This window comes from Saccopteryx bilineata, chromosome 5, assembly GCF_036850765.1.
Source record: "Saccopteryx bilineata isolate mSacBil1 chromosome 5, mSacBil1_pri_phased_curated, whole genome shotgun sequence".
NCBI lineage: Eukaryota > Metazoa > Chordata > Mammalia > Chiroptera > Emballonuridae > Saccopteryx > Saccopteryx bilineata.
This window is the reverse complement of record NC_089494.1, coordinates 172,129,856-172,418,213: the sequence shown is the minus strand read 5'-3', so window position 1 is coordinate 172,418,213 and position 288,358 is coordinate 172,129,856. Positions and strand designations below refer to the sequence as shown.

The following is a 288,358-nucleotide window of genomic DNA, read 5'->3' as shown; positions in this document are numbered from 1 at the left end:
CAAAGTTCTTAATAGCTGTACAGTATTCCTTTGTGAGAATGTATTATAGTTAATTTAGTCTGTCCTTTATTTGGTTTGAAGTAGATTTTTGTTTCAACTATCTAGCGTCTACTCCTCTGAGAAGAACATCTCCTTCCTCTGAGGAACTCTTTGTCCCCCCTCCCCCATCCTTTTGCATCCATTAACTGTGGTTGGGACAAAAGATTCCATACCTTTATAAGAACTCCCTTCACTAGCCACAGTGATTAGTGGAGGAATAGACTCCTGGCCAGAAGTGGATTATCAGAATATCTCACCGCTTTGTAATACTGGTTAGTCTGTGGGCTAGGCACAGAACTCAAGAATTCGTAACTACAGATACATCTGCACATGGTTTGGGGGTAAGAATTTACACTTGTGGCATTGTTTGGAAACCTCAAGCCACAGAATGAACTTTAAGGTATCCCAAATTGGTATCACTGTGGCATACTTGACTGAAGCATTTGAATCCTCCCCCAGCATTATGAGGTTGGACCCGGAGAATAGAGGACTTTCTCTCTGGTGGTGAAAATGGGAGAGCAGACATCTCAAGACAGCTGCTATTCTTGGAAAAGCTGGTCTGCAGTTGGAAAGAAGTCAGTCAGGCAGAAGGAAGTGAAAAGTGGGTGCAGGGAGAGGGTTCTGTGGCACACAATGTTCCCTGATACTCGGCCCTTCCTATTTTTTTGTGGGGTTTTTTGGTGGTTTTTTGTTTATTTTGGTTCCACATCCTAATTGTCCTTTTTGCTAAACTAGCTTGAGGGCCTATTTTTGTCGTTCCCAACCAAAAGATTCCGATTTTTTGCTTTGGAGCTTTTTTGTTCTCAGTGTCATTATCTTCCTTGAGATGAAGTTTTTGTATACACGAACAGCGTTGCTTTCCAGGGCTAAGAATGGAGATGTCACCAACTACAGGAGATGTCCGTGTCTCTTCCTAACATTTGTAAGACTCTAAGTCTTTCTGACTCCACATCATGAGTGTTTTGTAAAGTTTGGAACCCTGAGGTCGTTAATTCTGTCCCTGCCTCTCATCCCTGGCATTCCCAGGCACTGTGTCTTTGGTCACCTCTTCTGTCTTGCACTTCTTTCCTGTTAACTCATCAGCAGAAATCCCAATGCTCAAATATTAGCCTCTTCTGAGAAGGTTCTCTCCACTTTCTCGCCTTATCCAAATCTGATTTCCTTTTGCAGGTAATTTAGCTCTTTTTGAAATACCCTCTTTGACCTTGCTCAAGTTATTTATTTTTCCTAAGAGATGCCTTCATGCACAGGCTCATTAATAACTGAAGTACCAGCTCAGATGATCTCTCTTCTGAGAAGCACTGCCTCCCCTCAGATGGCATGGTGTCCCCTCCACTGTCTGCACTGCACCGTCAGTATACCTCCAACATACAATGTGCTGTACAATTTGCAATGTCAATACAACCCAGCATACCACAGTGTATTAGGGTTGTTGGATTTCCCAGCTCCTCACAAGACTGTAATCATCCTGAGAACAGGGACTTCTTCTAAATCTTTGTGCCCTCAGTATCTGGCACACAGAAGACTCTAAATAAATATTGAGAAGACTGATAGGAAAAGGGCATTTTTCTAGATAAATTATTTTTAAAATACAGATCATACATAATACCTTAAATGATGAGATGATAGAGTCAGTATCGAATCCTGAAGTTAGAGTGAGAGACCTTATCTTTTCAAGAAAAGAAGAGGAGTCCCAACACTTAGTAAATGCTGAATGCACAAAAGACTTGGCTATGGTTAAAGACAAGAGGAGTGACTAAGCTGTGGTTACTAGGAAATAGTTTATAGAGCTTTATTAAACAAAGGCGGTTCTGTTTTGGGGTGTTTGAAACATTTTCATTTCATCTTTGTCTTGACGATCACACACCAAACCAGAGGGACTTTAAACAGAAACATATATTCCACATGTGATGAACTATATTTACAGTCCTGCACCACAACATCTGAAGATAAAAAGTGGACACAGGAGTGGCCAATGGCTTCATACCATGAAGGATGACAATCTTTAAGTATGTACAGGGGAGAATGCTAGTGGAGTGTGACAATTTACCCTGCAGAACCCCCAGAAGGCTCAGAAATGGGAGGTATAGGGGTGAGCCAGTGGGTTAAAAACAGAGATTGTTAGAAATGCATGTAAGACGTAGTCGACCAGTTCCTTATGACCACCCCCACCCCTGCAGAATATAGAAAGCAGATGCTCTGGAGAACCCTGGGTTTTAGTGACCTCTTGGGCAGCCAGGGTTGCAGAGTTGGGGAAGCAAGGGCAGAAAACTATGGCCTTGGACCACGCAAGATGAAAAGCTACATCTAGATCAGGGTTAGTCAACCTTTTTATACCTACTGCCCACTTTTGTATCTCTGTTAGTAGTAAAATTTTCTAACCACCCATCAGTTCCACAGTAATGGTGATTTATAAAGTAGGGAAATAACTTTACTTTATAAAATTAAAAAGCAGAGTTACAGCAAGTTAAAGTACATAATAATAATTACTTACCAAGTACTTTATGTCAGATATTTGCTAAGTTTGGCAGAATAAATCTTTATAAAACAACTTACTATAGTTAACTCTATCTTTTTATTTATACTTTGGTTGCTCTGCTACGGCCCACCATGAAAGCTGGAACACCCACTAGTGGGCGGTAGGGACCAGGTTGACTACCACTGATCTAGATGAAAAGAGAACTTTTAAAGAGCTTAACTATGAGTGAATTAGGCAAAGAACAGTCAACAAGCCTGCCCACCAGTAAAAGAAAGCAAGGAAATTTGCCTGTCTTGTCCTGGACTATGGCAGAGAAAATTTTCTCCCCTACCACTAATCTCTGTTGAAAACATTCTGCCATTTGGGTGCAGAAGCAGCTGTAGACTATATGTAAATGAATTACAGTGATTCATTAACTGGCTGTGTAACAGTTAAACTTTATTTATAGATAGACCCTGAAATTTGAATTTCATATGATTTTCACATACCACAAAAAATATATATATATTTTTTAACTGTGTAGAAATGTAAAAGCTAGTGTCAGCTCTCTGGCAATGCACAAAGAGGCAGCAGGCTGGATGTGACCTCTGGTCTGCAATTTGCTAACACTAATCTAGACTTTAAGTAAGCTTTTTTAAAAATTTGTTTCTCTCAATTCAAAAGAAGTCAAGAAAGGAAGGGAGAAAAGAGAATGGACATAGTACAGATAGAAAGTGCAAAATAATGTTAGACATAATACTTATATTAAATGTAAGTGGACTAACTGTACAGACTAAAAGACTGCCAGGATAGATTTTGAAAAACAATCCAACTATAAGTTTTAAAAGAGATACACCCTCCCCCCAAAGAAGAAACATCCCAAACATCAGGGAACATTCTATTTCAAAGTAAAAGAAAGGAAAAGATTATACCAAGAAAATACTTTATAAAGAAAAGCTTATAAAAAAATAACTAAAAAGAAAAGCTGATATATTTTTGACAAAATATACTTTGTCGGCTTAATTGTTAAGAATAAGGAGGGTATTGCATGATAAAAGGAGGTTGGTGTGGTTTTTTTTCACAAGGAAGATATAAGAATTCTAAACGTGAATGTACCTACTAATTTTGTCTAGTATATATATATATGTATCTAGTATATATATATGTATATATATACATAGATATAGCTATAAATATATAGCTATGATTTTTATTTACATGTAACAAAAATTTACAGAACTGCAAAATGACCATTATAGCAGAATATTTAACATAAGTAATTGAACAGTAGAGAGAACAGGCAGATAAAAATTTGGTAAAGATACAGAAGATTTGATTACAACAGTTACCAAACTTTCTCTGTTGGGTATATATACCCAACAATTGCTTGGATAAAAATTCTTAACTTTTGGAAGTTTTATTAAAATTGATGGCCCTGGCCAGTAGTCTCAGTGGATAGAACATCAGCCTGACTTATGACATCTTGGGTTCAATTCCCAGTCAGGGCATAAAGGAGACGTGACCATCTGCTTCTCCCCCTCTTCGCCTCCCACAGCCAGAGGCTTGATTGGTTTGAGTCTTGGCCCAGGCGCTAAGGATGGCTCAGTTGTTCCAAGCTCATCAGCCTCAGGCACTAAAAATAGCTCAGTTGATTTGAGCATTGGCCCAAGATGGGTTGCCAGGTGGATCCCAGTCAGGGCGCATGCGGGAGTCTGTCTCACCATCTTCCCTCCTGTCACTTAAAAAAAAATTGGTGCCTGACCTGTGATGGCGCAGTGGATAAAGCGTCGACCTGGAAATGCTGAGGTTGCCAGTTCGAAACCCTGGGCTTGCCTGGTCAAGGCACATATGGGAGTTGATGCTTCCAGCTCCTCCCCCCTTCTCTCTCTCTCTGTCTCTCTCTCTGTCTCTCTCTCTGTCTCTCTCTCTCTCTGTCTCTCCCTCTCCTCTCTAAAATGAACAAATTAAAAAAAATTAAAAAAAAATTGGTCACATACTGGGCTAAAAAGGCAAGCTCATCATCATATGACATTGTCTATATGAGACAATGGACAAAATTTGTCCATATGAGACAAGTTGAGGTAGGTGGCAAAAGAAAATCATAATAGAAAAAAAATTTAAACTAATGAAAATACATGCAAACGATACTGTGGACTACTGCTGAAGTAGTACCTAGAGGCAAGTTATAGAACCTTAACTCACTTATTAGGATAAAGGTCTAAAAATTAATGAGTTAGAAGACCAACAACAACTTAATTTTTTAAAAGATTTTATTAATTTTTAGAGAAAGGAGAAAGACTGAGAAAGGGCGGGGAGAAGCTGAAAGCATCAACTTGTAGTTGCTTCTCGTAGGTGCCTTTACCAGGCAAGCCCAGGGTTTCAAACTGGCCACCTCAGCACTTCAGGTCAACGCTCTATCCACTGTACTATCACAGGTCAGGTGAAGACCAACTTTATATATACAAAACAACAAAAGAATAAATTCAAAAAAGAGGAACCTGCCCTGGCTAATTGGCTCAGTGGTAGAGCATTGGCCCAGCATGTGGATGTCCCCGGTTCGATTCCAGGTCAAGACACACAGAAGTGCCCATTTGCTTCTCCACCCTTCCTCCTCTCCCTTCTATCTCTCTTCCCCTCCCACAGCCAAGGCCCCATTGGAGCGAGTTGGCCTGGGCACTGAGGATGGCATCATGGCCTCACCTCAGGCACTAAAATGGCTCCAGTTGCAACAGAGCAATGGCCTAGATGGGCAAAGCATCGCCCCCTAGTGGGCTTGCCAGGTGGATCTCTGTTGGGCACATGTGGGAGTCTGTCTCTCTGCCTCCCACTTCTCACGTAAGAAAAAATACAAAAAAAAAAAAAAGAAGAACCTGTTATTTTATTTTCTCATTAAACTTTGTTTTAATGGGTCTCAAAATTCTGTGACAATTTTTGGTCAAGTTATTTCCATTAAAAAGTACTGATTTTTAAAAAATTATTTAAAAACTGCCACACACACACACACACCCTCAAATGGTCCACTAAACATTTTCCATTCCTTCTGAAAGTTATGATGCCTTGTAATCATTAATCAGTCTTTTACTATTAAAATTAAATGGCCAATCAAGACAAACAGTTCTGAGATGTCCTTCCACTTCTGATTAAGCCTGGGATAGCAGGTATTGGGGATAATATTTAGCCTTCTAAGCTCTCTGGGCAGACTTGGTGACTTTGCCAGCTCCAGCTGCCTTCCTGCTCACTGCTTTCATGACCTGTTTCAATCCATTAACAGCAAAACAGCCCAGAGGAGGACAGTCAGAGAAGCTCTCAAATACACATGGGCTTGTCAGGAACTATATCAATGACAGCAGCATCACCAGATTTCAGAAACTTTGGGCCATCTTTCAGCTTTTCCCCAAAATGAGGATTAGTCCCTTTCAGCTCAGCAAATATGCAAGCAATGTGAGCTGTGTGACAATCCACAGGTGCATAGCCAGCACTGATTTGGCCTGAATGGTTCAGGATCATCATTTGAGCTGTGAAGCCAGGTGCTTCCATCGGTGGGTCATTTTTGCTGTCACCAGCCACATTGCCCTGATGAATATCTTTGACAGACATGCTCTTGACATTGAAGCCCACATCGCCCCCAGGAAGACCTTCACTCAAAGCTTCATGGTGTATTTAAACAGACTTTACTTTAGTTATAACCCTGACTGGAGCAAAGGTGACCACCCTGCTGGGTTTGAGAATACCAGTCTCCACTCAGCCCACAGGGACAGTACCAATACCACTGATTTTGTAGACATCCTGGAGGTGCAGATGCAGGGGCTTATCAGTTGGTGGCTTCAAGCAGTGTGGTTCCCCTGCATTACCATCTTTATGGGTGACTTTCCATTCCTCAAATCAAGGCATGTTAGCATTTGACTCCAATGTGTTGTCGCCATTCCAACCAGGAATTGGTATAAGTGCTATTGTGTCAGGGTTGTAGCCAATTTTCTTAATGTAGATGTTGAGACTTCTTTGATAATTTCTCAGACCTCTGCTGGTTCTAGGGTGGCTCAGAGAAACCCATTTTGTTAATACCAAGAACGAGTTGTTTCATACAGTGTGTAAGCCAGAAGGCATGCTCATGGTCTGCCCATTCTTGGAGATACCTACTTCAAATTCACCAACACCAGCAGCAACAATCAGGACAACACAGTCAGCCTGAGATGTGCCTGTCATCATGTTTTTGATAAAGTCTCTGTGTCCTGGGGCATCAATGATGGTCATATAATCCTTGCTGGTCTCAAATTTCCAGAGGGACATGTTAATGGTGATACCATGGTCACTTTCCACTTTCAGTTTATCCAAGACCCATGCATTCTTAAAGGAGCCCATCCCCACCTCAGCCGTCTCCTCAGATTTTTCAATGATTCTTTTGTCCATCCTACCACATTTGTAGATCAGATGACCAGTAGGGGTAGACTTGTCGGAATCTACGTGTCCAATGACAACGACGTTGATATGAGTCTTTCCCTTTCCCGTTTTGGCTTTGATTTAGTGGTGGTTTTCACAACTGTGTTCTGGCAACAAACTGATAGCCAGTGTTCTAATCCATTGGTGCTATTGAATAATTCAGCTCATATTTAACAACCTCCTCCTTTGTATTCAGTGCTATATCAGAAAGATTTTGATGGTGAGCACAATTAGTTATTATCCTTGCCCTTATGTGCAGTCTGCTACCATCTTAATCCTTCTGTTCAGAATGTTTAGCATTTGGGTATACCAGCCTGAAATATTTTCTAAGCCTTGATTCACTCTTATGAAAATAAAATTTTGAAATTTACACTAACTCTAGAAATTGAAAATCACTCCTTTTCATTTCACCAAAAGTTAGTATCTAAAATATAATAATAAACTATACAGCAAATTTTTTTTCCTAATCAAATTGCATATGACTTGTTATTACAAACATATACTATATTGACAACTACATTTTGATCATCATTTGTTTTGGCTGGTGATCTTTATCTATATATGAACTTTGGACAAGTGACTTGAGAAATACAGAATACATTCCTGGTATGTCCTGGTGAGTATTATCAGGCATTGCTCTCTCTCACCTTCTTTTCTTGTGTGTCTTTTTGTAGGGATTGTATTCGCACGTTATGGTCCAGTCTGGAGACAACAAAGGAAGTTCTCTCATTCAACTCTTCGTCATTTTGGCCTAGGAAAACTTAGCTTGGAGCCCAAGATTATTGAGGAGTTCAAATTCGTAAAAGAGGAAATGCAGAAGCATGGAGAAGACCCCTTCAACCCTTTCCCGATTATCAACAATGCCGTCTCTAACATCATCTGCTCCATGTGCTTTGGCCAACGCTTTGATTACACCAACAGTGAGTTTAAGAACATGCTTAAATTTATGTCACGAGCATTAGAAATCAGTCTGAACACCCAGCTCCAACTGGTCAACATATGCTCCTGGCTTTATTACCTTCCCTTTGGACTATTTAAGGAATTAAGACAAATTGAAAATGATATCACCATTTTCCTTAAAAAAATCATCAAAGACCATCGAGAGTCTCTGGATGTTAAGAACCCTCAGGACTTCATAGACATGTACCTTCTCCATGTGGAGGAAGAGAAGAAAAATAACAGCAATAGTAGTTTTAACGAAGATTACTTATTTTATATCATCGGGGATCTCTTCATTGCTGGGACTGATACCACAACTAACTCTTTGCTTTGGTGCCTTCTGTATATGACATTGTACCCTGAAACACAAGGTAATTAATGGATTTTATTTTATTAATGACAAAACTAGGCTACTTAAATTAGGATAAGCAACCTTGGTGATCCTGTATCTTTTAGTACTAAGCAATGTCTTTAGGCCAGAAAACAAAATGGAAATACTTGCATCTTGTAGGGAGTTGGTAAAGTGTTAGCAAGGAAACTCCCAAGTTTCTAGACAGTGCCATACTTGCTTGCTCCTGCTTTAAATCTCTACAAGTCTGAATCTGTGTAGAGTCTATGAAGAAGAAAGAACTTTAGAGAGGAATAACAATTTAGAGCTGAGGAGAATCATAATGATCACATGAACCCATTCATCTTATATTGAAAATGGAGAACAGAGGCCCAGAGAAGTTTGTGACTTTGACAAAGTCACACAACTAGTTCCAGCACATCACTGCTTACAGGCAGTGAGTGCCAGTGGCAGTTCATGCTGGAAGAACACAGGGGAGGGGAGTGTATTAATTTTCTGTCGCTCCTGTAACAACCGCCCACTCAGTGACTTAAAACAACACAAACTTGTTATCTTATGGTTCTGTACATTAGAAGTCTGACATGTCTCACTGGGCTAAAATGAAGATGTTGGCAGAGCTGCATTCCTTCTTGGAGGCTCTAAAGAAGAATCCATTTTCAGCTTCCTTGCTCATGGCCCTCTTCCTCATCTTTGAGGCCAGAAATGTTACATCTCTCTATTTGTCCATAGTTGTATTTCCCTCAGACGCTAAACTCAACTGGGGAAAGTTCTCCAATTTTGAGGCCCATGTAATTAGATTGAATATACCCATAAAATCCAGGATGATCACTTTGTGAAGGCCCTTAACTTAATCATATCTGCAAAATCTCTTGTGCCAGGTAACAGCATATTCACAGGTGTCAGGGATCAGGTTATGGACATCTTTGAGGGAACATGTTTTGCCTACCATGGATGGAATCATGCCTACCTGTATTAGATAATCTGCTGAGTAACACATTATCCCCAAATTTAGCATCTTAAAACAGCATCTCACAAAGTTTCTGAGGATCAGGAATCCAGAGCAGCTTAGCCTGGATGGTCTAGCTTAGGATTTCTCATGAGGTTGCAGTCAGATCTGGCTGGGGTTGCAGTCACCTATAAACCTGACTGGGACTGAAGGGTCCGCTCCCAAGATGCCTTAGCCACTTGACTATTGGCTGAAGGCCTTCCCACTTAGACCTTTCCTTAGGGCTGCTTGAGTTGGCCCAAGGGAGGGTGAAAGGTCAAAGCAGGAGTCGCAGTGTCTTAGAGCTTAAGTTCAGAACTGACATGCCAACTCTTCTTCCTTATTCGGTTGGTCACTTAGACCAACTTGGTATAAAGTGGGAGGGGACTGCATAAGAACTTGTAAACCAAGAGGCATGAAGACCACTGAGGGCCATGTTGGGCTACTGCACATTGTCACATAGAAAAGCTTAGAGAGGCAATCCAGTCTTCCTATGAGAGTATGATTCAGACTGCTCTTGGACACAGAGGGCTTTCTCCTTTGCCCTCTCTACCTACTTTTTGTTTTGTTTTGTTTTAAAGAATGAGGAGAGAGAGGAGAGAGAGAGAAAGAGAGAGAGAGGGGGAGAAAGGGAAAATGAGGGCAGGGGGAAGGAGCAGGAAGCATCAACTCATAGTAGTTGCTTCTCGTATATGCCTTGACCAAGCCCAGAGTTTCGAACTAGTGACCTCAGCATTCCAGGTTGATGCTTTATCCACTCCGTTACCACAGGTCAGGATCTATCTGTTCTGTTATTCTTCAAAGTCACACAGAGGTACAGGGTCCTTGGGACTAGAGGGCTTCACTTCACTCAGGATGAATCAGGCCTGTACTTCCTGAGCTAGGCTAGAGCTAGGCTAAATATGGAATTAAGGAGTTTAACTGGAAATTACCAGTTGTGTGTAAAAGGTGATGGAAAGTGGGCATAGGAGAGCAATCTTAACTCACCCCTGGATTATCTTCTGGTTTATTCTTTCCTTTTTTGTATAGAAAAGGTTCATGAAGAAATTGAAAGGGTCATTGGTGCCGACCGAGTCCCTTCCCTCACTGACAAGGCCCAGATGCCCTACACAGAGGCCACCATCATGGAGGTACAGAGGCTGACTATGGTGGTGCCGCTCTCCATTCCTCACATGACCTCGCAGAAAACAGGCAAGTCTGGATGCCCTTGTGGGAAGCTCATCCCCTCAACCGAGGAGTTGATGTGGGGATATGGCGACCGTCAACTGGCTTGATCCTTCTGATAGTTTAGCATTGTGTCTTGGACAGTCCATGTCCAGGGGATACTTCTGCCCACAGTTGACTATTATTTATTGCACTGGCATTCCAGCACAGCTTGTTTTGTAAACAGCTCTTTAGTTCAGAGCACAGGTGTTCACATTGGTCAAACAAATTATGCTACCATTTATGGTGGCTGCTTTGACAGAAGAAACTCTAGAATTAACAAAGGCACCTACCTACCGCTCAGCCCTCTTCTCAGAGGTCAGAAGAGCTAGGCTAAATATGGAATTAAGGAGTTTAACTGGAAATTATCTTACTTCAATTGGTACAATTCTACAACTGAAGCATAAACATGAAAGAATTAGAAGAGCCCATTTGATTCTAAGGGTACCTGTTTCAACCTTTCACAATGAAATGTGTCCCTTTGGTCTTGCCATTCACAAACAGGGTGGGGCAAAAGTAGGTGTATAGTTGTTCATATGGAAAATATAATAATAATAATATAAGAATAAATTGTTTCGTGTTCTCATAACTGTAAACCTACCCTGCATAGGCACTCTGTATAGGCACTCAGACACTGTAAACAGCCCTCATAACAAGGAATTTACCTCCTTGGAGATAGCCCATGATGTAACAGGCTTAAATCTAGTTATGAGGCAGTTGTGGGAGGCAATCACTTGTGGATGACATTGGATCATTTAATGATTTCTTTAATACAGATTAGATACACTGTGTGTGCAGTATCTTTTGGGCATTTTTTAAAGTGCACATGAATTTTTCAGCCAGGTATGAGGCAGTGCATCATACATCCCTCTAGCTCAGTGGGCCCCAACCCCCGGGCCGTGGACCAGTACCAGTCCGCAGAGAAAGAATAAATAACTTACCTTATTTCCGTTTTATTTATATTTAAGTCTGAACGATGTTTTATTTTTAAAAAAAGGACCAGATTCCCTCTGTTACATCCATCTAAGACTCACTCTTGACGCTTGTCTTGGTCACGTGATACATTTATCCGTCCCACTCTAAAGGCGGTCCGTGAAAATATTTTCTGACATTAAACCAGTCCGTGGCCCAAAAAAGGTTGGGGACCACTGCTCTAGCTTAGTTTACCTCTCTCATCATATTGTTATGTGGACATATAAGACTCTGTACACTATAAAGTTTTATACAAGTATTACCAATTTCTATTCTTTGGGAAAGTTTACTTGGTATGCCCTGTGATTTCTGTTTTGGTGTTTTTCTTAATTGTAATGTTTTTATGGTTTGATCTAATTCGTTAACTCCACACCCACTGAAGCGCCTTTGAGGCTGAGTCCCAATGTGGTGCAGAGAAAAGGATGCTAATTGTTAAGGTCCTGTCCCAGCCCGTCAGTACCTCAAGGGTTAGTCTTAGCAAATTAAGGAGCTAGGTATGTAACTAGGGATTTTTTAGATAGCAGTGTTTACAGAGAATGATTAATAAAAAGCATTTTTCTTTTGTTTTAGTGCTCCAAGGGTATACTATTCCAAAAGGAACCCTGGTATTACCCAACTTGTGGTCAGTGCACAGAGACCCGGCCATTTGGGAGAAACCCGATGATTTCAACCCTACTCGATTTCTGGATGATCAAGGACAGCTTATTAAAAAAGAAACATTTATTCCTTTTGGGATAGGTCAGTTAAACTTTTATTTTCTTAATGGCATTATTAAAAATAAAGTAGAACCAAAAGAATCTTTTATTTCATAATATTGTTTTTAAAATGTTTCTTGACAAACAAAGAGATAAATAATTTAGATAATACATCTCTATGTTCATTTCAGGTTTTAAAAACAAAATGAAAGCAGTTTCATTTCAATCTTTAAATATGCCTAGAAATCTTCATTTCTGAAGTGTTCAGGTGATTGAGTCCTAGGGAACTGTTGGAGTTAAGAGCAACTTGTGACCCTCGGCTGGGCTGGGGGGGTGAGAGGGGGGTTCACTATTCTCAGTGGTCCTTTTAGGTTCCTAGATTAGGACCTGTAGTATTCTTCCTATGTAGAAGGAATGCTCCAGAGTCTTAATCTGATTATTTTCTTTCTAATCATCCAGGTAAGAGCGCAGGAAAGGAAGAAGTAGGTACATAGGTAAGAAGAGACAGACAACCACCACACTGGATCTATTTGTAGTTCCTATTCAGGATGAGTAGATTTTTATGCACAGGAGTTAAAATGTGAAATTCATATGTAAAAATTCTGACCAGCATTATTGTGGGAGGTCATATGGTATAGCTGGCATTTTTTTTTTTTTTACTTATTTTGAGAGTACATTTATTAAAGCTAGAGACAATGAAACAAGGAAGGGCTTAGGATAGCAGAAGCAACAGGAGAGAGATTAGGCTGCTTTGGCTCACTGAGAAATAAAAGTCATGGCCCTGGCCGGTTGGCTCAGTGGTAAAACATTGGCCCAGCGTGTGGACATCCCAGTTTTGATTCCCAGTTAGGGCACACAGAAGTGACCATCTGCTTCTCCACCTCTCCCTCTCCCCTTTTTCTCTTTCTCTTTCCCTCCTGCAGCCATGGCTTGATTGGTTCAGGCACATTGGCCCCGGGCACTGAGGATGGCTCCATAGAACCTCCCATTCAGGCACTAAAATAGCCTAGTTGCGGACATGGCCCCAGCTGGCCAGAGCATTGGCCCCAGACAGGGATTGCCAGGTAGATCCCTGTCAGGGCACATGCAAGAGTCTATCTTTCCTCCTCTCACTTGGAAAAGAAGGAAAAAAAAGAAAGAAAGAAAAGTCATAGTGACAGAAGTAAGCCAAGGCAGGGCTGCTGTTAGCTCACTGAAGTTAGTGGAAAAGGGGCCATGGAGACAGGTTCAGGGTGTTAGCCTGGACAAGCTGCTGCTGTCCACTGCTGCCCTGGTGGCAAGTCTTGTGGGGACCCTTAGAGTTTAGGAGAGGGAAGTAAGTTGTGGGCGTGCTCCTGGGAGCGAGTTGTGGCAACATTTGCATTTAAAACATTCTACTTAGATATTTCATATAAATGTGTCCTTCTTGATATAGGAAAAGGGGAGATACAGTATTATAATGCTTGCTTCTCTTCTGATCTCATTTCAGGGAAGCGGGTGTGTATGGGAGAGCAGCTGGCGAAGATGGAACTGTTCCTGATGTTCGTGAGCCTCATGCAGAGTTTCACCTTCGCCTTACCCAAGGACTCTAAGGAGCCCAACCTGACAGGGAGATATGGTCTAACGTTAGCTCCACATCCATTTAATGTAATCATTTCAAAGAGATCAAAACATCTCCAGAAAGAGATGGTGAACAGAATGTAAATGCATGTCTTTCTGAACACATCCTTTCTGCTGCGGTTGACGAGGATCCAGGTTAGGCTCATATTAGAGACTCCAAAGAGAGTAGGACACGTGGGAGCTTTCATCTTGGAGGATTCCCGAGCAGGGTACTTCAGCCCCTTTAGTAAAGTATGTCTGTGACTTAGGGGAGGGGACCAAAGTATTGGACTGGGGAGATTTTATTCCCAGTGATTTCTACCAATGAGCATTTTTCTCATCTCTCAGTGCCTTAGCCATTTCTTGTGATAATAAAACTTACCTTCTGTCTCAGTATTAATGAAGGTTAAATGCCCCATATTTTTCTGACATCACCAAAACACTGTTAAGTTCTGCAGAACAAATTAAGGAATAAAAGGAAGACCTACCTGTTTAAGACCTGTGATCACGTGAAAGTGGTGTTCAGACTTGAATACTTTGTCAGAGAAGGATGTGAGTTTAAGCTGAATTAAGAGCTTTCCTTGACACAGATTCTATGTCACTTTGTGGGCGGGGGGCTTGTCTTGTTCTTGTTAATCTTTTTGTTTATGATTTTAGTTTTTACTTGTAACATGGGAGGAAGTGGACCCTAATCCGATCATGTTAAGGAAAGGTTACAGTCTGAATTGATTTACCTACCTTCTATTTCAACTACATATCCTGGCTGGAGAAGTGGCTTCATGGCAGAATTCCTTTCTACTGAGTTTACTTGTAAAGATACAGCTCTACATTTTGACTTAAGCACTGAATAGTGAGCTGGGGAACTGTGATACCGGGATTCACCAAGGAAGGATTCAGATTGTACTGAACATTTCTTTCCTGTTCTCCCTGCCACCAGGCCTAATGTATGATATCTCATAAACACTCTCAAAGACAGAAAGGCATTCTTATGAAGATAACTAAATTGTTTCTTACTAAAGAAGACTCCTCTAGAAGAGCAATTCTAAAGAAAGCTTAATTACCTCTTTCAGGGGGTGTTTGGAAATGTATGGGAGCATTTTTGTTATCATGATGGGGGTGCTACTGGCCTTTTGCTGCCTTGAGGCCAGGATGTTAAATGTCTGAGCAATTCTGTACAAGAATTATCCTGCCCAGTATACCAATACTTCTTCTAAAGAGAACACAGTCCAAAGAATGACTAGCCTTTTCCTTGATTCACCCATAGTACTTCCTTATATGGAAGCAATCATGATAATATTGCTTCTACAAAACAACAATATTTTGAGCCTTTCCTTCTGCTAGCACCATATTTAATGCTTTTCTTATAGTCATACATAATTCTTGCAGAAACTCTATTAAGAGGATGCCCTTTTGTAGCTGATAAAGCTGAAGCTTAAAGATGTTTAGGCACCTCATTGAAAGGTGCCATTGTTCATGGTAAATTTACCAGTCTTTGCACCTGGAGACTCTAAAACACTCTGTGCACTGCCACCACTTGATCCCATAGCAGTCTGCCTCTTTATGCTTTCAATATGGACAAATGAAATACAGATTAATTATAGGTGCCTTGAGGATTTTTGTTAATTAAAACTAATAAACTAAATGACTAGGAACAAACTGAGTGAATGGAGAGGGTGTAGAGTATGGATTTTAGATGAGATACATGCCTGGATTAAACTGCATCTTGATCAGTACAGTTTGTTCTTGACCTGGAATTTTATATGCTTTTTTGAATTGCACTAATAACTTGGGATTAGCAAGTTTATAATTCCTTAATTTTATACATGCTTAATTTCAACTTTCCTAAAACAGTCTATAGCTTACTTGAGAAAAAAACTGTTCTGTGAGGCTGTATTTAAATCAGATGTTTACTGAACTCTTAAATATACTGCCTCACACTGTGGCACTTTAAAAACAGCTTTTATGTCCTGGCTGGCGCACGGAGGTTGTGGGGGTTCAATCACTGGTCAGGTTGTACAACTGGATGCAGCTAAGTGAAACAAGGAGTTGATGCTTCTCTCTCTTTCCCTTCGCTCCCCAATCCCCTCTCCCTCTCTTTCTTAAATCAATGGAAAAATTTAAAAATAAAAGTTTTATATGGTAATTGAAATGGCTATTAATGCTTTCCTTGCACATGTTGACATTTTACAATTTTATACTTTAGGATTTATTTGAAATTAAAAATTATATTACTTTGTTTTATAAATCTGCCTAATATCTCGTTTAGTCTTCATCTTTAGCATAATTTTTATTAAACATTTTAACTTTGATAGTTTCATGTATGTTTTTTTGTTTCTTGCTTTATTTTAACTGCTAAACAAAAGTCTGTTTTACCAGATGTCAAGTTAGGAAATAGAAGAGGGCGTAGACCTTTAAAATAGAAGGATGGCCACAGTATTATATAAGCATTTAGCCAGCTGGGTAATACAGTTTCTCTCAGGACTATATCGCAGCCCAAGTTTATGTGCCATGTCAAAGTCCAGCATTATTTGAGGAAAGGATGAATCTAAACAATCTCTCTTGTGGCAAAATATTTTTTTATTTTATTTATTTATTTACTTATTTACTTTTTACTTATTTGTTTATTTATATTTTTCTTAAGTGAGAAGCAGGGAGGCAGAGAGACAGACTCCTGCATGTGCTTGACTGGGATCCACCTGGCAAACCCACTAGGGAGTGATGCTCTGCCCATCTAGGCCTGTTGCTCCGTTGTAACTAGAGCCATTTTAGCGCCTGAGGTGGAGGCCATGGTGCTGTCCTCAGTGCCAGCACCAACTTGCTCCAGTGGAGCCTTGACTACAGGAGGGGAAGAGAGAAATACAGAGAAAGAAGAGGGAAAAGAGTAGAGAAGCAGATGGTCACTTCCCTGTGTGCCCTGACCAGGAACCGAACCCAGGACACCCACACGCCAGGCTGACACTCTACCACTGAGCCAACCGGCCAGGGCTTTTATTTTATTCTTTAAAATTTATTTTTCAATTACAGTTGTTATATATTAGTTTGAGGTATACAACATAGGGATTAGACATTTATAAACCTTATGATGTGATCACTCTGATAAGTTTAGTACCCATATGACACCATACATAGGTACAATATTATTGACTATAAACTGTACTTTCGATCCCTGTGACTATTTTTATAATTGACAATTTGTATTTCTTTTTTTTTCTTTTTTTTTTTTATTTTTATGAAGCTGGAAATGGGGAGAGACAGTCAGACTCCCGCATGCGCCCCACTGGGATCCACCTGGCACACCCACCAGGGGCGATGCTCTGCCCACCAGGGGGCGATGCTCTGCCCCTCCAGGGCGTCGCTCTGCCGCGACCAGAGCCACTCTAGCACCTGGGGCAGAGGCCAAGGAGCCATCCCCAGTGCCTGGGCCATCTTTGCTCCAATGGAACCTTGGCTGCGGGAGGGGAAGAGAGACAGAGAGGAAGGGGGGGGGGTGGAGAAGCAAATGGGCGCTTGCTGAGCCAACCGGCCAGGGCCTGACAATTTGTATTTCTTAATTGCTTTCATCTTTTTCACCTATCCCCCAAACCCCCTCCCATCTGGCCACTATCAATTTATCTCTAACCATGAGTTAGTTTCTGTTTTATATTGCTTTTTAGATTTCACATATAAATGAAATCATATGGTATTAGTTTTTCTCTGACATTTCATTTCAGTCAGCATAATACACTTTAGGTACATCCATGTAGTTGCAAATGGAAAGATTTTATTTTTTATGGTTTAGTGATGTATCTTCTTTATCCACTCTTATTGATAAGACACTTATGTTCCCTCCTGATCGTGGCTATTGCAAGTAATGCTGCAATAAACATAGGGGTGTATATATATATATTTTAAGCGTTTTGGATTTCTTCAGATAAATATCCAGGAGTGGAATTGCTGGGTCACATGGTAGCTCTATTTTTAATTTATTTTAGGAACCTCCAATTTTTTTTTCATAGTGATTGCATCAATTTACAATTCCACCAACAATGAACAAAAGTTCTTTTTTCTCCACACCCTCGCCAACACTTGTTTGCGGCTTTATTGATGACAGGTGATATCTCACTGTAGTTTTAATTTGCAGTTCTTTGATGATTAGTGATGTTGAAAATCTTTTGATATGTCTATTGCCCATCTGTATGTCCTCTTTGAAGAAGAGTCTATTCAAGTGTTCTTATTTTTTAATCAGATTGTTTTTTAGTTTGTTTTTAGTTGTATAAGTTCCTTAATATAAATATTTTTTGGATATTAACCCCTTACTGGGTGTATACTGGCAAATACCTTCTCCCATTCAGTAGGTGGTCTTTTTGTTTTGTTAATGGTTTTCTTCACTGTGCAAAAATGTTTAGTTTGATGTAGTTCCATTTGTTTTTTTTACCCCCTTTTGTTTCCCTTGCCTGAGGACACATGTCAAATATATATATATATTGGAAAGAGTGATGTCAAAGAGTTTACTGTTTTGTTTTTGGAGTTTCATGGTTTTGGGCCTTAAATTTAAGTCATTCATCTATTTTCAGTTTATTTTTATATATAGTTTAAAAAGTCTAGTTTCACATTTTTTTGCATGTATTGTCCAGTTTTTCCAACATTGTTTATTGAATTTTGTCTTTACCTCATTGTATAGTCCTGCCTCCTCTGTCATAGATTACTTGACCATATAGGTACAGGTTGATTTCTGGGCTCTCTATTCTGTTTCATTGAACTAAATGTCTGTTTTTCTGCCAGCACCGCTGGTTTGACTATAGCCTTGTAGTATAGTTTGATATTAGGTGGTATGTTATTTTGTTCTTCTTCCTCAATATTGTTTTGGCTATTTGGAGTCTTTTGTGGTTCCATATAAATTTTAGGATTATTTGTGCTAGTTCTGTGAAAAATGCTATTGGCATTTTGATAGAGATTGCATTGAATTTATAGACTGTTTTGGGTAGTAGAGGCATTTTAACAATGTTCTTTTTATCCATGAGCACAGTATATGCTTCCATTTATTTGTATCTTCAATTTTTTTTCTTCAAAGTCTTATAATTTTCTGAGTACAGTTCTTTTACCTCCTTGATTATATTTATTCCTAAGTATTTTATTTTTGATGCAATTGTAAATGGGATTTTTTCTTTTCTTTTTGATAGTTTGTCATTGATGTATAAACATGTGATCAATTTCTAAATATTAATTTTATATCCTACAACTTTATAGAGTTAACTTATTAGTTCTAATAGTTTTTTTGGTAGAATCTTTAGGGTTCTCTCTATGGCCTTCATTATGTTGAGGTGTGCTCCCTTTGTCCTTACTTTGCTGAGGGTTATCATACATGGATATTGGATTTGTCAAATGTTTTTTCTGCATCTCTTTATATGGTCATGTGATTTTTATCCTTCATATTTTAAATGTAGCTTATCAGATTAATTGATTTGTGGGTATCGAACTACCTGCATCCCAGGAATAAATCCCACTTGATCATACTGTATCATCTTTTTAATGTATTGCTGAATTCAGGTTGCTAATATTTTCTTGAGGATTTTTATATCTATATTCAGAAGGAATGTTGGTCTATTTTCCTTTCTTCTTCCCTCCCTCCCTCCCTCCCTCCTACCCTTCCGCCCTCCCCTCCCTTCCTCTCCTCTCGCTTCCCTCGCTTCCCTCCCTTTTCTTTTTTCTTTCTTTTCTTTCTCTTTCTTTATTCTTTTTTTTCTGTAGTGTCTTTGTATGCTTTTGATTATCAGTATAATGCTGGTCTTATACAATGAGTTTGGAAGCCATTCCTCCTCTTCAACTTTTTGGAATAGTTTGTAGATAGGTGTTAATTCTTCTTTGAATGTTTGGTAAAATTTACCTGTGAAGCCATCTGGTCCAGAACTTTTGTTTGTTGGGAGTTGTTTTATTACTGACTTGATTTCATTAGTAGTTATTGGTCTGTTCATATTTTTGATATTTTCCTGATTCAGCCTTGGAAGATTATATGTTTCTAGGAATTGTTCCATTTTTTTTCAGGTTGTCTAATCTGTTGGCATATTGGTCATAGCATTACTTATAATCCTTTGTATTTCTGTAGTATTAGTTGTCATTTCTCTTTCATTTCTGATTTTACTTACTTGGACCCTCTTTTATTCTTGATGAGTCTGGCTAAAGGTTTACCAATCTTGTTTATTTTTTCAAAGAACCAGCTCTTAGTTTTATTGACCTTTGCTATTTTTTTAGATCCTATGTCATTTATTTCCTTCCTTCAATTTAATTTGGGCTTTGTTTCTTTTATAGTTCTTTTAGGTATAACATTAGATTGTTTGAGATTTTTCTTATTTCTTCAGCTTGGCCTATATTTCTATGAATTTCCGTATCTGGACTACTTTCGCTGTGTCCCATAGATTTTGGGTTGTTGTGTTTTCATTTTTATTTGTTTGAAGGTATCTTTTGAATTTTTCTTTGATCTCATTGTTAATCCATTCATTGTTTAGTAACATGCTATTTAGCCTCCAGGTGTTTGTGTGTATTTTAGTGGGTTTTTTGCAACTGATTTCTAGTTTATTACCACTGTGATCAGAGAAGATGCTTGATATTATTTCATTCTCCTTAAATTTACTGAGACTTATTTTGTGACCTAAAATGTGGTCTGTTCTGGAAAAATGTTGCATGTGTAATTGAAAACAATGGGTCTGTGGACCTTTGACCCTATATTACCAGAAGACTCAGAGCCTTTCAGTGGCCCATGTTACCAAGGAGGAGGAGGCAGTGGAAGGCAGCACAGTGGGGTGGGGTGAGCCTGGGTAGGTGCAAGAAAGAGTCTTACAAAAGGGAATTAAGCCATGACACCAGCTCCAGAGGCAGCCACGTTTGGCAAAATCCATTCCACAAGTTCCTTTTTTATTAAAAAAAAAGTTTTCATTTGCACAAATGCTCAGGCAGAGAAATAATCCACAAAGCACAGTGAATAACCAACTTAACAAGGGAACTCAAAAAGTAAAAAATCTCTCGAAAAGTGAAAAATCTCCTGAAAATAAAGACATGGAAGACTGACTTAAATGATAGAGAATTCAGTCCTGGCCAATTGGCTCGGTGGCAGAGCATCAGCCCTGCATGTGGAAGTCCCAGGTTTGATTCCCAGAGCACAAAGAAGTGATCATCTGCTTCTCCACCCCTTTCGCTTCTCTCTCTCTTCCCCTCCCACAGTCATGTTCAAACAGTTTGAACAAGTTGGGCCTGGGCACTGAGGATGGCTTGGAGGCCTTACCTCAGGTGCTAAAATAGCTTGGTTGCTGGGCAACAGAGCAGTGGGCAGAGCATCACCCAGTAGGGAGCCTGCTGGGTGGATCCCAGTCAGGGGCATGTGGGAGTTTGTTTCTGCCTCCCTGCCTCGCACTTAATAATAATAAAAAATGATAGAGAATTCAAGATTGCAGTTCTAGAAAAACTCACTAAGATAAAACTCAGAAAAATAACCTAATGAGCTCAGAAATAAAATCAATGAACAAAAGGAGTATTTCACTAAAGAGACTGAAACTATAAAAAGGTACCAAACAGATATTCTGGAGTTGAAGAAGTGAATAAAAAGCTAAAGAATGAATCAGAGAGCTTAAGGATATTGAGCACATCAGGTGGAGCAAAGAATTAATGATACAGAAGATAGAAACCTAGAAATAGCCTACATGGAGTAAGAGAATTGAGAATAAAATAATAATAATAATACAACAATAAACAAAAATGTCCCAAATCTACAGAAAGAGTTGTATTCTCAAATCCAAGAAGCTAACAGAACACCTACAGTAATTATTTTAATCTAAAAAGGCCTTCTCCAAGGCATATTATAATAAAACTGTCAAAATTAACAACAAAGAAAATTCTCAAGGCAGGCAGGGAAAAGAAAATGACAGCCTATAAAGGAAACCCCATTATATCATCATCAAATTTTCCACAGAAACCCTATAAACTAGTAAAGAGTAGAATCAAATATTCAAAGTATTGATAGAAATCATCAGCCATTAATAATATATCAAGTAAAGTCATACTTTTGATATGAGGGAGAATAAAGGCTTTTCCAGCCATATTTACCACTGCAAGACCTACATTACAAGAAATGCTGAAAGGAGTGGAGACACAGAACTACCAGAAAAGATAAAATGGCTAAAAGAAATCCTCACATGTCAATAACTATCTTAATCAAACTCATCAATTAAAAGAAACAGAAAAGCCTGACCAGGTGATGGCACAGTGGATAGAGCATCAAACTGGGATGCAGAAGACCTAGCTTTGAAACCCCGAGGTCGCCAGCTTTGAACGCAGGCTTATCTGGTTTGAGCAAGGCTCACCAGCTTGAACCCAAGGTTGCTGGTTCAAGCAAGGGGTCACTTGCTTTGCTGTAGCCCCCCAGTCAAGGCACATATGAGAGAGCAGTCAATGAACAACTAAGGTGCCACAAGGGAAGAATTGATGCTTCTCATCTCTCTCCCTTCCTATCTGTCTATCCCTATCTGTTCCTCTCTCTGTTTCAAAACAAATCACAGAAGAGCAGGATGGATCAATAAAACGCAACAATATGCTGCCTTCAGGAGACACAACTCAGCTGCAAAGACACAGTAACTCAAAGTGGGGGTGGAAAAAGATACTTTAATAAATTTCAAGACACAAAAGATAACAAGGGAAGAAGATGGACGTTTTATAATGATAATGAGGACACTACATCAAGAAGAAATAACTTATTAATATACATATGCACCCAATCTGGAAGCACCAAACTATATAAGGCAACTACTAGTAGAACAAAAGGGAAAAACGGAAAGAAAACAAAATTATACTAGGAAACCTCAATATATCATTGGCAGCAATGAACATATCATCCAAACAGAAAATCATTAAGAAAATATCAGCCTCAGATAACACATTAGACCAAATGGACATAATTGATAGTAACAGAGTTTTTCATCCCAGAACACCAGAATATACATTCTGCTCTACTGCACATGGAACATTCTCAAGGATAGACCATATGCTGGGACACAAAACTAGCCTCATCAAATTTAAGAAGATCAAAATCATACCCATCTTATTTTCCCACCACAATGCTCTATAATTAGAAATCAACTGCAAAAAGAAAGCAGGAAAAGCCAAAAATATATAGAGATTAAACAACATGCTACTGACCAACACCTGGTCAAAGAAGAAATAAAAGAGATCAAAAGATATATAGAGAAACATGAGAATGACTGTGACATACTAAAAACTTGGGTGTACAGCAAAAGCAGTAGTAAAAGTGAAGTTTATAGCATTACAGGCCTACCTGAAAGAAACAAGGAAAATCTCAAACAACCTAATATTTCATGTTAAAGAACTAGAAAAAGAATAAAAGAAGCCCAAAGTCAGCAGAAGAAATAAAATTATAAAAATTAGAGCAGAATTAAACTAAATATAGAACAATGATAGAAAAAAATTAAAGCAACAAAAAGCTGGTTCTTTGAAAAGATTAATTAAATTGACAAACCTCTGGGTAGATTCACTAAGGAAAAAAGAGAAATGACTCAAACAAAATCAGAAATGAAAGAGGAGAATTTACAATGGACACCACAGAAGTACAAAGGACTATACAAGAATACTATAAAAAGGTATATGCCACCAAATTTAATAACCTAGACAAAACAGACAATTCTTAGATTATATACCTTTTTTGATGAATCATGAAAAACTGAAAAATCTAAATAGACCGATCAACAGTGTGGAAATGGAAACTGTCATCAAAAATCTCCAAAAAAGTAAAAGTCGAAGACCAGAGGGCTTCCCCAGTGAATTCTACCAGTCAAAGAAGATTTAATATACTGTATTTCCCCATGTATAAGACACTCTCATATATAAGATGCACCTTAATTTTGGGGCCTGAAATTTGAAAAAAATGTACTACATAAAGTTATTGAACTCGTTTTATTTATCATAAAATTCATACAACTCTTCATCATTGTCAAAACTCCCATCCATTAGCTTGTCCTCATCTACAACCACTGTATAAGATGTACCCAGTTTTTAGACCCCAAAAATTTTTTAAAAGGGTGTGTCTTATAATGGGGAAATATGGTACACCTCTCTCAAATTCTTCCAAAAAACTGAAGAAAAGGCAGTAGTTCCCAACCCATTTTATGAGGCCAATACCAACAGTTGGCAAGGATAACACAAAGAATATTACAGACTGATATGTAATACACAGGCAAAAATCCAAAACAAAATACTAACAAATCAAATACAAGAACACATTAAAAAGGTCAAGCGGGGGTTCAATACATCATGATCAAGTGGGGTTCATTCTATGGGTGCAAGAATGGTTCAACATATGCATATTGATTAATGTGATACACATTAACAAAAGGAATAAAAATCATATCAGTAGATACAGAAAAAACATTGGACAAGTTACAACATTCATTTATGATTAAAACACTCAATAAAATGAATATAGAAGGAAAATACCTCAACAAGATAAAGGTCATGTATGAATGATCCTCAGCTAATATCATATTCAATGGCAAAATCTGAAAGCTTTTCCTCTAAGATCAGGGAGAAGACAAGGGTGTCCACTCTCACCATTCTTATTCAACATAGTACTGGAAGCCCTAGCCAGAGCAATTAGGCAAGAGAAAGAAATAAAAGGCATCCAAACTGGGAATGAAGAAGTAAAATTGACATGTTTGCAAATGATACAATTCTTTATATAGGAAGTTTCAAAGACTCCACCAAAAAACTATTAGAAACAACAAACAAATACAATAAATTTGCAGGATTCAAAATCAATATACAAAAATCTGTTGATTTTTTTTTTCAGTGCAACATGGCTTTTATCGTGGCCCACCATTCTCCTCTGAAGGTAGCTCTCTTCCCACAGAAGTATACAATGCAATATACAGATAATATATTATAGAACTGTACACTTGAAACATATGTTATTAATCAATGACACTCAATAAATTTAATTTTTAAAAACCAGTCTAAGATTTAGAAAAGTATCATATGGCTCAATAAATTCAAAGGTATTAACTATGGGTCATAAAGAGAGGTAAAACAGCATAATGGTCAAGAACAGGAGCCCTGAAACAGACTGTCCTGGGTTTGAATTCTGCCTCTGCCATTCATTAGCTGGGTGACCTTGACCAAGTTTCTGAACTTTGGGCCTCAGTTTCCTTACATGTAGGTACCTTTAGTACCTACCCAATAGGGTTATTGTGAGTGAGGATTTAATGAATTTTCCCAGTAGAGACAATGAAAATAGCAGCTGATATTGGGACAACCGCTAACATGATAAAAGCTTAAAGTTTGCCACGATAAATTTTTTCTAAAAGCTCAAGAGAATAAAATTATTTGTAAAATTGTCGTGTTATTCAGGTTTTGCCTTATATGTTTTATGTCATTATGAGAATATATTTCAATGGGATACAACTGACTTCTCAAACTACTATATATTTTGTTTATGAAAATCATTATGACTATTTCCTTGAAAACGCTGCTGATAAGTGTGGCAATGTCAACCCTCATAAATTATGCAGTAAGTAAGCTTTTGGTTGAACTTTCTGGGCTTTGCTCTTAGGTCATCCTGAGTAGACACAGCTTCTAGTTTTCTACCATAAGACATCTAAAAATTGTTCAGTAAAACACACTGTTTCCCCAAGAAGCCAGAAATCGTTAATTTCCCACAAATAGAAGAAAAATTCCAACTTACTTAGTGAACCCTCTCCCACTAATGTTCCCAGTTTTTAACCCAGCCTGTCCTTGAGTTACTGCGTCTATCACACGGCAGTGTCTGCTCTCTGCCTGCCTACTTCATAAGCAGGATGACTGGAAGGCTTTGATATGGTTTGTATACTGCCACTTTGTTGGAGGCAAAGGGGCAATTGCACTCCCTGCTTCTGCCACTCCCAGAGCCCACTAACATGTATATTTTCAAATAATGCCTCTTTGATATGTTTTTTAAATATTACATTTATAGAATAGAACTAAGTAGTCATCACTCAATTTTGTGTGCCAGCCCTTTCCTTCGCTATCTTTGTTGATCCAGTGACCAGGGTCATGCTTCCCAACGCTCCCCTCTTTCTGCAGAGAGAAAGGAAGCATGACCCCAAGAACAGGGTGAATGTGCAAGGGAAGGACCACAGAAATTGTTACTGGGCACCTGAAGGCCCAAGGCCACACTTGGGAAAAGACAAGCAGTCCTGGCAAAAGAAGAATGACTCTATTGTAGTTGTCATCTGATCAGGACTGGGCAGGAGTTGGGACAGGCCCTTGCTTCAGAAGACTGTATATGGGGTTTAAATACTCAGTATGAAATAGCTGCAGAGTTATCTGTCCAACTGTTTCTTTTGATAGACAAGAACCAGAGCCCAGGAGGCGTCTGCAGATGGTCATACTACCTACCAGCAACCGAGCCAGGACTCCTCTCTCAGTGCCCCTTTATCAACATCACATATTTACATAATACAAATGGCCTCAGATTTGAGGTTATTGCATTTGCTACATTCTAGCATTTAATGGACTTTATTATTTGGATGTAATCCTATCTTTCCTTAGTATTGTCCCAAGCCCAACAGAGTGCTCAGCAACAGTGCCACCATAATTTTACAGTTAGGTGAGATCAAACCAAAGGAATGGTGAACACAGGATTCCTTATGAACCGACCCCACACTACGCTGCTGTGAGCCCCCATCTCGGTGGCGAAAAGTGGTGGCCATAGGAGGAGGCCTACTTTTGATTAGATGGTGAGTTTGTGTGTCCTTACTACATATCTAAAATTAAATTAATAAAAATTCTATATTACCATGGTATAGTAACTAGAAATTATTCACATGAGGGAGAAGATTGTCCACAAAGGTTGATCTTTGACCTTACACCGTCAGATGACTAAAGTTGAAACGGTAAACTAAAGCTCAACTCTCCCTTTCCCTTCCCTGGGCCTGGTTTTTACATTGGAACTCATGGACCATTGACACTTGGGGTGTGAGCAGAGTGAAATAAATCGCTAGAGTTGGTTATCTAGTCACATGAATCAAAGGTGACGATTTTGGGTCCTGTTATCACCACCACCACCACCACCACCACCAAAGAACACGCATGAACTTGGCACTAAGGTATGCACAAGCATCAAAGCCGACGATTTAACACGTCAACCTTAAGACTTCATCTTTACCAGGGGCCGTGGCTTTCCCGAGGAAGGGCCTGCACTCCGCGGGACCCCGGAGCACGAACGACCCCGCCCCGCTGCGACTCCGGGAACCCACCCCACACTACGCGGCTGTGAGCCCCCAGCTCGGCGGCGAAAAGTGGTGGCCACAGCCGGCCCACGAGTGGCCGCGCTCCGACGCTCGAATCCATCCCTACGCCTCCGCCAATGAGCTGAGCGGGCCGCGGGTCCCCGCCCCGTCTCCGGTGACGTCACGGGGACGCCCAGGGCGCGCAGGGAGGCGGGGCCGCCTGGGCCTCTACTTCCAGAGGACTGCTGGCTGCTCGCTGGCGCGGCGGCACTTCGGTTTCTCCGTGGCTCTGGTCGCCGTCGCCACCTCTGCCTGCAGCTTTGCACCATGGCTTTCGTCACCAGGCAGTTCGTGCGTACCATGTCCTCTTCATCCGCAGCCTCAGCCTCGGCTAAGAAAATCCTGATCAAGCACGTGGCGGTCATCGGCGGCGGGCTGATGGGCGCCGGCATTGCCCAGGTGAGCCGCCCAGCCGCCAGCGCCGGGCTCGTTTTGTTGCCCGCCTGAGATGAGAGCGCTGACGGGCCATGACTTGGCGGAGTATCTCGCCGGGAGACCCGGGAAATTTCCACCCTGCTCCTCCCTCGTGTAGTTGAAACGTTTTGTTTCTGGGCCTATGAATGTCCATTCCCCAAAGATCCAGTGTCCTGGGCCGAGCCTCAGTTTCCTCGTTTCTAAATTCCTGCCGCCCTTAAGGCCCGATGAGCGCGGAGTGGAGCGTGTTGTGAATACACTTTGGAGCTGAGGCGTGCAAAGAGAAGATTGTAGTATATGTGCCCAACGTTGGGACTTAATGTGCTTGCTTGCTTGCTGCTTGGCTTACACCCGAATCGCTCCCAGAGACGCGGAATTTTTTAGGATTATACAATCTTTATAAGAGCAGTTTTCTGCTCCCCTAACCGGTCTCCTTTGCCCCCACCCCCTGTGTGTTTGCTTGGTGGGTTGCAAAGAATAGTAATAACCATCACTTTTGTAGCACTTTGTAAAGTTACCTAATCAGAGTTTGAGAGGCCTGTGAGTCGTAAGCAGCTCTGGGCAACTTTGACCTTTGACCCAGTGCTCTCTGCTAAGAACTGCGTGATTTAAGGCTTTGAGAAAGTGGGAGGGGAAGATCAAGCTGCTGAGGGCCTCCAATCAATGTGTGTCTTCAAGACTGCCCTGTTCCACCAGACTTGTGGGTCAAGGTCAGTTGTGCAATTGATTATCTATATACTGTGACATTTGCATCTTGTTTATTTGATTTTAGCAAATTCCAGCTTATATTGGACAATATTGATTTTATTTTTTATTAATACTATTTTAAAATACTTTATTTATTGGTTTTACAGAGACAGGAGAGAGAGAGGAGCATGGAATAGGAAGTATCAAGTTGCTTCATCTTAGTTGTTCATTGCTTTCTTGTTGTATGTGTCTTGACCAGGGAAGCCCAGGGTTTCAAACCAGCGACCTTGGCATTCCAGGCCGAAGGTTTATCCACTGAGCCACTACAGGCCAGGCACAATATTGATTTTAATATCCTAGTTGATTATAGCCCTGTGCACCCTATATTGTAGAAGAACAGATCGTTATTGAAAGGCAGAAACCACAGGCCGAATTGAAAACACAAGGCTAGGGTATTCCAAAAGAAAAGTTTATTTTAAAAGCACCTGAATACAGGTGAGCTGAAACCAAGAAAGGGTGTTAGTCCTGAGCTCTGGGAGGGAGTGTTAAATATAGAGGTCAGGCATTTGCTGACATGGGGTTGGGTGCACCTGGATATGCACAGATTAGCATATTCAGGTTTGTGGCCTTGGTTACAGATTTATCTCCCTTTCCCAACCCTCGGGTCCCTCATAATGGCCTGTCCCAAGGACATTTCTAGAAGCCGTACTAAGGTAGGGTGGGTTGATTAAGGGGGGGGGGGAGGTTGGGCGAGGGAGATGCTTAATGAAGAAGTTGCCCTAGTGGGAAGTTGGGTGAGGGGAATTAGAGTTTTGAAGGGGTTCTGGTTTTAAAGCAGCCCTAAACCTAAACCTAACAGTTATCTGATTTTTCTTAGCAGAGCCCTCAAATGCAGTGGCTGCAGTCATGAAAGAGTTTATTTTTCAGTATCCTACCAGTCAAGTCCATGTTTCTATGCTTGCTCTTTAAAAATCTTTTCCTATTATTATATATCCTAATTTGCTCTCCCTGCAAATTTTTTGCAACATATTAATTTGATTGCATTTTCTCCTATAATCTGTATTTCATTAACATTTTATTCTTCTAACTTGTTAGAGTTTTTAATTTCTTTCTTCTAAGATTGTTTTTGGACATACATTACCCTTTTTATTGTGTGGATGCCTTGGCTGCTAGGTTATGGTGTCCCTCTAATCTGTGTTCTACATGAGATGTGAGAAGTAAGTCCTTTTAACTTAAAAGTTCCAAGCATTATACTACATTACAGTATACTCAAAAGAAAGTTTAGTTTGAGCACACTTGTATTCCCCTGCTCCACCAAAAATCTCCCACAGCTATGGGAGTGATATTTGTTGTGGGAAGATATAAAATAATGTATTTGTCTAAATACCTTTAAACAACATCTTATGCACAAGATATTAGGGCCTTAAGCCTCTCTGATACCAGTATAGGAAATGGGTCCAGAAACATGTTGATGGTGTCTTGAAAACATCAGTGGAAGAGGATTAGAAACCAAGTAGAGTACTCTTATGGATCAGTGTCACCCTGTTAAATGAAATTTTCCAAGTAAAATTTTTTTTAAAAAGAAAGAAACCAAGTAGAAAGCATTAAGTCAGGTTGCTCAGTTTTGGGAATGCCATATTCAGTATTGGCCAGAAAAGGGTGTTGCACGGAATGGCCGAGACAGTACCTAAAATTATGGATATAGTATTGGACTTTTCATCTGAGAGAGAAGAGAGGAGTTTGATATTGATGGGAACACAGTCTTGTGGGTCAAATCCATAAGTAGCTGGACCAGGGAGTGCTCTTTGAAACCTAAGGGGGAAAAAAGAGAGGTATTTATCCCATAGTTGGAAATATAATGGAACTGCCATTCTAAAAGTTGATCAAGACCAGAAGTCTAAAAGTGGACAGTAATAAAGAATAGTAATTTTTTTTTTTGTATTTTTCTGAAGCTGGAAACGGGGAGGCAGTCAGACAGACTCCCGCATGTGCCCGACTGGGATCCACCTGGTATGCCCACCAGGGGCGATGCTCTGCCCACCAGGGGGCGATGCTCTGCCTATCTGGGGCGTCGCTCTGTTACGACCAGAGCCACTCTAGCACCTGAGGCAGAGGCCACAGAGCCATCCCCAGCGCCCGGGCCATCTTTGCTCCAATGGAGCCTTGGCTGCAGGAGGGGAAGAGAGAGACAGAGAGGAAGGGGGGGGGGGTGGAGAAGCAGATGGGCACTTCTCCAGTGTGCCCTGGCCGGGAATCGAACCCGGGACTTCTGCACGCCAGGCCGACGCTTTACCACTGAGCGAACCGGCCAGGGCCAGGAATAGTAATTTTTACAGAACACAGTTTACAAGATGCTCAGCCACTTTAGATGACAGCTCTAATCCTGTGTAGAACCATGCTTTCCTGCAGAACATGGAGGCCTCTCAGCCAGTAGGTTGGTTTTGGCAGTTTCAGTGAACCATTTTTGCATTCCACCCTGAGGCATGCAGTTCTAAGCAGTATTTACTCCCTCTTTTTTTTTTTTTTTCCTTTTAAGTGTTGCCTCATTCTTCATGCTCCTTGACCTACAGTCTAAATCTGTTTTTGCTTATTGAGTGCCACATACAATAGTTGATGTATTTTGACTGGGGATTTGGATAGCCTATTTGCTGGCTCTGCTTCATGTTGGCTGTGCTAACATGGGAAAGTTACTTACCCTCTGTGCCTACTACTCCCTAAAGTAGGACTAATACTAGTGCAAGCCTCATAGGAGGATCCAGAGGATTGAATGAATTAGCACAGGTCTGGCACCAGTGTCCGGCATCTAGTAAGAGCGTAGGAAGGGTTAGCTGCCCTGCTGGTTCTTACCTTCATTGCAGTTATGCTGATCCTTTTGCCCTTCTCCCCCTCTTACCACTTCCTCCTCGGACGGTTGCTGCTGAGGTAGGCCTGTAAAGTTTAGATGGACAATATTGGATGCGATTTTCTTCAGCTTGCTTAATCTTCAAGGCAAGTGGCAGTTGATGCTGCAGTTTGTCCAGAGACTTCTGAAAAAAGAGAAGGCACTTCTACCCCTATTGTATTGTTAACCCTCATAAGCTTTAAAAACACAAGCACAAACTAGCATCTAAGGTAAGCTTCACTCTCCTGAACTCCTGAAGTAGTTTTCATTTTAATCAAGGTGCAGTTCTGTTTACAATCTTAATATTTTTTATTTATCATTTTTTTCATATGTTCCAGTTTATGCTGAGTAGGATGGAAAAAAACAATTAATCGATTTGTGGAAGTCTGACACATTTCTTGAGCAATTAAGCAATTTGAGACTTGTGAGGTCTACGCTTCATTACAGTTTGCAGAGCACAGGTCATCTGTACATTTGTATTCTCCAAGAGTACCTACTCGGCCTGTCATTTGTTTTGTTTGTTTTAAATTTTAAAAAATTGCTTAGGCTGCAGGTTAATATTTAATTAAGGTTAACTTGTTTTTTGTGTTTGCCCATTATACACTTTTGACTAGGTTCTGATGGCCGATTTGCCTTCAGCTGGATACTTAGGCTGGCAGAGAAGCGTACAGCATCAGGTGTCCCTCGAGTGGGGATCAGGTTGTTTTTGCTTTGTACAGGGGAAAGGGGAGAAAGGTACTGGCTGTGCATTTCCTCAGTTTATAGAATGAGTTCTTTCTAAGGTTTTCTTCTCCATTGCTGTTTTTTCATATAAGGAGCCCAGAGAGCTTGTAGCTTTCATTAAGTTACTGCTGCAGGGTCAGTGAGTCTGAGCTCCTGGGCATGGCAGTTCAGATGCTGACTTCCCCAGGGCTCTGGTACACCTTCCTTGTAGTGCTCTACATTTCTTCCAGGAAGTGAGAAAGTCGGCATCTTGAAGAGGGTTTGGGGCTGAATTCTTCTCACCCAAAGCTTTTTTTTTTGTTTGTTTCATAAAAAGCAAAAAGGACACATTTCTTTTGAGGAGAGCTCCTTAGGCTGTTAAAACAAAAGTGGCAACATGCTAAGCTATAGATGATCATTTCCCTGATGTTTGTGACGCTTGAAAAGCACTCACGTGGACCCAAAAGCTTCTCCCCAGCCACGGATTTGTTCACTCTTCTGTTCTCTCTGCCCTCAACTCTGAATTTTCTGATTCTGAATAGAGGAGGGATCAGAGTTGTTCTGTATTGTTTAACTTTATTCTCTATTTTGCAGTGAGTTCCTCTCTGTTGACATTTGCTTGAAAACAGTGCAGTGGCCTGGGAGAAGTTTGGAATCACAGGAGACTGGCACAGTCTCTCTCCTTGTGACTGTTCTTATGGAGGGCATGTCTTTATTCCCAGGTGATAATGTCCTCAAGAGTATGGGATGAGTTTGTTATGAAGTTCTTCCCTCATTTCCTGTACTGTTGCTCACTTCTTCATTGGACTGTTCTCTGCTCTTTGTGATATACTGGTACAGTAAACCAGCTTCTATCAGCCTATCTGTCATTGGACTTGGGATGGGGCTGACCAGCAAAAAAAGAATGCCATGGAATACCTTTGGACATTGTAGAGCAGAAATGGCACCTCAGTCAGGTTTTGGGTTATCTCTGCCATGTGCTGGATCCATCCTTGCTGTTAACTGTCCCCTGATTGAGTTTCTAATTTCCTTTCTTTCCCCTCTTTCTTCTCCCCATATCTGCCTTAGGCACACCCCCACTGCCCAGCTCTTCCAGGACTGGGAAGACAACGCTGCTGCTCTCTGTTGTCTCTCCTGGGTTATGCTAGCGATGTGGTGGGATAGTAACTGGGGAGTGGTGGTCTAATGCTGGAAAGCGAGCCGGCTGAGAGGTGCCTGCTGGAGAGTTTGGATCCCAGCCCTTCCTCTCCTGGCCATGAGAGTCTTGGACGAGTCATTTAACCCCTCTCTTTCTCTAGCCCTTTTCTGGGAATTAGAGTACTTGCTTCATGATGTTATGAGAGTATAATGAGCTAAGTGCTTAGTGATACTAGCATGTTCAATGGTAGCTTTTCAGTAAATGCTTTTCTATAGCTCCATCAGATCTAACCTGGTGATGTCCTCTTATTTTAGATTCTCTTAACTGTCTTGGAAGATATATGATAGGGAGCTATGGGGAGTTCAAACAATTCTAAAGATTTTAAGACTAATTATGTGGATAGTTGAGAAAATCCTTAGTGCTCTGTTTAGACATTTTTTGGTATTGCAATGAGTTCATTCTCAAAGCATTTTACAACAGAACCTGGCACTTAAAAAACTCTACAAATATGACACTTAATTCCTTTCAAAGTACTTGATATTTCTGCTTCTTGTGCTAGCTAGGGATCCAAGATCCCAGAGACTGAGATAACCACAGTTAGGCCTGTACCTCTAGCATCGGCTCAGTTTGTGGGGCCGCGTGTCCTCCATGGACCAGATCCTTTGTGGCTGTCTGGAATCAACAGGTGGCAGCTTGAGCTGTCCTCAGCCGTAGATGCAAAGTTAGAGTTACCTGCTGATCATCTCCATTTGGATCCTCTGCTGCCGTCTTTCTGTCAATAGACTCCAAGTCAGTTGCCAGAACGCAGCTCATCCCGTTCCCTACTTCTCCAGAGACTTCCTTCTCCTGTAACTGCCGTTGTTGTTCTTCAGCCTGTGCTCTGATGGTAGCTGTGGGCAGGCCTGCCTCCACTGGAAAAGGTTCCGAGGCTTTTCTCTCTGAGGAAGGCTCTTCCCTGCACTTTCCTTTGTAATTTCTGGACCAAACATTGCTAGCTAGATTGGGAGCCTCTTAACTAGTCCTTTTCACTAAAGCGCCACTCATTGTAACCCACATGCCATATTAATCTTCTTAGAGAGCAGTTTGGATTTATAGCTCTCTCTACCCAGAAAGTGTCCATCATGGCAGCATCTTTCAGAGATTGTTAAATATAACTAAGACTTAGTTGGCGCTGTCCACATGTCCTCTTATCCCGTCTTTCCAGAACTTGTGGGGGATCAAAGGGGAAAATCCTGGGAGAGACATTATTTTCTCTACATTTCCAAACCCAGAGACTTACTGGATTTTTATTTTTAATTATTTATTTATTTTTAACATGCTTATTTGATTTTTTTTTTAATTGTGTATTTGGCCCTGTCTGGACAGCTCAGTTGGTTAGAGCTTTCTCTTGAAGCATAGAAATTACTGGTTCAATCCCCAGTTTAGACACATATAGGAACAGATTGATGTTCTTATCTCTCTCTTCTTCCCTTTCTCCATCCTGTTCTCTCCCTCCCTCGCTCTCCCTTCCTCCTTCCCTCACTCTTTCTCCATCTCCCTCCTCCTCCCTTCCTCTCACACCAAAATCAATCAATAAAATTTTTTAAATTATGCATTTAACAGACTTTTCTAAAAATGGAGGCATATTTTCTTGACTTTTTAGAAGTCACTTTTTGAAATATAGAAACTTAAGTTTATGTTAAGAGGCCAGCCAGTGAATTTAATTGTCTTAAGAACAAGACAGCTGCTTATAGTGGTAAGTGGTGGTCGAAAGCCTCAAAGAAGGGCTTTTTCTGATTGTTCAAGTTAGTGAAAGACAACTTGTGCTGACGGCAGAATTCATGGTATTGCACAACCAGAGCTAATTATAAGCCCAGAATCTCCAGCTCTCGGAGATACAACTGATTTATGACTTTTCCCCTCCCTAGATCAAATCATGACAACCCAAAGCCAGGCCTTGTTGGCAAGGCACAGCAGCCTCGGGGGCACAGTCAGCACAGGAAGCTCTGATTGAGTGCACTTATTCTGGGGATCAGGACGAAGTGGCAGGTAGCCGTGCCGCTTGGCAGTTTTTCTGAGAGAATGTGATGTTGCTGAAGTGCAGCGCTCCTGGAGTGTTGGACCCCTGGGACACCGCACTGGACCAGTTGATACTGTTCTTACAGATTCACCATTCAGGTTATGCTTCCAGTCTGGTGATACGTTAGTAAAAATATAAATTCAGTGTGCTTCTGCTTGGCATGTTTATTTGGCTCTGGGGTTAGAGTACTCACGGGCTTTGACAAGTGTGCTATTCACTGGGCCTATTTTTACAGCTCTGAAGCACCCTTGTCTAAAAATACTTCTCTCTGGCTAAGCCTGGCTTTGACCAAGGCTAGAGAAGTCGTGGAGCTGAGGACAGAGCCTTCAAATAAAGTTTTTTCCACTGCAGATTGTTTATCCTCAAGGACTTACAGTGTGTAGGCCACTGTCGTATAAAACAAAAGTTCACAATGGATTGATTTAAATTATAGTCACTCAAGCTAAAGTGCCAGGAAGAGTTTTCTTTATTTGTTGTAAAAATAGCAGGTGGTTGTGAGGGAAGAAAAGAGTCCTGGTAGTTTTTGTGGTCTACTCTCCCACTGCCATCTCCTTCTCAGAAAGTTGAAATAACTTGAGTGGTTCTGTTGCATAATTTAGGAATAAGTGTTATTGGTATCCTTGTATTAAAGACGCATGAAATTCTTTCCTAAGTGAGAACCCTCAACAAAATCATTTTCATGTGGGGAGGTGAGGCCCTCAGGTACCCTGATGAAAAGAACCCTGGACCTTCAGGAGATCTGGTCTCGTCTTGGCTTTTCCACCAGACGTATTTGTTCAGTCACCATTTCTTGAGGGCCTGGCCTGGCCAGGTGGGGCCTGGGTACATATCAGCCAAAGATGAGTGACATTTAGTCAGGAACCCGGTAGTAAGGCAGCAGGGGGGATGCACTTCAACAGATGATCATAACACATTGTGGTGGGGCAATGGTAAGGGTCTGTGGGGGCGTTATAGAAACATGAGGGACAGCTGGCCTTGGGCCGAGAGGATCTTGGGTTAAGGATGCATAGTATCTGGGGGTGATACTCAAGCTTATTTAAAGGGAGGAAGTTGGGGGGGAAGGTGTGGACAGTGCAAAGGCTTGAAGGTGAGAGAGATAGTAATACTCCCAGCCTGTGCTGTTGAGTGGCAGGTAACAGTGAGTAGTGTTTTCTGGAGAGGAGGTGAATCCCCATCCCAGAGGGCCTTGCAGGCCATGTATAGGGACTTCAGTTTTATTTTGTGGTCACAGGGAGCCATTGAAGAGTTTGAAGCGGTAAGCAATATAGACAGAACTGCCTTTTATGGAATTATATTGAGGTAGAATGCTAGTGCCTGCATGTAATCTTAGCTGAGTGATAATTTCTGCTTTAGTTCCTGTTTTGTTTTGTTTTTCCTTAATAAGCTGAAGATATCGTGTTGAATCCAATCAAGGACTTTTTATTTTTTATTTGTGATAAGAAATACATACAAAGCCTGGCCTGTGGTGGTGCAGTGGATAAAGCATTGACCTGGAACACTGAGGTCGCTGGTTCGAAACCCTGGGCTTGCCCAGTCAAGGCACATACAGGAAGCAACTACAAGTTAATGCTTCCTGCTTCCTACCCTCCAACTCCTGCCCTCTGTCTAAAAATCAATAAGTAACATTTAAAAAACAAAAAAAATCTACTTAAAAAATACATACACACCGGCCAGGGCACACAGGAGAAGCGCCCATTTGCTTCTCCACCCCTCCTCCGCGCTTTCCTCTCTGTCTCTCTCTTCCCCTCCCGCAGCCAAGGCTCCATTCGAGCAAAGATGGCCCGGGCGCTGGGGATGGCTCTGTGGCCTCTGCCTCAGGCGCTAGAGTGGCTCTGGTCGCAATATGGCGACGCCCAGGATGGGCAGAGCATCGCCCCCTGGTGGGCAGAGCTTCGCCCCTGGTGGGCGTGCCGGGTGGATCCCGGTAGAGCGCATGCGGGAGTCTGTCTGACTGTCTCTCCCTGTTTCCAGCTTCAGAAAAATGGAAAAAAAAAAAAAAAAAAAAAAAACAAAAAACATACACAGCATGAAATTGATCGTGTTCACATGTTAAAATGTGCAGGGGCATTTAAGTACATGCACATTGTTGTGAGGCCTTCACGATCATCCATCTCCAGAGCTTTCTTCATTTGTAAAACTGAAACTCCATACCCCTTAAACCACAACTCCCCATCTCCCTTCTCCCCAGCCCCTGGCAAACGCTGCTTCACTTTCTCTCTCTGAATTTGACGATTCTAAGCACTTCATATAAGTGGAGTCATACGGTATTTGTTCTTTTCTGACTGGCTTATTTCACTAAGATAGTATCTTCAGCATTCATCTCTGTTGTTGTGTATGTCGTAATTTCCTTTTTAAAATTTTTAGATATACTTGCCAATATAACCTTGTATTAGTTTCAGGTGTACAACATCTTGATTCAATATTTGAATATATTGAGAAATGATCACCATAATAAATCTAGCTAACATCTGTCCCAATTTAAAAAAAAAGGATTTGAACATCTGTCACCATTCATAGGTGCAACATTTTATTTTTCTTATAATGTAATTTTTTAAGATCCATTCTCTTAGTGATTTTCAAATATACAATATAGTAGTATTAACTGTATTCCTGGGAGTTTGTACTTTTTAACCCCTTTCACTGCCCCTCCCTCGCCTCTGGCATCCGCCAATCCGTTCTCTTTATCCGTGAGCTCAGTTTTTGTTGTTGGCTTGTTCTTAGATTCCACATATAAGTGAGAGAGCATATGGCAGGGGTCCCAAACTACGGCCCTCGGGCCGCATGCGGCCCCCTGAGGCCATTTATCCAGCCCCCACCGCACACCCAGAAGGGGCACCTCTTTCATTGGTGGTCAGTGAGAGGAGCATAGGTCCCATTTAAATACTGGTCAGTTTGTTGATTTAAATTTACTTGTTCTCTATTTTAAATATTGTATTCGTTCCCATTTTGTTTTTTTACTTTAAAATAAGATATGTGTAGTGTGCATAGGGATTTGTTCATAGTTTTTTTATAGTCCGGCCCTCCAACGGTCTGAGGGACAGTGAACTGGCCCCCTGTGTAAAAAGTTTGGGGACCCCTGGCGTATGGTATTTGTCTTTGTCTAACTTATTTCACTTAGCATAATGCCCCTCAAGTTCCAACCAGGTTGCAGATGGCAACATTTACTTCTTTATGCCTGAATAAGACATATTTCTATGTGTGTGTATACATACATACACACCACGTTTTCTGTATGCATTCATCCATTGATGGACCCCTAGGTTGCTTCCAAGTCTTGGCTTATTATGAATAGTGCTGCAGTGAACATGGAGATATATACATCTTTTTGAGTTAGTGCTTTCTGGTTTCTTTTGGTTTTTTTGGTTTGTTTTTGTTTGTTTTTGGATAAAATGTAGACTTACTGGATCATATGGTAGCTCTATTTTTAATTTTTTGAGGACCCTCCATACTGTTTTTCATGGAATCTGTACCAATTTACATTTCTATCAACAGTGCATAAGGGTCTCTTTTTCCACATCTTCTCTGGCACTTATTTTTTGACTTTGGGATTATAGGCAATCTAACAGGAGTGAGGTGCTGTCCAACTGTGGTTTGGATTTGCATTCCCCTGATGATCAGTGATGTTGAGCACCTTTTCATGTGCCTGTTGGCCCTCCGTGTCTTACTTGGAAAAATATTTAGTTTCTCTGCCCATTTTTAAATTAGATTTTTTTTTTTGCTGTTGAGTTGTATTAGTTTTTTAAAAAAATTATTAATTGAATTCTTTTTTTTGTAAGAGAAAGGAAGGGGGATGAGAGAGAGAAAGAGAGAAAAAGAGAGAGAGAGAGAGAGAGAATCATAGATCTGTTCCTGTATGTGCCCTGATTGGGAATCAAACCTGAAATCTTTGTGTATCAGGATGATACTTTACCCACCCCAGCTACATGGCCAGGGCTGTATGTGTTCTTTTTATATCTTGGATATTAACTCCTTATCAGGAATATGATTTGCAAATATTTTCTCCCATTCAGTATGTTATCTTTACACTTTGTTGATGCTTCCTTGGCTGTGCAGAGTGTTTTAGTATGATGTAGTCCCACTTGTTCATTTTAATTTTTGTTGCCTTTGCTTTTGGTGTCAAATTCAAAACATCATCACTAAGACCAATATCAGGGAGCTTGCTGCTTGGTATTTTTTTCTAGGATTTTAATGACTTCAGGTCATACATTCAAATCTTTGATTCATATTGCGGTTACTTGTGTCTGGTGTAAGACTGGGGTCCAGTTTCATTCTTTTGCATGTTCTGTCCAGGTTCCCTGACACCATTTATTGAAGAGACTGTCCTTTCCCTATAATATATGTTTAGCAGCTTCACCATAAGTTAATTGATCGTATATGTGTGGGTTTATTTTTTGGGTTCTTTATCTGTTCCATTGTTTCATGTCTCTATTTTTCTGCCAATACCATACTGTTTTGATTACTATAGTTTTCTAATATAGTTAGAAATCAGGGCACATGATATCTCCAGCTTTGTTCTTCATTCTCAAGATTGCTTTGGTCTTTTGTGGTCTTTCATGGTTCCATACAAATTTTATGATTGTTGTATTTTTGTAAAAAATGCCATTGAAATTTTGATAGGGGTTGCTTGAACCTGTAGACTACTTTGGGTAATATGGACATTTTAACAACATTAATTTGTTCAGTCTATCAGAGTATCTTTTCATTTATTTGTGTTGTCTCCGGTTTCTTTCTTCAATGTCTTATAGTTTTCTTATAAGTTGTGTTCTAATGTATCAGTCTCTTACCTCCTTGGTTAAATTTATTCCTAGGCACTTTGTTCTTTTGGATGTAATTATAAATAGAATCATTTTCTTAGTTTCTCTTTCTGCTAGTTCATTATTAGTATAGTTGAAATGCAGCATTTTTGTATATTGATTTTATATCCTGCAACTTTACAGATTTTTTTCTTCCTTTCTTAGGGAAAATTCCATTGGAATATTTATGGGAAAATTTAGGGAAAATATCCCATTGGAATATATATATATGTATATATATATTTTATTGTTTAAGACTTTACTCATTTTATTATTTATTTATTTATTTATTTATTCGTTTTAGAGAGGAGGGGGGGGAGGAAGGGGGAGGAGCAGGAAGCCTCAACTCCCATATGTGCCTTGACCAGGCAAGCCCAGGGATTCGAACTGGCGACCTCTGTGTTTCCAGGTTGATGCTTTACCCACTGCGCCACCACAGGTCAGGCAAGACTTTACTCATTTTAGAGAGAAGACAGAGAGAAGGAGAGAAGGAGCAGGAAGCATCAACTTCCACATGTGCCTTGACCAGGCAAGCCCAGGGTTTTGAACTGGTGACCTCAGTGTTCCAGGTCGATATTTTATCCACTGCACCACCACAGGTCAGGCTCCATTGGAATATTTTTAACGAAAAATATTTCATTGCATGTGTATACCATATTTTGTTTATTCATCACTGATGGACATTTAGGTTACTTCTACCTTTTAGCTGTGAATAATGCTGCCATGAACATAGTTGTACAAGTATCTGTTAGAGAGGCCTTGCTTTCAGTTCTTTGGGGTATCTATCCGGAAGTAGAATTGCTGAAGCATATGGAATTATTTTTAATTTTCTTGAGGGATTGCCATACTGTATTTTCACAGTGGCTTTTTCATTGTACATTCAATCAGCAGGGCAAACGGTTTCAATTTTTCCATATCCTTGCCAACATTTATTTTCTGGTTTTTTTTTCATAATAGCTATCCTAATGGATGTGACTAGATCAGATTTATACTATGCTCTGATGTACTTTAGGGATTCCATGAATCTCCTTGGTGGTTCCCAAACTCCCCTGACCTCTGTTTTACAAATTGCTCTTCTGTTTGCATTCCTATGGAGAAGGATTTTATGGCAAAAATGTTTGGCAAACCATCACACTGCAGGATCTCTAGGGTATCTTCCTGCTTGAAAAGTCAATGGTTTTGAGTATTTGTAAGTGATAAACACGAACAACAAATGCTTTTGGCTATCTCTGACGTCGGCAGTAGATGAGAAATGAAGGTGCCTCGGTTTCCCCTGTGTTGGAGGGAGTGAGCTTATGTGTCTGTGACTAACCCTTGACCTGACTCACACAGGTGTCCCTCAGAGAGGGATGTAACGCAGGGCCTGCCTGCTTCTGGCCTTGCCCACAGCCCCTCTGATAAAACATACAGGACACAGTCACATGTTGGAGGGAAGTTAGCACGAGTCCACTCACGAAGACGCAGGAGAGTCTGCTGCCCAGCAGTGTCCCCCACTCTCCCTTTCGCCTGCCATCTCAACTCGCTGTGCCAAAACCGGGTTGATCTCACCAAGATAACAAACTGCTGTAGCATTTTTATTTTTTACTTGGCAGTTGACTGAAGACTTGGGTTATTAACTCTTTTCTTTCTATCCTTTTCAAACTAATATTTTTCATAAATCTTAAATAACTTGAAGGTATGTGAAGTTTGTTAAGAGTTTCTAGCAACAAAACCAATCGTGATTCCTTGAGAACTCATTCCTAAAATAATATATTGAGGCTTTTAAAAAATCGGTGTATTGCCTGACCTGTGGTGGCGCAGTGGATAAAGCATCAACCTGGAAACGCTGAGGTTGCCGGTTCAAAACCCTGGGCTTGCCTGGTCAAGGCACATATGGGAGTTGATGCTTTCTGCTCCTCCCCCCTTCTCTCTCTCTCTTTCTCCCCTCTCTATAATGAATAAATAAAATCTTAAAAAAATTTTTTTTAATTGGTGTATTATTCATGCATATTCAGTGTCACCCTCTGTGCTAGACGTTGGGTTGGGTGAGTCCTGAGTAGCTCACTGTCCAGAGGAAGAAGCACAAATATGAAGAACCAGCTGTAATAAAGGCACAGATTGCCTACCTTTCTGTCATATGTGGGATGTGATCTGATATAGATGAAAGTTTTGGTGGTTTAAACACTTATGACATACAGGATATGTCTTCTTATGGTAAAGAAAAAGGGACGTTAAAACGTTTATGTAGGAAGAGAGATATGTACATATTGTACTACATATGTATATGACACTATGATTCACTGGAACTGTGGCGAGCTGCAGACGGGGGTGCAGAACCACGCTACGTTGGGGTAGGGGTGATAGCACCTTCAGAGTCTGCAGAGTATTTTGGAAAGTCTCCGGGTGTTATGTTGAGTTCATCATCAAGAGTTGGTGTTGGTTAACTTTTCCTCTTTAATACCTGAAATTTCTCCTACTTACTGGATATTTAATGACCTTTTCACTGAGATTTGTGAGATTTTTACAACATGAAATAGCTGTGTGTCATGTCCTAGGAAGTGGGCCACCTTTATTACATAGCTGAGTGGCCATGGGTGGTTCGTTCACATGAGCTCCACGCTCTATTACTTATTTTCTTTTAGTGTTTGAAGTTCTGTATGAAAGATCTGCTATATCTGTAAATCATTAGAGGCACAAGAGGAAGTTGGGAGAGGTTTCACTAAAGCAGGGGTCTGGAACCTTTTTGGCTGAGAGAGCCATAAACGCCACATATTTTTAAATGTAATTCTATGAGAGCCATACAACGATCCGTGTACGTTAGGCATTATCCAATAAAAATTTGGTGTTGTCCCGGAGGACAGCTGTGATTGGCTCCAGCCACCCGCAACCATGAACATGAGCGGTAGGAAATGAATGGATTGTAATACATGAGAATGTTTTATATTTTTAACGTTATTATATTTTTTATTAGAGATTTGTCTGCAAGCCAGATGCAGCCATCAAAAGAGCCACATCTGGCTCGCGAGCCATAGGTTCCCGACCCTGCACTAAAGCAGAGATAGCTGTGCTGGATTATGAAAGATGAGTTGGAGTCCCCAGGCAGCAGTGAGGGAGAAGCTTCCCGGTGGTGGAACTGCATAGCAGGGGCGTGCACTAGCACAGAAGGGGGTTGTGACATGGCTGGAGACAAGTACAGGCTCAGGCTTCTACACTCCAAAGCATTTGGTATTTAGCAGTTATTCATTGGACCATGCAAGGCATGTGAGAAAGTACTAGAGGATAGAAAGACCAAATCAATTTCTGCCATTACAGGATTTTAAATCTAAGAGCAGGGATTGTTAGACAAAGATCCAAATAACACAGTTTAGTTTGCTATAACTTATTATTATTATTATTATTTAAATTAAGTGAGAACAGGGGAGGCAGAGCAGCAGACTCCTGCATGCACCCTGATCGGGATCCACCCAGCAAGCCATAAGGGGCGATGATCTCCTCATCTGGGGCCTGGCTCCACTGCTTGTGCTTGGCAACCAAATTATTTTTAGCACCTGAGGGGGAGACCACCAAGCCATCCTCAGCACCTGGGGCCAACTGCTCTAATCAATTGAGTCATGGCTATGGGAGGAGGAGGAGAGAGAGAGCAAAAGAGAGAAGGGGGAGGAGTGGAGAAGCAGATGGTTGCTTCTCCTGTGTACCCTGATTGGGAATCAAACCCGGGACATCCACACACCGGACTATTCTCTACCTCTGAGTCAACTGGCCAGGGCCACTTTGTTATAACTTATAAATAAAAGCAGTAAAAATCTAGCTCTGAGGTTTCAAAAAGAGGAACAAGTACATTCATTGGGGGAAGGGAGCTTCATTCGTGAGTGTAACATTTTAAATGGGCCATTAATAATGGATAGAATTTCTTTGGACAGTAAGGGCAAAGTTAAAGGAAAAATGTTCAACCAGACTGTGACCCTCAAAGTTGGTACCATTAATGAAGGTCAGGACGAATTGGTTTCAGCTCAAGATGATGACTGTAGTTTAGGACAGAACATGTTGGTTTCTGGCACAGTTGGAATTATGAGGATGATTGAGATTCCAGAAGGAAAGAAAGTAGAGACAGAAGAAAAGAATATTGAAAGCAGAATCCTGAAAGATACCTTTGTTTAGAGGCTGAGAAAATTAAGAGAAGTCAGTTAATATGGCTCAAATGAATAGATAGAGATAAGAAATTGAAGTTTCAGAAAGGAAGCCCTAGTTGGCAGTGTGTAGGCTATACAAGATGGAGCCAAAGACAGCATTGGCTTTAATAATCAGAAGACATTGATAAGTTGCCTTTGATTGCAGCCAGCAGTGGTGGTGGGGAACCGTGGTGCTAGGGTTTATGATGCATGGCTCAGGAGAGAGTGGAAGCACCTAATGTAGTGACGAAAGCATCAGCTAACTAGCATCGTGTGCCCTGTGTTGGTCTGAGCCGTTAACTTCTTTAATCCTCACAAGAAACCTGTGAGACAGGTACTGCTGTTCTCCCTTATTACAGGTCAAGGAACCACATGTAGAGAGGCTGCATCACTTGCCCAAAGTCACACAGTAAGTGGCTAAGCCCAGGTTTAGACCTAGGAAGTCCGGTTCTGGAACTGGTGCTCCACATGCCACTGTGCCACCCAAGAACAGAGGGACCTTGGTGGTCAAGCAAAGGCCAGCATCAGCTGTCTAAGGATGTTGTGCCCTCCCCCCTTTCCTTACTTTCTTTTTCAAATGAAGAGAGATCCCAGCCTCTTTGTAGAAATGTAAGGACATGGAAGGGAAAACCTGAGAGGGAAAACCAGAGAGGCAACATATCTTGGGATCAGAAGGTATAAACTCAAAAACAAGATAAAATAATTTATTTTAGGAGGCTATACCTGGGTCCAGTATTAGGCTTCAGACCCTGGCAAAAGGAGGAAGGAGACTGCCTAGAATAAAAATAACAAGTTATTGTGATATGTCAAAAACCATTCTGGGTGTTTAACATGAATGGACTCATTTAATCCTCCTAACAACCCTACTGCCCCATTTTTACAAATCAGACAGCTGTAGGCAGGCTCCAGAGTCTGGCCCTTTCTCAGTGCAGAGCTGTCTCAGACTACTCCCTTAGACCCAGCTCTGCCATGCGGGGTCAGGAATAGCCTTCACGGGAGCTCTGGATGCAGGCATCCCTAGCTTCTCGTCCCAGTCACCTCTAGACTGTCAGCTTGCTGTGATAGTGCCTCCCGCAAAGGCTATGGAAGATCAGATGTGATCACTTATGAGGAGTGAAAGCTCTCTGCAGGCTGGGGCTTTGTTTTGTTCACCACCTTATCCCAGGGCCTGGAACAGGCATGGCACAGGTGCTGAGTCAATAGCAGGCAGTCAGTGAAGGAATGAGTATAGCGAGGGGCCAAGCCTGGCACTCCACATGGTGGTTCTCCATCCCTAGGGGAGCGGCAGTGTTGGGGTGGAAGGTCAATGTGCTCACCCCTGAGAAGCCAAGTTTTTTTGCAGTGACCTTGGTGAGAAGCATTTTCTTATAATCTGCATATTCACCCAAACTGTTCAGGGCTTCCCCACTGTCCAGATTGTGTGTATGCTCCAGTACAATTACTGTATCTGGCTGACAGGAAAAACACAGTACTTCTCTTGTCCTGTTCTTTGTGGAGCCAAAAGCAAAGAAGAGACCTAACCACCTGAAGACTTCTGATTTCACTCGGGAGCAGTAACCAGAAACCTATAACCATGAACCACCATTATCTTTCATAGGAATGAGGTTGGCCTCAGTAACAATTAGGGGTAATTCTTACAAGGAAAGAATGAAGACAGAAAAGATAGATTGAAAAGAGATTTGAGGTCAAAAAGTAGAGAAACTGAAGGAACTTGGGTAGAACAGCCCGAGGAGGGAGGAGTTTCCACTTGGAGACCCGGCTGTCTAGCAGAGGAGGAACGGAGCCTGCGCAGACTGACTTAGGCTTTAAGATGAAACAGACATTTGTTAAGGGTTAAGAGAGGTGAGCCTGGACCCTGGAAACTAAGTTGTGAGGTTGTTGCTGGTGAGAAAAATGAGCCCTTAAACCAGGATGCTTTGTGGGACTGAACGAGGGGTGTTGAATGAAGGCTTACCCACTGTGTTTCAGTTTAAATGTTCTTTTGATACTGAACTCAGCATACCTAGCTTTTTTATTAACATTTGATGTTATGGTAACAATAAAGGTTAGATGAGGTCATTGATTTTTTTAAACTACGGTTTTTAAGCTTACTTTGATGCTCAAAATTTCTGTAACTTTTAGCCAGACCTGTGGTGGTGCAGTGGGTAAAGCCTCTACGTGGAAATGCTGAGGTTGCCAGTTCGAAACCCTGGGCCTACCCAGTCAAGGCACATATGGGAATTGATGCTTCCTGCTCCTCCCCCCTTCTCGCTCTCTTTTTCCTCTCTCTAAAAAATAAAAAGAATAAAGTCTTTAAAATTTTTTCTGTAAGTTTTAGAATGATGTGTTTTTGTTTTCATTGATGATCCTAAAATTTTAAGCATCTTCTGGGTGATATGAATGGTTATTTCATCACTAGTGAGATCTGAGACAGCAGTGCCAGTATGTGCATTTACGTTTATTTATTTGTATGATTTGTGCCAAGTGAAATCGTAGCACCTCCTCCAAGAACAGTTTGCCACAGGTTGAAGAAAGAGAAGTGGTGGGAGAGTGGAGCGGCTGCTTGCAGTGAATAACAAGTAACGCTGCCCGAGAGCTGTGACTGCCAGAGGATGAGCCTCACCGTGCTCAGCGCTGTCTTCCTGCTGTGGACAGTGTGTCCCCGGGCGCTGCCTGGGGCTACCGCTATAGGCACAGTGGTAACTATGTCATTGAATCTTCCTGTCCCAGATATCAAAAATAATCTTATTATGTGCTTATCTAGTGCAGGTTTCACTATCTTAGTTACCTCATCTTCAGGAGAACATTGTCCTGGCCAGATAGCTCGGTTGGTTAGAGCTTCGTCCCAAAGTGCAGAGGTTGCCAGTTCAGTCCCCGGTCAGGACACAAACAGGAACGGATCAATGTTCCTGTCTCTCTCTGTTTCTCACTCTATGTTCATCCCTTCCTCTCTTGCTGAAATCAATAAAAAAAGAGAGAGAACAGGCTACAGAACTGTAAAGTGACACTTCATTAAAATTGGCATTGGATGCTTGGAGAATGAGTTCACAAATAAAGGTAAGTGAGATATGATAGATAGGACTGGTGTCTGGCACACGGAAGTAGTCTAAACCGTAGCTGTTACTAGAGATGTCAGACCTCTGTGGACTTGTTAAGGGATTTTTGTCCCTAGGAGGCTCAGGATGTTCCCCAGCATTGTGGCCTGTGGAAAAGAACAGGGGGTGGCCAACTTAAGGGTGGTGGGTCTGAGCCAGCAGCTGACTATCAAAGACCAGTGCAGGGCAAGGCAGATGCAAATGTGGCCAGAGATCAAGGCTAGAAGAGAGCCATCTCCAGGGAAGGGACTGAAACATAGTTGTGCATACAGTGCAGGCCTTGACCGTCAAGAAAGGAATCCAGAAGCAAGTTGTTTAGGAGAGATGTAGCAAGACCCGAGATGTTCAGGAGTCTCAGGCAGAAGGGTGGCCTGACTGGACCTGGCCTGTCCTTGGGGAATTTGGGGAGCGGGAAGAAGAGGGGTGCCTTCCGGATAGTGTTTTCTGGATAATGTCTGGAACTGTCCCCTGGACAGAGAGCAGCAGGAAGACTTTGGACTCTACTGGTTTAAGGACAGAAATTTGCTGGCCTCTCAGTGGTTTGAGGGGATAATTAGCAACCCTGGAGTGGCTGAGAGGGGACAGGGACAGGGATTAGGGCTGACAGAGGCTTTATTATAGAGCAGTGCTTCAGCACATGGGCTGCATATTAGAATCACCTGGGGATGTTTTAAAAATGCCAGTGTGTATGTGCCATCTCTGACCCAGTGACTCAGAATGTCTGCAGGTGGTGCTGGATGGTGGTCAGTTTAATTACTCAGTTGATTGTAATCTGCAGCCAGATTTGAGCACAGATTTTTTTTTTTTTTTTTAGTATTTTACTTACTGATTTTACAAAGGAGGCAGGTCACAAGAAGTATCAACTCATAATAGCTTTACTTTAGTTCATTGATTGCTTGTCATATGTGCCTTGACTGGGCAAAGCCTAGGGCCATGATGGTGAACCTATGACACGTGTGTCAGCACTGACACGCGTAGCCATTTTCGATGACACACGGCCGCACACCAGAGAAGTATGGGACCGCATGCTGAGAAGGACGTTTCATCCTCGGCTCCTGCACAGCCAGGTGCAGGAGCCGAGGATAAAACAGTTGCTGTAGTGTAGACACTCTGTGCCGTAGGTCTGTAGGCCAAAACAACAGAACTCTGGCACAGAGCATCTAGTTCTGGGACTTCCGGTTAGGCCGTTAGGGGATCTTTGACCTCACTTCCAGCCTGCGGAGGATGCATCTCTGGGGGCTCTGTGATCGCCATTACCAGCAACCACATAACCATAGCAACCATCATCCAATCTACTGTTCTGGGGTGTCGTGGATTTCTAATTGACCATCATTACTGAGATAAGTGAGGGGGAGGCTGGAAGAGGCAAGGGCCTGTGCTATGGGTGCTGTTTCCCACCATTAGAAATAGTGGCAGCCATCTTAATTTACATAAGATGCAACTTGTAGAATTTCAAGACAGCATCTGGGCTCAGGTGTTTGTCGACTTGAGGTCAAAGCTTGAGAATCTGGAAAGGTGCTACTTGGAGAATCAAGAGGAGTACCACTACGAACAGGAAACTTGGAATGCTTGGAACTGATTACCAGACACTTTAGCACCCTGAAAAATACAGCAGTGGCTTTACTCACAGTTTTTCCCTCTACGTACTTTTGTGAGACGTTATTCTCAGCGTTAAGTAATAGCAAAACCAACAAAAGAAACAGATTGACAGATGAAGTTAGTAGCGCTTGCTTGGGCTTGAAGTGTATAAAATACCAACCTTCAATTGAAGATTTAGCCAATGAAATTCAGCAACAAAAAAGTCACTAATAGGCAGGCTAGTTAAAGAATTCCCCCTGCCCCTTATTTATCTTAGTTCACGGCACCCCACACAAGTTAAACAATATCAAGACCAACAAAAGAAACCGACTGACAGATGAACAAAGAAGTCAACTAAACAGGTAAGTTAAATAATTAGTTTTTGGTTTATTAAATAGTTATATATTACAATTATACATTTTTGTTATTTAAAGTATAAATATCGCAAAATTATGGTGTTTTTTCTCAAAGTGACACACCACCCGAGTTATGCTCGGTTTTTTGGCGAATTTTGACACACCAAGCTCAAAACATTGCCCATCACTGGCCTAGTGTTTCAAACCCATGATCTCAGCATTTCAGGTTGACACTCTATTTACTGTGCCACCACAGGCCGGGCAGCACGAATCTTAAAGCACCAATATCAGCGTTTGATTCTAAATCTTAGTGTTTCAACCCTGTGGGGCAGCTGTGTTAGGCTTGCTCACTGGTGTACTGGCTGCAAGCCCTTTGCCTGATCGGTGCGTGAGCATGTGGCAGTGCCACGTGTGTTTGGCCTGTATAAGGCTATGGGTGCTTGTCTCAGGGGGGTTGCGGTTGCACAGATTGTCTGCCCGCCACTGTGAGAGGCCATTTTGCTGTTTGTCTGCCTGAGAGGCAGTTTCCCCTGCCTGTGTGCTTGTCCCGCTGTTGTGAGACTTGATTAAATGGAATGGCTCAACACTTTCTGGCTCCACAGTTTCTCTACGGTCTGCCTGAATCCAGTGTGAACCTGTCTGGCCTTGGCCACCAGCATTACAAACCCAGAGTTTGATCCCTTGGGTTTGGAACGGAGTCTGAGAAAGTGCATTTCTAACAAGTTCCCAGGTGGCCTTGGTGCTGCTGGTCCAGATCCCACACTTTGCGAACCTATGTCCTAGAGTCTTTAGGATCTTTAATGCCCACACGGAAACTGTCATTTGTGTGTGTAGGTGTTCTTATTTGTTAAGTCATTTTTGCTGTGGATAGGACTGTGATTTGATTGACCTGAAGGTTGTTTATGTTGTTATAAACTGTGGGACTTTGGAAATGTTACATAACCACGTCAGGGCCTAGTTTTCCCATCTACTGAATTGAATGTGATGCCAGTTTGATAAGGACTGCAAAGGTGTATTAGTTAAGATTTTAGTGTGTTTTGTTTTGTTTGCATGTTTGTTTGTTTTGAGAAGAGGGGAGATAGTAAGACAGATTCCCACATAGGTCACAATCAGGATGCACCCAGCGATCCCTGTCTGGGGCCAATGCTCAAATCAACCAATCTATTTTTAACACCTGAGGCTGACACACTGGGACCAACCCAGCTATCCTCAGCGCCTGGGGCCAACTCTTGAACCAGTTGAGGCACTGGCTGCGAGAGAGGAAGAGGGAGAGAAGCAGATGGTTGCTTCTCTTGTGTGCCCTGACTGGGAATTGAACCTGAGACATCCATATGCCAGGCTGACTGGCCAGGGCCAGACTTTTGTTTTGGGAGGAAATGACATGCAGTTATTTAGGAGGAATTTTTATTGTTATTATCACCTGTGTCCATCATAGTTACTAAGTGAGGCAAGGGGAAAAAAGAAGATACAAAAAAATCAATAACATGAAGTTTCTGCAAGTTAGTACTTTATCATTATTGTATATTGAAATCTGGTTGTCTCAGCAGATGAGGTAGCATTCCTTGTGCTCCTCTGACCAGGTAACTAAGTTACAAGAAGACAAGTTCTGGAGCCAGGCAGTCTTGGACCTGGCTTCACAGCCTCACAGCTGAGTGACCTTGGACGAGTGAGTCCTCCTCTCTAATTCTGTGTTTGTAAAATGGGGATGATGTCTTCTTCAGCAGGGTTGTTGGATTGATCAGAGGTAGTACTGGAATATACAAATATGTGTCCGGCCCATGGTAGGTGCTCAGTACATGACACCTCTTATTTTTCCTGCATTTGGCTCTTTTCTTTTGAAAGGTTTATGTCCTTTCTGTTAATTGAGGGTAGATAAAGACTGTTGCCTCTATAGGCTTTCCCAGCTCTCAGGGAGAAGTAAGACAAACAGCTTAATAATTCCAAAAGAAATGAGCTAGCCTGTATGGGGACTGTGGCTGTCTAGCCATGCCTATGGCTGCCTCAGCTTTTTGAGCCATTCTGGGATAAGTTACGCAGCTGTCAGGTCAAACAGAGATTGGGGGTGGGGGTTGGGAAAGGGACAGACTGCTTGCATCCTGAATCTATCTCTGTGGTAGGCCATTTAGACGTATAGGTATGAGAGGATTACCAACCTCATTTGGAATAGATTAATAGAATCAAAGAATATTGGGCCCCATAATCCTATGGATATTTTATTAAGCATCTAACATGTACCAGACAGTAACCTAGAAGTCCTTCATTCATCACTGATTCATTCAGAAACTATGCACTGAGTGCTCACTGTGGGCCAGGCACTGGGGTTTGCAACGATGGAGTTGCTCTCAGGATGTTGCTGACCTTATATCCTTAGGCCAGTGGTTCTCAGAGTATGCACCAGGGCACACTGGTGCACCCTAGAATATTTCTAGGTGTGCCCTATGGTGTTCCAGAGAAATATGTGCCTGTTGGGGACCAAAAAACCAACAGGGTTTTTGGAGTTTAGATTTTTGGGGGACAGAAGTGTGGGGAATTGGTTGTAAGCTGACAGTCTACCCAGCCCCCCACCTCACTTGCCTGATTAGGTTGCAGAAGGCTGTTAAGCTGTGGTGCTGGATTGTTTACACTACCCCCATGTTCCCCGGAAAGACTGGAGGCAAGTTTCTTCTATCCTTTGTTTGGTGTCAAGTTAAGATGATATGTATGGTGGAGGTTTTCTGCACTCAACACAATTAAGAGTAAAAAGAGAGGAATTCTTCAATGTATTGATGAGGAAATGAGAGTTTGCCTTTCGAATATATGGCCGAACATTGAAGAACTCGCTAGGACACATCAGGCTCATGTTTCTCATAAACACAAGAATGAAAAATCTTAACACATTTACACCGGGACCTGCCAAATTTACTAAATCTTACTAAGAATGTATCTATATATATATAAAGATAACTTTTTTGTCATTTTTTTGTTTTTTAACCCCTCTATTTTATAAATTCTAAAAAGCATAACAAAAAATATAACATAAAAATGTTTTTAAAGTCAGAATAAATTTAATTTTGTTGTGTTTATTTCATTTAATTACCAAAAAGAACACTTGGACTTTATATATTTTTTTTAATATTTGACTTAATTATTATAACATATTTCTCAGAAATTTGTATATAGTGCGCCTACAATTATTTGTAGGATTTTAAATGCACCTGACTTCAAAAAGTTTGAGAACCACTGCCTTAGGGTATGCCTGCAAAAAGCGATTGCAAGGTACTTGAGCATTAGGTTGGGTTGCTCTCTGCAGGTGGTGGAATGAAAATGCTGCTATAACTTGAAATCACTTGGAATTATGCTATAATAGTAGTTTATTGCTATGCGTAATTTTGGACTGCACCATAGAGTTCCACTGTAAAATCGCAAATATTTCAAGGAGACTTAAAAATATTTCTTCTTTTTTGTTGAATTTATTGGGGGTGACATTGGTTAATAAAATTATATAGGTTTCAGGTGTAGAACTCTGTAATAGATCATCTGTGTATGTGTATATATATATTAAGATTTTATTTACTGTTTTTATAGAGAGAGGAGGCGGGGGCGGGGAGCAGGGAATGAGAAGGAGCTGCTTCACTCTAGTGGTTCATTGGTTGCCTGCTGTATGTGCCTTGACCGGACAAGCCAGGGTTTCGAACCAGCGACCTCGGTGTTCCTTGTTGGCGCTCTGCCCACTGTGCCGGTGCCACCACCAGCCAGGCTTCTCTGTACACTATGTTGTGTGTTCACTACCCAAAGTCAAGTCTCCTTCCATCACCATGTATCCTCCCTACACCCTCTTCTGCCTCCTTCCACACCCCAAAATTTCTCTTTTTGGCCTGTACTTTCTCAGTTCAGGCCAACCATATCCACTTTGGGTTGAAACAGGGAGGTCCTTTTGCTCTTAGAATGACAACACCGTAAGAGTTTCTCTGTATTTACCTGAAGCTTTGTGAATTAACCAAGGAAAAGCTAAAGTAGAAAATGTTTACAAAAATAAAACAAAACAAAGCAAAACAAAAAACCTGCCAGGGATATGCATTTAAGACCCTAAGAGTATTGCCTTGTCACTAGACCAGGAATACCACTTGAGACTTTTGGGGGGGTCCAAAATGATAGAAAGTGCTCCTGTGACTTGAGATGGGGAGAAACGTGGGCTCAGTCCCCGCAGGAGCTGCTGCCTTCAGCCGGGGAGGCACTGTGGCCGGGGACACTGCAGGACAAGAGCGTGGTCACTGACACACTGCGGAGAATCTGTCTTCTTCCTCTGTTAAGTTTGGCCACTGCTTATTACACCTCTTTGGGTGAGATGGGGAAATGAACAAATCTTACACATTCTGTCACTTTCACATGGTCACCTAACATGTGCACCTTGCTCTCTTGAACATTACCTCGAATTAGTTCGTTGTTTTTTGGCTACTGTCTACATAGGTTTGTTGTCCGTGGAGTGCTTGTTCAGACCCAGGAGGAAGCCTGGTAGTGACTGAAGAGCCCAGTCTTCTTGCAGGGGGGCAGGGGCAGTTTACCAGGGGACTGGATAGGAGTGGGTCGTCAGCATTTAGGCTGAAATGCCTTTGGCTGTGTTTTCTCCTGGTTGAATTTTATTGTTTCTGTAATATGTATGTCTCTTGGTGTACTTGAATATTTGAGGGTGCTTCCTTTCTAGGTTCTGCTTACAATTTTAAAAACAGTAATCATAGGATAGCACTGTGGCTCATTTGCAACAAAAAGATGTCCTATGACTATCACAAACAGGATGATGATAACTTTGCAAGTGGCCTTCTAGGAAAAAGATGCGATGTCACTTCCCTGGCTTGTCCTGCCCCTCTTTAAGGTAAATACGGTATCAAGTGGGAGAGGCTGGCCCACGCTGGGCTAGCTGTACTCGCCCCCAGCCTTCTGCGCTCTGCTGCCCAATAGGATCCCTCACCAGGGCGGTTTTTATTTTATTTGACAAAGTATGTATGGAACCTTATATTGTTTTTCATACTAAGTGAAATTACAAAGACAATAAGTAAAAAGGCACTGTCCCCCCCCTTCCCTCAGCCTTGGCTCATTTAGTACCAGATGTACTTGAACTCCCCCTCCCCCCAACACCTTGGGTGCAAAAAAGCCTGAATGATGCCTGCTGGGGGGAGGGGGGAGGTGACCACTGGGAAGCTGAGGGATTCTGTCAGGCCTAGCGGGGATGATCTAAGTCAGAGGTTAAAAGGAACAGAACCGTGTGCCCTGGCCAGCTGGCTCGGTTGGTTAGAGCATTGCCCTGAAGCACAGGGGTTGCCAGTTCCATCCTGGGTCAGGGCACGGTCAGGGCACGGTCAGGGCACGGTCAGGGCATGAGCAGGAACAGATCGATGTTCCTGTTTCTTTCTCTTTTTCTCTCTCCCTTCCTCTCTCTTTCAAATCAATATTTTTTTTTAAAGGAGCAAATGGTGTCATTCCAAAGGGACTGTCAGAATAGAAGACCCAAAACAAAAATGGGAGGTTCCCAAGCCAGCAACCCTGAGCGCCCCAGCCTTGCAAAGGATGTGCAGTCAGTGGTCACCCCACCTCCTCTCAGCTGCTGCCCTTCCAGGGTGCCAGTCTCAAAGCAGTTTGATTTCATCACCAGCTCCATCTCAAATTTGAGATTTATTGTCTTAGTTTCTGTGTCAGGGTTCTCCACCAACACCCCCTCCCCCACAGGTTTGGTGATTTACTGGAAGGGCTCACAGGACCCAGCCTATATAGTCTACCCTGCATACTGGCTGGTTGTGCAGCTGCAGATTTAACCAACTGCAGATCAGTATTCAGAAAAAATTCCAGAAAGTTGATCACTAAACAATAGAGTATAACAACTGTTTACAGAACAGTTACATTGTGTTAGGTATTATAAGTAACCTAGAGATTATTTCAAGTATCCTGGAGAATGTGCAGTAGTTCTATGTAAATGTTATATCATTTTACATAAGGACTTGTGTGGTCCTCCAGACTACTGCGAGCTACCATTGTCATGTGGAAAAACTGCTCAAGACACAAACTGTTGTCAAGAGAAGAGGGGAGGCAGTCAAGAGAGACTAACCTCCCGAGTCTCCTTCTCCCAGAGCTTTATTGATCAGAAGCAGAACAAAGGTAACTGGATTGCAGGGGAGGAAGGTCAGGGGATACGGGGAAAGAATGACTAATGGACTTCTAGATGATATGGAAAAAGGGCTAGTTTCAGTCACTACATTGATTTTCTTTTGCTAATTAACAAGCACAAAGGGAGGGGCAGTCTATAACCTCTAGGCTCATTTCCTAAAGTGCAATCACATGCATTCCTTTGTGTTTGCACACAGGTCACTCATTCCCACAGTTTCTTGGTGTTTGCATCCAAGAAACCGATTTCTCTGTGTTTGCAGCAGGGGATTACATTCACATCACCATTCACAGTCAGGGTTTTTTAACTAGAGCTCCTTAATCCAAGTTATAGAGTGTCCAAGCTCAGATAGGTGATTCCCTACAGCCTTGGGCATTTGTGGATTCTGATATTCACAGGGGTCCTGGATACAATCCCCTCATGGACACCTGAAACCCAGGGATGACTGTAGTCATATTCATGGCTATAATTTGTTACAGAAAAATGATAAAAAGCAAAATCATCAAGGGAAAATGCTCATGGAGAAAAGTCCGGAGGAGACCAGGTTCAAGTTTCCAGAGTCCTCTTCCAGTGGAGTCACACAGGACTCAATTCCTCCAGTAACAACAACATATGTGAAATGATGTCTACCAGGGACATTCATTAGAAGCCTCGGTTTTGGTCCTGGCTGGTGGACTCAGTGGAAAAGTGTTGGCCCAGTGTGTAGAAATCCCAGGTTCGATTCCTGGTCAGGGCACACAGGAGAAGCAACCATTTGCTTCTCCACCCCTCTTCCCCCTTTTCTCCCTGTTTCTCTCTCCCCCCCCCCCCTCCACACCTCCTGCAGCCATGGCTTGAATGAGCAAGTTGGCCCCAGGCGCTGAGGATGGCTCTATGGCCTCACCTCAGGTGCTAGAATAGCTCAGTTGCTGAGCATTGGAGCAGTGGCCACAGATGGGCAAAACATTGGCTCCAGACTGGGGGAGGGGGTTGCTGGATGGATCCCAGTTGGGGCACATGCAGGAGTCTGTCTCTCCACCTCCCTGCCTCTCACTGGATAAAAACTAAAAAAGAACCCTGGGTTTTTATTGGGGCTGGTCACATAGGCACCCACTGCCTAGCAAGTACCAAAATTCCTAACTCTCGGAAGGAAAGCAGGTATTCAGCAAAAGCCACATTGCACAGAGTCCGGGTGCAGCAAACCGTTCTTATCAGGGAATGATGGGCACCCTCCCCAAATCTGAGCTTCCAACTGCAGCAGGGGTGTGAACAGTCTCAGGCCTGCTGCGCAGTCCTTTGTGCCGTTTCTAAAATTGCTTTTCCGTTTTACTTGGAATTTATTGAATTGGAAGTTCAGATTTGTGTCCAGTGATTTAGGTGTTAGCTAGATGGGGCTTGGTCTGTCAGTATTTAGGGAAAACCGTGATCTGGATCGAGGGTGTTTTGCTTTCTGGACATTGTTTTACTTTGACGGTACTGCCTGCCTGCAGCCTGGGTTTCTGCCCACAGGGCAAGTTGCCTGCCTGCCTCTCTCTTTATCAACAGGACCCGTTCCCACTTCACCCCCTTTACCTTGCCCGCTGGGTTATCAGACTGTGGTCCTGGTAGCGCTTCCCTTTCTTTGTTCTTAGGTGGGCTTAGAGGCATTGGCAGTGCTAACACCATCTCCAGGCCCACAGGCCTACACTGGCAGCTCTCTGGGAAGAAGCAGGGGGAGGGGAGGGGGTGATTGTAATTAACTGTCATTTAAAATCTGTCTTACCATTTCTTTAAGTTGATTTTGAGAGAGACAGAAAAGGAGAGAGAGAGAGGGAGGAGAGAGGTGAGAAGCATCAACTCATAGTTGCAGCACCTTAGTTGTTCATTGATTGCTTCTCATATGTGCCTCGATCAGGGGGTTCCAGCTGAGCCAGTGACCCCTTGCTCAAGCCAGTGAATTTGGGCTCAGGCCAGCGACCTTGGGGTCATGACACTGATCCTGTGCCCAAGCCAGCGCCCCCGCGCTCAAGCTGCATGAACCCGCTTTGAAGTCCAGGGGCCTCAGCATACTGGGTCAATGCGCTGCCCACTGCACCACCGCAGATCAGGCCTGTCTTACCATTTTTAGAAGTATTCTTTGGTAATCTGTGGGATTTGAATCTTTTTGCCTTTGTCTTTTGCTCTTCCGTTTCATTTTCTCTTTTTGGTTTTTTTCTTTGAGTTTTAGTTGCCTGGTTTCACAAGTCTCACATCTAATGGTGGTTTAGAGTTACGTATAGTTCACCCTTGAACAGTGCGGCGGTTGGAGTTGCTGGCCCCTTGGCATGATCAGAGGTCCACATAGAACTTGGAATCCCCCCAAACGTAACCACTGTTGACTGGCAGCCTTACCATTAACATAAACACCCAATTAACTCATAATTTGTATGTTATTTGGATTATATATTGACTTCTTACAATAATGAGCGAGAGAAAAGAAGTGTTATTAAATTCATAAGAGAAAATACATTTGCAGAATTTATGGAAAAAAATCCACATATAAATGGAACTTGTTCAAACCTATGTTGTTCGAGGTTCAGCTGTACATTTCACTGTCGTCTCCAGCCATTCATTCTAGCTGGCCTGTCCCTCTCCTCTGCCCCCTGTTGCCACGAGGCTTCAGCAGGGGTTCCGCAGGGGCCTCTCAGATCTAGGGAGGGCATCTCAGTGCCTGGCCTCTTGTGTCATTTATCGGGCCACATATGTCCTCTTGCTTACAACATTTACATACACTTACAACAGCTGCCTATAATGTACCCGATGATCTATTTTTAGCCACACCAGCTATTCCACAGCCCTGGCCAGAGCTACAGGCACACTGTGATGACATAGGGATTGACTTGTCACTTATTGTGGCTAAACTAAGCTAGTTATAGTCAAACTTGTGGCAGCTTCATGGAACATGCCCTCAGGGTTCAGCGAGGTGGACACGGGGAAGGGAGGGGTGCTCCCAGAGGCCTACTTTCATGGGAGTCGGGTACGAAGTAACCATTGGGGACAAGTCTTTTTGCACTGTTACTAGAGTTTTTTCTTTTTAAAAAGTATTTTATCTATTGCTTTTAGAGAGAGTTGAGAGAGAAAGACACGGGGTGGGGAAGAGTGGGAAGCAGAGACTCATAGTAGTTGTTTCTCCTGTGTGCCTTGACTGGGCAAGCCCAGGGATTTGAACCAGCGTCCTCAGCATTCCAGGTAGACGCTCTGTCCACTGTGCCACCCCAGGTCGGGCCGTAGAGTTTAGAGCCTTACCTTGGGGTGATGTCAGGAGTGCAGAGCAGAGCCGGGTGGAGAGCTGACGGATGCTCGGTTCTGCGGCACGAGCCCCGGGCGGGTGTGGGTGCCTGTGGCGCGGCGCTGGAGCCCTTGAGACGTGGCTAGTGCAGCTGAGGAGCTAAATGGAAAAATGGTTTTTTACAATTACAGTTTTCGCCTGACCTGTGGTGGCGCAGTGGATAGAGCGTCGACCTGGAAATGCTGACGTCGCCGGTTTGAAACCCTGGGCTTGCCTGGTCAAGGCACATATGGGAGTTGATGCTTCCTGCTCCTCTCCCCTTCTCTCTCTCTCTCTCTCTCTTCTTTCTAAAATGAATAAAAAAAAAAAATTCAAAACAAAACAATTACAGTTTTCATTCAGTATGATTTTGTATTAGTTTCAGGTACACAGCATGGTAGTTAGACAATTAGAAACTAAATTTTTCATTTCACTTTATTTCCATTAATTTCAGTGGCCACAGGTCTCCAGTGGCCTTCATGGGGTAGGAGCATTATGGGAAGTAGTTGCGCTGTGGCCCGGAGAACTTCGCTGTGGAAGACAGGCTGGGGGGGGGGGGGGTCGTCGTTCACATAAAGGGTTTGGGCAGCGCTGCTGAGAGCTCTGTGCCTCCTTCCTGTGGCTTACTGTGTGTGCTGAGCCTTTTGAATAGCATGGTGGTAGAGTTCATGTGCAATGCAAAACTCTTTTTTTAACTTCTGTATTTTCTTTCTTTTCTAAACAAAATGACTCTTTTTCTTGCTTTAGGTTGCTGCAACAACTGGCCACACAGTAGTGCTGGTGGACCAGACAGAGGACATCCTGGCAAAATCCAAAAAGGGAATTGAGGAAAGCCTTAGGAAAATAGCCAAGAAGAAGTTTGCAGAAAATCCCAAGGTAATTTCTCAAAACCAGGCCTCTGGCTGCGTCACATTCTTGGGGGGATGGGGTACTGGCCTTTGCTTACTTTTTCTGTTTGTTTATATTAAACTCATTTCTCCTTAGCTTTAGACCACTATAATAACATAATCCTAACCGTGCAGGGGACTCTGGTGAGAAAACGTGAGCAGTAAATAAACACGTTGTTGGGCAGGATCTGAGTTTGAAGAGAGTTTCTGCGGGTGGTGAGCTCATCCTGTGCACTGAGAGTGTGGGATTGAGTAACACCTGTTTCGTTACAAGGATGGATGAGGGAGAAACAGGAAGGTAACTGCTGTACTTGCAAGGTAAAGAGAGAATGAGACAGTAAGCACTATAGATAGAGTCATTGGATTGCTTAGGTAACATCTTGTGCCTACTCTTCACGTACGCGCTGGAGAGGAGAAGGCAGAGCGCATCCTGGCCCTCCAGCAGCAGAAGAGGTGCAGGAACTTGACTCCCAGGAGGTCAGGAACTCTGGCTTACTGACTCATTTTTAGAAATGCTGCAGAAGTCAACCCAGTGGATTTTTGTTTACCTCTGTCACCTTGTTAAAGTTGCTTAGGATCGATTTCCTTGGGCCATACATGGAAATTCTCTCCACGTGCAGGTAGGACTTTTATTGTTTTTCATCTGAGGTGTCCCAGGGATGTGTTTAGTTACCTTTAAAAAAAATTGTTTTATTTTGGTAAAATATATATAAGATAAAATTTGCCATTTTAATCATTTTAACTCAGTGACTTGAATTACATTCGCAAGGATGTACAATCTTCACTGCTGTCTCCAAACTTTTTCATCTTTCCAGACAAACCGTACCCGTTAAACAGTAATTCCCGTTCCCTTCTCCCCTCAGTCCCTGTTAACCTCTAATCTTTCTGTCTGGATTTGCCTATTTTAGCGTCCTCATATGAGTGAAATTATACAGTATTTGTCCTTTTTTGACAGATTTCTTTCATTTGATGTAATTCTTCATGGCTCATCCATGAACTTCATTCCTTTTTGAGACTGAACACTGCTCATAACACATTTTGTGTATCCATTTATCTAGCAATGGATACCTGGCTGTTTTCACCTTGTGACTATTACGAATAACGCTGCAGTGAACCTTAGTATACTGTCTGTTCAAGTCCCTCTTTCAGCCCTTCCAGTTATGTACCTAGAAGTAGAACTGCTGTGTTACAAGGCAACACAATGTTCGGATTTTTGAAGAACCAACAAACTTTTTTCCATAGTGACTTCACCATTTTACATTCCCACCCCCAAATATGAAGGTTCCAAATACACTCTACATCCTAGCCAACACTTGTTATTTTCCTCTTTTTAAAAAATAAAAATAAAAACTATCATAGGAGTTGTGACAGTATCTCATGTTTTGGGTTTGCATTTTCTTAATATCTAGTCACCTTTTAAAAATCAGACGGATGGGGTAGATATCGTTTTCTAAGTGAATCTGAACCCAGATACCCCGCATTTTTTACTGTTTACTCTGCAGATTTCTGCAGACGTCTGTCCCCTGTGGGCAGGGACCAGGCCCCATCCTGAGTGTTAGTAGATCCCCTGTGCCAAGTGACTGAGCTCGGAGGGTGGCTCCGCAGGAGTCTCGTCTCCTGATGTTTCTCACCTCTGCCAGGGACCTGCTCTGAGGAGGGCCATGCCATCTTCAACCTGTCGGGCTGACATACTTTATTTACCTAGCTGTGCTGACTAGTATAGGAGCACTAGTCACAAGTGACTGTTGAGCACTTGACATGTGACTAGCCCAAACTGAGTTATGCTGAAAGTGTAAAACAGACACTAGATTTCAAAGGCTCAGTAGGAAAAAAGAATATAAAACATCTAAATTTTTAAAATATTGATTACATTTTGAAATAATACCTTAGATAGATTTGGTTCAATAAAAATTTTACCTGTTTCCATTTTTTAAAATACGGCCAATAGAAATTTTAAAATTACCTGTCATCTCAGGTTATAATTCTACTGAACAGCTCTGATAGTTGGCTCCGGGGTGATGATTTGGAAACCTTTGCTGATTATGACCATTTTGATGCCCTATGGGCAAATTACCTCTTGAAACCAAAGGCAGTCGATAGTGGACCGTGTGTGTCTGCAGAGTTGCAGTGAGGCCGAGATGGAACTGGAGGCTCTCTGAGAGCAGAGGCTGTGTCTGGCATGTTTTTGAAACACCAGTTTCTGGCCTGTGAAGGTCAGTGATTATTTGATGAATGAATGCTGAGTTTGGCTTTCTTACTCTCCGTTGCCTTTACTCGGCCCCGCCCTCCCTCCTGTGAGAGGGGAATAGTCAGCACTGCCTCCCAGACTAATGGGTGGTCCTGAGCTCAGCATTCACCCTGTTCTGGAAGGACACATTACAGGCTCCCTGGAACAGAACGTGGCAGCTGTCACTACGGGAACAGATACAACAGGCCAGTACAGGTACTGTGAACAGACAGCTTAGTAAACAGAGTGGAGCTAGCAGAGCTGGCCAGAGCTTCGGGGGTTACTTCCTGCACACAACAGTGGTAGTGGACCAACAGTTGGGATTGTTCACAGCCATATTCTTGCCTTGGTGTCTAAACCACATGGAGAGGTTGCCTCAAAGCAGAAACATGGGGAGTTTTATTTCTCAGAACTTCAGGTGTATTCAAGTCGTATCTGGGGTGTATAGGCCTGTTCTCACCCCCTTCTTTCCTCGCCTGAGCAGCAAATCACACCCGTTTGCTGGTGAGCTCAGTGCCTGTTCTCCTTCCTCCCCCTGCAATAGGCAGGCGATGAGTTTGTGGCGAAGACCCTGAGCAGCATATCGACCAGCACGGATGCGGCAGCTGTGGTCCACAGCACGGACCTGGTGGTGGAGGCCATCGTGGAGAATCTGAAGGTCAAGGATGAGCTCTTCAGGAGGCTGGACAAGTTTGCTGCTGAGTACGTGGCCCTGGCCTTCTTCCTGGGTCTGAGGGCTTCCTCCCAGGCTTGGGCTTTGCTCACATTAAGCCTACTTCTCCTTCTATACCCCCCCCCCCCATTTACTTCCTGAGGCTTGGACTGCCCTGATCTGATCCCAGTCCCCAGATGAGGATAGAATTTCCTGCGTTAAATGGAGGGTCTGTGCAGGGACAGGCCTCTGTCTCTTACAGCATCTGGGTCATGGGCCCTCCAGGCTAGAGGATGGAGGAGGCCTGGGCGTGTCCTTCGGTGTCTACCAAGGAACTTCAGAGCATCTTCACGTGTCCCCTTATTTGGGTGGAACACACAGAATGGTGTCAGTGAAGGGGGTGCCTCTGTCTACACAAAGTTTCCAGGATTCTCCTGGTTTGAGCTTTATCTGTATTAAATTAAAACTGTCTTGTATGCTTTAAAGGAACATTAAGTTCTCATCAGGTTTCTGGCAAAGGCGGGAAGAGGACAGGCAGCCCCGTGAAGGTCTGGCACACAGGTGCCTGGGGCTCAGGACTCTGTGCTGTCACAAGCTTGTGCTTCGTGCAGCTGAGTCCTCAGAGCCTGGAGGCTTCTGTTGTGCTTGGCTGTTGGCGTTGGGTTATTGTGACACCTGACTGTCCCATTCATGTTCTCCTTCTGTTTTGTCTGGCCACACTTCACCATTCCTGGTTATAACTGAGAGTCAGGATAAGACTATGACATAGTAATTCTTAGGCAGCCATCAGTGAGTGGTGGGTAAAGAGAGACCCCTGCATGTGAGCCTGCTGGAATGTCAGCCCTTAGAGCTCCATGGCCTGGTGTTTGGAGAGGCCCTGCCCCTAACAAAGAAGAGAGACTTATCTTTCTGCTGCCTGTCTGCCACTCTGCTGGTCTGCATCCTCATGTTCTGTACAGTGGCGTTTAGGGCTGCAGAAACGTCTGACAGAACCTGACGGCTCTTGGTAGGGGTGTTGGCTCACGAGTGAGCAGGGAGCCCTCAAAGAAACCAAGCACTTGCCCCAGGAAAGGGAGAATAACCAAGTAGTTTGGCCTATATTGAAATGTTGCCAACCCTAGTACAGTGGTTAGCAAACTGCGGCTCACGAGTCACATGAGGCTCTTTGGCCCCTTGAGTGTGGCTCTTCCACAAAATACTACGTGCGGGTGCTACCTTGATAAGGAATGTACCTACCTATATAGTTGAAGTTTAAAAAATTTGGCTCTCAAAAGAAATTTCAATTGTTGTACTGTTGATATTTGGCTCTGTTGACTAATGAGTTTGCCGACCACTGGACTAGAGATAGTGACAGGTCTGACTGCTGTCTATCTCAGTGTTGAATAATGGAAGGACCAACTCTAGGGAAAGTGGGAGGGCCTGGGGCCAGCCGCCACCTCTTCCCTCTCATTATGCACCACCATGAAGCCTTTCTGGGTCTTAGTTTTATCATCTGTAATTTGAGTTGAGGGCTTAGGGTTAAATAATTTCCAAGATCATCCCAATTCTAACTATAAAGATGAGTTTCCCTGGTAACCTGTAGAATAGGGTAGTGGGGCCTCTTACATGCTGCAGATGGGACTGTGCTTCTGGCCATCAGCCATCCTTCTCTGCACTCTTTTATTATTATTATTATTATTATTTTTTTTTTTTCTGAAGTGAGAAGTGGGGAGGCAGAGAGACAGACTCCTGCATGTGCCCAACTGGGATCCACCCGGCATGCCCACTAGGGGGCGATGCTCTGCCCATCTGGGGTGTTGCTCCATTGCAACCAGAGCCATTCTAGCACCTGAGGTGGAGGCCATGGAGCCATCCTCAGCACCTGGGGTCAACTTTGCTATGGAGCTTTGACTGTGGGATGGGGAAGAGAGAGACAGAGAGAAAGCAGAAGGGGAAGGATGGAGAAGCAGATGGGTGCTTCTCCTGTGTGCCTTGGCTGGGAATCAAACCTGGTACTTCCACATGCCAGGCCAGCACTCTACCACTCAGCCAAACGGCCAGGGCCTTCTGCACTCTTGTTTTCATTTTAAGTAGCTTGGCTGAGATATGCTTTGCTGCCATGTTTTACAGTTAGGTCCTATAACAGGACATGAAAATATGTTCCTGTGATAACATTCCAGATGGAAGCTCTTTTGAAACTATTGCATCTTGGAGGGGGACACGACTTCCCTACTTGCAGAACTGCGGGTGGAAAGCTTGGCTGAGGCCCCCGGTCAGCCCAGCTGAGTCCTGCTCTCCCCCCCCTTTTTTTTTTAATTCTTTTTTTTTTTTTCTGAAGCTGGAAACGGGGAGAGACAGTCAGACAGACTCCCGCATGCGCCCGACCGGGATCCACCCGGCACGCCCACCATGGGGCGACGCTCTGCCCACCAGGGGGTGATAATCTGCCCCTCCGGGGCCTCGCTCTGTTGCGACCAGAGCCACTCTAGCACCTGAGGCAGAGGCCACAGAGCCATCCCCAGCGCCCGGGCCATCTTTGCTTCAATGGAGCCTTGGCTGCGGGAGGGGAAGAGAGAGACAGAGAGGAAAGCGCGGCGGAGGGGTGGAGAAGCAAATGGGCGCTTCTCCTGTGTGCCCTGGCCGGGAATCGAACCCGGGTCCTCCGCACGCTAGGTCGACGCTCTACCACTGAGCCAACCGGCCAGGGCCTGCTCTCCCCTTTTGAGGAGTCCTGTCCACCACAGTCCCCACTATCCCCACTGTCCTCTCTACAGGAAGGCCTGCAGGTGTTGCTAATGATCATTAGGCTTGTGCTGTCGTTTTTTTATTAGAATACTTAAAAAGTTTTTTTGGTACCTGAATGTCAGAAAGGAAGAATCAAAAGATGGTCCAAGAGAGTCGAGTTTTCAAGGAAAATGTGAAGGTGTACTTTTTGTGGAAGATAAGACAACCTTTGTATTTACTATGTCAGCACACTGTATTCGTGTTGGAAGAAGGCATGTGAGAGGCTGTTTGGAGCAGAGCCAGCCCCACCAATTGGGAGAGGGGGACGCAGAGGTCCCTTGGGAGGAGATGTGTAAATTTCCCCTTCTGGTTAAATGTGTGCTGGGAATGCCCTAGGTTGGGGACACTTGTGACCGGACTCTGCTGTAACTTCACCCTTTCATAAACGTGCTCTCCGGTCGGTGCATCTTTGTTGCCCCTTTTAGCAACTGGGTCGCCCTCCCAGTGGCCCGTACCCAGTGTGGCGGCCCCGCCGGCACCCGCGCTGTGGTTCAGGGTGCGGTCGGTGTCTCCAGTGTGGCGGCCCCGCCGGCACCCGCGCTGTGGTTCGGGGTGCGGTCGGTGTCTCCAGTGTGGCGGCCCCGCCGGCACCCGCGCTGTGGTTCGGGGTGCGGTCGGTGTCTCCAGTGTGGCGGCCCCGCCGGCACCCGCGCTGTGGTTCGGGGTGCGGTCGGTGTCTCCAGTGTGGCGGCCCCGCCGGCACCTGCGCTGTGATTCAGGATGCGGTCGGTGTCTCCAGTGCTGTGGTTCAGGGTGCGGTCGGTGTCTCCAGTGTGGCGGCCCCGCCGGCACCCGCGCTGTGGTTCGGGGTGCGGTCGGTGTACCCAGCGTGGCGGCCCCGCCGGCACCCGCGCTGTGGTTCAGGGTGTGGTCGGTGTCAGTCACTCTTGTCACTGCAGAGGAGCTCTTCTCACAGCCTTCTGTAGTGGGCAGCAGGTACAGTATTTCCTCCACTGGCCAAAAAGCAGGAAGCTTTGAAATTTTGAATTTTGAAACTTTAAAAATGTCACTATTTTAAAAAAAGGAAAATCCCTTCTACCTGGTTTTTAAATCAGATGACTTGGAAAGTGTGTCAGGTGGGGATTCTAGTGCCTAAACGCGGGGCAGGTGCTCTCCTGGGCTGAGGACACGAAGGCTCTTTCCTCGGGCTCGGCCAGCCACCTGGCCACACTGGCTTCTCCTTTCACCTCACTCTCCTCTTTCCAGATTACTCGTTTCTCCCCCCATCCCTTCCGCCCCTCGTCCACTTGCCCTGATTTCAGGCAGATTGCAGTAGTCCCCAGGCCTGGTCATAGGGACTGCTCTCCTTGCTGACTGGACCTCTGTGGTTATCCTTAGCATGAAGCTGTTTTGTGTATGCTCGTCACAAGGTGGCGCCACGGGAAAGCCTGGAAGTACTCCTATTACAAGAGTTGCCTGTTGTGCATCTGGCACCCTACTTGATTGTGATCTTAAAATTAAAATTGGTTTTCCCTGATTAAATGGCTTAGTTGGTTAGAGCTTTGTCCCAAAGGGCAGAGGTTGCCGGTTTGATCCTTGGTCAGGGCACATACAGGAACAGATCGGTGTTCCCCTTTCTCTCTCTCTCTCTCTCTCCCTCCCCGTCTCTCCCTCTCTCTCCTTTTCTCCTTTCCTTTCTCTAAAATCAATAAAATAAACATTACAACAAGTTTAGAACATTATATTTGGTTTAAATCAATATGTATTTTTAAAAATTACTAATATTTTATATGCACAAAAGAGGATGTTACTTTTTTTAGGAGCAGAATACTTTGAACTACATTTGTCACGAATACACATCCATCTTTCCTTTCCCCGCTCTTCATGTCTGACCTTCAAACTGCTTTTGGACCAGCTGGTTTCTTCTCTTTTCATTTGAATCACATTCAGTGGAGAAGCAAAGCTTTTCAGTTGAGGGGGAAAGATCTTCATTCAGTTTATTATCTGATGTTTCTAGTTGAGAATTCATGTGTTTCTGTACAGTTTTTTTGTGTAGGTGTCCGTGATGCATCCTTCTTTCTTTCATTAGTCTTTAATCACTTGGAGTTCTATCTTGTGACTGAGGTTGGTTACGTAGCTGCCTCCATTTTTCCTCACATACCCTGACAATTAAATAACACAGATAGAGAGGAGAACTTTTGCTCCCTAAAATTAAAGAAAGATTGGCAAAGATTAAATATACCTTTGGAACAAGTAACTTTTAAATTACTTAATATAAAACTTTAAAATGAAATGAAGCAGCCCTGGCCGGAGAGCTCAGTTGGTTAGAACATCGTCCCGAAGCACAGAGGCGGCCAGTTTGATCCCTGGTCGGGGCACACACAGATACAGACTGCAGTTCTTCTCTCTCCCTGTCCCTCCCTCTCTCTTTAAAATCAATAAAATAACCCTTTTTTTAAAAATTAAATAATTAAATGAATCGAGTCACTTGATTTCAGCTTTTGTGAAGAAGGGTCTTTTTTCTGACTTCCTCTGGGTGTCACGACAACAGACCTGGGCAGTGAGCAGAGCTGCCTACCTTGTGCGTCACACCCAAGATAGTCCTGACTGTTTCCAAAGATGGGACTCACTGTAACGTCCACCATCTCTCTCCACAGACATACAATCTTTGCCAGCAACACCTCCTCTCTGCAGATCACAAGCATAGCCAATGCCACCACCAGACAAGACCGATTCGCTGGGCTCCATTTCTTCAATCCAGTGCCCATGATGAAGCTGGTGGAGGTCAGTGGCCGCCTGTGTGTGTGAGTTTGCCTGCTCTGCCCGCTCTCGGTCCTGCCTCTCTGATACGCACGGACCCTGTGTCCTGGGGTTGCATCGGATGGATTTTAATGGGGGAAGGGAGGTTGTCCTTGTGCTGTTTTCTATGGCTGCAGTCTCTCCTTTCAGAACCAAAGGCAGGTCCCTGTGTTCTCTTCCTTCTCAGCCCTGTGTTCTGACCCAGATGTCCAATAGGGCTGTTAAGTCTGCCCATAGCTGATGGGCAGTGCAGAGAGAGGCATCAGCACTAAGACCACTGGCTTGATGGGACTCAGGGAGAGCCACATGGGTTCACATAGTCTCATTGAGGTCAGTTCGCTCCAGGCCGTAAGTGGAGCTCTTATTCCAGGCCTGGTTTTACACAAGAGCCACTTAACCTCCTTGTCCACCATTCCTGGGGTGAATTCGGCCCCATTTTACTGGGGCCTCCGTATTGTCCCCAGATGAAGCACATCTCTTGGGTGTTGTGATCAGAGCTATTTAAGGAGCTTCTAATAGCCTGGAACCTCCTGACCACAAATCTGCAGGTAGAAGGGAGTGGCCAGGGAGGACTACCCCGCCTTTTTGGATGGGCTATTTCTACTTGCTTGGAGACTTGGGGACCAGGGAGATGGAGTCACAGTAGTCAATTTGCACCTGAAATGTGGCAACTTGCCTTTTACAGGCGACTAATTACAGGGTCTGAGGAGCAGCCGCTATTAAAGTAGCATTTGTTGTGAGGTTGAGGATTTATTGCCATGCGAAGTGTGGGGGACGTGGAGCCAGGCAGACCTCCTCGGCCCTGTGGGCCTCCCTGTTTCTGAATCTGTTTTCTCCACTGCTGCCTTCTCCTCCAGGCCCCTTGTTTCCTTCAGCCCCTCACCCCTGCCCCGTATCCCCAGGCCCGTATGAGCATTAGCTTCTAGGTTAATGATGACTGCATTTTCCTATAGTTTTCTGTCAAGTCATAACTCTGACCCATCTTGCACTAGGCATCTATCTGTTCTGCTAACATTCCTCCTCAGCTTCTTCCAATTCACCCCATTCTCTAATGCTTTTCTTTTTTTAAGATTTTGCCCTGCCCGGTTGGCTCAGTAGATAGAGCGTTGGCCTGGTGTGTGGATGTCCCAGGTTCGATTCCCAGTCAGGGCACACAGGAGAAGCATCCATCTGTTTCTTCATTCCTCTTCTTCCCCATTCTCTCTCTCTCTTTTCCCCTCCTGCAGCCATGGCTTGATTGATTTAAGCTCATCTGCCTTGGGCACTGAGGATGGCTCTGTGGAGCCTCTTTCTCAGGTGCTTAAAATAGCTTGGTTGTGAGCATGGCCCCAGATGGGCAGAGCATCAGCCCCAGACAGGGGGGTTGCCAGGTGGGTCCAGGTTGGGGTGCATGTGGGGGTCGGTCTATCTCTCCTCCTCTCACTTGAAAAAAAAGGAGGAAAAATTGTATTTATTGGCCCTGGCCTGTTAGCTCAGTAGGTTGAGTGTCATCCCAAAACAACAAGGTTGTGTGTTTGATCTCCAGTCAGGGCACACATGGGAAGCAACCAAAAAATATACACTGAGTGGAACAACAAATGCTTCCCTTCCCCCCTCCTGTCTGTTTCCCTTCCTTTCTCTGCCTCTCTAAAAAAATTTTTTTAAAAAACAATAAAAATTAAGCGTCCCAGAGCAGAGAGTTGCTGGGTTCAGTTCCCCGGTCAGGCACATTCAGGAGCAGCTCGATATTTCTGTTCTTTCTCTTTCCCTGCCTCTCAAAAAATAAAAATAAATTTTCAAAAGATTTTATTTATTGATTTTAAAGAGAGAAGAGGGGTGAGGGACGAGAAATATCAACTCCTAGTTGCTTCACTGCAGTTGTTCATTGACTGGCTGGCCTATGGGCCTGGACCGGGCAAGCCCGCGTTTGTAGCTGGAGTCCTCAGGGTTGCAGGTCAGCACTTTCCCACTGCGCCACCACAGGCCAAGCCCTGAGGGTGGTTTCTGAAGAAGTTGAGGATCGAAGAGGGGCAGTGGTGCAGGGAATAGAGAAAACCCCACTTACTCTCTTCTATGCAGAAAAGAACAAGAGAAGTGAAATTGAATTTTTAACATTTCAGTGCTTGGGAACTAGTTACTTTCTTTAATTACAAAATCATGTACATTTGTGTTTTGGAAATAAAAATATGTTTTATAGATTTACTTCAGACTCTGAAGAATGTTGTTTTTGACTGTATTTATCTAGTAATGTCCATCTGTGTCTTTGGAAATTTGGACATTGGTTAACAGCTAATGCTTACTAACACAGGTTAGCATTTTCTAGATGTTCTCTCTCTTGCTCTCTCTTTTATTAAGTGAGAGGCAAGGAGGCAGAAAGACAGACTCCCACATGCATGCCAACCAGGATCCACTCGGCAAGCCCACTAAGGGATGATGCTCTGCCCACCTGGGGCCATTGCCCCGTTGCTTGGCAACTGAGCTATTTTAGTGCCCAAGATGAGGCCGTGGAGCCATCATCAGTACCTGGGGCCAACTTTGCTCGAACCAGTTGAGCCATGCTGTGGGAGGGGAAGGAGAGAGAGAGAGAGAGAGAGAGAGAGAGAGAGAGAGAGAGAGAAGGGGAGACAGAGAAGGGTGGAGAAGCAGATGGTCGCTTCTCCTGTGTGCCCTGATTGGGAATTGAACCTGGGACTTCCACACGCCAGGCTGGCGCTCTACCACTGAGTCAACTGACTACAGCCTAGATGTTTTCTAAAAGTGCTTTTCTCTATTCAGTGCACATTCTTTAACTTGACCACCCACATATGTGTCTAGTCTGAGTGGCTCTTCTCTTTTACTCAGAAATATGTATCTTTTTAGACTCTGTTGGAGTTATAAGCTGATTATCTATAGCATGTTGCTGTTTGTTGAGTGAATGATAAAAACATTTATCATTGCTTCTTTAAACTAAAAAATTATTTTTAAACCTTTGTAATGGGCAGCCTTAGCCCTAGCTCAGTCTGTATAGTTCCAGTGGAGACCTTTGGCACCTCCATTTGGAACAGCCCCTGACTGCTGTTTGATTTGTGATGCCTGCAGAGCAGTATCTGGCCGGATTCTTCCCAGTCCTCATCCCCATCTTCATGGTGCGTTTTTCCTGTTTCCACTCACTTCCCTTAGTGTCATAACATACCGCCGCACCCCACACTGCGGTCACACTGAGACATGAATGACGCTGACTCTCCATGTATGTAATAGCACTTCCCTTGCACAGGCACCAGCTCATTAAGTCACGCAGTGCTCTTACAGCAGGGACGGCGGGTCCTGATGTCATTATCCCATTTCCTAGGAGGGTGAGGCACAGAGGACTGGTCGGCTTACCTGAGATCCTGGAAAGGGTCTGACATAGAAACAAAGTCTGTTTGCTTTGACTCTCATTGAAATTCCTTAACTGGCATTTAAATTATATACATATATAGTGCCCTGGCTGGTGGTGCAGTGGATAGAGAGTCATCCTGGAGTGCTGAGGTCGCCGGTTCAAGCTCCAGTCAGGGCTTAGCCCTGAGGGTGCCAGCATGATCCCAAGGGCGCTGGCTCAACCCCAAGGTCACTAGTTTGAGCCCCAGTCAGGGCACACATGAGAAGCAATCAGTGGGGACACAACTAAGTGGAACAATGAGTTGATGCCTCTCTCTCTTCCCCTGTCCCCCTCTCCCCTTTACTCACTCAAGAAAAATAAATAAATAATGTATATCTATATATATTTAAAGTATAAATTTGCCTGGATCTTTCTCCATTTGCCAAAATCTAATTCCTGAAAAGTAAATTTTCTAAATGTTTTCTGAGGGCTGACTGCCAGGCATGGTGCTTGGTGCCATCTCTGGTGGGTGCTGCTGGGCCCTTGCACTACACCTCGTTGAAGGCTGGAGGGTGTGGGCGTATTCCTGAGATGCCCAGCGGGCGACCAGCCCTAGCCGTGCACCCGTTTGCTGGAAATGGAAGCCTTCTTCCATGATGCGCCTGTTCTGAAGTAGAGGGAGCCTTTGGGCTCCGCGGCGTCTGTGCAAGAGGGTGGGTTAATGAGGAGACACTCATCTCAGTTGTCAAGACACCTGTGACTTGGCCAGATCACTCAATATTCTGGGGCTCCTCTCTCTACTGAGAAGGTGGGCAGTCATTGTACTTAGTGGACTTGTAGTTACCCCCCTGAAGTAGTGAATAGTAACAAGGAAGACACCAGCAAAAGCCAGCATTCACACCTTCATCCTGTCAGGGCTGCACAGAATGCTTTCCCTCCTCATCTAATTACGTTCTCACCTCAACTCTTAGAGATAGGTTGAGGTGAGAGTGATTTCAATTTCACCGAACATGCCCAGAGTCACAGGGCCAATAAGTGGTGCAGTTGGGATTTGGGGCCAGGTCTGTCTCGACGACGAAGCCTGTAAAATTGTCCTACATGCTCACACACAGTTATATTTTAAGCCCGATTTTTGTGTATTCTGTAGTACTTCAGTTCTTAAAGTGAGCATTTTTGTAAACATTTTGGTTCTGGCTTGAGATCCTTTCTTCTATTCTGAAACAAAACTCTTCTTGCTGCCTGTGTGGATGCTTTTGGTCAGTGGTTTTTGAACTGTTCTGATAAAATTGTTTGCTGACTCGTGGTCACAGTTCTTCTCTGCTTTGCATTTCCAGGTTATTAAAACACCAATGACCAGCCAGAAGACATTTGAATCTCTGATGGACTTCAGCAAAACCCTGGGGAAACATCCTGTTTCTTGCAAGGTAGAGTCTGAGTAGCTTGGGAAGGGGGTGATTTTCCTGGACGCCCGAGTCACTCCGGCCAAGTCCCTGTGGAGTGCGACGATGCCAGAGGTGGGTGCACGAACTGCAGCCTGTCCACAGGCTGTGAGGAGAAGCTGTGTCTCCCTCTGGCTCACCCACAGGGGAGCCCAGGGCTGCCATGGGCCGTCTGAGAGCCGAATGGGGCCCAAGTGACTGTGGATGAGCAGTTGTGTTTCCATGAGTGGATTTGTTATCTCATCAGCTTTAGCTTTGCTGGGCCTTGGGAGCCAGAACCACCCTGTGTGTGGGGCACAGCCTGATGGACACGTGCGTCCCAAACAGATACTAGGGCTTCCCCGTGGGCAGAGCACCACACGTGGTTAGGGGGTGAAGGAAGAGGAGCAGCCGCGCTACAAAAGCTATTTCTCAGTGGAATGTTGTGTTGTGTTATAGTTTGCATTTCGTTTCAGTGAGAAGTGTGGTGGGATGGAGGGTACGCCTCGGCCTTTTCCCTTTTTAAGATGCCCAGTCATTTGCTGCGAGATCACCGCTTGCTCTCACTGCTTCGCTTTGATTACCCTCCGTCTCTCCATTTGTTTAGCTCCCCCTGAATTTAGGGACTACACTTCTGCATGACTTGGCAGTTTTTCTAAAGGGGCAGTTGTGTCACAAAATGCCATTATAATTTTTTATCAATATCTTACCTGCTTTTTTGATTGTAATCTTTTATATCATTGTGGTTTTTTTCATAGCATACTTTTGCTTTCCAAAAAATTCTCAAGCCTGAACTCACAAAATTGTACTAACCCATGAAGACTCGTTGTTCATGGATCCTCTGAGTAAGTCATCCATCGATGTGGAGCCCACTAGCCAGAGAGCAGGCCAGTGAGCCGGCCCCCCTGTGCCGCGCCCGTCCAGGAGGGTGGTGTTCTTACACAGTCTCCTTTTTTAACACACATTTTTTGTTTATTTAATTTTGTGGTTTTAAACGTCTAGGTGTTGTTGTTTTTTTAAATCACATTAATAACAGCTGTTATGATTGCACTTTCTTACGGGTTTGTGCTGTGTTAGTGGTGGAGACTAGTAATGCATTAGAGAGAAGATCAGTGCGCAGCAATCGGAGGCGAGCCGTGAGAGCGGCGGTGCGGGAGCGCGACAGTGGTCATCCTCCGCAGCGGCGTCCCTAACTCATGGGGAGTTGGGCTCTGTGCTTCCGTGGGGTAGCCACGGCAGACCAGGGATGGGAGTCTTTGGTCGCATAAAATTGCCTTTGTTATATCATGCAGAACACTTTCTGGGAGGTTCTTTGCGTCAGTTATTCAGGCTCCTGGTAATGCCTCCCAACAACGTCAGGCAACCACATAGAACAGGGTCTGCACGCCTTCATGTGGGGGGCCAGCAGTGAATGTGCCGGCGCATAGCTTCCGCCGCAGTTCTAGAGCGCGGGCCTGCGTGGTAGAGGAAAGCAGCATAGACAGCGCATGCCCAGATGGGTGTGGCTGTGTGCTAAGTAAACTGTACTTAACCCTTTGAGCGGTAGGCATGTTCATGTACCTCCTTGTGCCATCTGACCATCCAGGGTACGATTGTAACAAAAAAATTTTATTTTAAAAACGTGTAAGGCAACATTAAAAAAAGGCAAATATATGGTCTTGTTTTCATAAATTGGTTATTAAACAAACATGATTTTAAGTTAATAAAACTGTATCTGGAACTAATTTCATTTTAAAAAATACCCGGGGGGGGGGGTAGTGAGCGTGAAAAAAACTCACTACCCAAAGGGTTAAGAAGCAGGCTGTGCCCTGGCCCCTGGCCTGTTAGTCAGTTAAGAGCGTTGTCCTGGAACAGGTTTGGTCCCAGTCTGGGCATACACCGGAAGCAACCAGTGAATGCGTGTCAGAATGGAAAAACAAATGAATGCTTCCCTTTCCCCTCCCCTCTCTCTCCCTTCCTCTGTCTCTCTAAAAATCAATTTGAAAAAAAGTCCTGGCTGGATAACTTGGTTGGAGCATCATCCTGGAGCGCAGAGGTTGCCAGTTCGATTCCCTGGTCAGGGCACATACAGGAGCAGCTCAATGTTCCTGTCTCTCTCTCCCTGCCTCTCTCTCTCTCTCTCAAAAAAACCCCCAAAAAACAAAAACCAAACAAACAGGCTAGACTCTGGATTTGGACTGTAGGATTGTAGTGGTAATTACCAACACCTGATATGGAAAAATAGCATTAATGTGACTGCAATATGTCTGTTTTCTCCGTGAGACTTCACAGGGAGAGCCTGGTCATGGTGTGAAAAGGTTAAGACCGTGAACTCTGGAGCCTGCATGACTGGGTTCAAATCTTGGCTCTGGCTCTAATTAGCTGTGTAACCTTGGGCAAGTTGCTTACCTCTCTGTGTGTCAGTGTCCTCTACTTTACAAAGTGGTAATACTATTGCTTGTCTCCCAGGATTAATATGAGGAGTAAGGGAATGAGTATTTGTAATGTACTTAGAGCAATACTAGGAACATAGTAAGTACAGTATATATAATAAACTAATAAAAGATTATGAACAATGTAAAGTATACAATTACATAAAATTAAATAGCTTTATTCAAGGATGATGTCTCTTTACATTCCCCTCTTAGAGAGTATCTGTCTCAGCATCCTCAACAGCACTTTTTCAATGGGGAAAAACAATTTCCCAATAATCTTATTGACAAAATGCTATTTTGTTTCAATGAATATTTCTTTGATTAGCAGTGTGTTTAAATATTTTGTGAGTTTTAGCACTCTTCTTGCCAAGCTGTTGATGTAGATGATATTAACCCCTATATAAAAACTATATATTGTAAGTGAAACAAATAATTTTCCCAGGCTGCTCTCTGCCTTTTAATCTTTGTATATGGTGTGCTACACATACTCAGGTATCCTGAGTTTCTATAGTAAACATTTTGAATTTGAAAAGTGTTTTGCCCTGGCTATAAAGTCAGCGTCGTTTCATTGCTATAATCTTGGTTAAACTGGTAGAGCTCTTTTGTGTATCTGTGTTTTGGGGAGGTCGTAGGAGATGGTTTTAGGGGAGGTGCAATCCATGTGGCTTTGCTGCCACGTGTGTACCACATGCGGTCAGCTTAGTTTACGAGCAATGCGGGGGCTGACCATCCTTAGTTCAGTGTTTATGGATTGCCTGGTGTGTATTGGACATGGAACCCAAGACCAGGGCGAGGATTTCTGCCTGCAGGGAGGTCACAGCCTTTCATTAAAAGAAGGGATGCCATTTTACTTAGTGGATCAGCTTCACATAAATACCACCCAAAACATTACCACCCTAATCTGCCCCCTGACTCCCCATAGAGATCAGTAGGTGAATTCACACTCCGTACTAGTCCTCCAGGAGAGATGAGGAGGCGTTTCCATGCGGAGGGAGTGGAAGCCGTCGTCCAGGTGCTGGGTCCTCTTCTGGGTGTGTGAATGTCCAGTGGCCTGTCTCTCTGGGCATCTGCTCCTTTGTCTGGGAACCTGTTCTCAGCTTGACCACCTCGCACTGTGTGCTGAAGCCGGCGAACCTCTCGAGTGGCCCAGGAGTGGCTCAGGAGTGGCTCCGAGGAGCCCAGAAGTGCTGCTCCCGTGCAGGTTGCTTGAGATGGAGTGTTACAACTTCTTCTCAATTCCTGGCAGGAATGTGCGGAGGAGAGGAGCCGAGGGGCTACCATGTGAACGCAGCAGCGCTCACAGCAAAGCGTTTTCTGATGCACCCTTACAACTTGTCACGCAGAGCTGAGCGCCCCTTTTGCAAATGACGGAACTGGATTTCAGAATGATGCAGGGTCAGAGATTTTTAGCATTTGAGCCCAGATCTGCCTGCCCCAAAGCCGTGCTCCTCTGCTGACCTCCTACTTTGATCTGCCTTTATTTCAGTATCCATGTTGTGGGGCATCTGTTTTTTATTTTAAGTATTGTAATTGTTGGAAAAATTGTCATGTAAGGTGGAGGTAAGGTTGTGCTGCTACTTTAAAACCAGTTTTGAAAATGCATACCTTCATAAACGTGGGTAACATGATCCAGGGTGAGAAGGGACAGTCTGGTAACTTCACAAAAGATAAGGTTCATTGAGTACTCACTTTTATTTTTCTGTCTCCTAAAACAGGACACGCCTGGGTTCATTGTGAACCGCCTGCTGGTGCCGTACCTCCTGGAAGCAGTCCGGCTGTATGAACGAGGTAGTTGTCCAGAGCCCGGGCGGGCGAACAGCAGGTCTGGGTGTCCTGGGCGGGGTCTGCAGGGAGGTGGGCCATGCAGAGAGGGAAGGAGCTCCTGTCTCCTGGCTGTGTGACTCAGCCTCGCCCTGGGCCCTGAGACCTTTGTCCCTGTGTTCCGGGGCCCTCGTGTCCCTCGTGAGGCCTCTGACATGTGGCTCTGGGACCCTCCACTGCAGTTCCAGCCAGAGGAGTGGCACAGCCAGCCGGGTTCACATCCTTGATTTCTGTTTTTGGTTAAAAGGTTTATTGCTTAAAATAATGATAATAATGTAAAAATCACTGGGTTAGGTAACCTTCAATTTTCCTTAGGGCTTTAAAATTGTGACTGTGTGGTGGGAAGCCGGTAACAAGACTGGTGTATGTCAAGGACCATTTCCAGCTCCCTGTCCGGCCTTACTGGTGGTGGTGTCATGCATGGTTTTGTTTTGTTTTTAACCTTAAAAAAGGTCTAAAATGTTTCTTCAGTACTTGTTGATAGAAATAAGAGGCTTGGGACCTGGTGCAGGTTATAAAATGTCCTGTGTCCTCCCGCCTGCCTCCCCACCACATTTCTGGAAAGGTAGCTATCGTGTCTGCTTCAAAGGCAAAGAGGCCTTAATGAGACTAGATAAAAAGCAAATGTAATTGTTTTCAATTACTTCACAAATGCTCGTTCCTGAGAATGTCATTTCGGAAACAAAACGTTTATACCAGCTCTTCAGAGAGATGAAAGCACATTTGCTTCCTCAAAACCTGCTTTAAATATTTAAACTTTTCTCTGTGTTTCATGGAAGTATTTGCCTCACTTTTGCTCCGAGATCAAACCAACACTTCTGTGTTTATCTATCAACAAATATGCCTAATTACACCTCAAAGGAAGCGGGAGCTGTTTGGCCCCACCTTGAAAGGCAGGGTGGTGGTGGTGCTTGTTTTTAATGTAATGTGTTAGCATGTGGGGTTTGTCTCACTGAACCACTCTGTCACTTTGATACACTTTCAAATGTACCATGTGTCTGATTGTAAGCTGAAAGTCATTGTCTTGTCTCCTGTCCCGTCTCACCAGCATTGGTGGTCCCTGTCAAACAGGAGATTCCCGGCCCCTCACGGTCACTGCTGGCCTGAGAAGTGAAGCTGGAAGGGGAGGTGACCCCATGGGGGAGGTGCTCAGTTGGCCTCCGATGCTGCCCTCAGCTCGCTGTCATTGCTGTCCCTCTGCCTCTCCTCACAGCCCTCTGGGGCCGGTGAGCCAGCATGTGCTGAGGGCAGCTGGGCATCCTGCCCGGGCGGGGCTTGCTCCCAGCAGGCCGCACCCTGAGCTGGACTCCTGTCACACCTGAGGCTTTTTACCAGGTCCTCACTGCTGCCTCCAGGGTCTGCCCGCCTTCGAACACAGAGGCATGAGGTGCACACCTGTGGCCCGTTTCCATATGAGTGACGGGCTGACCTGCAGTCCTTCTGCTTTAAAACTTGAAATCACTGGGTCATCCCTGTCTTGCCTGTCACATCTGATCATTTGTCACTTTTGATTCCTCCCTGTCATCCTAGCTCCCCTGTGCTTCTCACTCCCCTTGCTAGAAGGCCGCCTTGTCCTCACGCCCTGCCTCTGCCTTCATCACCACATGCCCCGCCCCGCCTTCCTCAGAGGGCCTCGCCCGCTCGTGTTCCAGTGCTGCCCGCTGGGCCTAATCTGGGTTGTCATAGCTGTCTTTACACCTCGGCTCTCCCATGGGCAGTCACGTTTTCCCCTGTGACGTGGCAGGTGTCTTGTTTTCTATACTCTTTCTGTGGTGCTATCCAGGTCTTCATCCTCATACCCCCTAAAGTGCTGGTATAGGACAGGCATTGAGGTCGCTGTTGCTGAATAAAGGAATGGTGGCTGCACAGAAGTTTGGTCCTTATTGCTGTGACCCAGGTCGTTGTTAATGCCAAGAATGGCCAGTAGGTGGTGGTGATGAGCCAGCAAAAGAAGTGTTGGGGCAGATCCCAGGTTCCCAGGCTGCAGTGGGTCTGGGAGTTCACTGAGGAAGCTTCTCCTTGTGTCCAGAGTTAAGGGCTCTGAACTGGGGAGGAGGGTCCCAAGAACCTCTTAAGGCTGATGCGCAGTTTTGAGAGTATACATGTTTTCTTTGGAGAGGATATCAGATTCTCAGTGACGTGCTTTACTATGAAGAAGGTTAGGAATTATTGGTCTAAAACACAATACACATTTAACTCCTACGTGGCACACCAAGCTGTGCAGTGTATTTTATTTCTCCCTCTCTTCTTTTCGCCTCTGTGACTCTGTATTACTCAGAATATAATTTTTAGAATGTGCTGACTTTGTAAAACTAGTTTTTTTTCGTTATTTTTGTGATATGCTGTCTTCATGTTTTGAAATAGTCAGATGAGTCTCTGAGTCTGGAATGCTGTCTTGCCTCTAGGGTTCATTGCCTGTCCTTGAATATAGATTTGATTAAGGCTTTAGGTAAGTTGGAACCATTATGCTATGAGATTTCTGTCTCCAGGGAGCCTATATTTCTAATGAGAGGAGACGGCCCCTAATAAATAACCAGTGGATAAACATGTTCGGTTTTGAGCAGTAATTTCTGAGAAAGATAAATTCAAGGCCCTGGCCGGTAGCTCAGTTGGTTAGAGTATCGTCCTGATACTGCAAGATTGCTGGTTCGATCCCGGTCAGGGCACATACAAGCATCATCAACCAGTAAATGCATAAATAAGTGCAACAACAAATTGATCTCTCTCTCAATTCAATACTTGAAATTATTTAAAAAATTTTAAAAGTCAAAATGAAGACAGGAGTCCTCTCCCAGAGTCCTGACAGTTGCTCGTTTATGTGCATGGAGGGACATGGTACTCTGAGCAGAGGCCTACAGATGTCAGCTGTCTGAGCCCATCAGGCCCAGGGAACAGCAGGTGCTGAGCCAGAGGAATGTGCTAGGTAGGCTGTGATTCCAGCATTCTGGCTCAGTTACCATAGAAGCCTTGGGGTTTAATGAAATCCTTTGAGCAAATGTACTTTTCATCTGCCATGTTCCTTCTCATTCCTGCCTTTGCACATGCTGTTCCTGCTGCCTGGCATGCTCTTTCCTGCCTGCCTTTTCCTTGGGGTTCTCTTCAGGACATTTAGGATCTGGGCCTGGGTGGTGGTTTTAGCGAAGTCATGATAGTGTGAAGAAAGCTCTCCATCTTTGCCCACACAGCTGTGTGAATGTTCAGCACTTGTCACAGTGAAACTCTTGGTTTTGTACATCTGAGTCTTCCCACTATATCATGAATACTCACACTTGAGTCTTCATCTTGTTTTTCTTTGTCTCATTCCAAGTCTAGGTGCCTGGTACATAACAGATATGAATGCAAGTTGAATGAAGGAATAAGGACTCCTAATTAGGCTAATGTCTATGATCATTTTTGCCCTCTTTGCTTTCTTATGACCTGAAACTCAGATCATGGTTCTCAGGATCCTCTGGTTGACTAATTAATTAGTGGAGTACTGATAATGTCAACCTTATGAAATAACTGGTTGGTACTTTAATCGCTTTGGACTGCCTTGAAATCCTTTGGCATTACTTTTGTACTCAGTATGCTTTTTAAAAAATTGTCTTTATAGATGTTTAGTTCCTATTTCTCATGCCCAAATATCCGAAATATTTAGGTATGAAATCTTCTCTGAAAATTTTAACATTTTTGTATAATTGACCCTTTCTTTTTGCTTTGGAACAAAATTCTAGATAGCCAGTTGTTACAGACTCGTCCCGTTCCTGATTTTGGAGAAAGGGGACAGATTGTTCTCTGTAAAGACCTCTTGTGGCCCAAGGACAATATGTTAAGGATAAAATTCCAAGGAAAGAACATATTGGCTCGTGTCTTAGTTTTCGCGACACATTTTCAAACTTGCATAGCAATTCTAAATCAGGTTTGTGCTTTTCTTTGAACATTATCCTGACTATAGGGTTTATGTGAATGTGATTCTAGAGGAGTACTCATTATTTGTAAGACCAAGAAAGCTGGAAGAGAAATACACACACACACACACACACACACACACACACATAAATATAAAAACATAAAGCTTAGTTCTTTTTTATAATTTTTTTTTTTTTTTTTTACAGACACAGAGAGAGTCAGAGTGAGGGATAGACAGGGACAGACAGACAGGAACGGAGAGATGAGCAGCATCAATCATTAGTTTTTCCTTGCACATTGCGACACCTTAGTTGTTCATTGATTGCTTTCTCATATGTGCCTTGACCGTGGGCCTTCAGCAGACTGAGTAACCCCTTGCTTCAGCCAGCGACCTTGGGTCCAAGCTGGTGAGCTTTGCTCAAACCAGCTGAGCCCACGCTCAAGCTGGCAACCTTGGGGTCTTGAACCTGGGTCCTCTGCATCCCAGTCTGATGCTCTATCTACTGCGCCACTTCCTGGTCAGGCTCTTTTATTTCTTTTTAAAGTCCATTTATCAATCAAAAGTCTGCTGTATCTTTGATATTTTGGTAAATTACTCCAGAGTTGGGAAATTCCAACCCATTAGAAAATAACTGATGTTTTCAGGTAACTGTGCCGTTATCTCTTCATGGACAGAAGTCACCTTACAGAAAGTTTGGTGGAATAGCTTTGAAAATCTTGTGACCTAGTTGGCGTAAACCTCTGGGACAAAACCTTACCCAAGAGAGAAATCCAGACTCCGGATATTTTTTGAATGTGCAAATATGTAAAACTCTAGTAACTCTGAAATGAACGGCATGACCAAGGGAATTGTGGGAAGGTGATAGTAAGTCGGGGCGCCTCTTTTCCCCAGGTGACGCATCCAAGGAGGACATCGACACTGCCATGAAGCTGGGAGCGGGGTACCCCATGGGCCCGTTTGAGCTTCTCGATTACGTTGGGCTGGATACCACAAAGTTCATCATGGACGGTAGGACTTGGGGTGCTCTGCTCTCTTTCTCTAAATGACTTGAGGTAGTCTCGCTCAACTATGACTTATAATGCCCGTTTAAACTGAAATTATAAGGAGCCTTAGTAGACTTCCCAAAGTCCTGCCCACACCAGCTTAAAGATTCAAGTTAAGAGCTGGTAGGAGAGGGAAAATTGTGACTGCCTAGTGTTTCCTCACAGGGGACCGTATTTATTTTTAACTTTTCGTTTTGAAATAATTATAAATTCACAGACAGTTTCAGATATAAAGCAGACAGCGCCACGTACCCTTCCCAGGTCCAGCAGTGGCGGCAGCGCCCAGAGGCCCTGCCGTGTGAGGTCGACACTGGTGTGTGCCCTCCTCTCACCTGCTCTGATCATGTGACCTCCACTGCAAGCCAGACGCAGCCATTTTTAAAAAATGTGTCCATTTTACCATAGAGGCTCTGAGATGGTAAAAATAATTATTAAAATTGGAATACTGATGCTGAATGTAGCTCATACTACCAGGTTTCACAAAGAATACTTACGTGTTTGGGTGGAGCGACAGAGGTTCTGCTGGAAGCATGAACTTTGGAGATTTAATAGGATGTCAAAGACCAGTGGCAACAAATTCAGATTTTTGCTGGCTTCTGAAAGTTATTTGTGCCAAGGAGGGGTCTAACTACAGATGGGCCAGTGATTTCAGGAAGGTTGGGATAAGCAGGAGGCCGTGGTGGAGCCCGGCCTGCCTCAAGCAGCGTGCGGGCGGAGAGGTGGGAGCAGCGGCAGGCTTCCTTCGGGGCCCCGGGCCTGCAGCAGCTCCGCCTTCCCTGTTGGCCTGAGGGGCTCCATGCCTAAGGGGCTCTGCCACATCAAAGTAGGGACCCTTCCCCTCAAGCTCTGCCCTAGCCTTGCCCTGCGAATGCCGAGATGTGCAGATATACCCAGCACTTCACTGTAAGCCCTCTTCCCTCCTCTCAATAGGGTGGCATCAGATGGACGCACAGAACCCCTTGTTTCAGCCCAGCCCGTCCTTGGATAAGATGGTAGCGGAGAAAAAGCTTGGCAAGAAGACTGGTGAAGGATTTTACAAATACAAATGATGTGCAGGTCTGGCTCCAGGAAGAACCCTGTAGGCTGTACCAGCGCCGTTCCTCGTGCCGGGGAAGTGCCTCGGGCCAGGTGCTCTCACGGCACAGTCTGGTCAATGTGCATTTTGATTGTAATCTATCTGAGGTAATTATTTACACATAGCCAAGTTCTCTGTTGAGGACTAATTCCCTTTTTTAGTATGTTCATTTCTTTGTATTTTCTAAAGAGCTTTACACCCTTGGTGCCTTGGAGCAAACGTGTCTTCTGATCCTCGTCATTTTCATAAAGCATTGCCTGAGTTTATTCTCTTGTGGAGGGGAAAGCGTCTCCTCCAAGAGCATGCTGGATCCTCACTGCCACACGGGAGGGTCACAGGCCTGGACACGTCCTGGCGTGTCTGTGAAGTGCTGTAGGGAGCAGCGTTGCCTCTCACCTTCACGAGAACATTCGCTCCCTGCAGCTTCAAGCCTTACCCTGCATTCTGGGCTTGACCTAAGTGCCGGGTCTTGATTCACATCATCAAGACGCTGCCGCTGGATTGGCGGGGTTATCTCCTTGTGCTCGGGTTGAAGGAAAGATTCCGTTCACATCTGAAATGATTATTGTCTTTTTTTTTTTTTCCATGAGAAATCATTGCTGCAAACTGCCTATAAATTGACTAATCAAATACAATCTTTTAATCTGTGAAAATTTGAATTGAAATAAACATATATATAATTTAAAATGATACTATGCTTAAAAGTAAAGGTTGGTAATTCAGGCGACAGCCATGCTCATCTTCCTTGGTTTGTTGCTGTGTTTTAAAGGGGCCGTGGTGAGGAAGGGGGCCGAGGTGTTCTCAGGGACCCGGCTGCTGCGGATCCCCCAGAGCCCTCGCCAGTAAAGCAATACTTAAGACACCAAGAAGTTTTTAAGGAACATCTGTTTCTTTGCCAACAAAGAGACATAAAATAACAGAAGCTGCTTACACTCATTGTTTGAGGCAGTGTCTTCCGAGAGAGCATGTTGAAGCGGGAAAGCCATCAGAAAGCCAGAGCTCCAGTGACCTCAGTAACAAAGACCCTAACTTACGTGCCCGAGGTCACCAGGAATTTTGTAGCAGAGCCAGGATTAGAACTAGGTTTTGAACATAAAAATGCAGTACAAAATAACAAATTTGGGAATTTCAAATCCAGACTTCCCAACAGGACTGTCCTCAAAATGGGCATCTTTGTTTGGTGTCCTGGGGCGTAAGTCTAACGGTTGAGAACCCCCCACCCCCATTTTGGGGCTGATAAGAGGGAGCTACTAATTTTTTTCTTGACTCTAACTATAGCATAATAGGAAAATAAATAGTTACATACATTTCTACCACACATGGAACGTGGTTTAGGAAACTTTTAGGTTATTCTTATAAAACATTTCCTAACGAGAAAAAGGAAGCACCTGTGTTGCCACCAGCGTCCCCGCTCCTGAAGGTTCACCCTGTGGTCTGCGGGCCCTGCCACTCGGCTGGCTCCTGACCTTTGACCTGCACTGTGGCCTCGGGAGGGGCCTCGTTTCCTTCCCGCTGGTGGGTCGCCCACAGGATGTGAGCCCTTGTCCTGAAAATGGCAGGGCTCTTTCTTGACCACTGAATTCCAGGGAAGAGAAAACTCAGCCGTGTGACCATCAGCCTGCAGGACATGAGGGAGTGTCAGTCACAGCGATCCTTTTCTGGCTCAGGTTTTTAAATGTACTCTTAGCCTACCAGCAAGTCAGAAAGCCTGGCCTTCGGACCTTCTTTTTATCATTTTCAAAAAGTCTTTCCGTGCGTCATGTTTGGAACCAGAAAGGAATTTTGAACAGCCTCATGAACACAGGAGTTGAGAGGGGCGTCCTCAGTCCCACGCTCCACGCCCGTTTCCCACCGAGCTCCCTGGGGAGAAGGCAGGCCGCGGGCAGTCAGGACCAGCTGCTGCCGTTTGCCGAGGTCTGGTCGCAAAAGACCCCAGCAAGAGCTGCAGGGGTTGGGGCGGCCTCCACGTGCTCAGCAGCACCTGCCCAGGCTGAGCTGTGGGGCCTGGCTGCACCGCTGGCTCCTCCTCACCTCCTCACCTCCCTAACGCTCCTGCCGACAGCCTCCAGGGTCTTCCTCAGGTCTGGAAAGTAAGGGGCTTCAGTCAAGTAGAGGCTCCCTGCCCCCTCTCTTGTACTCCTTTCCTAGTGATTATATTCCTATAATAGAAATAAAAATTTGAGATTGGAAGGAAAACCATACAATTGATGAAATGGCTGTTGTAAAACATTAAGTGAGCCTCTGAGCATAGTCATCCCCCAGACTTCCCTTATGCTTAGCAAGATGGCATTCTCTGAAAAAATAGTTTTAATGATTATGGAGATGTTTTTGTAAAATAAAATTTGTGGCCTTTAATATTCATAAGAGTCACTATTAATAACAGTTTCTCAAGGGGAAATGGTTGGCCAGATTCTTTCGACATGACTTGTAGAGAGATATCTGGTGTGGGGACTGTTAAATGGGCCAGCCTGCGGGCCAGGTGGGCCCAGATCTTGGAACTGAGGAAGTATATAGTATAAAACTGGGTGGTAAAACAGGATTCCCACTGACTGTTGTTACATAGTACGTTTTCTGACGCATGAACATGTCATCTTTCAGAAGCTCATTGCAGACTCAGCCACTCGATGGAGAGGATAGAACTACCATATTTTCCGCTCCGTAAGACGCACTCCCCCCCCCCCAATAGTGAAGGGGAAATGCCTGTGCGTCTAACGGAGCGAAAAATATGGTATTTTATTAAATATTTTAACACCATTTGGTTCAGAATTTTTTTTTTCTTATTTTCCTCCTTAAAACCCTAGGTGTGTCTTATGGTCAGGTGCATCTTATAGAGTGAAAAATACGGTAATATATCAGTCCCAGTTTAGTCACGGCTTATTCAACATACCCTATGCTTTCTCTTTTGTTTTTCAAGTTATTACACTTTTCATACATTTGAAACAAGCTTTTGTCTAGTCTCACCTTGATTTTAATCCCTTTAGCATTTCAACCTAAGTAACCAACCTACCAAAAATACAAGGCGTGGCTATAATTCTGTGGTACCAATTTTCTTGTAAGCAGGCATTCAGTGCTACTACTTAAATAGTCACCTAAATGCTTTGAACAATGGAAGAAGCATTGCTGTTTTCAACCCATTTGATTGTGTAAGTTCTATTTTTAAAATCAGTCTCAATATTTCATAGTTTTTATTTTTACGGCAGAACTTTAGCTCCTGACAGAAAAATGTCATCATTAATACTAATTATTTAAAATCACCGACTGTAGCAGCTGTTGCAGTATTAACCAGGATAAGTGTTTAATACTGTGGCTTTGGAATGAAACAGAATTGGGTTCTTGTGCTCAGCTCCACTTTCTTTCTTTACCTGTGTAACCTCGGGGGGTCATCTTCTGGATGTATCTGGTAGAATGGGCAGAATGATGGACCCTATTCCATAGGGCTGTCAAAGACCAAACAAGATGATAGGAATCATATGTTGAGTGTACAGTGTTGCGTAACAGGCTAATTGTGACACCCCTGTCCTCTTTGCCCCGTTTGGAAGGAAGCCACTGATTCCTCACAGCCCCCAGGCTGACAGAGAGCCTGAACATTTTACACTTGGGGGGAGAGGGGGTGAGCTAAAGTTGGGAACAGGCCCAAGAGTCTTATGAAAGAGTCTTCGAAGTTAAGCCGTGGAGCCACCTGGGTCAAAGAAAACTGCTGGAACTCCATCCTCCACCCCACAGCTGCTCCAGGAGGTCTTTGGAAACTTCCAGAAGGCGCTGGTCAGGCTGTTCAGGAGGGAAAAGCACTTGGAAAACACTATGCTCCATGAGCTAGAGGAGGTAGCTGTCGCTTTGTAAGTTAGGTTTTATGTGCGAATGGGAGACTGGATGATTTAAGACCCCAGAGAAAAGCAAATGTATAGGAGAGAAGATCCCAAGATTTTCCTGACATGGTAGTTAGGGAAATGGTGGTGGAGTAGGAACAGAAACAAAATTAACCTTCCAGCCATCATAATGGAGGTTGTCAAGGCAAAGCCCTTGGTGGGGCAGTGCCAATACAGGCCTTCAGGACTGGAGCAGCCAGGGTCTGAGCTGCGTCTCTGAGCCTCAGCAGCCCCTCAGCCTCCGCCCTGGGAGAGTCCTCCAGAGACAGTAGTCAGTTGTGAGGCAAGTGTGTTGGGTGTTAGACGGGGAAAACCTCCTGGAGTAAGAACTCTGGCTCCTGCTCCCCGCCCCGTGAACGGCCATTGACTCCATCAGGTTTAGAAGATGGGGAACCCAGAAGCCGCCAAAACCAGTGCTGGGAGGAAGGTGTGTTTGAGCTAAGGTTTCCGCTTGAGGCATGTAAGGCCGGTAGCCACGGCCACCATCACAGCCACCTGGCCCATGCAGGTTCGCATTGGATTCGGACAGACGGTAATGAAACAACGAGCCAAGAACTGGTGGGCCATCAGCTTTAATCCTAGCTTGCACCTGGCCAGCAAGAAAAACACACACTGGGCTCCAAAATCCACTCATTTAGTGCTCACAAAGCTACTGACTTATCCAAGTTTCCTAGAATCAAAGGTTTCTAGCTCACCAGCCTTATTCACCTCTGTTCCCCATCTCCTTCTCTCTGCACAAACTGGCTTCTCCTTCAACACTCCGCCATCTTGGCTGCTTCTCCTGGCCTCCTCCACGTGGCCTCCTCTGCTCTCCTCTCTAATACTAGTCTCAGGAACCGAGAGAGAGCAAGCTCCCGGTCTGCCCCACTTTATAGTGTAGAAATAAAAACCTTTAATCCAATATACAAACAAGGAAGTCTCTAATACAAAGTCACTTATCTGAGGCATAATGGGATTCCTCATGAGAGTGCATCACCCCACATCAAAAAGGGTGGGAAAGGCTTAGTCCTAAAGGCAAGCCCCAGGCTACAAGGATCCTGCCTGCCCACAGCCTGCCCCCAATACATTAATATAATCATGTCCATCCCAAGCAAGAAGGGCAACCAATACCATCACCTGGGCAACGAGCTTCCACGTGGGCAGCGCCATCTTTAACAAAGTGAGCATAATATATTTTATCTGCCCAGCAGGGCACTTAGAAGGACTGAACCCTAAATGCCTCATCCTGGAGCCATGCGGAAGTTTTGGCGTGTACTTCTGGGAAGGCAGATTACCAGAGCTTTTTAGTCCCAATGTTCAAGTTTAGGGAGCTTGATGGTACCACCACGTCGATTGTGGTGGGAGTGATGTGACCACTGTTCTAGCCTTGCTGTGTCCACTCTCTGGTTCGAGTCCCAGGGAGGAGACTGCTGGCGTCAGACTGCTCCCCAGGTTAGCAGCTCTTGCTCAACTGGTGTCAGATGAGAAGGTGATACCCAAGGGATGGAGGTGGTACGGTGCTGAGTCTGCGCGGCTGGTAGGAACACGCGTCTATCCACGCACGTCCTGGTCTGTGGCCAGCTGCCCTTTCAGTGTTCGGTCTCTTGCATTCTGCCAATAGCTGGCATGACATTCTTCAGTCATAGGCCTGTGGTAGTTATAATGCTTATGTCTTGATTTTTCTCTGTTGTCCTCCCTTTCCTGTGAAGTCTCTTGTATGTTGAGGGTTGTTTCTTGCTAGGAGAGAGAACTAGTTGATAGCTCTGTCAAGTGCTGGGCAGTCAGTGAGGGGACAGCACGTCTCATTCACGGACCCTGTGCCTCTCCAGTGACTACAGCCTTCCTGGGACTCTGCGCTCGGGCGTTTCGGATCACCGCTTAAAATTTCTCATCCCTACTGTTGTGGTGGCCAGGGGGCATGGGAGAGGATAGCAGAATAGAGACCATCATCCTGAAGCTTCAGCGTGAAAGTTGGAGTGGCCACACTGGGAAGAGTGTTGCATTGACATTAAAAGCTCATAAAAACAAGCCAGCTTTGCAAGGGCTGTCTGGATGGGTTCGAGTTCTCAAGGACCCTGCAGGCATTGAGGAAGGACCAGCTCCCGCTGATTGCAACCTTAGATCTGGGGTGGGCACAGCACACCTGTCCAGCAGGCACCCAGTTGACGCTCTACCACTGAGCCACCTGGCCAGGGCCACAAACTAGACTTTAGAACCTTGGGTTACCTTTCTGCAACTGAGCAGCAGGTGTCCTGCCTAACTTTGATAGGACCTGTAACAAAAAACAGGCCTATTGGTGGGGCTCCATTCTACTTTGGTAGCCTCATACCTTCTCCATATGGGAGGAAATATTGTTACAGTGTCAAAGGTGAGTTAGTGACTTTCTGAGTGCAAACTGAGACAGTTGAGTTAGAGATTGGAAAAAAGGGAATGAATAATTCCACGGGACTACAAAGAGAAACAGTCAAGTGTGATTATTCAGTTAAGCAATGTTCTAGTATTATTTGGCAAATAGTGCATTTGCTACCAATTTCTCCCATATATTTAACAGAGATAAAAATTTTAATGTAGCTGGTAATATTTCAATTTATTACAAATTAACAAAAATACTTAACAGACACATCAGTGTCAATGGCCAAAACAATCCAAACTCGGCCCATTTTCTATTATTTCCTTGATCTTTGGTCTAGAACAGATTGGTTCTGTTTATCAGTTGCTCCTATGGACTGAAGAAAGTGTGCTTATGTGTTCTATGGCTATTGGCAATACAAAAACTATTTTTTTTACACTGGGCATAAAATCTTTGATAACTTACAAAAAAATTCCAGGGGAAATTCATTTATTAGTGATTTCCTTCCTGCAGGCATCTTTTGCAGATACCACTCTCCGTACCTCTGGAAAGGCCAGCGATCTCTTCATTGAGCCCACGAGGAGGTACACGAGAGGGGTGGGTGCACATATCATTCTCCGTACCTCTGGAAAGGCCAGCGATCTCTTCGTTGAGCCCACGAGGAGGTACACGAGAGGGGTGGGTGCACATATCATTCTCCGTACCTCTGGAAAGGCCAGCGATCTCTTCGTTGAGCCCACGAGGAGGTACACGAGAGGGGTGGGTGCACATATCATTCTCCGTACCTCTGGAAAGGCCAGCGATCTCTTCGTTGAGCCCACGAGGAGGTACACGAGAGGGGTGGGTGCACAGCATCCAGCAGGGGCGGAAGCGGGTGTTGTCCAGCTCTGTGTGACTCCAAACCTCGGCATTCCCTGCTGCGCCACCTCCTTCCTAACATTGAACCTGTTCCTTAAGGTCCAAGTTACTATTCAGGAAAAGGATGCTTGTGCGTTTGGACAATTGCAGGTGGTGAATAGGCTTACAAACAGGAAAAACATTTTTCTGGTGTAGTTCTTTCAGCATGGCCCATTGGCAGGAGCTTAGTAAAATGCACTGAATGAGGGCACCAATCATTTCTTTTATACCAGTTCCTGTGGCCCACAACACTGCCGATGATTAACAACCGTAGCATTTTCTCTCAAACAGGGCAGTTAACAGCCAGCTTTCACTTGAGTTCTTGCAGTTTTACCATAAATTATTAATTTATTATCTAAGATGTATAAAGTTCTAACTCAGGTCGGTTCGTGTGAGTCATGTTTATTTTAGATAGCTGCGCTTGGTGCACTCTTCTCCTGGCCTCCCTGAGCGCCACTCCTGGCTGTGGAGGAGGAGCATGTAGGTTTCCCATTAGAGAGGTGCAGAAGTTTAGCAATTTCCCAAATGGTATCTACTAAATGAGAGCCAACAAAGTCAATGATCTTATTTTTTCCCATAATACTTATCTAAGCAGCATTTAGAATCACATCCTGCTATTAGTATTACGATGCTTAATTGCAAGCAAACAGTGTCTATTAAAAAGCAGTTCAGCCTGACCAAGCGGTGGCGCAGTGGATAGAGCGTCGGACTGGGATGCGGAAGACCCAGGTTTGAGACCCCGAGGTCACCAGCTTGAGCACGGGCTCATCTGGTTTGAGCAAAAGCTCACCAGCTTGGACCCAAGGTCACTGGCTTGAGCAAGGGGTTACTCGGTCGGCTGAAGGCCCGCGGTCAAGGCACATATGAGAAAGCAATCAATGAACAACTAAGATGTCACAACGAAAAACTGATGATTGATGCTTCTCATTTCTCTCCATTCCCATCTGTCTGTCCCTACCTATCCCTCTCTCTGACTCTGTCTCTGTAAAAATAAATAAATAAACAAATAAATAAAAAGCAGTTCAAAATTTTGTGTGTGTGTGCATCCCTGAAAGTTAGGGCAGCTCTTAAAACTCTATGTGGGAGCCCTGGCCGGTTGGCTCAGCGGTAGAGCGTTGGCCTGGCGTGCGGGGGACCCGGATTCGATTCCCGGCCAGGGCACATAGGAGAAGCGCCCATTTGCTTCTCCACCCCCACCCCCTCCTTCCTCTCTGTCTCTCTCTTCCCCTCCCGCAGCCAAGGCTCCATTGGAGCAAAGATGGCCCGGGCGCTGGGGATGGCTCCTTGGCCTCTGCCCCAGGTGCTAGAGTGGCTCTGGTCATGGCATAGCGACGCCCCCGAGGGGCAGAGCATCGCCCCCTGGTGGGCAGAGCGTCACCCCCTGGTGGACAGAGCGTCACCCCTGGTGGGCGTGCCGGGTGGATCCCGGTTGGGCGCATGCGGGAGTCTGTCTGACTGTATCTCCCCATTTCCAGCTTCAGAAAAATACAAAAAAAAAACAAACAAAAAAAACCTCTATGTGGGAAAAGTAACATCCTGTGGCACAAGCAGTAAATGTAATTTGTACACAAACTAAGGAATTGGCTTCCCTTTTCTGTCAGACCCATTCTCCTTTAGAAGAAAGCCACACAGACATCTTGTTGCTCGTGGGCCCCAATTAGAGGTTTCCATATTGTTGCAGTCTTAGACCAAAGAAAACATTATTGTACTTAGGACAGCTGTAGTCACGAAAGTTTTCAAAGACTCCTTCTAGCTAACCAGGTAGTTGCCAGCAACCCTAGTAACCAAAAAAACTAAAACTAAGAGGAAACACCCCTTCTGAGGGCCCCTGTGCCAATGGTGACCTCAGAGAAACACTGGCTCCCAGAGAAAAGGCAGACCCATCCTTCTCCTCCTGGTACATAATTCCCCTCAGCCTGCTGCAGGAAAGAGCCCATCACTCCAAGACCGACAGAAGCAGAGACTGGAGGAGAGGCCCTCTGCCCACGGATGCCCAGGATCGCTCCCCTGGGTCTGTAGCACTAGGGGCTCTTGACTCACCTTCCCCAGAACTGCTGTCTGCAGAGAGCAGGATCTGGGCAGAACTGGCCAAGCATGAGCCCTGTGCCACGACATCCGAGTTCTCTGGGAAAAGTTACTGTGAAAGCAGTGTATAAAACAGGGGTCCCCAAACTTTTTACACAGGGGGCCAGTTCACTGTCCCTCAGACCGTTGGACGGCCGGACTATAAAAAAAAATTATGAACAAATCCCTATGCACACTGCACATATCTTATTTTAAAGTAAAAAAACAAAACGGGAACAAATACAATATTTAAAATAAAGAACAAGTAAATTTAAATCAACAAACTGACCAGTATTTCAATGGGAACTATGCTCCTCTCACTGACCACCAATGAAAGATGTGCCCCTTCTGGAAGTGGGGCGGGGACCAGATAAATGGCCTCAGGGGGCCGCATGCGGCCTGCGGGCCGTAGTTTGGGGACCCCTGGTATAAAACAAAGAGGAGACTGAGTTTGGGGAAGGAGACACTGCTCAGAGAGCATGCAAACAACCAATTTTTCAACATTGTTTATATTTTGTCAAAAATATGGAGGAGGAACCAAGGGAGAAAATTCAACTGGGCTTTGGGCAAGGCTTCTCACTTTATATCTTCGCTGTTTACTTATTGGACAGACTTACTGTTAGTGGGTTTCTGAGATTCAGAAGTCAATCTATATGTTGCTACAACCTCCCTCCCCCCGAAAAGGTAACACTTCAATATCATCTCTGACATCATCTTGTTGGATTTTCTTGTCAACTCCTGAAAAGAGCATGGTGGGGGCTTCAGACAGTTACAACTACTTGGTTCATGTACGTTAAAAACCTCAGAGATAATTTTCAAATGAATATGAAACCTTTATAACAAGTAGGTCCCCTGAACATAAAATAGACATATTCCCCTGGTTCAAGTTAGGACTAAATGAAGAGGAATTGGAGCGGTTCCAGAGGATAGTAATAAAAATGATTAAAGGACTGATGATGAAAGGTTCAGGAATTGGGATTACTTAGCCTGGAGAAGAGAAATGTGAGGGCTGATTTAATGGCAATCTTCAAGTACAGTATGTGGAAGGTTATTACAAGTATGGTAGCCAGCTGTTGCCCAGCTGTATTGAGGGTTGGAAAAGGAGATAGAATTTCAGCACGAGAGTTAAGTTAGACCGTAGAGTGGATGGTCCTCAGGCTAGCTCCATGGATGGGAAACCATTGTGGAAAATCATGAAATAGTGATGTTTTAGATATAAAATATATATTTTTGGGTAATTCAGAGACCAAACTATATACTAGTAGTATAACAGAAGCTTAAGGGTGAATTCTAGAATCCAAACCAGTGTTGGAAAAATGTTGACTTTGGGGAGATAATGTGGGAGTTAAAATCTTCCCTCAGCATAGGACACCTTCACCTGGGGCCCCAGATGGAGAACAAGAGAGCTGTGAGGGGAAGCACGAACACTCGCCGGAGCCCGTGGAGATGTCTGAGGTGCTCAGGAGGGGACTCACACCCATCTGAATCCTGGCGACATTTTTTTCCCCTTTGACCCCAATTTGCATCTCTGGGAAGGAGATGGCAGGGCCCACGCCATTCAGGTATGTCTTGGTGCCTTTACAACAGGCGGCCCACCGGGAGAAAGCTGAGCGGTGGCCCCCTCAGATGGGCACAAATCAGCTCTGGCCGGGCCTGTGGAGCGAGTTCCTCACCACCTCCAGATTATCAGAAATTTCAGTCTGAAAAAACTTACACTTTAAAAAAATGTTTTATTACAAAGCTTCTTTTAAAAAATGCTCAGCACGTTAACTCAAACTGGAATGACAAACATTAGATGACATTTTTGGGGCAAAGGCTGTGCCTCGCTATTTAAAAAATAAACGGGTACATCAATGATCATTTTAACAACTGGCATAAAATCCCACTAATTGGCTAATAAAAACAGATACAAATACAGAACATTTAACATAATAACAATTCAAGTGCTGGGCTTTTTACAAGAAGGGGTGAGAAGGAAAGAAATGAGAATTCACTGCAAACTGATCTACAGAAAGGATGTGTTAAGGTTTACCATTTAAAAAAAGAGATCAGAAGAAAAATAAAATGAAATAGTACTGCCAACTGCTACCAGCAGAGTGGATTTGGCTGTTACACTTACTTAGCTCACTGAACACCTGACCGTACAAGCCAGAGGCCACTTTCTGTTCCTGGGGCATTCACAGAGAAGCCACATGCTGGACAGGATGGGGCTCAAAATAAGGTGGCTTCTTTTTCATTTTTATTTCCACTTTTCCAGATCTTTGAATTTTACTTAAAAGCTCATAGCTAGCAAAATATACAAGAAAATTCAAACTAAAACATGTAAATTAAAAAAAAAATTCAAGTTTAAAAAAAAGAAGCAAACGAGATTGATCCTTTTGTGCTGTTAAATAAAAGCTGTAGGAGAAAAGAGGAGAAAGCAATAGAGACGGAAACAAAGAGGGAACTCTTCCACAAGTTCCCCACTGGGATGGGATGGAGGCGCTGGCTGCTCCAGGCAGGCGAAGGCAGCGACTGTCCTCTCCCCAAGGTGACAGCGTGGTGTAGCGGCTCCGGGAAGTGCGGGACGTGAGGGAGGAAGCTGTTCAGCTGCCCCAGGGCCCGCTAGCTTTCTCATGTGCTTTATAACATTGAAAAAAAAACTTTGACTTTCTTTTGGAACTCGGCTCTTTCAGTAGGTGAGAGGGGGTTGGCAGTGATTGTCTTTAGGGATCAGTGTCTCTAGCAGTGACCTCGGGGTGAAGTTGGTGTCAATCTCCTTTGTGGTCAGCTGGGCAAGCAGTGGAGACGGTCTGGGTTTCAACAAGCTTCCATCTCCAGAAGAGGTCCCGGGGCCGCGGCCTTGGCTTTGCACGTTGGGAATGAACTTCGTTTTCCACCTCAGGAAGGAACACATGAAATGCTGTTAATGTGAAATTTGCCACAGGCCTTGAAAAGATTTCAGCCTCTATTGAATTTAAGTAATCCACTTTTTTGATTTGGTGATGGCTAAAATGAATTGGCCCATGGCAGCCCCAAATCCCCCGACTACGTGAGAAAGAAGAATATTTTACTGAAATGTTTATTTTGGTTCCATGCATGTGTATATGTATGTATAGGTTATGGTGTAATACATTTTTAAAAAATACACTTAACACTTTGGCTTACGGCCAAACATGAACTGTAATGGCAGGCAATGGTCAAATCAGGGGAAGAGTTGTAATCCCAAGTGTTTGGGTCGTTTAGTCCACTGTGGGGAGCTGTTGTGTGATTTTACTGCCAGGACGAACCCTCCTGCCACCAGCCTGTGCACGCCCACGCCCACTGCAAGCCCCACGCCCACGCGTGCTCAGTCCTGCACATTCAGTCCAAGGCACACAGGGCTCTCCAATTTTACAATTCTCAAGTTTTTTTTTCTTCCTAATAACTAAGATTTCTACTGTTAGCCATGGAATGTATACTTGACAAGTATTTAACTAACTGTTGATATTGCTGATGATAATGATTTTGACAAAGGAAAACCGCCAAATCCAAAAATGAGCTGATTTTAAAGAGCAATTAAAAATAAAATATATCATCATAACAGGACGAGAGAAAGAAAAAAGGAAAGTGAGAGCAACCCAAAGTCTGGTTCCTTCACGTGGGAAAGCATCTACCTGCCCTGCTTGGAACTTGGGTAGATCACCTCATTCACTCTACCTGGGTCCCTGACATTCTCAGATGGCTCCCAACCATTCGTGGTTGTGCTGTCCTCGTTACCAGAAGTATTCTTTAAAAACTTAACTCTAATAGTGAATTTGTTTATGCTTTTTAAGTGAGTGGAAAGACACATTAGAGGAGCAATAGAAGGAAGCTTTGAAATACATAGTTTAGTAATTAAGAACTGAAGTTTGGAGGGGGGTTAGCGTCTGCAAAGTGCTGTTCACGGAAGGAGGGGCTCCGTGCCACGGGAGCTGTGAGGGGCGGAGAGGCCCACAGCTGCAGGTGCGCAGAGGGCACGCTGCACAGCCAGCCCGGCGCGCGTGTTCACTATTACTGTTCATGAAACACCGCCAAGGCTGGACCTCAAAATGACTCATTGAAACTGAAAAACTGTCTGCATTTTGGGGTGGTTACTGAAAAAATAAAACAAACAAAAACAAAACAGAAGGAAATAAGCCACACAATGTTGTCAACTCAGGAGGTCTTCAATGTCAATTTCAATTCCTATTCTGCAAAACTCCTCTTTCCCTGTTCCGCACACACTACAGCGTTGTGGTTTAAATGTGAGCATGGTACTGACCCCTCACCCAGGAGGATCCGAGTCCCGAAGGGTGCTCCTTCCACAGGAGAAAGGCGCAGAGCCTAGAGAGGTGAGCACACCTGCAATGCCCACCTGCACTGGAGTTTTGAGTGAGATTTTCAAAGGCGTGCTCTAAGCTGCTTTTCCGGATGAGAAATGGCCTTGCAGCCCTGGGCTAGGGGCTCACAGTAGCTGGAGACAGGGCTATGACTCAGAATAGGCTCGCCAGGAATGTGCAGGCTGACGGAGACAAACTGTCCCTCTGTGGGGATCCATCCCTGGTCCCAGGTCATGAGGTCAAGACCTCCACAGCCCTGCTGTGGCCCCACTGCTTGAGCGGGGCTCGACACCTGCCAGTCTGTAGCACCCTGCACTTCCGCTCACCAAGGCATCCTTTGCCCTCTATAACCTTACCCCAAAGAGTCTCCTTCCTTCTTGAGCTGAACACATTTACCACAGAGATACTATGCACTTCCAGAAAGAATCTCGACACCAAATAAAGCCATTTCTTCCCAAGATGAGTGCGTATTTCCCCCCGTTACTTCATTTTATTTTAGTGTCCTCTTATACATCCTCCTGAAAAGCTGGCTTCAGATCTCCTCTGTACATCCGTCAACCAAACCTGGGACAGATACGAATGGTGGAACAAATATTTCAACTGGCAAAGAAACCGCCTCACTATCAGGTAAGGCAGTCTGAACCAGGCTGCTCCTATAAATAACAAGGTTGTCGGGCGGGCAAAGTCTCCATCCACGGGACAAATGGGGGCCTGACAGTGTCGCTTCACAGATACAAAACTGATCAAATCAAGAGTCTTTTCAAGAAACCACAGGCACGACGCTTGGAGACTGGAGACTGCCCACATCTAAGGCTTCGCTGGGGGGGCTGTGGCGAGGCTGGGCCAGGCCAGGCGGGCGCGGCCCCGCCCACCAGGGAAGTCAGTGCAATCAAAGCTGCAATTACTGCTCCCGCTTCAAAGGGAGCCAGGGGGCCGTCCCGTCCGTGGTCCCATGGGTTACAGCTCTGGCTCCCTGCAGCAGGAGTCACCGCCAGGTGGGCCGCTGGCAGAGTGGATTGGAAGGAGGCCCGAGAGGGCTCTTCCAGCTGTAACCCAGCTCTCTCTTCTGGACCAAATTCCAACTTTGACAAAATAACCCACTAACCAAATGGAACCAGAAACCCAAACGGGCAGAATCATTTATTAGGAGCTGAAAGGAAATTTCAAGAAGATTTCAAGAAGAACCTGTTTTGGGAGATAAGCAGCACTGACTCTGAGGCACGAGGGCTTTCTAGGCCTTGGCTCGAAAGAAGTGAAGAAGGGGAGAGGGAGGGATTCCTGCTCCATCAGCTTTTAACACGGAATCCCACCAGAAGCCCGGTGCTTTGCCAGCCCTTCCCCGGGGCTGTCCTGACTGGAGAAGCCCCAGTGGTGGCAGGACGGTCAGCGTGTGACCAGGACTTGTCCACTCAGCTGGCCCGGCCGAACTGGGGGCAGCAGAGCTGGTCTGCAGGAATGCGTGAGGACTGAAGGCCCCCACCCCCTTGGTGTCATCACGTAATATCACATCCTTGCTCAGAAATGGTGAGGAACCCAAAAGGTAGGCTGGAATAAAAGACCCTTCCTTCATCCCCCACCAGATATTACTAGCAAGAAACAGGAACTGTAAATATTTTTAGTTATGATATAAATCCAAAAAAAAATGAGATTAGCTTTGTGAGAGGTGAACTGAGGCAGATTTTAATTGCAAAGATCTTACAAGCAGCCCAATACACACCTCACACCCACTGTCTGTTGCAGCCTCACCACAGGGCAAACTGATAAAAAGCCTGTCATTTCGGGGTGTGACTGCTTCCCTTGCACAATGTCATGTATGTAAGACGAGGAGTACAACCTCCTAGAACAGGGAGCAAGCGTGACAGAGCAGGCCTGGACGCTGTGTTCGAGAAAACCAAGGTGTGTGGTCATCAAGTGACTGGTCTTAGACGACCCCCCGAGAGTACGCAGGCCTCCTGGTTCCATGTTGCAGCCTTGCTGGTTCTGATCTGGCCTTGTCTGCAATGAGCTGGTGACGGGGAAGCGGCAGCAATGTCCACTGGGCACTGCCGTGCCAGGCACTGAGGCACATACAGTGCCATGTATTTGGGTTCATTTATAGGTAAGGAAATTGGGGCTTTGTGAGGTTAAACTACTTGCCCGAAGTCACCCAAACAACAGGTGGCAGGATTAGCTTGAGCCCTGAAACACATGTCTCCCCACCATGCCTGTCTCCTCATTGTGTCAAAAAGAAGAAAGCCGTTTTCCTGAAGCTCATGGACGGTGTTAGCAGAACCACCTCACTCATCGGGAAATCCGTCAACCTGGCTGACTTCTAAGAACACAGCTGAGCAAAAGAAAGTGACAAAGCCTCAAGCTACTACAGGGCCATCAAGTGGTTCACTCACAAAAATAACACATTTTACCCTTCCTCATAAAAGCAATAGCCACACGCCAACCTGAGTGCCATTAACTTTTATGTTATTTAAATAAGCTTTGTTTTCTCACTCCAAAGTCCACATAACGTCAAGAGGAACATACTATACTGTAGGGGAGGGATACAGTCGCAGTCAGAAAACGAAGGACAAAACATTATAAAGAACAGATTTTTTAAAAAATTCAACATAACTTTGGGTCTTTTAAGAATAATGGAAAATAGCCTGATCAGGTGGTGGCACAGTCGAAACCACAGGTTACAGCTTTAGTGCCAGGCCACCAGCTCAGCTGGAGCCCCGTCTCCACCCTCCACCCCCCCACCCCCCCGTCAAGGCACATATGAAAACACAATCAGTGAACAACTAAGGTGCCGCAACAAAGAACTGATGCTTCTCATCTCTTTCTTCTTGTCTGTCTGTCCCTATCTCGCTAAAAGAAAAAAAAAAAGGCTGCCCTGGCCGTTTGGCTCAGCGGTAGAGCGTCGGCCTGGCGTGCAGGGGACCCGGGTTCGATTCCCGGCCAGGGCACATAGGAGAAGCGCCCATTTGCTTCTCCACCCCCCCTCCTTCCTCTCTGTCTCTCTCTTCCCCTCCCGCAGCCAAGGCTCCATTGGAGCAAAGATGGCCCGGGCACTGGGGATGGCTCCTTGGCCTCTGCCCCAGGCGCTAGAGTGGCTCTGGTCACAACAGAGCGATGCCCCAGAGAGGCAGAGCATCGCCCCCTCGTGGGCAGAGCGTCTGCCCCTGGTGGGCATGCCGGGTGGATCCTGTTCGGGCGCATGCGGGAGTCTGTCTGACTGTCTCTCCCCGTTTCCAGCTTCAGAAAAATACAAAAAAAAAAAAAGGCAAACAGCACCACAGCACCAATTCCTTGTTAGCATGTACTATACACACTGTGGAATAATGATAGGAGGCATTAAGAAATAAAGGGCTGCCTGACCTGTGGTGGCGCAGTGGATAAAGCGTCGACCTGGAAATGCTGAGGTCGCCTGTTTGAAACCCTGGGCTTGCCTGGTCAAGGCACATATGGGAGTTGATGCTTCCAGCTCCTCCCCCCTTCTCTCTCTCTGTCTCTCTCTCCTCTCTTTCCCTCTCTGTCTCTCTCTCCTCTCCAAAAATGAATAAATAAAAAAACTTAAAAAAAAATAAAATAAAATAAAGGGCTGACCTCCTCTATGGTTCCAGATGGCTCAGTGAGAAAAGCATTCTATTAAATAAAATTTGTCCAAAATACCTTTTTTTATTCTACCAAGTATTCCTGTGCATTGATCTTAGTTTACTTTCATGAACAATACTAAATATTACATTCTGAAGAGGATTTAATGAGCCTCATACTTCCCTTCCTCTATTTTAATGGCACATGATTAACTTTGATAGGGAAAACTTAAACATTACTCTAGCTCTTCTGACCACGCAAGAGGGAAGAGGAATTAACGGCAAAGATGTGGCAGCACTGCAGATTTTAAAAGCTTTATCATGTTTATGATCCCTCCCAACATCTTCCCTAACACGCAAGGCTGTCTAGAGAAATCCGCCCTGTCTGCTAACCTAACAGGCCTGCCAGAGCTGAGCACGGAGCTGCCCGCGGCATCTCTCATCGCCACTCCCCCACTCACGCCCCAGGGTGGAGCCCTGAGCCCTGACAGCCACCTGTACTGTGAGACCATCTCCTCTGGCTGCAGCTAGTGATGGATCTGGGCCTACCAGTCCCTTCTCTGGCACTCGAAAGAATCACCACCTTGTTTGGAGACGGATACAGCTTGGGAGTAGTGGACATGTGGATCAAATAGTTGAGGAAGTGAGTCTGCAGGAGGGAAGTGAATCTGCAGGAGGGAGAATAAAGCCATTTCCAGGGAGGGACTGATACAGAGGCAGGAAAAGCATTTGGACAGCTTTCCCAGGCCACCCTCTCGTCCTCTTCTTGGCCCAACTGTCCGTGGCTTCCCCTAGATGCTTCTGTATCCTTAAAATAGATGTCCTACTCTGCTTAAGCTAGCATGATTGTTTCTGCTCCTTGTGATTGAAAGGCTCCTGTCAGAGGAGCACGCAGAAGGCACCCTGCAGGCCGGGCAGACTGAAACCCGCAGGCCACGTGCAGTGTAGTGTCGCCAGCGTCTTGACGCAGCCATCTCCATCTAAGACCATGTGACCAAGCCTGCCCTTACTTGCAGGTGTCAATTTTCCTTACTGAATGTTCTTACTACGGAGTCCCTAGTAAGAAAGACTAATCAAGTGTCACGTGTGACAAGCTGACAGGGACTTGTGGACAAATATAAGAGAAAGGCAGACACAGGTCAGCCACCATCTCACACAGGAACATGGCCAGGGAAGGGGCTGAGCACCAGCCCTTCCTCACCACTGAGACCTCTTCTTCCTGGGCAGAGTAAGTCATCGATTCTGACAAGACAAATGACATGCTATCAGGATCCAACCACTGTAGCAAAAAGGTAGGCCGACGGTGCCCCTCAGGAGGCCGCCGTTAAACGACCGTGCAGCTGGAGCAGGGTGCACTCGTCTTCCCAGGAAGTGCTGACCTGGGCCCACGGAGAGCACAGAGCCACCCTGCTGGGGCCGCCATGTCAGCCCTGAGTAGACAGCCCTCACCTTCAGTATTGAGGCTCCCCTTCCAAGAGCCCCTAACCCCATGTGTCAGCTCTGGACCGGGGGCTTTCTCTGTGCTTGACACACCTAGTGCCTAAGTCACCAGAGTGGGCTTCAAAGACTATATGAAATAAACGTTTTTCTCAATAAGACCACTGGAAATATTTAGACCACTCCCTGACGACAGGGGCATGGTAAATCTCTGGCTTCCAAGCAAGGCTCCTGAGAGGCCATCAGGGTCCCAGCCCAATCACCCAGCCTAAAGATGTTTCCTGTCCCATTCTGCAGCCAGTGATCTCTGCAAAGGCTTCCCAGGACCCAGGGGCCCAAGGTTCACAGGCTCGACCCACCTCAGCAGGCTCTCAACCACCACCACATCAGCTGGAAACAACTTTTTAAAAGATGTAAACCCAAGCTCTATATTTTACTACTGCATTCTATACTGTACTAAAAATTACCTCGCACATATGGGACCCAGAAAAATAAAGGTTAAAGTAAAAATATTTTAATTTCTCGGTTTAGCAAGTATACAAGATAAAGTCTATGCTAGAGCCAAAAGCAGTGTGTGTGTGAGTGAGTGAGTGAGTGTGTGTGTGTGTGTGTGTGTGTGTGTGTCTGAGAACCTATGTGTATCTGTACTGGAGTATTTAAGCAGAGATTTTTTTTGCTTTTTTAAAGATAGCTTGTTTTCTACTTTTAAACTAGTTCTTTATCATTATATCATCAAAGAAAATATCCCAGGAATATCTTTTCAATCTATGTATTTGTTTTGCTAAAGTTACTAACCAGTTTGTAAAGCTACATTTTAAATCAGTAAACTCAGAATGATAATCCTTTTCAAAAATTCCAATTCTTTGCTTCTTTAATTCCTTATGAATTTTGATTAAGTCAGAAATGGAAGTTCAATATTTGATGTTAATCTCTGACTTCTGACAAACTTGAGGTGTTATGTATTCCAAGTTAAATATGTAGCAAAACACCGGAAACAGAGCAACTTCATCACTTCTATCAAACCCAAGAATCCACTCATGGCAGAACAGCTCAAATGTTACCTACTCCAGGAAGCCTTCCTTGATCTCACTCTGGTTTATATATTTACTGCTCTGTTTAAATTTACATAATGCACTGCATGCAACTCCTTCTTAGCATAAAACATTATTATTTTACAATTACTCATTTGTATAGGAGCACTCTAAGAAGGGACAGGGTCTTGTCAGCAAGCACCCCCACTGCCTCCTGCAGTCCTGGATGTGCAGTAGTCCTCACTGTATGCTTGCCTAGTGAATAAACACACCATTGACATTCATGATACTGGCCTTCCAGTTGGACGCAGGAGACTGTGTGCAGTCTCATCTTCTATGTCCCCCAGCTCCCACCCTCCCCACAAGTCCAACAAGCTAAGGACAAACTTGGCTTTCTTGATAGACCTATGGCTTAGGAATCATCTCCAACTAAGAGGAATGTCTTTTATGGATCCCATTTCTAATTCTGTAAATTGTTGCAAGGTATAAAGACTGGGTTATTGCTAATTTCTTTGTTTCATCATGATTCCACCCAAGTAAATACTCTTATAATGCAGAGAGAGAGGTGGGACACAGCTGGGTGTATCAGGAACTGCTTAGCGGGCCAATTTCTATCTTGGTCTGCGTGAGACAACTGCAATGGCATTTCCCATCAAAACAAGGGAAAGCTTTGGGAAATGTGTATCTTTAAAAGAGCAGAAACAAGTTTTCCGAGGGCTTTTTAGTTTGCCGAGGAGTCTTTTCCTTATTAGTGGAGTATTTTCTTTAGAGTTTGTGTTCCATGCTAGCTCAGAGTAACAATAATTTCTCTAGAGTTTGAGCTATAGGCATGGATGCAGGATTTTTCTTTCAGGACACCAAAACAGTGTTAAGTTTCACTGTGTACAAAAGAGAAATAAACCACCTCAAAAAATCCCTGTTGGGAGCCTCAACAGCCCGCCTGCCCAGGTCTCCTGGGCTTTCCCTGACTCCCCTGACTACAGAGCTCTGGGGAGTGCAAGGATTGAGCTAACAGCACTTCCTTCAGAACTGAGAACCAGTCCTGTGGGATTTCACACCTCACTATTTGCGGGACTGATACTAATCAAATGTTTTATCTGTCTTTGGTTTGCCTCTGAGGTGAATCCAGCACTAGCATGCCCGCAGCCTGGCAAACGAGGAGCCCACAGTCATGTCAGCAGAGGCGAATCCCAGCCAGCAGAGGCGGAGCTGTCCTTCCTGTGCAGGAACTGACAGTCACACTGGGTATAAATCATTTTTGAGATCACACAGGCGCTTTATTAGGTATGCAAAACCACTGAGGTGTACCATAAAGACTACACATTAGTAAATATAAGAGAATCCTGAGTCTCTTTAAATAGCACTGGGCTGCAGTGTTGACCATGGAGAGCAGAGCAGGCTAAGAAGTCCTGAGGCTGCTGGGACCTCAGAGGCCATGGGACCTGCCCTTTCAGTCCTGCAGCCCAATGAACCAGAGGTCACCAGCTCACGTGACCAGCCCGGACCGCACAGCGCACCTGGGGCTCGCAGGAGGGGCTGGGGCCTCGCTCCTAGTCTCAGCTCTCAACATGATGCGCTGTTTCCTCTGCCTTGCATTTCGTTGCCTCTGTTCCAGAACCATACACAGAATACTCTGTTTTTCAGGGACAACAACTAGGTGTTATCAAGCGTCACCTTCTTAGAAGGGCCCTTTCTGCCTGGCCCACCTAAAGCAGAGCGCCCAGCCCAGTCCCCGTTTTATTCTGATCACAGCACATACACTTTCCTGCTCACTCCTCATCTACCCCCCACACAGCAGTGTCAGCCCCAGGAGAGCACAGAGCTCCTGCCTCATTCAACACCACACTTCCAGGGTTACCGCCAGCCTGGTGGTGACGGGTGCTCAATAAATGCTGAATGATGATGAAACAAGTCAACTCCTGTACATATCAACGTTCTAATTCCCAAAACAAAGAAAAAGGTGGAGGCAACAGTAAGAATATTATCATTCCTAACTGAAATCTTTATGAATGCAAATCTCAGCTCAGTAATTCTTAATCAAATGACCGCCAGTGTTGCTCTCCAAAACTGGACAGTAAAGAGGACAGTGACTTCAAAGGACCCAGCAGCGAGCGGAGTGCCCACTAGAGATTCTGAGTAAGTGAAGCCCCACCAACTGGAGTCTCACTGAGCAGCTGGGGGGAATTTTTCTAGAGGGTAGGAGACACTTTGTTTTCCTGGGACAGGTTAGAGAAGACACCTTAACTTCAGAAAAAATAAGTGACAAGAAAGCACAGTGATAGCTGTGACTTATTTTTAAAAAATAATGTTTGGGATACATTGTAGGACAAATGTATACTCAGCTTAATCTTCTAATCTAAATGTTAATCAATAAGGACACAAAATCAAATAAGCTCTAAAATACAGAAATACTTTTTTTTCCATGACTTTTAATGGAAATAGCACTGAAGATTTTGGTGCAGAGGAGATGGAGTAACTCAGTAAATGTCAGTTCTCAGCATACTGCACTTAGAAGGACAGCATGGAGGGAAGGAAGGACTGTTGTCCACACCTGTATTCAGTAAAAGGACAAAGTTCTTTTAAAAAAAATGCAAACACCCCACAAAAGCTTATGAATGTGATTGTTACTAGAATTACTTCTACTATGATGCCACAAGCTTCTAGAGGCAGGGCCTGTGATTAAGTCCCAATAACCAAACCAGGAGGCTTGCTCAGAATAGGTCCTTAAGTAATAGCCATTAGGCTGAATTAAATAGGGGCATCTGTGGTATTTCTGGATACCTTACTTGGACATCTAGATGAAGGGTGGTCTTCTTTTCACTTGGAGAAAGGCCTGCCACTCAGGATGAGTTTAGAAGATTTCGATACCATAGAAGTACAGTGGTGGAACTGCGGACAACCTGGGGAATCTGAGCAGGGTCAGGAAGTTGCAGTGGAGAGGGCACGGAGCCAGGTCTTGGTGAGGGGACAGAGGAAGTAGCTTTATGAGGCACATGAACAATTGAGGTGGCAGGCGTTACCATTCCCGGTTCACAGATGCAGAAAATGAGGATTATAAAGCTCAAGTAGGTTGTCCAGGCAAACACTGGATTTAGAATTCAGATCTATTCAGTACCCAAATCTCTGCCGTCTCCTTTGGGGAAGCCCACTGACCTGTCAGCACCAAATGATGTCGAGGCCAGGCTCCCCCCTCAGGCAGAGGGAACAGGCTCTCCCAGCAGAGGGAGTGCTGCAGCAGCCTCCATCTACCTGGGGAACCGCTACTCATGTTGCCCAGACTGGGCACAGGACTCCTAGGACAGGCAGGAGGTAAGGGGAGGCAGAGAGCAGGACAGAAGGAGGCAGAGCTCTGAGGAAAGGGCAGGGGCAGCGCTGCACTAAGTGGTTTGCGCTTCAACCTTCAGACGGTGAAAAGTACTGACTTTTTTTAGTTGGGAAGTGACACAACCAACTTATGTTTCAGCAAATTCCTCTGGGAGCTGGCAGAAAGAAAGTCTGGAGGCAGGAAAATGACCCAAAGACTATTACAATAATCCGGACGGAAAGTTTGTGCTCCTGAGCTGGACAGTGGCAGTGACGAGCGTGAGAGGAAAACCAGACAGACCGAAGAGACGGAACTGACAGGACCTGGATGTGGTTGCTAGGGAGACAGTAGAATCCAAGGTAGTCCTATGAAAAGAATTCACGGGGGAAGAAATGCAGACACACTGTGGATTCAAAGCTTAGCAAAGACAACATCAATGTACAAAGCCAGGTTCCCTGGGCTGGTGGTTATATGGTCAAATATAAAATTAGAGCAAAAAGAATAAGATAAATATTACTTGTAAATACCAGAGAGAGAGATCTAGCAATGGTTGCCAATAAAGAAAATACATGATAGCATAATACAGTAAATTAAGTAGTCCCCATGCTATATTTTTTTTTTTAAAATAGTAAAAAAAAGAAATAAAGTGCCTCTTTCCTTCTCACAAGAAACAAATAAATTACTTTTAAGTATCTATGTATCACCTCAATCGAAAAGAAGTCTCCTAAGAGGAAGCAGTGCCGAGTCCTGAGACAGAATGGGCCTGGGCCCCTCACACTCGGCCCTGAGTCTGCTGAGTAGGATCACATTTTGCTTGCTCATTTGCGTTATTATTGTTCGCTGGTTTTTTAAGCAGGAGATACGCCACTTATCAGAGTAGGGAGTGGTTGAAAAGAAAGGGAAAAGGGAATGGAGAAGGATTAAAGGGACAAAGGGGGAAGAAGGGGAGAGATAAACACATACTATGTTGTAAATACATAGCCGGTATAAAAACCATCAGATTTTTTAAAGCGCTGATTTGATTTTGGTGGAATTTCCTCTTTAAAGGAGCAATGTTGAATGGCATCAGTATAAGCAAGAAGATTCATAAGCAAGTGCCTCTGTTTATAACTAATGTCAGCAGTAGGACCAGAGAGTCATTCTTACCATGTTTCAGATGTAGGCAGCTGTCATTCTTGGACCTGTACCTGCAGAAAATTGTGTCTTTAACAAATTTTTATTGAAGAGGTTTCTGAACATTCCAAATACGTAGTAGCTACAACACATGTGGACTTGTTTGCTTTACTTTTTATGGTTCTTATACCAGCCATTTTTATTTGTGCCGTACAAGTGGCTTACTTTTCATGAAAGAAAAAAGGGAAATCAGTAGGACCTCACTGATGCCTTGAATTAATGTACAGGAAAGATAAACCCTATTGTCATGTTTTCTATTTTTAAGTAACCCTAAACCACAGAAAAGATTCTTAAGGGAATATAAGGTAGCATATTATAGAATTATCATAAACATTTTTACTGTAAAGAGTTATGCAAATAGAATAGTAGTGTTAATAAAGCAAAGAGAACATAGACAACAGAAGCAGAAACAATACACGACAAACACCACAGTTAACCAGGATTCCAGGTGACGGGGTTGGGGAAAGGAGTTTTTAGATGTACCTTCACAAAGTCACATTTAAAAGAAGGGTCTCTTTAAACATTTTTAAAGAATTTCAGAAGAGAAAGCAGAGCGGAAGTATCACAAGTGACAGCTGCAGAATAAAGCAGTGTGTGTGTGGAAAGATGCAGACTTCTTTAAAGTCTCTGTCAGGGCACAAGAACTGAATGAAAAGTCACACAGTGCCTACCTGATGTAGATTCCTGTAGTTTTTCTCTCTTTCTCTTCTTTTTCTTACCCTGGAAGAAAAGCACACTGTCATGTTACAGACAGTACTGTGAACACATAGGTGAATGTAATAAAAAAAAAAATACAGGAGGAAAGTCAACGAAGAGATAAAGATGCCTCATATTCATTTCCATTCTCTCTCTCTAGTCTCCCTCCCTCCCGCCATCTGCTCCTGGAAAGTCAGAAAGCAAGAGAAAGAGAAAATAAATTATTTTTTGTGACCTCTGTCTCTATAGCTTTCTTTTAATATCATCAGTACTGACATTGGGAGTGGTCACACACACACACTATGATAATGATGTCCCAGGGCTGTGGCCAAAGAACACCCTTCAAGGAAAACCCACTCATGGAGGCAGAACTTTTATTTCTAACCACCAAATTAAGGACCTACTTTTGCTAGTGTTCATGATAAAAGTTCCGTCCTGTGGCCTGACCTGTGGTGGTGCAGTGGATAAAGCGTCAACCTGGAAACGCTGAGGTTGCCGGTTCAAAACCCTGGGCTTGCCTGGTCAAGGCACATATGGGAGTTGATGCTTTCTGCTCCTCCCCCCTTCTCTCTCTCTCTCCCCCCCCCATAAGAAATAAAATCTTAAAAAAAAAAAGTTCTATCCTGTGAATTTCATCATACAATTAAATGTTTCAGATGTTAACTAGGAACCATCAGCCCCCATGGCAAAGGTGGGACATGACCAAGGACAGTGGTAAAGGGTAAAACTGAGAAAACTAATGGTGATTTCAAAGGCTTATTTCTGGCAATTAAAGACCTTGGTTCCTAAAACAGATAATTACCATGGACATGAATGCAATTTTCAATATATTTCAAAATTATTTTCATCACAAATTAAACATTTTAGGTCCCATTTACAGTGATATAATTTTTGTTTTTCATCATAGTTCCTTTTCCCTCAAAAAATAATTATAATAGGGCATAGACACAGTAGACACTTGGTTTTCATGAATAAGTAAGTGACCAACCTAGATGACGATGGTATTTTAAAATAACTGTAGCAGAACACATATCACATCTAGTATCTCTGTGTTATGTTGGCTATAATAATCACATTAACAAATAGCAAAAAATAAAATTACAAGATTATATTGAAAATACTGTGAGAATACATGAACGCATGTTTTTATACACCTGAAAATAGGTTTTATTCATGTCACATGACCTGGCCATTGAAGCCATAAAGCTTTGGAAAGTTGCCTGAAACTACCCTCGCCAACACTAAGGCTGCAGCAGATACCAGTGGCCCTGGGAAGTGGTGTCGCAGTCTTTCACATTACTGACGGTGCTCTGGGCGGGGCGGAGCGAAGCTGGCCTTGGGGAGCAGATAGGGAGGCATGCCTCTCTCACAGTGATCGGCAATCTCCCTTTCAAATGGGATCACTGTGGTTTCACAAAGTTCTTTGAAGTTGTTTCCTGTCTGGAACCATCTCCCTCTTTCTTCTCCTACCTCCTATTTGTCCTTTAAAACCCATCTCAAATGTCATCTCTTCTAGAAACCCCCTGTCTCACCATCCCGCACTTTCAGGCAGAGCTCACCGCCACAGCCTAGCTCTTCACAGGTGCTGTGACGCTGTGATGGGCTGTCCCCAAGCCCCTCACCAAACAGCCCCTGGCTCCTCAGAGCCCCCCCCCCCGAGTCAGCACATGTCTGCCCCCCAGCATATGCCTAGAATACATGACTGCGGTTGTGAAATAACCTACGGGACAGTCTAAGCGTAAGCAGGTGTTTCAAGAGAACCGACACAGTAAACAAAAAGAGCTAAGTAGTTTGGATGTGTCAATGTCGACTTACATTAAAAAAAATCATAAACAAAAATATTTTTCACAAAATTCTATCTAATATTAAAGTTATTAAGCACTAAATTTAAAAGCTCTCACAAAATAAATATTTGGCTAATCTCACCTAAAAAAATATGTGCACTGTTGTTAATTAAAGTTACAAAATTTATGATGCCATAAAGTAGGGTATTTTATTTGTTTTTATTTTATTTTTTTAAATTTATTTATTTTAGAAAGGAATAGGGAGAGGAGAGAGAGACAGAGAGAGAGAGAGAGAAGGGGGGAGGAGCAGGAAGCATCAATTCTCATATGTGCCTTGACCAGGCAAGCCCAGGGTTTCGAACCGGCGACCTCAGCATTTCCAGGTCGACGCTTTATCCACTGAGCCACCACAGGTCAGGCCGAAAGTAGGGTATTTTAAAAGAAATCATCAAGATATATTTAATATGATCTCAGTGACAATCAGGATAGCATTCTGACACTAAGATACAATTTTTTTTTTTTAACAGAGACAGAGTCAGAGAGAGGGATAGATAGGAACAGGCAGACAGGAACAGAGAGAGATGAGAAGCATCAATCATCAGTTTTTCGTTGCGACACCTCTGTTGTTTATTGATTGCTTTCTCATATGTGCCTTGACCGTGGGCCTTCAGCAGACTGAGTGACCCCTTGCTAAAGCCAGCAACCCTGGGTCCAAGCTGGTGAACTTTGCTCAAACCAGATGAGCCCGTGTTCAAGCTGGTGACCTCGGGGTCTCGGACCTGGGTCCTCTCATCCCAGTCTAACGCTCTATCCACTGTGCCACCGCCTGGTCAAGTGATACAACAAATTTTTATACAGTTATTTTAAGAATATCTTTAGCTAAAATGTTATCACTTGATTGACTTCTGTTCACCTTAGTAATTAATAGGATTATTTTGATTTATTATAAAAATGGTATGTAAAAAAGCTGGGTTTCCCCTTCATTCAAGAGAATCCTAAAATCAAGTTATGCAAAAACAATTTCCTTTAAAAATTGGACAGGAAAATCTTTCAAGGTAAAGTCAGACAACACTGGTTTTAAAACTTTCTTGCCATCTCTCCACACGGACAGAAGAGAGAGCACAAGAGGGAGAGAATGCTTCTTTTATCTCTTTTGAAAAGTAAAAATTCATACTTTCCTTAAGGATCAGAACCAGAAACTTCGCTCATTGACATTCAACAAGCAATGCTAATTAAATCTATACAACTACATAGCACAGCAAAGCTTTTCCATGGGTCAGAGAGGGAAGGTCAGCTCTCCTCTTCCAGGCAAACCACATCCAACAGGGGTCCAGTACGAGGAAGTTGAGAAGGACACTTGAAAACGCTTTAAGTGGGAACCCGGTTCCCACTTGCAAGGCATGGCAATGGCTTCACCCAGAAGATGCTAATCACTGCCCAGGGAAAAGAAGCCCCGTTCAAGGGAAAAAACTCTTCAACTAAAGCAGTCTTCATAAGAAGGGACTGAACACGGAGCTAGGCTGCTCAGGAGATGGTGAAGTCAGGGAGACCTGGGTGTAACCTGCAGCAAACCCACTACATGGCCACAAATTACTTAACCTCCCTGACCCCTCAATTTCCCTCATCTGTTAAATGCAGTAATACTATTTATGCCACAGGATTATTATAAGAATTAAAAAATAAGAGGGAAAAAAATAACACAAAGCATTTAAACAGTTCTTGACAATTGCTGGCAGATGGTAGTTATTAAAACAACCCAGGGGAGGTGATGGGCTACCATTTATAAGTAACAAACAGTAGGACTCTCATTGCCTATGTCATGGTTGTATCCAATGTTTAAATTCCAAATCCTGACCAGTAGTGACTTTTTCTTTGGAGCATATTACCAGAAACCAATATATTCCGAAAGTCCTGGCATCTCACTAAGTGGGACATATGTCTTCAGACATGTAGCCCATAGGACCATCTACAGCAGTGGCCACATGTTAAATTACATATTGATTAATGGTGTCATCCTCGCCTTTTTAAAAGGGACAATTTCACTTAAGTCTGTCTTAGCTGGCATTTCATTTTGAATGCTAATTTCATATGAAAAATGAAAATGACCTTTAACTTTTTATATTAAGAGGTTAAGTAATCCTAGTTGTTCCCCTCTATCAATTAGCATGTATAATACACTTTTATAGACATATTCTGTGCTGTATTAAGACATGCGTAAGATGTTCAAACTCTAAAGTAGTAACATAAATGGCAATATATTTTTGTCAATAAAGTTAGTACAACTTAAAAAATATAAATACATAATAGACATCAGAGTACATTAATATGAAACAAAAATTTTTCCCAGTGCTAGTTGGTTGCAAAACAATCACTTGAATATACATTATTGTTTATAAAAATTGCAAAATAATATAATCTTTTTAGAAAGCAATTTGACAATCTATATCAAGAGCCTTTAAAATACTTACATATTTTAACTCAACAATTCAACTACTGCAAATCTATTTTATAGAAATACCAGTCCTAAACACAGAAAACTGTTATGCCCAAATATGTTCACTGCAGGATTATTTCCAATTGTTTAAAAAAATAGAAAGCAACTTAAATGGCTAAAAGTAGGAAAAATGGTTAATTATGACATTTACTCAATTAAATACTGTATAGCCATTAGATTGGTATATAGTAACACTGTACCATAATAAAAAAAACGCTTATATATGAGCAAGAAGCATGATACAAAAGTGTATGTACGTACACACATACACATTCATATCCAAGCAAAAAATAAAAACATATACACAGGAAAAATAGTGGAAGGTAATGTTGCTATGTAGGTATTACTAATGTTGCCTTTATATGATGAATTTATAGGCTTAAAAAATTCTTTTTCACCATTTTAATGATAAGGTGGTTTTTTGGTTTTGTTTGAAAGTAAACACGAGTTTTGGGTTTTTTTACTTAAAAAGTTTCACTTAAAAATAATTCAATTCATACTTACAGCCAAAAATCATTATGATAGCTCAAAGATTTCAAAATGTGATATATTCCTAAAATCTTTATTAGATAAGTCCATTAACTTCCAAAAACAGGCCCTAGTACCAGCATTATAAAACACACTTCCGTCATGAAAGTCACAGAAAGAGTGAGTGGGTGAAGGTGAGAGCCGTCGCACGCTCAGGAGCCTTACATAATTGTCTCTCGCAGACCAGCCTGGATAAAGCTGCATATGTAGCTGTCTTTCCTTCCGCGCTAATTCATAATATTTAGCCTGCTCTTCACGGGAGAGGGCATGCCACTAAAACAAAAGGGGGGGATAAAGTAAAAGTAAGCAAAACATTAACAGTAATATATATTTCATGCTTTAAACGCTGAAGAATGGAAATATTAAGCATTGACACATTGATCTATGTATTTTTAAATGGCAGAAGAGCACGTGCTGCAGTGGTCCAGTGGGAGTCTGGTGGCCGGAGAGAAACTCAAACTTTGGTTTCTCTAGTCTGTTCTCTGATATCACATGAAACACTTCCAAGTCAATCAAAGTTTCCGAAGTAAAATGATCTGTCATCCACCCTTTCTCTTTCCCGATATAAATGAAAAAGAGCTTTCACTGCTGAACCTCAACGCCCAATTTAGTCCTTTTCATAGTTTGCAGCATATTCTGATATCTGAGCCTAAGTACCGCTTATTTATGCAAAGTGTGATAATTTCCAGATGTCTTTTCCCCAGATACATCCTCACTTCACATGGACACTCTCCCACTGTCATAGGAAGAGCCTGAAACCTTCATCACAGAATCCTGTCTGTAAAGCAAAACATCAAAAGTCTGTCTCTTCACCCTCTGCTCAGTGGATACATGCAAATTGTTGTACAGGGAGAACACTAACTTTGTACAAACACACACACATACACACACACACACACACTTTACAGTTAGTTTTTTGCTTCCTTCTGATGGAAAGCAAGGAACACTAGGTAAGTTCGCGTTGCCATCTATAGAATTTGAGGCTGTAGTATCTACTTTGAAGAATACAGTGGCTGATATCTTGCTAACTTTCCATTTCCCTTTTACATCTCTGATATGTATCATATATAGCAAAATAGCTTATGTAGGCAATTGAGAATTTAAAGCAGCTTACCGTATTTCTCCATGTATAAGACGCACATTTAAAAAAATTCTGGGGGTCTAAAAACTTGGTGCATCTTATACAGTGGTTGTAGTTTTTTTAACTTGCATTTCCCACTTTTTTGCATTTGGTTTTGCGCTCATTGTTGTAGATAAATAAGACGTGGGTTCAATCACTTTATGTAATACGTTCTTTTTCAAATTTCAGGCCCCAAAATTAAGGTGTGTCTTATACATGGGAGTGTCTTATACATGGGGAAATACAGTATATTTGCACACTGTTTTGTGTATGTATGCACACAGTTGCCCCAAACTCGCCGCTGGCAATTTCAAATATGATCCCTACTTCCTCAGAAGTAGGGAAACCGCCCAGACCTGTCAGCAGTTCCAGAACTGGCTGAGCTTTGAGGGACCCGTTGGTCAAAGGTGATGGCACAGTGACAGTGGCTGCAAGAGATGTAAGCCACCCCACGCATGTGCACATCCACGTGGACACACACACACACACACACACACACGCATGCTCCGAACCAGCCTGGGCCTCCCAACTCTGCTCTCCCTAGCCCTGGGCTGTGGAGCTTCCCGTTTCACTCCTTTCATTCAAGGCTAGGCTAGTTTCCCTGTTCTTGTTTTTTAAAATGATGAAATGAGAAAAAGGAAAAGAAAGGTGTGTCTGGGATGGGCAAAGGAAGAAGGAGGGAAGAGAGGCTGATGAGGAAGTCTCCAGGAGGAGTGGATGATCTAGGTCCTCAGCACAGGGACTTGCCCCTGACTACAGCTAGGAAGCTTGCCTCGGGGAAACAAACCCGGTGATCTTGTGTGTCAGGAGAGCCCCATCTCACCCTCGGAAGAGCACCAAAGTACCTTCTGCCACACCTCTCCTGCCTCCAGCAGGTCAACTGATTCCATTTCCTTTGAAAGCACCTTAAAAGCCAGGCCTCTGTGTTGGACAGGTTGGATGATTTAATTTTTAATTGCTGTAGAAGTGTAGAGTGTCAAGTTATGAAGTAAGACACACAGGACTTGGCTTGAACCTAAATCAGGTAATATGTTTTTCTTCTTTTTAAATTTTTATTTATTAATTTTTTTGAGAGAAAAAGAGAAACATCGATTTGTTGTTCCATTCATTCATCCATTCACTGGTTGACTCTTAATTATTATTCTTTTTTGGGGGGTGGGGGAAGAGATGAGAGGCATCAATTTGTAGTTGCAGCACCTTAGTTGTTCAATGATTGCTTTCTCATATGTGCCTTGACTGGGGGGCTCCAGCTGAGCCAGTGACCCCTTGCTCAAGCCAGCAACCTTTGGGCTCAAGCCAGAGACCATGGGATCACGTTGATGAACCCATGCTCAAGTAGGCGATCCTGCACTCAAGCCAGATGACTGTGCTCAAGCCAGCGACCTTGGGGTTTTGAATCTGGACCTCAGCGCCCTAGGTCAACGCTCTATCCATTGCGCTACCACCGCCAGGCTCATTGGGTGATTTTTCTATGCACCCTGACCAGGGATAGAACCTGCAACTTTGTAATATGCTTTTCTTAACCCTTTGAGTAGTATGAATGTTCATGTATGTCCTCATGCCTCCTGACCATCCAGAATACAATCATACATGTGTAAGGCAACATTTTAAAAAGGCAAGTGTATGTTCTTGTTTCCATAAATTGGCTATCAAACAAACATTATTTTAAGTTAATAAAACTGTTAACTGGAACTAATTTCATTTTTTGAAAAAAAGCTCACTCCCGGGGGTCAGTGAGCATGAAAAAAACTCACTACTCAAAGGGTTAAAAAAGAACGAGGGGGCCCTGGCCGGTTGGCTCAGCGGTAGAGCGTCGGCCTAGAGTGCGGAGGACCCGGGTTCGATTCCCGGCCAGGGCACATAGGAGAAGCGCCCGTTTGCTTCTCCACCCCTCCGCCGCGCTTTCCTCTCTGTCTCTCTCTTCCCCTCCCGCAGCCAAGGCTCCATTGGAGCAAAGATGGCCCGGGCGCTGGGCATGGCTCTGTGGCCTCTGCCTCAGGCGCTAGAGTGGCTCTGGTCGCAATATGGCGACGCCCAGGATGGGCAGAGCATCGCCCCCTGGGGGGCAGAGCACCGCCCCTGGTGGGCGTGCCGGGTGGATCCCGGTCGGGCGCATGCGGGAGTCTGTCTGACTGTCTCTCCCTGTTTCCAGCTTCAGAAAAATGAAAAAAATAAATAAATAAATAAATAAATAAAAATAAAAAAATAAAAAAGAACGAGGGGAGGAAGTAGAAGAGAAAAAAAGAAAATATCTGAAGAAGTTACCTGAGCTCTTTGTACTAGTGCAAGAAACACAGCCTAGGAGGCTGGGAAGAAGCATGTCTGGGTCAGCTGTGGAAGTCTACACTAGGCAAGGAAGGTCACGCTTCCTCTAGCAAGGAGAGCTTTCCTAAACCTGCAGCACGGGCTGGTGCTCAGACCTTCAAACAGACTGGGCACAACGGAAGGGGTCAGAAGGGAGTGTTGTTTTTTGAGAAAAGACTGATCATTAATATTTACACAGTTATGGTATAAGTAAATGTGACTGGCAAGAGGCAGAATGTTACCAGAAAGAAACAAAAAAGGAGACAAAAAGGAAATAGTTACAAAAGGAGTCTTACTTTGTAAATCTGTTTATTCACCTGACAAGTAATAGCTCTCTTAAGCTACCACAATATATCAATATAGTTTTATTTAGTTTATGATGGTTTTATAATTTGCTAAGGCAATCTGAAATAAGTTTTATAAAACTTCTCTCTCAAAGTTTGGGAAGTTGGGTCTTCTACCCAAACACAATCAGATATTTTTCAGTAAAAACAGAAAACTTAGGTTGACAAAAAGACTCAAGCTAACAAAACTGACCAAAGTACACAGAGAAAAAGCACGCCACACACTATTTGTTTGCATTCTCAATTGCTCTTAGTTTCTTGATATTTCTAATGCACAAAATCTATTAACAAAAAAAGATCATTTATCAAGAGTATAATAGTATGTCATCAAACAATGGTATTAAAATTTTGTACTGAAACAAAAATTAAGTCTCCTACAAACCAGAAAGTCTTTTTACAGAAATTTCTGAAACATAACTGACTAAAAATGCTTTTCTATTGCCTTTGATTATTGAAAAATTAGGTTTTTTTACATTAAATTTCATTGTCAAGATTTCACCAAGTTGTTGAGAAAATATCCACTTAATTTGAAGAAATTTATACAGTTCCAACATTTTAAAATCCTGACAATATATTTGCAATAAACAGACTTCCTTTTAATAGCCTGGAAAGTTTTTCTAAAAAGCTTATCTTAAAATAAAATTTGTGTTATTATTTATAATATGAAGAAAACTGATTAATTCGTGTGAATGAACATTTCTATTTTTGAGATATAGTAAAGCATAAAAATCAAAAGATAAAATGTTCAGGGATAGCTTTAAGTTCCACTTTCAAAAACTGTAATTATTCCAGTGTAAAACTTCATGATTTTAAAGCCAGGAACTTTAAAGAACTAGCAAAGACTCCTCTGCCAGAGGGGAGTTATGAAAGGATAGAAAACCTGATCTTAATCAAAGATCTCAGAGACCTATAAATAGAAACAGGTGTCCAAATCAAAGACAGAGAGAGACCCCAAATGAGAACCATCCCTTAGGACACATGCTCTGATCTGGGGATTGTTAAGGGAGCTGAGAAAGTAGCAATTGTGGGAAATGTGCATTAAAAAATAGGAAGCAATGACCAGGTGGTGGCGCATAGGATAGAGCATCAGACTGGGATGCAGAGGACCCAGGTTCGAGACCCCGAGGTCGCCGGCTTGAACATGGGCTCATCTGGTTTTAGCAAAAAAAAAAAAATCCCACCAGTTTGAACCCAAGGTCGCTGGCTCCAGCAGGGGGTTACTCGGTCTGCTGAAGGCCCGCGGTCAAGGCACATATGAGAAAGCAATCAATGAACAATTAAGGTGTTGCAATGCGCAATGAAAAACTAATGATTGATGCTTCTCATCTATCTCCGTTTCTGTCTGTCTGTCCCTGTCTATCCCTCTCTCTGACTCACTCTCTGTCACTGTAAAAAATAAATAAATAAAAATTAAAAAAAAAATTAAAAAAAAAAAATAGGAAGCATACCTCCATATTATATCCTTACTCTCTTGAGGGAAAGAATTCCTGCTGGAGGGACAGGGGGCCTTGAACTCAAAAAAAGGGGAGGAAATCTAAGTTTTATACAAGCTATATATATAAGAGCATCAACTCTTCTTTTCCGCTGATACCTTCTTTTAAAGGGTCAGGGGAAATGGTCATCAGGCTTTAAGCTGTTATGGCAGAGTTCTTCAAAGATGATGGGAGTCACTCATGTGCTATGATCTGACTTGGGAAATCACTGTAATTACTGTTATTAAGTGTTTAAGAATCCACAGGGAGATAAAGTATTGTACGGAGGGCACCAAAAAGCTATAATCTGTCACCACTTCCTAACCTTGAAACCCTGGTATCTTGCAAATTGGAAATAGCTGCATTTTTTGCTATCCAACAGGAATCAATAATGCAAGAAAGCCTGCTTTCTTCTGTCTGAAATCTCCTGAATGCTTTTCTCTTATGAATGCTGAAATGTAAAAAGTTTATAAGCCAACCTGGTAAAAATGATCATGAATAACAGCTAATACACAGTCTTCTAAGTTTCACAAAGGTTTGTTAGACCCCCATCCATGAATGTTTATTTGCAAATCATGAATTTCTTGAGAGAGGTTGCAAAAAACAAATACACACCTGCATAATTAAGAGGCTACTACACATTTATGAACAGCATCAACAACTATGATGGAGCATTTCTAAAATTATACTATAACTACAGAGAAAATGTGACCTAAATTAAAAATTCAATTTTTTTTCCAGCTACTCTTCTGATACCTAACTTAAAAATATTTCAATCCTGAGAAAAATACCTGAAAAGTAATTTTCACTGGTGGTTGGATTTAAAAAAATATTTTTTTAAGTCTGAACGATGTTTATTTATTTATTTTAATTTTAATGGGGTGACATTGATACATCAGGGTACATAGGTTCAGAAAAAAATCTCTGCGTTATTTTGACATTTGATTATGCTGCATTCCCATCACCCAAAGTCCAATTGTCTTCCGTCACCTTCTAACTGATTTTTAAAAAAAATCTTAATGTCTGTGCTAGTTGGAGCCTCATGCCTGGTACATATTATGTGTTTAAAAAAAAATTTCTGAGCATGGGCGACAAAAGGGATGGAAAGAACAGGGACAACCCAGTAACCTGGCTCATGTACACTTGAAGAATAAGAGTGATCTTTCTTAAAATAAAGATTTCTCTGGCCCACATAAATTCTTCCACTGAAAGGTTCTGAGTAGCACAGATCTGCTTCTATCTGGGAGAACACAGCCACCACTTACCAGGACAGAAGGGCAGCTAGTCGTGTGTCCACAGCCTTTCTGTGGCGCCCTACGTGGGCTCAGTGCTCCCCTGCTTCAGACCCCAGAGCACACGCACACATGCTGCTCCACCTGCGGAGCGCCCACCTCTCCTGCCTGGTCACTTGGTTACCCCCACTCATCCCTCAGGTTTCAGTTTAACTACTATTTTCTCTGAGAGGACTCTCCCTCCTCTCCCGTTATTCTTTCTTATAGAATCTTGTTCTTTATATTCTCAGTACTTACCACAATTTTAATTATATATTTATCAAGTAATTATTTACCTAATATTTTGTATCCTGTCACAAAACTTTAAACTTCACGAAGACAGTGACATTTGTTATTTATTCAGCAATTATTATCTATATAATTGCCTTGCTGCAGCACCTGGCACATGAGACAATAAATACTTAAAGAATAACAGGAAAAACAGTTGTCTTTTACAGGAAGTTTTCAATGTGCCAGGTGCAACTGAAATTGTTTGCAATATCACTTAAGCCTCCAAAAGTTCATCACTGTATCTTCTCTGTTACTTCCTAGCAGGTAGTGATTACACAAATGCGCTCTATGACCAGCCAATAAGCAAGTTTTAACGAAGCAGTTCCACAGTTCCCATACATTTATTTACATCCCACACTTACCCTTCTGCCTAGAATCTGGTTGATAGCTGCACTTTCTTTCAGAGTACACTCGGCCACAACATTTGCTCTCATTTCTTTCATGTATAACATAAAAGCATTCAGAGGCTTCTTAATGTGAGGTCTTTTTGGCTCCTGCTCCTTTCTCTGTTCATGCTGAGGCTTCCTAAAAGGTGGACGTGGTGGTGTGGGGCAGGGTGGGCACAGCGAGGAAGAGATGGGAGGAGAAAAGCAGAGCATCTGTTTATATCACCAGGCACACCAGGCTGGGACAGCCCCAGGCAGGCTCTCCACAGTCCTGAACACCTTCAGTTTAGAAGAGCAGCTCTTTGTGAGTGAATATCCTTTGGCATGAGGTTGCTCAGCTAGATCTACAGAAGTTTTTAACGTAAAATGGAGGAGGGTATATAAAGCTGCTCTATTTAGGGCCCTGAGGCTGAACTCCTTGGTCACCTCAGGAAAAGCTGAACCTATTGGTATAGGTGGTCACTCCTCTTTCAAAAGTGAGGTTGGTAACTTTTTTGGGGGGTGATCGAGGGCCACTCTGAGAAGCTCATGAAACTGCAGACTCTCTCCCCAGATGCGTGTTGGCTCTGCCTACACATGCAGGGGGTTTACAGACTGTCTTGGGCTTCCTGCCAACCCTTCCTCCCATCCCAGTCTGCAAACCCTCCATCAAGAAACTCAATTCCCACTGTCTTCAGGGTCACAGCCTGTAACAACCCTGGGCTTGGTTTGTCCCCTTCCCTTGACTTTTGTGCCTTTAAAACCTCGCAACAGGGAAATGCACCCTGGGCATGCACTGAACTCTCCCACCCATTTCGGGCACCTCCAGGGGCTGCCCAGCAATCAGACCTAACTGAAATCTGGTAGTAACTGGCTACACAGCTCAAGATTATTTAATGCCTGTGCCCTGAAGATTGCTCCAGTTTGGTGAGTCCCCTTGATCTTCGGAGGTGTGTGCGCCTTTCCAATCTCATAATCACAGTCAGCTGGCAGTGAGAATCAAGCCCATTAAAAGTGCTCAGGGACAGAGGTTCCAAAGCAGAGCTCCACAGATTTCCATATTAAAGAGAGGGGGAAGGTTTAACAACAGTGAAGAAGAAATTGTGCTTAAATCCGCATTCACAGGTGAGGCCGGGTGCATACTTACACGTGCATCAGGTCACTGTCAGTGTGCGGGTGTTCCTGTTTGACCTGAGGCGTTACAATGGCTGGATGAGGGATGCCAGTTGTGTGGGGACCAGGAGGACCAGGAATCATGTGATGGGAAAACCTAAAAGAAAAAGAGAGAATAAACAACGTATACTAGTGGCGGTTGTAGCACAAGCTTGATGGAATTCTGAAACACTCCACTAACTGCTATTGGCAGTGATACACAGGACTGGTGACCACAAATCAGAGTGGGCTCATCATTTCTTTCCTTTCTGCATTCAGGTGGAAAATATTTATAATTATTCCCTGCATAACAACTTTTCCCCCCCAAACTAATGTGAGTAGAATCTGGCATTTTTCCTGGGAAGGCTCTAGGTCTTAAAAAGAACCGAGTTACTGTTCTTGCAAAGCAGTTTTCCAATAATTTCAGTAAGAACAATTATATTGGAAATACAACACTTGAATAAAGATTTAGCTTTCCAAAGATTTTTAAATAAAAGCTAAAGAAATCACATTTAGAAACCTTTGCCTATATTCTCACTCAAAACCTCACATGAAAAGCCTTCTTATATTGTTGGCTTCTTCATAAGATTAGGAGAGAACAATTTGGAAAATAAGGGACAGGAAGATATTTTTCAGTCCCCAATTTAATAAGGTCACCCTCAACATCATCCAGAGTAATTTTCCACACAGAAGGAATGTTTGAGAGATCCAGCCTTATGGAAAACTGATAACAAAATTAAGGGAAGGGTTTAATCAAAGGGAAGAAACATCCAGTTCTACATCAAGGTAAAAACTACACACACTAAACAAAGCCTTTTCCCCGAGGATGCTTGCAGAGCATAAAAAAAATATCTTAAAATATCCACCACCATCCAACACAAAGGAGGGAAACTGCCATGCAAGAAAAATAAAATAAATAAAGATTACTTTCAACAAGCGCTTTGGATAAATTTGGGTATGCTTTAGAAATCTTTGCTTTTCAAACTATTTTAAAGTAAACATTTAATTCAGCAAGAACAACATTCTCAGGTCTTTCATCACAGCCTGCACAACTTATTCCTTCATCTAGGGAGGAAAGAAGGAACTCTGCTTGGATATGTGACATTTCAGAAACAAGTTTTTTTAAATTAAGGTGGCATGCCAAAAATACAAAAACATTTGATCAAACAATAATGCTTTGCTAAATGCACCATTTGCAAAAAAAACATGATGCCTGGGAGAAACTCCTGTCATCACATAGTTCTTACAAGGCTAAAAAAGTGTAAAAATATATTTTGGGAGAAGGTTATTAATTTCATCCCCTTCCAACTAGCTAGATTTACAATCTGCTGAAAAAATGTTTTTTCAAAAAGCTGAAATTCAGCACAGAGATTGTGAATTTCATATCTATATAAAATGCAAAGATTCACGATCCATTAATAACCCAAAAGTGACTTCCGGCACAAAAAACGCTAGCTCCTCGGAGAAGCAACACGGAACACACAGATGATACACCACGAATGTGTGCGCGTCAAGCACAGGGCACAGAAGCCGTCCTTTCCAGAAGCAAAGCATTACACAGAGCAGTGTGGCGGCAGACCTCACAGAGCTTCGCTGGCGCTACTGTGTCCCCACAGGGCCTGATTCACACACTAGGACACACACCCCGCAAGGCCTGTAAGGCCTGTAAGCACCATTCTTTTCTCTTCTGGCGGCCTTTCTCTTCTCCTTCTCTCCTGGAAGGCTCTAGACTCTCTGGGCATTTTCAAACACTGTCACATTAAACAGATATACCTTTCCTTAAAGAAAGTAGATGACAGAACTCAGACCAAACCAGTCTTTATCTTCCCCCTTACTATACTCCCAGAATATGAATTTTGAATAAATCAAGCTCTTATGATGTCCACTTTCAGGACATTTCACATCCTGCAGCCAGGCAGCAGTGAAGTCTTCTGAGGCACAGTTTCCCGTGTGGCCAAGTCCGTCCCCCCAGCGGGTGTGGCTGGTGCTTGCTGTTGGGGCGCAGAGTACGGCTCCTACCCAGGAATCTCTATGACACCTAGTGTGGGAGCCAGGCACACTGCACAGACAGACGTGGCTGAGCGACGCACCCTCCTAGCCAACTGAGAGGCAAGCAGAGGCGCACAAGATGCAAGCGCAGGAGGAGCAGCTTGTCCTGGGGCGCCCAGTTTCCACCTCTACCTACCTGGACATGGAAGTGTCGACTGACAGTGAGGATGGGTAGGGTTGCCTGAATCCTCCCGTGATGGGATATACAGGCTGACCTTGCCTGAGGTCACAGAAGAAAGGAACCCATCAATGACAAAACACGAGTTACCAACCAGCAGTAAGAGTTTGATGAGGGGAGAAGAGGGAGGTATTCAGGTAGGACTTTGGGGATATTACAGACCACAGTTATACAATTGCTTCCCTTCCTTTCTCTCCACCCAATCAAAGCATCTTTTGCCTTGAAGAAAATCTCCCACCCCCAACTTTAAAAACAAACCAGTATATGAATTACCCGTTTTTTATCCCTTCCAACTCCATTAATACTTTGAACAAAGTAGACATGTAACAAATTTTTATTAACTATAATGGAACCCTGAGAATGGTGAACTATTTCTTTCAGAGGTTAGTAGATTCTTTATGACAATCTTTGAGAATTTCAAGAAAAAGAAGAAAACAAATTCCTATGTATATAAAAATTAACAAATATTTTAAAAACACTCCCCTCTCACCACATGTTCCCATGTTAGAGTCAAGAAATAAAAGACCAATTCTTTTCTCTCCACCCTGAGAGCCCACCTCTCCCTGTTTCCCCACATTGCACATTTTTTATTTACACCGTCCTCATTGTCAGCTGCCGCTGACACACTCAGCACAGGACTACTGTCCCTAAGTAGTTCAGTTCAGACAGAACAGCTGGTGTGAGATTGAACATGCACACATAATCAATTAAATTCAAACAGTTATTGGCTGAGAGATCTAATACTGAAGAGAGTGGGTTGAAATTTCCATGGCAGGATGACCCCTTCCGGCTGAAGGAGAGCTATGCAAGGCTGTCAAGTGGGGAGGTGGAGCAGCGACCTGGGGCTGGAAGGCAGAGAGCCAGCTAAGGAAGGGAGAAACCAGTTTGCCAAACTGGAGCACCGTTTCCATGGTGAGCTGTGGGAAGGGCAGGAATGGAGAAGGGACAGGAGTGGTAGCGGGGAAGTCGTGTGCTCATAAAATGATCAAAACAGTCAACACCTTATGAAATGACTCTTCCTAAGATATATTTCCTTTCCTTTACCTTTACAATTTAGAAAACTTTGAAAGGAGCAGTTAAGAATATTTTAGAGATAACATAGAGCAATTGTATTCTGGGGGGGAGGGGGGGTGAAGCCCAAACATTAGTTTTTTACTTTCCTAAACTCAAACTGGAGCTTGTTTTATGAAAATTCAAAAAATGCTTCTGTATTTTTCCATTTCTATTTGTCATTTACCTTACTTGCCATTCATAAGCAAAGATAGGATATAGGTATTCAATGTGTCTAAGTTTCTTTAAAAATATATAAATTTTAATATAAAAAATAAAAATCACACTGAGTACTTTGTACAGGCATAGCAAATGCACAAAGCCACAAATTGAATCCATAAAATTGTAAGCTTCAAAGCAAATGCTACAGTCATTTTCTACAGATATAAGCAAACGAATTCAATCCATTTCAAAGTTTTTATGTTTTTTAATCCTTTAAATTGAAATCAAATAAAGTTAGCACCTTGCTTGTTGATGTAAAATTTCCCCTATCCACAAGTGTTATCATTCATAAAGCTAACTTCCAGGAGTGAGAAGTAGAAGAATGCGTTCCAATGCCTGGTGAAGTTTGCAGGAAGGGTCTTACCAGCCAAGAGGTGGCGTAATCTGTCCAACGCCACCCGGAGACAGCGGGTAAAAGGTGGGGATCTCAGGAGCGGGAGGATGTCTGGACATGCCTGTTAAAGAGAATGGAGAGGCCGAGCGTTCAGATTCACAGGACACTTGCCTCTTACAGCAATCAAAGGCAATGATATGCTTTATGCCATTACTTCTTAAGGTCTAGAATGAAACATCTGTCAGATCCATTTAACAGAAGCCAGTTTGGTATCTTTTCTCAAGATTTCATTCAACATCTGAGAAAACAGTACATCTTGAGGAATTCCTGAAAGAGTAAATATACCGCTAATAAAAGTCATTAAAAAAACTTTTAAATTATTTAGTTTGCCCACATTATTTCACTTTAAGAAAATGTGTAGAATGGAAAAAGAGAGCCCTTCATAAGTAGATGGTCTGCCATGCTCAATGATTAGGTAAATTACCACTTCCACAATTCAATTGGCTCCCGTATGAACACATAGATTTGGAAAATGTGATACCTCAGAGAATCAAAGATTAATTAGGAATCATCTTCAGCCCCATAATGGTCACATTTGATATGATTCATCTGGTCTCTGCCACTTCAGCTCCAACTAAGCTCTTCATCAAGTTGAGTCCTCTGGGCTCCAAGGTCAAGCTGTTCTGGATTAGTTGTATTCCACAGAAAATGACAGTGCCACCAAATTGTTTCTTGAGCTCACACTCCCTGGAGTACACTGTCCTATAACTGTAAAAACCATCTAACAATTATACCTAATCCTAGTCCCAAATGACATCTCTTTGTTTATAATTTACCTTGGATACAGTAAAGAAGGGGTAAGACATATACATAAAAATATAAAATATTAAAACTCAGATTCAATGTATTTGGGGAAAGTGATTCTGAATAAAAAAGGTCACAACTGTTTTCTTATATTATACAGTCAGTTTGACTTTACAAGGTCATTCCCAAATATAAACACACATTTGAAGACTTAGAGATGCATTCAGTGGTAAAAACATATTGACTGGACGGTATGTGGAACTGGGTGAGCACATGGAAGATGCTTTTTATGTGTTCTGCTTCTTTACTGTTTAAATTAACTATGTGTTTCATTTGAATCTTAAAAAACACTGAAGGCCTTAAACACATGGGAGTCACTTAAGAAGTGTTGTCTTCGGCTCTGGTGGTATAGCACCGTTGGTTAGAGCATCACCCAGATATGCCAAGGTTGCGGGTTTGACCCCCAGTCAGGGCACATACAACAACTAGCCAATGAATGCATAAATAAGTGCAACAACAAATCGATGTTTCTCTCACTCTCTAAAATCAATCAATAAATTTAAAAAATAAAGTGTTTCCCTCAAAGTTGATGTCAACTTGACTTTGAAGTTAAGGATGAACTATTTCTCAATTCTTGTAAAAGTAGATATGACAGAGAAAGGTCATTAATCTCTCCCTCAATAGAGAGCTTACATGTTTTTACATGATCATCTCATGTTTTGCTGTTTTTTTGTTTTAGATTTTTAACTTTTTAAAAATTTATTTTATAAAGGAGAGAGAGAAGGGGGAGGAGCAAGCCCAGGGTTTTGAACCGGAGACCTCCGCGTTCCAGGTCGATGCTCCATCCACTGCGCCACCACAGGTCAGACCATGTTTTGCTGTTTTTAAAAGACTTTTCAAGTCTCCTTTTTTTTTTTTGCTAGATGTACTTTCTTTTGTCACAATAGACCCCAAATTTCATACTCTGGATTTTTTTCTTGGGTCTTGGGAGTCTGAGCAGCAGGAGTGACCCTAAGGGAGCTGACAGTGGTGATCAATGACATCAGAACCACTGGGGAGCTTCTCCAATTGCCTACCACCCTCACCTGAGATCCATGTACCCCCCAAACCTCAGGGTCCAAGGGGGATTTGCTCAGTTTTTAAAAGAAAAACCAGACCAAATGAGAACTTTGGGAACTCTGTGAAAATATAAACCCGAAAATCACAGTCTGAGGTGAGAGACTACCTGAATTGTCCACTTAAACCCCTTTGTCATAGAAATGAGTGACTGTTCGGCTACAGACAAGATATGTTTTGTCCTGGGCGCTTACCTCTGGGGCACAGAGAAGTAACTTCCTTCCATCACATGTCTCTCAGCAGACAAGCTTAGAACTTTGCTCCCCATGCAGGTCCATGTTCTGAATATGCTCAGAACACACACATCAGTGATTCTGTGTAGGAGTGATTCGGCAGAGCAAAGTATACAAACTAGGTGGATTTGGTTTCACTGCTCAGAAGAAGGAAGGCTAAAACTAACATTTACTTAGCACCTGCTACATGCTACTTCCTATGCTAGTCATTTAATTTGACTGTTTCTATTAAAATTCTACCCATGCCACGGCCAGGTGGCCCAGTGGATATCGTCCCGGCATGCCAACGTCGCTGGTTGGATCCCTGGTCAGGGCATGCACACGAAGCAAACAATGAGTGCATGACTAAAATGGAACTGGCCCGACCTGTGATGACACAGTGGATAAAGCGTTGACCTGGAAGACTGAGATCATCAGTTCAAAACCCCGAGCTTGTCTGGTCAAGGCACATGCAAGAAGCAGCTACTACGAGTTGAAGCGTTCCACTCCTCCCTCCTTTTCCTCCCTCTCTCTAAAACCAGTAAATAAAATCTTTAAGCCCTGGCCAGTTGGCTCAGCGGTAGAGCGTCGGCCTGGCGTGTGGGGGACCTGGGTTCAATTCCCGGCCAGGGCACATAGGAGAAGCGCCCATTTGCTTCTCCACCCCCCCCTCCTTCCTCTCTGTCTCTCTCTTCCCCTCCCACAGCCGAGGCTCCATTGGAGCAAAGATGGCCCGGGCGCTAGGGATGGCTCCTTGGCCTCTGCCCCAGGCGCTAGAGTGGCTCTGGTCGCGGCAGAGTGACGTCCTGGAGGGGCAGAGCATCGCCCCTGGTGGGCGTGCCGGGTGGATCCCGGTCGGGCGCATGCGGGAGTCTGTCTGACTGTCTCTCCCCGTTTCCAGCTTCAGAAAAAATACCAAAAAAAAAAAAAAATTTAAATCTTTAAAAATAAAATAGAACAATGGGTAGAACTGTGTGGAACAAATTTTTTCTCTCTCTCTCAATGGGAAAATTAAAAAATAAATTTCTATTCATATTTCAAATACCTCTTTCCCATTAAATATTTTCTAACTTTTAAAGTTCAGAGAAGTCTTTCTTCTTTGAAATCTACAAGATTTTATTTGTATTTTTAATGTGGTACTAAAGATGTTCTTCACTTTGTTTTATATTTAGTTTGCCCAAATGATTTCCTGAATGAGCTTAAATACTGCTTGGAAAGAAGAAACCATATTTTAACAATGAATGTATCAAACCATGGTTGTCTCTCCACAGGAGCTTCTTAATAAATGCTTCTGAATGACTGTACAGATGAACATGGGGGAAAACTGTTTCAATGAACCCACTCCCCAGGCTGGATCAATACTCCTAAGCATTTTGCAGGTACATACAGGTATATGATGGGGCTTTGTTCACTACATAAGCAGAAAATGGATGTTTTTTAAATAGTTTTTCTTTCTTTTCTTTTTTAAGTGAGAGGAGGAGAGATAGACAAGATTCTGGCATACGCCTAAACCAGGATCCACCAGGCAACCCCGCCAGGGGCCAATGTTTAAATCAACCTAGTTATTCTCAGTGCCTGGGGCCCATCAACTCCAACCAGTTGAGCCACTGGCTGTGCCAGAGTAAGAAAGATAGAGGGGGAGGGGGAGGGAAAGAGAAGCAGATGGTAGCTTCTCTTGTGTGCCCTGACCAGGATCGAACTCGGGACGTCCGCACACCAGGCCGATGCTCTACCCACCGAGACAACTGGCCGGGGCCTTTATTGTTGTTTTTAGATCCTATTTCCAAAGATTCCTAGAAGTGCATGATTCTCCATCAACTGCTATCTACTGAAAGCACATTTCACATCATTCATTTAACGGACACATACAGAACACCTGCTATGTGCTGCAGGCTATACATAGCATGGCCTTAAATCGTTTAAGGTTTTATAAGTAACTTTTATAAATATAGATAAAATGATGTTTGGAGTCAGACTATATGGGAATGTCAATTTTGCCACTCAACTCTGTATTTGGAGGAAGTTATTTGTTATTGTATAAAATCAGAATTAAAACAAAATGGGTTATTGTGAAGAATAAATGCATTAATATATGTAATACAAAAAAGTGCATGGCACGGAGTATAAGTGATATATGTCTTTGATTATTTATCAGGATACAATAAAGAGTACAGACAACCCTGGGTTGTGAACAAGATAAGTTCTGTAGCTTTGAAAATGTTTAAGGATTTATATGCACAGAAAGATAAAAATAAGTACTATGTTAAGACAAACATCTAAGTTGCATTTAATAGGTAAATATACCTGTTCCAACTAACATACAAATTCAACTTAAGAACAGACCTACAGAACTTACCTCATTAATAACCAAGGGACGGCCTGTACAAAAATTTATATATAGGTATATAAACCCAGTATTTTGTAAACTCTTTCCTTATTACATTTTTACCTGATACAGTATAATGAGTAGAACAAAGTAATTGGTATTATCTCCCTTTCCTTCCTCTACACCTACACAGCACTCCCCCATTCACATACCAACACCCTGACAAAGGCCGAAACTAATGTGCTTCCCTAATGGGAAATTAACCTACAGTTCTTGTCTTACAAATGAGAACGGCTTCTGCTGGCAAACAGTTTATATTTAGTGGTGGTTGTATCTAGCATTAGAGTACGCATATGACACTTTTTTGTTTTATTTATTTATTTTTTTAAATAAAGCTAACCAGCCTCTTTGGAACTCTGAAATCAGCACCTCTGGTCTCACTACCATACCCTAACTGGCGGTGCTGTTGATAAAGCCAAAGGCAGACAGCAGGAGAGGAAAGGGGTAGAAGCACGAAACCCAGTGCACTTTTAAACTTATTTTTTGGTGAATGTACTCAAGTGAAATAATATAATTTCAAATTTGTGGAAATTCATCCTTTCCAAACCAAAGTTTACACATCCTCAGAGATACATGGTGATGAGCAAAATGAAATCCAGGACAAAAGGTAATTAAAAAGACGACCTGTGTATTAAAAACAACAGAGAGAGTGTATGAAATAGAATGCAAAAACAACATAAATTTTTAGAATGAAATAAAGATTTCAAAGAAACTGCAAGCAGACAACTTTCGGTCACGCCCACTGGGCCTTCTCTAGTTCTACACAGTTTGTTAAAAAAAAAAGTCTGAGAAGCAATGCTGTAATTACAATTGGTAAGGTAAAACAAGGTAGGGGAGCAGTAAGTGATGGAAACAGAAGATAAACTAGAAATTAATTGGTAACTGGTCATAAACTCATCTTTTTAAAAACGTGAACTGTCCTAGACTTTAAGCTTAAAGAAAAAAGTAACTACTAAACCAACACATGTTATTCTATTAAATAAGTTCGTTTTGAGGTGCAGAGAACAGGGCCTAGGACACAGGAAGCACTGTGTAACTGTTAAACTTAATGAACGCTTTTTGTTAATAGCTGGAGTTTTTACACCTCCCTGTAACTCTCACCTAGACTATCTTTGAGGTTCCCATGTGTGTATCTCCAGCTCAGACCCTGCTCTGGGACCAGGATGTTTAAATTGTCTATTTGTCTTCCTTCAGATACATCAAACTCCCCACGACCAGAGTCACACTCGTAATTTTCCCTCTCATACTGGGCCTTCTTCCTAAAATGCCTTAGTTCCTGTTCTCGCCATCCATCTGTAGACCTGTCTTTTATTTTTTTTTAAATAAATTTTTATTAATGTTAATAGGATGACATTAATAAATCAGGGTACATATATTCAAAGAAAACATGTCTAGGTTATCTTGTCATTAAATTATGTTGCATACCCCTCGCCCAGAGTCAGATTGTCCTCCGTCACCCTCTATCTAGTTTTCTCTATGCCCCTCCCCCTCCCCCTCTCTCCCTCCTTCCCTCCTGCGTCCTCCCTCCCCCCACCCCTGGTAACCACCACACTTTTGTCCATTTCTCTTAGTCTCGTTTTTATGTTCCACCAATGTATGGAATCATGTAGTTCTTGGTTTTTTCTGATTTATTTATTTCACTCCGTATAATGTTATCAAGATCCCACCATTTTGCTGTAAATGATCTGATGTCATGCAGACCTGTCTTTAATATTTCTTATTCTTTGGAGGTCCTTGGTAAAAGGAGGTAGAAAAAGACTGGAAATGAGGACTAAAGCAGAGGCAAACCTGGAAACCTCTGCACAGCTTATTGTTATCTCTTCTAAGAAAAGGCCTGGGCTCCATTCAAGTTAAAGTCCAACAGTAACTAAGTCCTCATATAAGTTGCCTATTTTAACCAGGGGAGGAAATGAAGGTGTTATGTAAGGTGTTATGTGTAAGTGCTCACAGTGGTGAAAAAAACACCCAGCCTCTGAACTCCACTTTTTTTTTTTTAAGAACTTAATAAATTGTGTTATCCACTACAGATCAAAGAAAAGGCTGCTGGCGGCTGGCTCAGTTGAGAGTGCTGGCCAGTGTATGGACGTCCCAGGTTTGATTCCCAGTCAGGGCACACAAGAGAAGCGACCATTTGCTTCTCTCTCCCTCCTCCTCCCCCTTCTTTCCCTCTTCCTTTCCTGCAGCCAGTGGCTCAATTGGTTTGAGCCTCTGCCCTGGGCACTGAGGATAGCTCAGTTTGTCTGAACAAGTCAGCCTCAGGTGCTAAAAATATCTTGATTGATTTGAGCATTGGCCCCAGACAAGGTTGCCAGGTGGATCCCGGTTGGGGCACATGTGGGAGTCTGTCTTTCTATCTCCCCTCCTCTCGCTTAAAAATAATTTAAAAAAAAGACAGGGCTGAACAAAAGTATGAAATGCCAAAGATGGCAAATTTTATACCTGTATCTATTCTCTGCCTTTACTTGGTTGTATAGGATCTTTTATTTATTCAGAAATATAACTGAAACCAAAGAAATCACTAATGGCTCAACTCTCTCTTTCAGTTACAGTTGACATTCAACATTATATTAGTTTCAGGTATATGGGATCTTTTATTTTGAACTCCTGAAGATTCTGTTGAGGTCCAAGTGCATATAAAGTAGAAAGAAGAGCACAGGCCTTCCCATGAACAAATTCATCCTCAAAGTTTGCTCTAGGCCAGGGGTTGGGAACCTATGGCTCGAGAGCCAGATGTGGCTCTTTTGATGGCTGCACCTGGCTCGCAGACAAATCTTTAATAAAAAATATAATAACATTAAAAATATAAAACATTCTCATGTATTACAATCTATTCATTTCCTACCGCTCATGTTCATGGTTGCGGGTGGCTGGAGCCAATCACAGCTGTCCTCCGGGACAACACCAAATTTTTATTGGATAATGCGTAACGTACACGGGTCGTTGTATGGCTCTCATGGAATTACATTTTAAAATATGTGGCGTTCATGGCTCTCTCAGCCAAAAAGGTTCCCGACCCCTGCTCTGGGCAGATGAGACCAGCAGGCTAGGAGCGCCTGAGCTCTGTGTCCTCCAGCCTATCACCCCACCCCCATGGGTGCTGTGATTTTTCAGACCTCCATGCTGTGTGTCTTTCTGTTAAGTGATATAGAAGTGGAACTTAGTAATAATGTAGAGTAGCAAGTAAGATTCATGTTATGGTTTTGTACTTTATTATTCATATCTAAGTTGGTTTTGGTAAATAATAAAAAGAGGATTGACCCCAACAGAAATATAACAGAAACCAAAGAAATCACTAATGGCTCAAAAATATAACATTTAAAAGTAAAAATCTCCTATTTTTGTCCCCTTTCTAACTTTTCTTGTAACACTGCCATCAACACCTAGTACATGCTAACATAAATGACTAACTGCAGGGGGCAGCGAGGATTGAATTTTTAGTGTATTTGTTTAACATTGGTTTATACTGTGGATCTCAGATTTTCAGAGCTGTCACTTTGAAAATAACCCTAAGTTTTTCTTGTTGTTTTTTAAATCCTGAAAAATAAAAGAAGCAACAACAAATTCTTATGGGTTTATAAGACATTGCTATCAAATAAATTACTTCTGTCTCCTACAAATATATTTTAATCCACCCGGTGACATGGAGCGAAGACACCTGTAAAGTCACTCAGACTGACGAGACACGGCTCCTCCTGAACTGGAGAAGGCCTGGCAGGGCAGGGCAGCGCTCTCACCTTGTTTGGAGTTGACATCTGATGGGATGTGTGACGGGTGTGACCCTGGAGAAAAGTGCTCGTCGCTGTACGTGATGAGGGGTGTGAGAGGATGAACGGCATGGGATGGCTGAACCACCGGCACTTTATTGGACTGCAAAGGAACCATAAGGTTAACAGTTAATAATAGATGCCCAGCTCCTGTCTCCTCTCCCAAAGGAAAAGCCACACAACAGCAGTCACTGGGCAACAGCATAACCCAAGATTCCTCTCCAGACCTGAACAGCTGATATCATCCACTATACTCATATAGATATCAGATTTTGTGCATGTAAATACTCCTCGAGTCTATGAATATCCCATCAGGAGACTACCAGTTATTTTGCCAGCTCCCCTTGGAGATTCAGGTTGATCCTTATTATTCCATGACATGAATCTCTGTTCATACATATTTACATTCCTTTTTAAGTGATCTCTTCAGGTTGAGTACAACAAAGAGTTATTAGAGCCTGACCAGGCAGTGGCCAGTGGATAGAGCTTCGGACTGGGATGTGAAGGACACAGGTTCGAAACCCTGAGGTTACTGGCTTGAGCACGGGCTCATCCTGCTCTAACACTGGCTCACCAGCTTGAGTGTGGGGTCATTGGCTTAAGCGTGGGATAATAAACATGACTCCCATGGTCACTGGTTTGAAGCCCAAGGTTGGTGGCTTGAGTCCAAGGGCACTGGCTTGAGCAAGGGGTCACCACTCTGCTGGAACCCCCAAATCAAGGCACATATGAGAAAGCAATCAATGAGCAACTAAGGTGCCACAGTGAAGAACTGATGCTTCTCATCTCTCTCCCTTCCTGTTAGTCTGTCTCTATCTGTCCCTCTCTCTGTTGCTGTAAAAAAAAAAGTTATTAGAGAAAAAGTAATGAATGTTTTGTAAGCTCTTTTATTCATTACATATGTCTGGCAATAAAATGGCACTCAATAAAAAAATCATTCGATGAACAAATAAATGAATAAATATTGCCAATTTGAAGGGCAAATTTTAAACAACCCGATAAATATAAATTTGCTATACTGACATTCCTTAGTTCACAGAATTCATAGTTCTATATTGTGCATCTCTCAGAGCCATGTTATACCATGTTTAATGTTGTTTTTTTTGTTATATTGCTTTTTTTAAATAAATACATTTTTATTAATTTTAATGGGGTGACATCAATAAATCAGGGTACATATATTCAAAGAAAACATGTCCAGGTTATCTTGTCATTCAATTCTGTCGCATACCCATCACCCCAAGTCAGATGTGTTTAATGGTTTATAGCTTTGTCAATCAAGCCTCGCTATTATGTTTTCGCTCTGCTCAGTTCCTCTTCATGTTCTCCAGTATCTAGAAGTCTTTACTGATAAAAGAGGATTTCCAATCTTGAGTTTAACTGCATAAAGTAAAATACAGCTTACAAAACACTTCAAATTGTTAACATCTTATATATTTAAACATATACTGCTCACAAAAATTAGAGGATATTTTATCGGTTCATACTCATTTTGAAATTTTCTCTAATTTTTGTGAGCAGTATATTTTATACTTGTTTAAAAATTTTACTTAAGTTGGAAGTCTACAGCTACATAACAACACTTTTTAAAGGGACACGTTATTTATTTGGACTGCATCAATTTGAAATCTGGGATCCTTTTGTTTAGGTAAAACTGAATTCCCTGCCCTCTCCCACAAGAAAGTGCTTACTAAGCAAATAGTAATACTATTATATAAACAAGAGTCAGGCACTTTAACCTAATTAAGGACATAGTTTTTTACAGAAATTCTACCCCTCCCCCTCAAAAAAAGAAGAAAGTAAACTAAACAATTATATACATGCAAAATGTTTCTGATATTAAACACATATACTAACTAAAGCATGGTACCACGAAGATCTCTCTTACAAATACAGTACCACAGTCATCAGTAACTTGTGAGTTTAAGAGAAATAGGATATAATAAATTCTGAATATTCACTAATTCACTCAGACACACCTTCACCATAATTAGTTTGAATTAATGAGATTTTTAATGTACTATAGGCTAAAATGCATGTGAATCCTGTTTCTCCAAAAGCAAAAGTTTTTAATTTTTAAGAAATTTGAGGAAATGCCTAAAAACCGCACTGTACAGTATAAACTGCTTACAATGCAGGACCACATCTGAATGGGGAGGGCTCTGTAACACACTTGTGTGCGGTGGTGGCACCAATGACATGCATAATTTTGCATTTGATGTTTTTTACAAATTAGGTATAAGAAGTATGTGACTCCAACAAGAAGGTCTACCCTCAGGAAAATTAGGGACAATTATCCTAGTAACACTTAATTCCTCTTTACAGCCAGTAATAGTAATTCTCTATACCTTATTATTACAACCTCCACCCAAAAGAAACTTATAGGAAAAAAAAAAGCAAGGGGTGATAAAACCACCCTTTTTTAGACAATGATATAATTTCCATACTAGATTTTCCCTGTTTTATCATTATCAGCTCCTCTCTAAGGGCAGAATGTGCATAGCTCATATAGCCCTTGGCATTTATTAAATAGAGCACCATTATCAAAGGCACAAGCCTTTTCTCCATATACCTCAGCACAGATATCTATGCATATAAATGTGTAAAAGGTTAAAAAAATGTTTCAATGCTTTTCAAGTGTTAATGATGCAGTCTGGCAAACACACAGATGAGCTCCTTAAATACAAGGCATTTAGAATGCTAGAGGGGGGGGGCCGCGGGTGCACGGACAGGAGGAGATTGTTATAAATCCTTTTTCACATGGCAACAAAAATCTCAATGCCCAAATGCTAAAATGAATATATTTTAACTGTACTTTAGAATAACAGCTTTGATTTTCATTTCAAAAGTCTCATAAGAAGAAGGATTGCCCAACAATCTAAAAAGATATTTTCTTAAGGGAGTCAGAAAGAATAAGCGTTGCAGAAATCTTCTGAAAACATTATTTTTCCCATGCCTTTCTTCTTTCCAGAGCAATGTCTTAAGGAACTTGCATTAGCAGCAGCATCTTCTTAATGTCTGACCTGTCCCTCCAGTCATATAGCTCAGAATCTGGTGCCATGAATTTTTTGCTAAATTATGCTATCCTTGCTCTCCTCTTAATTTTACGGTTTTCAACACAGATTTGCTTTCCTGTGGGAAGGAGATAAGAAGCCAAGGATTTTAATTTAAGCTCTGGCCTTGTCTTATATTTTGCAAGATGGATAGCGTACTAGTAGTCTGTTAAAGCCAACAAGAATTATGTCCATTTCTGTGGCCAAATAATAAAAGCAATATGAAATCTCAATACTATGTGTGAGCACAATTCTAAGGTGTATATCTGGCTCCTGCTGACCACCTTCACTATGCATAAAACAGAAGCAACCTACACTACACATCGTCATCCTGGTCAAGTGTCCTTGCCCCTAAACTGTGGGCTTCCCCTGACAGCAGAAGGGACTTGTCCTTTGACACAATATGCACACACGAGGCAAGAACCCAGGCACTGCCACGATGAGTAAATTTTAAAGACACACAATATAACTGTTCTTAATTCCTGTCTTCATATCTCCAAATAACAACGTGGTGTATGTTGTGGTGGGGGTAACAGAAGGGAAGGAAGAACAACCAAATGACTACCTAGTCTTTACAGACAAATTAACTACATTATAATGTGTGATTACATATGTGTCTGTGGGCCTATGTGAATACTGAAGCACCTGAAATGTGCCAAGCACTGTTTTAGCACTAACGGCCAACACAGGTGCCTATTCTCATATAGCTTCCTCTGTAAGGCCTTGGAAATGGGAATGGGGGTATTGACAACAATGAATATATAGTTAAGCAACAAAATTACAACAAACAAAGTCTGAGAAAATGACATCAAATACAATGAAAAAAGGAACCCAGTAACAGGAGACAGTGGAGAGCTAACTATATGCCTTTGTGTCACGTTAATGCTATAAGAAACCAACAGTTTAAAACTAAATAGTCCAAGATCCTTATTTTCTAAAACAGGAAATAGAGGTCACCAGGGAATGGGTGATCAACCAGGACAGCTTTCAGTACTTATAACACAGGGCTGCTCACTACACAACTCCAGTAATACAGGGTCAACGTGAATACAATGAGAACGGAAAGCCTAAGTCACTCAATACAGTGGGGTCAAGTACTAGAGAAATCCCATCTTTTTGGCTCCTGCTCTATGTTCCCAGGCCTGCACTCGATAGAACCCAAATCTCCTGGCTCCTACTCTAGTGCTCTTCCCATCACACGTCTCTCTAGAAGGGAGGGAGAAAGGGTGAAAATCACTTTGATTCTTTCTCATTCATAGGTACAGTCAGGTAAGTTTCAGCTTCCAGTGGGGAAGCACCAGGAATTCCCGATGTTTGTCCTTTGTTTTGTTTTCCCAGGGTAGGCATGCACAATGACTCCACCTTTCTGATATCCAGGAGCCTAGGGTCAGCTGCTCCAAGAGGTGCAATGCAGGATTTGGGTCTAGGCTCACAGGGCAGTAAGTGGCTGATTCAGGCCACAGACACTGATCTTTTGATTCCAACTATATTACCCGTTCTTTCATCTCAGGCAGGTGATTGGTTGGTGTGCAAAGAAAAACTAACAGAGATGGAAAGAGTGGGTAACTTGGAAAGGGGTATAAAATATCAAGGGTGGACTCTGGAACTCGGTTTTCCTACTTACATTCAGCGCCCTCACATTCAGAACAAAGCCCACAATCCTTTCCCAAACGTGAAAACCACCATCAGGCCATCCTACCCACAAAGCACACCATTATTATAGCGACTAACACTTACTGAGCACTTTGGAGCACATCTGAGGCAGGTAACTGAGGCATGGAGAAGTGAAACAACTTTCCCAAGGGCACAGAGTGAGTACGTGGCAATGGCAGGATTCAAACACAGAAAAGTCTGGTTCTAGAGACCATGTCCATTACCAATACACCATGCGGCCTCTCTAAAGAGCCAAGTTCGTAAAATCTTGGACACTGAGTTGACCACCTGGGCCATACGGAACAGGATGTGCATCCATGAAATGACTGTGTTGTCTGTGTGCCGAGCACAGGAATCACCTCAGACGAGGAGGCACTTCAGCGGAAGCGGTCAGACCTGCAGAGACTCAGCCGCTGCCTTGCTCTCCCTGCTGGAAAGCATTGCAGGGAGTGGGCATGGCTGCCACCCAGGCAGCTCCCTGCAGGTATGGACCTTCTTGGCATCACAGCCAAAAAAAGCCACACCTCCTGTGGACACAAAGTGGGTGCCACTTAGGGTTTCTGAGAGTCACCCTACAAGCAGTGTGCCTAGAAATGACCCACTCCCCTGTGGCCGTGACTCAAGCTGTCATGAAAGCCTCTGAGAATGTGGTTCTTTCCGGGACGGACTAAAACGTGGTTCAGCTCCCTCCCGGCTACGGCGTGGGCCTGCTGGTAACCGGACTAACTGGGGGAGAAACCTGCTGGCCTGGTAGCGAGGTCCCCCCCCCCCCCGATTTTGCACATCTCCTGATTTCAATTAAACCCACAGCACAGAATGCGACTGTGCATCAAGGTCCCGAGTTTCATTTCAATCGACTGCATTTTATCACTAGTCCTTGTGGTAATAAGTGAATCCAGGGAAATTTTAACGCTCCAACTTATTGAGATGAGGAATTTCATCCGGCCTCAATTGTTATGGTGGCATTTAACTTTCCATTGAACTCTTAAGAAGCCTGGTACTTGTGAAGCAGAAGCCATATAATTGTTATGTTGGGCCTTCCCTCCTCCTATGAGGACCTGAGCTTCGTATGCCCTACCACAAAGGGGAGGAGACTTGATTTACTCCGAAAGAAAACAGTGACCCTTGCATCAACTAGACCTCAAAGTAGCATTTAGTACTGGAAACCTTTCCTAAGACCCACCAAAGCTAAACACGTGATTCAGTTCTGATGTGGCTTTCAACCCCAAAACCTGCTTGTGACAAAATAGCTCTTTTCAGACATAACAATGAGGCCCGGTCTCTGAAGGCTTCCTGACCGGGAACTGGTAAAGTTGTAAGGATTGTAAAGGACAAATATTTCATGAGCCCAATTCTGGAGGTAAAGGTATCCCATCATCAGACACCTGGGATGTTTTCCTAAAAAGGGAAGGAACATGTCACATGAAAGGAATCAATGTGGCTTGGACACCAAGTGCGTGCCGGTCGTTATGGCTGTGCCTTTATATTCTCTGGAACTCGTCCACATAAGTGGGCAGTATCGGTGTATTTATAGATGAGAAGGCCGAGTCCTTTCGGAGACACAGCTCAGGAGTAATTGACAGAGGACTCGTGCTGGCATTGCTCAATACCAAGTCCACGCTCTTCCTGGCCCACACAGCTCGCTGCTCAGTTCCTCTCTCCATCTCTGTTTCAAACCACCCTTCCAGGTGAGTATGGCCTGCCATGGGCTTAACTGCCACAAAGCTCCTGGACACAGGTGACCACTTGGGGAAGGCTTTGTCACTAGCAGGACTACAGACTGCTGGAAGAGTGCTAAATGGAAAAGGTGTGGACCATCCACAATTTTTCCAGTTCTCTATAAAGTGATGATTCCCATACACTATCTCATTTCAGCCTGAAATCATTCATAAGGGAAGTGGTAAGATTTCTTTTTATAGAGAAGAAAACCAAGGTTCTGAGACAAGATCACATAGGATGTTAAGTAGCAGAGACAGGATTTGACTCAAGTCAGTGATGCTCAAGTCTACAGCTTATACTCCTACAGAATGAAAAAGACAGTCCTGGCATTCTCCGATTCCCAAGTGGAAGAGATGAGTAATAACACAGTTGAAGTATTCAAGTCCATGGGCACTGCAGGCAGAGAGTTCAAATCCCAAACATTTAAATGTCATTTTGTTTCTATGCTTAGGTACAATTTACTTAATTTACAAAATCTGTTTCCTCATACCTAAAACGGGTGAAATAACCTCAAAGGATCAAGCTGGGGGTTAATAAGCAATGCAAATGAAACCTCCAACTCAGGTCCTGGCATGAAATACATGCTCAATAATATCTGTGGAATAAAGGAAAGTGAAAAGAAAAAAAAGGACCAATAAATTACTCTGCTCCCAAAATTCAAATCACTCATGTTTAAGACAAAGTAAGTTTTAGAATTTAGAACAATTTCTTTCAAGTGAATTCCCCACCAAACTCTCCCTTCCCTGTTCTGCCGACAAAGTTTTAGTCTAAAGTGTCTGTGATCTCAACACCTTCCACTCATCACTGCTTATAGAAATCCTTCCCACCCTGTTATTCACCATAAGTGGCACCCCACGCCTGAAACCTTAAACCACTCATAACATTTTTATGTGCTTGCTTTTTATTTCTTCTGTTAGATTATAATTTAATAGATAACACAATCTATGTTTATTCATTAAAAAAAATCTCTTACAGTAGCAGGTCTCAAACATTTAGTTCTTGGGGCACCTTAACACATAAAAATCACTGAAGATCTCAATGAGCTTTTGTTTTGTGTTGGTTTATTTATATTTACCACATTAGAAATAAAATTAAAAAATTTTAAAGTATTTAATTCACTTAAAAATTAGCCTGGCCAGGTAGGTGGTGGCACAGTGGATAGAGTCAGACTGGGACGCGGAAGACCCAGGTTTGAGACCCCGAGGTCGCCAGCTTGAGCATGGGCCCATCTGGTTTGAGCAAGGCTCACCAGCTTGGACCCAAGGTCGCTGGATAGAGCAAGGGGTTACTCGATCTGCTGAAGGCCCACGGTCAAGGCACATATGAGAAAGCAATCAATGAACAACTGAGGTGTCACAACGAAAAACTGATGATTGATGCTTCTCATCTCTCTCTGTTCCTGTCTGTCTGTCCCTATCTATCCCTCTCTCTGACTCTCTTTCTGTCTCTGTAAAACACACACACACACACACACACAGACACCCATTACATGATAACATAAAAATATTTCTATAAAGGCTCTGGCTGGTTGGCTCAGTGGGAGAGCATCAGCCCGGTGTGTGGAAGTCCTGGGTTTGATTGCAGGCCAGGGCACACAGGAGAAGTGTCCATATGCTTCTCCACCCTTCCCCCTCTCCTCTCTCTCTCTCTCTCTCTCTCTCTCTCTCTCTCTTCCCCTCCTGCAGCCAAGGCTCCATTGGAGCAAAAGCTGGGCCAGGTGCTGAGGATGGCTCCATGACCTCCACACTTCAGGTGCTAGAATGGCTCTGGTTGCAAGGAAGCAATGCCCCCGATGGGCAAAGCATTGCCCCCTGGTGGGCATGCCAGGTGGATCCCAATCAGGCGCATGCGGGAGTCTGTCTGTCTGCCTCTCCGCTTCTCACTTTGTAAAATTAAAAATAAATTTTTTTTTCTATGAAAAATTAGCATTTTTGAAACAAAAGCATTAAATGAGAATACTGGCATATAGCTTTACAGCTTTTGCCAAATCTTAGCATCTGGTTTAATGAAGATGCTTGGGTTCTCTTGTCTGCGTTCAGATTCAAATCTACATTTTGATGTGATTTTGTTTGAAGCAGATGAAGAAAATCTGAACTCATAGATATATGTTGTTGAAAAGAAAAGGATTATTTTAAGGTTTTTTTAAAGATAATTGTGGAGCTTGACCAGGTGGTGGTGCAGTGGATAGAGTGTTGAACTGGGATGCAGAGGACCCAGGTTCGAAACCCTAAGGTCGCTGGCTTGAGCGCGGGCTCACCAGCTTGAAGCCCAAGGTTGCTGGCTTGAAGCTCAAGGTCGCTAGCTTGAGTACAAGGTTGCTGGCTTGAGAAAGGGGTCACTTGTTTCTGCTGTAGCCCCCTGGTCAAGGCAATCAATGAACAAGCAATCAACGAACAACTAAGATTCTGCAGTGAAGAATTAATGCTTCTCATCCTGTCCCTCCCTTCCTGTCTGTCTGTCCTTATCTGTCTCTCTCTCCCACTCTGTCAAAAAAATAATAATAATTGTGGATCCTTTTCTTTGATACTATGCCAAAACTCAGCAAGTGGTAGGTTTTAAAGTTGCAATGTAGAATAAAAGACCTTATCAATATACTTTTCCTCCTCTTACATTAACATCAATTAATTTATCTTGCACTATGAATTTAGCCATGTATCGTTTGTTAACATTATGCATTAGTCATCTGGAAATACTGGCTCACTGCGTTGATATATTTCATTATATATTACAAAAATCACGTTTATTTATAACATCACTGATTTCATCAGAAAAGCTTTAAGAATGTAAGAAATTATCAAGCCCACAGCAGTGAACACAAATTTCTAATATTATGATTTTTGCTTGAAAGCTCAAATTTTTTCACTGGCAACAAATGCTGTTAATTGTTTTCATTGAAGAGAGAAAGACTGCTCATTTGTGAGGAAATATCTACCAAATAAGAAAGCAGGAAGAAACCATAGTTTGTCATTTATGCATACAAAGCTCAAGATCCAATAATATTAATAATTTTTATAGCTTTATCAAGGATATTCTGAAGTGACACTGGCATTTTCTTTCTCCTGGGAGGGTGTTGTGGTGAAGAATTCTATAACTGCAAGTACCATTTGGTGCCAAGGCACCGGCACCTTGACCCATCACTGCTTCTGCGCCATCACTGCAAATGTCAATAGAGAAGAAGCAAATCATGTGCTAGTGGTATCATGCGAACAGTTCTGACCTTGTGGACGCCCTACGTTAGGGAGCCCCAGGTGTCCACAGACTGATGTCTACAATAAAGTAATAGAACCGAAAGAGTTGTTGATTGTACACAATCCAAGCTAATAAAGTAAAAAGTAATATTTCAGTTATATTGAATTTAGAGAAACTAATTCCTGGGTTACAAAGATAAAATGTTTTTCTGACACAGTAAGCTATCATTTTCTCCCCTCTTATCTTCTAGTATTCTAAATGTGCATATCAAGAGAAATCTGAAAAGCAAACAAAAATACATACCACATCCTTTTAAATGATATATAAAATTTTTGTAACTCTTTAGTTTAACTTACTACAGATTCTTGGACTTGTGTTCTTTGATTAGAATTTGATTTAATTTTCTTAAAAAGGATTCTTGACATACACAGCTAGGAATATGGGTCTGCACCCAGCAGTGCTAAGAGGCCTTCTTCACTCCGTCCTGTCCGCTCACTCACCGGCTGCTCTGCACTCACAGCCCCTTGGACATGACTCTCTATGCACTGACCACACTGTACTGTTACTGTTTCTTCCTCTTTTCTTGCACAAGATAGAGGTCATGCCTTGGTAACCATCTCCAGCATCTAGGGCAGGGCTGGGCAAAATGGAGACATCCGATACTATTTCTTATGACCAATTGCCTGAACAGGCTTTCAACACCACGAAGTTAACACTTTTCAAGAAAGAATTCATACCCTTAGAAGAAAAACAAGGATTGATCCTTGTGTTTTCTACTGCTGCATAAGTTACCCCAAATTCATTAACAGCTTGATACATCACTGTTTATTGCCTCACAGATTCCGTGAGAAAGATTTCTGCGTGGAGTGACCGCTTCCTCGCCTCAGGGTATCACAAGGTGTTGGCCGGCTGAGTTCCCATCTGGAGGCTCTACAAGCTCACTTTGGTTGTTAGTAGAATTCAGTCCCTGGTGATTTGTCCCTTTTCCTTGCTGGTAATCAAGTGGGGGCCACTCAAATTCCGTGACAAGTAGCCCCTTCCTTCTTAAAGCCGGCAGCGTTGCTTCTTTTCAAACGCCTCTTGTTCTGAATCTCCGACTTCCTGCTTCTATGACCAGTGAAGAATTCAGGGCTCATGTGACCATGCCAAACCTCCCCCTTCATCTCTCTTTCCAAAAGTCCACAGTGAGAGCAGAGTGGAAAAGGAAGGAGAGGCAGCGGGGAGGAGCAAGGCCTAAAGCCATCCCTTAAGACAAAGATAACCCACTTAACTTGTTTTGTTTTGTTTTTTCCTCTCCTTTACAAAATGTTATCACTAATTTGTCTTCAGCAGAAAAAAGTGAAGTGCCGGCTAAACACACTATTACTTGGTGTTACAGTAATTCTGATTACACTGTAAAGTTTAAGTTAGCCTTGTCCTTTTCCCTTCTTCTTATCCTTCCTTTTATCCAGGGGCTACAGAGTCAAGGGTTCTGTTCCTCACATGTCAGAGTTGCCGGGCATGGCAGTTCAAAGGAGGAGGGAAGAGTCCGGATTAGCACGTCTTCACCTTCCCTCCTGCGGGAGTCAGGGAGAACTAGGCGAGGCGCAGAGCAAGTTCTGCGTTAACTGCCTGTCACGGCTGAAAAACTGGGAAAGGGCAGTCTCTAAACAGAGTTAAGGGTTCAAATAAATTTATTTTGGGGAAAATTTTTTTAAACTTTGGCTTTCTCTCCAATATTAACAACCAACATATCAGATTTTGGTCAATTATTTGCCTTTTAAGAAAATTTTTTGAAAAATCATTATTTTATATATAAAGTACAACTTTTCTATTACAGGTTATGTCTAATCTTAAGAGTTACTTTAATTTAATTTTATGACCCTTTAAAGTGACTAGAGTCATATAATTGTCTTAAAATTCATTAAGCATTAATAACGCACTAAATGCTGTATGAAGTAAATGTGGTAGAAGGGAACTGAATCAAAGGCAATTAATTGAAAAGAAAGGCAGTATAGGTGACAATAGTTTAAGCCTGATGCTTGAATAAGAAAGACAAGAGAAGAGAGTATTTACTATATTCTAGGAATTACGAATGATGCTTTTATACTTGTGATCAAATTTATTCATTTACAAATTGTGAAAACAAACTGAGACTTTAAAAAGGTTCATTTTTGTCCTGTGTCACATAGATTAGTCCATAAATGGTTGAACTTATATTAAATGCAGATCTGTTTTATCCCAAACATATGAACTTTTCACCGTTGAAAAGAATGGCTACAAAGGGGAATAACTCACTCTAGGAGCCAAAAGGGACCCCTCCCCCATTCTCCAGTAACTAGAGTCCATAAATATAGTGACTGGGGTTGAGGCTGAAGGCTGAGAGAAGATCAGAGTACAGAGGAGAATGACTTATAATTATGTAATATTGCAACATCCTATTATTTGATTTCCTATTATTTTCACTTTTATCACACACCCCTAATCCTCTGGGTTCTGCATTTATTTTTCATTTTAAAGACTGTCTTTTGTCCATGTTAAGATTGCCCTTTGAAAATTAAAAAAAAAGAAAGAAAAGAATTAAAGTCATTCAAAATAAACCAACGAACAAAACAAGTGACAGTGGAGAAATATTACAAGTCCACAAGTCCAGTAAGAGGACGGGCACAGGTGAAACAGGGATGGCTCGATTCTGCGGAGGCAGGAAGGACAGGAGCCTGCTGGACTACTAGCTGCAGAAACGAGGGGTTCCTTGGGGTGCATATGTTTGTAAAATTGTACAGTGGGAAGCACATGGGGTAGAACAAGATTCCAATGGCTCCTAACATTTTCTGGATCACAGGCTCTGTGATCTGATAAAAGCTGGGTACAAATGCTTTTACACACAAATATAATCACTCATCAACGGGCTGGGGTAAGGGGTGCAGTGTTCATAGAGGAGAACAGGGACCTTTCATTAAAAACCCCTGCCCTATTCCAAGAGAAATGTGCTTGGCAATCACTGCAAAATCATTCATTACTTGAATAAGAAAGTAAGCTAGAGTTTAGTCAGCTTGTCGTAAGTACTATCCATGTACTTATCCACTGGGAAAGAGGTAAGCAAATCAGTGAAGGTGAGTGACAAGTCAGGAGCCAGAGCCTGCTGTGTCTACCAGAGAACTCAGAGCCGAGGCAGCAGGCTCCAGGGACAGGGTTGTATAATGACAACAGGCAATAGGATGAACAGAATGAGGCAACTCCTAGATATCCAGAACCGAGAGAACATACTGCTGGGGAGTGAGCAAATTCCCAGAGCTCCTCTGAACCTCTTCAGCCAGCAAGCCGTTCAATCGGGTTTTCTGATGCTGGTCTGGGCACATGGGGGATAAAAAGGCTCTCTCTACCATGGGCCGGGACGGCGTATTTGAAGGGAAGGAGGGCTTCCTCCACCACCACAGCAGCACAGCTCCATTACCCAGTTTCAGGGTTGGAAGATCTTCTCCCTATGGCTCTCAGAATGTCCAGAGGGAAAGGAAGACTGTTTGGGGCCTCGAGAAGCTAGATGACTCTAGGGCTCCTTGGGAAAGGAGCCTGGGGGGGCTGGAGTGATCATGGGGGTCAAGGTCAGGGAGTCCTACAGCCACCCAGATGGGGAGTGTGGAGGAGTCACATGTTCAGGTTGTAAATGGATGGTGCAAAATTCCATAGGGACAAAGACAACAGACATAAACTTAATTTCATATTGAAAAGAGACCCCTCGCACTTAAAGTAACTATGTAAAGCACCTGCCTCATTTTAAATAAAAATGACTTCTGCTTTAAGATCAGATGTGAAGCATTTACAAAACAGTTGAATAAGAAGGCTTATGTACTCATTTTATCCCACCAAGCCATCTATGGTTTTAAGAATGCTGTATGTGTAAAATATTCTTTAATTAAAACTGGGTTATTTTAAAAAGGGAAAAAAGCAACATATAAGTTTGTGGAGATCCTCATTTTTCTATAAAATTTGTTGAAAAATTAAAAGGAAAAATGCAATAAATAAGTTATTTTGGATTCAGCTACTAAGACTAAAACTTTAGTTGAGAGCTAAAGTTTACTAGGAAATTCAAATCATTTTCTATGTATAAATGCAGTATTTACATGGAAAATAAGCACCAAACCTCTTCTACAGAGTTGCGCTGTCCAATATGGTAGCCATCAGTCACCTGCTTTTAGTGCTTGACATGTGGACAGTCCAAATGGACATGGGCATTAAGGGTAAAACATACGTGGTTGCAAACACTTCATGTGAAAAAGGAAATGTAAAACATCTCAGTAACATTTAATATTAATTACATGTTGAAATAACACCTTGGCTGTATTGCATTAAATCAGGTTATTACTAAAATTAACTTTACCTTTTTTTTTGATGTGGCTACTAAAAATTTTAAATTACACATATAACTTGCATTTGTGACTTGCATTATATTTCTGTCAGGCAGCTTGGCTTTACAGTTGGAAAACCTGTAGGTAAGATTGCTCATTTCCCTGCTAAACTCCAACTTCACTTGAACAAACAAAACAAGTAGGCATTCTTGTTAACAAAAGTTCCTTTTATGGAAAAGGACATTTATGAATGAGGAAACTGAAAATCAGAAAAGTTTATTGGCAGACTTGGCAATCAAACACTGGATTTCAAAATCCCATATTGAGGACCAAAGCAGTCAGTTTAATATTCATATGACAAGTAGTATAAACCTGTAACAGTTCATATTATAGTACAAAAAATTACTAAATGATACGTCTTTTATAGGTTTAAGAGAGTTTTTGAATAGTTTGTTGCACAGTGTTTGATGTAACTTCTTCAACTTGTCAAGTTAGCTCGGATTACTTTAAAAAATACCTAATACACATTTTCAGATTCATTACAAGTTAATAATTAACTCATTCTTTGACAGGTAACCATCTTTTCCATTTTACATCAGAAGATATTGCCTGAAAAAAACCCAGAGCCTATCTTGAGTGAAAATGATGCTGTAGACATTATTATGCATAGGATATACTTATATGAGTCAAGGAAAAAGAACCTTTCATTTTGGATTTAAAAGCAAAATCCTGAAATGAGTTAAAATTAAAGCAGAAAACTTAAATGATAAAGATGACAAAAATTAGGTTTTATGTAATTTTTCACATTTTGATTCACCTTTTAAAAACCCCCAATTAAGTCAAACTAGAATAAAAAATTTTCTTTAAAAACATTTATTCCAATGGTGTATAAAGTAGCAAAATGTAAAGAATTTTTAAAAGACTCTTAATTCTACGTACAGACCATAAAAGAGAAACATCATATAGCCAGTCAGAAAATTATACTAGCAAAGATGACAACAGCGAATCTCTGCTAGTGGTAAAGGATACTTCTCTGAATATAAAATCAAAGATAAATCCCATTTTGTACCACTTACTGTAAATAGAATATTTTTGTCCTGAATTTTATTTTGCATCTTTTTGGTGGGAACATGCTGATGAAAGCAAGGTAGCACCGAATTCCTAATCTCTAAATCTTTCCCAAAACAACCTAAGTTACCCTTACTTTCCAACAGTGTGCTGGAGCTGACTTGTACTAGCTCTCCAAAGCTGATTACAAAATTTTCAGCAATTCTGAAAGTCTGTTAATATTATATTAGTAGCTTGAAATTAGCCATGGTGGGATTATTTACACCATGGAAATTGGCAGATGTGAAGAGTCAGTGCTACTTTCCCCCAAGCGGGCTTGTTAAACACATACTAGCACACCACTGGCAAACTCTGAATCCCTTCCTAAATTATTAGGTGAAACAAACTTTCCTTTCTTTATTTCTCTTTGACAAGCAACAGGAACACAATCTTGACCTTTGTTTGAAACCATTCCAGAATAAGAAATTTGAAAGATCATCATTTCACATGATCTAGGATGACCTGATCTATGCCCCAGGTCCTGCTAACACAGGAGGAATGTGTGGCCATCAGTTATTAATTACCCTGTCTGGTTCCTTGTCTCTGGGCCTACACAGCCCTGGGTAAGTCACGAGACAGGAGGAGCTCCATTGCTGCACAGTGGTGAGAAGAAACATGCAGGAGATGCACAAGCATTTTCTCCTCTGTTCTCCAGGAAATTGTTAATGCAGTTATATATTTTTTAAAGCATAAAATATTTAATATAATTATTTTTTAAAGTTATCCATAATGAATAAATCTTACACAAAAAAGCAAATAACTGAGACTGTCATCTGTGCACCAGAGAATGCAGCTTCCAACATGAGGGCAGCACTGTGTATCAGAGTGAATTATTCCAGGCAACGGCACAGACCAGGCATTGGACTCAAGATTTAAAAAGAGGGAAATGAGAGGCTGCTGTCTTTGCAGCATATTCACACAAGAAACACAATATAAATTCTCCCCAGAGAACACTGAGTCTCAACTCAGGGTCTAGCTATGAATAAGCCACTCCATGGAAAGGCTAGGTCTTACAGGGGTGGGGTGAGGGGGGCAGGGAGCCAGAATTGAACTATAACAGAAACAACCAAATTTACATTAGTTTACAGTGTTTTCATGCTCCTTATCTCATTTAGATCTCACCCTCACACTGTAAGTACTATCAATACACAATGTTTTAAGTAAGGAAAGAAAGCTCAGAAGAGCCCAACCTCACACAGTAACTAAAAGAAACTGGACTCACCAAACCATGATGTAGCCCATTTTCTGCTTACCCAGCAGCCGACAGCCGCTCCTCTCACTAGCTTGGTCTCAGAAGTTGACCTGAGACAGGCCACAAGGGCCTCAGAGGAAGCCTGAGTAATGTCAAGCTGTACATATGTAACCAAACAAGAAATCACTGCCAAACCTTCCCTTTCTCTTAACGTGGGATCATTGCTATCATCACCTGTGTTCATGTTTTAGAAATGGCAATGCAATAGCATCCTAATAGAATGCTAGAGACCAGTCTACTCACTCGATAAATTTTCACAAGCCTGTGATTCCCAAGCTAAGCTGAAGAATTCAGTGTTAAAAAAGAATGTAAGCTATCATTCTATTTAGAAAATTCCTGTCCATAGAACAAAAACAAGTAAATAATTTAATCTGTTTGTTTTTCATTTTCCCTTTAATTTTCCAATATAATAATGGTCATTTCTTCAACTCTTCCAGCTAATTGGCAATGCTCAAGATATCTTCCCCACCTTGACTGCTGAATATGTCTAGCAAAAATCTGTGGGAGTTCATTTCTTCATCGACCTCATTTAAACCAGTTTTAATGTTGAAATGTGGAGATAGCATAAATTGTTGTAAATAATATTTTCTGTTTAGCATAACCTGAAATATTCCTCAACTTCTTAATAATTTATTGTTTTCTCTAGCCAAGTATGTTTTTCTCTTTTTTATTAAATTTATTCGGATGACATTGGTTAACAAAATTCTACAGGTTTAAGGTACATGATTCTACAACACATCATCTGTACACTGTATTGTGTTCTAACCAAGTATGTTGACTTGTTTGATACCCTACCTCCTTAAAATTTTTTAATTAGGTGATATTTAGGTATTTAAAAATATTTCAAAGAAATAGATAGAAAAATAGTTTTTCAGTTCCTCAAAAAGTTAAACTTAGAATTACCATATGACCTAGAAATTCCACTTTTAGGTATATACCTAAGAGAACTGAAAGCCTATGTTCACATAAATACTTACACACAAATGTTCACTGCAGCGGTGTTCATAACAGACAAAAAGTGGAAAAAACTCACATGTCCATCAACTGATGAACGGATAAACAAATTGTGGTAAGGTATAACTCATTTTATTGCACTTTGCTTTACTGCGCTTCACAGATGTTACATTAAAAATGTTTTAAAATTGATTTTAGAGAAAGAAGAAAGGGAGAAAAAGGGAGGGGTGGAAGGAGAGGGATGGAAAGAGGGAGAGAGAAACATCAATTCCTTGTTTCACTTATTTATTCATTCAGTGGTAGTCTCTTATATGTGCCCTGACTAGGGATCAAACCCATAACCTTGGCGTATTATGATGACGCTCTAACCAACTGAGATAACCAGCTAAAACCACAGATGTTACATTTTTTACAAATCAAAGACAAGACTCTCCATCAGCACAAAAACTGACTGACTGGATTGCAATACTTGCTTTATTGCCGTACTCTAGAACCAAATCCACAATTATCTTTTGAGTTCTGCCTGTATATTCATCCATAAAATGGAATATTATTCAGCCATAAAAAATAAAGTTCTGGCTCTGGCCAGTTGGCTCAGCGGTAGAGCGTCGGCCCAGCTTGTGGAAGTCCTGGGATTGATTCCCGGCCAGGGCACACAGGAGAAGCACCCGCCTGCTTTTTCCCCTTTCCCCCTCTCCTTCCTCTCTATCTCTCGCTTCTAACCTCCTGCAGCCAAGGCTCCATGGCCTCCGCCTCAGGCGCTAGAATGGCTCTGGCTGCAATGGAGCAACGCCCCAAATGGGCAGAGCATCACCCCCCAGTGGGCATGCCGGGTGGATCCTGGTCAGGCTGGTACGGAAGTCTGTCTGACTGCCTCCCCGCTTCTAACTTTGGAAAAATATAAAAAACAAAATAAAATAAAATAAAGTTCTGATATATGCTAGAACATGCATGAATCTTAAAATCTATGCTAAGTGAAATAAACCAGAAATAAACAAAAGGTCATATACTGTACAATTCCATTCATATGACATGGGACAGAAAAATAAGTGATTGCCAAGGGCTGAGGAAAGGGGAACACTGGAACTAAATGCTAATAGGTCAAGTTTCTTTTTGGAGTGATAGAAATGCTCTGGATAGCAGTGACAGTTTCATAACTTAGTGGATACTAAAAAACACTGAACTGTATAATTTAAATGATGAACTTTATAAGAATTACATCTTATGTTTTTTAAAGAAACAAAAGGCACAAGAATGGATTTGCACTGAATAAAGGCTAATTTTACTTTATATAGGTAAAGCAAATTGAAGTAAAATTTTATTTGTATCTATTGTATCTCTGAACCTTATAACTCTACTACATCAGTGATGACAGGGGAAACTCAGAAGGTGAACTTGGAATTATATATAATCAAAGCCTAGACCACAGCAAAAGTATGACATACTGACACAGATAACACCCACGTTATCATATTAAGGACATGTTAAGGAGCTAGCCTCCCCACTTCCCACACGGACACAATTCCTGGGCCTATTCACAGGGATGGCACTAAGGCTGTTATTAGCCCTTAGCCCCGCCCCTTCCGGGCGCTCTCTCTGGAGTTGGTCCACAGATGGCATCAGCCTGAATCGTTGGCGGCATTTCCGGTGAACTGCCAGTTGGGAGCTGGAGGTGTATCTTTTCAGGTATTCTCCAACCTGCCAGAGGATAATTAGGGTGTGTGCTGACATCCTGGGAACTCGCACTGCTTCTCGGCCTGCTCTGAGCTGACAGGTGGACAGATGGGTGTGTGCTGCAGAGCCTGATGGCCCTGCTGGGCTCCAGGGCATTCTGCTGGCCCAGTCACCAAGCCACATGTACAGTCATCAATAACCTAGAAACTAAACATTTTCACCTGGAGTGCTAAGTACTATGGTTTATATTTTTCTCCTATATTAAAAAATGCAGCAATTTTTTTAAAACTTAGAACTTTGTGAAGAATCCACTTCAATGTAAAATCCACTCCTGAAGAAGAATACCACAATTGAAATAAAAACCTTAGAGGCCACTCTCTTAGAATTTAAATCGTTTTCACTTCAAATGTCTCCATTTTCCCAATGGCTTTAAAATTAATATTAATAATCTTTCAAGTCATGATTTTTACCATTATGAAAGAAATTTTAAAACCATCTATCTCATTTCTCTATAGAGGATCTGGTCAAACCTTATGATAAAGTGATGGAAACGAGCCCACCTCTCCCACTGTCGAGTCTCTATCAGGCTTTCATTAGCCTATCATAGGTATGCGCAGAGTGGCTCCTGGGCTTAAGATGAAATATTCATTTTATCTCATCCAAGAGGAGGAAAACTGCCACTTCAAAGTGATCAAGTGCAAAGCAGTTTATTAAAATGAAATTCAAAAGCCGAAAGGAGCCCACAGGCTCAGGAGCCTGACGACCCTTAGTCGGCAATAAGGAAAGTGATGTCCAGGGAAGTCAGTAGCTCGGTGTTCGCAGTTGGGCTCCAGATCCTCCCCCTCCAAATCCAGTGCTCCCCTAGGACACCACACCATTACCAGATCAGCCAAAATGCCCAAAGGTCAGCCCAGATCTGGCTCAGAGTAAATAATCCAATAAATGTGGTTTACCTCCATCCAACCCAATCAATGTTAAACCTACCATGTAAGGTGAAGGGCTAGACTTGGAAGCAAGACAAAGGGGACAAAAATAAACAAAATCTCATCTCACCAGAAACTTAGTATCTGCTTAAGGAGGCATCACATGTGTGCAAGTAACTACAATATGGAGTGTCCAAAGCAAAACTGGACCAGCTGCGAGAGGAACAGGTCTAGCAGGAGGTGAGGAGCTGGAGGGACGGCAGTGACAGAGGGAATGCTACATGTGAGTGCCACTGAGGTGACAAGAGTGGGTGTGGTGACAGAGGAGAATGGCCAGGAGAGAGAGGTGTAAGGTCAGTGGCTGCCGCCATGGCCACACAGATGCAGGTTCCCACTGGATTCAGGCAGACGGTAAAGGAACGGTGGAGCCAGAAAATGGTGGGCCATTCCTTTTCTAGTCTCCTAATGGCAGATGAGCAAACAGGCAGAAAAGACCACTTCCCTCTCACTCCAAGGCTCCTATGCCCCTCAGCACTCCCTCTCTCTCTCTCTGGACTCAGGAAGAAAAGACCACTTCCCTCTCACTCCAAGGCTCCTATGCCCCTCAGCACTCCCTCTCTCTCTCTGGACTCTCCAGCAAAACAGGCTGGGTAAACACACACACACACACACACACACACACACACACACACACACACACGGTGCTGCCCCATGCCAATGCAACAGTTAGGCAAAATATAAGCAAGCAAACCGAACACAGGTTACAAACTTGAAACACATGGATCTGCCCCACAGAAGGCTTCCAGGCTTCCCAAGTAGAAGCCTCAGAGAATGCTACGGCTGCCTTGTGAATAAGGAGGGAAGGAAGGAGGGTGAGAAATGACAAAGGGAAGCAACCCAGCAACAGCAATGCCATACATTCACGGGAGAGTGAGGGTGTTTTCATCTCATTTCATCCAGCACACTTAACAAAAAGACTTGCACGAGGTCACTGGGCTAGAAAGCAGGCAGAACCAACGCCAGACTGCAAGGTCTGACTTCTGGTTCCCAGCCATCCTAGAGCTCTACATCGTTACCTCTATGGTGGATGAGTTTCAAAGATTAAATAGAAACTGTTAAAAATATATAAGAAAACATGACATCATATGATCATCAAAACAAAACACCACCACTTGATGCTGAAGGGCATACTTATATCCCCCTTCAAGTTTTGTAAATGCCCTGAAAGAAGAAACTCATCTGAGTGAGGAAGTAGACAGGCTGAAAATAGGTAATGATAGAGGCATGAGTGGAAATCAGCAGCAGGCCAGACGAACCATGTGTCTGTCACCCCGAGTCTGCCAGTGGGCTGGCAACTTGACTAAAAAACATTAAAAAAAACCCAACCCCACACCTCACATGCCTCTTGACAGCAAAAGACCCACTGGTCTTAGTGGAAAGGCTGATGGAGCCTAAGCAGTCCACGCCCTTGTCCCTGTCATTTTTATTTCGCACAAACATACAGACTTACACGGAGAAGGGCTAAGGTCAGTGACCTTTGTGGGCAAACATGATGGAGTTTATGGGCACAGAGAGGGAAAAAGGTTAAAAAAAAGATCACACAGATTTCACAGTCTTATTTCTAGAAAAAGTAAAATTTCGTATAATGTATACAAAAGCAAAAAGGCTAGAAATGCATGCACTGAATGTTAATCACAACGGTAACTTATGAGATCAGAGGTGATTTATGTCTCCTGTTTTTCTGTATGTTCCAAAATTTCTATCAAAAATGTTGCATGTCAACATTATAATCAATGAGAAACAATTTGATTTTACACAAAAAAAGGGAAATTTAATGCTACTTGAGCCTTTTTGTATAAATAAAATCATATACTCCGAATTTTACTTTGGAAATCTACAGAAGTCAGACTCACACGAAAATTTTGAGGTTTTTCACAAAATCTCCCCTCTATGTTTCTGTCAAGTAACTGATCATCTTCACCCCCCACACACACACACACACGGAACACTTTAGGTCCATCAAAGGAGAACAAATTGGGTGTTACGTCCTCTGGCTACCATGGAGTCCAACAGTCCACCCCCCACCCTCGCTGCCTCTCACTGCCATTTCGCATTATTAAGAGAGAGACAGGATATAGAAAACCTAGTACAGACACATAACTTGTGGGGACAATTACCACATGAAGGTCTTATTAATGGCAGCCAGGACATCCTCTGAAAGCACAACTCGGACAACTCAGAGCCAGGCATCTGCAGCGCTAAGCTGGCTACAAAGGGACAGGTCGCCTGGACAGAGACAGTAAGACAAAGACAGCCACAAAGTGAAACTCATCTTCACCTGAACTCAAGAGAGAGATGGAAGTACGGACGAGACCTGACTATCTGTATGTACCCATTCTGGGAAGTGTGTGGCTGCAGGGGACCACGACCTTGACATGTGGCTTCCTAACAGTGTGCTTCACTTTGAGGTTTCCTCTCTAAATGGCTCAGATTTTCCACACCAACCTTCGGGTGCTGTACAAGAGATGACAGTTTTGTAACAAGCCGTACTTTGTGCTGGTAATGAAAAGGTCTCAGTTTATCATCATCTTATCTGCGATCAGTTTGTCACAGCACCTTTCTTACTTTCGTCTTCTTCTGGGTTTGACTCACTCACCCTTTCTCCTTGCAACCTGGCCTGGCTCAGAGGTGCGGCACTAATGTTTGACTGGCCTCGGGTTTTTCTGTCCAAATTAAAGCACCGAGACACATGAAAATCGGCCTTTCCTCCTGAAAGTGTATGATAAATCATATTAAAACATGGGAGATGCCTCCTGGCCTTCGAAATGGGGACACTTCCATCAAAATAAAAGCAGCCACATGGTCAAGAGGAATGTAAGTGTCCCACTTAATCTGACCAGCTGACTTAAGAGGTAGACAGGACCACCCAGGAAATCCATCCAAATCACTACCTTCTCAGTCTCCTTCTTTATAAAATATACTCACAAGGGGTTAGGATTAACAGTTAAATATTAGGTTTAAAAATAAACAGAAAACAAGTAAACAAGCCCTTCCTGTTGAGCTGCAAGTTTCTCTCCTCCCTCGCACTCCAACCCTTATTAACCCTCTTAATTACATTAACAGGATCTGAAGTGAAAATGTTACTAATAATTAGAGTTCACTTACGTGTGTTTTTCATTTCTATCTGCAACCAGGAATACAGGACTGGATCCAGACCAAGTATATTCAATAGGTCCCTCCTGTGTGTGTCCCTAGCTTAGCAGGCAAACTTTGATGTGTAAAAACTTACAGTTCTAGGGATAGAGTCTTGATAACAAAGGAGCTTGGCAGACAAAGGATAATTTGTTGAATCTGCTAGAAGCTACTCACCTGCTGGAGGCATGCACTCTTTAGGTATATATGAGTTAGCACCTGTGTGGAAGAACTAATTAAACTGGAAAACAGAAGAGAAACCTACTCCTTTGTAAGCCACCAACTATTTCTCCTTAGTGTTTCAGCCAGAGTGCTTCTTCTGTGCTCAATCTGTTTCAATGATTAAGAGATGGAAGCTAACGGCTGCTCACTTGCTGAGGGCTGTGAAACACTCCTGAAAACCAAGGGCAGACCAAGTGTCTTCAGGTCAGGTGACCAGACATTAGCTCCAGAGCCACATGCCTCAGCTGTCTGGGTTTGAGTATCGCTTCTGCCCCTTACCAGCTGAGGGACTCTGGCAAGTCACTGCATCCAGAGGCGTGCCCTGGGGCCTGACAAAACCCCAATTTGACACTTTTTTCTAATAACGCCAAGTTTGGTTTCATATGTGCAATTTTAACATCAATAGTACATAATGTTTTTATTTAAAAATATAGTTAACATGTATTTTTATTTTTCCTGTCTCTCTTTTTTTTAAGGGGCCCAATACTTTCTTCTGTGCCTGGGGCCTCAACCGACCTTAATTGCCTCTGACTGCATCTCTATGTGCCTCAGTTTCGTCATTTGGAAAGTGGGAACAGGAACAGAAGCACCCCCCCTTGAAGAACTGTATGAGGAGTACATGTATTAATATTTGCAAACCACTTAGAACAGTGCCTAGCATCTGGAAGGCACAGTATTGTAGAAGTGTTAAACAAAACTGAATCTATGTGAGGTGCTTAGACTGGTAGCCAATAACCATTAGGTATTACTACTGTTTAATGTAAAATTTAATCAGAAGACAGAAGCCAAAACTTTTGGGGTCCCTGAGGTTTTAAACCAGGGGTCCCCAAACTGTGGCCCCCTGAGGCCATTTATCCAGCCCCCGCCGCACTTCCAGAAGGGGCACCTCTTTCATTGGTGGTCAGTGAGAGGAGCATAGTTCCCATTGAAATACTGGTCAGTTTGTTGATTTAAATTTACTTGTTCTTTATTTTAAATATTGTACTTGTTCCTGTTTTGTATTTTTACTTTAAAATAAGATATGTGCAGTGTGCATAGGGATTTGTTCATAGTTTTTTTTATAGTCCGACCCTCCAACGGTCTGAGGGACAGTGAACTGGCCCCCTGTGTAAAAAGTTTGGGGACCCCTGTTCTAAACAGTTACCTCCTGTTGTACATATATTTTGAAAAATTCAGACAAGTGATTTTCCATCACCAAGTCCCAAGCTCTTGGGGTGGAGGTGGGGGGTCAGATGCAGTGGGTCCACAGAAATACCCATCTGCCAAGCCCCATAATTAAAAGAAGTCACCATTACTGAACGAATGGAGATTTGTTTGAAGTTCATCAGAGCTTTAGCAATACAAATTACTTTCTCCCAGTATTTCAAGCAATTATCACTTTTAAGGTCTACTGGGGGAGGGGTGTGAAAGGGAAAGTAATGAGGATTTGTATTAGCACAGCCCTTCCTTTCAACAGTCTCTATGCAGCGAGGGTGAGGCACCTCAGTGGGGACAGGGTGGGGAGAAAGGCAGGTGGCAATGTTGGTTAAACAGGTTTCCAGGTAGAAAATTAACATCCTTCAAACAATGCTTAATTGTCAAATTTTTCTGTCTGCTATTTTGAATACAGCAACAGAGGTCACTAAGTATTATAATCATTTCCTTACGGGCCATGTTTTCACTTTCTAAAATTAACACATTTTTTATTATTTAATCCTCCCTTCTCTGAAGTCAGAATTTCTCACAAGCATCATACGGTATGGGCATTTCTGAGCTCTACAACTTAACAGCTTCAGTCCGTCCCTCCCTGGTGATACAACCATTTTTCTACTGCCTAGAAGGTTGCTAATAGGATGATTATAATTGTACTTGAGACTGAACTTCTGCTAATGACATTTTTTTTCCGACCTGGGCCGGTTGACCCCTCCTTAGGCAACCTGGTGGTCCCCCGCTCCCGGGAGGTCACCATACTGATGCCAAACTTAGTGCGGACACCCAATCGGCATAGCGCACTACAGCCCAGAACTCCTGGGCTCAAGCGATCCTCCTGCCTCAGCCTCCCGAGTAGCTGGGACTACAGGTGCGCGCCACCACGCCCGGCGACATTTTTTTAAAAAAGAGGTTCTTTTCCATCAGAGACATACATATCACCGTTCTTTATTTCTTCACTCTTCTCAGAGCTCCTCTCTCTCTTCGCTCAGGAAGCTGCCCCTTTACCCACGCCCCCTGCACAGGCGCCCTTTGCCGGCCTCCTGATGTGGTGCAAGACTGACCGGGCTGGGCTCAAATCCTGCCTCTACACCCTGCATACTCCTTGTCCAGTCACTTAACATCTCTGTTTTTTCCCCACTGTTAAATAAAAATGTTAATACCCACCCTACAATGTTCTGGTAAGGAGTAACGGAAAAAAGGTACAGAATTAACAGCATTTAATAGCTGCTCAGTAACTACACAGAAATAATTTATATTCCTTCACATCCTGGATGGTCCTACAACTAAAATATGTCCAGACTGAGCACTGATTAAATTGGGAGAAAGATGGGTCATGTTTCTATATATGGAAATTCCCAGCAACTGTGTACATTTGGGCAAATAATTTCCTCTAAGTTCTTGCTAAGTAGGAAATAGGGCTAATGGACACCTTACTTCCCCCCTCTCAATATTTCTGTAAAACACACCAAAGAACACATGCAGCACAAAGGGAAGAAGAAACGCTTGTGCATGCTGACATCTGAACAGAAGCCCTGTGCAGGCGGGGAACATGCCTGGTGAGATGCGCCCGTGCAGCCCTGATTCCACCCTCTCTCCATTCCCATCCCCCCCCCCCCATGCATCTAAAGCTTTGATGATGTCACAAAAGCTGTACTTATCTTGATTCTAGCACCTTGGCCTATAGCTAATTCTGAAAGCACCACCTGCTGAGTGTACCTTGGGGACCCAGCCGAAGAACAGCACTGCCAGTTAAGTCACCAATGAGGTGTCAGCAATGAGGCCATATGGCAGTGTCCCCGCACTCCTGCTTGAGGAGAGGGAAGGGAAAGACAAGGAATGACTACAACAAGAGATTCTTTCCCTTCTGCAGCCACTGTATAAATTCCCAGCCCTAACTCTATCATTTATCCCCATCGCCTTATTTAGTAAGAGGAAGAGTGAAGGAAAGCTGAGGTAGAAGGAGACAAGATGAGAAAGAAAGGTGTTGGCGTGGCGTACTAAGAGTGGCAGATGGATTCAGGCCCTGCGCTTACAGGGGACTGCTGGCCGACGTCTCATCCTGGAAATCAAGCGAGCCATGCTTGCCCCTAAGGGTCAGCAGCTAGTGGTCAGAGCAGGCCAAGAGCTGGGCTGTTTGGAGACAACCAGAAACAGTGGTAATGACCTATTAGGGGTTCGGTGGTGATGGAATGGTGGACTGGCAGCAGCCAATCTAGGCTACACTGGCATGTCAGGAACTGGTACATGTACCATATGGCAGCAGGAGCTTTAGAAACTCCTGTTTCTGGAACCCCATTCTGTGAACCTGTGGTGCTTTTGGTGTGGTCAGATGAGAACCTGAGACAACTGCCTCCGTCAGAAGAGGCCCAAGAAAGAGCAGTGACAGCTCCGAGTTCCTAGGCAAGAGGATCGGGTTTCCACTGTGTGCCCCAACCCCTTGTATAGAGGATTCTGATACTGATTTCTCTCAGGCAAAAAATGTGTCTCTTCAAGTGGTACCTCGGACTGTGTTTGGCTAGCCCACCCACGAGTGGGCACACAGCCACGAGTGGCGGTGAAGCAGAGGACGTCTAGAACCTGACCGCCAAGGTCTGAACCTCAACTCCACGCGCTCTGCATGATCTTCACCTTGGGCTAGTTACCTGTTCTTTCTGTGCCTCACCTGAAAATAAGGATCATGATAACAGTACCTAGCTCATAAGGTTGTTAGGGACTAAGTGAGCTACTATTACATGTCTGAATCAGTTCCTGACTCACAATAATGTTTGTTAAGTAAGTAAACTGTGAAAATAAATTAACATCTGCTGCACAGTGACTGAATGTCATTTGTACCCAGCACGCGTGGCTTAGCACAAACATGGTTAATCTGTAATCCTCAGTTTAGACTTACAAACTTTTATAGAAGCAGCCCTCTCAAAAAATGCAGAATCAAGCCAGGGTCTAACTCCACAAAATAAAATGTTCTGTCCTAAGACATCCTCATACACCCCAAAAGTACACATCAGGGCAAGTCAAAAAAGCACTGCCAGAAGGTGCCGGTCTGGAGCGGGAACGCTAGGAGAGGCAGGCGCCCAGGAGTGAGAGCCTGGTGCTGCTGCCAGTCTCGAAGGGCAAACTGCAGAATGCTCTCTAAAGGCAAGATGTTACTGAAATGAAAAATACACCATGTGTTTGGTTAGTAACACCGACAGAAACCGTTTTCTATGTCTGATGTTACCTAGCGAAGAAGAAACCCATCGGCAGTAAATCCACTAACCCAGACTTCAATTTGGGAATCAGAGAGAAAGCACATGGGACAGAAGACATTTCCGTGAAGGCAGAAAGGAGACGGGTGAGCGGGCTAGCACAGGGCTGGGCACTGACGGACCGAGGTGAAGGCAGAAAGGAGACGGGAGAGCGGGCTAGCACAGGGCTGGGCACTGACGGACCGAGGTGAAGGCAGAAAGGAGATGGGTGAGCGGGCTAGCACAGGGCTGGGCACTGACGGACCGAGGTGAAGGCAGAAAGGAGACGGGTGAGCGGGCTAGCACAGGGCTGGGCACTGACGGACCGGGGTGAAGGCAGAAAGGAGACGGGTGAGCGGGCTAGCACAGGGCTGGGCACTGACGGACTGAGAGCAAGGGGGGGGGGGACAGAGGGGGCCACTCGGGTTTGGGTGAGGGGCATGGGGGGGGCTGTGTTGAAGGGAGAGGGGAGCACCTACTGAACCACTGTCCCTTGGTAAGTCCTGAAGCGAACCTGCACACAAAGAAATCCAACTGTTGTGGGTGTGAAGGGGGAAATGGGGACCAAAGTAGGGAGTACCCACCCTGCCACAAGCCTACCGCCTGTACAGTCAGGCTCACCTAAAACATCCTGTTTTTGCCACAGATCACAAGCACCCTGAACCCAAGTCTGCACCTAGTGCTGTCAAAATATGAAAACACGAGACATCTACAAATCTGCTCTTCAAAGAATTCAACAGGATTTCCCTGGCACTCTAAAATGGGAGGGAGGACAAATGCAAAACAGTGCTACCATGCTGGGAGGCGGGGGCCCCCAGTGAGTGGCAGGGCTGTGTGGACAGACAAGTAATCAGGGCAGGGAAGACAAAGCCGTAGGCTATTTCTACCAGGGGGCTGCCCACTATCTCCACTGCTTAGAGCAAGCACTCTGAATAAGATGGGAGTCAAGTTTAAAATTGGTTTGTTCTACTTTCAGCTGTAAAAGATTTAGCTCTGGACACTCAACTCATTAAAAACCACTATGTGAAGGCAAACAATAAAAGAAAGGAAACAAATTTAAAGCAATCTGGATTACTTTTTTTATTTGTTTTAAAACAAGATTATCAGAAAAACTTCAGGAAGTTCAAAATTAATCAAATAATTTTTATCTGTTCTATTAAGTTACTAAAAATCCATTTTTTCATTGTAAGCCTATTAACTTAGTCACTGCAGGCATTCAAACTCCTGTGACTCTGTAATAGCCCAGAGTATTTAGCACACAAGCAAAACAAGAGACAGAGAAAAATTGTCCTTCAGAGATTTTTCTCTTTCCTTTCCAGTTTAACCTATTTAATAAGCAAACTAATCTAAACAATATTGCCAGTCAAATAAAGGAACGTGTAAGAACAAGCCAGGGAAAACTACCCAGCTTGCCTAAGTGATGGAGGAAAAGCATTCCGTATGCAAAGAACCACACAGGTGGTACGGCCCACCACTCACTGCTGGCAGCGTTCTAGGACGGTGAGAAGCAGCAACTGGGCCCTTCCAGAAAGTGGCTACGGCAGAAAGAAGGCTTTCATCCTATGATCACCCCAAGGGCCCTGTGATTTAGGGGAAAGGACAAAAATGAGGATAACTACAAAGGCACAAAGGTCAAAAGTTACGCAGTTTGAGTAAACAGTACAAAGTGTTATGAAAAATGTGTTCTCCAAGAAACGGAGAGATAATTTTGGTGCCAATGGAGCAGACACGCTTCGTGAGCTGCAGATACGGGGTTCACCGTTTCAGGAGAGAACACTGACTTCATGAGCAGTGGCCCAAGGACAAGGACAGACCCTCCCGCGCTAGGAAAGGATTTAAAGGCAATTAGATGTGTTGTAGAATTGTGTACCTTAAGCCTGTGTAAGTTTGTTAACCAGTGTCACCCCAATAAATTCAGTTAGCAGCTGTTGTATAAATATATGTATGGTAATACTCTTTACTTCTCTCTGCTTCTGCAATATACTAGAAAAAAACAGTCTGTAACAGAGAATGTTGAAAGATGGCACTGAAGCTTTTCAAGGAACCAGAGCAGTGAGAGAGACCTTGAGATTCATTTAATTCTGTCCTTGCTTTTTATCCTATGAGGGAACTGAGGCGCAGAGACATGAAGAGGTCTGCCTACCACACACACTGAAGCTTAGTACACCCCCAGTTTGGAGACCCCAGGCCAGGGGTCTGGCCTCTTTACCTAGCTTTTCTCCCTCTTTTGAGAAGCAGTTATGGAAAAGTTATTTCATAGGGAGAAGTGAAGCCCCTGACTAGGACAGAAGAAAAAGAAATGGTGGTTTCAGTTTCAATACACTCACTGCTATACTCACTCACACCCAGGTAAGATTTTGACTCTCAGGTAAAATAAGGAGTAGAGCCTGATCACCAAGGTTGTTGCGGGATTAGGACTGAGACCCCGGGGAGGGGGGGGGGGGGGGGGACAGGCTGGATTCAGCTGACGGAACAGGGAATCAACCAGTCAGAGGAAAGGGTCCCAAGAGTCCTTTGCATCACTCCTGACTGTGCCCACAGCACCCCAAGGCCCCCCGCCAGGAGCATGCATACACCCCACACTGAAAACAGCCAGCCAGGAGGGCTGCCCGAGTCTGAGCTCAGGGCAGCCAGGGACTCTGTGTGGCTGGAGTGTGGATTCTGGGTTTGAGTCTTAGCTTTTTTTCCTCACGGACTGTGTTAACCTCCCCTGTGCCTCAGCTTCCCCAAAAGTAAGGCTAGCATGAAGGTAATCCAGCTAGAGCGCCGTGAAGGGTGCTGGGCGTGAGGCAAGCACGCTGTTCACACAGAGACAGACTGGTCCCACCGCAAGCTCCCAGCCCGGCCGTGAGGGTGCAGCTCGGGCACACAGGCTGAGGCCGCTCGAGGCTCCGCTGCACAATCCACATTCACACATCCTCTTTTCTCTGAAAAGGTTAAGCTTTTCTTCTGAAATACAATTTGGTTTCTTTCTTAAAAACATCATCTTTGTTTTTCCTTATTAGAATCCTAACTTACACAAATAAAAGTTAAACAAAAATTACCTGATATTGCCACCCAGAAGAAAACCATAACACAGATCATTTTCTTTCCAATCTTTTTTCTCTATTATAGTTTTACACATATACATTTATCTTTTAAAAAGACCTGTGATGTTTTGTCTTCTAGTTTTTTATTCACTTTTTGTTCAAAAAACTGATTCTTTTCCCTTGTTATGTTTTCTGACACCACTTTAATGGCTGCAACTGTCTGACTAGACTATATATCCTTACAAGACTTGACCTCCACCTTCCTATTTTTACCTTTTACATATCCCCAAAGAAAACAAAAGCATTACAATAAAGCCTTTTATGGGAACCCTCAAAGGTGTATTTTCCCTTAAATCTCCCACCAGCTCAGCTGAGCGCCAGTGATCAGAAAGGGGCTTCTAGAAAAGCCTCTCCATTTAGGGGCTGGAGCTTCGTCAGGACTAGATTAGGGGAGGGCAGCCCCTGCAGCGGGCTGAGCCTCACAGCTCCAGAAACGCTGACCTCTCCCAGGGCTTTGATCTAGCAACCTCCACCGGCCTGGCACACTGGCCAGGGCTGCTGCACGGGAGGGCAAGAGGGCGGCCGGGAGCGGGTGCGGGAAGGACCCTGCCCTGCGCAGCAGGCCAACCTCCTGAACCACCCAGAACGTCCAGCTCAGAGATCTTAGAGCTCACCTACCAACTCATTTTACAAATAAGAGAACCAACATTCGGGAAGATAACAGGACTTAATTAGTACTTGTGAAATACAACTTAATACTAGCAATGATAACAGTCACAATTACTATTTCTACCAGTTGGAACATATACTGTGCACCAAGTATTGTGCTAAACAAATGTTTGATCCCAACGACAACCTGTGAGATTGCTATAATTATCCCTATTTTAGGATGAGGCAGCCTACACTTGATCTTAGGCAAAAGGCCGAGAAGCAAGAGAAGCTGAGAAAGACGAGGTGAGTTGCCTAAGATCCCAAAGCCAGTAGGTGCTAGACGCAGGAATCAGAACTAGATCAGTCTGAAGGAACCAGGCTTCCTCCAGACATATTGTAAGAGACCATCATTATCTTTACTTCCATTACACTGGTTTTTAAAAGATGAGCTCATTAGTACTCACTGCTAATTTAGAAGGTGGCAAAGAATTCATACTCTCATCTCTCTAGTTACCTTTTTACAAAATCTCCATTGCTGCATTTGCTGAACAGTGACAGAAAAACACTCCACGGGTCAATTTGCTGGGAGTAAATCTCAACATGTTTTATATGAGAATGGTTTTGATGATGGCTTGAATGTAAAGTTTAGGCTAAATATGCTCTGCCAACTGCAAAGCTAGACTATAGTTGCACTAGCAGGAATGTGACAGACTTGATTAAACACTGTGCCTCCAATGAATGACAAATGAGAAGACATTCCTTCTAAATTTCTCTGTGCAGCCACTTCAGGTTTGGAAAGGCCCCAGGCCAGGGACTCTCCCAAGTACATAATTACAATGCTTCTCCTAGATGATTATCAGGTAGAAGACAATTTTTTCAAATAGTTTGTTTACTTATTTTCTTAAAGGCAGAGTCTCTTCGCAGAATGATTCATGTGAGTAATTTAAACAGCTGTGGCAGGAGGTGGCCACTGCCGCCTGGTTTAATGGGCAAATGTGCTGAATCTGTGTGAGTTAATTAGATCAATCTTGACTCATTTTCTTTAATGAGACAGTAACACAACATCCACTGACCTGTTTTCTGGGTTTTGTTTTATATACATTGTTTGTTTCCGTCTAATCTGTTTTCGAGCTTCTTTTTGACTAAAGCAAACACGGTTCTTTTTCGAACAGTCTTTTCTGTGTACATGACAGCTGTGCATCGCTGTGAGAAAGCTGTGCTTCCCGTCATGTGGTGTGCGATCAAACCTGGTCGAAGATCTTACACCAAAGAAAACAAAAATAAAACTGGAAAAGAAGGGCTTTATTTTTCAATTTCTCTGCCTTCTCAGTAGTTCAATTATGTTGAATATAGGTGCAAATTATGCAAAAAAGTGAGCTTCCGGGTCTCCATGGTGCCTTTTTTCACTTTCTGGAATACTGCAGAGAGACACGGGTCAGAAGATTGTTCTCTTTCCTGCTGCCATCTCTGTTAATTGTGCTTGTGGAATTTTGAGGTCTAAAGGCCAAGGGGAAAGGCTGTGATCACAGCCCTGTGTGTAGAGGTGAAGGCGAACTCCCACATTCAGATGAAAGCTCAGACATCAGGTTACCGAAAATCACATACTGAGGAGAAAAGCAAGTCTGGGTTTCTAAAGCATTTGTCTTTGTTTCTACTAAAATGGGGAAATTTTCTTTTTTCCTTTCATTTAGAATAGATTGTTTCTATTCTTGATCTCCTTTGAATGCACATACTGAAGTTTTGTTTTGTTAAGTAAGAGCTAAGAACATGACAAATTCTCATCATTTTTCATTGAAGAAATTTGAGTTTCCTTTAAATATATGATAGGGTTCAGATTTATGGTGCTCAGTATGTCCTTTAAGAATATTAGTCATGTTAAAAATGACAGTGAGAATTACCCACACTTCAAAAAGTCCTCCTGTAATAGAAAATAATTCAAATACACAAAAAAAGTCTTAAGGTCCATGCCAATGTGGCCTATTCGAGATTAGGTTGACTGGTGTGGTTCATCACCAGTAGCCTTCATTATAAATTAAAAAACATGTGCTGTATCAGTTTGTGCATTTCACAGCCTCAGATCAAAGAGCTTAAAAGTTTGACTTACTAAACTAGTAGTTTTCAATTTTTTTGGTTTCAGAATTACCTTTACTCTTATGTGGGGTTTATCTATTAATATTTTCTCTATTAGAAATTAAAACTGAGCCTGACCAGGCGGTGTCGCAGTGGATAGAGCATTGGACTGGGATGCAGAAGGACCCAGGTTCGAGACCCCGAGGTCGCCAGCTTGAGCGTGGGCTCATCTGGCTTGAGCAAAAAGTTCACCAGCTTGGACCCAAGGTCGCTGGCTAGAGCAAGGGGTTACTCGGTCAGCTGAAGGCCTACGGTCAAGGCACATATGAGAAAGCAATCAATGAACAGCTAAGGTGTCGCAACAAAAAACTAATGATTGATGCTTCTCATCTCTCTCCATTCCTGTCTGTCTATCCCTCTCTCTGACTCTGACTCTGTAAAATAAATAAATAAATAAATAAATAAATAAATAAATAAATAAATTAAAACTGAAACCATTTAAAAATATTACTTTGTTTATAAAACAATAGTTAAGTTCATTACATGTGAACATAAATAACATTTTTAAGAAAAGTAAGTAGCACTTTTTTACATTTTTTTGCTGCAACAGGCACTTGCTGAACATGCTCATTTAGCTCATAATTTTTCTTTTTTTTATAATATTTTTTTAATTTATTTTATTTTATTTATTCATTTTTAGAGAGGAGAGAGACAGAGGAGAGAGAGACAGAGAGAGAGAAAGGGGAGGAGCTGGAAGTATCAACTCCCATATGTGCCTTGACCAGGCAAGCCAGGGTTTCGAACCGGCGACCTCAGCATTTCCAGGTCGATGCTTTATCCACTGAGCCACCACAGGTCTAGCTCTTTTTTTTGTGGGTGTGTGTATTTTTCTGAAGCTGGAAATGGGGAGAGACAGTCAGACAGACTCCCGCATGTGCCCGACCAGGATCCACCCGGCACACCCACCAGGGGCGACGCTCTGCCCACCAGGGAGCCATGCTCTGCCTCTCCGGGGCGTCGCTCTGCCACGACCAGAGCCTCTCTAGCGCCTGGGGCAGAGGCCAAGGAGCCATCCCCAGCGCCCGGGCCATCTTTGCTCCAATGGAGCCTTGGCTGCGGGAGGGGAAGAGAGAAGCAGAGAGGAAGGAGGGGTGGGGGTGGAGAAGCAAATGGGCGCTTCTCTTATGTGCCCTGGCCGGGAATCGAACCCGGGTTCCCCACACGCCAGGCCGACGCTCTACCGCTGAGCCAACCGGCCAGGGCCTTTTTTACATTTTTGACAATCTTTTTATCATCTGGTTAATAGAAAATAGCTGCATTCTCATATCTGCTTCTGCATAAAACTTGTGGTGATACGTTCTTCTGGTTGAAATATATGCAGAAAATCTAGCCTCACACTGATATGTAGTTAGAGAAGAATTATTTTAACAGCCTTTTTAGATCACTGCAAATATTCTCCTTTAATTGTAAACAGGACAAATGTTAGTTTCTTAAAGGTTAGCTGCCAATATGAAATTGGATACCATACCAGTGAACTTTTCCTACTCTGGTACATTAAAAGCCATTAGTTTATCTTGCACCCTGCATAAATCTTTCACCTGTGTATGATTTTGTAACAAGTACTGATCACTTAGAGAATGTTGGTTTACTGAGTTATACAGATCTTCCAAATGTTGGCACATTTTATTATACAAAATTAAAATCACATTCATCAGTATCATCAAAGATCTCATCAGAAGAATCTTTAAGGATTCATGCTCAGACTTATGATGAAGGATACAAGATTTCCAAAATTCTAATTTTTGCTTGCAAGTCTGAATTTTATCATTGGTAATAAACTGTCCTGAAAGTGACAGGCTCACTTTCTAGTTTTAGTAAATAATCAACTCTAAATAGTCATATTTCATCTGTCAATAATTTTGTCAAGTAAAAGCTCAACACATAAGCACTTTTGTTAAGACAGCCATGGCACTTCACTACACAGCAAAAGTGCTTCTCATTTCATTATCCGAAAAAAGACATGTACTCAAGTGCATGATAGTAAAGAATACAATTACTACTAGTGCAGTTTGTGCTACTGCCCTGATTTGTGATATTACTCACCACTGCTTTCATACCACTAATGCAAATGTCAACAGTGAAAATGGCCCCAAAAAAACAAAAAAACAGAATTATCATATTATCATGAAAACAGTTCTGATATCATAGACCCTCCCTTAAAATTGTCTCAGGGACTCAAAAGTGAACCTATCTACTAAGCCAAACCTTCTGATACACTCATTAAAGGAGCCGGCTTCTTTTTGCTGGGTGCAGGACAGAGATACGAAAGCACAATCCAAGAATGCCTAGTCGTGGGCCTTACAGACTAACCACTTTCCTTTTCTCACACCCTGCTGTTCCCAATAATCTAGATAACATTTTCTGGCCAAGATCCTGCAAGACTTACTTCTAAGAAAGTCATGAATACCCCCTCCAACATACAGAAGCTGATGATGGCTAGCAGCAAAGGAGGGTAGTCCCTTGCCTGTACTGTGTTATAATCATTCTCATACCTCAATCATTTTCCTTGACCCATCACATATGTACTGCACCTTTCATTGGTCTTGTTCACTATTATTAGCATTTAAGGCTATATATTTCCCTCTAAGTATCCTGTTGACTACACATGACTGGTTTTGACATGAAAACTTTTTATTACTGTTTGGTCCCAAGTATTTTCTTTGACTTTTGAAGTATTTAGAAGACTTTTCCTTATTGATAAAAGATAGCTGTCTTCTTCTACTTTAATTTTGTGATCAGGGGACAGTGATGTAGAGTAATAACTAAATTCACTAAATTTTGGTAACACCTAATTTCTGGCCCAACATTTCCCATCCTGGAATTGTCAGAAACAACCATCCACATAATCCATTTGACCAAGTTTGTTAATTTGTGTTGTTCAAATACTTTACAGCTTAGTTATTCTGGGATAGGAGGGAGAATATCTATCTAGTGATTTATCAATCACTAAGACATGTTGAACTCTCTTACGAGAAGCTAACTTTGTCTACATTTTCTGTGGTTCTTTCTATTTTTCCTTTATAGATTTTGAAGCTATATTATTGTAAGTGTAACAGCTTAGAATGACATTTTCCTTTGTCTGATATCATAGTTTTGTCAGCTTATTCTGAGTTGATCTTTGCATATAGTACCATTTTTATATCTTAATTTTCATAATTTTCCTTTATTTTGGTCTTTCCATATATATTCAGGAAATTTTCTTCAGATCTTTCTTCCATTTCATCAATCCCCCCTTCAGTTAACTCCAACCTGCTGTTAAGCCTATCATCTTAGTTTTTCACTTGAAATATTTTCTTTATTCTTTCTAGAAAATCCATTTGATTCTTTATAGAACTGTCATTTTTTTACCATTCCAATGAAAAGCTTTAATGAGATTTCTGCACCCCAGCAGATGAGCCACTTATTTAAATACCACACAACATTCAATTCTACAGAATTCCTTGATGTGTGACTCTGAATATAGGCTCTTTATATTTACTCATACTTTTCAATTCCATTTTCTATTTCTTAAACATTAAACTAAATGTGCAATTATTGTTTTCTAAAACTGTACAGTCCAATGTAGTAGTCAGTAGCTATACGGCAACCTGAATTTAAATTAAGTTAAAAATTCAGTTTCTCAGTTGTACTAGGCAAGTGCTCAGGAGCCACATACAGGCAGTACACTGACAAACAGTAACAGTGATTTAAAGACTTGGGTATCTGACTACTGAATCTGCTGGCCATGGCTCATAGGGCCATGTTTCCTTGTGTGTGTGTGATTTTTCTTTCTTTCATTTTTGCTTTATTAGGAGGGCCCATCTCCTGTAAATTTATGAAAAAAATTTGAGGGGATATATCTTTGTTTTTGCCACAGGCTGAGAAGCATAACCAAACTAGGACTTCTTTAAAGAAAATTCTCAGGCCCTGGCTGGTTGGCTCAGTGATAGAGCATTGGCCCAGTGTGTCGAAGTCCTGGATTTGATGGCCAGACAGGGCACACAGGAGAAGCGACCATCTGGTTCTTCTCCACTCCTCCCCTCCCTCTACTCTCTCTCTCTTCCCCTCCCACAGCCATGGCTAGAATGGTTTGAGAGAGTTGGCCGCAGGTGCTGAGGATGGCTCCATGGCCTTGCCGCAGGCTCTAATAGCTTGGTTGCTAAGCAACGGAGCAGCAGCCCCAGATGGCAGAGTATCACCTGGTAGATGCTTGCCAGGTAGATCCCAGTCAGGGCGCACATGGGAGTCTGTCTCACTGCTTCCCCTCCTCTCATTTAATTTAAAAAAAATAGTAATAATAATAAAGAAAATTCTCAGTTTGTGGATATTAACTGGGGATACAAACCTAACAGAAGGGAAGCTGTGGTTTCAACTCTCAGGAAGATGTTTTTCCTCTTCTAGTCAGCGCCAACATTTGAGACAAAGTTTTCCTTGCATTTGCCTGGGAAGATGAGTTTATTTCTAGCTCACCTTTACACTTAAAATTCTTCAGCCTTTGAGATCCAGCTTCCTGCTGGACTTGGGGTTGTTCTCCTATCAGAATCTACTCTTTGTCCCGTGCACTCTGCAAGATGTAAACTGAAGCTTAACTCACTGCGTTCAACAAAAGCCAGCTTCTGTGGGCCACTTACACCACTGGGTTCCCAACTTTACTTGTTGACTGGCCTCTGAATGGCCCATACTTTCTAGTCAGTTCATGGATGCGTTCAAAATGTTTATTTTGATAAAAGTTTTGGTATTTTTTACAGATTGTATATGTGTGTACATGTTTATGTGTTTATACAGGGTAAGCCAAAAGTAGGTTTACAGTTGTGAGCACATGAAACAGTTTATTCTGTATTAATATTTATTAACTATTGTATTATTTTCCATATGAACAACTGTAAACCTACTTTTGTCCCACCTTGTATTATGAGTGTATACATATTTGTATATACATGAGTGTTGTGTAAGTAAAATATATCTCTGTAATTTTAGCTTTTTCAGCACAAGGGTTGGTGTGAGTTTATTTATCGCCAAGTTTATGCCAGAATTAGAAGATCACATCAACTGTTAGATGCCAAATATCAATTTGAAATCTAAAATTAATAACGCAAGTTACAATTTAGGAAATATCTTATCACCTATCAAACACTGTGTTTTAGAAACTTTGAAAACAAATGACTCTACAAACCAAGATTTATTCTTTCAGAGTAATAAGCCTGTCTGTCCCTCTCTTACAGTAACAAGCAAAGGCAGATTCAAACCCAGACTTGTCTGACATCAAATACTTTGCCCTTAGCAAAACAGTATAGTATTGTTACTCTAATTTACACAAAGCAACTGAGCTTCTAGTTCACAATGTACATGGATATGAATGAAACCCATGAAGTCAAAGTTTTTCAGCTTACAGAATTTTCATATGTATAAAAAGACAGATTATGTACTATGTAATCCCCCCAGAGTCTAAGGCAGCACCCCTTAATTAATATGAACATTATTTTCATAAATCAACAGTAGTCACACTAAGTGGTGTAAATAAAAGCTATAAAAAAATCTCATCGATTAATGGCTACCAAATAGGTTATGAAAACAGCTTCAGATTTCAGAGCTTTTTTTGGACTCCCACATTCTTTTATCTGCAAGCAATCTGCCTAGAGTCCAACTCGGACCTAGGACTAACCTTGGCTTTCTGTAACACTCCTTTCCAGGGATCACCACATTGTTCTGCATACTTGAATGCAGCACTAAAGGTAGCATGCTATGGGAAACATTATTTTTGACTAGTTAAGTCTGAAGTGAATTCTCTACTGAAAACTAATGACATAGAACATAACTCCTCCCATCTTAGAACTCTCATACGCCGACATGTTTTCCCATGATAAACGAGCAATCATTTTTCTCTGGACTAATGCACTGAACTTACCAGTGTGCGCTGCACTTGACCAATTCAATATAATTTCACCGTTATATCGATATTGTTCAGAGTGGTAAGACTCCAGCTCTTTAAATATATCCCTCCACACACTATCATTGTTTAATTTTCTACTTTTAAAGATGAAATGTTTATTGTTTTAGAATTTACTTGATAAACTAGTGAAAATTTATGAAAGTTCAGCATATACGTATATATTATTGTTTATGTATCAGTGAAAATTTTGCAGCTTATGGGTCTTCCAGAAAAATCACTTGTTTGCTGCATAACACCGTAGAATCTTAGAATCCTTATTTTTTAAAGCACACGAGTTTGCAAAATACATAGTTTAATAGTCAAATTCTGGAAAAAACTGACCCACAGCAGATGCTGTAAGCGCAGCAGTCTGAGTATGCAGACTTCTCACCCGAGAAGAGAAGCCATGGTTTACCCGAGACTGCAATTTAATGTGATCTACAAGTGATTAAATCCATTGTGATTTACCTATGAGGTCATTCTAAATCTATTATATAGTATTTATAACTCAAGTTCAAAAAGTTACTAACCATATTGTAAACGTCGATCATAGTATTGACTACCAAAGCCCAAAAAACTATCCAATAATCTGCCAATTTTAAATGTTTTAAGGTCTTAGATGAAAATGACACCACTGTATTGGATTGGGGTAGTTTTTTGTTATTTGTTCATTTCAGGAAATGGTCCCATTTCAGAGTCTAGTAATTTTAATTATGTTATGAAACTCTCATTTTCCACTGAGGACTTAGAGCTCCCAATTATAAGTTTCTTAAATTGAAATAAACTTTATATATTCATGCATTTAAAAAGCCAATTCTAGATTTTTGACAATAATGAAAAACAGATGTCGTGGATATTTTTAGTAGTATTTGAAAGTTATTTTAGTTATGTTAACTTCCCCAATCAAAATTTTTCATCTAAGTCCTTTACCAGGATTCAAACTGATTAAATTTGATCTTTCTGTGTCTTCAGTTATGTACATTGAGGTGTAAAAAAGCAGGTAAAAGGATCAGTTAGGATAAATCACAACTGGGATAATTAATCGTGAATGTAATTTAATAGTTTCTCAACACACTATCACCTCTTGATTTTTTATTCTTTTTTTTTTTTAAAATGAGGTTTAAAGTTCTACTCATTTACTCCATTATTTGTTAATTTGTGTCTAGGTGGCTCTATTTTAGGGGCTAAGATATAAAGATGCTCCTTGTCCTGAAGAATCTGTACATCATCTAATGAGGGGGATGAGATGTAAATGAATCACTAGCAATACAATGTAGAAAACAATCTCAGTGAGGCACGAATTAAATACTACAACAGTCATTAAGGCCCCCTAGGGGCTGGAGGAGAGCTTTCCAGGAGAGCTGACCTGTGAGCCGGGTCAGTGGCTGAGCCCAAGTCTGCCTGTGGGGGGAGTGTGGCAGAGAGATCCGTGCAGGCAGAGGGCGAAGGCTGGCAGGGCGCACCGGCCGCAGGGGGAGGCCGGGCGATGCACCTGGGGCTTCTTGTCTGACAGTCAGTTCCTGGGTTTTCCCTCAGGAGGACTCCTTATGTTATTTCAAAGCTAAGTTGGAGGGACTATTAAAGAAATGAAAGATATCTAATAATTACTGATTTCATTTATAAAGGTGTGACCCTGAGGGAATGCTGACCACTTGAAGACTGCTTTATAAATCTCTGAGGTTAAATGAACCTCCAAAGAGAGGCTGGAGAAAACTGGAGAGCCTGGTAGCTAGGAAGAAGCAATCCCAGGGACCCACTGATAGTAAAAAATTATTACAATTACTGTTGTGTTGTCATAAATGGTATGTTACCTCTCCTCTCTGTGCTTTTGAAAACTACCCGTCAAACTACCTCAATGAGCTGAGCATGTACTGTGGGCACATCTCGGTTTAGCAGAAAACACACTGTGGCACTGGTGCCACTGCAAGGAACCCGAGATTCTAGGGCCCTAAATATTGGGAGGATGGGAGACACAGGGAACTTATGAATGAAGAGAGTATAACTTGTATAACAGTAAAGGCTGGGCTGTGAGAAATAGGAATTTAAGGTTTCAAGTGTTTGGGGCCAGGCAAAGAGAACTAGGTCAAGGCCTGGGTGTCTGTCCTTGTGTCCCTTTTTCTGGTGCTTCCCACCATGGCCCAGAATCATTTCAATCTCACAAACCCTCTTCTTTAACTGCACAACTACTAGAGGTTTGCTAATGTAACACATGCAGAATGTATTCTCATAATATTTAGAATTGCCTGAGGAAAACAGTAAATAGAATGTATACTGTTCTCAAGAGGGCGAATTCTCAAAAATAAACACAGGAGGATCCTCGGGTTACCCCAGTCTTGACATACAATAGAATCATCTCCAGGGTCCCCTGCATGTTCCTAGACAATCCTGATTCACCTGACCCAGTGTCTCCAGCACCTTCTGCAGGTTCTCCTGCCTCTCCAGCCTCCTCCTCCCAATAGGTCACTCTCTCCCACCATGCAATGCCCCTTCCAGTGTGCAAGCCAACCACAGGAATAAAGGTAAGGAATTTTTTTACATTAATTTATTGTCACTTTTTGTTACTACAGTATAATGTACAGGATAGCATACTTACGTCCTTTTTCTGTGGTTTAGCTATGTTTTTATGCTTCAGATCAGGGGTCCCCAAAGTATGGCCCGCGGGCCACATGCGGCCCCCTGAGGCCATCTATCCGGCCCCCGCCGCACTTCCAAAGGGGCACCTCTTTCATTGGTGGTCAGTGAGAGGAGCCTAGTTCCTACTGAAATACTGGTCACTTTGTTGATTTAAATTTACTTGGTCTTTATTTTAAATATTGTATTTGTTCCCGTTTTGTTTTTTTTACTTTAAAATAAGATATGTGCAGTGTGCATAGGGATTTATTCATAGTTTTTTTTTTATAGTCCGGCCCTCCAACGGTCTGAGGGACAGTGAACTGGCCCCCTGTGTAAAAAGTTTGGGGACCCCTGCTCTAGATTATGATTTTACAACTGTGTGAAGATAGGTAAGTGACTTAGGCTTAGGGTGTGTTTCCATTTACACCAAAATTCAGGGTATGTCACTGTCACAGGAATGGAACTGTGTTGTAACCCGAGGACCCCTGTACACATGCAAACCCTATTATAAAAGGGAGAGTATTCCCTGCTGTGGAGTTTCCACAAGGAACTTTTACTAAGGGAGGCAGAGGCCAGCAGTCGGACTCCCAAAGACAAGTCAGGTTCAAGCTAAACAACAGAAACCTGAACAAAACGGGAACCAGAGTTCCTAAATGTCAGTGTTTACAATATAAGCTAAACTATTTAGCTGTCATGAAAAGCAAGGCGGAATTAAAATTTTCAAGGGACTCTACTGGGTATATACCCCCCAAACTCAGAGACATTGATACGTAAAGACACATGCAGCCCCATGTTCATTATAGCATTGTTCACAGTGGCCAAGACATTGAAACAACTGAAAAGCCCTTCAATAGAAGACTGGATAAAGAACATGTGGCACATATACACTATGGAATACTACTCAGCCATAAGAAATGATGACATCGGATCATTTACAACAAAATGGTGGGATCTTGGTAACATTATACGGAGTGAAATTAGTAAATCAGAAAAAACCAAGAACTACATGATTCCATACATTGGTGGGACATAAAAACGAGACTAAGAGACATGGACAAGAGTGTGGTGGTTACCGGAGGTGGGGGGGAGGGGGGTGCGAGAGGGAAGGAGGAGAGGGGGAGGGGGAGGGGCACAAAGAAAACTAGATAAAAGGTGACAGAGGACAATCTGACTTTGGGTGATGGGTATGCAACATAATTGAATGACAAAATAATCTAGACATGTTTTCTTTGAATATATGTACCCTGATTTATTGATGTTACCCTATTAACATTAATAAAAATTTATAAAAAAAATACTATTTTGAAACATAAAAAAAATTCTCGGGAAAAAAATGATGGTTTTTGTTTTTGTTTTTTGGAAGGATAAATTGATGACTTAGGTAAAGAATGAAGAGGTTTTTTGCCCTTTGTAAAGACATTACTTAATTTAAAAGCTGACTCTAAGAGTCCTTTTCAAAATTGTAAAATATGTTCATTTTAACAGAAAATAAATATATAATTATGATGTAGCACCCTTACTTAATGAAAGAACATAAATATCTAAATATCTAAACAGGTAGGATTATAAAAAATACCAAACAAACAAAAAAACACGTATGTGGGCGAGTAGTAGAAAGATCTTGAATAATGAAGAGAGTAACTTATCAGGGTAATAAGACTGTGTATGAATTAACTCATTTCCTTTGTTTTTGCTTAAATACAGATTCAAAATCTTTTAAAAAAGGAAAAGAACACATAAAAATGCCAATCATAAAAGGTTGTTTGTAGCAACCAAATAAATACTATCACAGATAAAATCCATAAGCACTCTCCAAACTATTAAATCACAGGCAGCACCTTCACTTTGGAAAATCAGGCCAAGTGAAACCCCTTTCTCACCCCCTCAAAGCTGGATCAGTACACCACTGCTTCCATTCTCTCCTGCTCCTGACATTAGCCAACGGGCTGCTCTCAAGGGAGCAAGAAAGGCAGACAGAAAACCAAGTCTCTTGAACACCTTTGCAGGATTTCTAGCCATCTCAAAGACTTTCTGATGAAATAGAATTCTGCTCAGTTCCAAACTGTTTAGTCAACCGACTCAGTAGAAAGAGAAAACTACAAATTTTTTCTCCAAAGCCAGTGGTCAATTACAACCTTCTCTTTGTCTCTGACATTCTAAGAGCACTAGTATCACAAAGATAATTATAATGTTAGGAGGAAAAAATATCTCTGAATCATAGTTTTTCTAAGCCTCAGGGTAATAATTTTTATTTTTATTTTTTTTGGTAAGGGGTAGTTAGAATCTCAAACCATGTATGGATTGCATGAATTTTGAATGGTTTTCTCTCAAAAACATGGCCCTTCATGAATAATGAAGAGGAAGGAGAAAGAACAATTAAAGTAAAAGAACACTTTTCTGGATTCTAAGAAAATTCCAGACACAGGACAAAAACTCTGCTCTGGGCATTTCACTTAAAAAACAAACAAACAATAAAACAGTCAATGGTTGTTCTCTTTGCTCTCCCTAAGTCTATCCAACAAAATACTCCTAGTAAGTCCGCTCACACCTTGGCATTCTAATTGTTTAATAAAATTAGAAAGATATTTAGTTTATCTTATGTTATGCAAGCCCTAGGCACAAAAATGTGGTATCAATATAAGGTGGTTACTTACTAGGGTATAACCCTAGGAATCACCTGTATTCTTTGAATAATTTTCTTAGCCTATCTGAAGTAGCAAAATCAACAGTATCTATTTAGGAAAGAAACATGGACCTCTTAAGCGTGTTATGAGCGGCAATGCTATTTCCAGAGTGAATAGACACTAATGTATTCAACAGAGATCCATTTTTCATTTCTTTTCTTCCATAACATCATCAGCCCCAATGATCACTTACAGAAAAATAGTACCTTATACACTTCCCTTTGAGTTTAAAGATGAGTTAAAATAGTCTCAAATTTCTCCTTTTCTACAAGGACTTTTAGAGCAGCAGCTGGAATTTAGGTTAACAAAGAATAGCATGTAACACAGATAACCAAAACCAATTGCTAAGACTGCTTATATGATTCTCTTTAAATGAAGTTATCAAGAGCTTGACAGATAACTACCTGTGCGCTGATGAGATCCTTAAAGGCACCAGCATACTCTCTTATGCTACTCAACAGTCCTAGGACGCTGTGTCATCAGCCTATGATTATGAGCTGTTTACAGTTCATCAGAAGGCTTTCCAGTTAATTTGCTATAAAGCAAAAACAAAATGTTTCCTTCCTCACCCTCCCCAAATTGCTTCCTGGAATTTAGGCTTGTCCCTAACCAACAAAGAAAAAAAAATCAGTAAGGTATCTATCCATATATATATATATATATATATATGTATATAATTTTTTTTTTGGTTCTAAACAATATTGAACTACAGTGTGTCCGTAAGGTCATGGTGCAGTTTTGACAGGTCACAGGAAAGCAACAAAAGACGATAGAAATGTGAAATCTGCACCAAATAAAAGAAAACCCTCCCAGTTTCTGTAGGATGATGTGGCAGCATGTGCTCATGCGCAAATGATGACATAACACCGTGTATACAGCAGAGCAGCCCACGGCCATGCCAGTTGAGATGTGAACGGTACAGAGGCAAGTTCAGTGTGTTCTATGGCTTGCTAAATTCAAATCCGTAACCAAAGTGCAACATGAATATCGGCGCACTTATAACAAAGCGCCATCACATAGGAATAACATTACTCAGTGGGATAAGCAGTTGAAGGAAACTGGCAGTTTGGTGGAGAAACCCCATTCTGGTAGGCCATCAGTCAGTGATGAGTCTGTAGAGGCTATATGGGATAGCTACCTAAGGAGCCCTAAAAAATCTGTGCGTGAGCCCACATCGAACTGCACTGAATAGGTATGAAACTGGAAGTTTTCCTTTTATTTGGTACAGATTTCACATTTCTATCGTCTTTTGTTGCTTTCCTGTGACTGGTCAAAAGTGCACCATGACTTTAGGGACACACTGTATTACATGGTGGTGATGGTGGTGGGAGTGGTGGTATGCAGAAATCATTTTCTCTAATTTAAACCACTCAAAAGTACCTATAGCAAAGCCTACATGATTATCTGAGAGGCCATTACAAAAACTCACTTCCATATATCATTAGATGTCATTTCAGTCCAAAGAAGGACATTTGGGAACACTGAACTCCCCAGCAACGGTATTGAAGTCCACCTCCATAAAATTCCCAAACAGTCTAAAGAGGTCACTGAGGACCAATCCATGAGCCTTTATTTTGGGTGGTGTTCTGGCACAAGCCAATATATGCGACTTGTGACAGTTATGCTTCTGTGAGACAGAGGCCCTTTAGAAACATAAATAAAATTTTAAAATTTCTGACAGGCTGAAAATCAGAAAAACCCTGCTCTTATGCAGCTTACCATATAGTATAAACCATAATTTGTATAAAAATCTTGAAGTGTAAGAAATTTCCAATAAAAAAGGGGGGTATGTGTTGTGTAGGGTCTGATGATAGAACCATCAGACTGTTTTTACAAACCACACAAAAATCAGGACTATTTCTCTCTAGTTAGCAAGAACACTGAACCAAGGTTTGGATTTAGGTCAAACAGGAAGAAAATTTCAAATGCAAGTTCAAAGGGGTTTTTTTGATGACCTGAATGAGGATCTAACTAGGCAATGGGGTAACAGATTCAGAAATCCAAAACACTGCAGGACAAGGCTGATGTGCCTACTCAAGCAGCATGAAATAAGGGAAGGCGCTTGGATCCAAAAAGAGTTGATTTCATATCCAAAGCACGTGACACATGTACTCTAATAGTCTGGCTGATAGTATTGTCTTAGTTCTCCCTTGTTAGTACTATATGGCATTGACATCCGAGAGACAATTAAGTCCCCAGTGGAGAAGTCAACTGTCCTTTCCCGAGCCAGGAATATAACCCCATTCTGTACCCTCCCAAAGTCTTACCCATGTTCTTAAATAACATACTTCCCAACAAGCCTTTCTCATGGACCCAGTTAGAATTTCTTTACTCCTCCCCAAATCTCCTTCTGCACTTCGAGTTTCAGTATAGCCTTTTCGAAACAGCACCTTGGCATAGAGCAACTTGGGCTTATCTCACAATCAAGCTTTTTTTCCTTGATGAAAAGTACTCAGGAATGGTTACTGAATCAGCATGCATCACAACCACCTGGAGGGCTTAATAAAAAACAGGTTTCTGGACTTCACCTACGTTGTTCTCAGTAGACTTGGGATGACAGTAGAAATCTGAATTTCTAAGAAGTTCCCAGGTGATGATGATGTGACTGATCCAGGGACCACACTCGGAGAACCTGGAGGTTAGATCAACCTCATGAAACGGAAGTTTATCATACAACCTTTACTTAGAATTTAAACTGTACAATGACTACAGCATTCTAGGTAGTCATGAGATGTAAGTAATCAATGTGAAACAGTTACAGTCTTCTCTGTCATTAGGTCCCTGCACTCTCTGGCATGGCACCCCACGTTTAGTTTATGTCCTAATTAATTCTCTAGATGGGCTGGGCTCATTCTCCCAGAGAAACCGCCACAGAGCTCATCCACCTAAGGATAACCAAACTGTGTCTTCTAAGTTAATAAGTGCAGGGCTGGAAGAGACTCTAGAGATCCAGTCCCCTACTCAACAAACTCTTTTGACAACATCCTTAAGAGATGGTCACACAGCACCTCCCCATGCCCACCAAGAGTGATCTCAGTGTTTGCAATGTCATCACACTGGAAAAAAATCCCACTTCACTGTGAAATATGTGAAAGTCATCCTTAAACTAGGCTGGTATTTGTTTTTCTAGACTTCTACTTACTCATTGGTACAGGCCCACAATCTCTTAACTGAAACCCTCGAGACCATGTTTTTATAAATTAATTCTTCAGATTTAAAAAATATATAGTATTTTGGGAGAAAAATAGTATTTTGGCACACATACTGTATATTATGCATGGCCCTCAGTTGGGTCCAAGGTTGTAGTCTATAATCAAATACATTTTTTTTGTTTTGTAATGACGCTTATAAATATTCATGCTTAGTGTAATAAAGATCATAAATAACTTCACCTTAATTAGGGTCAGATTCCACCACCAAATTTACAAAGAAAAACTGATGTTCAGATATTTTTCAATTTTGCATTTATGAGTAAAGGATCGTGGACCTATATGATGATGTCCTCTGTGATTCTATGAAGTCAGTCTACTTCCTCTTCCACACTAGCAGTCCTTCCACTCTCTGAAGACAGCCATCAGACCCCTTCCCTGTTCCCACTATGCCTCTCTCTCCATGTCATCATTCTTCTAAATTATCAAATGATAAAGTAATCCAGTGTAATGAAAGAAGACTAGGAACTACACAGCCAAAGCAGCTTATTTCATTAAAGTTCAAATGTGCAGTAAAGTAAGAACACAGAGGGAGCGGTCCAAAAGAAGTGGCACTCAGTCTTAGAAAAGAGATTTGTGCCTGACCTGTGGAGGCGCAGTAGTTAAAGCATTGACCGGGAATGCTGAGGTCGCCGGTTCAAAACCCTGGGCTTGCCTGGTCAAGGCACATATGGGAATTGATGCTTCCTGCTCCCCCCACCCTTCTCTCTCTTCTCTCGGAAATGAATAAATAAAATCTTTTAAAAAAGAGAGATTCGTGAAGCTGATGGGCAAGACAGTGATTTAATTAACTCAAGATATGGATGGAATGAAATTCTGTGATTCCAAAACTTAGCTAAGAAAAAAAGAACCAATCCTTGTTGACCACTACTATATGCCAACCAGTGTTTAACGATTTACATATATGATCTCCAATCCCTACAACTGCTCTCTGAAGGAGGAGGTGTTATCATTTCATATATGAAAAAATACCTTGAGAAGTTAACTGCTTCAAGTTATACAGAAACCAAAGGCAAAGGCAAAACCAAGATTCTTTATTTAAGTAAGTGAGAGAGAGACTGAGAAAGAAAGACAGTAAAGAGATGAGAAGCACTAACTCATAGTTGCATTACTTTTTCAGTTGTTCATTCATTGCCTCTCAAATGTGTCTTGATGGGGGTGGGAGGTGGGGGGAGGGAGGTCAGGCTGAGCCAGGGACTCCTTGCTCAAGCCAGCAACCTTTGATGATCCAACACTCAAGTTGGTGAGCCTGTGCTCAAAGCCAGATGAGTCTGTGCTCAAGCTGGCCACCTCAAGGTTTCAAACTTGAGACCTCAGTGTCCTAGGCTGATGCTCTATCCACTGTGCCACCACCAGTCAGGCAAAACCAGGATTGTTATCTGATCCCAAAGTCTATGCAGAAATCCTTTCAATACACACAAAGCTACTGATGAATGGCTCAGGGAATCTGTTCTTAGCCCGGACTCTGCACACATTTAAATCAAAGACTTTAAGGAAGATGAAAATGCCTGCCTTCAAAATCCAACAGCATAAGTTTATAAGAATAAAAAACACTGTATCATAGGATCCAAGTGAACCGAAATGGCTAAAAATAACTAAATGACATTGAAAAGTGGCAATTCAATATGGATTAATATAAACCGCTACAAGTTAATGGGTCCATATACCAACATGTTGGAGAAAGATAGAAGTTTCAGTTGCATGAAATTAACTTTGAGCCCTGATCTCAAGAGGTGATTGAGACTATATCCTCTGGCTGCATTAACAGACCTCTGACTCACAGAATGAGGATGCCACAGACCAGGCCTATGATGAGTGGTCAGACCCAATCTGAAGTAGGAGTACAGACAGTAACAGTTTCAAAGCCAGAGGAGAGCTAAAAATGTCTGTTTAGTCTGGAAGAGTGAAAAAAGGTGGGAGGAAAGCAAATGACAGCAGATTCAAACACATATGAAAGAGGGATTCCCATTTCTGGTCAGTGATGGCCCTGGAATGTAGGTGCCCTTCTCTCTGTGGGGGTGAGGGGCAGGGGCGTTGGTGGAATGAGAAGGGAGGGAGTCACTCCTGCAGAGGGCTGGCCTCCCCTGAGGAGTGAGTGCTGTCTCTCCCAATCAGAATGTTAGGCCAGTCCACCTCTGAGGCCCCTCCCCTTCCTTAGGTTCTGTTCCTGGGCACTGAACAGGGGGCTTGCAGGCAACAAAGGCTTTGTCAGTAGAGAACCTCCAACAGTGAGAACTGGGAGCAAGTAGGCCTGCTGAGTGACATTTCAGTAGACTGCCAACAGGGGAGAGACTTTTAGCCCAGAAAAGACTTGCAGCCTCCTCAAGCACTACAGGGTAGGCAATTATCCACTCTGAATCCTTCAGGAGCCAACCCACTGGAGCCTGCAATTCCTCCTCCTACCCAGCCCATTGGCTGAGGCCTCAGGAATCTCTTCTTTTGGGCTTCATCACACGCATACCCCTCCTCCACCTCATCCAAATGTACAAGGAACTGTTATTGTGATTAAATAAATTCTTTTTAAAATTCATTAGGCTGACTTCTTCCTAAATCATCCATAAAAAAAAAGTCACAAAATTAGAAACTGGTCTCACTTTACCTGGGAATCAGTGTAATCGCTCATGGAATGGTGATGATATGGGATTAAAATTCAGATTAAAAAACAAAACAAAACATGGTGGACAGAGAAAAAAACAACAACTTCTGTACTTAAATGCAAAATAATTCCCAGAAGATTATCATATTGAAAACTTGAAACTGATAAAACACAGTTATTTTCTAAGACGCACAAGCAACACTACAAGTTCTATAAAGAACTCCTACCTTTAAATTTCCATGTGGTATTGCTTCAGCACTTTATAAAACTTATATCCTTCTACCATTTAAAAATACTCTGTCCTTCTAATATAAATTGCCCCCCAAACCTTTAATACTTAAATTGTACTGGCTATTCAACCAAATATTCTAAAATCAAAGTGTTAATCTTTATAGAAACGTATATGTTAAATTGCTAGTTCAAATACTTTTTTTTTTATATTCAGTTTTAGAGAGGAGAGAGAGAGAGACAGAGAGGGAGAGGGAGGAGAGAGACACAGAGAGAGAAGGGGGGAGGAGCTGGAAGCATCAACTCTTATATGTGCCTTGACCAGGCAAGCCCAGGGTTTCGAACCGGCGACCTAAGCATTTCCAGGTCAACGCTTTATCCACTGCGCCACCACAGGTCAGGCCAGTTCAAATACTTCTAATGAAATAATGCATAGCTCCCTAAATTTCCTTTTTTTTTTTTTTTTTTTTTTTTACTTTAACTAGTAATGCCGCATACTAATATTCCAGTTGTGGATGCCCCGCTCAGATCTGGAGAGCTCAGTAGTACTTAGGATCAAATGCCAAAACGTTGCCTGTTAGGACTCTTACAACTGCAGAGCTAGTTATGACTTATATGTCTTGTAAAGCATGATAGTAAATTCTTAAGAGTATCTGAGGGTCAAATTAAATCGTTTAGGGTCATGTGTCCTCCATTAAGATTGGTATTTTCTTTCAAAAGCATAAATGTTTATGATTTACCCTGCTACGTTTGTAATATTTTGAAATAATGTTCTAACTCCAAATAGCCAAGAGTAAAATGAAAGATGCTGTCCAAAAAATGTTTATGAAGAAATTATAAAGGTATGTCGTCACTGAAAATTATTCAACTACAAACAAGTGCTCTGAGTGTTCCTTTAAAATTCTGAGAAGCTAACCAGAGCATGACAATGTACACCTTATATATATGCAACTTTTATTTGTCAATTATATCTCAATCAAGTTGGAGAGAAAAACTTAAGTGCTTATCTGCTCATTTCTGCTAAGAATAAAGCTATTATATTTAACTCAGAATAAGTTTCTTTTGGCTTGTAATAAAGGCAGTGTTATTTTAGATACTTAAAAATTGACACTAATTAACATTAAGATATATTTTATTGCTCCTCCCCAAATATTTTTCAAATTAAAGAGTTCTGAAGCTAAAACAAATAAAACTGTTAAATAAGTTATTTTCAATTTTTTTTTTGAAAAAAAAATTTTTTCTTTTTTTTTTTTCTGTATTTTTCTGAAGCTGGAAACGGGGAGGCAGTCCGACCGGGATCCACCTGGCACGCCCACCAGGGAGCGATGCTCTGCCCATCCAGGGCATCGCTCTGTCGCGACCAGAGCCATTCTAGCGCCGGGGGCAGAGGCCAAGGAGCCATCCCCAGCACCCAGGCCATCTTTTGCTCCAATGGAGCCTCAGCTGCGAGAGGGGAAGAGAGAGACAGAGAGGAAGGAGAGGGGGAGGGGTGGAGAAGCAGATGGGTGCCCCTCCTGTGTGCCCTGGCCGGGAATCGAACCTGGGACTTCCTCACGCCAGGCCGATGCTCTACCGCTGAGCCAACCAGCCAAGGCTTTTTTTCTTTCTTTACAGAGACAAAGAGAGAGTCAGAGAGAGGGATAGATAGGGACAGACAGAAATGGAGAGAGATGAGAAGCATCAATCATCAGTTTTTCATCGCAACACCTTAGTTGTTCATTGATTGCTTTCTCATATGTGCCTTGACCATGGGCCTTCAGCAGACCGAGTAACCCCTTGCTTGAGCCAGCGACCTTGGGTCCAAGCTGGTGAGCTTTGCTCAAACCGATGAGCCCGTGCTCAAGCTGGCAACCTCAGGGTCTCGAACCTGGGTCCTCCGCATCCCAGTCCAACGTTCTATCCACTGTGCCACTGCCCGGTCAGGCATATTTTCAAAAATTTTTATAAAAACAATCATCGAAGTTAGAGATTTCCTTTTAAAATAGAAAATCCAAGTAATAGTTAAAAATTTTTTTTTTAGTTTATTTACTCATCTTTGGGGGAGAGAGAGAGAGAAGAAGGGAAAGGGAGAAACGTCAATTTGTTGTTCCACTTAATCATGCATTCATTGATTGGTTCTTGTATATGCCCTGACCAGGATAGAACCCGCAACCTTGGCATATCAAAGTCAAAGCTCTAACCAACTGAGCTACATGGCCAGGGCTCCCAAGAACTACTTTAAATATTATAAAGTTATCTTCACACTGCAATTCAGATTTCAGTTTGGAGTCTGTAGGAGAGAAAACTGCCCTCGAGGCCTGAGGAGAGAAGGTGACAGGGCCGCTGGCTGCCGGGTGAGGACCAGAGGCTGTGAGCGCTGTGGGCCAGGGCAGCGGCCCCAGTGCGGGAAGGAAACACCAGTGACTCTGCTGCCAGGGTCTGCTTTCACCCTAGAGGACTAGAACAATCCTGTAACCTGAATCTTGCTTGTCTTATCCACCATATCCCTGATTATAAATTTTAGATCCATACCCATTTTTATTTGACTCAAAATATTTAAACTCCAGCTTTCTTTTTTACCATTCCAAATACTAGTGAATTACATATGCACGTATTCTGTAATAAGCACTAAATATTGTCCCATGGAATATATCAAACTAAATATAAAGTACCAAAATATAACATTTATGTAATTCAAGTTTATTTTTCCTATAAAAAAGATAAGCTATTTCCTTCAGAATATTAAAATGTTTAGGAAAAGTGTGAATTTTTTTTCTAAATTACTGAAATCTAAGGAATTATTAATCATATATGTTCTCCCACGATTAAACTACCTTTAGGACCACCACAACAAAACCTCCTATTTTTGCACCTTGAATAGAAAGACAGGCTTAGCTAAGACCGGCTGGAATCAATATTTCCCTCCAGAGTCTGGGCTCTACTCTGGGAGCAGGGCATTAAGAAACTCAAATATCAAAAATGCATCAAGAGAGAGGGCAGTGCATCTCAGAAAGTTAGTAACAAAATGCAAATAATGTTTTAACTGAATGCAAAAGATGAGTTCTTTCCTAACAACAATAGTTCACCTTTATTAGCACCTAAATGTCAAGCATGCTTCATTCACATTCGCACTGCCTTCATACAAAACCCACGAGTTGCTAGTACTATTACTCCCATTATACAGATAATTTACTTAAGTAACTTCCTTAAAGTTGTACTGCTGTTAGAGGGGTTATATTCACTTACCGGCAATCTGACTCGTGAGCTTTAAACACTGCATTATTTGTCAACATACACGTGTACACACACACAGGTGATTATGCCTGACAGTTTACCGAGCATAAACGTTTCTACAAAGCAGGCACTTAGACACAGCAATACGACTGGAAGAAGGAATTAGAGGTTCTATGTTAAATAATGTTTTTACTCAGTCTGTTTTATTTGGGGTTGAGAATAATGCCAGCGATTACAGAGGCCAGTGCCCACTCACCCCACCCCCTTCCCAACCAACTCCGTGGAGCTGCCACTGTTGCATGAGCATAAAAGAGTTCAAAATTTAGGGCTGAGGTGTCAGCACGTCACAGGTTCTCCCACTTAGGCCACAGCGGAGCTAGCTGGGGCATGGGACCCATGGGTGCACACGCCACCTTGCCCCATTTCCACCTCGCCTTCTTTTCTTCCTTGCATTTGACTTGAAGCCACTTACAACAACATCCTCTAAGTAGCCTGGAAGGATGACAAGATGGGATTAAGTGTAGGAAGTGGCAGAGAGGGACTGGAGTAAAAATGTTAGCTGAACCCAGCTTGAAGGAGAGTCAGAGGACAAACACCTAAAAATACAGGTTGCAATTCTCCACCGTGGCTTAATGATAAGAAGCTAGAAAGAACCTTCACTTCTCTCACAGCCTACAGAACATACTCTAAGCTTCAATGTTTATAATAAAGGACATTCATTAATAGTTAAAAAAAAAACATTCAAGCCTTTATTTTTGGAAATGGCTCTGCCATTTTTCTGCTCATTAACTCTAGACTAGGAAATAAAAGTTGCAACCTGCACAGTGTGTGGTTGTTTTCCATTTGAGTTTATTTAATTTTCAAAACAGTGAGTCATCTGAACTATGCAAATGAAAGCTATGATGGTTTTACTTAAATGACTAACTATAGTTTATATATAGAACATGTTTCTTTAAATAGAAGGGCATCCAGTTCTAATTATCTAATAAGCAAACTGTCCGTTTCTCCCTTAAGACCTGGAAACTGAGTACCCAGCAAGGGGGCAGACTGGGCTCCCCGGTGGTCAGGGAGATGGACGGAGCTGGCTCCCTGCCCTCCAGGCACACAAGTGAGGACACTAAAGGGAAACTAAGGGAAGGGCAAGAGTGAAATGAGTGTTGCCATTTGATGGAAGACCTTCAGAAAAGCTAGGTGAAAACCTCAGTCTTGGATGATCCCGGAAATGTTTACAGCTATAAAATTAGTGAGCAACAGGTTCACTGTACTCTAAAAATGGAAGGTTTTTTTTTTTTTTTACTGTAACTTGGACTCACAAAAATACATACTGGCTCATATGTCAAAATGCTTCAGATACACTTAAAGTTAATCTCCAAAAACATCTGACATTACCCACACAAAACAGAGGAAAAATACAGATTTCTTACCTCAAAAAGAATTCACGGGGCTTTCCAGCTCTCCTTAGAAATTTGGCTTGAAGAAAGCACACACACTATAGAGATTTGCCTGACTTTTCATGTAAATCTACAGCTTTCAATAAACATAAAAAAACTCCCCTCAATTTATATTCAAAATATCCAGGGATTATTGAAACCCCTAATTTGTGTTGAAGTCTGTGGCAAGTTTTATACCTTGAGTGAAATGCAATCTAATTCCTATGTGGTTATGTTTAAAAGGGAGGAGGGGGAAGCAACTTTATTGAAGCCAATGCTCCAGGCAGCCCCGGAGCAGACTGGATCCAGTTTGAAAAGAACTGGCAACCCTAAAACTTTTTGATAAGATAAAAATTCATTGATGTTGGCTCACACGAGGCCCACTTCAACTCTGCACTTGTCCTCCGAGTTTCCTTGGCATATCGGCTCCTTCCCACTATCTGCTTTAGCATAACTTTATTTTTCTCTTTTATCTTTTGATAACTGCACCCAGGGACCGGAGGGGATTGATTTTTTGTTTTGACTTATTGTTTGAAGATCTGTAACTCAAAGCAGCTCTCACGCCTCTGATGTCTAAGCTGGAGCAGCATAAAAGGTAAACCCGGGCCTGGGTAGCAAGCTGAGCAGCAGCAATACCATTTTATAATCAGCCATCTAGGTTTTCATCTTGTTTTGCCTCCCCACCACCACACCCCCGCCACCCCAACCCTCACCGAGGCTAGCTGGCAAAGTAGGAGGTTACTCCCACACCTCTGTTAGGTGACAAGAGCAAGCTAAAATAAAAATAAATGCCTCGACAGTTTTGCGTGCCAGGGCTCTGAGATTAAATATACTTCTACTTGAGGCAGAAAGTTATTTCCTACCTAGAAAAAAGGTCCTGCTTTTATTCACAATGAAAGGAAACTTCAACGCATTTCAGAAGGTTGCTTTAGAAAAATAACATCTAAAAACAAGGGAAGATGGTATGACTGACAAAACCATTTCCCCAAAGGGCTTAAATAAAGATGGAAAAACAAGGCTTTTTTGAGGCAGATTAACAAAGTCAAAGTAAAAATGTCACTCTTGAACCAGAAGATGTTCAAAGACACACTCACATATATAGGTTAGAAGCTCAGTTGTATTTTCAGAGTTTGATGTCAGGAGTATATACTCCGAATTAGCCAATGTGATAACCTGGACTTCACTGTCTCTCTTCCAGTACAAATATCAATTAGGATTATTTGTGCCTCAATTCAGCTAATATCACATTCATAGGTTAGTATACATACACACAAACACCCACAAGAGTTTTTGAGGGTCTGCTCCCTGAAGTTGTTCAGCTTGCTGAAATATGGTTACATATGCAAACATTACCTCCCAATTGTAACCTCATTTTCTGCTCTGCTGGACAGCATGACCGGTATTTGTCATCGTGACTCCCCCGTCCGCCACATCATTCATATGTCTATAATTGTCATCGAGATGTGGCATGTCAGCAGGACTCCAGTGTTCTCTGCTCCCCGTCTCCACACAGTCACTCAGGTAACAAACCCGTAATCTTGTCCTGTTTTCATGATGGTTGAATTACACATAATTGTTTCTGCACAGTGATTGATTTCTGCCTGAATAGAGACCTCTGCCTTTTTTCAATGCAAGCGAATGGCAGCCAAGTCTCTCCATCTAGGAGGAGGCAGCAGCCTTTGAAGAGATCAAAGCCAAGGCCGCAAGCAGTTGTGCGCCCTGGGAATATGGAAAGCCTTTATGCTCTCAACCCCATTTCCAGCATCATGTTGGATTGCAGCTGCATTACATTCTGCCAGCATTCTTAATGCTTTTAGTATTGACTCTGACATCACCGATAGCTGTTTTAAAGTAACAAAAGCCGAAAGATGACTTATTTTCACAACTCTGTAATTGGAACATGCAAAGATGGGGGTGGGGAAGCAAGAATGAAGGGGAGGGAAGTACATTTGCTTTTAATTTAAAGCAGCACAAAAGAAAGCCAGCAAAAAAAAAAAAAATTATATAAGTTTCCATAAATGGAAAACATGTTTTTCATATGGAAAAACCAGCAGGGGCATTTTTATAACTCAGACCACACAAAATGAACTGATGGCTAAATACACACTTTTTCAAGCCTAGAGGGTAAAATGAAAATGATGGGGTAAGTGATTCCAATTGGGAAAGGGACTCAAACATGCACTCATTCGCTCTGAAGACTGGGACACCTGATGTAAGGTGAACAGCACAGCCGCTCAGCACAGCCCCACCACCTCACCTGCTCCTTTCCTATCAATCAAGTAAAGCAGAAAATTGCATTTGTAGCAAATCACAGGTTATTTGGGAAATTGTAAATGCATAATACCTTATTAATAGGAGAAAAAGATCAGCAAAGTCATGGAAGGTTTTAGATTCTGGGTCCAGGTACACAGGCACAAATCTGTGTGTGTGCCATGATTACACCTTGACACTTGAATCAAAGCCAGAAGTCACCAAACAAGGCAGAAAAATTCTTGTGAATATGTATAATAATCAAAATATGAATACCAGCATTCTACTCTTCCTTAAAATAATCAAATACGAGTGAAGGGATTTATGTTTTTCTTTTTAATTAAGGCAATTTGGTCACTATGATTAAGCACATTGTGTAAATAATTCATTACTGTATTTAAAACAACATGGAGCCTGACCTGTGTTGGCACAGTGGATAAAGCATCAACTTGTAATACTAAGATCACCGGTTTGAAACCCTAAGCTTGCCTGGTCAAGGCATATATGGGAGGTGATGCTTCTGCCCTTCCCCCCATTTCTCTCTCTCCTCTCTAAAATAAGTAAATAAAGTATTTAAAAAATTAAAAACATGTATAAAAAAGTCAACATAGAAAACAAGCAGGCCAACCATAAATCACTATATTACATCTTTAGGGTTTACAGGGTTACATATAGTGCTATGCATGTCCAGCCATCTCCACTCCCTAGCTATCAGGGAACCCTCTGATATTCCAATTCAACACTTAAATTATTGTTTTTGAAAATGTCTACCCCCAAAAATATATAGCTTAATACAGAAACTCTGATAATGCTTCAGGAGAGAGTGGGAAATCAGAAAAATTTTAAAGAATTTACAAGATTGAATGCAACTCATTAAAGTCCCTTTTTCTGCAAAGATTTAATATCGTTTGTGTAGCTATTATTCAACAAACCATTACTCTTTTACTCTTTCAAGTCTATGAAGTTCTAAACTTACTGACATCGAAGAAATGACTATAAAATAACTTGCCTCTTTCATTCTGTACAAAATTTCTTAGTTGTGAAAACCAAGAAATTGGTGAACAAAAGCTGCCTTTGTCTGTCTGATAGAATTCTGAATCAACAGGCCTGGTTGTAAGGTAACCAACTATAAATTTCCTTTGAAAGATGTGTCTAAAACTGTGCTGCGCTAAAAACTCCTCCTCTGAGGAGCCCGTCTACCTCAGTTTACTAGGTTTCAGTTTTGATGCTTGTGCTATTTGGAATTTGTTTTTTGTTTGTTTTGGAGGAAGGGGTGCAAAGTACATAAATTCAATAGCAAACCTCTGAAAGAAATTATGAATTTTAACATTTCAAAGTCTAGATCTTTTTCTCTTGAAAAAATGCTCTTTCCTTAACTTTACCATTTTCAGAAAATGTCAGAAATAAGGTCCAGTTATTAAATATTTTTCTCTAGGACCCATTCCTACTAAGCTTATCATATTTTCCATATCCCAAGGCTCCAATTTATTCAGATCATCAGGGAAAAACCATTTCTTTTATGATTCTATCGTTAGTCTTCTCCAGCAAAGTAACAAGCAGCAGAGCTACTGGAAACATCTAGGCTTCACATTCCTACCCGAGAAGTCAGTGCAGGCTCACTGAACCCAGGCCCTGCTCACAAGTACACATTCAACTTTTCCTAGACTCCTTCTAGTGAGTCCAATGCTCTTCAAGGCTGAACTCGGAGAAACTGGAACTTAGAATTTTAGACATCTGAACAGCACCCGAGGTGCGCTCAGCCACCACCTTGAGAGAGACACCACGCGGCTGAGCGGACGCAGCGAGGCTCAGAGTCGCAGCAGCCACTGCAGCAGTGGGCGCCACACTCCTAAGACTGCCCCTCAGCACAAGCTGCCATAATTGAAAATTGAGGTGACAACACTGTAATAATACACAGGAGACTCGTTATATAGCATAATCTGTATGCTGGCCTATTTATTTTTCCCTTCAGGAAGGAATATAATCTCTTGGAGGACCTGGAGGGTTTGTATGCTGCTTACTGAAAAGAAAATAAAATCGCCTCAGAGGTGAAGAGCGGGAGAGGCACGTCAGTCAGGTGGGGAAGGGGACTCACAGGGACTAACAAGCAGGCACAGCCCCAGGGCTGCGACCCCTCCAGGTGCGGCATTTAAATCACTCCATACAAATAAACACTTACTCTTAAAACCTTTAAATAATCAGATTCCATGCTTTCCTCTGATAAACCATTACAGTGTTTATTAATCCCTCCCTTGGAAGTAATTCCTCCAACCTAAATTCTTTCAACAATTTAAGCCCATTTCCTTTGGATATTTCTTCAGTGAAGAACAAAGCTGGTCACAAACACATGTGAAAGAAATAGTCTTATTTATTCTTTAAAGATGATTTCAAACTGGCATCCAAGTCAAATGACCAGCTTCTTATCAGGCGGGTCCCCCTGAGGACAAGCAGAGTTCTGCCATCATGAGCCACAAAAATATGTCACGATTTGGACAGTGCCCCACTTTCAACATGCTCTTGAAAGACTGAACTGTCTCAGATAGCATAGGGCTTTCTTTTCAAGCAATTTCATCACTTGCACACCCAGTCCTACCTTTTTGGTTTAAAATAGCAAACACCCTCGTGCAGACATTCTAATCCAGGGGAGGGAAGGCGGCAGGATTCTCACACCGCCGCCGGAGGGCGGGGCCAGGGAAGGGTGGGTAGGAGAAACCACAAGGTCCGTATGAAGCATCACCGCAATGATGTCATTCAGCTGGGCCACACCAGGGTCCCATACACACTCAGCCTGCAGCCTGGCACGCAGCAAGCCCAGGTGGTTCTCAGCAATATGCAAAGAGCTGACACAATCAGCCAAAAAGAGATGCACTTTTATGAGTGCTGCACAATCTGCTGGTCTCATAAAAACCCTTAGCGTGAAACCTGCAGCTGCCAGAGTGTAGGAAGCATTTCCTTGGAACAAACAGGTATAGTTCCCCCTTAACTTTCCCCATCAATCTATAGCAGTGGGTTATACTGAACTACACAAAAAGCCTAAACATCACCCACTGGGCTGCAGGAAGAAAACACTGCGGTGTTAAAATGTGATTTTATATTAAAAAAATTTAAGATTTACAAAAAGATTTAATCAATAGCACAACTGGGGCCCCTCTTGCTCTGCATGCCAGATGGCAAGAATGCCAGTGGGTTGAAGAGAACGCTCATGATGTAAGTATAAGCAAACCTCAAGAAAATGGCCACACTAACAGTTACCCTACTCCTAATCCCAACTCTTTAAGAGCCTGCCATCAGAGCTAAAATCTATAGCAAGATATGACAAGGAGCTGACCAAAATAATTAGAAATATCAATTTTATTTGAAATAAGAATTTGCAGCTACCATCAATGACCATAAACACTGCTGTAAGTGTATACTGTAATCTGAGTTATTAAGTAATTATGTAATTCAAGCATATAATTCATAAATAATTATACAATGGTCACGATTTTTAACTGATAGGAACCTGAAATCAAAAAATTGTCATCACTGATTTATATATTTGCAGTTATCAATTGATTTTGATTTTCCTTCCTCCCAAAATAAACTATAAATCAACTTCTTTCCTCACTATACTAATACTTTTATCTGCATCAACAATGATGTAACCTTCAGGAGGCAAAAACAGCTATGAAAAGCCATAGGGAAAAAGGAATGAAGCACTGACACATGCCACAGCACGAATGGAGCACTGACACATGCCACAGCATGAATGGAGCACTGACACATGCCACAGCATGAATGGAGCACTGACACATGCCACAGCATGAGTGGAGCAGTGGCTCATGCCACAGCATGAGTGGAGCAGTGGCTCATGCCACAACATGAGTGAAGTTTGACAACATTATGCTCAGTGAATGAAGCAGTCACAAATGACCACATATCCTGATTCCATTTTTATAAAATGTCTCAAATATTGGGACAAAAAACTATTGATAGAAAAAATAGATTAGTGGTTTCTTAGACCTAAGGTGGGAGATGACGAAATCAGGTATGGGGTTACTCTCCGAGGTGATAAAGACATTTATCAACACATTGATAAAATCAACTGTGAAGATGGCTGCCTGCATCTGTGAAAACACTAAAACCATTCAATGATACACTTTAAATGAGTGAACTGTAGGATATGTGAATTATATTTTAATTAAGTTACTTAAAAAATAAGTAACCAATGAATAAATGTTTCCTGAGTATGTGAATATTTACATACCCAATTAAAAAAAAAAAGCCCTGGGACCCTCCTGGATATGAGCTCCCTGAGTAAAACTACTGTAGGGCTTAATCCTTATCCAGGGAGCTACCTTCTAACCTTGAAAAAACAAAATGTTTAGTCATGAAAACGCAGCATCTGGGTGAGACCCATGGACAAAGCATTCTAGGACTACACTGAGGTGTGAGAAGAGCTGCAGAACACAGAGTGGGAATGGGCTGGTTCTCTAAGGCAGATCTTTACGGCAGTAGAGCTGTTTGGGTCAGATGTCCACATCCCACCTGGTGTGCAGTCTGCACTTCTGGTGCCCCCATAAGTTACTAATGCACCACATGCCCTCCCGGAACAGGCAAAGGCAATATTGGGTCAATTTTCTACCTTGTTTACTCCTAGGACAGAAAAACCTCCTTGGCCAGAGCACGGAGGTCAATTCTGGTGCTTGCAGTCCTGGGAGAAGTGCAAAGGTTTCCTTCTCGGATCCAGGCCCCAGGAAGCCCGGGGCTTTGAAACAAGCACACCACCAGGACAGTGCTGCCCTCGGGTCGCGCAACAGTCAGCCATTTGCTATTACCAAGTTCTAGACAAGAAAACTGACGCTGAACAAGTTGGGGACTTGTTCAAAGACACATGGCCCATGAATGTCTTGCTAACTCCATGTCAGTACCCCCCCCCCCATTAAATTTACAACAATAGAACTTAAAAATAATTTTTTTAACTTTTAAAGTGTGTTTTTCTTCAGGTAACCAAGTATTCCAAACCTCACATTGCATACACAATATTGAATTCACACAAAAACTATTAAAATAATAAAAATAAACATATGAGAGGTCCCTGAGTTATGAACTGTTTTTATTTGTTAAGTTAAATGTCACATTTCTTTTGCAACCACACAGAGACTTCTGTTCTTTCCTGATAACCAGCCATCTTGGGAGGAAAAAATTCTGTTTGAAAAATTTAATCTCTGGCTAATTTCCCCAATTAGCTACATAAGAAACCCTCATAAAATCTAGTTAATATAATCTTGCTTTATTTAACTTAGCTTTTAGCTTAGAATTATTTGATAATCAGTGGTATGTAAGACATGAAAGCAAACATCCTCAAGCCTACAACTCACAGATCTATCCGGGCACCTTATTCCCAGTGGGCAGAGCCCCTGCCATGGATATTGACCAACTATTTCCTATATATGGTAACTAAGCCACATGGTTTCCAAAGCAGTCATTTCCTGCTGTGTTTCCAACTATCGTGAAATCTTTCAAACTGTGAGTAAAGAAAAAGAAAACAGAAAAGGTCAGAGTAATTTTTCCATTAGACACCTATCAAGTGGCTGCTCCTGGATCTGGGCTCAGGCGGTCAAGGTCCGGGGCATGTGCTCCAGCCACTATACCACATAAATCAATGGAAACTTACTTACCTCCATGAGATCCTGTCTGCCTAATTCTAATCGCAGTCAAGTCTGACAGCTCTTTAAAATGTGATTAGAGTGCACAGAGCAAATGTCTCTTACAAGTCAAGGTTTCTGGTGGTTGTGTTAAGGAAACAGTAATGCAGTACCAACAACATAAAACAAGGAAAGATCTAACTCCCAGGCTCCATTCTTATCAAACACCAGTTATTCATCACCAATGTTTATAATTTTGTTCACTTAAAATGTTTTAGAGTTGGGAGTTCCCAGTCTGGGCACATACAGAACAGCTCAATGTTTCTGTCTCTCTCTCCCCCTGCCTTTCTCTCAAAAAAACAAAAAACAAAAAAGCCAAAACAAAAAAACAAACAAAAAAAATTATGATGGATGTAACTCTTTTTTAAAAATACTATAAATAAATTAAATAAAATGCCCTATCAGTATTTCTGAGTTCCTTTTTTAAATAGACTTAAGTTGCTCAATATGCATTAACTTTTCAACAGAAAAAGTGTTTAATAGGCAACTTTCTTGGCCCAAATACTCTCTACCATACTTCCAGTGGGCCACACTGACCTGAAAGCAGGTAAAGAAAGAATAGCACATTAAAAAACTACAGCCCTGTGAACTGTGTTAACAGGCTGCACCACTCCAGGAAGACCTGGCTTGTCTCTGCACACTCTGGACCCAGGTCAGTACCCGTGACTGGCTCCTGCTCATTCTGTGGTTAAGCTGTGGGTGTCTGCAGTGTCTTTTCCTAACTAAACTGTAAGCTCCTTCGGAATGGTGACTCCATCTTCACTGTCATACATCCATAATGGGGCTCAGCACAATGATTTTCAGAATAAGTACCTTCAATGAATATTTATGAGATGATTAATTAAATCATTCCTGAAATAAATGTTCTCTGGTGTTAGTCCTCATTCTACCAGGAAACTTGTTTGACCCTAAACTTTAAGGTTAGTTCAAAGACAATTACAACAACTTCTTCTGATTAGTGAAGTGAAATAAAATGTCCTTTTTGGTTACTGTGCCATCCTACCAGGGTCTGAAAAGCTATATTAGCATCTTTCCTCCTGAAATAAAATACAAGAAATGAAATCTAATGCTAAAAAGCATTTTCTTGTAAAACTTAGCTAGTTGTTTACCCAATAATCAGAAAACAGATCTCAATTGTGTCGTAAAAAAAACAGAAAAATAATCATCATTATTGGTATAGAATAATTTTGAAGATATAGTATTTCAAAAAGTAGTTGATAGAAATGATTAAAATGCTTTATATAGAAAGAGTTCTCACAAATCAAGAAAGATATGAACAAGAAATTCACATAAACAACATAGAAAACAAACATAAATACGTACAAATGCATATTTATAATCTATTTAAATTGATCTGTTTCAAATTAGATGATTTCTATATAAACCTATAGAGCCTATAAAAAGATTATACACAAATATGTGTTTTTAACAGGGTTTTATCATAGTATTATTTAAAACAAGCCACAAAAAACTTTAACATCCTTAGTTGAGGATAAAATCAATAAATTGAAATATTCTTATGACTGGATAGTAGCCAGCCATTACAATTACTGATACAGACTTATATTTAATCACATGAAAAGATGAATACACAATATATTTTAATGAAGAAAATTATTATAAATCACTAACCTAATGAACCCATTTATGAAAATGCTTGTATTGTAGGTACAGATGGAGAAAGAACATCTGAAAGTGTGTGTGTATATAGATATGAAACCGCTATCTGAGTAACAGTAATATAAGTACTTTTTATTTCTTTCTGTCCTTTAGTGAGTTTTCCCCTGAGTTTTTAAAAAACGTATTACTTTTTAAAAACAAACCAATCAGTCAACAACAACAAAAAATATTTCCTTTAAGACAGAAGAAAAGACTGTTTCTGGTAAGATCTCTTTACCACAAAGTTTCTGCACTTTTTGAAGGAAACCTGTTGAAAGTTCTCAGGAGCAGTCATAATTCCAGGTAATTCTAAACTAATTTCTCTCACATAACGTAACGTCATGACACCACAAAAATCACCACCAACAGCTCTAAAAAATGAAGCACATACCACATTTTAATTGCTTCTTACACAAAGAACACACTCTGGCAGATTTTTTGCCTGTAAATGCTCAGTTCTCATGGAATGAGAAGGCAACATCATTTACCAGAGAATTCAAGAATCACAAAACCTTTGGCCACACAACTATTTGGTTATTCTCTCTTTGGTCCCTCAGACTCAGACACAGGGCCTGTGGAAGTGAGCAATGAGATTCCCATAAAAACTGGGCATCTATCAACATGTGTCTGATTCACCCAAGAACAAATATTTCCTGGGAATTTTCACAAACATTTAGAAATTACATGGCTGTGTGTGGAATGAACCAGAGACAATTTTCAAGTATTCTTAGACCTGTTATTAAGTTACCACTAAAGCTGAACAGTCTACATTGTTTAATAAAACACAAACATAACAGATGCCTCTATAATCCTCAAAGCAGTTTATTGACATTGATTAAAGGATTCTTCTCAACACCCTTTTGAGGAGAAACTAGTTTATGAATTGCCCCCCCCACCCACCCCCGCTCCTGAATCAGGGTTATCTGGCTTTGAATCCAAAGTCTACCACTTACTAAATTCTGGCACTATAGCAATCAAATAACATCTTTGTGTCTCAGTTTCTCCATTGGAACATGCAGTAACAACTAGTATTCACTTCATAGTGATAGTGAGTCATTAATAAGGAAAACGCATTAAATAGTTTGTTCTAATATATTAATGCGATTACTTTCCTCATCTCTGGGTGATATTCAGTTCTATTTCCCACAATCACAGAGACTTCTGGTCAAGATCTAGACAGCTTCAGAGATACATAGGTGATTTTTCTGAGGCACTTAAGTAAGTGATGGACCAAAAAGGTAGATGTCCATATTGTAAAAATGCTTGGTCCCAGATATTGGTTAATTTTTTGATTTCTTATCATAAAAGAGAAAACACAGGATCATCTTTAAGCCAAACTCGTGAATGGTTATCCTAAAACTTGCCCCTCTTTCTAGATTCACTATTTCCATGAATGCTGCCCCCTCGTCATCAGGCAGGAACGTTCGCCATGTTTTATGCATCCCTCTCCTGCATCCCACTGGCTGCCTTTGACTCCTTGCTCTCCATCAACACAACAGCTACCACTACCAAAACTTATGTTAAAGACATCCATAATTACATATACGATCACATTTTACACTCTCAAAACCCTGTAAGTTAAGAATCAATTACATCTTACTGATGATAAATTCTCTGATTCAGTAACTACCTTGTATCTTCTGTGGCCAGTGACAGTGAGGACAAGAAGCTGAGGTTGCAGAAAGCACGCTGAGAGGAGTCAGAGCTGGGGCCCTGATTATGCTACCACTACTTACCAGGGGTCTGATCCGAGCAAATGACCTACTTCATCTGACCTTCCATTTCTTGGTCTGTTCCCTTTCTATGCCCCCTATTCCTCAGGTTCTCAGCCCTCATTATGCCTCAGTCCCCTTATCTGTAAAATAGGGATATTAGGAGATCATCAGGCTACTGTGATGATTAAATGAGTTAATACATAGAAAGTGCTTAGAACAGATCCTTGTAGGTACACCAGGTACTCAAAACTAATAGGTAATATCTAGCCCATGAACTCTATATTTAATGCTCAGTTAATTTCTAAGCTAAATGTCAGCTCTGTGACTTTGTATGAGTTTATATGAAGAATCTCCATTTAAACATGGATCGGTATCTGGTGTTATTACCTGGTATTAATGAAGTTTTAAAATGTCTGCTATATTTATTCAACAAACATCTAGGGAGTAACCTGCTCTACGCAAGGTAGTATAACGGGTTCTGGGCTATAGAGATGAGTGAGACATGCTCCCTATCCTAAAGGACTAACAATTGCTGAAAAATGCAGACAAGGAGACAACCAACTATCATATAAGACATGGTGACAATTATAAAGAAGGTCCTATGGAACTGATAGGAGAGAACATTTGGTCTTAACTGGTGGTGGAACCAGGAGGAGCTTCCTGGAAGACATACCATTTGGCCTGGACATTTAAGGATGAACGAGATTGTGCTGGCGAGGCACTGCAGGGAGACAGGTGTTTGGGAAAGGGTTTAAGGTGCAGGTCTGGAAATGTAGCTGAGCCAGAAGTTACAGGGTAGGGCAGTGAGCAGGCAAGTGTTGAAAACTATATGGTCCAGGTTGCAGAAAGCTTTTAATATAATGCTAAAGAATGTGACTTTTATTCTTTGGTCAGTGGAGAACACTGGGGGAGGAAACCTCCCGAGTTCTGAGCAGAAGTGAACAGAGTGCCAGCAGTCCCCACGAGGGACAGGACTGGACAGACCTGATGGAGAGAAAGGGAGCTGGGCTGGGGCCAAAGCACCTGACTTTGAGTCCAAGTCTCACGGCTCTCTTGGTGTGAGACCTTGTCTAAATCATGATTTAGGGTATCTGAACCTCAGTTAAATTTTGACCATTTACTGGGCCAGTGTTTCTTCAACCCTACTTCAGGTAAGAATCAATAAGGTAACTTGCTAAAAGTACACACGCATGACCTGTCTGCAGTTTCTGGTTCAGGGCATGTGCACAGGGGCCCTGGTTTCTCTTTTAAACATGAACACCAGTCATTTTGTTGAAGTTGGTCCCTCTTCCAGAAACAGTACTACTGACACAGAGTATTGGGTACTTTCACAGAAGAAAAGGTGGCAAGCTACATTACAGGTAAAGAAGCCAAGGTTCAGAGAGAGTAACTGGCTGTAGAAACACAGCTAGTCAGGAACAGAGCACTGGGCTCCAGATCCTACTCTAACTGCAGTGCTCTGCTGACTCCCATCACATGTATGCAGCTGTGTTACCATCCCTGCCTTTGGCTCAGTCTGATCAATCTGATCAATGATTAGGTCTAAGGGGAGAACCACCCTTTCCTTCTCCCATGCCCCCCAGCTTGGCCAACAACATAGGAACTCTGCTCGCTTGGCAGAGGCAGCAGTCTTTTCCTCTCCCACTCCATCCTTCACTTTCCACAGGGCGACCTACACATCTCTGGTGACTGGGAGAAGAGCCTGGGCAAGGACAGACACTCCTGGTTTCTCTTTTGAAACTAGCTTGTCCAAGAGTGGGTCTGTTCTCATTTCCAGTATCTAGCAGGTAAACTTCTGCCTCTGTCAAGGAGGGGTGTGTTCAATTTAGGGACATCAAAGTAAATCCAAATTCATAGTTCAAGCCACACTTCCAAACCAGCCTTACTAGCAAGCAAACTGGAACTCTGCTCTCCATCTGTCCAGCCTCTTGACTATGCTGGACTTATTCTTGACCGGAACTGACCATAACCAAACTCGAACATAATCAAGTACATACTTTTAAATACTGACTTTATGTGTTTAAGGTTAAAATGTAATGCCAGGTTAACACAACATAAAAAGATACACTGCCTTTGACTCTACAATTCTACTTCTAGCAATTTATATCACAAAACAAAATTTGTACCAAGATTTAGTTAGAAAATATGTATTTCATTACAGTGTTACCTAAGATAGGGGAAAAGGTAATGACATCTGAATATCTAGCAAAAGACTGATTAATTAGGCAATCATTAAAAATGACATTACAAAAGAGTATAGAAGATATCCACTATATTATATTGGTGGGGGGAAAAGCAAGTTACAAAATGGTATATTACGTTCCCATTGCCATGAATGTATAACATACATTGTGTATGTTTATGTATATTTCTGTATGTGCATAGGAACAGCTCTAAAGCCACAAGTGAGTTTTAATAAGTGACCACCCCTGACAGTGGGATCCTGGGAAATTAATATTCATTACTCCTGTTGCTTACCTGAGTGTTCTAATTGTTCTAATGAACATTTATTGGTTTTTATTGAATTATTTCTTTTCATTTTCATTAAAAATAGCTAAGCATTACTGAAATTTCTAACATCATCTAAATAATAATTACTCTCCTATTTTACATTTTGATCACTATTATGATTCATGCATAAGTGTTTTATGTTCTGAAAGGCCAAGATGGTTTTTTTAAATGAAAACAAGTTTTTAGACTCTGAAGAAAGACACTGACTCCAGACTTACTAAACTGAGGCATGTTATTGCTGTCCCTGAGGGTGAGCTCTTATCTAATATGGAGATCATAACACCCATCCACAGTTTTCAGTTAAGGTGAAATTAAATTAGATAACCATGTAAATTGCCTAGCACAGTATCTGGCAAAATAGTTTTAAAAAATTAAAAAGGAATTATTTTTCCTCTTAAAATAACAAAATTCAGTTTTAGTGTAAAGCTTTTAATGTATACATAAAAAATAAACAAAAACCAATTCAAACTTGGGAGACTTCATTCCTTTCCAAACCCTGCTGGCTAGCTAACTATATAGTGAACAGTAAACGTATTTTTACTTAAGTACTTCTGAGTCTGTTTCAGAGTTAAGAAACCCTAAGTGCTGCCCTCGCTGTACAGCTCAGCTGGCTGGAGCATCATCCCGAAGCACAGAGGTTGCTAGTTCGATCCTGGTCAGGGCACATACAGGAGCAGATTAATGTTCCTGTCTCTTCTCTCTCCCTCTCTCTCTAAAATCAATAAACATTAAAAAAAAAACCCTCAGTATTAGGAGTCAAGATGATTAACACATTTGAGATAATATTACAGTATCTTTTCCCTTTATCCAAGTTATATAAAATAGTGTTTATATAACACAATTATTATGAGGTATAATATATATTGTTTAAAATCAAGAATTCTGTACCAAGAAAGCTGATTCCATGGTGCAATACACTTTCATTCACTGGGTTTTATCGAGAGAAAAAAGAAGTCTTGACAGGACAGAAGCTGGAATTTTCCATGAGGCTAGAAAAACACCGACTGCTCTTCGCAGCCTGGCCAGCATACCCCCCTGGACCGAATCCTCTCAGGTGCCAGGAAAGCTAGAAAGATTTAAGTTAAAAGAAACTTTAAAGGGGAAAGGATAACTTGCCCATTGTCTTCTCCATTCGCATTTATAGAGCTCACCCCTCCAATTCCTGCAGTGGGGAAAAGAAACCAGCTCCTATGGAGGAAGGGGGAAGAAGCCTAACCAAGACACTCTTGCCCCATCCAGGGGGTTCAGAGCTATCTGGCAATTCCATAGCAAATACTAGGATACGAGATTTTTAACAAATATAACACTTAGGAATCTGATCCTTCACACATCTCATTCCCACACTAGAAGACCAGGGTGCCGAAGAGGAAAACCAGGTGCTCTCCTAACAATGAGGAGAGAAAAGAAGCCCAAGAGAAGATAACCACGTTAATAAATAAGTCCCAAAACTTTTATTTATGCACATTTTAAAAAAATTTTATTTAGAAAATTAAATTTAACAAGATGACATTAGTCAATAAGAGTACATATTTTTTAAAGGTTACTGTAGGGTTTCAAATTACTCAGTGTTCAAATTCCAGGTCAGCGTAGTAGCATAAGAACCAAAAATGTCTTCCCTTTCTCAGTTGCTTCCTAGGTACATACAGCCAAGGCTGCAATTCCCAGCAGGCTTACACCCTGAGACTCGGGCTTGGCTCCCTTAGCTAGAAAGCTGAGTGCTTTTGCAGGCTTTATCTGAATTCCACATCAAACATATAGGTAGGCAAGCTAGATATTAATATACCATTTTGTAAATAAGGAAACAAAGGCTGACAGAGGTTAAAAAACTTTTCAAGGCTTTTGGGGAACAGTATTAGACTTGCAAGTAGTCGATTTCTAGGGGACTGCCTACTTTGACCTAACAGGGACTCAAAACTTTTGCTTTTCCTGTTGTAGAAGGATATAATCAATTGACAGCACACACTGTCAAAAAAAAGCTCAGCACTGATGCTGCTACAAGCATTTAAAAAAAACACAAAGAATTTTTTAATATTAAAATATCTCAAGTGTTATAGGAAAAAATGTCCTTTTTATCTGAGAAAGAATAAAAGTGAAGTAAAAAGCATTAACCATAATATTAAAACATAATTGAAGATGGTTTTCTTTTTATTCTATTTCCATCTCAAGTACCCTTCTGAAAAAAGAAAAAAAATTTTTTTCTATCATCTCCTAATCTTCAGTTAAAGCTTCTAAGACCTAAGTTAGAGGTAAGTACTTCTTATGCTCAGTTCTCCTAGGAGGGTCCACCCCCATGCCTTTTACTCTAGCAGCAAGCTCAGCGGCTGACTGCTCTCAGCTTTTGGAAACTTAACATTCTGTAAAGAACGACTGACTTTCCTCACAAAAGTCATCAGTTTAATGCTCTTTTCACTGATGCAACAAATCAGAGAAAAAGTAAAATAATAAAATGCTAAGGATAATTTAGCAGACATGTTCAGATTTTGCTTTTCACAACAGCATTTGATTAGATAAAAAGAAATCTTTTGGAAATATCCAAAAAACCTACATGAAAATTTTTTAGTACATTCTTTATTCAGCAAATCTACTTAAGTGCCTCTTCTGTGCTAGACTAAATGTAACTATCTCAAAATTCATCAGCAGTCTCAGATCAGTTGATCAGATAAAGCAACTATCAATCAGTAGTTGATAGGTTTCACTGCAAAATAAAAATATAAAAACTTCTAAAAATATCTTAGTATATCAGCTATTAAAATTTTGTTTTGGTAACTGTTTCATTCAGAAGCTGACAATCATAAAAGAACATTAAAGTTACACTAGAGCCTGACCAGGCGATGGCGCAGTGGATAGAGCATTGGACTGGGATGCAGAGGACCCAGGTTCGAGACCCCAAGGTCGCCAGTTTAAGCGTGGGCTCATATGGTTTGAGCAAAGCTCACCAGCTTGGACCCAAGGTCGATGGCTTGAGCAAGGACTTACTGGGTCTGCTAAAGGCCCATGGTCAAGGCACATATGAGAAAGCAATCAATGAACAACTAAGGTGTCACAACGAAAAAATGATGATTGATGCTTCTCATCTCTTTCTGTTCCTGTCTGTCCCTATCTATTTCTCTCTCTGACTCTCTCTCTGTCTCTGTAAAAAAAAAATAAGTTACACTAGAGCCACTCTTTTTTATATTATAGAGCCTTTGTTCCACTCAGCCCTCATTCAGCCTTTCTCTATGTTGAGTGAAGTAGCAACAGGCTCTTTTTAAAAGTGAATATAACATCAAAAATACATTACTATTTGTGGGCATAACTAGATACAATGGTCTATAATCAAATGTTTTTTTAGGTTTACTTGTCCCTCATTAGTTGCAAAAATAAAATACATTTCTAGACCTGTGGTGTCACGTCTCTGCCAGTCATTCTTCAGTCAGATGGAGACAGGTAACCAAAACTCGTGTTTGCTCTGTGATGGCCTTGCAAATTTTCCACTACAAACCAAAGGCAGGTAAGTACCATTTCTTTAGTAAGCTTTCTAAGTGGTCTAGGTATAGCAAGTAGATAACTTCAGCAGGTTTTTAAATTTAGACAGAATAGGTATTGTGTGCAAATATACTTTTATAGAGATTACAATCCTCTGGACAGCCTCTGTTATTAGTTTATAAATAGTCCAGGCTATGTTACCAAAATCTATGGAGTTAGCAATCCTTGTTCTCAGTCTATGCTCAACTCTTGAAGCTCCCCTTTGGTGCCTTTCAACCCCCTCCCAAGTCTTTGTTGTTGGTCTTTAGGTCATTTTCTGGATTTATACCTCTAAACCTTAGAGACTGAATCATTTATTTGCCTGAAATGACATGAGTTTACAGAAGAGTCTACAGTTTCTAGACTGTTTTTTCATGAAGTCACAATATTTAAAAATGATTATGAATTCAAAACATATCTTTAAAATTACTAAAATAAAATCCAATGGTTGCCTTTTCCAAATGAGTAAGGAAGGGTCTGTCAGGATAGTACCACACTGTACTAAGTCTCTTAACTGCTACAATATTAGCTTTCCACAGACTGGTTCAGTTTATCATAACCATTTAAGCCATAACTTTAAAATGAAGTATTAAGTGAATATTCTCTTTTTAAAAACCCTAGTCCCAATGACAGTAGTGCCTATATAATACTGAGTTTTACCTTCTCCAGAAATAAAACAGATGTACTTTATTGCTGGCCCACAGACAATGTTGGCATATTTTGTCATTAAATTCCAAGTCCACCTCAAAATCAAAGAGAAATCAGCTTTATAAAATTCTAATTCTGTCCACAATACATCATAAATGCGAAACAAAAGAAATCAGAGAGGAATGGAACATCCAAGTGCTTAAAAAAATGTCAGTCATATAAACTAAAAATGGTTCTGTCTAAGGAACTAACAGGATTAGTTTTAAAAAAATGACTCAAAAGCTGAAAATTTTCTCAGTTGATGTTATGGTTCGAAGACTTGTGAGACAACAAAGTCCCGACAGACCCATTTGTGCGGCCTTATCTCTTTCCCTTTAAATCGCACATGAGCTCTGACCACGAGACTGGATCAAAATAACGAGGCTGATGAGAGCAAGTTTAGGACCTGTGTGGGGACAAGGAGAGGGTTACTTCAAAGAGCAAGAGTTTCTGCTGGTTGGCTCAATGGCCAAATTTTAGTGAAACTGGATTGTTCTCGTGTCTTTATGAATAAACAAGAAATTTCTAGGATTATTTAAAAAAAAATCTGAATACGGGTCATACTCGTGTGGTACCCAGTCAAGGAAGTACGACACCAGCTCCTGAAAGGCCATGCAGTGCAGCTTCCTGGGCCACTGGAATAAGGAAACTGTTGGTCATAAGATATCTAAGATATCTGAAGGGGGAAGGGCGGCAACAGCACTCCATTATTCTTATTGTGATCCTTTCCCAACTTTGTAGCAGTACAATTAAGAAGGAATCAAACAGAAGAGTCTGGGGCTTTCCCATGCTTTCTTCTGACATCAACATTCAAATCTGAGAGAGGTACACTTTCTAAAACTTAAGTTCTCCTGCGAGTAAAGAGGAATGTTTGGTATTTAGCTTCGAAAAGTATAAAACAAGTCAGAAAACTAAAAATAATTTATAGTAAGTCCAATTAAGTAGCTCCCTGCAATAAAGTGAAAAGACACAATGCCATAAAAATCTTGCTCGAAATACAAGCCATAGTCTCCTCTACCCATGAATTATTATTTCTACGACTGTGTTCAAAAGTATACAGGAATATACTGTACACTGATTCAAATGTAAGCGTACTGATTAGACATATCCACCTTAGCTCCTTAATTCCAAATATGAGAAACAACAAAAATCAAATCTCAGTTGTTTGCAAGCAAATACAAACATGGGGGGGGGGGTTAGACAAAGTATAATAGATATAATTCTGTTCATCACAATTCTAAATGTTGAGTCCTTTAAGGTAAAACCGATACACTATAACTCAAACTAATGAGCTGTTCCAAATAATGGGAAAACAAACAAACTAAACATTTTAATAGCAATGTCCAATAAAAATAAGAAAGATAAAATGCAAACAAACATCTTCCTTTCCCACCTAAAATCTATCCTCAGATCACAAGAAAGCAAACACGCAGTCAGCAGCACTATGCTGACCAGGTGCTTACTGTGGTTGGCAGGACCCAGCTGCGACGTTTGCTGTCACTTCCTGCCCTAAGCCAGCTGCTTTTCCCTCCCCTGAGCAGCTGAAGAGAAATGAGATGTTTCTCTTCAAAGGTGTTAAACATTTGGGTTGTGTGAGGGACAAATGGAAGCCTGACACCTAAGATGAATAACCACAGTGCGTTAGGCCAGCGGGAACTTTCACCATGTTAAAGCCAGCACGCTCACTGCTCACACGGTGTTCAGGCACACAAGGGCCAGGACCCCACAGAGGAGGTAACAAACTACGTCTTCCTTTTAATATTAACCTTTACCATTGGCCTTCAGGGATTTTCATAAATAAAGACTCGGAGAAAGAAAGGCTGGCGGGTTATGCTTTTAATACACTTGCCAGGGTCTTTGCTCTACCATATTTAACAGATTTCCACATCATCTCACTCTGTAAGAAGACAAGCCAAGGTTTACTGTGTTTCAAGAACTCACACTGACACCAAATGCATTATCATTACAGGTACTTTCTGGTTAGGCCTATTTTATCTGAACTAAGAATTTTTATTTTAAAATCCTGTCAGACACCCATTCGTAGGAAGTGTGGTATAGACACACCTCTAAGAATTCCAGTTCTGGAAGAATTTAATTAGCCTATTAAAATTTCCCTTCTGAAGGAAAAAGCTGGACTGGAGAAGGTGGTTCTCCGAGTAGGTTAATATTATACGTGGGCCACATGTATGTCAGTATCTAAAAAAGAGGAAAAGCATATAAAATTATTAGAATGAGCTACCAGCAGAAACGTTTGTGTGTGTGCCAGTAGCTCTAGCTGGTATTCTCCGAATTACCTGCTGTTACTACAAATGGAAGATTCTGTGTGGGGAAGGGGTGGCAGGGCCTTCCCCCACCCCCAGATGTTATTCTAGTTCTAACACCTGCAGGCAGCAGATGCAGTAAACAAGCAGTTGTTTGTAATGCAAATTCCAGGAACGGGGATGCCTCAGGGGTGCTCCCACCATAAGCCCAAACACAAATGGTCACCCAGCTCCTGACACCCCAAGTAAAAAACTATCACTGTGGATGTCAGTTATACAAACACTGGTTCTGCCAAGGACAGAGTTAGAGAGCAGAAGGCAGAAGTGTGGTTAGGGGGCGAAGGAGAGAGGCTGCCTTCCGGTTAAAGTGTTTTGGGTCTCAGACATGCTAAAAACAGCTGTTAGGTATTAAACACCGAAGATTGTAACTCACTTCTGTGGAACCTTAAAAAAAATTGGACATAGCCTTGTGGTTAAAACTGGAAAGCTTCTGAAATTGTGCAAACTGCAGAATACCTGTAAGAAAATTTACCTAAAGTAAGTATGTCCTAAAATTTAACAGAATAAAGAAAAACAGCAGATAACAGGGCAAAGTAACTCTTTCCTGACAACACCCCTCTCCTCCACTCTAGACCCACCAACATTTATTCTGGCCACAAATCTTTCCTCAACAATGAACGGCTGTTCAATTTACTGACCTCAAATTTTTAATACTTGCACTAACAACAAATACCTTCCATCCTCTATCAAAGTTTCAAAATGATTAATATATGGGGCTTGAGGGCAGAAGAAAAAGCTGGAGAAACGCTGAAGGCAGAAAATGCTGGTTGAAAGAGGAAGAGAAGCTTCATTTTCAATATTAGTGGGATCATTTATAAATACCAATAGATTGTTATTATACTGACTTTAAAATTGTTTTGAAAGAAGTAGCTGAACTAAGGAATAAATCCCACAGACTTATTAAGCATTAACTCTGCAAAACTGAAAAATATAAAATTGTTTTAGTGACTATTTTCTATTGTTTAACAAGTCAGAGACTATAATACAGATTTGACAGAAAGATCTGTTGTTCTAAAAAGCCTTTTAACAGAAATCTTCAATTATTCCTTATTTAAAACATATTCTCTATCCCTTCAAAAAAACCAACACAACAAAATATCCCAATTATAAAAAAAATATCTAATAGGTTTGTATGTTCAATTCAACAAATATAAAGTCACCTACAAATTTTAAAACCCAGAGAAGCAGTTATTTGAGGGTGATCTCTAAAAATTAAACTGCAATTATTTTTATTATTTCATTCACTTTTTAGGTAGAAAGAGATTCATATTTACCACACAAGCATCTCATTAAATATTTTAAAAACCTTTTAAAATAAAATGTGGAATTCCTACTACCTATAACAAGATCTCCAAGATCACTGATATTTTAGCTGTGATACGAAAATTAGAAAAATCTTATTCCCTACTTGAAAGGCCAAAGATCTTTTTGAAATCTGTGGAAAAAGAATTACAATAACTTCTAAATCACACACTGCCCACATAAAGTAGTTATATTTCACATACCTATGATTTCAAAAGTCAAATACTGTGAATAATCAGCATAAACACAAACACTCTTGTAAGTAGGAGCCATTCCTCTTTGCTATTTTGGTGAACCCAGATTCTGTTCACCCAAGTATTAATGACAGTTCTTTCCCTAGGTGTCTGTGACTGATTTTTTTTCACTGAGTAGAAGGACTGAGCTAATAAGGCAAAAATCACAGGTTCCTTTGTACGATCAGAATCTGACCCAGGAGGGCCTAGTAGACTGAAACTCTAATCCCCCAAACCAGACATACATGCTTCTCATTTTATTTTAGGTGGCAGAGGGAGAGGGAGACCAAGTGAAGGTAAATCTATTGATGGAGCAGTAAAAATCAATCCCCACCGCCACAGGATGGTTCTCAGGGGGGACCCCATCACCAGCACATCTAACGTTCACATACTACACAAGTTAACTTTTAGATGCTCTCTTAATATAAATGAGGATTCCCTTCAAAGCCAAGAGATATACCGTCTGGCACTCTTCACAGTGCTATATATATATATATCTGCATCATGCAGTGACAGTGCCACTGCCTTTTTAGAATGCTGAAAGTAAACTGAATCATGAGATAAAGACAATTTTCACAGGGTTATCATCAGGTGATACTTTTTCAACAACTAACAATAAAATCAGCTAATGCCAACTGGTTTTAAAGAAACATTGGTTAATATAATAAAAGGAGGACACTGTTTTAAATGCTGAAGTAGCATTCCAAATGTTCAGTTTCAAATAAGCCAAAGTATGTCTGATTCTAGGTAGCTTTGGACACTGAAAGCTATATAGTACTTGCCTAACTGAAAGGGTAAATCAATTTCTCCCTCTCATCAGCACAGAAAGCACAATACTCATAAAATTACAAATGTGTTGACTTAACTTCACTTGATTTCATGACAATTAGTGATCTGCTATTTATTAATCTTAACCAATAAGCCAAAGGCTAAAATTCCAAATCCAAGACATCAAAGTTAGCACTCTTAAGGCAGCCATTCCTCATAACAGGTCTTATTCAGCAATGACCAGTCATATATAATTAAAGCATTTCCAGTGTGTTTTAAAAAACCATTTTGCCAAAATACAAATTAATTTGCTTTTCAAAAAATAATCTGCAACAACAGCATGTTACTCACTGTTCTCGGAATGGGTGGAGAAAGAGATCCATTTGACATGTATGGGTCATTATTCATATTTGGCATCATTATGTACCCGGAATAACTCGAGTAGGAGGGTCCCTTGCTGTAGAGGCCTCCATCTGGATGCTTTCCTGAGAATCCAAAGAACGACTGATGATGCGCTGGCTTCTTTGCTATATCACTATTTTTTATCTGTTCTATGACAAATCAGACCTTACATAAAAGAGCTGTTTACAAAATACTGTAACTGAATTATTATGCTTTATTTTAGATTGACAGTATTTATTCTCTTAAATAAAATTAGCAGTGAACCAGATGTTTTAAAAACATGTGGTTCAATTTATTTCTACTACTGACTGGTGTTTTTACAAAAATCAGTGTTATCCATCTAACTTAATTTGTCCTAATACTAACAAACTGGACTAAAAAATAGACACATGAAAGAACACACACAAACCTAAAGCTATCATGTAAAGCTATTTACACATGTATACATTTATACACCTAAAGTTATGCTTTACCTCCCTTATAGTCAAACTCAAAAATCCTACCTGTGCTTCTAGATTTCTAAAAATTTCTAGATTTTACTTAAGGAGAGAGCTGTAATTAGCATATGGAAAACTACTCAAAGTTATGAAGGATTAACTCTAGGAGACTTATTTTATGTAATAATTTGTGTGTGTTCGGTATATACATTTTTTCTCTTTAATATGTCTAACAACTTTGAAGCTCAGAAAAAAGCCTGATAATACAGTTCTTTTCCCTTCTTCTCTGGGCTGACATATTATCCATACAAACACTTCGTTCTGGTCAGGCCAACTGTAAATAACTAAAGGAGAACAGAAAAGCAGACTGTCCAACAAGGAAAACCTACAGATTCCTTGGTTCTTTTAAAATTACACAGAGTTCTCCTGAAGTATTAAAATTATATGCAATTTTTAAAGTTTTGAGCAAGAATCAGAAATGGGGAGGAAGTCTATCAAATTTCATATTCATAGTTCCTAATTTCACAAATAAAGTTTTATATTAGATTCTGCTTTACTGAGCCATATTTAGTCTATGCATTCTCTGCCTGCCTTCTCACTGTAAGTAGTAACAGCAATTTAACAAACGAAAATCCATTTGAAACTATTCATGTTGGAAAATAAATTGGTTTAGACTGTCACTCTTTGTAACATGCAGGGGGAAAAATGCTAAAGATCTAAGCATTAAAAATTAGAGCTTTAGGTAAAGTGAGTTAAAGAGGAAAACTCATTATTTCCTCTTCCACAAAGAATGTGGAAACCAGCTGTAATCAAAAGACCCCTAGGTCATTCAAAAACAGTTTTTACATTACATAAATACACATCAGAGATAAGCATTAAGTTCCCTGGTTTTCTTTCCTATTTTGTTTAAATAGTGGGCATAGTCTTACCACATATGATCTCAGTTTTTTGGACTTAAAATAGAAAAACATACCTACATTCACAAATTGCACTTGCTTAATGATAAAATTGGGAGAAGTAGAATGAAATCTTACCGTCATCAGGGTGTTCTCTGGCCTTGTCATGGTAGGGCTCCTGAGAGGTTTGTGCTTGTCTGGCCACCTAACAACATGAATCCCCACCGCCAAAAGAAAGAAAATCACCTTAGAGTTTGTGACAACACTGATTTAAATGTATGTCTACTGACAATTTTGAAAAGGAGGGTTAGGTGCAATTCAATCACCTGTTTTATTAATCTAAGAGGTGGAAGCTAGGGTTGAGTACTGGGAAATCTTTTTCTTGTCAACATGTATTTTTCCGAATCATTATTATCTACACAGGACTAGAAAAAGTAAAAATAACAAGAGAAAAACAATAACAATATAGTCATCTTGGGAAAGACCCACATGCTGTTTTGGCTGCTGTTTGCTAAAATACAGGAAGGCTACTTGGATGCCTAATATGACAGGAGTTTTGAGTTAATGGGGTTGATCATTTTGATAGCTTCTTCAACCACTGTTCACTTCAATCAGAGATAATAATAAAAGCCTGCTGAAATAACACTTTGCAACTGAAGGTGACATTTCAAATAAAAACAAGCCAACCACTCACAAATGGGGGCTTAAAGCCACTGTCCCACGCCAGATCCAGCAGGAGTTCCACTCTTTATAACCTACCACGGCTGGAGGAGTGCAAGCTTAAAAGAGAAAAGTGAACCTCTCTGTGGTTAAAGAAAGGAAAATTTCAGAGGCAGGTTTTAGACATCTAAAAGGTAGCCCAGCTAATATCAATTCTGGTAACCACCATCCACCCAGGCTCAACCACGTGCAAATCAGTGGTATTACCCCCTTCACCCTTTTCCTTGGGGCTGCCCCATGACCATTTACCGCCATGAGACAAAGACTGAAAGAGCCATAATACCTGATGTCTGGGCTTCAAATGCCCCACCCTTCTCCCCAGAGCAAAAACATGCAGAAAATGTGAAATGGTGGCAAATTTAGTTATGGAATAAGGAAGGACAGCAATATAGATAGGAAGAAATAAACGCTCCTCTACAAATAGAGTTTGGCCTCTGAGTGTTTGGAATGTTATTTTGTTTTTTGGACATGTATCCCCCTCAACGATTATCCTCCTCAAGGACTATTCCCTACACACATAGTAACAAACCGTGTAAATGGGGTTGGGTGCACCCTACCTCCTACTACCACGTTCCCTTCAAACTGGCATAATGAGATGAAAGATTCAGAGGCTAAAAACACCCTTATATGTTCTTCGAACCCAGGCCCCCAGCTTTCCAAAATGTGTACTCACCCCTGCCATTGGGACAAAGAAGGTAACTCTGAGGTGTTCTTAAACGCGTCGTTTAAAACCCAGAATGCCCCCGCCCCCAAAACCACACGCTTTCTTTTTGGGGGCAGAAAGATGCCATTTAAGGAAAAAGGGTATACCCTCCAACTTTCTTTGGAGGGAAAAATCGTTGGTGAAATCATCTGAAAGTCAGAACTTTTCTACCGGATTTCCTCCAAAGTGTTTCCCAGCTGTTGAACTAGGGTGGCCAGTGGAGTGTAGGGTATCAGGGTTCATCCGCCGCCGCCGCCGCCACCCCCACTGAACCTCTCGCGCCTCGCGAAAATAGCCCTTCCGCGGGGTCCCGGCTTGCGGCTTTCTCCCGCCGGCACCCACGTGTCTCTATTTACTCTACTCGGGTTACCAGCGCTATCGCCCGCCACGGGCCAGGAGATCTGATAAAGCGCTTTCCAACCTCCCCTGAACGGGTGCCCTGGTTTCGCCCGCATCTTCAGACTGACTCGCCAGCCTTCTGTATAGATTTAAGACGTGAACCGGGCCAAACCAACCCTCCCAATAAGCGGATTTTGTTGTTGTTATTTATCTAACTGACGGGGCTTGGAGAAGACTGGTGCTGTAGGAATTGCTATGAAGGATGGCTCGGTTCAGCGCGCCTACGGCTCCGGGGCAGCGGACCCGACGCTGGATTGCAGCGCTCGCCAGGACTGAGCCCGCACCGCCCCCACCACCCGGCCGCGCGACCCCTTGGCCCGCCGGCTCCTGGCGAGCCCAGCTCAACGGCGGTTGGGCCGGCCCCGCCTGTTCTCGGCCCACGCCCGCCTCCCCTTCCTCTCCTCCTGTGGCTCTGCTTGTGTCTACCTAAGCCTTCGGTGGTTTAACGCATTTTTGCAGAGATATCTACCGAGATAGTGGGTGCACTTTGTTTTCCGTCCTACAGAAAAACTCAGTTCAGACATCCTCGCTTTAAAGCGTCGCACCTCTCAACGCCTATGAGAAAGAAGTCTGACGGCCAAACACCATGTACTAAAAGGCCAACTTCTCCTCCCGCAAACTAGCGGTTTAGCCATTGAACCCCAAACGGAATCACTTGGAATAAGTTTCCCTGCAGTCCTCCACCTCCCACCCGAGACGCGCGCGCACGCATGCACACACACACAAAGGAAGAATGTTGGCCAGGGGCTCATCCACCCCCCAGCAAATGAGGGACCTACGAGGGGCCGTCGCTGGGACTTCCAGGCGCCTTCCCTGCCTCCCTCGCTCCTGCTCTTTCCCGGGACCCGCCACGCCTCTCCGCGCTGGGGCAGCGGCCCACTCACCTCGTGTCCGTTGCTGGCCGGGATGATTTCGGACTCGTTAACCAAGGAGGATTTGATGTCGGCTAAATCTCCTTCCTCTTCGGGGTGACTGATCTCGGCGAAGATCTTCTCCTTCTGAGGATCACCCTCGTCCTTGAAGGGGATCATCTCGTCTGTGGCGCAGAGTTCTGGGTCCCCCCCGCCGCCGCCGCCTGCCCCGGAAAGTTGGGGCATCCCGACCACTGTGTAATCTCCGCTCTGCTGGGGGAGCACTCGAGGCGACAGTAGGAAGAGAGGGGGTCAACCAAAGTGGGGGAGGAAAGAATTGGAAGGATGCGTGAGGTAAGAGTGGGCGGAAGCGGGGCCGGCGAGCACGGGGCAGACAGCCCGCAGCCGGAGCAGCTGCGGCGGCGTCCAAGCCCCGGCGGCCGCCCGCGCTTTCCCGCTCCGCCTAGACAGATGCCGGCGCCCGCTCCGGAGGCCGATGGGCACCGGGCTGCGAGGGCCGCCGCAGCCAGCGCTTCTGGGGGCGGTGGCGCTGCACGGCGTGGCGTGCTCTAGACTCCGCTGCGGGGGGCAGCCACCCCACGCCCCCAGCAGACGCGCGCAGAGGACGCTGGTGCTGGAAGAGACAGGACTCTCCAAGTGCAGAACACGGTCCGCGTGTCTCTACGCAAACCTTTCCACCCTAGCTTCTCCGGATGCCGAGTTGGGAGTTTGTTTTCCGAGAAAAGAAGAGAAATGAGCAAAAAGACTCCGTCTGCCCCAGCGGAGAAGGTACAAGAAGAATCAGAAGATAACGAAATGTCCACTTCCTGGAGAATAAAAAAAAATTAAAAAATAAAAAGCCACTGGCTTGGAGATGTCCGCTTTAGAGCTTCTTATTTCCTTCCCTTTCGCTTCGGTTTTACTTCTCCAGGCGTGTTTAATCTGCTGGAGGAGGAGGAGGAGGAAGAGGAGGAGGAGAAGGTGGGGGCGGAGAAGAAGGGGGAGAGAAAGAGAAGTTTGCCAAGAATAAAGTTTGTGCCGGCGAGCGCTGGGAGTCGGCCGTGGAGGGCACGGCGGGGTCTTGGACAGTCACAGTAGGGGCCTCGAACCCAAATGCTTCAGCCAGGAGCTGAAGCCCGACACACACACACAGAGCCCGAGCCCTCTTTGTTCCCGGCTCGAATTTCTCCGACTGGCTGGCTGGCTCTCTCGCTCGCTGCTCTCCACGCCTCCACCGGGCCGCTCTGTCAAAGCAAAGAACTGCACCCCTCGGGTTCTCCTGGCCAAGGAGAGGAGGACGCCCTGAGCTTGGCCGCGTGCGGGGCTACGGACTTCTCGCAGCTCTCCGGCCCGAGAGCGCGCAGCCTGGGTCCCTCCTCCGCGCCCTGCCCCGCAGGTGAGCGGCTGCGCCTCCCCACCGCTTCTCCTCCTCCCGCGCCTTGCCGGCGCTGAAAAGCTACCCATTTGCGTCGCTTCTCCTCCTCCTCCTCCCCTCCCCCGCCTCCAGCTCTCCTTGGCTGCCCGCTGCAGGGGGGGGGGGGGGGGTGGAGAGAAGGGGGAGGAGGGGGACCGCGAGTTGGAGGTGGTGATTGAGGGCCTTTTTTTTTTTCTTTTCCCAGAGCCTGTAGGACTAGTCCTAGTTTTAGAGGGGTGTGTGTGTGTGTGTGTGTGTGTGTGTGTGTGTGCGCGCGCGCGCGCGCGGTCCTAGAGGGAAGGATCAGACAATTTGACAAGGGAAAGAAGGACCCGGCGCTTCTTGTAACCCACTGAGAGGCACGCTTTGCCCGCGTGAAGTTGACAAAAAACTGCTCGAAATGTTTAACTTCATCATCTAAGTACCTCTTCTCTTTCCCCCACCTTCTCTGCCAGTCTTATCTCCACCTCTTTTCCACCTCCCTTTCTCCCTCCACCTCCCGCCCGGCTCTGGCAAGGAGTGGAAGATGAAAGAGAAGCCGCCGCAGCTGTGATCGACACCACATTGATAGATGCTCTGACCGAGCGGATGAGGTGGGAATCCGGGACGGAGAGAAGTAAAAAGGAAAACATAACAGACATTGCTCAACTAGCAAGAGAGAACGGAAGCAAGATGTACAAGGAAGAGAGTTGTGACTTTCCTAAATATGTCAAAGGACAAGGGAGCACATGCTAGCAAAAATAAAATCTCCAGGCTTACAGAGAATAATAGGAAGAGAAAAGGCTGAAGAGGATCTTCAGTTACCGCTTTTTAAACAAGATCTCTTCCATTACATCCTCACCATGCGATGTACATAGAGTTACGCTAGCTCTCTCCTGGATTTTCGGAGATACACGCCACAATGTGTGGGAACCTCATAGAGGATGAAAAAACAACCCAAGAAAGAGGAGGAGAAACCAAAAGGACCCAGGAGAGCATGCCAGGAGAGGTAGAAAGGATGGGGCAGTCTTTGGCGCCTCTTGACTGTACGCTCACAGGGACCCTTGAAGATGCAAATCCGAATCCAACCTCAGAAATTCCCCAGCATCCACTGTCTCTTTGATGCATTTTATACAAGGACAGGACTTTTAAGGAGATGCTTTGTGAAAGTTACAGTATAAGCGAAGCTAAAGTTTGAAAACATATTACATTTTGTTCCTTGGCTCTCAAAACCCCTCAATTAAAAATCCAGGCAAAATTATTATACCCAATACAGTAGCCATCTGTAAAACCTCAGAACAGTAAACAAGGGGTAGGAAATGTGTCTTCATCTCCCTTAAATTGAAAATAAGGGAAACAGTACAGAATCCATCTTTAGCTCTATGATACAGGAGCAATCAGGCAAAGATCCCTCTACCTTTCCTAAGGGGGAATTGCATGCTGCTGGACACTGATAAGACCTTAACCATGATCTAAATGTGCACCTAAAACCTCACCTACTCATAACTACTTCCTAGGGATGGGAATTTTCTAGGAAGCAATTTTTAAAACTTCATGGCCAGTAGTCACGTACATTCTATCTGGGGGGATTGGGTTGGTGAAAGGAGCCAGGAAGAGTAAACCATTAAATCCACTTTACATAGTCCACAATGCTATGCCTTAGAAAAGAAAAATAAAAAATATATATTCTGCTGCAATGTGTCTATACGGCAGTACTGAAAAGGTTGGAAAGAAACCAATTGTATATTTTGGTTGGTGGCCACAGGCAACTTTCCTTGAAGTTATGCGTTGTGTGAGTTTAATGTCCTAGAAATGTGAACACGTAGCTATGTCAGACATTTTATACCCTGTCTTCTAAAAAAAAATGTGGGGAAATAAAGTAAAAAGTTCTCCTACAAATGCACCAATTTGACCGACTGGAAAAGAACTGGAAAATGCAGTTTCGCCAAAGCAGCCAGAGTAGAAGTTCCTTTCCAGCAAACTCGAGGAGGGAGAGGGGGAACACAGCATGGCCAGAAGGTATTTTCTGGAATCCAAGGGAAGATTAAATGACTACTACATCCTCCGTTTAAGTATTGCAACTCATTCGAGTACCGTTTTTTCCTTCATGTTAATTATCTGGAGTCATTTGGAGCTCAACTCCAGGTGTCCCTGAGAGTAGGCTCTCAAGAGGATGGGAATTTATGGAACAATAACTAGTGGGAACTGTTTACTAAAAGGGCCGAGGGTGGGTGTCTACCTTTAGTACTTGGCCATAACCCTGTCCTTTGGAAACATTGTTTCAAACGAAATCACCCAACGCCAAGCTCTGTTTGCGTGACTGTTTTTCCCTTCCCGTGGCTGCAGGGTGTTGGTTGATTGTCCTTAACATTGTTGCAAATGTTCTTTAAAGTAGCTTTACTAGAAAACATTCACCCAAGTTTTTTGTGTGTTGTTTGTTTGTTTGTTTTTTAACTTTGGGAAGGAGGTCTGTCTCTCCCAGGAATAGGGAGAAGGAAGAGGGGCGAAGAAACTCTCGGAAGACGATCCTTCGCCCCTACAGGTTTGGTGTAAAAGGCATTTCTGTGGCCGCGAAGTCTCCTCTAATTCGTGTGGGGGCTGCTATTAACATATGCAGCCGCCTCTTGGGAAGCACGGGATGTGGTGGGTGAGGCGCAGGAGAAACTCCGCTGCCTGCCGCCCGCCGCCCCCTTCCCTCGGATGTAGAGGCGGGTTGTTCGTGTGAACTCGAGTGAACGGCTGGAGGTTGTCTGTTGCAGGTTCACTCCTTCAGGATGTGGGTTTCAGGGGGCGTTTTGATGTGATTTAATTCCGACCGTGAAACAATTGCTAGGGGCTGGCTGGATTGCTGTTGGTTTTTCCCCTCTTGGTGGCTTTGGTTGGTTGGGGTTTAGTTTGGGAGCGAACAGTGACTTGTTTTATATCAACACTTCCTTCTGCGCCCGGCGCCGCCGGCCTGGCTGCGCGTGGGGGGCGAGGCGCCCACCCCGCGCCGGAACTGAGGAGGGGGGAGCGGAGATGCGCCCTGCAGCCCACAGGGCAAAGCGGGCACAGCCCCCCGCGGGCGCCGGCTGGGGAACTGGGAGAATGACCCCCACCTACACTGGAGGCCCCTCCCCCCTCCCCGGCGATTTTGCTGCCAAGTCGAGTCAACTACAGACACTCAAGTGAGTCCTTAATTACAGGGAGGGGAGAAAAAGCTTGGTGCCCTTCAGAGCCCTCTCCGCCCCCTCGGTCTTAACCTCCCGCCTAAGCTCTGGGTCTTCCCCTTTGTGTGGCCTGGACTCGCTCCCAGCTACAACTTTGGTGGGATCCCAGAGGAAGAGGGTGGCGGGGGCCTACGGAAGAGGATGCTCGGAAAGAGGCGAGGGTGAAGGACTAGAAAAACGAAGAATGTGATCACAGAGACGGAACTTCGGCTCCCTGGATTTTCCACTCCAGCCTCATCAGACAAAAACTGTGTTTAACGGACACTAGGGGAAAAGGGAAAGGGGAGGGCAAGGGAAATGACAGTTTGTGTCCCAGGGGTTCTTCCACCTCCTCTGGCCTCCTCCTAAGACAAACAAATTCAACCACCTCCACCCGCCTGGGTAATAGAGAACTCGTGGGACCGTAAAAACGTCGTTCCTACAGCCCGCCAACCGCGGACACTCGGCTTCCGCGGAGCCAGCACCACTGGCGGGGTCCTCCCACGGCCCCCGCGGGCAGCGCCAGCCCCAGGGTGGCTTCTCCCGCGTTGGTGCTAGTGTGGGGCGAGCTCGGCGTCCGCGTCTGGCTCTGTCGGGGCCTCGTGACACAGTCATGTGTCCAGGGGTCGGGTCCCCCGACGGCGGGTGAAGTAGGGCCACGTCCCACACCCGCATCTGCGTGGGCTCGGTCAGCAGACCCTCTGCCAACCAGGGGACGGAGGCTCACGTACCGAGGCCGCCTAGAGGGGCAGGAGTCAAGCTGGGCGATCGCCGACAGGAGTGAGGGAGTTAGGAAGGGGCACGGGGGCGATCTGGGCCAGGAGAAGTCCCGCCACGCGCCCTCACCGCTCGGCTCCGCGACTGGAAGCCCCCGCGCGGCCCGAGCTCACGCACAGAGGAGCGGGCGTGCGGTCTGGAAGGGAATCGCCAGAATGGAGTGTTATGGAAGCTGGAATAAACTGGCGGGCCACAGCGCCGCTTGTCTAGTAGGCTGGACGTGACATTCTTTTCCCTCCTTAATGAAAACTTTTCTCAGGGGCCTTAACTTGGCTGAGGACCGGCCTCTGGCAGCTGACCCGCGGTGCAGACTCAACATCCCACCCCTCGGTCCACCGCGGGCCCCCTCCACAGACCCTCGGGCTGCGGATGTGCGCGGGGCGGCCGCGCAGAGAGGCCGGCTCGCGAGCCAGTTGCGCCTTATATATGCGGAGGGCGGCGCCTGCGCAGGGCCCGGCGCGGCGGCGCGGCCTTTGAAGTCCAGGCGGCTGCCGCTTTCATCCTTTCTTTTTTCCCTTGCAGGCCCCTTTGTGTGACTAAATTTGGCAAGAATATGGATCTGAGCCAGTCTTTCCACGTGTGCTCCCAGCTCCCAGCTGAGAAGGCCAAGGGTTCTCTTCCGGGTAAGGAGACAGGGAGAAAGATCAAAGAGTTTGGGGAGCTGGATCTGAAATGTGAATTGAAAATAAAAATCAAGCCTGGACAGATTCCAGTTTCTAAAGCAAAACCAACCCTCAGCCGAGGCCGTCTGGCGATGACTCTTTCTCCCTCTGCTCCCTTTCGCTCTCACTCTTTCTTTCCCGCAACCATTCTTGAGCACATGGAATAAAATAAAGAGGACATAGGGAAACACTTAGTTCCTCCAGATTTTGTTTTGCAGTAATTTTATTAAGGAAAATATCTTATTCATAATTACCATTATGTGAAGCCGAATTTCTTCAGCCATAAATATTGCTTCATTTCAGAATGCTTCACACTTTCTTCTGCAGCCACATTTGGGAAGCGATTGTTGACACAATACGACGTGTGCATGTATTTATTGTGCATAGTGCTGCTTTTTCTACACACAGTACAGTGCATGCACCACATAGGTTTCTTCCACAGGAGTTAGATTCTGGAGAACCAATGTTACTATTAATATTATCAAAACACTATCTCAGTAGTCTCTATTATTGGTAGATTTCAGAAACCTTTTCTTACAGCCTGGAAGTGACTAACTACAAAGTTTCTGTCTTAATGGTTAAACTGGAAGGCCCCTCTTGAAATGCTTCTTGAGCAGTATTCCCTTGTTTTAGAAGTAACCAATACAAAGAGATAGCTTTGAAATAGTGTAATCCTGGTTTGGGGTTGTGCTCTGCCACTCCATCTAATGCTGGGTGACTTAGGCAAGGCTTTTAACCTCTCCTAGACTCGTTTGATTTCTGCAGAGTGGGTATAATGATTGCCTATTTGATAGGATTATTTTAAGAATTCAGTGAGGTAATGCACGTGAAGTGTGTACAAATGTAAGATATTATTAGTCTATGAACAAAGATGATTTTTTTTTTACTCCTGCATGTGCCCCCGCCCCCCATGCTCCACCAAGCTCTTTGCACCTGAGGCTGATGCCATCCAACTGAGCTATCCAGCTATCCTCAGTGCTCGAGTGGGAGAGCACGCTTGAATCAGACACTGACTGCAGGAGGGAAAGGGATGGGGAGAGGAGATGGTCGCTTATCCTGTATGCCCTGACCAGAATCAAACCTGGGACATCCTCACGCCAGGCCGACATTCTATCCACTGAACCACCTGCCAGGGACTGACAAAGATGATTCTTGAGGAGACCTGTAAGTTGCAAAACAAAACTTTTAAGCACTAGGAACCTTTACCACGGGAGCAAATGGGGGTGGTATCAAGTTCACAAATTGACTGCTGTGACTCTCTCCACATCTACAACAGTGGTGTTACAAAGGCACCAAAGTCACCTTAACTTTTGTTACCCAATGAGTGTGATGAGAGGAAGGGTATTCCAGGAAGAGAGAAAATGTGCCTTACCTCTGCCTCAGGTTTTTGATGGGCTCTAATGATTGACATGTGGGTGAAGAAAAATGACACTGAAAACAGACTACTTCTTTGTGAGGCATTTGACACAGCTCACAATAACTCTAAGGAGAACAAACAACCTTAATAGTGTGGTGGCCTGTGAAAGGGGTAACGAATAGTGGATAAAGTATTTAAAACAACAAAAGCTATATGAATACAGGGATAGTGAGCAGAAAGGTGTGTAAGGGGTGTTTCTTGGGACTGTAAATCCCACCAGAATTTATGTTTCAGAATAGAATGCTATTATGTGTCTCAGTCTGAGGCATCTTGAGTTTATAAAGCAGTAAAGATTATGGCTAGAGCTGGATGTGAAGTGACAGGAGTGTCACATGTATAGCACTTAGGGCATTTAGCTCAGTATGTTTCATGTGTGATCCTTTCTAACCTAAGGAACCCCACCAACAGAGTTATTGCCTTGGCTCCATCTCTGGGTATAAACTTTTTGGTGTGACCTGTGTACCATGTAATGAAGCAGGAGTCAGGGCTGGTTTTCAGAGTTCCTTTGCCCTTTCCCCATGGCCCAAGGCTGCTCAGGTGCAGAATCCTCCTGAGCTACTCCATCTTTTTTGGCAGCAACACTCAGATTTTACAAATAGTGTTGAAGGCACTCTATAGCAGTTGGGGTGAGGGCACTTAGGAGGCACCTTCTTTTTTAAACATATTTTCCTCCAAATATCCCAGATTAGAAGTAAATGGCTGATCAAGTTTACTGATCAACCTCCCTTCATCTTTTTCACAGATGCAGCCATTTTGAAATTTATTTTCGGTGGAGAGAGGAACATTGACCAAGGCACTGAGAGTTCTGTCTTATCTGGGGGGAAGGGAAGGCCTGGGCCCTCTGTTGAAGAAAATAAGCTCTCTGAGGAGGGAGGCATGGCTAAAGGATTTCTTTCTTTCTCTTTCTTTCTTTCTCTCTTGCTTTCTTTCTTATTTTCTTTAGAGAGAGAGTGGGAGAGACAGGAAGGGGAAAAGATGAGATGCATCAACTCGTAGTTGTGTCACCTTAGTTGTTGATTGGTTGCTTCTCATGTGTGCCTTGACTGAGGGGCTGCAGCCAAGCCAGTGACCCCTTGCTCAAGCCAGTGACCTTGGGCTCAAGACTGTGACCTTGAGCTTCAAACCATCAACCTTTGGGCTCAAGCTATTGACCATGGAATCATGTGGATGATCCCACGCTCAAGCCATTGACCCCACACTTAAGCTGGTGAACCTGCACTCAAGCTGGTTGAGCCTGCATTCCTCAGCATTGATGCTCTATCTACTGAGCCACCGCTGGTCAGGCGAGGATTTTTTTTTATTTTTATAAATCTGTTTCCTCGATGGCTAGAGTAATGGGTGTGTTTCTTGAATGATAGCAAATGCACCTTTTAAGACGGATGTACTCTCTAGTCTTCTCAGGCTTCCTGCACTGTGAGAGCAGGTCCCTCGGCTTTGTCAGCCCTGGGCCAGTGTCTAATCCAGGCATGGCCAACAGTTTTTGTCCCCAGGCCAGATTAGAAAGAAAACTTTTTTCACGGGCTGGACAAAATATTAAAATTAAAAAATGTTAAATACAAAAAGATTCGCTAGTGTGCGGAGGACCCGGGTTCGATTCCCGGCCAGGGCACACAGGAGAAGCGCCCATTTGCTTCTCCACCCCTCCGCCGCGCATTCCTCTCTGTCTCTCTCTTCCCCTCCCACAGACAAGGCTCCATTGGAGCAAAAATGGCCCAGGCGCTGGGGATGGCTCTGTGGCCTCTGCCTCAGGCGCTAGAGTGGCTCTGGTCGCAACATGGCGACACCCAGGATGGGCAGAGCATCGCCCCCTGGTGGGCAGAGCGTAGCCCCATGGTGGGCGTGCCGGGTGTATCCCGGTAGAGCGCATGCGGGAGTCTGTCTGACTGTCTCTCCCTGTTTCCAGCTTAAGAAAAATGCAAAAAAAAAAACACCCAAAAAACGATTCGTTTAAGTGAACAAAATTTTATTATGTAATTTGTTTATGAATAAATGTAAGTAATTTAGTACAACAAAGTAACAGAAAAACTAATGTGATGTGTTGAGCCGTTTTGCATCACCTATTATTTTTTTAATATCTGGCTCTATACTTGTAGTAGCTATTCTTAACACAGCCTCCAAATGTAAATCATTCAGTCTTGATCTTGTTGTACTTTTATTTAGATTCATTAAAGAAAAAGTTTGTTCACAAATATAAGTTGAGCTGAAGATTACTAAATATTCCTTGGCAAGTTTTTTTTAATTTTCATATTTTCCATTATTCAATTGCTTATAAAAATTGCAGACAAGTACAAAAGTTGTAAATCTTTATAATGGAATTTTTTAAAAAAATAAAAAAGTATTGTGAATCCATTTGACCAATTATTGGAAGTTAACCCTAGATTAGTCACATGCAGAATTCTTTTCCGCATATTACTATCTTCTTAAATATCTCGATTTCCAATAATCAAAGATGCTTCCGCTTCTGAGTAGCTGAGATTTTAAATTGCATTGTTGTACAATGGTTAGATATCGTAGTTTATGTATAACGATTTAAAAGTACCACTTATTTCATTTTCACAGTGCATCGTGCGGAGAATATTTAATCGCGGGCCGCATAAACTCATTTTGCGGGCCGGATCCAGCCTGCGGCTCCTATGTTGGCCATGTCTGGTCTAATCCCTGGTTTGAGGCTGGGTGCCAAAGCTGCAGTCTTCTTGCCTGAAGGCAAGAACTGTACCAGCAGAGCCATATGGAGATTAATGCAGAACAAGGTCATTAGCCCCATTGTGTATCCAGTTACAGCACAGACTTGTGTAAATTTCAGCTGCAGTGGTGCAGTCTGACTTTGAGGTACGCAGTCTGTACTTTTTACTGCCTGACAGGAACTACAGCTAAGACCCAGAAAGCACATCTACATAGGCACAGTGAAAGATGGAGTTGAACAATTTTCCAGTGAATTCCATCAAAGTAAATAAACTACCTGGAAGGTCAAGATTGAACTTCCTTTTTATCATGACAAGACTTTTGGGGTCCTGGTGATTGCTTTGTATTTATTTTCATTTGAAACTGGGCACCTACTTTAAACCTTAATTTATCTCTCAGGGAAGGGACTTGGCCTACATAACATTTGACATTGAGGATTCTTTCTTTTTAAAAGTACTTTTGTTCCTAAAAATAGATTTATTGAGTAGAGTTATCTAGACTAATACTTTTTACTCAAGACACCACTTCTAGTTCTTTGTTTAAGTGCGTCTTACATGTACAGCTATGCTCAATCTCAGAATCAGCAATTATGGGAGTAATTCAGAAGACAGACAGCCAATGCAAAGAGTTTAGGCTACAAAATTGTCATCTGGTTCAACTACACTTTTCTTTGGCAAAAATAAAGCTAATTTGCCTGATCTAAATTTGACTTAAAGCTCCTGCAGTCCCACTCTGCCAATTACAGATCTCAAGTCCACTTCCCTTAGGTTAAATTGGCAGAAAGCAAAGGACAGAGACAAATTGCTATCCTATGAAGCTAGACAGTAATTTTTTTCTTTTTACTGCCAGCTCAGATAACTCTACAGACTCCCAAATATATTTTGAAGCTTAAATTATCCAGATATTTGACCTTTGCTGTTCCAATTTTCTGGATATTTTTTAGATTATTTTACTTTGTGTTGCAGGAACAGCAAATCTCCAGTGGCTGAGTCAGACAGACCTTGTAAAATCTTTCTTGCATTGCTGCAGCAACCTCATAACTGGTCTCCGGCTTCCGCACTTACTGAGTTCCATGCATGCCCACAACAGCCCATGCGTCATAGAGCAGCCAAAGTCATCCTTGAACATTTCCTAGTCGTGGTGGCTTCCAAGTTACTACGGGAATAAGCCTCTGGCTTCCTCTCCTTCTGTTCTTGGGCACCACTAGCCCTCCTGCTGTTCACACACACACACACACACACACACACACACACACACACACACCGTATCCTTGTTGCCTCTACTCAGAAGCTCCAGGCCAGGTAGATATTCACAAGATTCATTCCTTCACATTTTTGCTCAGATGACCATTCCTTCTCTGACCTTGTTGTCTAAAAGGTAGCCCGCCCCCACCTCACCCCAATCCTGGGCACTCTGCATTCTTTTATAGGCTTCATCTTCCTTCACTGTCACTATGTGACATAATTGTTATATTAGTGTGTTTGTGTATTACCTTTCTCTCCTACTAGAACATATAAGTTCCACAAGAGTAGGAACTTTTGTTTTATATCTGTACTGCCTACAACAGCTCTTTGTGCACAGAAAATTTACAAGATATGTGTGGAATAATGAGCCTTTGCTCTCTCAGTTTTCTATTCTGTAATATCTCTCTTTTGGAAGATTACATATATCTGATATAAAATACCTGGCACACAGCATAAATACTGAATAGATAGTAACTATAATTGTATAGATCAACACTGCCAATAGAAATACACAAGTCACATATGCAATTTTAAAAAGCTAGAAAGATACAGGTTAATTATAATAATATATTTCAATTAACACAATATCCAAAATATTATCATTTCAACATGTAATCATTATAAGAACTTATTAATGAAAGATTTTACATTCCTTTTTCATATTACTTTTTTTGATTTTGGTCTGTCACTTCCTTAAAACACTCCCAGTTCATACTCCCTAAATTTCTACCCCTCAGTAGTATATATGGCTAGAGGTACCATATTAGACAGAGCAGCTATAGTGATTCAACTATTTAATAACAAGTTTTTGTCTGAGTTGTCTTTGTAGGCCCCTTGATACAATAGTACATAGTACCTGGCACAGTTCTCTTAAAACAGAAGATAATAAAAAATGTATCAAAGAATATTATAATATGTTGTTACATACTGTTTTTCATGGGAAATATAAACTTACTTTCAACTTCATTGGAGGGTGAAGTAAATTTGTGAACTAGCTTGAGATTGTAATAATCATCTTAAGTGCATTATAATAGTGCTTTGCACAGAATAGGGGCTTACTGTTTAGTAGTGGTTCAAGTGTGTTACTGACTTGTTTCTTTGAGTATTTTGTTACATTCTTAATAATAGATTTATCATTGAACTCTTGGAAATGTATAAGGTGAAGATTTTCTGTATCATGTTTTTAAAATGACTTTCTCCTCCCCTGCAGAACTGCTAAGCGCTCTACAAGTCATCTAGGATCAAAGATTTCTCAGGAAATATATTACATGGACATCTCCCACTCCCACCTAGACTTTATTTTCAGCTATCCTCTCTCAACTACTTCTTGGTCACACATGGGCCAGATAATAAATCTTCTTTGTGCTGTGCCTGGAGTTTGCAAACAAGGTAACTTAATAAGGTATTATCCTTATTAGACTTAGGTAAATGCTTTATAGTTGCAAAAGTCATTCTGCCCATTTCAGAGATTAAAATGCTGATGCAATAAGAAGTCGGGTAATTTCCTGGAAAATGAGTAAAGAATCTCCTGGTGAGGGATCTACCTTCAAGGACTTGATGTGCTTTAATGGTAGAGAAGCATTATGTGGACATAAGTGTATGCACATATCATCCTTACCATTACTTTGAAAATACCTATAGATTTTTTTCATCTGTTGATGAAAACAAAAAGTTAAGGAGTAAGCTTATGTAACCACTAAAGTGAAGGATGCTCAAAAGAAAACAGTTAAGTGTGTTAAGAATTATTCCTAAAATTTGCCAGCAAGAAGATCACTAAAAATATATACAAAAGACTCTCAATGAGATGTCCATAGAAGTATAGTTTATAAGTTTGAAAGATCTATTCAATAGTTATTTAAACTAGGGGATTTATTAAATAAGTTCTAGTTTAGCCACATAGTGGAGCATTATACAGCTATGAAAATGATGTCATATAATTATTTTTATTCATTTGAAAAGATATAGTGATCTATTGTTAAGTGGTAAAAGATGATAAAAGAACAAGTATTTAAAATCCCTTTCTGCATGTTATTGCATTAGCACATAAACTCTGTGGTAGCAAGGGAGGATCTTTGGTGGGTGTAGCAATACAGGAGCGCAAACAGTGGGTGTGTGCATGCCTCCAGCTCATGCCTCCTGAGCGGAGCTCCTCTGGCCTCTGTCAGATACAGTCCACTGCGTACATGCAGTTCAGCACAGCTAACCCAAGAGGGTCTCTTGGCTGCAGCACGAAATTGTACTCATTGTAAAGGGGGAGGGGGGCATTTCCTGGATTTCTCTTATGGGAAGTGTTAAAAAATACAGACAGGATGTAGTCTGATATTTTTTCCACTTATTGTGAAATAGTTGTCATTCTTTTCTTTATCTTAGTGTCTCCCTCTCTTAGTGTCTGTCTCTGGCTCCCTTCTCTCTCTCTCTCTCTCTCTCTCTTTCTCTCTCTCTCTCTTTCATGAAAATAAACCTGGGCACCAGAAAGGAAAAAATTTAATCAACTTAAATTCGAGCTCAAAAGTCCATGCCAGAACAGTCTGATGAATAAACAGGTCAGAATTGTCCATCTGTCTGTGGAATGAATTGCAGTGTGGTTCAGGTCCGATGATTTCTTAGCTAAGTGTCAGAACTTCTTGGATGACTATCGTGGTAGTCTGAAAAGGCACTGCATGCTGCGAGGGAAATAAAACTATAATGTGGGAACAACATTCAGGATTCACTCCAAGTGTGGACAGCAAAACTCCCCAGAGCTGCTGCCTTGCTCCTCAGTGCCTTTCATCTGTCCCCCTTTCTTCATGGACCCTGCAGCATGCGGGGTGTGAAATCACTTGATAAACTGTTTCCACTGGCGAGTTATGAGAATTTCATAGTTTGACCCCTGAAAATGAAGAGAATTAAAAACTGATAGGAAGGATGATCTGGTGCCCAAAGTGGTGAATTGGTCGCCAGAAAGAGTCACCTAGGTAAAAAACACCTTTATATGTAGGTAAGAAATAAGTGTGCAGAAACTTAAGATAATAAAAGATCCGTTTCTACGAGGAAGACAGTTAAACAGAGAGCAATAATAAAAGTTAAGTTACAATCTATGAAAAAGAAGCAAGAGAGGAAGTTTACTTAATAACTAAATATATACTTTCATCTGTCCCCTTCACTTGTAAACCAACATAGGTATTTATTTGCTTGTTTTCCATATAAGAGTTAATACTCTATAATTAAGTATAGTCATTAGTGCAACAATAGTAACAGCAAAACTGATCTTTAAATGACAGTCATTATCGATATATCTATTTTTTTGATTACTGAAAATGAAAAAAGGGTTGAAAGTTAAACGGACATTGTACATTAGTTACTGTATTTCACTTTACTGAGGTTGACTTTTTTTTTTTAAAAAAAAACCTATTCTGTTTCTTGTAATGCTTCAAGTAAATTACATTTTCTGCTTCTCACATTTGAATACAGGACTGTTATCTTAGGGTTCCCAGCACCGTGGAAGAAACATTTCATGGAAGTAACTCTATTTTAGCTGTACTGTCTCTTTCTGCTTTTTTATTGAAGAAGGAAAAAAAAGATGAAGAAAGGGAAGAAAAATAAATAAAATAATAATTATATTTCTAGCCTAAGACTGTGATCTTTTGAATAAAACTGCTCTCACTTCTCATTAATCAGGGAATGAGTGATATCCTATTTCTTCATAGTTTCTTCTTGTCTAAGATGAAAGAGGAATTTACAATCAAATAAAGATGATACTGCAGACATTACAACTAATTTATGCAGTTAAAAACTCAGGATTGTATTTCGATCAACATGACACAAGATTTAGTTTAAAAGGAAAGAAGGGGCAATTTCTTTTTTCTTTGTATTTTGGTAACCCAATTTAAGTTGCACATGAGTCTATAATTATGCTGCCAGCCTCACTGTGAACACTGACAAATATGACTTTGTGTTCACCCATTATGTTACTACTGGATTTCAATGGAACTAACTCTGTCATCAGGTTGGAGATAATTGAGAAGTACTGCTTGCTCCTCTTACTCATCCTGTTTCCTTTATCCCATCTTCCAGATCATTGGTGCCTCACCAGAGGGAGCAGGAGAAGGAGAGAAACTTATTTACAGACTTAGATAATACAAGTCACTTACTTCAGTGACTGCATATGTAGAAATATCCATTGCATATGCTACAAGAATTATAGGATGTAGCCAATATTATTCATGTAAAAATTAAACCAATCATTAAATATCTTAGACAAAACATCCTACTGTTGAAGAAAAGGCTGTTTCATTAACCTGATTAATCAATTAAATCTAATGTTCAATTATTCTTTATTTTGTTGGGGGAAAAATCACTGTGCTAAACCACTGCCATGAAGAGGGCAGCAGGTGTAAGGACGTATCTCTGCACTCATTCTCTCTTAAACACGCTCCAGACTGGGCTCTGGCCGCAGCTCTCCACTAAATCTGATGGCCACCCCTTACTTGACTCATCAGCTGAACTTGACAGTTGATCACTCTTTCTTCACTTTCTCACTTGCTTCCAGTATGCCGTCAGCCCTGGTCTCCTGGGCCACTCCTCAGTCTCCTAGGCTGGTTCTCCATCTTCTCCCTCAGCAAGTGGACAGAATGCCCCTGTGGACCATCCTCTCCTCCCCTTCTCTTCTGTCTGTTCCTTCCCTTGATGGCCTCGTCTAGTGTCATGCCTTCAGATACACTGTAGATGCTAGCAATGCCCAGAGTTATATCTGGCCTAGACCTAGCCTCTGACTTACAGACTTGCATATACAACTACCTACACACTTCTCCATTTGGATGTCTAATAGGTATCTGAAAAGTAACATGTTCAAAATCTAATTGGTCTTTCCCCAGATCTGCTCGTCTAAAGTATCAGGAATTGATAGGTCTACTCTGCTGCTCAGGCCAAAAGCCTTGGAGCCATCACTCTTCTCTTTGTCTTTTTCCACATATCTAATCTAGCTACAAGTGCTTTACCTGCAAAATAGAATCAGAACCAATGGCTTCTCACCACCCTGGATCAATCTGCCATTATCTTTCATCTGGATTGCGACAGTAGCTTCCTAACTGATCTGTTTCTGCCCTTGCCCCATCTGCCTGTTGTCACGGCCACTGGAGTGATCCTCTTAAACACTAAGTCAGTTCAGGCCTCTCCTCAGCTCAGAACTTACCAGGTGTTGACCATTTCAGTGGTTTACAGGGCCCTGTGTTATCTACACTGACCCCTTACTTTCCTGGTTTCCTCTCCTACTGCTTTTCCTTCCTATCGTTTACTCTGCACCAGCCTCACCAGGATTCTTGCTCTTTCTCAAATCTCAGGCATGTCCTTGCCCCTGGATCTTTGCATAGGCTCTTTTCTTTTGCTCTTTCTTTTCCTTGTTGTAATCTTTCTCTAAATCTTCACCTGGCTTACTACTCCCTCACCCCCTTTGGGTCTTTCCAAATAACCCTTGTCAGTAAAATGTTCTCTGATCACCCTATTTAAAATGACAACCCCTTCCCAGCCACTAGGATGCCCCACCCTCATTTCCAGCTTTATTTGTAGCACTGATTGCCAGCTGCCATCCTTTGTATGTTATTCGTTTCTTTATTGACCACATTCCCCACTAGAATGTAATTCATTGGAAGGAAGAGAGTTTTGTGTTTGCTTCATTGTTGTGTCTCCAGGCACCTAGAACAACTGGTGTGCAGAAAGAGTTCGGTACATGTTTGCTGAATGAGGGAGTATATTAACAATACACACAGTTTCATAGCACTTGGTACCTGTATGCTTTATCCTTGTTATAGTGGTAAGTGATAAATGAGTGATAAATGGGGTAGCTTGATATTTGTAAATAAATCATTTTAAATCGGTCAGGGTTGTTATTACTTGAAGTAATTTGATGGTCTTTTTTATAAAGGTAAAATTCCTTTTAAAAATGATCATTCTCATTTGTGTAATTGTCTATGTAGATTTTCATTCTAATGAGTTGCTTTCATTGAGAAGAATCTTTCTGACAACTCTGTTGAGCAAGCAGGTATGGTGAGACTATTTCTAATTGATAGGAAGGAAAGTAAAGTTTAATTTAAAAGTATTTTAAAAGGTCTGTTTCTTCGCGGCCTGGTTGGGATGAGACTGGGCCAGGCCCCTCAGGACGGGGTGGGGGGCAGGGGGGCCTCCATCCTTCCCGCGCTGCTTCAGGCCTCACCAGGGTGGGGAAGCCTCAGCCTGGTGGATAGGAGATGATTTTCAGTGATTAATAGGTCCAGCATAACTTCCTTTGACGTAAATAATGGGAAAGCTGTTTCCTTTCTTATTATCTTTCAATCTCAGTTTAGCATCTAGCAGCCTCTGCTGGGCCTGCTCCATACCTCTCACCCTTATCAAGTCAGTGTATTCCCGCCAGACTGCCAGCTGCAGTGCAGGTGTTCTTTGTCTGAGGTCTTCTCTTGTTTCTGGGGCCTGCTTTGCTTCCCACAGGGCCGCCCAGGAATGCTGGGGAATAGATGTCCTTAGAATCAGTCTTGGACAACAGTTGGTATATAAATGCTCCAGCTCTCTCACCCATTGGGTGGGCCTAATTCTGAGGTGTGAGAAGTCTGCACTGGCTCCCAGAGGACCCCTACGGGGATTAAGCTCCAGGTGCCCAGAGTGATTGCTGGCCTGATGTTAACCCATCATTTCTTGACTTCCTTCCCTTTTCTATCTCAAGTCCCAACTTAAGACAGCCAACTTATTTGCGTTTCTTTTATCTTTCAAATAAAGTACTTGCACTGAATTCTTGTCAAAGGGTTTGCTTCTGAAGAAGTGAAACCAAGGCAGCACACGACAGCTCTTGACCACTCATAATGTTGGTCAGACTTCCATTTTACTGGAGTTCAGGCATCCGCTGGAAACCTTGGGTTGTTAAGAACTTCTTGCTAGAATTTTTATTTTTATTACACTTCTTTTTCAGTAACCTTCTATTTCTTGTGATAATGATTTTCTATTTACTATTGTGATATAAATCGATCCATTTTAGTTTATAAGTGACTTGGTTTAAATACAATGTTTATTAACGTATTCCCCAGGTATAAGACACACCTTAGTTTTGGGGCCCAAAATTTGAAAAAAAAAAGTACTACATAAAGTTATTGAACTCAAGTTTTATTTATCATAAAACTCATATAACTCTTCATCACTGTCAAAGCTCCCATCCATTAGCTTGTCCTCACCTGTGTCTGATGATGGCGGGCAAATCGCAGCGCCATTTGGTTGCTCTGCTACCGCCCACCATGAAAGCTGGAACACTCACTAGTGGGCGGGAGGGACCAGGTTGACCAGCACTGCAAAAGTGGGTGGCTTTTATTTATTTTTTGTATTTTTCTGAAGCTGGAAACGGGGAGACAGTCAGACAGACTCCCGCATGCACCCGACTGGGATCCACCCGGCATGCCCACCAGGGGGTGACGCTCTGCCAACTAGGGGGCGATGCTCTGCTCCTCCGGGGCGTCGCTCTGTTGCGACTAGAGCCACTCTAGCGCCTGGGGCAGAGGCCAAGGAGCCATCCCCAGCGCCCGGGCCATCTTTGCTCCAATGGAGCCTTGCTGTGGAAGGGGAGGAGAGAGACAGAGAGGAAGGAGAGGGGGAGGGGTGGAGAGGCAAATGGGCGCCTCTCCTGTGTGCCCTGGCCGGGAATCGAACCCAGGACTTCTGCGCGCCAGGCCAACGCTCTACCACTGAGCCAACCAGCCGGGACGTGGGTGGTTTTTATAAAAAGATTCGCCATCATGGAGCTAGAATAACTGTATAATGGCTCTTTTCATGTCCACTTGTCTTCACAGTTACAGTTTTCACCCCCTTCTTATCAACAGTTCTGTTACTTGGAACATCAAATTGAAGGGGGACTTCTTCCATATTTGCAATCTATCCCATCTCAAACTGATGTGTCTTCTGACATTGAATGACAAAATGATGAAATTCAAGGACCTTCTGCTCATAGCTTTCAGGCATCTTTTGGGCAAGTCTGGTGCGTGTACACATGCTTAGTCAGTTCCATTTCACGATCCTGAAGCACCAATTGTGTCCTCCTTCGAAATCAGTTAAGTTCTTTTTCATCAGCAATTCTTCTTGTCTCATGCAACCATCTTTGTGGACACGGAAATTCCAGTTGCCCTTTGTTCTTCAATCCACATCTTCAGTTCCCTCTCTAAATCAGGCCATTTTGCTGACTTGCCTCTCATGGCCTTCCTCTGCCATGACGTCTTCAGTAGGGTTTCTTCTTCCCGTATCTAGTCTCGGATTGATTTCTCAGTTGGAGGAGGACCAAACTTACATTCAGCAGCATGATTTCCATTCACTTTTGCAAACTGGATCTCTTTTAACTTGAATTCAGCACTGTACGAAAATCTTTTCTGAGCCATTTCTGGGCAGAACATGGCAAAACGTAACCTACCATAATATACCGATAACAAGTGCAAAACACTGAGCGCAAAGACAAGTGCAAAAAAGTGGGAAATGCAAGCAAAAATCTACAACCACTGTATAAGATGCACTCAGTTTTTACACCCCAAAGTTTTTTGAAAATGGGTAAGTCTTATATTTGGGGAAATACAGTAAATAACAGGACTGGTGGTAAAGAAATTTGACAAAAATCATGGACACAAATGCCTGAAGTTTGGGGACCATCCTGCTGTGGTTTCTGAGCTGGCTGTGTCGGGTTTCTGAGGGTGCCCAAGGGTCCCCACCATGCTTCAGGTGGGGCCCTGACAAAATAGTAGCAGTGATATGTAACAGCAGTATCATTTTTGTCATGTTCCCCATAAAGTTGGTATAGTCTCTTATGAATTTAAATGCTTGTACATGTTGAATAAATTAGATTCATTTGTATAATTTTTAAATCTCCTTTGGGAATATTCAGCTTCTTCTTTCTTCCTTACTCCTAACCTCTTTTCTTAGAAAAGAAGGAAATAACAATCACTCATAATCTCAACACCCAGAAATAATTACTGTTGACATTATATTTTCTTCCTTTTTTTTTCTTCTAATAATAATGAACTCATTCCAGTAAAGCTCCCTTTTGAACACTAAGAGCAATGCTCCTTTTCACTTGAGTCAATGTACTTGTTCCCTCCATAGCACTGACGCTGTGATCCTTCCTCAAGTTCTCTCCTGCCTCCTGATAGTGCCACTGGACTCCTCCTCCTGGGCCAGCTCCTTCTCCGCCTCTTTGTAAAGATCTCCTCTCTCTGCTCATTTCTTAACTCTAGGCCTTCCTCTGGTTCTCCCTGAAATGAATCTCACCAGGATTGAGATCTACTCCCTGTCTACTTCTTTAAGCTGGATTTTACTCCTCAGCCCCAGGTCTAGGACATCCTTTCCTGCATGTGCCATGGCCGCATCGAACTCATCACAACCAAAATTATTCAGCACAAACCTATGTTTCTTCTGTATTTCCAATCTCATTAATTTCATCCAACATCAAGGAGTGATTGGCCCTGGCTGGTTGGCTCAGTGTTAGTGCTTTGGCCTGGCATGTGGAAGTCCCAGGTTCAGTTTCCAGTCAGGGCACACAAGAGAAGTGCCCATCTGCTTCTCCACCCCTCCTTGTCTCGCTTCTTTCTCTCTCCATCTCTCTATCTCTCTCTTCTCCTCCCCTCCTGTAGTCGGCACTGAGGATGGCTCCGTGGCCTCTGCCTCAGGAGCTAAAAAATGGCTCCTGTTGCAATGGAGCAAGGGCCCCAGGTGGGCAAAACATCGCCCCCTAGTGGGCTTTCCAGTTGGATCCTGGTCGGGGCACATGGGGGAGTCTGTTTCTGCCTCCCCTCCTCTCACTAAAAAAAAAGAAAAGAAGAAAATTAAAACAATCAAGGAGTCACCCTTGACTCATCCTGCCCTGTGCGCACGGCTGCGCTGCTTCCCTGCAGGTGCTCGGTGTCTGCGGGCAAACGGCAGTCACCTGCCTTCCGTCTCCCAGCCGCTACTACCTTATGCCTAAACTGATTGTTTTAATACAAAATCTGGTTAGGACAGTTTCTTGCTTTAAAATGTTCTTCAATATAAAAGTCCAGAAGGATAAGCACTAAACTGTTTCCCGTAGGAAATGGGACAGGATCATTTGTTTTTTATTCTATATACTTCTCTACTACTTCATTTTTCTTTAACAATGAGAATAGATTATTATTCCAATGAAAATGAATAAAGATAAAGATTTTCAAGAGGAAATATGTTCAGTGAACACCCTGGCACTTCCAAGCAGGAGGCTAAAACTTCACTGTCCTATCCCGCTGACTCACCCTGGGGCTTCCTTGCGCCACACACAGTCTTACGCCATGTGGCCCAAGCCTGTGCTGCAGGCTCCGGGAATTCTGAACTATGTCGGTTATCCAGGCCTTTCCTCATGCCACTCCCTCCGTCTACAGTGCCATTTCAGTCTTCACCACTCGTCCTGTTCTTAAACATCTTTCATGGCTCAAGTCTATACAGGACTTCCCCACCCCAGAAAGTGTGACCATGCATCCTTTCTTTGCTCCCCTGGACCTCAACCCGATAGGGAAGTCTACTCTGGTGTCCATGGGGTTTGTTAACATGGTTACCCCTCTTCCTATGTCCATAAGACTCTTGACAGCACATGGACTGTGCCTCTCAGCAAAGCCTCAAAACCCAACAGATTGAGACCTGCCACTTATTGAACCTCTCCCCTGTGCTGTATGCCCCATGTGTGCTAATACATAGTTTCTCCTCCTAGAAATAATCTGCAATGTATTTTGATTTCACAGAATGAAACTGAGGCTCAGAGCTAGGCTAAGGGTCACCCAGATGGTTTGTGGCAGAGCTGGCATGTGGAACTGTGCCCTGTGCCACCTCTACTGGAGGGCACTAAGGGCTGGGAGCATATCTTATCATGTATCATAACAACTGGCACAATGGTGACTCAAAAGGCCATCAGTAAATATGTGTCACTGAATAATTTAGTAGGATAGTAGTCCATCTCACCAAAGAGTATTTAAAGGATTTAGAGTTGACCTCATCCTTTCTCAATGTACTCTCTAAAAGAGGTTCCCAAGGGCATTTGAGGACCACAGAGCTGTTTGCAGGGGTGGGCAGTGTGTGCTCGCCCTTGGGTAGTCTGCCCTGAAGTGGAGTATTTTAAATTTTAAAGCTATTTTAAAGCTATTTGCCAAGTTCATTATAATAACTTTGTCACTGAACAAAACACACACACGCAAAGGCTCTAGAGTGAGGACTCAACTTCAGGGAAACACAGAGCTGTTTCCTCATTCTGGGCAGAAGGACGAGACAGGCGACAGAACCGTTTGAATGCCCTGGCAATCCTGCAGCCTAGGCTGCCCAGTACGGTGAGCCTGGGAGTTGTGCGCATGCGCACGTGTGTGCCTTGCGTGCCCGCCAGGTGAGGCACAGCCCTGATGGAGAGCAGTGAGGCTCTGAGCAGGTCAGACTGGCAAGGATGAAGGTGCCAGCCTAGCCCAGTTTGAACCGGAAGAGATTCTCCGCTCACTGCTCCTGCAGACGTTCAGCCTGAATGGGGCTGGAGGAGAAGTAGGTGCCTGGCAGGGGAAAATGGAGACTCTAGTTCCCTCTTGTCAGGGAATGTGGGTGGGGAGCACAGTAGCAGTTTTGTGAGCTCAAGGAAAGAATTAAAAAACGGTACATTGGACATTTAAGTCAGTTTCAAAGGTAGAGGAGACCACATTTTAGTAGTGGTAGGCAACCAGGCAACACAGAAAAACAACGAGAGGGGTGTGCGCAATGGTGGCAGGCCCGCTGGGGGACGGCTGAGGCCGCCTTGCCTCATTTAGTCCTCACAGCAGCAGGGAAGTGGGCGCATCCTCTGGTCTCAGCCATGCAAACTGAACCCGCTGCTGGAGTGAGCTGCTAGGTAAGTGCCTGCGCCCGGATTCGAGCGCAGGTCGGGGCCAGAATGTGTTCCGTTCTAGCACATCAGGCACCAAAGGGGTAAGTGAAACTATTAGCGAAGTGTATTATGCCATTGTGGAGTGATAGTTATATTATTATGTTTATGCATAACACTGTCAACACTTGGAGGAAATGGAACCCGAACTGGTCAGGTTGCTACTGGGAAGTGGAAGGCTTCTTGCTGAACAAACGGAATTACTTTTTGTTATTCAGGCCACACAGTACTTTGATCTAAAAATTTTAGTAGATAACAAATGAATATTTATTGTTTTTATGAGCATTGTTTGGTATAAAACAAATTTGGCGGAGAGGGAAGGAATAAATATTTGGGACAGCAAACATTTAAATGCCAGTAGTTAATTTACTTTCTTACCTTGATTTACAGTGGTAACATTTGGATGGAGAGTTGAAAAAAGAAGGAACACTCTTTTGTTCTGTTTTATTTAGAATTTCTAAAGTCTAAAGGAATGTTTTATTCTAAGTACATAAAGTAATGAAAAAACAACAACAACAAAACAAAACCCAAGGATTTAAATGCCATTAAAGAAGCTTAACCTCAGGGTGTTAGAAGAGCAAAGGAAATTTTAGCATATTTTAAAATTCTTTTTCTATTTTTTTTTCTTAAAAATCTTCCAACTGCAAATTTGTTGTTATAAGGGAAAAGGAGGGAGGGAAAGGAGTGTCAGAAAAGGGAAACAGTAAAAAGGGCCTTAAGCTTCAGGCAAGCAGACCCGGGACCAGACAAAGTGAAGAGAAAGAAGTAATGGCCTGGCTGGTTTAGGGCAGAGAAGACAGAGGTGTCTCAGGGACGAGCAGGATTTACTGGGATGACTCATATGGTTCCTGCAATGCGGCACCTCAAGGACAGCTCTGTCCTCTGCCTGTGCAGATCCAGCCTGCGCGACTAAATAGCCACCAGCTTTGGAGTCTTAGGAACCTAAAATCCTAAAATCACATTTAGAGCTGAGGTGACACTTAACAAGGGTCATCTGCGAAAGCATCTGACAGGCTGCAGAGGTACAATGCTGGCGCTTGATGTTTCAGATATAGTACCATATGCCTTGATCAGATGTTATTTTCAGGAAAGAAAATAGTCTTGTCTCTGAGACTTTGCCACACTAAAATTCATTCTGAAATTTTAAAATACTCCAAAGTTTAATAATCTCCACAAGTATCCCAAAGGGCAGACGAAAACCCATAGCTTATTTTTCAGGGCCTTTTGTTTTATTTCAAGTTTGATTTTTCTTATTTGTTTTATGTCATTATCACAAGCAGAATGGTGTAGCTATGGCAATGCTTACAGAATTTGTGTGTCATGCTCTGGGCAGCGGTGCCCTGGGCGCATCTCAAGCTGCAAAGCAAGGAGGAAGACGACATCAAAGAACCTGAAGACTGAGCACATTTACTTTTCTGATTCAAATTACTTTGTTTGGAAAAGAGTAAACACAATTACCGTAACAACTGAGCTGGGAGGCTTTGAGGGCTTAACACTACATTGTTTTCCTAGGGAGAGGTGGGGACTGCTGAGGATCACGGAGAGGGCCCTGAAGAACCAGGTGGCTTTATTTGTTTTCACTTTCTTCTCAGAAAAGTGGTGGAGTAGTTACAGACCATTTGATTGCATGTCTTACAAAATTAACTATTGATTTTCCCTGTTTCATATGAAATTAATACCCATTATAAACTAATTAGAGAGGCAAAAAGAGAAAACCTATAAAGTTCGGTCACGAAGTCTCTTCTTACATTTGTCTCCCCAGCTAACTACTCCCCTACATAGATTTTATATCCATTTATAAACATTCCTATTCCAAACAATAGCATGTTGTTCATTGTTTTGTTGTTTTTATTTGTTTTTGTTTTTAGTATATTCTGGAGGCATTTCACTCTCAGTCCTTTTAGAAATGTTTCATTCTTTTTGTCTATAGCACAGTATTCCATTATATGGATATTCTCTCGTTTATTTAACCTGTCCTCTCTTGATAAATATTTAGATAGTTTCTAATCTCTTGCTTTAACCAACAGTATGGCAATTAGTATTCTTGTAGTTGTGGGATTTTGCAGTTATGAGAGTAGGCCTGGAGGATAAATAACTAGAATTGGAATTGCTAGGTTGGGAGGTATGAGCTTTGTGGTTTTGACTAAAATTGTATTGCCTTGCTTTCCATGAAGTTTATACCAGTTTATTCCCCTATCAACCACACAAGAGAGTGCCTGTTTCCTCACATCCTCAGTAATACAGTGTGATATCAGACTTCTGGATCTTTGCAATCTGCAAGGTGAAATTAGTGTCTCAGTATAGTTTATTTATTTACTTATTTTTCTCTTTTTTAAGTGAGAAGAGGGGAGGTAGAGAGACAGACTCCCACATGCACCCCTACCAGGATCCAGCTGGCAACCCCTGTCTGGGGCCGACTCTTGGACCAACCAAGCTATCATCAGTGCCCTGGGCTGACAATCAAATGAATCAAGCCACTGGCTGCAAGAGGGGAAAAGAAAGAGAAGGGGGAGAAAGAGAGGAAGAGAAGCAGATGGTCACTTCTCGTGCATGCCCTGACTGGGAATCGAACCCTGGATGTTTGCACGCTGGGCTGATGCTTTATCCATGGGGCCAACTAGCCAGGGCCTCCTCAGTATAGTTTAATGTGTACTTCTTTTATAAGTAAGTATGAGCAGCTTTGCCTCACTTTAAAGAGCTCTTTGTATTTCTTATTCTGTGGACTCTATGTTTATATCTTGCCTGTTTTTCTATTGAGTTATTTTTTCTTATTGTTTGTTATAACTCTTTACATATTAATGATGCTAGGTTTTTGTTTTTCAGAATATGAAGCAGAAATGTATTTACAAGTTGCTCTTTGTATTTTATTTTATTTAGTCCCCCCTGCACCACCATATAGAAGTTTTTATTTTAATATAATGAAATATCCAGATCTTTATCCTTTATGACTTAAGGTTTTATGTTAAACTTATAGAGGCTTTTCCAAAAATAGGTTATTTTTTAAAATCCTTCCATGTTTTTATCCATTTGCCTATGAATTTATATTTGATATTTCTGAACTTTATTTTGGTGGGAAGTATAAGGTAAAAAATCCAAGCTTGCCTGACCAGGCGGTGGTGCAGTGGAGACAGCATCGGACTGGGATGTGGAGAACCCAGGTTTGAAACCCCGAGGTTACCAGCTTAAGTGTGGGCTCATCTGTTTTGAGCAAGGCTCACCAGCTTGAACCCAAAGTCGCTGGCTTGAGCAAGGGGTCACTCGCTCTGCTGTAGCCCCCTGGTCAAGACATGTCCCTATCTGACCCTCTCTCTGTCTCCCTCTGTCTCTGTCACACACACACAAAAATCCAAGCTTACTGGTCTTTTCCATATTGCTGTGTTTGCCTCAACAGCATTTTTGTTAACTAATACATCTTTTCATTAATGTTCTGAAAAACTACTACTATATATTAAATAACCTTATGAATTTAGGTCTATTTCTGGACATTCTGTTTTATTCCATATATGTCTAGTCATGTACCAGGACCATGTTGTTTTTAAAACTGTAGTTTTATTGGCCCTGGCCGGTTGGCTCAGTGGTAGAGCGTCGGCCTGGCGTGCAGAAGTCCCGGGTTCGATTCCCGGCCAGGGCACACAGGAGAGGCACCCATCTGCTTCTCCACCCCTCCCCCTCTCCTTCCTCTCTGTCTCTCTCTTCCCTTCCTGCAGCCGAGGCTCCATTGGAGCAAAAGATGGCCCGGGTGCTGGGGATGGCTCCATGGCCTCTGCCCCAGGCGCTAGAGTGGCTCTGGTCGCAACAGAGCGACGCCCCCTGGTGGGCGTGCCGGGTGGATCCCATTCGGGCGCATGTGGGAGTCTGTTTCCAGCTTCAGAAAAATACAAAAGCCTGATCAGGCGGTGGCGCAGTGGATAGAGCGTCAGACTGGGATGCAGAAGACCCAGGTTCAAGACCCCGAGGTCACCAGCTTGAGTGCGGGCTCATCTGGTTTGAGGAAAAACTCACCAGCTTGAACCCAAGGTCGCTGGCTCCAGCAAGGGGTTACTCGGTCTGCTGAAGGCCTGTGGTCAAGGCACATATGAGAAAGCAATCAATGAACAACTAAGGTGTTGCAATGCGCAATGAAAAACTAATGATTGATGCTTCTCATCTCTCTCCGTTCCTGTCTGTCTGTCCCTGTCTGTCCCTCTCTCTGACTCATTCTCTGTCTCTGTAAAAAATAAATAAAAAATAAAAAAAAAAAAAACAGAAAAATACAAAAAACAAAAAAACCTTGTAGTTTTATTTATGCATTTTGGGGTGTGGTAGAGCTTGTTCTCTCCTATTACACTTTTCTCCCCAAACTTTCATGGCTATTCTTGTTTGTTTTGGACATTGATTTCAGTTTGTCTAGTTCCTCCAAAAAAATAGTTAGCTTTTTTTTGTTGGAAACATGTTTACAGATTGATAATACAAGAAATATTGAATTTTAAGATGTTAAGACATTATCCAAGAAGATGGTAGTTTTTGCTATTTTTTTCAAGTCTTCTTTTGTGTCTAGTAGCAGATTCTTTTAGTAGTCCCTCCAGTAGAGAGAATCTTTCCTAGTGAGACAGTGGCAAGAAGATAAGCTCCTGAACAGCTAGCCAGACAAAGCAAGATATTGGCTTAACTAATGTATATTTCTAATCTTTGAAAATCATCCTTCTCTTTATTTAAATATATACAATGATATTGGCATCTGTGTGACCATATGAGTAACATATAAATAACAATTTCAAACTTATTCTGCATGGTGCTCCTCTTTGGATATGACAGAGTCCAGCAAGATGATTTTTTTGGCCTATAGGACTGTGTTCTGTCTCTGTCCCATTTTTACATTTAATTTTTAAAAATTATACTTATTTACTTATTTATTTATTTTCTTTTTAGTGAGAGAGATTGGGACAGGAAGAGAGAGAGAGGAGAAGCATCAATTCATAGTTGTGTCATTTTAGTTGTTCACTGCTTGCTTTTCATACGTACCTTGGCCAGGGGCTCAAGACAAGCCAGCGACCCCTTGCTCAAGCCAGCAACCCTGTGCTCAAGCCAGTGGCCATGGGATTATGTAGATGATCCTATGCTCAAGCCAGCGACCCCATGCTCAAGTTGGTGAGCCCATGCTCAAACCAGTGATCTCGGGGTTTTGAACCAAGGGACCTCAGGGGCCCAGGTCTATGTTCTATTTACTATGCCACAACTGGTCAGCCTTTATATTTGAATTTTACTCAACTTTTTAAGCCAGATGTTTTATTTTGGAATAACTTTAAATTTACAGAAAGGTTCCGTACATTTAGATTTACAGAAAATGTTTCTATGTTACCTTCACCCCATTAGCCCTAAAGTTAATATTTTAAATAACTATGAGGCATTTGTGAAAACTGAAAAATTAACAATGGTACATTACTTTTAACTAAACTCCAGACTTTCATCAGGTCTCGCTAGTTTTTTCACTCATGTCATTTTTCAGTTCCAGGGTCCAGTCAGGAAACCAACTGGCACTTTGTAGTATTGCTTTTAGATTAACCCGCAGAGTAGGTGGCAACATTGCTCTCTGACGCCCCCAGGGCTAACCACGTAGGCTCTTGTCCTATGGCTGGAGGAGAACCCTTGAGACCACAGACTCTGATCACATGATACAGCCTTCCTGCCTTACACGTTCCTTTCTGTATTTGCAGCAATCCATTAATGTAACCTAAATGTGTGTGTGTATATAATATAACTAGTAAGCCCGGCGGTCATACGAAATGACCGCTGTTCTAGATATTATAAATTGTAATTAAAATGATTTGTGCAAAGGTGTCTGCTATTTCAAACTGAATTACCCAGGGCAGGTGGCGAGGACGCCCCTTTGCTTGCTGCCCCACGGGATTTCCCCCTTCTACTTGCTTAATTGCTTAAATTAGAGTGCAATGAAGGAAACCACTAGCAGTACATTTCTTAAGAGCCACCGCTAGCTCAATAAATAAAGGTGATTTAAATAATAAAATGTTAATTCACATGTCAAAGATCTCTTTGTACACAACATTTCTTGTGTAGATCTTTCCATCATTTTTAAGCTCGCCTTGCAGAGGACCATCAATTATTTTTAATTTTACATCCGTTCTTTCACGAACTCTTGAACAGGCAACATAAAGTTGACCATGTCCAAATGCAGGCTCAGGTAAAAAAAATGCCAACACGCTTAAGCGTTTGGCCTTGAGACTTATTGATGGTCATAGCAAAGGCAAGTTTTACGGGAAATTGTCTACGTCTCAATTGAAACGGCAACCCTGTTTGAGATGGAGCCAAATCAATTCTTGGAATGACATGTATTTCACCTTTAGAGGAGCCAGTCAAAGACTTAGCTATTTTGACATTATTTTTCAATTGGAGAACCTCTAGTCTTGTACCATTGCAAAGACCCCTTCTGGTGTTAAGATTTCTTAACAGCATAATAATTGCTCCAATCTTTAACCTCAATTTGTGAGGTGGCATGCCAGAAGGCGGGACTATTTGAATGCCATGGCAACTTCACCCCATTGGCTAGTACAGTTATGCAAACAACCAATAAGCTATCGGCAACAAACAGACACTTAAGCCGCATATAATAAAGAAGACAAATCAACATTTCTTTATGCCTCTGCAATGTCCATCTTTTAAATGTTACTGATAAGATTGTTATATGTATTTTGATGAAATCATTGCTTTTAAATCTATATATGGATTCTTTTCCAACTGTCCATGTTTCCCTAATCTGCAAAGATAAGCAGTATGGTTTGTTCAGTGGTTAAAAGGACAGGCTCTTAAAAAAATCTGTGTTCAGATCTCATTCAGATACTGTGTTACTTCATGTCTCTGAGCTTTGGTTTCATCCTCTGTAAAACAAAATGATCTGATCATAGAAACTTCCAGAGTTAATGCATGCAGAACCCTTAGTACAAAACAATTTTCTAATAAAAGATTTTATACATTGGCCATCTCCCATCTTCCTGATCTCAAGTAAGTTTTATATCCAACATCACCCTCAAGACCACAGCTTGGAATTTAGCAACATCATTGTTATGCTGTGAAGGAACAGGTGTAGGAAAATATTCGGGAATAAAAGTTCTATCAAGTACAGATTCCAGCCTCTCCTCTTTCTGTACATTGCAATTTTATTCTATACTCAACGTGATTTGCTAGTGGGAAGGAGAGAATTGATTCAGATACACATGGAGAGTGGAGGAGTGTGGAGCAGGAGACTCAGTGTGCCACCCAAGTCTCTTCCCTTCTCTCAGGTGGTTCTATATGCAGCTACAGAGCTGGAGTGTCTGCCCAGATGGGCATTGCCCAGAGTCCAGGTGGCCCTGGCTGAGTGGCACTCACAGGCCTGGTTCTGGGTGAATCTGAGCTGGCTGTTCTGTGGCTGTGGCTATGGGGCCCTTAAGGGTAACTTTGGGTCCTCCGGATGCTGCTTCCAGGCTCTGCTGCCAGAGAGAAGTGTTCTAGTTCATCTAAGGCATTCAGAAAAAGAGAACAGGAGAGGAGGGCAGGGGCAAGCTCCATGGCCTGCCCTACAGAGCACCCCAAGCTATGGGGAGAGATTCTAGCCCAGGGTGTTTCTGGGATATTTATTGTAATTAACATTTTTCAGTCAATGCTATTATCTCTGCAAAACTTGACACATTCTGCAATATGGAAATAAGTATTCTTGGCTTCACATATAAAGGTCTTCCATTACAGCTCACTTATTTCTTTTCCTGGAGGTGATGCTAATGATGTCGTCTTCTTTCTTAATCTTACTTTTGCTATCATGGTTATAAAATCCTGATGTGTGTGTGTGTGTGTGTGTGTGTGTGTGTGTATAAAATTGCAAACTCTGAATGGAAAATTCTTTATGAGGAAAATAGAACCTTAAGTTATAAAGTTGCTTTCTTTTCTGATGATGTGTTCTTAATAATGTTTGGAAATAGCTTATAGATAATACATAGCCTCCTTCAAGCCTACTTAACAACAAAATAATCCTGGAACCCAGTGATAAATAATCTGCATGCCTATGGCATTTTTGCAGATATACATACTGTTCTGTTTCAGGGTCAGAACCATGTGGAGGGGAAAAGTTTATTTTTAGTATATTATGTCCTCGTAGAATAGTCAGGCATTTTTTTTTTGCTATGGTATATATTAATATAGGATATTGTTTTACATTTTTACTGCTTCTCAACAAAGCTGGGATATGGATCTTTACATCTTTGCATATGAATGTAAATTATCCTTATAGTATTATAGAAAAGAAAAAAGTCTAATACATTTCTCAGACTGCTTTCTTTTTCCTTTTTCTAAGAAAAATAGTTTAGCTATTAAGGGAACCTCTCAACACAGAGCAGAGTAAGAGAAGGCAGGGTTTCATAAAGAATAGCTGTTTACCATCAAAGCAAACTGGGTTCCACACAGACATGGTGTATTATACACAAAGACAGAGGTAAATGCTTCATGGTTTTATGAGTAATTTACTGTGCTTATATAAATGCACTAGGGCCTCTAGAATTCTTACTGATCATATTACTTGCTTTTCTATTGTTAAAAAATAAGCCAAATAACAAAATGTAATTTTAAAAATTCAGTTGTCTGGATTTTTAAATCCCCCTCTCCCCAGCACCAAAATAGACTGATGCTAGTGTTGTGTCAATATCTATATATCAGAGGGAACTGACTTATTCGATGTGATAAATGCCAGGTTGGTGATGACATATCATGAAAATTTACTAGCCTTTCATTTATCAAAGTGTCTTTCTCTGCTTGCTTTTTAAAAAGCAGGAGTTTTACTTGAAGTTATATATTTCTTAGGCTAATTTATATTTTATAAACATGTGAAATTATTAATTTATTCTATCTGTAGCATGTGTGGACCCTGAAGCTGATGGCAGTGCTGTTATCTGTTGTAGGGATACAAACATGCTCTTTGATGTGTTATTCTTGGGGACTTGGGAGGATAAAGATGGAATACTCATCGGGGCCAGCTCTCCAGATGGGCTGAAAGTGCTGCAGTGTGTTACATGTATTTCCGCAGAGCAGACTCATAACTTTCTAACCTGTACCATGTTGCAGGTGATAGGGTTCTCCAAGGAGTAGCAGCCTCAGCGATTTCTGCTCTGCTCCTCTAGGACGGGGCACTGGACATCGCCAGTCCACAGACATCCCTTCCTGCCCATGCTGGCCTCAGTAAACTGTCCCCAAGATACCTGCGTGAAACAGGTGCATTACCCAGGAAAAATGATGCATGTGAAGAGAAGATACTGTATGTGAATAGTCACATACAGTGCCAGCATATGTCACATCCTGTTCTAAGTTCTTTATTTTTATTAGCTCGCTTAAACCTTACAAAAGCCCTGTAAGACATGCTTTCCAGTATCTCCAACTTATAGTGAGGAAACTGAAACAGAGTGTTACCCGTATACCTCTCCTATTCTCTGGCCCAACCCTCTGTTGGTTTAGTGGATGTAGTCTAATTCTTGGCATAATGGTCTCCCCATAAAGCTGTTGAAAAAGACAGTTCTAATAACATAATTACAAGAGACTGTGGTGATGGTTAGGGAAATGCTAAATACTGTGGAAGAGCAAAGCTGGGGATCTAGTCTGGTTTAGGGGTCCTAGTTATTTCCCAGGGTAGAGTGAGAAGTAGCCAAGTGAAGAGACAACTACTTACAGCAGAGGGAACTCCACCGGGGCGCACACGTGTGTGTGTGTGTGTGCGTGCGCGCAAGCACGCGTGTGTGTGTGTGTGTGTGTGTGTGTGTGTGTGTGTGAGTGAGGGTGGTGGACAGGTAGGAGATCTGTGAAATAAAGAGAACGTTCTACTTGAGAAACTGAAAAAAACCAAGGTCAGGCCAGGAGTGTGCAGCTAACAGGAGAGTGGGAAAGAAGCCATGCTGTTGATGCAGCTGGGGTAGAAAGTGGAGGTCTTGGTCAGCCTCTGAGTTTGTACTTTAAACTCAAAGAGAAGCCTTTAAAAGGATAATCAGGGAAGTGATATGATCTAATGCACACCTTCAAAAAATTCTGTCTGATGCTCTATAGAGGATGTTCTGAAATGGAGGCAAAACTAGGGTTGGGAAGACCAATAGGTGACTTTTGCAGTAAATCCCCAGCTTTTGGAGATTCTTCTCTTGCTGCCCCATGGAGAAGCTGACGATCTCTCTCCTCAGCTGACAGACATGTTCGAGGTGCCTACATTCCACTAAAGGCCAATGAATACAGATGTGCTCGACTGATGTATCTGGGTCAGATTGACCTAAGGACCCAGGTTGTGTGTCAACTGAGGAGAGCTGGGGAGACACAGAGCCTACAGACAAGGCCTTTGGACATTTCATCAGCATTAGTTCGTTCAGTTGACATACATCAATTCAGCAAACATGTTGGCGGTCAAATTTTTGTCCAGTTAACTGACAGCGTCCATTTCTAGAGTGTGTCATACAGTGGAGGCTTTGATATGGATTAGCTCATTTATTCTTTAGCGTGGTCCTCTGAAGATAGTACATATGCCCCCGTTTCTAGTTCAGGAAGCTGAGGAAAATGGAAGTTAAATTACTTGTCTGGGCCACATAACTAGTTAGAAGACCGGAGCCAGAGATTCTACTATGAATGAATGAAGGAGGGAGTGAATGAAAAAACCTACTGCCTCCTCTCATCTTCCCCTGACAGCATGAGAATGCTACCTAATCATGAACTTTCAACCAACAGTGAACAATCTTCACTGTCTTCGTGTAGGTTAAACAACTGTGTGAGACGCACGCATTCTTCCATCTTTGTCTCTGGAATGGAGAAAGGAAAATGTAACTACTGGCCTTTCTATGTTGTGGGAAGCATGTTACACTTGGTCAGCCAATTAAAACAAGTTTCTAATAAGAAGACTGTTTCTGCAGGAGAAACAAATATAAAAGAGGCCATCTCCATTTTTCAGGAGTTTATAGTTAAGTCAAATCACACAAACACCTACAAAAAATATCAACATACTCAAAAGCAACCAGGGAGAAACAGAGTGTGTCTTTTGCTTGTCTTAGGAACTTTCTGTCTCTGTGGACCCCTTCCTCCACTTAAAAAAATATCTAAAAATATACTTTACAAATGTGTAGTACAAAGACAAATATAATCCAGGCTGGATTCATTATTATTATTATTATTATTATTTTAAAAGAAATTAATGGCCCTGGCCGGTTGGCTCAGCGGTAGAGCGTTGGCCTGGCGTGCGGGGGACCAGGGTTCGATTCCCAGCCAGGGCACATAGGAGAAGCGCCCATTTGCTTCCCCCTCCTCCTCTCCTTCCTCTCTGTCTCTCTCTTCCCCTCCCGCAGCCAAGGCTCCATTGGAGCAAAGATGCCCCGGGCGCTGGGGATGGCTCCTTGGCCTCTGCCCCAGGCGCTAGAGTGGCTCTGGTCCCGGCAGAGCGACGCCCCGGAGGGGCAGAGCATCGCCCCCTGGTGGGCAGAGTGTCGCCCCTGGTGGGCGTGCCGGGTGGATTCCGATCAGGCGCATGCGGGAGTCTGTCTGACTGTCTCTCCCCATTTCCAGCTTCAGAAAAATACAAAAAAAAAAAATTAACAAAACATTTTGGTGGCCTCTAGGTATCATGTTGTTGTGCCTAATGGATGAGTCAGTCCTATTTCTAAATAAGTGACACAGTGAGAAAAAATCAGAAGAGGAAGAGATTGTTTTGATCTGAACTAAGGCCCTTCAGTATTCCAAGTTAGCCAAAAAGATGAAGCTAAGTGCTCAGTTTCCAGGACCAGGGGAAGATGGGGTGGGCAGCGGAATAAAGTCCACGGCGCAGGGGGAAAGAAGGGCGGCAGGTGCACAGCGAGGGAGACTGGAGGTGCCCTTTTAGCTAATGCCAGCTGTGGAGCTCGGGAGGGGGTTGCTACAAGGCCCTGTGTAGAGTAGCATAGGGAGGGGCCCAGAGGACAGGTGGGATACTGCCCAGGACCCTGGGAGCTAGAAAGTAGAGCAGGGAGCCTGCGGTAATGGCAGGTACAGGAGCAAGACTGTGCACTGCAATCAGAAAAGGCACACTGGAGCAGGAGGGCATGGTGAGGATATGAATTGGATCATTCCCTGTTCGTGGATTTTTTGTTTGTTTGTTTGTTTTGAGAGAAGGAGGGAAGGAGGAGATGAGAAGTGATGGTAGTTACATCACTTTAATTGTTCGTTGATTGCTTCTCATATGTGCCTTGATGGGGGAGGGGAGCTCAAGTCAAATCAGTGACCCCTTGCTCAGGACAGCAACCATGGAATCATGTGATGTTCCCACGCTCAAGCCTGCGGCCCTGCACTCAAGCTAGCAATCCTGCGCCCAAGCTGGATGAGCCAGCGTCCTTGGGGTTCCGAACCTGGGACTTCAGCAGTCAACACTCTATTCGCTGTGCCGACACTGGTCAGGCTGTTTATGGGAACTTTATTCTTGTGCTTCTTTCTGTAGTGCAGTGCTTGTTCATAGATGCCCTTACAGCTAGAGCTGTGGGTGTGAATTAGGTTCTATTAATCAGATGCATTATGTAAAACTTGAATTCTGACCTGAGTTAAGTTGGGAGGAGCATGGACTATGGCACAATTTTGCAAAGAAAATGTCTTAATGCCAAAATCCAGTTTAAGCCTCTGCTTGCATTATATCTCTTATGCAATTCATCCAGCTGAGCCCAGAACCAAAGTGGGTGGGCCAGGTCACTGCAAAGCCACTTGACAAAGGGCACCAACATAGGGAGAGGGGCAAAGAACTAAGGCCATTGAGGCGATTTATTACAGGCAGTAACAGGATGCAATCCTCAGGTTAAAAGGACCACTGGAGTAACTGTGTGCTGTGTGGAGCACAGGATAGACTGAGAGAAAACAGGCAGGCGAGAAAACAGCAAGGGTCCAAGTTGGAAATGATGCTGGCTCAGAGTAGGATAGTAGCAGTGGAGATGGTAAGAACAGGTTGGGTTCTGGGTTTATTTTCAAGGTAGAGCTTATAGTACTGCCTGAAGATTTAGGTCAGCAATTTTCAACCAGTGTGCTATAAGAATTTTTAAAACCTGCAATACCTGACTATTTAGTCAGGGGCACTGACCTCTTTTCCCTTAGATTGTCAAATTAAAAAGACAATAGCCAACACAATAATAGCCATCCAAAATGAATGAATCAAAATTATACCTATTTGGCCCTGGCTGGTTTGCTCAGTGGTAGAGTACCAGCCCAGCGTGTGGATGTCCTGAGTTCGATTTCTGGTCAGGGCACATAGGAGAAGCGACTGTCAGCTTCTCCACCCCTCCCCTTGTTCTCTCTCTCTCTTCTCCCACAGCCACAGCTTGATTGGTTTGAGTGCATTGGCCCCCCAGTGCTGAGGATGGCTCCATGGAGCCTCTGCCTTAGGCACTAAAAATAGCTCAGTTTCAAGCATGGCCCCAGATGGGCAGAACATCGGCCCTAAATGAGGTTGCTGGGTGGATCCTGGTCAGGGTGCATGCAGGGTGCTGTCACTCTATCTTCCCTCCTCTCTCACTTGGAAAAAGAAGAAAAAAAATTATGCCTATTTTTTTTTGTCAGATTGACAAAAGATATTTTTTTAGTGTGCTGCAAAATTTTAGTTTATGTGTGCCATGAGATATAAAAGGTTGAAAATCACTGGTTTAGATGTATGATATGAGGTGTAGGGAGTAGGAAAGAATAAAGGATGGCTTCTAGATTTTTGGCCTGATCAGGTGGATGGCATTTCCTTTGAGGCCCCAATAGTCTAAGAAGTGACTGGTGGCACGGTGATGAGTTGAGTGTGTACACTTTGTGATAGTTCATGGAGCTGTACTACTTGCCATGCATTTCTTTGCATTGCTTTCTCTGTGTATGTTAGCTGTCTCTTTAAAAAACTAGGGGAAAATGTAGGAAGGTGCCAGTGATCGAGGCCAGGCAGGTTCACATTGAATTTGAGCAGACAGTAGAGGAACTGCACAGGCAGGAAGCGTTGGGCCATACCTGTTTATTGGAGGCTTGCAGATACAGGTGAGCAAATAAGCAAAAGAAAACAACTTTTTGAAGTGGAGGGCAAGGGATCAGGAAAGCCATCCCTCACGGTGGTGGCTGAGGGTATCAGGGAACCACACCTCACAGTGGCGGAAGAACAATTTGGGAGAATTATCACTGAGGGAAAGCAGCTATAGCTTTTCATAGAGACACACACGTGGCTTTCTGCCACGTGCTTAGACACTAATTGTGCAAAGTGCTTGCAGCTAGGAAATCAGCAAGCAAGCCTAATGCAGCTGTTTTCCCCACAGGTGCTCAATTAGGTTGACACACTGGGAGTCAACCTCATCGCTTCCTCTTTCTCAAGCCTTGGTTCATAGATTCTTCACATATCTGTTGAAATTATTCTTTCTCTCCATCTCACTGGTTTCTGTTTCAGCTCAGACCTCTTACTTGGACAACAGCAATAGGACCAATTTATCCCATTGCCTCTGAGTCCCCTGTCCATCCTCCCACTGGCAGAAAAGAAAAAATCTCTATAAAATACAAATATGATCCTGCCAAAATTACTTCCCCTTAGAATAAAGGTTAAACTGTACTACAGGGGTCCTCAGGTTATGACACAGTTCCGTTCCTACAACAGTGACATAACCTGACTTTTGGTGTGAGTTGAAACACACCCTAGCCTAAGTCACTTACCTATCCAACACAGTTGTAAAATCATAATCTAGAACATAAAAACACAACTAAGCCACAGAAAAAAGGACAGAAATATACTGTACTGTAGTAACAGAAAACAATGACAAAAAAGAGTGTAAAAAAAGTACTACACTAATGACATAAGCCAAAACACACACATCTCAAGTTTTTTAAGTTTTTATGGGAGTGAGCATCATAAACTTGAAACATCGTGTGTCGAGATTGCCGTAACCCAAGGACCCTCTGTATTCATGATGAAACCCCTTCCGGTCTGTCTTCTACCTGTCCACACCTAATCTTCCACTGTTCTCTTCTTCCCAGTCTTTGTCACAGCCATCACAGCTGTTTGCAGTTTATACGACATGCTAGGGCTTGGGCACAGATATTTTTCTACCTGGAAAGCCCTTCCTCCTCTGTTGGCCTGGGTAGGCCCCCACTCAATCACCTAACCCTCTGGGAGTCCTTGCCAGTGTACCCAGGCAAAGCCTCGCCCTGTTCTTCACCCCAGCACTTGGCTTCCATGTATTATTATAAATAGTATTCTGTGTTTAATTTTAAAAAGTGTTTAAGGCAATGTTTATCTCTCTTTCCTATTAAAGAGACCTGAATAAAGTAAGAGAAGTAGCCATTTTGATATGACCTATACAAAAAAGTAATAGAGCCCTGGCTGGATAGCTCGGTTGGTTAGTGTTGTTCGATACACAAAATGCTGCAGGTTCAATTCCGAGTCGGGGCACATACAGAAACAGGTTGGTGCTTCTTTCTGTTTCTCTCTCCCTTCCTTTCTCTCTAAAATCAATCAATAATTTTTTAAAATTTTAAATAATTGAAGGAAAAATCATCCCAAACATCACCATTTCAGCCTTTTCTCAATGCTTATTTTAAAAATATAGTTAGAAACATAAAATATGATTTCTGTATCTTGCTTCTTTATGAATTCTGTATGGTGCTTCTTTATGTACTATTATAATATAATATTTTCTCCTATATTTAAAAATATTTCATATTTTTTAATGAAAAACCAGTTTTCATGTTGTTTCTTAGCACCTTTACTCCCTCATCTGTGGGGTTTTTTTAATTTTTATTTTATTTATTCATTCTTAGAGAGGAGAGAGAGAGGGAGAGAGAGAGACAGAGAGAGAGAAGGAGGGAGGAGCTGGAAGCATCAACTCCCATATGTGCCTTGACCAGGCAAGCCCAGGGTTTCGAACCGGCAACCTCAGCATTTCCAGGTTGACGCTTTGTCCACTGCACCACCACAGGTCAGGCTGTGGGTTTTGTTTTATGTGTGTTATTTGCCCATGAATTGGTAGGAATTAGTTTTTTTTATTGATTTGTATAAGGGTTTTTATTATAAAAAATATAATCCATTCTTCAGTTTAAACATTATTTATGACTGAATTATACTATAAATAGCATAAAATCAGATATATGAACCCTCCTAGCTTTATTGAGGTATAATTGACAAAATTGTATATATTTAAAGTATACAAGGTGATGATTTTATATATGTATATATACATTGTGAAATTATTACCAAAATCGAGTTAATTAACACATCCATCACTTCACATGATTACCTTTTTTTTTTAATGAGACCGTTTCAAATTTACTTCTTTAGCAAATTTTAAGTAAATATAGGTGTATTAGTTTTCTATTGTTGCTGTGACAAATTAGCACAGACTTGGTGGCTTAAATAACACAAATTTTTCTTTGATAGTTCTTAAGGTCAGAGGTCTGTAATGGGTCTCAGGGCCAGATCAAGGTGTTGGTGGGGTGCTACAGGAGAGAATCTGTTTTCTTTCATTTCCCGTCCCTAGACTCTGCCCACGTTCCTGGCTGATGGTCCTTTCCTCCATCTTCAAAGCCAGCGAGGACAGGTTGAGCCCTTCTCACATGTTATCACTCTCACCTCTGCTGCCATCATCATATCTTGTTTGGCTCTGATCTCTCTTCTGCTTCCCTCCCCCACTTTTAAAGATTACTATGATTGCATGGGGCCACATGGACAATCCAGAATAAGCTTCCTGTTCTAAGGTTAGCAGCACAACCTTAATTCCATCGATATTCTTAATTCCTATTTGTCATGTAACATATCATAGCTATAGGTTCAAGGAATTAGGACGCAGACATCTTGGGGGGGCATTATTATATGCCATACCAGTTATATAAACAAGTAAGATGTTTACTTATCTTATGCAAAAATAAGTCTAGGGGTGTCAGTCCAGGACTAGTATAACTTAATTATGCCATCAGGTATTCAGGCTTTTTCCATTTTTCTTTTATATCATTCTTTCTTCTATATCACGCATGCACCTTTGATGCTGTGCTTATTGCCTCATGGTGGCCAGATGGCTGCTGAACCTCTGGGCATTTCTTCCATGCTCCAGGAAGAAAAAAGGTGTGAAGGACAAAGGAGCAAAAGATGAAAGGGCATGCCAGCTGAGAATGTCTTAGGTCAGATTCCTCAGAAGCAGACCCTGGCCCCTTCATGTGTTGGTGATTTACTAAGGAAGCATTTCTAGGAGAAACTAGTAAATGAAGAAAGAGAAGCAGCACAGAGGAAAAGATGAAGCCAAGAAAGGAAGTGCTTCAGCATAATCTCAAGGGGAACTATGAACATAAATCACACCGGTTTGTGTCTTTTTGAAGCAAAGTAGTTCTGTGTTCAGACTTCTGCTGCAGTCAGCGGAGAAAGATGGGATGTGAACACCCAGACCTCTGGCATCTAGGCAGAGCGACTTTAATAGCCAAAGGTCATGGTCTGAGAAAGCAACTGGTGCTAGTCGTTCAGATCAAAACCCATAGAAATAAGGGCACACAGAGTGAATAAAGGGTTTCTGAGGGGGTCTGGGCAAAACACCCCGTGTCCACTGCAGGTTGTGTGTGTTACAGAGCATCTCTGTGTCGGGGTGACAATGAACTACTCAGAAACCAGATGAAATGCTACAAGGGGCCGAGGGGAGGCAACAGCCCTGGTCAGCAGACTGCTGGACTGAAGCCCCATTCCCAGCCTTACTCAGATATTTATTAGCCAGTACAAATAACTCAGTGAAGCAGACAGCAGAAGTTTTCAAGGGGTGAAGTAAAGTACAAGGAACATGCTGACTTCTAATCTCTGTTCTGAGAGCCTAAATATTTTCTGTTTCTGAAACTTATCCTGCTGTTTTGCTGTTTCCAGCATGCACTATTTCCAGTATGGGGTCAGAGAGGCCCCTGGACCCTTGTCCACTCAGAGATTTTGCCCTAGGGTCCCTCACTGACTCTAATTGTCATCATAACTCTGCATATGTTCAGAGCATATTTCTACATCTCTGCATACCCTGTTTAGCCATCTCCAATATATTCCACCAAGCTAAACTTATCACATAATCACCCCTTGCTGCAAAGATGTCTAAAACAGGATTTTAAATTGAATATGTTGGTACTTTGATGAAATTGGGGTTTTGTAGGGGTGGCTGACATTAATACTGTACATATTTTACAGGTCAAATACATAGTCTAAGAGTTTATAAAATAAATTCATGCATTATTAACTCTAAGCAGTTCATGTACAAGATACTCCCCTACCCCAAGTAGTTGTGACAGCATTTTAGGAAGACACACTACTATATACAAAAACAATCCAATTTCTGTGCTGTGTTAAGTATATATGTAACTGAAAGAAACTTCAGAGATTACTGAGAACAAAAATTTTAGTCCATTAAAGATTGGTAGAAAGTGTCAATCTGTGGGATTTAAAATGTTTAAAAAACAACAACAAAACACCCAGAATACATAGAACACATAACATCTGTACAAAGAAAATTATAAAAATTTCAGATAATCATGTTTGATCACACTACATCATTTAGAATGAAGTGTCATTGTTAATTACTTGTTCCTTTGACTAATGTTTATATCTACTTCAGCTGCATTTATGGCACATGATCCATAATTGGGTAGACATATTTAGTCTGCTAAATATATTTCTCATTTTGTTTACTTTAACATTTGGTCATTTTCCTTAAACAGAAGAATAAAATTTTTACATAGTAGAGATTTTCTTTTGTATTTCTTCCACTATTATAAAATTAAAATGCTCTTCTTAAATGGAGATCTGATAAATACCAATTTATATTTTATCTGCATTTTCTAGTTTATAAAAACATTTAGCCCTTTAATCTGCCTATATCTTATTTTGGTGAGTAATTTTAAGCAATGCTATAGATGAACACTTAACATCCGAATGAACGCACTATGATTTGTTTGTGGGGTATGTATTTCATGCCACTGGTTTGTCTGTTTAATTCTCTTTTTTCAGTGTCACATATTTTTAAATAATATGCTTTTGTAACATATTTTAATTGCAACAGAGCAAGCACATATCCTCATTTCTCTTCTTTTAAGTTAGTTGTGGGTTTCATCAAATTTCCTGTCAATGTCTATTGTTATGATCATATAATTTTTTCTAACTGATCAAATCATATGTATATTATTAATCAGCTCTGTCATTTAACATCTGTGCATTTCACTTTTCTCTTCTGAAAAAAAGGGGTTCAATTAAGTGACTGTTAGGGTCTCATCCAGGTCTAACATTTTATCATTCTAAGAATTATCTAGCTCTCTGAAAATGATCCCATTTGGCTGGCTTGTTGAAACTAGTTATGAGTGCTTGCTTCACGAATCGATAGATGCCTTCATGTAGTTGGAAGGAGAGAGAACGCTTCTAGAAAGCCATGGCTTCTAGTCTTCCCACCAGTACACCTTGCTGCTTTCAACAAGCAGGGCCTTCTTTCCTGGGGCACCCAAACCACCTTGTCCAAAGAAAAAAGAGAGAAAAACAAAAACCTTTAAATAATAATAGTAACAGTATTTATAAGTTACTTTGTTAATACACTTTTAACTGATAAATGAAACTTAGACCTGTGCCTGGTACATGACACACACTGCTTAATTATTAGCTATCATTTTTTTTTTGGTTATTTTTCATTTACTAGTCCATAATAAATGTGTGATTGGAGACCTGAATTTACCGATCCTTTCATTGGTCTCAGTTCATTCCTGTTTCTCATAGAGTTAGAATCTCCTTACTTGAGCCTCTCTAGAGTTTTGTTCTAATGTTTAAAATGTTGTTCTATTGGAGCCCTGGCTAGTTAGCTCTGCTGGTTAGAGTGTTGTCCCAATAAGCCAAGGTCATGGTTTGATCCCTGGTCAGAGCACATGCAAGAATCAACCAATGAATGTATGAAAGGTTGTTCTAGTACTTTTCATGCAATGTGGTCCCTAAATGCAAGTCAACAATTTCATCTGGTGCTTGCCCAAAGAAACAACTTTCCTTCAAACACTGAAGAAAAGAGCTTTTATGAACTTACTGAAAGGTGGTATGTCAGTTTTCAAGTTGACACAGTTGATTCTCATCATTTATGGATTCTGCATCTGTGATTCACCTACTTATTCACATTTACTTGTATCCACAAAATTAATATTGGTATTTTTACACTCATTCACAAATATTCACAGAATAATAAAAACTTTGAGTTGCCTAATGCATAAATATTCCAGCTGAAGTCAAATTATGGAGCTCTCTGCATTCTTTTTTCTGTTCTGGTGCTGTAAACAAGGGTCCTTTTGTGGTCAATTTAGTGCCATGTTTTTTGTATTATTGTGCTTTTTGGTGGTGATTTTGCTGTTTAAAACGGCCACAAGCCCAGTGCAGTCAGGGTCCCTGTGTGCAAGAGGTCTGGAGGACTGTGACATGTTTTATGAAAAAAATATTTGTGTTAGATAAGCTTCACTCAGGCATGAGTTGAAGTGCTGTTGACCATGGGTTCAATGTTAATGAATCAACAATGTATATTCAATATGATGTTTCATTAAATTATTTTTTATTGATTGGTTTTAGTGAAAAAGGAAGGAGAGAGAGAGAGAGATAGGAAATCAATCTGTTCCTATATGTGCTGTGACTGGGAATCAAACTGGCAACTTCTGTGCTTCAGGATGATGCTCTAACCTATCTAGCTATCTGGCTAGGGCTAAATATGGGGGTTTTAAACAGAAAACAAGTTTATGTACCAATCAGTTGACAAAAATGTTGTGGCCAGAAGTTCACAGGAACTTAATTCTCTATTTCCCCTAGGGACAATGGTTCAGTACTCAGTGTTTGCAGTGCATTTATAGAACATTAACTATCATGAATAATGAGAACCAAGTAAAGTCTTCTTTCCTAAGGGATATTCCAGGGTTATTGTGGCTACTTGTGATTTTTAACATTGAGTATTTCCATGTTACCTCCTGCTCCCCAAAGATGAGGCTCCTTGTATCTGATTTGGGGAAAACACAGAAAGCTTTGGGATACCTGTGACACCCACTCAGAGTGCCTTATTTTTGGAGTCATTTAACCCTGTTATTTAAAAATCTAGTGAAAGATTTGCATTATTTACTTTGACATTATATTGCATGTTCAGTTTCATCATTAGAAAAAGAAAAAACAACCCAGTGGTTTCTATTAGAAAACACCGAATACCATCTTTAAGGGAGAAAAAGAAAAGTATACTCTGATTAACGATGTTATGGACTCTTCAGTGACTTAGGAAAGCGTTTTAGTGATAAAAATGGTCACCATCAAGTTCTATCACATGCCAAGCACCACACTAAGCACTTTATATATGTTATTTTATTGTAGCCTCACAACAACCCTGCAAAGCAGGTTATTATCTTCAACTCACAAATGAGCAGCTGCAGATCAGGGAGCAAGATTCAAATCCAAGTCTATTTGGCCTAAAGTCCAGGTCTTTCTACTAAAGCATTCATAATATACACTACTTGCCTGTATTAACTGTTCTTTCTTGTGGGCCCTGTGCACAGCACATCATGAGAGCTCAAACCAAGTTTACTTATCTGAACTGCGTGGGTCACATGAGCATCTTCTTGACTCAAGGGAAGATAAACAGATGTGAAGAGCGTGAGAAATGATGCCACAAATTTAACCCATGGTTTGTTACTTTAACCAGGAAAGGGAAATGTGTAGAGGAAAAGGAAAGGCACACATCAGACTGCCTACTTTTCTAATATAGTAATTAATAATAAATCCAAAAAAAAATGTGCAATATCTACATTTCATAGGCTGGGAGGGTGAGGGAGGGAGCGCACCATTCCAGAAATGACGCCTTTCGATCCAGCATGCACTGACGATGAAGCGGCAGTTGCTAAGTCAAACAAATAAAACATCTCCCTGCCCATGCTTTCAGAGTAATGGTAATTAGATTTTGGGTTACTCCTGTCCTATATCCTGCACTAAGTTGATTAACCTGTTTAATGAGTCTGTGAGAATGACCAAAGCTGACCTCACATCAAAGAGCCCCATTGTTGCTGTGTGCTGACCTGAATTTTAATTGTGTACTAGGCTCTTTAATTGCATCACAGATGTGCTAGAGAATAGAGCAGGTATTCTAAGCGGCAGTGGGTTTCTTTCCCCAGATGTGTTTAGTTACACGCAGTGTTCGATGATGGTTGGCATTTCCGGGATCTGAATACCTCCCCCACCCCCCCGCCCCTTTGCAGATCTACCGCTTAGCCATTATCTTGGCTATAGCTGCTGGTGGTGATCAGTTTCATTTATATAGTAAAACTTTATGTATTATTAAACATCACAAAGGAGTTAAGAAAAAAAAGTATGTAAATAAGTCCACAGTGCAAAAATTAGAATCCAGTTTTCAGGACTCCCTTAAGGCCTCCATCCTCCATCCTGAGCCTTCCAGAGGATGGTTAGAGGCAGGTGTGGCTTCCTCACGGACTTTTACCAAGGGCCAAATGTTACTTGTAGCGTTAGTACCAGACTATAGAAAAAAGGAAGCTAGTTCTTAAGTGGTAACATTGATTTTTTATAACCCTTAAACTTGGTAACGTTTGCTGTAGTCTTCTTTCCAATTCCTGTTTAATAATTTTTGTAAACAAGTTGAAGAGGGTCTTTCAGCTGTCCACTTGCAATAGGACAATGGCATTCTAAACTCATTTTTCATTGTGGCGTTTTTAAAAACTAAGGGTCTTATACTTTTGATTCTTAGGCCTTACAAAAACAAGTGATCTTAAAATCTTTTTGCAACAAGTTGCTTTTTAGGAGGAGGGCCCAATATTAATAGGGATAAATATATAAAGCAACTGCTGCTGCTCCTGTACTATTCTCCTCCCGCGCCCGTTGCTGGAGTGGAAAGTGGACCCACCGAGTGTAGGTAGGGGCTCAACTGACTTCTGCTGTCCACTGAGTCTTACCACCTGTGACGATGTCCCCAGATGTACATGTGAAATGGCTTCTGCTGCAGGATGTCTGGAGGGGTGTGAGCCGTAGGAGCAGCAATGGTCAGGAATCTTGATCCCCACCAGGACCAGCAGTAGACACTGGGTGTGTGTGTCTCTAACGTCTGGAGGAGCCTGCATCATCCCAGCAGTCTTAGACTCTCAAAGTGGACTTTCTTTTGCTGCTTTACTTCTCCTGCTGCCTATCTTGTTCATTTAGTTTCTTGTCCACCACCCACTTGTACTATGACATTGGAACACTCATTTAACTTCTTTTGGCCTCAGTTTCTTCTTCTGTAAAATGAAGGTATGCTACATTATCTTCAAAGTTTGTTCCGGGAAATGAACTGTCTGCTATTTTGTGCTTGTCTTGTCAGAATATTTAACTAAAAAGATGATTAAGCTATTTCCTAAAATTTCTTTCTTTTTTTAAATCTCATGTTCCTCCCAAGCATTTTTAAAATATTCAGTCTATTTGTGGTAGGTGGTTTTATATCTAGACAAAGTCACCGGACTCCAGGTAATCTCAAGATGACATTGGGTTTGCCCTTCCTGAGCTGTGATTAGGTTTCTGAAGAGAAACATCTACATCTGTACAGGCTGGTGCATTATGATAACCAGAATGGGGCCACATTAGGAAGCTAGAAAAAGTGGGGGCAGCAGGGTGTTTGTGTCATTGGTAAGATCCTATTAGTAGTGATTGGATCTCGGAACAGAAAATGTTCGATTGTTTTATTGTTTGGTGAAGATTTCTAGCACATCCACAGGACCTCTCCTTCACATGGCAGGCCAGCAGGAGGCTGAGGAAGTTTTTCTCCTTGGTATGCCTGCCGCTAATCCCACATCTAAGTGTGTAGTATTATGTTTCTTCACTGTGTCGGCAGGTGCACCCCGCAGTGGGGCCTTCTGGAAATGGCAGCAGCAGGGGCTTAGAAACACATTTCCGGAAAGGCAGTGTCTGAAGCACCTTCCTTAGGGTTACTCAGGTGGGGAACTGTCTTGGGGCAGGTGGCGGAGGTTCAGGGGGGAGTGGGAGTGATGGAGGGAGTGGTGAGGCTGGAGGGACCGAGAGAGAAGGATGAAGAAAGTCCACTGAGACTAGTAAGACACAGTTCCTGGGAAGCAACTCTCCCAGAACAATGTAGGGGACAGAAGTACCTACCCCCTGCACAGTTCAAAATCTGAGTATAAAAGTTATATGAATATAGCCTAACCAGTGATGGCACAATCGATAGAGCATTGACCTGGGATGCTGACATCCCAGGTTCAAGACCCGAGGTCACCCTCTGGAGCACAGGCTCATTTGGTTTGAGCTCAGGCTCAGCAGCTTGAATGCAGGGTCACCAGTTTGAGTGTGGGATCATTGAGATGATCCCATGGTTTCTGGCTTGAGCCCAAAGGTCACTGGCTTGAAGTCCAAGGTCGTTGGCTTGAGCAAGGGGTCATTGGCATGACTGGAATGCCCCTAACCCCCATCAAGGCACAGATGAGAAACAAACAATGAACAACTGAAGTCACATAACTATGAGTTGATGTTGCTCATCTCTCTCCCTTCCTGTCTCTGCCTCTGTCTTTCTCTCTCTCACTCACTCACTAAAAAAAGAAAAAAATGTTATATGAGTATAAAAGCTGACTCCCTAAAATGTTAACTATAAATATCCTATGTTGACCAGAACCCTCACCGAGAACATAGCTAACACATATTTTGTTTGTTACATATATTATACACTATATTCTTAAAGTAAACCAGAGAAAAGAAAATGTTATTAAGAAAATCATAAGAAAGCGAAAATACATTTACACTATTTATTGAAAAAAATTAATGTGTAAGTGGACTCATGCAGTTCAAACTCGTGTTGTTCAAGCGTCAACTATAGTTCCTTACCCCAAAGACTTTGTTGCAATTTGGTTACTGTCACACTTACTATCTCTGTGAACTGAGTTTCTTGATTTCTTTGAGACTCAAGTTCCTCACCTTAACCTAAATATGATAACATTAGCTATAGGGAATGGCCACTCTGAAGCTCCAATATGCAAACCTTTGTGAAGATGGAATATAAAATACTGTATACATTTCAATATTTTTTTTTAATAAATTTTTATTAATGGTAATGGGATGTACATTTCAATATTTTGCCTAGCCATAGCAGATATTTAATCATTCTATTATACACATTTTTCATATTAGCCTTAACTTATTTATTGTCCCCAAGTTTCATTTAGTGCCCCTATTTTTGTTTTCCTATTTCTTTTTTTTTTCCTTTTACAGAGACAGAGAAAGAGTCAGAGAGAGGGATAGATAGGGACAGACAGGAACGGAGAGAGATGAGAAGCATCAATCATTAGTTTTTTGTTGTGACACCTTAGTTGTTCATTGATTGCTTTCTCATATGTGCCTTGACTGCGGGCCTTCAGCAGACTGAGTAACCCCTTGCTCGAGCCAGCGACCTTGGGTCCAAGCTGGTGAGCTTTTTGCTCAAACCAGATGAGCCCGCGCTCAAGCTGGCGACCTCAGGGTCTCGAACCTGAATTTTCTGTATCCCAGTCCTATACTCTATCCACTGCACCACCGCCTAGTTAGGCTGTTTTCTTATTTCTTTCTACTTCTGATTCATTCTCTGCTGAATATATAAACCATTTTAGGGGGAGAGATAGGGTATAAATAATTGAATACATTTAAGTTATAATTTTGCTAGTAAAGTGCTAACAAAAATCAGAAAAATGTGCTAATTGCAATCCCCACTTACCACCAACCCAGGGTCAGCCCTGCCCTGTACCAACCGCGTAACTTTCTAGGGCCAGTGATACCTGATTAGTGTTTACCTGACTGGCAAAGTCAATTATGTGCTCACTTTATATAGCCCCGGAGTTGGCAGATCTTGGCTGCAGGCTGTGTAACTCCAGAGCCACCAGCTTGGTGAGCAATTTCCCTGAGGTCACCACAGGCTGCCTTCTTGTGGAGATATCTCCCAGTTCACATAACTGGAAATGGTAGAAAAATATCCATTCATTCATTCTATTAACAGTCAAAAAGCCTCTATCACTCACCATGCATTCTAGCAGACGCTCTGGGTGACATGGGAATGGATAAGAGAAGACCCTTGCCCTCTGAGAGTGTGTGGGCCGGTGGAGAAACAACCCTGTAGCTAACCAGTTTGATGCAGCAGGGAAGTAGGGTAGAGCGCTTGAGTGCACAACCCTGGAGCTGTGCTGCTCGGTCATCTACCAGCTGAGTAACTTCACTGCCTCAGTGCCCATATGTATCAAGTGGGAATAACAACGGCACTTATAATAGCGTAGTGGTGAGGGCTTCTTAAGTTAACACACGTAAAACACATAGAACAGTGCTTGGCATCACAGAAAGTCCTTGATAGAGGATGAGATGGTGATGATGGTGGGGGTGGGGTAGTGACAGGTTCTCCCTGTGGGAGCAAGAGAAAGGCATGCCCATTTCATCCAGAAGGTCAGGAAGGGCCCTGCAGAACTGGTCTGGCTTGGCAGAGGGGAGGGTGCTCCCTTCAGGGGGAGGGTTCAGCACTATGGGTACAGTTAGGGTGGAGAGAGAGATGCTCTGAGAACTTTTTAGTCAGGCAGGAACAGAAATATGAGCTTGGTGTCAAAGTGGAAACAGACAAGGCACGTTAACATCTCAGGAATATTTTGTTTGTACTCCTGAGTGAAAATTGGCCAGAGTGAAAAAATACGGTTTGTGAACAAATGCTTTTCTCAAGTAGACATGATCAGTGCCTACAGTGGCAGGGAGATTGATAATAAGAAGCACTTAGTACCTGACCTGTGGTGGTGCAGTGGATAGAGTGTAGGACTGGGATGTGGAGGACCAGGTTTGAAACCCCGAGATCGCCAGCTTGAGTGCGGGGTCACAGGCTTGAGCATGGGATCATAGACATGATCCCATGGTCACTGGCTTGAGCCCAAAGGTCACTGGCTTGAAGCCCAAGGTCAAGGTTGCTGGCTTGAGCAAGGAGTCACTCTCTCTGCTGTAGCCCCCAATCAAGGCACATATAAGAAAGCAATCAGTGAACAACTAAGGTGCAGCAATGAAGAATTGATGTTTCTCATCTCTCTCCCTTCCTGTCTGTCTGTCCCTATCTGTCTTTCTCTCTCTGACTCTCTCTCTCTCTCTCAAAAAAAAAAAAAAAAAAAAAAAAAGCAGTTAGCTAGTTAATTCCAGGTTATAGAAAAACTTGTTAAGAAAATGAAGGGTTTAAACAAACTAATAAATTTACTGGTGAATAGTATGGTCTGAGTTTAGCAAATTATTTTTTAGCCCTTGACTTTCCTTAAAACAAACAGATAAAACAAGTTCCAGTCAAGCTCACAACCTGCAATCAAGTGATATTAATGCTAGGCAGAAGCCCTGCCCACCTCCCTGACTTCTTGTTCCCCTGCTCATTTCCAAGACATTCTTTTAAGAAATGAGGGACATGAATTGCTATTTCTCCAAAATGACAGAGATTACTCAAAGGAAAACCAGTGAAGGGTAAAGAAAAAGACCCACTTAACTTAAGCTTGGACATAAATAAATTCATTTATATATAGTTCAGTGTAGAATTTCCAAATAGAATAACCAGTTTAAAATTAATGTGGTTTATTAACAATTAAAAGTGATAACACGAGCTGAAGAAGATTGGGGGTGAAATGTTGAGTTTCCTTTGATAGGTAGAGTAATTACAAAGTGTGCTTTTGAAGTTCAAGAAGACAGCCTTAGGACACAACATTTTTTAAGTAAAAATTGGCTTGCACTCTGTTCAAGTGATTTATTTTGCACTAAGAAATGGGTGTGAGACATGATGTGATTTAAAATTTCATCCCTTGATGGAACTGCTTGAGGGTGACATGATTTTTTTCTTTTTTCTTTTCTCAGCCTGCTCAGCTTATGAAGTTTCCTATCTGAAAAGTTAATCTTCTGAAATTCCTTTGGAATTTAAGGAAACCTAATCTTTTGGTGTGTAAACAAAAGGGACTTAGTATATTGCTCTCCCTCTGACACTCAACAGCCTAGAAGTGTTGAAGTGGCAGCTAACAGGATCTAGTGCTTACCAGGCAAGGCAGACCCAGCCATTCTTGTTTGGTTGCCTATTAAGTAATTACCTTTGAAAAAGTTCACCTTTACCATTAAAACTGCTTCTCCTCTTTTTCAGAAGGCTTGAAAGATGTGGGGGTGAACTGAGGTGGGGAGGTAGTTACATTTGAAGAGGAAAGTTAAAAGGAACTGGGATTTAGTTAAAATAGAAGGCTAGATTTATCAAGGGAGTAGGTTATTGAGGGAGAAAAGATGAATAATAGTTTAAAAACTGCTTGATGGCAAAGATAGTTTGCATGCTTCAGTGAGTGCTTCTTTTGTATTTCCACCAAGAAAAAGAAATGCATTCAGGAGACTTTTAAAAACTTTTCAAGTCTCTATATTTATATAAAAAAATACCTGAAAAAATTGTCTATTATGGTATACTACTAAATGCTTAAAAATTGGCTGTCTGGGGGAGAAGAGGGGAAGAGGAGGCCCGGATGCAGAGTGTCGGTCAGTGCCCTTGGTGTGAACACTCCCCCTATGGTGGATTCTGCCAGCACGGTGTCACTGAGTATGAAGCGGGGCAGAGATGCTCAATAAAACACCATTTGTTTTTCCCACCATTTAGATACCATAAACGTACATAACTCCAAGAATGTGGACAATAGTAAAATGTTGTATAAAAAAGGAAGTGATGAGTTTTGAGTACTTATTTATAAGTTTTAATAATGACTGTGTTTAACAACCTGTTCACAATTTCCTGAAAATATAAGTTGGCTCTCAAGAACCAGAATGATGACCTGTATAACATTCTGGGAAGGGATTTGGTAAGTCACACCCCAAATTATTGACTGTAGTAATCACCTCTTGGTGGGGAGTTATGGTGTGTGGAGGAAGACCTTTATGATTTACTCTATGTACTTCTCTTTTATATATATTGATAATTAATAAGAGTGAATAGAAAATGGTTTTTATAAACTATGTATTGTTTCAGTACCAATATTTCCTTCCCTCTTTTCACCTGAGTCCACACCCCATTCAGCACGGCTGAATGAAGAAGTGTACTGGCACTTAAAAACTTGGTTTTTAATTCTGTTCTGGCCTCTGGCTTTCAGGTAACAGCCCAAGTTATTCCATCTTTCTAAGCCTTGGGATTTTTGTCAAATGGAGATATTTGGATTATATCTCTAGGAGTCCATTTAGTACTAAACTTTACATTTCTGGTTCTTTCTCATATCATTCACTATATATACAGTCCACAGGAGATCCAGAGCATACCCACAGAGTTCTCTGAAGTCTAACTCATCTCATGTAATGCTTTTTTCATTTCCCGACTTTTCAAAAGATTATGGACTTGAAACTCATGGTCACTGTTGGTAACCAAAACACTTGGCTGGGTTGAGAACACTGAGGTTTGGAAACCAGCTGAAGCGTGCTCCAGGAGATAGTTTCTGATTAGCTGGATCCCTAGCAGAGTTCACTGGCTTACTGGCTCACTGATGATGTGTGACTAGGGAGCCTGGGACTGGTGTTGTGTGCGAGCCCTCCCTGTGCTGCCTGGTCCGTGTTCTGGAATGGGGTGGCTTGAGTAGCTACCCTGAACATCAGTCTACGTCCGGCAGACTCTCACCTCTGACCAGGAAAGTTAGAAACTTGGTTTCCAATTAAAATAACAACATGAATTTTTTGTTTTTGTTTTTAAACTATAAAATATTAGATATTTATTGTAGAAAACTTAGTACATACATATGAGCAATAAAAAAAGGAAACCTGCTGATTTTACAGTGTAGAACTTTCCATTTTTGCGGTTTCTGTGCTTTGTATACATACATATGATCATATGGATGTTTGGAAAGACATCCTCCTCCTGAAGAGCGAGGGATAGCACAGACACAGAGCAACATGGAATCCTGGCTCCATTCGCTAGCTGTGGGACCTTGTGCGATTTACCTCGTCACTCATGATATACCTTAAGTTTGCTCTGTAAAAGAAGGTGGTAGAACGTGCCTTGTAGATTTGGTGTGAGGACTGAGTTAATATATGTGAAACCCTTATAGAATAGTGTGTGGCACACTATTCAATGAATGGTAGCTATTTTAATTTTATTCTATTGTATAGTGATATGCCATAGTTTGCTAACCTCTTGTGTTGGGTATTTAAGTGGTTTCTAACTTTTTACAATTAAGATGAAATGTTTTATGTTATAACTTTACCCATATCCTCAGGATAAATTTTTAGATTTGGAATTGCTGGATATTCACATTTTGATGTTTTAAGCATATATTGTGAAAATTTAAGTCCTCCTTATACACCATTAAAAGAATATCCATGTGGGTGCACAGACGTATCTCATCTCTCCCTCACGTCAATGCTGGTGAATAGGCTGGGCTTTCACATTCCTTATCAAAATGAGAACTACACTCTATTTCCATAATATATACCAATCTATGTTTTTCATCTGAAATGCAAAATAAGTGCCCTGAGATACTGTTAAACTGAAAAATCAATTAAATTGAAGGCAAGCATTCTTTTGCACAAATAATGCACCTGCTTGTGCCTAGGCATGGAAAGACAACAGTGTTGAGCATTCCTCCTGGCCCCACAGCTGGGTAGCAACTGGGAAGAGACAAACTGATCAGGGGGGTGTGCTCCCCAGCATAGAGGACAAGGGGCTTTCTTGTCTCTCCTTTCCAGCCTTCTTGTCATGGCAAATTCTAATACTTCCCATAGCTTTGAGGCAGACCCTTCATGCAGGCTGAGGGGAAGAAGCTATGTTCATCTTTCCTTACTCTGCTTGAAACGTGCATTAGCTCAATCAGGGTCCTACCTGAGAACCAGCACCAAGAAGACACTGGAGATGCTCAGGTGGGATATCTTCTTCCTCAGGGAAAACCTCAGTTTTTCTCTCTAAGAACTTTCAGCTGATTGGAAGAGGCTTGCCCTGATTATTGAGGATATTCTCCTTTACTTAAAGTCAATGGATTATAGATATTTGCCACATGTACAGAATACCCTCACAATGACACACAGGTTAGTGTTTAATTTTATAACTAGGTATATTAGTCTAGCCAAGTTGACACATCACAGGCAGTCCCAAGAAGCCAACATCCATGACCAGAGGTCCAACTTCTGCTCTCACAAGGTGCCTCTGCCACCCTAAGCTCCATACCAGGCAACACACAAGATTCATGATACAGAGCTGCCCTTAGCCAACTACTCAGAATGTTAATCTCTCTTCAGAGAGAGAAAACTGGGCGCTTTTATTCCTATTTTCATGCAGAATGATTTGGACATGGCATTTCCTCAGTCTCATGTAATAAATGATTTCAGAGAAAAGTCTAGAATATTCATTTGAAGGGTGATTGGTAACAATAGAGGGCTAAACATGATATAACTCAGTGTTTTTAAATATAATTTTAAGGTGAGTTCCAAAGAGATTGGTTCCATGGGATAGCAAGTAATAGATGCAAGGTGACGAGTCCATAGTAGAAAAAAAATTAAGAAATTCTGGGTTAAAATTAAACATGATTCTTTACAGAAAAGCGGAAAGATCTCTTTAATAGATTAATGTAAATTGGGACCCCAAGTTGCTTCTTTGACACACAAAATCAATTTTTTTGCTGAGTACCTTTTGAGTCTAGTGTTCTATGAAGTACATAGGAAAAGATGTTATAATCTATAGCAGTGGTAGTCAACCTGGTCCCTACCACCCACTAGTGGGTGTTCCAGCTTTCATGGTGGGCGGTAGTGGAGCAACCAAAGTATAAATAAAAATACAGATTTAACTATAGTAAGTTGTTTTATAAAGATTTATTCTGCCAAACAGCGAAAATATGACATAAGTACTTGGTAAGTAATTATTATTATATGCTTTAACTTGCTGTAACTCTGCTTTATAAATTATATAAAGTAAAGTTACTTTCCTACTTTATAAATCACCATTACTGTGGAACCAGTGGGTGGTTAGAAAATTTTACTACTAACAGAGATACAAAAGTGGGCGGTGGGTATAAAAAGGTTGACTACCCCTGATCTATAGTATTAGCCACTCAGAATACTGATGGGATAACCTTTATTCAGGTTATCCCAAGTATCACCGTTTAGCACCACTAGATTCTGTGCAAAATTAAGTTTACTCAGAAATTCCCATATGAGATGTTATTGAACACCCACCACATTTATTGAATGCCCATTATGTGCTAGGCTTTATGATCAGTGCTGGGAACATGGGCAGTACAAGATCAACACGGGTCCTCATCTCAGGGAGCTTATTTCTTTTCCTAGACATGTGTCCCATGAGGAAGTGACCCCTTGATTCCTTATTGGTTCTGGATTGGGCCCCAACAGATTCATTATCAACCCTGGTGCACAGGTCTCCTGTAGGTTAAAGGGTTACAGAAATGAGATCCCGTGTCCAAACAGTCTGTGCCTTGGCCAGGGATGGGAAGTGCTAAGAAAAAGCACATGTCTTGCCAGAAAACTAGATCAAAACCAGAAGAAAGAATCCTTTCATATGAGGTGGGCAGTATGGCAAAAAGCAGTGCCTCTGAGGTTGATGGAAATAAAAGGTAGCCAGTTGCTCCTTCCAGCTGCCAATATTTTCTCCTGATAGCCAGAGACATCCTTGACTTAAAAACCTTGAATATGAGAAGATTCAAATAAAGAAAAAACTCAGGTCTTTCACAGCCATATAACGTTAAAAGCCAGCCAGGAAAGCCCATACCTAAGGTTCTTATTTTTAGGTTCTTAGTCAGTCCTATTTCACTGAAGAGGAATTTTAGTTAATTTGAGACACTCTTTGTGGGTCTTTAACAAAAGCCCCATGAGCTGTCTTATGCAGGACTGTTGATTCCTTGGTTTGCCACATCTTGTATCTTATGGGTCAAACTCATCTGGGCCAGCTGGGACTTATCCAGCCAGCTCCCAGCTGTAGCTCAGCTGCAGCCTTGCAGGAGTAGGTGCCCTATCCTAGGCAGGCACTTACTGGCAAAATGGAGGAGGTGATTCTCCAAGGGTATCACTGGGAGACAGGGTGAATGGGAAGGGCAATACTTCCTTCTATCTTACACTTGACATCAATCAACAAACTTGCATTGAATTTTCCTTTTATTCTGTGTATACAGTACAAGAAATGGGCACTGCACTGGCTGGTGGCTCAGTGGGTAGACTGTCGACCTGATGTATGGGCATCCCAGGTTTGATTCCCAGTCAGGGCACACAGGAGAAGTGACCATCTACTTCTCTTCCTCTCCCTCTCCCCCTACTTGCCCTCTTTCCCCCGGTTGGTTTGAGTGTGACCCTGGGTGCTGAGGATAGCTAGGTTGGTCCCACAGTGTCAGCCTCAGGTGCTAAAAATAGCTTGGTATTCGAGCATCAGCCCCAGATGGGGTTCCTGGGTGGATCCTGGTCAGGGCGCATATGGGAGTCTGCCTCACTATCTCCCCTCCTCTCGCCTACAAAAATAAACAAAAAGAAATGAACAGCCTAACTGCACGGTGGTGCAGTGGATAGAGCATCGGACTGGGATGCAGAGGACCCAGGTTCGAGACTCCGAGGTCACCAGCTTAAGCGCAGGCTCATCTGGTTTGAGTAAAGCTCACCAGCTTGGACCCAAGGTCACTGGCTTGAGCAAGGGGTTGCTCAGTCTGCTGTAGCCCCATGGTCAAGTCACATATGAGTATGCAATCAATGAACAACTAAGGTGTTGCAACAAAAAACTGATGATTAATGCTTTTCATCTCTCTTCGTTTCTGTCTGTCTGTCCCTATGTATCCTTCTCTCTGACTTTCTCTCTGTCTCTGTAAAAACAAAACAAAACAAAATAAAAAACCCAAAAAAACAAACAAAAAAAGAAATGAACATTAAGATAGGTAAGATATCTTATAGTAGAGATTTAATTCAAACTGTGAAAGTGTAAGTACGTGTCTTCCCAAGTTGAACTTGGACATAGACCTGAAAATTGTTCTTTTTATTTTTATTCTACATAGTTTCTAGCCTCTGTCTTCTCAACCCTTACTCCATAATGCCTCCCATTTGGCTCAGCCATACCCAATTCTTTTTTTAAAGTTACAGCTGACATTCAATATTATTTTAGTTTCAGGTGTACAGCATAAGGTTAGAAATGTATATAATTTACCAAGTGACCCCCCACCCCCAATAAATCTAGTACACACATGGCATTAGAGTTATTACATATTATTGATTATATTTCCTATGCTGTACTTTACATCCCTGTGACTATTGTGTAACTATCAATTTGTACTTCTTTTTTTATTTTTCTGAAGTTGGAAAGGGGGAGGCAGAGAGACAGACTCCCGCAGGCGCCCAACCGGGATCCACCCAGCACGTCCACCGGGGGGCGATGCTCTGCCTATCTGGGGCATTGCTTTGTTGCAACCAGAGACATTCTAGCACCTGAGGCAGAGGCCACAGATCCATCCTCAGTGCCCAGGCCAACTTTGCTCCAATGGAGCCTTGGCTGCAGGAGGGGAAGAGAGAGACAGAGAGGAAGGAGAGGGGGAGGGGTGGAGAAGCAGATGGGCGCTTCTCCTGTGTGCCCTGGCTGGGAATTGAGCCCGGGACTCCTGCACACCAGGCCGATGCTCTACCACTGGGCCAACTGGCCAGGCCCTACCAATTTGTACATCTTAATACCTTCACCATTGCCACCAGCCCCCAACCCCTCTTCTGTCTGGCAACCATCAGTTTGTTCTCTGTGTCTGTGAGTCTGTTTCTGTTTTGTTTGTTTGTTATTTTGTTCTTTAGATTTCACAGATAAGTGAAATTATATGGTATTTATCTTTCTCTGTCTGACTTGTTTCATTTAACATAATACCTTCTAGGTCCATCCATGATGTCATAAAAGATAAGATTTCATTCTTTTAGATGGCTAAGTAATATTTTATTGTGTATATGTAACACATATTTATCCAATTATTTATTGAGGAACACTTCCATATCTTGGCTATTGTAAATCATGCTGCAGTGAACATAGGGATACATATATATTTTTGAATTTGTGTTTTGGATTTCTTCAGATGAATCATACCCAACTCTTAAATCTTTTCTGATCAGGACAGTGAGCAGGTCTAGGACCTTTGGCTTACCAGGTAACCTTGCTGCCACAGACTGTGTGTTCTGGGGATAAGTATTGACCTGCACATTCCGTTGTAGCTTTTCCCTAATATTGTTCTACCTCTACTTTCCACCTAATCCCATCTTGATGTTTACATTTCTTTGACATTCTTTTTATAGATCTCTTTGGAATCTGTAAAGGATATTTATTGCTTAACTCTGTAGAGTTAGTCAGATAGCAAGTCAGTTTTCTCAGTTAAACTTGCACTCAGCCCTAATAAGATTGATCCAAGTGATTAAAAAAAATTCTCTGAAGATCAAGTGTGACCTCATGAAACCTTGTAAATGACAGTGGTTAGTTATTCATGGTCAGAGGCCAGTCTATGAAGGTTCAAATCCTGAATTTGCCACTTACTAGCTGTATAATCTTTAGCAAATCACTTCATCTCACTGGGTCTTTGTTTTCTCATCTAATAGAATAGGTATACAAGCTTATAGAGTTGTTAATGAGGAATAAATGAATGGTAAAGCCCTTAGAAGAGTACATATCACATAGCAGATGATCAATAAAGTTATTGTTACTATTTTCCTTAAAGGGACTCTTAGGTCAATGGAGACAAACTCAGCAATTTGGGTTTTGCCATAGGAGAGTGGTAGAGCTGTGAGAAGCACCTAACTAGACTGCCAAACTCACATTGCTTTTTCATACTTGCAGGAAGTTCAAGAGTGATCCTGGAAATGCTTGCCTCCCAAATCTACTTTAAATTTAGTAGTTAGAAGTTAAACTATGGTCCACTGTAATTTTGAGTGCAAAGTAAAGATTGTCACCATTGCACATCAAACTCTACCACTGATCCATTAAGCAGGGCTTAGCTGAGGGAAACAGGCAATCTTTCACTTCCTTTACCACCAGGGCACTGCGTGAGTACCTCCCCTCTCTGAACACCAAGCTTTGAATTGTTGCCTAAGACTAACACCTTTTCTTTAAGAAGACTTCTTAATTTGACTATTACCCTGAGGGAAATCTGCTTGCCAAAAGTTCCAACAGTAACTATGAGTTGAAATCCTGGAGGTAAATTAGTATTGGAGTTCTGGGCAATTTGCCCTAAAAGCTAATGTATAAAAATGCACCTGGTTAGAGACATTTTTCTTCTGAATCACAGATTCATGGCATAATTTTTAATAACAAGAAGCTGTGCCTAATATATCCTCTTCCATTGCTGAATATTAGAATCTGGAATTCCCTCCCAATTCCAGGGACCCCTTAGACTCTTGAGAAATTTATTTTTGTGGTACTTAACTTTATAAACCTTTCCAAAAATAATCATTCCGCATAACCTATTTTTTTTTGATCATAGAGATTAATCACACTTGCTCTTTTGCTACTCATTTAAAAATCTAATTACTATGCCTTTGTTAAAAACTAAGCATTATTCTTTTAGTAGAATATAAATTATTCTTAAATCACTTTTATGAAATCATTAAATCTTCAGGACAGACATTAATGTTTTCTTTTTGAGTAACTTTTTTCTTCATATTCTTTAAAAATTCTCAATCCAAGATTTTAGGCAAAAAAAAAAAAGAAAGAAAGATAATCAGATTGGAATCTGACTTTTCATAGGCAAATAGTATATGCTAAGAGATAATGGATTCTAAAAAGAAAAAGGGACTATGGCCCTAGAATTCCAACTATCATTTAATTGTGAAGGTGTGAAAAAACACGGAAACTATGTTACTCATACATTTTATAAAAACAGTTACTTAGGAAAGTACTCCAGCCAAATGAAAAATAAATCAAAATAAGGAAGTCATGAAGGGAAGCTGAGGTAGAAAAGATGGAATGGTGAATACAAAATTTATAGTAACTAACCGGTGATGTAGTTGTAACATTTAATGCAAATTTTAAGGATTTTTATATCAGAAGAAGTAAATTATAATAATAAAACCCTTGATAGCTAACATTTCAGTTAACTTCAGTGAAGCCTAAGAGTGGGAGAAGAATTAAAATTCTGCTGAAGATCTGATCTTAATGGTTGTGTGTGTCTTAGGGTTTTCTGTGTGCAATATCATGTCATCTGCAAATAATGACAGTTTTACTTCCTTTTCTCCAATTTGAATCCCTTTTATTTTTCCTTCTTTTCTGATTGCTGTGGCTAGGATTATTAATAATTATTGATTATTATTAATATTATTAATAATTATTTATTATTAATATTGTATCAACCTTGCCTTCCTGGAATAATTCTCACTTGATCATGGTGTATGATCTTTTCAATGTATTTCTGCATCAAGTTTGCTAATGTTTTGTTGAGAATCTTAACATCTATGTTCATCAGGGCTACTGTCTTATAGTTTTCTTTCTTTGTAGTGTCTTCACCTGGTTTTGGAATTAAGGTAATGCTTGCCTTGTAAAACCAGCTGGGAAGTCTTCCCTCTTCTTGAATTTTTTGCAATAGCTTGAGAAGAATAGGTGTTAGTTCTTTAAATGTTTGGTAAAATTTGTCTGTGAAGCCATCCAGTCAAGGACTTTTGTTTGCTGGGAGTTTTTTGATAACTATTTTAATTTCATTGATGTAATTGGCCTCCTTACTTTTTCTGACCCTTCCAGATTCAGTTTTGGAAAATAGTATGTTTCTAGGAATTTATCCATTTTTTCCAGGTTGTCCAATTTCTTGGCATATAGTTCTTCATAGTATTTTCTTACAATCTTTTATATTTCTGTGATGGCAGTTCTTATTTCTCCTCTTTCATTTCTGATTTTATTTATTTGGGTCCTGTCTCTTTTTTCTTGATGAGTCTGATTAAAGGTTTGTCAATCTTGTTTACCTTTTCAAAGAACCAGCTCTTGGTTTCATTGATCTTTTGTATTGATTTTTTAGCCTCTATATCATTTATTTACACTCTGATCATTATTATTTCCTTCCTTCTACTTCCTCAGGGCTTTGCTATTCTTTTTTGAGTTCTTTTAGGTGCAGGGATAGATTGTTTATTTGAGATTTTTCTTGCTTCTTATGGTATGCTATGAACTTCCCTCTCAGGACTGCTTTTGCTATGTCCCATAGATTTGGGGTTCTTGTGTATTCATTTTCATTTGTTTTTAGGTAACTTTTGATTTCTTCCTTGATCTCATTGTCAATCCATTTATTGTTTAATAACATATTATTTAGCTTCCATGAATTTGAACATTTTTCAGTTTTTTTTATTGTAGTTGATTTTTAGTTTCATACCACTGAGGTCAGAGAAGATACTTGATATAATTTCAATCTTCTTGAATTTAAATAAGACTTATTTTGTGTCCTAACATGTGGTCTATCTTTGAGAATGTTCCAGTGCACTTGAGAGGAATGTATACTCTGCTGCTTTGGGGATGAAATGTTCTATAAATATCAATTAAATTTATCCCATCCAGTGTGTTGTTTAAGATCCCTTGATGCCTTGCTGATTTTTTGTCTGGAAGATGTATCTATTGCTGTCAGTAAGGTGTTAAAATTTCTTACTATGAGTGAATTGCTGTCTATCTCTTCCTTTATGTCCATTAAAATTTACTTTATATATTTAGGTGTTTTTATGTTGGGTGCATATAGGTTTACAAGGTTTATATTCTCTTGTTGCATAGATCCCTTTGGTACTATGCAGTGACTTTCTTTGTCTCTTCTTATGGCAATTGTTTTGGAGTCTATTTTGTCAGATATAAGTATTGCTACTCTAGGTCTTTTTGTTCATTTGTTTCCATTTGCATGGAATATTTTTTCTTTTTCTTCACCTTCAATCTGTGTGTATCTTTTGTTCTGAGGTGGGCCTCTTGTACACAGCATATAGATGGGACATATTTTCTTAACCATTAGTTACCCTATATCTTTTGATTGGAGCATTTAATATAATTATATTTAAGGTTATTATTGATAGATCCTTATTTATTGCCATTTTATTTTTTATACCAATGTTCCTCTCTATATATATTCTTCTTCTCCCTTCTCCTTCTTCCTAAAGTAGGTCCTTTAATGATTCTTGCAATATTGATTTGGTGATCATGAACTCTTTTAGTTTTTTTTTTTATCACTATTTTTTTTTATTAAATTTAATGCAGTGACATTGATAAATCAGGGTACATATGTTGAGAGAAAATATCTCTAGATTATTTTGACATTTGATTGTGCTGTATACCCCTCCCCCAAAGTTAAATTGTCTTCTGTCACCTTCTATCTGGTTTTCTTTGTTCCCCTCCCCTCCCCTAACCCTTCTCTCCTTCTTCACCCCCTCTCCCCTTCCCCAACCTCCCGCCCCTGTTGCCATCACATTCTTGTTCATGTCTCTGAGTCTCATTTTTATGTCCCTTCTATGTATGGATTCATCTTAGTTTTTTTTTTTTTTCTGATTTACTTATTTCACTCCGTATAATGTTGTCAAGGTCCATCCATGTTATTGTAAATGATCCGATGTCATCATTTCTTATGGCTGAGTAGTATTCCATAGTATATATGTACCAAAGCTTTTTAATCCACTCGTCCTCTGACGGACTTGGGCTGTTTCCAGATCTTCGCTATTGTGAACAATGCTGCCACAAACATGCGGGTGCATTTCTCCTTTTCGAGCCGTTCTATGGTGTCCTTGGGGTATATTCCTAAAAGTAGGATAGCTGGGTCAAAAGGCAGTTCGATTTTCAGATTTTTGAGGAATCTCCATACTGTTTTCCACAGTGGCTGCACCAGTCTGCATTCCCACCAGCAGTGCAGGAGGGTTCCCTTTTCTCCACATCCTCGCCAGCACTTATTCTGTGTTGTTTTGTTGATAAGCGCCATTCTGACTGGTGTGAGGTGATATCTCATTGTGGTTTTAATTTGCATTTCTCTAATGATTAGTGATGTTGAGCATTTTTTCATATGCCTATTGGTCATCTGTATGTCCTCTTTGGAGAAGTGTCTATTCATCTCTTTTGCCCATTTTTGGATTGGGTTGTTTGTCTTCCTGGTGTTGAGTTTTACAAGTTCTTTATAAATTTTGGTTATTAACCCCTTATCAGACGTATTGTCAAATATGTTCTCCCATTGTGTAGTTTGTCTTTTTATTCTGTTCTTGTTGTCTTTAGCTGTGCAAAAGCTTTTTAATTTGATATAGTCCCATTTGTTTATCCTGTCTTTTATTTCACTTCCCCGTGGAGATAAATCAGCAAATATATTGCTCCAAGAGATGTCGGAGAGCTTACTGCCTATGTTTTCTTCTAAGATGCTTATGGTTTCACAGCCTACATTTAAGTCTTTTATCCATTTTGAGTTTATTTTTGTGAGTGGTGTAAGCTGGTGATCTAGTTTCATTTTTTTGCAGGTAGCTGTCCAATTTTCCCAACACCATTTGTTAAAGAGGCTGTCTTTACTCCATTGTATTTTCTTACCTCCTTTGTCAAATATCAGTTGTCCATAGAACTGTGGGTTTATTTCTGGGTTCTCTGTTCTGTTCCATTGATCTATATGCCTGTTCTTATGCCAGTACCAGGCTGTTTTGAGTACAACGGCCTTGTAGTATAACTTGATATCAGGAAGTGTGATACCTCCCACTTTATTCTTCTTTTTTAAGATTGCTGAGGCTATTCGTGTCCTCTTTTGGTTCCATATAAATTTTTGGAATATGTGTTCTATATCTTTGAAGTATGTCATTGGTATTTTAATTGGTATTGCATTGAATTTATAGATTGCTTTGGGTAATATAGACATTTTGATGATGTTTATTCTTCCTAACCATGAGTACAGTATATGCTTCCACTTGTTTGTATATTCCTTGATTTCTTTTATCAATGCTTTGTAATTTTCCAAGTACAAGTCTTTAGTCTCCTTGGTTAAGTTTATTCCTAGGTACTTTATTTTTTTGGTTGTAATTGTGAAGGGGATTGTTTCCTTAATTTCTCTTTCTGACTGTTCATTGTTGGTGTATAAAAATGCTTCTGATTTCTGAGTATTGATTTTATATCTTGCCACTTTGCTGAATTTATTTATCAGGTCCAGTATTTTTTTGACTGAGACTTTAGGGTTTTCTATATACAATATCATATCATCTGCAAATAATGATAGTTTTACTTCTTCTTTTCCAACTTGAATGCCTTTTATTTCTTCTTCTTGTCTGATTGCTGTGGCTAGGACTTCCAGGACTATGTTAAATAAGAGTGGTGAAAGGGGGCACCCCTGCCTTATTCCTGATCTTAAGGGTATTGCTTTTAATTTTTTCCCATTGAGTATGATGTTGGCTGTGGGTTTCTCATAGATGGCTTTTATCATGTTGAGGTATGTTCCCTGTATTCCCACTTTGCTGAGAGTTTTGATCATGAATGGGTGCTGGATTTTATCAAATGCTTTTTCTGCATCTATTGAAATTATCATATGGTTTTTCTCCTTCTTTTTGTTTATGTGATGAATCACATTGATTGATTTACGAATATTGTACCAGCCTTGCCTCCCCAGAATAAATCCCACTTGATCATGGTGTATGATTTTTTCCATATATTGTTGGATCCGGTTTGCTAATATTTTGTTGAGGATTTTAGCATCTATATTCATCAGAGATATTGGCCTATAATTTTCTTTCTATCTGTTGTCTTTGCCTGGTTTTGGAATCAGAATTATGCTCGCCTCATAAAAGGAGCTTGGAAGTCTTCCTTCCTCTTGAATTTTTTGAAATAGTTTGAGAAGGATAGGAGTTAATTCTTCTTTGAATATTTGGTAGAATTCCGTTGTGAAGCCATCGGGCCCCGGACTTTTCTTTTTTGGGAGTTTTTTGATAACTGTTTCGATCTCATTTGGTGTAATCGGTCTGTTTAGGTTTTCTGATTCTTCCAGATTGATTTTTAGAAGATTGTATGTTTCAAGGAATTTGTCCATTTCATCTAGGTTGTCTAGTTTTTTGGCATACAGTTCTTCATAGTATTTTTTTACAATATTTTGTATTTCTGTTGTGTCAGTTGTTATTTCTCCTCTCTCATTTCTAATTTTATTTATTTGAGTCCTCTCTGTCTTTTTCTTGGTGAGTCTACTTAAAGGTTCATCAATCTTGTTTACCTTTTCAAAGAACCAGCTTCTAGTTTCATTGATCCTCTGTATTGTTTCTTTAGCCTCTATGTCATTTATTTCTGCTCTGATCTTTATTATTTCCTTCCTTCTACTACATTTGGGCTTTACTTGCTGTTCTTTTTCTAATTCTTTTAGATGCAGGGTTAAGTTGTTTATTTGAGCTTTTTCTAGCTTCTGAAAGTGTGCCTGTAGTGCTATGAACTTCCCTCTCAGCACTGCTTTTGCTGTGTCCCATAAATTTTGAGTTGTTGTATGCTCATTGTCATTCGTTTCTAGGAATTTTTTTATTTCTTCTTTGATCTCATTCTTAATCCATTCATTATTTAACACCCTGCTATTTAGTTTCCATGTGTTTGAGAATTTTTTAGCTTTTCTGCTGTGATTCATTTCTAGTTTCATGCCGTTGTGATCGGAGAAAGTGCTTGATATGATTTCAGTCTTCTTAAATTTGTTGAGAGCACTTTTGTGCCCTAACATGTGGTCTATCCTAGAGAATGTACCATGAGCACTTGAAAAGAATGTATATTCTGCTGCTTTAGGGTGAAAAGATCTGAAGATATCTATTAAATCGAGTTGATCTAGTGTTTCCAATAAGTCTGCTGTTTCTTTGTTAATTTTCTTTCTTGAGGATCTATCTAGTGATGTTAGTGGGGTGTTGAAATCCCCTACTATTATAGTATTGCTGTTGATCTCGCCCTTTAAATCCATCAAAGTCTGTTTTATATATTTGGGTGCTCGTATATTAGGTGCATAGATATTTATAATAGTTATATCTTCCTGTTGGATTACTCCCTTTATCATTATGTAATGGCCTTCTTTATCTCTTACTATATCTTTTGTTTTAAAGTCCAATTTGTCTGATATAAGTATTGCTACCCCATTTCCGTTTGCATGAAATGTTTTTTTCCATCCTTTTACCTTCAGTCTATGTGTGTCTTTTGTTCTAAGGTGTGTCTCTTGTAGACAACATATGTATGGGTCCTGTTTTCTTATCCATGCAGCTACCCTATGTCTTTTGATTGGATCATTTAATCCATTTACATTTAAGGTTATTATTAATATGTAGTTGTTTATTGCTATTTTCTTCTTTAAAGGTGTATTCCTTTTTTTGCTATATTCTTTTCCAACTTTGATCTGTTTACAACAGGCCCCTTAACATTTCTTGCAGTGTTGGTTTGGTTGTAATGAATTCCTTGAGTTGTTTTTTGTCTGGGAAGCTTTTTATTTCTCCTTCGATTTTAAACGATAGCCTTGCTGGATAAAGTAGTCTTGGTTGTAGGTTCTTGTTCTGCATTACTTTGAATATTTCTTGCCATTCCATTCTGGCCTCAAGTGTTTCTGTTGAGAAGTCGGATGTCATCCTTATGGGGGCTCCTTTGTAGGTGATAACTTTTTTTTCTCGCAGCTTTTAATATTTTCTCTTTATCACTTAGTTTTGGTACTTTAATTATGATGTGTCTTGGTGTAGGTTTCTTTGGGTTTCTCTTTAATGGAGTTCTCTGTGCTTCTTGGACTTGTGAGAGTTTCTGTTGCATTAATTTAGGGATGTTTTCAGTTATGATATGATTGAACAAAGTCTCTATCCCTTGTTCTTTTTCTTCTTCTTCAGGTACCCCTATGATGCGGATGTTATTTCTCTTCATGTTGTCACAGAGCTCTCTAAGTGTTTCCTCTGACTTTTTGAGTCTCTTTTCTCTTTTCTTCTCTGCTTTCATGCCTTCATTCCAGTTGTCCTCCAACTCGCTGATTCGATCCTCAGCTGTATCCATCCTGTTTTTAATTCCTTCCATTGTGGTCTTCATTTCTGATATTGTATTTGTCATCTCTGACTGATTCTTTTTTAATATTTCAATATCCTTTTTTATACTTGCTATTTATTTAGGTTTTCAAACTGCCCCTCCATTGTTGTTCTAAGATCCCTAAGCATCCTTACAATCATTATTTTGAACTCCGCATCTGGAAGTTTGATTATTTCCATATCACTCAGCTCATCTCTCAAAGGTGTCTCTTGTGGTTTCATTTGGGTTGCACTCCTTTGTCTTCTCATAATGGTGTTTTATTTGTAGAGTTGGTTGAGTCTAGGCTTGGTGTTGTCTGCCTCCAGTTTTCAGTTGTGTTATTTCTAGGTCTTCTTGGGTTGGTATCAGCTATTATTTGTAATCCACTTTCGGATTTGGGCAGCTTTGAAGTCTTGATTTGTTTGTTTTCTTAACAGGTGATAGTCTTGTTAACTGATCTCAGCAGGGGGCTTCCTTTAAACTCACTGTCTCTGAGTCCATTCTTCATGCGAGTCCTCAGTGTCCTCCGCCGCGGGTCTGGTGGCCTGCCGGCGGTGAACCATGGAAGCAGTCCGAGGGGCTCTGAGGCCTGTGCGCAGCAGCGCGTCCTGGCTCCTCTCCACGTTGGAGCAGTGCACCTCTTTTAGTTTTTTTTTATAAGAATCTTTTTATTTTGCTTTCAATTGAGTAACTTGGTTGTAGGTCTTTGCTTTTCAACACTTTGTGTATTTTATTCCAGTACCTTTTGCATGAAGTGTTTCTGTTGAGAAATCAGCTGACAGTCTTATGAGAGTTCCTTTGTAGGTAACTAACTGTTTCTCTCTTGCTGCTTTTAAAAGTCTCCCTTTGTTTTAACATTTGGGATTGTATTATGATGTGTCTTGGTGTGAATCTCTTTGGGTTCATTTTAATTGGGACTCTCTCACTTGTGTGAATTTTTCCTTAACCAGTTAGGGAAGTTTTCAGCCATTAGCTCTTCCTCATTTTAAAATTTTTCTTTTCTTTTTGATGCTCTGCTTGGGTGCTCACTGTTATCTCATCCTCTAAATCACTGATTTGATCCTCTGCTTCATCGAACCTGCTACTGATGTCTTCTAGTATATTCTTCATTTCAGATACTGTATTTTTTGTTTCCAATTGGTTCTATTTAATAGTTTCGGTGTCCTTTTTAATGTTTACTATCTCTTTGCTAAGTTCTCACTGAGATCATCTATCCTTCTTCTAAGATCCTTGAGCATCCTTATAACCATTGTTTTAAACTCTGCATCTTGTGTTTTGGTTGCTTCCATTTCATTTCATTCTTTTTTGGGGTATTTCTTGTGTTCTTTCATTTGGGGCATATTTCTTTGTCTCCCCATTTTGTCTCTGTGTGTTACGTAAATCTGCTATGACACCCACGCTTATTATGATGGCTTTACATAGTAGATGTCATGTTGGGCTCAGTGATGCAATCTTCCAGACCACCTGAACTTCATTCTCCAGGAATGATTTTTGTGAGTTACGTGCACCCTCCTGTTACAGTTGAGTCTTGAATGCTGTTGGCCCATTCATGGGTGGAGCTAACCCTCAGGCTGGCTGACTATAAGGATAAACCTCAATCACCATGTATGAATTATGTAGGTGCTGCCCCTGAGAAAGAGTTATTCCCAGAGGGGTCTGGTGCTTGCTTATATGTTCCTTTGGATGTGCTGTATTTGTGGCTATTTTGATTGAGCTCTGGTGTGGTCTGAAGCCCACTACTGGTATTGGTCCTGGGCCCACTTGGGCAGGGTTCAGGTACAGGTCAATGTTAGATATTGTGTGTAACGAGCCTTGGGCTACCTGTCTGGAGATATTGTTTACTGTTTGTTTTTACTGGGCCTGGGTATGCATGGGAGGGGCCAATCTATGTATAAGGGTTGTCTTCTTCCAGCTTAGACCTGGGGGAATATCTGTAGAAGGTCTGAGGCTCCCGGAGGTCCGCCTCCACCTGTCAGCTATTCTACGTCCCCCCTGAGGTTGCCTGGTCTTCCTCCAGAGCCTTCCAAAAAGAGACTCTAGAGTGGCCCAAGCTGGCTGCAACCCACAGACCCTTCCACAGGCTGTGAGCTCAGCAGGGCAGGGTAACCAGGATTGGGAAAATGGGGCTAGTGAGCCCTCTACTTGCGGGTCATGTATACAGGCACTCAATGAAGGGAAAGTGGCCCCTACTCCAGAGCAAACTAGTCAGTCTCTGCCAGAGTTTCCAACTCTAGCTCCCCCAGGAGGAGCATGCTGCAGGTTTAGGTTGGGTGCAAACAGCCAACCCCTCTACAGGAGCTAGCTCAGCAGGGGTTTGAGGGGACAGATCAAAAGTGTCTCTTGTTGGAAGCGGTACTTGTACTTGCTGAGCCCGTCTGTAGGAAGAGGCCAACCACTTTGTCCTAGTCCCAGACAATAGCCTCCCATGAAGACACATTCTGAATGTCCCAGCTTTTAGCAGCCCCTTTCCCCCCTCACAGAACTGAATTCAGCAGGGGAGGGCCACTAGCACTTAGGAGGGCAGAGCCAAACAGTCTCTCATTGGAGGTGGTGCTGACAAACCTTGTAGAGGGAGTGAAGACTTCTTCCCCTTCCCACAATAGCACAGACTGAGCTGCAGGAAAGATAGGAGTGTTTTCCCCTCTGCCAACCCATAATGTAGCCACACAACCCAGCATTCACCCATCTGATTCTTGGACAAAAGCCTCCCTAGGAAAGGGCACTTCAAAAGTTCCAGCTTTGTGTAGCACTCTGATCCCCCTTTGTGACTGAACTCAGCAGGTGGGGCCACAGAGTGGTAGGGTGGGCCAAGTGATTTACCAGGTGTGTGTGTGGGGTGTGCCAGCTGTGCATTCAAGTTGGGGAAGAATGGTTCTCTTTCCAAAGCTACACAGTTCAGTTACTGTCTGAGTCTCTGCCAAGGGATTCTGCAGAAAAAGAGCACCCCAAATTTCCCTGCTGGATGCAGCCAGAAGGTCCCTCTGTATGACCTAATTATAGATGAGTAGTGTTGCCAATAGTCGGAAAACCCGGCAGTGCACTCCCCAGACTGGTACTACAACGGTAGGAATGTTCGACCTTGGAAGGTGGCATCTGAGTTTTCTCTTTTTTTAATTTTTTTTTAATTTTTTGTATTTTTCTGAAGCTGGAAATGGGGAGAGACAGTCAGACAGACTCCCACATGTGCCCGACCGGGATCCACCTGGCACGCCCACCAGGGGCGACGCTCTGCCCACCAGGGGGCGATGCTCTGCCCCTCCGTGGCATCGCTTTGCCACGACCAGAGCCACTCTAGCGCCTGGGGCAGAGGCCAAGGAGCCATTCCCAGCGCCCAGGCCATCTTTGCTCCAATGGAGCCTTGGCTGCGGGAGGGGAAGAGAGAGACAGAGAGGAAGGAGGGGGGGGTGGAGAAGCAAATGGGCGCTTCTCCTAAGTGCCCTGGCCGGGAATCGAACCCTGGTCCCCCGCACGGCAGGCCGACGCTCTACCACTGAGCCAACCGGCCAGGGCCGCATCTGAGTTTTCTCTAGCAGACCCCCTTCTCTCCTAAGCAGACTCAATTTCCACCGATTATCACCACCAATGCTATGTGGGCTCCTCTTCTCATCTCTGTTGCTCTGGGTTGGTGATCCCTGTGCGGGATTGAGACCCCGTGCTCCTGGGGGGAGGGAGTTTTGCAGCCAAAATATTCCTCCAGCTTTTCAGCCGCCACATGTGGGCGTGGGGGCCAGCCCCTTCCGCATTGCTGCCCTTCTTACCAGTCTCTATGTGGCTTCTTCAGTAGTCCTTGGTTATAATATTGAATATTTTAGCTCAGCTACCCTTCAGTTGGTTATTCAGGTTGACTGCTCTATCATTTAACTGTAATTCCATTTTGGTGCCAGGAGCAGGTAAGTGTAGCTTCTACCTCTCTGTAGCCACTTTCCCCTGGCCCACCTTTCTTATGGACTGTGGTCATAAGTATTGGTCTCATCTGAGTCACAGGTAGAGAAAACCATTCCATGTCCAGCAGAGTGTCATGTCCCAGTTAGCAGTTTTCCTGATCATCCTCTATAGCACTAGACTAGGCACTTTGATTTGGAGCAAGGCAGGAGAGTCTGCCTGGCTTCTCCATTCTTACCCACTTAGTGCCACAAACTGAGTTTCTAGCCAGCTGCTGTATCCAAAATGCATGCTGCTCCAGGTGTCCTACATTTGTAGTAAAATCTAGGCCCAGCACCTGACTCTTCCATTTTCCATGATTTATTCATTTTGCCTTCTTTGCCTGAAAGCCCCTACCCCTTCCCCCGACCTAACTGCTACTATTTCTTCTCTAGTTTTCAGCTCAGAGGAAACCTCCAATGGAAAGCCGTTCTAGCTGCTTGCAGGTGTTGGCTAATACCTGTCTTTGCATCTGTTGTAGCACGAATCCCATTGTTTGGTTCTTGTTTGTTTACTGGTTTGACTCCTCCGTGAAGCTGGCACTGTATGAGGGCAAGCTGACATCCAGCACAGGGCCTGACATACTGGTGGTTGGTGTTCAATAAGTACTGCCTGCATCATTTAGTTAATGATCACATGAGCAGGATACCTCTTTCCCTGAGAGAAGTGTAGTGGGACAGGAGGCGTGATGATAGGCTCACTGGAGGTCGGACAGACCTGAAGCCATGCTTGCTTACAGGCACCTGTTTTCTCAGTGAAGAAGGTTCATCCTGCTGCTGAGAGAAACGGAGTCAGGGAGCTGGTAGGACCCTTGAGGAAAGTGGTAGGGTTCAGAACAGCTGTTCTGGAGAGCAGATGAGAAATCCTGTGGGCCTGGATGAGGTTGGAGCTCATAAATTTATAATGGAGCCCAGCAACATGAATATGCAATTTTTTCCCCAGAAGGACTTAGCAGGCTTGCACTAGAAACAGACAAAATAATGCTAGTTGCTATTAGTCGCACCTACTATGTGCTGGGATCTATGCTATACAGTTAAGATGCCCATTCTTTATTCCTCATAACAAAGCCTATGATGTAGGTATTATTATTTCCAACATATGGATAGAGAAACTGAGGTTTATGGAGGCTAAACTGGCAATTGGCAGAGGCAGATGCAAACCATAGACTGCCTCCAAAGTCCAGGGCTTTGTCTGGGGCTATGCCATTCCGCCAAGCTTTCTGTGGTTTAGTTGGATTGAACTGAGGTGGCACTGTGGTCAAGGCAGTGAGAGGGCAAAGGAGGCCAGAGTAAAGAATATTGACCTGAGTGCTATTAGAACGACTAACTGTAGACTCTAGGGAAGCAAGTATCTGAATCCAGGCATGTTTGGAGACCTCCAAGTAAAGAAAAACCAAAGGTGTCAGCAATATCAAATAAATTTTAGAAGAGTGAAAAAAAAACAGGAAAAAGGCATAGGTAGGAAGATGTGGTTGTGTATATGAGTTCAGAGTAACCCAGTTTTAGGTGGTGGTAAAGCTAAGGCATGTCCATGGAAATGGAGGTACATAAACCAGAATGAAAGAGGTCGCAAAGCTACAGGGCCCTTCTGGATTGTTTCTTGGAAGGTTAATGCCTGGTAGAGACGCTCAATATTGACTGCATGAGTGAATAAATAAAAGAATAGCCACAAAAAGGACCTGTACAGTAGTAGGACTTCTTTACTTCTGTAACTTGTGAGCACTTATCACTCCTACTTTTCTACTTTACCCATAAGCTGATGAAATAGATGAAGAGGACAAAAAGTTTTGTATGTAAAATGAAAACAAAGTGCCCCCTTGAACTGACTGTCTGATTTTTTTAGAGAGTAGAGTTATGGGGGCACAAACATTAGAAGGCCTTTTTGATTGGAAAAGAAAGTTCAATGAAAACAAAGTTATTATTATGGTTGAAAAGAACAGTAATAACATTTAGAACTGACAATCTTCTGTATATTCTATTGTTTTTTTCTATGTGGTACATTAGGCAGTGCCTGTAGTGCTTTGGCAAAGAGAGTATGAATATTTTGTGTTTCACGTGTTATATCAGGGACCCAGGCTCGGTCAACACATTCACACTTTGAAACCTGCAATCCAAGCATAGAGTTTTATTTAAGCTAAATCATGATAATCCTTCACAAATGGAATATAAAACAGAATCCTGATTCAGGAATTAGTTCATTGTTTTTCCCTGCTGACGTCTGATTGTTAGGTATAACACACAGGCATGCCAAGTGGTGACAGATGAAACAGCATGATGTAATCTTGCGTTTCAAAGAGAAAGGCCTCCAGGGTATTGGTAAACACACAGCTAAACAGAGCCTCACAATACACTTCTGTGTTTTATGGTTTTGTCAAAATCAAAGGAAACTTATTTACTTTGGAGCAAATAATTGTGGGAAATTTCTATAGTGTCCCCATGGCTTGTTTTCATGGTAACTAAAATTCTCTTTGGTGTGTGAATAACATTGTATAAGTAGGCAGTGTTGGACCAAGGACAAGATATATTCCAGCCTTAATTACAGTATGGAGG

At 42.2% G+C, this 288,358-nt stretch overlaps 3 protein-coding genes, 1 long non-coding RNA gene, 2 other non-coding genes and 1 pseudogene across 11 annotated transcripts in view; 4 read left to right on the top strand and 3 right to left on the bottom strand.

Annotated features, from left to right (window-relative positions):
- The window catches only part of CYP2U1 (cytochrome P450 family 2 subfamily U member 1), a 22,606-nt gene extending 6,808 nt beyond the window's left edge, over positions 1–15,798 (top strand). Inside the window, exons 2-5 of the mRNA XM_066232943.1 lie at positions 7,609–8,244; positions 10,237–10,398; positions 11,953–12,120; positions 13,546–15,798. Of these exons, the coding sequence (XP_066089040.1) occupies positions 7,609–8,244; positions 10,237–10,398; positions 11,953–12,120; positions 13,546–13,760 (1,181 nt within the window). The 3' untranslated portion in view covers positions 13,761–15,798. The remainder of the gene's footprint in view (positions 1–7,608; positions 8,245–10,236; positions 10,399–11,952; positions 12,121–13,545) is intronic.
- On the bottom strand, positions 4,413–7,340 carry LOC136338018 (elongation factor 1-alpha 1 pseudogene; annotated as a pseudogene).
- An 11,314-nt stretch (positions 15,799–27,112) lies between the features above and the next one.
- HADH (hydroxyacyl-CoA dehydrogenase) lies at positions 27,113–83,118 on the top strand. Its single transcript, XM_066280788.1, has 8 exons — positions 27,113–27,355; positions 58,932–59,060; positions 61,843–62,000; positions 67,311–67,437; positions 72,103–72,192; positions 76,316–76,388; positions 81,202–81,318; positions 82,284–83,118. Exons 1-8 carry the CDS (start codon positions 27,224–27,226, stop codon positions 82,400–82,402), a joined length of 945 nt encoding a protein of 314 aa, XP_066136885.1. The 5' UTR covers positions 27,113–27,223; the 3' UTR covers positions 82,403–83,118.
- A 10,176-nt stretch (positions 83,119–93,294) lies between these two features.
- Positions 93,295–216,176, bottom strand: LEF1 (lymphoid enhancer binding factor 1). Of its 6 annotated transcripts, none has more exons than XM_066280815.1 (12): positions 214,798–216,176; positions 212,230–212,296; positions 210,708–210,841; positions 132,321–132,453; positions 124,099–124,189; positions 122,421–122,504; positions 120,231–120,353; positions 119,081–119,243; positions 112,082–112,189; positions 107,086–107,134; positions 106,388–106,428; positions 93,295–94,463 (listed from the first exon to the last, which is right to left on the bottom strand). In XM_066280815.1, exons 1-11 carry the CDS (start codon positions 215,008–215,010, stop codon positions 106,394–106,396), a joined length of 1,200 nt encoding a protein of 399 aa, XP_066136912.1. In that variant the 5' UTR covers positions 215,011–216,176; the 3' UTR covers positions 93,295–94,463; positions 106,388–106,393. The 6 variants fall into 6 exon arrangements, with proteins under 6 accessions (XP_066136912.1, XP_066136916.1, XP_066136910.1 ...); XM_066280819.1 differs by lacking the exon at positions 214,798–216,176 and adding an exon at positions 213,485–213,509; XM_066280813.1 differs by lacking the exon at positions 106,388–106,428.
- TRNAS-AGA (transfer RNA serine (anticodon AGA)) lies at positions 114,820–114,895 on the top strand. Its single transcript has one exon. It is a non-coding gene; the product is annotated as a tRNA-Ser (tRNA).
- LOC136338427 (uncharacterized) lies at positions 216,076–221,839 on the top strand. The gene is made up of 3 exons (XR_010731963.1): positions 216,076–216,160; positions 220,645–220,745; positions 221,708–221,839. It is a non-coding gene; the product is annotated as an uncharacterized lncRNA (long non-coding RNA).
- A 63,483-nt stretch (positions 221,840–285,322) lies between these two features.
- On the bottom strand, positions 285,323–285,398 carry TRNAG-GCC (transfer RNA glycine (anticodon GCC)). Its single transcript has one exon. It is a non-coding gene; the product is annotated as a tRNA-Gly (tRNA).
- Positions 285,399–288,358: the final 2,960 nt, after the last annotated feature.

Bases quoted from the DNA above. Each gene is read 5' to 3' on its own strand.
- HADH (XM_066280788.1), top strand. From the start codon at position 27,224: ATGGCTTTCGTCACCAGGCAGTTCGTGCGTACCATGTCCTCTTCATCC. The intron at 59,061-61,842 runs GTAATTTCTCAA...CCCCTGCAATAG, and splicing joins AGTTTGCAGAAAATCCCAAG to GCAGGCGATGAGTTTGTGGC. The intron at 67,438-72,102 runs GTCAGTGGCCGC...TTGCATTTCCAG, and splicing joins CCATGATGAAGCTGGTGGAG to GTTATTAAAACACCAATGAC.
- LEF1 (XM_066280813.1), bottom strand. From the start codon at position 215,010: ATGCCCCAACTTTCCGGGGCAGGCGGCGGCGGCGGGGGGGACCCAGAA. The intron at 210,842-212,229 runs GTAAGATTTCAT...TTGGATTCTCAG, and splicing joins CAGAGAACACCCTGATGACG to GAAAGCATCCAGATGGAGGC. The intron at 107,135-112,081 runs GTAAGGCTCCTG...CTTTTCTTCCAG, and splicing joins GGTCTGCGAGAGACAATTAT to GGTAAGAAAAAGAAGAGAAA.